Here is a 288,358-nt window from a genome sequence, read left to right on the forward strand (position 1 = left end):
TGTTGGACCCGAAACACCGTTTTATTTGGCGACAAATTCGAAAGAATCTTCGGAAATATTCCCTTGGTTCAAATGCCAACCGATTGGGATAAACAACCTCTCTTCTATTATGAAGCTCATCTCCAAGAATGCCGAACTCCCACCCAGCTAAAAGTACACGAACCACTCTGCATGCAAATATATAGTTAAAAAAGCATCCCCCCTACACACATCATGCAAATTTCAAGACACAAAAACATACAAAGTATAAATAATTACAGTCACATATCCAAAACACAACACCGTGAAATCAGCCACATTCTTAGTCGCACGACACCGGATCAACAGTCCCTTCAACAGTCCAAATCACATCGTTTAGAAATTCAGTCAACAAACGCCAACATGAATTCTTCCACTACACTTTCTGCACCTTTTAGTCATCTAACATCTTTTCAGCACCAATTTATGGTGGCACCATAAATATTAACTTTTGTGGTGAAAACAGTTGTTCTGCATTTCAGAGTGAACCCAAACGTCAGAAAATCGCATATGCCTAGGTTGTTTAACAAGCGTATTAACTTTTCGAGCGAAAGCGAGTGATGTACAATCGAAAACAATCTAATTAAAATTAGCTCCACTATTACATGTAGATCGAACAGCAGCCCGTCGGAGCTCATGTCCAGTTGACCTTTCATTCGACCAATCAAACCCTTACTTCCAAAATCATGCCAGTGATTTGAAAAGAATTTGAAAACATTCGGGATTATGCCGAAGATATACGAAATGATTCGGGTGAATTACGAAGTATGCCGGAAACTAATTTCAATATAACATTTTATATAAAATTCGTTTCAAGACGAAAAAACCCCGTGATGGTATAGCCATAAAAGCTGTTTATACTAGTATACAATCCGGAGTTATTAGTGCACTTTTCACCCTGGGTATTTTTTTTTTCAATGCTGAAATAGACCAACACGTTCGCCTATTACATAAATAGTCTCGACAGATATTTTTTGAATTTGTATGCTCCCGAATAACGCTATAAAGGCGAAGTGTAATTGGTTGATATTTAAATTATATATAGATGAAATGTCACCTGGACATAGGTGTCCACGCAATGCTGTTAGATCTACTGGTAGACCAGAAGAGCTCATTTTAATCAGATTGGATCGAAAACACAAGAGTTGTAATATAAACGGTCTCAGGCGGGAACTCGTTTAGTATTCTCTATATAACCAGCTAGAAAACTTAATACCTTGTTAAACAACCTAGGCATGTCCGATATTTATGTCGAAAAAATCTCCCATCCATAAAAATACAAACTGAGCATGTTAAACGAAAACAATTAGACCAGTACTTACAAACATGGCATGACAACATCGGAGTCTACATCCAAAGGCAAAACATATTTAAGTTTTAAGCAAACTTATTTGTTAAATTACCCTACAAATTGTGGACTATCCTTCTGAAATTCAGAACATGTAATCACTATTTACTCGTAGAAACAGGACGCTGAAATCAAAAACGGTTTATGTATACTGACACATTGTGCGAAGAAAATTATATTGGAGATGAATATCACTACTTATTTAAATGTAATTATTTTATGAAGACGCAAAAGGCTTATAAATCATATTATTATTTGTTAAACTAGCACACTTAAATTCAAAGAATTGTTCAGTTGTAATAGCATAAGCACTCTCCGTAAAATGTCAGTTCAGTAAACCATAAACAGACATCTTCAATATCATTTGATACTGTTAAAAATACTTTTTGATATATTTTATTGTTTTGTCACCATGTGTTCTTATTTTTAAAATGTGTATATATCTATTACGAATTGTTTGTATGTATTCTACGAAGAACTGTTGTCATCTTGTCAAGTGCTGTAAATACCCATTGTATAATAATTCCTCATATGTTGTCCTTTGACGGCCTAAATGAACCGAAATAAAGATTAAAAAAACCAAAAGGTTTCTTACCCCTACCCATCGAGTCGAAACTCGCTATGGGTGGAAGCCGTTACCGGGCTACGAACCCAGTACCTACCAGTCTTATGTTCGATGGCGTAACCACTACACCACCGATGCCGGTAATCTGGTCATCACTTGTAACATACAGACCTCTGTATCACTTTTACAAGTGATACAGACTTCTGTATCACTTGTAACATACAGACCTCTGTATCACTTGTAACATACAGACTTCTGTATCCCTTGGAACATACAGACGTCTGTATCCCTTGGAACATACAGACGTCTGTATCACTTGGAACATACAGACGTCTGTATCCCTTGTATCATACAGACCTCTGTATCACTTTCAAGGGATTTAGAACTATGTCATTTTGGGAGAAAATTTATGATTATGCAGGTTAATCTATTTGCCAGTAATACACCAAAGCGATGAATAATTTAAACGTGTATAACAGACGTTGTAAAATACTTTACGATTAATATTAGTAATCTTCCATTGGCATACGGTAATGCTTCATAAGACTCATTTCCAAAAGACGTTATGATAGAGTCGTTATGGTACTGCATGCAGCCGTGGGTAAATTTCAGTTGTTTTCTCTGCAGAGAACAGTTGGTCTTGTCTATTGATACGCATATAACAACATTCCAAGTTAGGGGCGAAAGTATTTCACTAAAAGTATTTGATCATTCGGTAAGCGGTTCGACGTCCGTCATCTTACATCTCAAACAACACTTGTATGCCTTTCTCAACTTTCTGTTCTTGAGACCATAAATGAAAGAGTTGACAGCCGTGTTACAAACATCCATCAACCATACTATCTCCATTATTAAATGGTTATGTGAATAGTTTGAAAATGTTCCCAAGAAATAGCAGACAATATGCGGCATGTAAAAACACAAGGATATCCCGAACGCCAGGATCATCAGGGTGGACTGCAGCGAGGCTTGCTTCTCCATCTCCGACGTCTGCAGATTTCGATCTCGACATCTGAATTTAATTTCTGTAAACAAAACTCGCAAAAACGCCAACAGACCGAGTATCTGAAATATAACGAGTATAGCTGTAATAATGCTAGTGTATGTCTTTGGAAACAAAAGCGGGGAATAGCATACGACTTCTTCTGGCAATTGATCTATTCCAAAAAACACAGGAAGGCCCAGAACCACAAATGCTGCAGTAATAGAAACATTAAATATCGTATGAGTCGCTGTCGTGGCGTGTGCGTGGTAGTGGTACGGGAACTGAATTGCGTAGAATCGCTCAAGCGACAGAACTGCTTGAAACCCAACGCTGGTTAGCCATACGGTCTGTGTTATGAATAAAACCACTAAGCAAGATGGCCTGACCGTGAAGAGGAATGGCATGTGTGTACGTAACAGATTGATGGTCGTGAACACAGAGGCCACAATGAAGTCGCTAACATCTCCAGTAAACGATCTTCTTTTGCTTTTCTCCAAGGGTTTAGGTACAAATGCTTTGCTTTTACACATTTTGAATCACCATACTCTTTGTCGTGTTTTTGTGAATGACCGAGAGCTTGACTGACTATAGCAGGTCAACATAAATCGTGTGACTTGTTCTCTGAGATCGAATTTAGTTTGTTTTTACCAGATCTTAAAACGTTTAGTGCTGTTCCTCTCCAAGTGCCAAAGTAAGTTGACACAGTATCACAACCAGTAAGGCGGCGGCCAGCCAGTAGGGTTGGTATGATTAATGAGCAGTATTGTGTCCACTGCTGCATCGATAACCAAGACAGCTCGATCTTGCACTGGTGAAACCATTAGAATATTGCAGCATATACTGCCCTGGTGACAGAAATGTCATAGGATGATAAAAATATCATTATCATCTGCAACCACAAGTACGGTTGAAGTGTAATTTGCTGAACAAGACACAAACTCCTGGGTATTACATGCATGTCAGAGATCACGGATGTGCATAGAATAATTTTCAAATTAGGAGCTGTAAGTATTTCACACAAAAACAAACTTAAGTTATTTACGGGGTGAAAGCCTTTTGATCAATCAGTGGTAAGCGGTTGGACGTGCGCCCTTTTAAATCCCAAAAGGCACTTGTATGCCTCTCTGAACTTTCTGTTCTTGAAGCCGTAAATAAAACAGTTCACAGCCGTGTTACAAACATCTAACACTCGTAATACCTCCAGTATTAAAGGGTTATGTGAATAGTTTGATAACGTTCCCAAGAAATAGTAGACAATGTGCGGCATATAAAAACACAAGGATACCCCGTATGCCAGGACCATCAGGGTGGACTGCAACGAGGCTTTGCTTTTCCATCTCCGACGTCTGCAGATTTCGATCTCGACATCTGAATTTAATTTCTGCAAACAAAACTCGCATAAACGCCAAAAGACCGAGCATCTGAAATGTAATGACTATAGCTGCAATAATACCAGCGTATGAACTTGGAAACAAAACTTGGGAGTAGCATACGACTTCTTCTGACCAGTGATCTATTCCAAAAAGCACAGGAAGGCTCAGAACCACAATTACTGCAGCTATAGAAGCACTCCATATCGCATGAATCGCTGTCGTGGCGTGTGCGTGGTAGTAATACGGGAACTGAATTGCGTAGAATCGCTCAAGCGACAGAACTGCTTGAAACACAACGCTGGTTAGCGACACGATCTGTGTTATGAATAAAATCACTAAGCAAGATGGCCTGACCGTGAAGAGGAATGGCATGTGTGTACGTAACAGATTGATGGTCGTGAACAGAGAGGCCACAGTGAAGTCGCTGATCGCTAGAGCTGCGATCATGATGTTACTGGGATACCTCAGATTCTTAAATCGACTGACGGCAGCAACGGTTAGAGCATTTCCTCCGGCAGAGACAAAAATTAGTATGATGGTTAAACTCATCAGCAAGATATTAATCGTCGCAGAATTCTCCTTCGGCGAACTGAATCCAGTGCTATTGGTTGTCATGTCGACTTGTTTTCACGACGTGTCCGTTGATGAATGAAAGGTAACCAAGCAATATTCATTAAAAAGGATAATTGATGGGTGTGGTCAAAACGTTGCTGGGGATACACACACAAACAAAAACAAATTCCTGTTGATATTCTACTTTGTGTTTCATTATTTATATGACATCTGTCAGGCTGATTTTTTTTTAAACTAAAGAAATACTTAATTCATCGAAGAAATATTAAATGGTGAGAAATATGTTTTCATATTAGTAAGACGGTTTCTATTGATAAATAGACAAATATTCTTACATTTAAAAACGGGGGGTGGGGGGGGGGGGTGTAAAAAGCCTGCAAATAAATATAGAAGACAAATATGTATGCCTGAATTAGTGTCGATATTAAAACATAATAATAAAAACAATGACATTTTTGTTATTTAATTCTTTGTTGTTAGTTTTGGTTTGGTTTGGTTTGGTTTGGTTATTATTATTATTATTATTATTATTATTATTATTATTATTGCTTTGGTTTGTTGTTGCTTCTAGTTGGGTTTGGGGGGGGGGTTCTTGTTTTGTGGGGGTGGGGCATGTGTGTTTTCTTGGGGAGGGGTGTGGGATGTTGTTTCTTTTGTTTTTGTGGGGATTTTGTTTGTTGTTTTGGTTAGGGGGATGTTGGTTGGGGGTTTTCTGTGTGATGTTGTTTTAAGAACTATAAATGAAGGTTATACATCTAGATAATACATGAGTGGCCGTTAGATAGCATTTATCTTACGAATTAAAATGTATCTAACAAGCGAAAGCGAGTTTGATACGTTTTTAAATAATGAGTTGTGAGATAAATGATATCTGAGGGACACGAATGTATTATTCTATTTTTACATATCCTCAAACATCGGGTTTTAAACACATTTTAACATCTTTTTCGACTGAAAGTTATTTACAGCCCTGGCGCTTGTAGCTAACTTACGCGTCACAGACAAATGAATGTCAGGTTAACTATACGTCACAGTGTGGACGATTTCGACCGTGCTGTTTTTTCATTGGATGTATGGCATTGATGACCTGATCATCACCTATGAACAGCCAGTCGTATGTCTTGAAATTATTAACATATGTGCATGTGTTAACAAGTATGTGTTATCAAAAATAACGAATGATGTTTTCACCAACGGGTGTGTAAGAACAATGAATAATTACGTATATCATCTCTAAACTTGTAAAAATTTAAACCTATATAATAATATTAAATAAAATTTATAAATTAGCATCCGCCTGCGTAGTTATTAGAATAAAGCAACTTTTAATTTAATTATTTACAATTAGAATAAAGCCAGTTTTAATTTAATTATTTACGAAGGAAAAAAAGGCTTTATATATGAACGCTTTATTGCTGAAATGTAAAACACTATAATATTTTACATGGAAGTGAGCCTGGTAACATACTAGCCTGAGCTAATATATTTACATTTGGTCGATTTTGTAAATCGCTAAATTTTGTTTTTCTACAACGAAACCCTTTTTCTCGAAATTTATTTATATCAATCAACCAGTTCTTTATTGTATGTAAGGCCTTAAGCCGATATATACAAGAACTCATATATTGATATTTTGCGACCAGTTGTTCAAACAACTAGCCAGCTGTTTTGGCCACAACACTAAAGAGAAACATTTATTATTTCATATTACATTTTCAAAATTATCTAAGCTCGTGGTCAGCTTTACCATTCTTTGAACGACTGGCCCCTGGTGCAGGTGACAGTATTTTCAAGTACAGTAGGATATAATTATACATACATGATACATGTCGTCATAAATCAAGTGTCTACCTTAACACATAATGGTAATGCGATCATCTCTTCTGTACACTTTAATGCTTTTACAATATAGATTCCTAAATTTTTCAAAACATTTTCATTCCTTTCATTTATATCACGTGTGATATTATTGGAATTCCAATTCGAACTTCTTCACAGTATAAGAGGAATTACTATTTGTATATCTGAATAAAGAAATTAACAATTTGCTGATGATACAGTTAGACTTTTTTCACTAACTTATAGGCATGCAGGAGATGGCCAAAAAGTGCTTTAAAAATATCCGAAGTGGCTACTATCGTACTACCAGCTAATTTTGGGGTTTTATGAAAGTATCGGTCCTGACTATGTCCTGGGTAAAATTTACCCAGAATACCTGTTGGAACCTATTGTCATCGTGACAAGCGGTCTTACTCTTAAGTGGTTGGAAGATCAACATCATCATTTTTTTCTTTATTTTTTTTTTTTCTTTAAATTTACAATTTTGGTTCATTGTCTTTTTTTATAGATATTTTATTGTCCCTAGCTCATTTTGACGATACCAGGGTTGGGGTGCCCTGATTCATCGCCTCACAGAAGATGAATTAAATTATGCACGTTAAATACTATAAGTACATACACATTGTGGTAGTATACTGATTATAGTAATAGTAATACTTATACAAATAATGTAGATGATGATATATTTAGTATTAATGCATATGTACATGTAGGTAGTAATATTAATAACACATTATAAATGACTAGTTAATAGAAATATATTTAAATAGGCTGGTTGATGTAATGGGGACATAAAATAAATGTATAAGTTTAGAAAGAAGGATTGTTAAAAAGAAAAGCTATAGTAGTAATTATAGTGATAAGTAATGATGTCAAAATTCACGTCAAGCGCTCGCTTGATAATTCTTTCTGTTTTCTTCCATCAAATTACTTTCTTGATTGAAGAGTCGTTTCCATGGTGCCCAGATTGTATTATACTCTTCATATTTACCTAAAACTAGTCTCCTAATCCATGAAACTTTTAAAGTCATCATGAAATTATATATATTTAACATTTGTATTCCACCATCTTTGAATTCTTGAGCTAATAAGTCTCGTTTTATTTTATCGGGTTTATTTATGAAATAATCTATTCAAATTGTCAACTTCTTTTTTGGATGGGTTTGGTAGTGCAGTTAGTAAATATGTAATTTTAGGTATTATTAGTGTTTTTAATACGGTTATTTTTCATAAGACAGTCAACTTCCTTATTAACCATAGTTTTATCAATAATTTAATTTCATTAATTTTTGTGGGGTAATTCGCTTTAACAATTAATTGTAAATTTACTGTAAACGTTATTCTGTTGTATTCCATTCCAATTTCCATCTTGAATGGTGATAAACATCTTTTGAGGGGTTTTTTTACTGCCTATCCAAATAGGTTTTGATTTTGTATAATTTATTTTTAATCCAGATACTGTGGCATAATATTCTAATATTTTTAAAGTATTAAACAGAGATCCAGTAGTTCCATCTAATATAAAAGTTGTATCGTTTGCGTATTGGGATATTAAATATTGTTCACCATCGATTGTTATTCCTTTTATGTTTTTGTTATTTTTTATTAATATAGCTAGAATTTCAGCGCAAATAATAAAAATATAAGGAGAAAGTGGATCGCCTTGTCTACATCCTCTTTCTAATTTAAATGTTTCTGACAGAAAGCCATTTTGAATCACCCTCGACATTGAATTATTATATAGAGTTTTAATCCAGTTTTTAATTGAGGTTTTGAAATTAAAAATATCTAATGATTTTTCAATAAATGCCCATGATACAGAGTCAAAAGCTTTTTCAAAATCTACCAAAAGCAGGAGACCTGGAATATCGTGGTTGTTAATCGAATGTTTTCACCAATATATCTACCTTTAATGAAACCAGTTTGATCGTTACTAATTATTTTATCTAGCACTGTTTTTATTCTATTGGCAACACAGCCTGAAGCTAGTTTATAAGTACAGTTAAGCAATGTTAAAAGCCTCCAATTTTTTAAAAACTGTTTTGGTTTATTTGGTTTGGGAATACAGGTAATGATACCCAGCTTTTGGACTTCAGCCATTTCTTTGACAATATAACTATAATTTATTGATCTAATGATAAAATAATCTAAATCAATCCAAAAGAACTTGAAGAATTCAGCAGTGAATCCATCAGACTCGGGGCGTTTTTTCATTTTTCATATTTTTAAAAAATGATAGCACTTCTGAATATTTTATTTCTCCTTCCAGTGCATTTGCTTCCTCGTCAGTTAGCTTATTATAATTAAGTCCATTTAATTTATCTTTAATCTCGTCACTTACTTCACTAGAGGGCGCAGAGTACAGTTTTTTTTATTAAATGTTTGGGTTTCTAAAAGAATTTGTTTCTGATTTGTTATTTGTTATTTCTTCACCATTTTCTAACTCTAGTCTTGATATTAACTTGCTGTAATAATTTTCGATTCCATATTGCAGAAGTATTTCGTTGGCTTTTCTCCCTCTTCGACCCATTTCGCTTTTGATCTTATATAATGTCCCTTTAATTTGTCTTCTCTTAATTTCTGTAAAATAAATTCTTCTATTATATTTATGTTAGTCATTTCTTCGTTGCATTCTAATATTCTAATTTCGTCACATATCTGTTTTTCTAATTCATTTTGTTTCTTTTTTCTGTAAGCAGAATATGAAATCGCCTCTATTTCCATTAATAAAGTTTCATTAAAAAAAAGTTGGTCATTTATTACGAATTGTATCGCTTCATTGGGTATTGTACTTATACTTTCTCTTAAATAGACAGGAACTGCGTATTGCGTTTTCACATTTTCACTTTTACATATTCTTTATCTCTTAACAATGCGTTGTTAAATTTCCAAGTCCACTTCCTTTTTCAACCTCACTTATTTTCAAGTGGGCAACTACACCAGAATGGTCAGATCGGTAACTATTTTCGATTACAATTTTTTGTACGTATGGTATGAAATTATTTGAAAGTAAAAAGAAGTCTAATCTGGCTTGTTTTGCTGGATATTTCTTCCTCCATATATATCGTTTTAAATTTGGATAAAATTATCTAAACAGATCTTTTAAATCTAACATTTCTGCCGTTTCTATAATTGTATTACGTTAATTAGGATTATTAATATATTTATAGTGTTTGGTATCTAAATTCTGATTCAGTACTAAATTAAAATCGCCACAAATTATATATTTATCAGTTTGGAAATCTTCTAAATTGTTAAAAATATCTTCATAAAATTTAGGATTATCTCTATTTGGTCCGTATACGGTCGTAAAAATAATTCTCTCTCCTTCTATAGTGATATCTATCAGTATGAAGTTGCCCGAATTTTCTTTTTCTTTTTCTATTTTGTGTATTATGTATTCAAAGTTATTATTAAACATAATGGCTACTCCTCTTGCATTTCCAACGTAATAATTAAATACACATTTGTATCCCCATTGTGTTTTTATATATAGTTCTAGTTCTACTTTGAAGTGGGTATTTTGCAGACAATAAATATTATAATTTTTACATTTTAAGTAAACAAGTACGTCTTGACGTTTTCTTAGGATCTCCTAGTCCCTGACAGTTTACCGTCATTATTTTTACACACGGCATCTTAAATGATTACGTTTACTCTTTTATAAGTGGAATTCTCTATATTTCGAATTTGGTTATACTGGATCTGATATGTGGCACCATTCTCTATCCAGTTAATACTACTACTGTATACTAAATTCGAGGATTGGCTATAAAGCTTGACGTGCCTTTGACAAAGATAAATAGGAGTTTGTAAAAAATACGCGAAGAACAGATAGAAGTGGAAAAGAAGTGTTGAATACAAAAAAAAAAGTATTAAACAAATCCACACCCTTGCAAACATCGACATGCGTATTTAAATATAGAGAACACAGCAGTGAATACACACACACTGACAGCTATTGTTAATCAGATGTGCGATGTACAGAAGATATGCACAAAGAGTACTGGTATAAAGGAAACCAGCCTGAGAACCGTTCATAAGTTAGTTATGCACTTTAGATGATCTTAGGGCTAAAATCGTTTCGTAGAATGTGGCCCAGGTGGGATGAGAGGTGTGGGACTGGTGTATTTCAACCAAAAAGGTGAATTTTTGTTTCGTTTGTTTTTCAGTTTGTGCCCTAAAAATAACTGCCACATTTATATTTTCTTTATATTTATATGATTTTCTGGCTTCATTTTAGCATATTTACATTTGTCACATCAGGACTGATCCAGGGCTTGAATTAGACAATACCGGAATCTTCTAAACAAAATTGACAACAAATAGTAAAATATATATATATTTAATTCCTAAAAACAAAATTCATTTTACACACTAAATCAATGAATCACAATTCTACTTTACCAAAAAAGGTGATAAATTTTAATTAAATCGGAGTTTAAAAGTCCGAACAGTTGTTAACTAAACAAAAGTCACATCCGACGTAGATGGCTTCCAAATCTGCCCTGCATCAAAGGTAGGTTCATATCGGCAACAATAACAGGATCTCCCCTGGTTACTTCAGATTCCTACACCATTCAAGTCCTTTGGCATTGCCATGACGCTAGCTAGTTGTTGTAGTTCACATCTCGTGAGGTCGGTCACCTCGAGCCTTCCATATTAATCAAACATAAAACCTAACATAAACATAGCACCTTGTGTCGACGAAAACAAGACCCCTTACATCAACAGTCATAGACCGTTCTCCTAAAGTGCACCTCAAATTGAAATCACATTTCACCAATAACTCTAGTCTCTACAGACTACTCTGCTCGTGCACACACAAACTATTCAATAGGCTCCCCAATGGCTAGCTCTATTGCTACCCCAAAAAATAACCAAAATCTAACGTCATTACAATAATCAAGTGGTACCCAAAACGCGTGACACTAAATCGGTACATTTCCAAACCACCAACTAAACGCTTCTCCAAAACATTCTAATAATTATTCATTTATAATACTTAATATTCTAGCTTACAAAATAAGAGACCAAATATACAGTGTTTGAAAGTAATAATGTACAATATATTCCCAAAGAATATACAACATTATTATTAATAATTACATTCTGGCCATCTTTAAAATATTACAAAATATACAACATGTTGCAGTTCTGACTATATTATATATTTTCAAATGTACTTTAACCAAAATATAATATATTTACAAAACCAGTACTCACCCCAGCTGTCCACACCACGTTCCTATATCTCTGCACTATAAAATGTCAGCATACCATCATGTGTATTGCTTGTAGCTAACTCTGGGTCCAACTGCCAGATTACCAAGAGAATGCTGTTTTTATCAAGTAACAGCACGGACTGCACACATAGTGCGTGTGATGCATGTGTGGATCAACGCAAAACAACCACACAGCATTGGTATTATACTAAGCACAAAATTATCTTCACCACTGTAAGTAAAATATATACACAATATTTCAATAAACATTTTAATAAAATTTGGTTGTGACAACAGTGACATATTTTAATTATTACAAGCAACTGATTCAGTAGCAGACTTTCATTTGGATTACCAAATAAAACAGTACACATGTTTATATTTATTGTTTTACTAGTTTTCGTTTAAAACCACTGTGTAAACGTTTCGCACAGTACACTAGTGTCACGGGGATCCTATAATACCCGTAACTGAATAAAACACGATTATCCAAATATCTCTCCTAACTGTATATCTATTAGATCTCTCTGTATCGGGCAGGCTACTACCCGAGTGGCCTGGCTCTAGGAGTAATCAGAGATAAAATCTGATATAAGTATATATATATGTAGCACGTTTAGTTCACTAGAAAACACAACAAAACACAATACACTTTGGAATCTGTATTAACTCTAACGCTGACAAAGGTACTTGCCGCAGTAGTTAATTAACAACAACAATATAATAACAACCCAGAGCTAATCACTTAATTAGTTAATCACTGTCTAGTTTACACAATATTCTAATCACTTCACCGTGATACAACACACACACGTGTGATAATTGAGAAACGCTGCCAGGGGAACTTAATTAATAAAGGTATTACAACTCTATTCCTAACTGGTTAATTTTTAATTAACCCTTAAAATACTCATTCAGTAACCTTGTAATACAGAATTAATACTGGTACATATCACAATAAAGACAATAATCTACAGTTTACCTAGGTCCTCTAGGATGACTGGCTAAGCTTTATCTTACTAAATACTCGTATAAAAATATTAGAACAGTGAAGCCTACAATTTACTTCGTCAGATTACCGGAGACACTGTCTAAAGAATATTGGTATAATACAGTATTAGAATATTTAAAGTCACATCAAACACATCAAGGTTATACAACAGAGCAGAAATATATAGTTACCAAGTCCGGTCTGAACTAATATAGTTCGTTCAGTTGGACAACGTCCGTTCCCCTGGATACTTCCAATGTTTCTCCCTGATATATCTAAAATCCTAGCTATTTATTATAAAAATCCCAGACTGGTCCGGAGACAGTACGCGGGGCCGAATCTTATGATGTGTATATTTCCACAGCGACCAAGACGGTATATTTTCTTACAAGCCTAGACTGATCGTCGCCAGTTCGCTAGAGATACCATGGTCGCGCGGAGGTATTACGTAACCACTCTCCACATGGCCTCCACACCTGGTCTGGGTGTGTATTAGGAGGCACTAGCCCCCAACACAATGAACATAGCCACAGGCGAAAACATAAGAGCATGTACCGTCACACACACACACCTCAAAAAGGATATTTCCTCTACTCTAGGAATAGGGAAATATACTACATTTAAACAAAACAAGCGTGCGTTAACCGACGCATCCGGGCATTTATAGTAATAAGGTGACTACCAGTAATCACACTGAGTCTCTGAGTCCCTGGTATACAATAAAATATATAAAAACAAAAACAGAAATCAAGAACGTCAACACATTATCACAACGTTCAACTTCGGGACAGGGCATCAGCGATTACATTGGATGTGCCCTTGATATGTTCAATGGTAATTGGGAATTCCTGTAGAAGAAGACTCCATCTCAAAACTCTCTGGTTAGTGGCTTTCATTCTGTGAATGAAAGTAAGCGGATTATGGTCAGTAAAGACAACCACTTGATGCAATGCCGATTTCACGTAGATCTGAAAATGCTTCAGAGCTTGTACCATGGCTAAAGCTTCCTTCTCTATAGTGGAATAGCTCAATGGGTAGGTGTAAACCACTTGCACCGACCAGTGATCTATAACTGGTTCAACAAAGGCCATGGTTTGTGCTATCCTGCCTGTGGGAAGCGCAAATAAAAGATCCCTTGCTGCCTGTCGTAAAAGAGTAGCCTATGTGGCGACAGTGGGTTTCCTCTAAAAAAATCTGTGTGGTCCTTGGCCATATGTCTGACGCCATATAACCGTAAATAAAATGTGTTGAGTGCGTCGTTAAATAAAACATTCCTTTCTTTCCTATAGTGGAATAGTTCACCTGATGTTTGTCAAACTTTTTGGAGAAGAAACTTACAGGATGGTCCAGTCCATTTTCGTCTTCTTGGAACAGCACAGCTCCAGCTCCCACGTCACTGGCATCCACAGCCAGCTTGAAAGGCTTTTGGTAGTCTGGTGCTGCCATCACGGGAGACGAGGAGACCATCTGCTTAAGACGGTTGAATGACTTCTCGCATTCGTCTGACCACTGGAACTTCGATTCCTTCTTTAGTGCCGCACGTTTTACAGGTTTTATCCAATAGGCATGCTGTCGTCTCGGTGTAGCATTGGGTTCCAAGCGCACATCCTGGATTAAGGTATTGGTAACCGTTGGAAAGTCCTGACAAATGGAAACATAGTCTTGTATCAACATAGTCAGCTCTGCTCGCTGGGGGCTGTCAAGGTGCTGTAGATAAGAACTCAAGTTCGCTAGAATCTGGCTGTTGGTTAATTTGATCTCTGCAGTCCTGGCGTCATCACAGGAAATTGAGTGACTCTCAATCTGGACAGGTAACACTGGAACTATCGGCAGTCTGTCAACATAACCTTTTAGCAAATTGATGTGACAATACCTACTTTTCCTATCCCTATCAGGAGTGTTTATCACATACCCTGTCTCATTAACCCGTTTGTGCACAACATAGGGACCGAAATACCTGTTCTGCAATGAACCCCGTTTAATGGGAAGGTACAGCAGCACCTTATCCCCTGGTTTAAATTCCCGACTCCTAGCCTTCCTATCAAACACTGATTTTATTTTGATGCTTCCTAGATAGTTTGGTCGCCTGCCACAACCTATCTCTAACTCTCCCTACATAAATCAGCAGGTTTTCGGCATTATCCTTGTCTAACCAACTATCTTTTACCTCACTATCAGGCACAACCTTCTCCACACTCTTATTCATTAATACTCCCTTGTCCATGTAATAACCTGAAATCTGATCCTCCATCTCACCCTCAGTTAACAATGTAGTGCGAGCTACCAACAAATTTGGGTCAGCCCCCTGCTCTAGGAGTAACTCTTGTCTATTACAAGGTAAGTCCCCTCTATCAAACACAACTGGTTCATTTACCCTCTGCGGGAGGTCAACAGGTTCCACCACATTTAGTTCCTCAGTTGACTTATCTACCATTTTACTGATAACCTCATCCACTCCAATGTCATGGCTCACACACGTATCAGACAAATCACAATTTTCCTCTGGGTCTCGTGCTACCCTTCTGGCCATAGCCCTAGTCATTACACACGCAGAATTTCTAATCTCATCAACCTCACACTCTTCTATTGGTAAAGGGCTGTCTTCAATTAACAATTTGCGGCTGGCAACACTGACTAGTCAAATCGTTACCCAACAAAACTCCTATGTTTTTAAAAGGCAAGTCCTTCACAACACCGATAGTGACTGGTCCCGTCACAAACTTCGAACACAAGAAAACCTTATGTAACCGGACAACCATATTGTCCCCAGTAACTGAGGTTAAGGCCAAACTACGTCCTGTATCTCAATTCTCAATACCAGCTATACAATCTGACGTTATAAGAGACTGGCTACACCCTGTATCTCGATAGATTGATATTGCCTTAGGACTCAACTCTTGTTTTACATCACAAACCATACCAGTGGACACATACGGGTTTATTTTCTCTGTCATGGGACTAACCATTAACTCTCTAGCTAACGGAGCTGACCTCACTAAACCGACCACTTGCGCATTATCGCGTTTCCTTTTAAAACAGTCCCCGACAAGATGGTTATCCTTTTTACAGTAACTGCAATGTGGACTAAAAGTTCGTGCATTGGCTCATAATGCAGGTCTATCCTTACTTTGCCCACCAGGTGCATTCCTTGCCTGACTAGCTGACCAACTAGATGACTCTCCCCGATAGTTACTTTTCCGGTAAAAACCTGGCTGAAATTCTTCTTATCACCCTGTTGTATAGAGCTACCCTGTACTGCCTGAGCTTTGTGTATTAACACGTAATCATCTGCCGCTATGCCTGCCTCCTCTATTTTTTTGATATCACGATCCTCTAAATGAATACGTAAGCTAACTGGTAATCCATTTTTAATGTCCTGTAAGATCAATAATTCCCGTAACTCGGTATATGACCCTACCTGATGAGAAACCACCCATTTATCAAACACCCCTGCTTTGTTAGCCACGAACTCACTATAAGACTGACCCTGTGGTTTTTTCAACTCGCTATACCGTAAACGATAATCCTCAGGTCGTAACTCATAAGCCCTCAACACTGCAGACTTAACTAGGTCGTACTGACTTGCTCGCTCATCACTCAGTGAATTGTAAGCTACGCTAGCCTTCCCCTTAAATTTAGACATGGCTAACAATGTCCACTTAGACTGCGACCAATTTAGCTGCTTAGCGGCCCGTTCAAAAAATTGGAAGAACATATCTACCTCCTGGTCTTCAAATACAGGCACTGAGCTATAAGCCTCCGACATGTTAAACCCATTTCCTGCCTCTCATCTAACTTCTTCAGTATTCAACTTTAACTCATGTTCCACTTTTAATTTTGCTAACTGGAATTCTCTATCCCTATCTCTCTCTTCTCTCTCTCTCTCTCTCTCTCTCTCTCTCTCTCTCTCTCTCTCTCTCTCTCTCTCTCTCTCTCTCTCTCTCTCTTCTCTATCTCTATCTTCTTTTTCTCTACCCCTCTCTTCTCTCTCTCTCTCTCTCTCTCTCTCTCTCTCTCTCTCTCTCTCTCTCTCTCTCTCTCTCTCTCTCTCTCTCTCTCTCTCTCTCTCTCTCTCTATCTAATGCACGTTCTTCTCTTTCGTACTCAAGCTTTTTAAAAGCTAACTGTTGTTCCACACTCCAACTCATTTATCTCTATCACTGGAACAATCTCACTTTCTTCCATAACAGGACTATCACCAAAAACTTCCTGGATAATAATTGTCCTTATATCTCCTAATGTTTTAGCTGATGTTAAATCTATTTCCCGCTCAGTCGCGATTTTAACTAATTCGGCCTTACGCGCCCGCTTTATGTCCACTACACTGAGCGTATCCAGCAAATTCGTATCCATGTTTAGATATGATGCACTTTTTTTTTTCTAGTGAACAACGTTGCTACTTCTAGTGAATTTGTAAAAAAAAATTATAAAGCCCCCCATTTACAAACCATAACTTTTCAAATATGCATGTCCCGTTTCAGATCCGGGACGAGCACCCCAATTTTTATCCTATCACGGGGATCCTATAATACCCGTAACTGAATAAAACACGATTATCCAAATATCTCTCCTAACTGTATATCTATTAGATCTCTCTGTATCGGGCAGGCTACTACCCGAGTGGCCCGGCTCTAGGAGTAATCAGAGATAAGATCTGATATAAGTATATATATATGTAGCACGTTTAGTTCACTAGAAAACACAACAAAACACAATACACTTTGGAATCTGTATTAATTATAACGCTGACAAAGGTACTTGCCGCAGTAGTTAATTAACAACAACAATATAATAACAACCCAGAGCTAATCACTTAATTAGTTAATCACTAGGTGTCTAGTTACACAATATTCTAATCACTTCACCGTGATACAACACACACACGTGTGATAATTGAGAAACGCTGCCAGGGGAACTTAATTAATAAAGGAATTACAACTCTATTCCTAACTGGTTAATTTTTAATTAACCCTTAAATACTCATTTAGTAACCTTGTAATACAGAATTAATACTGGTACATATCACAATAAAGACAATAATCTACAGTTTACCTAGGTCCTCTAGGATAACCGGCTAAGCTTTATCTTACCAAATACTCGTATAAAAATATTAGAACAGTGAAGCCTACAATTTACTTCGTTAGATTACCGGAGACACTGTCTAAAGAATATTGGTATAATACAGTATTAGAATATTTAAAGTCACATCAATCACATCAAGGTTATACAACAGAGCAGAAATATATAGTTACCAAGTCCGGTCTGAACTAATATAGTTCGTTCAGTTGGACAACGTCCGTTCCCCTGGATACTTCCAATGTTTCTCCCTGATATATCTAAAATCCTAGCTATTTATTATAAAAATCCCAGACTGGTCCGGAGACAGTACGCGGGACCGAATCTTATGATGTGTATATTTCCACAGCGACCAAGACGGTATATTTTCTTACAAGCCTAGACTGATCGTCGCCAGTTCGCTAGAGATACCATGGTCGCACGGAGGTATTACGTAACCACTCTCCACATGGCCTCCACATCTGGTCTGGGTGTGTATTAGAAGGCACAGTCGCGCGGAGGTATTATGTAACCAAGCTGCACTAGCCCCCAACACAATGGACATAGCCACAGGCGAAAACATAGGAGCATGTTCCGTCATAACTAGTATAGTGGCATCGAAGAAATAAATGTTCTAATGATTTAGTATCCAAATAGAACGTACACATATTGTCATATGTCATATTGTTATCGGGTCACAGGAAACGTGGTTGTATGATAAGCCAGAATTCACACCTTCCGACACAGACTGAGCAAATTAGGAACAAGTGTGCATCCGACGTCCGAAGACGAACCTTTACAACGGCATTTACATAATCAGTTATCTTAGCACAATGGCAGTACACACACGACCACTTGGCATCCTTGATCTCGTCGCCAGTGCCACATGATTTCCGAGTTACCGACGTCTATTGCTTTTGAAAATAAGCCTTTAGTCATCATTAAAGGATTAACTTCGAACAATCAAAACTTCTATTTGTATGATATTTTGTAAATGCAACTAGGTACCAGTCGTAGATGTTTTTAACCAAGGAATGATTAGATTGATAGTGAATGCCTTGTTTAACATATTTAATAATGTTTTTTAAAACATATTTATATGTATGTGCATTTGTTGTTTTTAATAATAATTGCAATGCATTAATTATTTAAATGTTATTCAGTCTTCAATTACTATTAATAAGTATTTTTTCTTACGTTATTTCGGCAAAGGAGATAACTCATGACAAATTCATTCGCTATAATGGCAATTCCGATATAACGACAAAGGAACCAGGGATGAACGTGGTCGTTGTAACAAGGTCTAATATGTATAGTCAAAACGTCGATTAGCACGTTGACCACATCTTCAAGTAAACTTTAATTTCCTTTAGATCTTATTTACCATATAGGTTGTTTTGAATATTTTTAAAAAGAAAATGTTTGCTTCTGTATTTTATTTCGTAACTATAACTAAAGAGCATGCATCTTATTGTCATAAAGCAAAGGGAATGCTTCTCGTGTGTTGGTGGATATGATACATTTGTTTCATATTAAATGGGAAGGGATGTCAGTAACGGCAGGAGAGCATATAAGTTATCAAGTTTAAATTACTTTAAAACTGGAAGCATATTTTCTGGTGTAAGAATGCTCAGTTTGCATTACTGGGTCCGAATTCACTAAACTCGCAGTGCAATACAAAACTGCATGCAAAGACTTGCCCTGGTGGTTATTTGTCTGATTGAAAATAATATTGTAAACAAATGTTTGTATGCCTATCCATTAAAATAATATTGCAAACAAATGTTTGTATGCCTATCCATTAACATAATATTGTAAACAAATGTTTGTATGCCTATCCATTAACATAATATTGATCAAGACAGCCTTGCATTGTGTGCCAATGGCTACAAAATAAGCTGATCAGTTTTAATGAGTACATCCGCAAAAAAATAGAATATTGACATTCACAGAACACGAAATATGAGACAGAATAACAAAATTTAATTTGACATTTAATACATTAAGAAGTCAATCTATGCATTAATGAATGGTTTGCTGAATTAATTAGAGTGAGTGAGTGAGTGAGTGAGTGAGTGAGTGAGAGGTACTTTTTCGCAACATTATATACACATGTAGTTATTTTGCATGTATAACTTAGCCTAATCTAGTTTTGCCTATAGTCTCGCCTAACCTAATATAATTTAGGCCCACAATGCAATACGATACAGTACAGTACAGTAAAGTACTGCATCTTCAACCAGGGGCGTTCGGTTCCTGGTATGCAGTAATATGATTAGTACCAGTCGATGGAACATCGATGCGCGCAACACTGTATAGCCGTTATTTATATATATATATATATATATATATATATATATATATATATATATATATATACATACATATATATATATATATATAGAGAGAGAGAGAGAGAGAGAGAGAGAGAGAGAGAGAGAGAGAGAGAGAGAGAGAGAGAGAGAGAGAGAGAGAGAGAGAGAGAGAGAGAGAGAGAGAGAGAGAAAGAGAGAGAGAGAGAGAGAGAGAGAGAGAGGGGGGGGGGTAGGATACGAAGATCGATCACACACACACACATACACTAGCTAAAAACGACAAATATTAAACATTAAAAAAGTACATTTACACCACAAAACCTATATCAGTCATTTGCGTCAAAAGGAAACCGATCAATTGGCATGTAACTTGATAATGAATAAAGATGCAATTCATATAAAAACATTAATTTATTAAGTTTTAAACCCATGCCATCTTAAGTAACATTTGTTTTGGGGGGAAAAAATTCAGGGTTAAATTTTTTTTAAATAGGTTAAATCTCCTTTTTTAATATAGGTTTTAAGGTAATTGATAGAACATTCAAGGTAATATGGACGACAAAACTGTAATACATAATCCATATCTCTGTACAATGCAGAGTTGAACTAGGATTTGGCAAAATAGTGGATGATTCCATGGATCTCTATCTAGTGTCTCGTCTACAGGAGGACAGCCACTCCCGAGGAAATCCTTTACTGGATATTTCACCCCTCTTGCATCGCCACAAAGTGTATGTCATTCCTCTTACATCGCCACAAAGTGTATGTCATTCCTCTTACATCGCCACAAAGTGTATGTCATTCCTCTTGCATCGCCACAAAGTGTATGTCATTCCTCTTACATCGCCACAAAGTGTATGTCATTCCTCCTTCATTGCCACAAAGTGTATGTCATTCCTCTTACATCGCCACAAAGTGTATGTCATTCCTCTTGCATCGCCACAAAGTGTATGTCATTCCTCTTGCATCGCCACAAAGAGGATTGCCACTCCCAGACTATTTTTATTAAAGCACGCACAGTTCTACCTTTAGTCTCTTTGTACTGTATTATATTTTACTTCATAGACAATGCAAGTCAAGTTGCATACCTTGGCTGTTCTAGCATTTTGTCTTCACCACTGTATTAAAACTAAGATTTAATCTGTATAATTTAATGGTAATTTGCAAAAAAAAAAAAAAAAAAAAAAAAAAAAAAAAAAAAAAAAAAACACATTTTTATTTATATTGGATTTCTTTTTCAAAAAAACGTTATTTGAGTTGGTATGGGTTTTAAACTTAATAACATGTTTTTATATGAATTTTCACTCTTCATTATGAAGTTGCATGCCAATTTATAAGTTTCCCGTTGAAGCAAACAAACTATATATGGAGAGCACATTGTTATTATTCAGCAAACAACATTCTAGTTTTTATTGTGGCTGTGCAGTTAAATTCCAATTTGATAATTGAAGGGCTAGTTGAATTTGAGAACATGGCAACTGTTGTAAGCCCTTTGTACGACTAAAAGTTGGAAGTGGACTCAAACTTGTGAAAATGTTTTCTCAGAAATAAAGAAACTGATGACATTTAACCTAGTTCTGTGCCATTATGATCCAACATTACCACTGCGACTTGCAACAGATGCATCTCCATATGGACTCGGGGCATCCCTTTCACGTGTACTGAAGGATGGAACAGAAAAGCCAATAGCATTTGCATTTGCGAACATTAAGCAAGGCAAAGCAAAGCAAAAAAGATGTACTCACAAATAGACATAGAAGCATTGCCACTGGTTTGTGGAGTTACGAAATTCTATGTATATCTCTTTGGCAGAAAATTCTCCTTGGTAACAGATCACAAACCACTTATCAGCATCCTAAACCTAGCGAAATTTATGACTGAAGCAAGAATGCAGAGATATGCAGTCTTTTTTATCTGGAATGAACTATGAAATTACAACTATGAAAGTACAAGCGAACACAGGATCATACAAATGCAGACGGACTTTCAAGACTTCTGTTGAAAGCTAAGGAAGTCAATGAGTCAGAAGATGAAGTGGATGTTTTCTACAATACGCAGTTCGAGCCATTAACTGTTACAAGTCAACATGTGAAATGTGAAACCGCTTGTGACTCAGTTTTGTCACTTGTTTAACAGGATTACAACAGGGGGTCTGTACGACACTGAGGACCCTAAACTTTTGTCATACAAATGTCGCAATAATGAACTTCATAGCCATCAAGGATGTGATGTGGGGGAACCGTGTCATAATTCCCTCCAAGTTACAAGACAAAGTTCTCCAAGAACTTCACGAATGGCATTTTGGTGTAATTAGGATGAAAGCTTTGGATCGAAGTTATGTTTAGTGGCCCCAAATGGATGCAGACATTGAGAAACTCTGCAAGTTATGTATTGATTGCAGCAACACACAAAGAGTGCCTAATGCGCCTCCAGTTCACCTATGGGATTGGCCAACAAGTCCTTGGCGACTAATACACATAGACTATGCTGGGCCTTTCCTGCATTTGATGTTTTTGATTGTTGTAGATTCTCACAGCAAATGGCTAGAAATAATTCCCATGAAGAATACCTCTGTATCACATATTTGCACGACTTGGACTACCCGAACAGGTAGTATCTGATAAAAGTGTTCAATTCATCTACAGCGAGTAAAGAGAAACAATGTTAAACATATTACCTCAGCGCCCTACCACCCAAGAACAAATGGACTGGTAGTGTTTCAAGAATGCAATGAAACATGCCAAGAATTATGGTACTGACTTAAACCAAAAGCTGAATACCTTCCTGTTATAATATCGAAATACTCCACATGCCACCACAAGAGAATCACCATCAGTCTTGATGTTTGGAAGAAGACTTGGGACTCACCTGGATTCTTTAAAACAGGACATCAGAAAAACTGTGCAATAGTCTCAAGTCAGATGAAAAGATCGGAGTCATCTGTGCGTGATTTTAAAGTTGGCAAAACTGTTATAGCAACAGCAATAAATGGATTCCAGCTACGATCAGTAGAAAAACTGGTCCAATATCCTATCAAGTTAATGTTGGACATAACATATGGCGATGTCATGCTGACCAAATTCAACCATCATTTCCAGAAAGAAATGGTAACCTAGACCATCAGTTACCTCATATATTGAATAGTGCTCCTGAATGCAGTGGTGATCCAGTTTGTGAAGTTCTTCAACCTATAGCTGCTCAAAACGAGAAGCCCTGTATCCCAGAACCAAATGTTGAGACAGAAACCTCGCAGCAGAATACAGCAAAATGTACATTTAGATATCCCAAAAGGGAGTGAAAGAATCCTACAAGTTAAATTTGTAACTTCCATGTGACAGTACTGTGTTTGGGCACAATAATCCCTGTGCAGTTCATACAAAACCAAGAGGTTCTTGTAATACATATGTTCACATTTATCATTTTGTTTTAATTCATTGACATTTAATTACAGGTGACTAAACATTAAAAACTGAACATTGAACTTTAGAAATCTTAGTGGGTAGGAATGTTATGTATTGACTTTAATAGACCTCTTTCACATTCCCATTGCGCATGTGCGCGAAGAGTAACGTCCCTTGCCGAATTGGACGGTATCGTTGCTATATACAAATTGGGGGCATGATCGACAGTAACTGTTGTCATAAGCGTTGTGAGTAGCTTCGTAGGAGCTGTGAATCTGTAGCGACTAACGTACATATTTCGTATAAGATGGTAAAATGGCTGTGAAAAACGGTCTACTAAAGTTTACATCGGAATGGTTTAAGACCAAAGGTAGTGAAACATTAACTTAGACGAAGTCTCTGGAGCCGCCTGTTAAGGGTTTTTTAACACCGCAAAATTAAAATATTCATACAATAAAATTAATGTGTTTGCTACTTTTAACAATTAGAAAAATAGTTAAATATTCACGCGGATTTCCAGTGATGTTTAATTCTCCACATGTATCAGTATTTAAAATTTAATAAAATATGCCTCCCCTTCCCCCTAAAAAAAACACCTTAACTCACATAGACCTTTAGCACAGCTCTATTTTCCCCTTATCGTTTCGTTAAAAAAAGACAGTCGTACAACTACTAATCAATGCTACATGTCTATCCACAAATTATTTATTTATGTATTTATTTACTCATTTATTTATTTTGTTATGTTATGTTATGTTATGTTATGTTATGTTATGTTATGTTATGTTATGTTATGTTATTTTATTTATACTTAACTCCAAAAGAAACGCGAATACGTAGATTGGAGGTTTTGAGTGCACTCATTGAAATACGTCCCAAAGTTCTTAAAATAATCGTTTCTATGAAAAACTTAAACAATTCGTAAAGATGAGATTTCATGTTATTGACATGTTAAAAATCGAGGTCGCATTGTCATTTGAAATGTCAAGGCCATGGCGCTTCTTCAATGGCGTCACATGCCACTCAAACATGTCCACTAATAGCGGGTGTGTCCGCCATTGCTGGCCATGACCGCCGCACACCTCCTACCCATGGAGAGGAAGAGGTTCCTGATGAAGGCCCTGGGCACGTTGTTGTAGGTGTCCACGACGACCTGGCGGAGCTGCTGCTGTGTCACCACGGGAGCAGGGCGTTGGTTCATCATGCGCTGAACCTCGTCCCACAAGTGCTCGATGGGGTTCAGATCCGGGCTTAAAGCTGGCCAGTCCATTGTGATGATGTTGTGCTGTGCCAGGAATGCCTGGGTGGCCCGTGCCGTGTGTGGCCTGGCGTTGTCGTGCTGGTAAACCATCTGACGGTGACCCGCGAAAAAAGGCACCACCACAGGCGTGAGCACTTCGTCGATGTAGCGCTGTGCTGTGACGCCCCTGCCGCGTCCTCGGCCGTTGTTGTCGAAGATGACAGGTTGTACACGACGTCCCCAGGATATGGCACCCCACAGCATGACGGAAGGCCCTCCCCAACGGTCCCTCTCCATAACACACGCATCTGTGAAGCGCTCACCTCGACGCCTCCACACCCTCATACGACCGTCGGCCCTATCTAAGCAGTAGCGGCTTTCGTCGGAGAAGCCGATGTTCTGCCACTGTCGGTTCCGCCACTGTCGATGCAGAACAGCCCAGTTGTGTCGTGCAAGGCGGTGTCGCTGTGTGAGACGTTGTCCAATGTACGGTCGACGACAGTTCAGATGGATGGCGATCAGACGACGTCGTACCGTGGTGTAGGAAACAGGGCGGTTGTGGGTTCCCACTGTCTGCCGGGCTGTTGTGGTGGCTGGTACGAACCGATCACGCATGTGAGTTCGGACGATGTAACGGTCCTGGCGCTGTGACGTCACTCTGGGACGGCCGCTACGTGGACGGTCGACGACGTTGTTGTTCTGTAGAAATCGGTCTATGAGACGGTAGATTGTCGAGACATGGACACCGAAAGCACGTGCAACCTGCCTGGCATCCATTCCGGCCTCCAAATTCCCCAAAGCTCTATGTCTGGAATCAGCGTTAAGTCGTGGCATCGTTGTATTGCTACTCGTAAAATGAGTTGAACATTGCTGTCTGGCGTTTCTTTTATACCCAGGCCTGGTAGTGTTTCACGTGCAATTCGCATCTTTCATGATCCACCCGTTTTGCATTCCAGATCGATTTTGGTCGTCAATTTCAGCACGTGCGTGACGTCACACTGTACTCGTTTTTTTCATGCGTTATGTGGAATTGGATACGCTGACAAGATGGCTATTGGTCAACTTAATCGATTTGTACATAGTTTATTCAAATGTGGGTTTTTTAATATTTTAAAATTTTCGCGTTTCTTTTGGAGTTAAGTATATTTTTATTTTTATTTTATTTTATTTTATTTTCATTATCATTTATATCAAATACATACAACTTCACTTGAAATAATATCTGATATTTACGAAGTTTTAAAACGTATATTGTGTGTGTGTGTGTGTGTGTGTGTGTGTGTGTGTGTGTGTGTAGCGTTATAACCTTATTTATTATTTTTTTTATTTTTTTTTATTTCTTTCTTTCTTTCATTTATTATTTACTTTTCACTATCACTTATATCAGTCACATACAACTTCATTTGAAATATCTGGTATTTACGAAGGTTAAATTTTTTAAATTATTATTTACATGTATTTATTTATTTATTTATTTATTTATTATTCAATTTATATTCTTTGTTTGATTGTTTCTTTATTTTCACTTCATCATCAGTTATATTAGTCATATACGACAACTTCGTGTGAAATATCTCGTATTTACGAAGTTTTTCATTCACCGTTTTAATTATTTCGGCTTAAATTCAGACTTGGCCTGTTTACTTTTGTTGATTGTCCGTCGTCCGAGGCATGGTTTTGCTTCAAACATTCAAACGAAGTACCTTATGACTGCGCATAATAAACCCTCATGAGTTTATAATAAAGAGACCATCCTGAGTTTGTAGCCATATTATCAAGCTGTCGGCTAGTCTAATCTGTTATAAATAAAACTTACATGTTTCTTAGGTTAAATAATCTTGCTTCGAATGTAAATAGCTGTATATGTAATACAGTTAAATTTCTGACTGTAATACAGTTACATTTCTAATGTTTTATAGTATCATAGCTCAAATTTCATATGTATCATTTAATTTTATTCCAAATACCGAACAAATTGTTTAATAACTTGGTGAAAAGAAATCCCGACAAGAATCCTGAATGTATTTATCTGTATAATGCTTTATAAATATTTAAATCATGTTAAATACAATAAATATTTGCATACATACACGCGCGCATACATTAATATTATTTCAGCCCATATCCGATATTTATTGCGTACGAATCCGAACCGATGGTTTGTCGGGCGTTAACAGCCAAATATTTTTATTTCGTGACAAGCAATAATTCATAAATGTCTCCAATAAATCGTGTTGGATGTCGACAGAATTTTCGGGTTCCCTACTGATAGAATAATTAATCATGGCGATATTCACATTCCTACTGCGTTGCCTCCCACTGTCTATGCCCCCCAAATATTTTTGCGAGATCTCGCGTGAGTTCGCGGTTTGCGTCCTCGAGTTACCCAGCAACTATTTTTTGTGGATATTTTCTTAATTGCAGGGGATGGCCTTCCTTTCACAAACTTTATAGCTTAGTCTACAGTATAAAACAGCGTATAGCTTAGTCTACAGTATAAAACAGTACAATATTGTATTGTATCGGGTCTTTCCTTTTCAAGCAACACTGAATAATACCAGTAGCGTGTGTTCATTAAATTAAAGTTGGCCAAATCACAATAGATTCACAATTCGGATCTAAAGTGTTGTCTACCCAGTATGCAGTTAACTTCAGTTCCATCAAGACTAATTTTAAATCTTAAGTAAAAGAATAAGATGGGGGGTTTATTTATAAGTAGAAAAAAACAACAGATAGTCCAAAAGAAATGTTCAATATAACTTAATTGTCTATTTGATTAGTAGAAAGAAATATCAAAGTTCACAGTTTATTCCAAAGGCAGATTGAGTTTATTGTTCACTGCCATATTATTTTGTGAAAATTGTCCATAGACGTTTTGGGACGTGGGTGTACAGCGAAACAGGAGGTGGTGTGAATCGGTTTCTGCATCATCTGTTCGGACCGGTACTACAGCCGGATGCGGTTTTATAGCAACAAAACTCAGACGTAAATGTTCTCAATTTTGAAGAAAAAGTAAATGCTTAAATAATATATCTCTGCAATGGAATATATTTTAGTGCTAACGAGAACACGTTCTGTTAGCAATCTTCATTTGAAGTTGGGTCATTTAACATGGATTTCAAAGGCAGATGACATCGGTGTTGTGAGACCCTACGTTGACAATTATATCGACATCACTGCTCCGACGACTCCGCTATAAGAAAAACTTATCGTTTGAAGTGGGATTGGACAGATCAAAGAACGGTTTCGTTTTCTCCGACACCTGTCTTTCGAGAATGAACGACTTCGCCCGAATGAGATTGGACGAATTCGCTGAACGCCTCCGGTCCAACGAATACATTCAAGGAAATCACTTGATGATATCCTTGAACAAACACCGTAGGTACAGGGTTCGCAGCTCGGTACCGGCTCCAACCCAGAGAGAGTTTTTAAGGGCTCAATGGGTATGACAACTACACCCTCTTCTCTCTCACTAACCACTACCCCACTGTCCTGGAGGTGTGTGCTCAGGACAGCGTGTTGGAACCTTAATTGGATATAAGCACGAAAATAAGTTGAAATGAAATTAACATCTCCAGTAAACGATCTTCTTTTGCTTTTTTCCAAGGGTTTAGGTACAAATGCTTTGCTCTTACACATTTTGAATCACCATACTCTTTGTCGTGTTTTTGTGAATGACCGAGAGCTTGACTGACTATAGCAGGTCAACATAAATCGTGTGACTTGATCTCTGAGATCGAATTTAGTTTGTTTTTACCAGATCATAAAACGTTTAGTGCTGTTCCTCTACCAGTGCCAAAGTAAGTTGACACAGTATCACAACCAGTAAGGCAGCGGCCAGCCAGTAGGGTTGGTATGATTAATGAGCAGTATTGTGTCTACTGCTGCATCGATAACCAAGACAGCTCGATCTTGCACTGGTGAAACCATTAGAATATTGCAGCATATACTGCCCTGGTGACAGAAATGTCATAGGATGATAAAAATATCATTATCATCTGCAACCACAAGTACGGTTGAAGTGTAATTTGCTGAACAAGACACAAACTCCTGGGTATTACATGCATGTCAGAGATCACGGATGTGCATAGAATAATATTTCAAATTAGGAGCTGTAAGTATTTCACACAAAAACAAACTTAAGTTATTTACGGGGTGAAAGCCTTTTGATCAATCAGTGGTAAGCGGTTGGACGTGCGCCCTTTTAAATCCCAAAAGGCACTTGTATGCCTCTCTGAACTTTCTGTTCTTGAAGCCGTAAATAAAATAGTTCACAGCCGTGTTACAAACATCTAACACTCGTAATACCTCCAGTATTAAAGGGTTATGTGAATAGTTTGATAACGTTCCCAAGAAATAGTAGACAATGTGCGGCATATAAAAACACAAGGATACCCCGTACGCCAGGACCATCAGGGTGGACTGCAACGAGGCTGGCTTCTCCATCTCCGACGTCTGCAGATTTCGATCTCGACATCTGAATTTAATTTCTGCAAACAAAACTCGCAAAAACGCCAACAGACCGAGAATCTGAAATATAATGACTATAGCTGCAATAATTCTAGTGTATGAACTTGGAAACAAAAGTGGGAAGTAGCATACGACTTCTTCTGACCATTGATCTATTCCAGAAAGCACAGGAAGGCTCAGAACCACAATTGCCGCAGCTATAGAAGCACTCCATATCGCATGAATCGCTGTCGTGGCGTGTGCGTGGTAGTGATACGGGAACTGAATTGCGTAGAATCGCTCAAGCGACAGAACTGCTTGAAACACAACGCTGGTTAGCGACACGGTCTGTGTTATGAATAAAACCACTAAGCAAGATGGCCTGACCGTGAAGAGGAATGGCATGTGTGTACGTAACAGATTGATGGTCGTGAACAGAGAGGCCACAAAGAAGTCGCTGATCGCTAGAGCTGCGATCATGATGTTACTGGGATACCTCAGATTCTTAAATCGACTGACGGCAGCAATTGTTAGAGCATTTCCTCCGACAGAGACAAACATTAGTATGATGGTTAAAATCATCAGCAAGATATTAATCGTCGCAGAGTCCTCCTTCGGCGATCGTGCACTGAATCCAGTGCTATTGGTTGTCATGTCAACTTGTTTTCACGACGTGTCCGTTGATAAATGAAAGGTAACCAAGCAATATTCATTAAAAAGGATAATTGATGGGTGTGGTTAAAACGTGACTGGGGATACACACACAAACAAAAATAAATTTCTATTGATATTCTACTGTGTTTCATTATTTATATAACATTTGTCATACTGATTATATTTCAAAAACAGTAAAATAATTTTACATTTATTTTTAAACTACAGAAATAATTACTTCATCGAAGAAATATTAAACGATGAGAGATATGTTTTGCTATTTCGTGTAGTAGAGTTGGGGTATAATCGTGCAAAATGTGATACTAACACGCAACTTGGCATGCAGTTAGGCCATCATGTGTAGAGCAAAACTTGATATAGAACCAACCTGGTGACGTCACAATTCACAATGGCCGCCAATTAACTAACTATTTCTCACTCTGTATCATATTGAAAAGTGTAAGGTATAAAATATTAGATCCGATGACACATTTCAGACAATATTATTACTACTTATGTGTTGCTGATATATATTAATCTTCTCTTTTTTTAATATGAATATGCTGAACAACAAAAGAAACACGTCTAATCACAAAAACCCTATATATAATAGCCCAATGGCTAAAGCCTAAATATCAATGGAATCGTTCACCTTTTAGAAAAGCTTGAAACTTGATACAAATCTTCTATTACTGAGATGTGTCAATTTAGAAACAGATATTAATATCTCCCTCTGTGACCGCCAATTTGAATTTTAAACTGACCGCCACCAGTTACAATTTTTTACTGAAAATCTCCGATTCTAAGGCAGGATTCTAGGATTTTTTGTTGGGGGGGTGCGGGGGGGGGGGGGGGGGGGGGGGGGGGCAACTGAGTAGTTAATAGTCTAAAACTCTTTAAACGGTTAAGAAGAGAATTTTCTTTAAGTTTCTATAATTTCCCACTACCTTGCCCCTCACCCCGCTAACTACGGCCCTGTAAACCTTTTCTCATGTTTTAATGAGCTGCGAATCTACCAGTGCATATAAAATGTAGGTAATATGTTCGCCATATCGGATTTAAAGATGGCCGCCATATGTAAACGTTTTCAATGAAAATTTCGAAACTAAAGCAGATAGGACCGTGGTTCCAAAGCCTCTATACATATTTTAGCAACTATAAAGCTGCTAATGCATGTAATTATTTGTATACATATTTACCAATATAAAATTACAAAAAAAGCACAATTGAAGATGCATCATGTTGAAATTATATTCATCTAAGTCACCTTTTTTAGGTGTTGAAAGTGTGCTTACATGTATATAACAAGATGCCAAAGTATTTCGAATTGAGGCTTACGCATATACTGTAAAACCACGTTTGTTTGTGGTGGTCAAATCCGTGGACTAGCGCAATCAACAAATTTCAGAACACAATGAAAATATAATACACCTATTCATATAATACGAACTTACCTTTTAGATCAATAAAAGTACCCATCTATATGTGTGCGTGCGTGTGTCTGTTTAGGAAAATCATGAAACTTTAAACCAACTAAAATAAAGCATTTCACAGTAGTTTACTAAAAGACCTCATCTGAATCATAAGGCCATGGTAATTGGTAAAAGGGGGAATTTGTTTATCGTGCATATATCTAATTAAGGTTGACACACACCGACCCTGCACATGGCCTCTGGTGTTGTCTGCGACTAAGTTTATTACAAAAGTGTATGTACATGTGATTACGTTGCTGGATCAGTAGGACTACATACTCGAGCTTTTACCATTGGACTCGATAAATCAGTCTATCTCTTACTACTATACTTATTAACACAAAACTATCGGCAAATGTGGCACATGACAAATTGGTAAAAAGAAATGAACTACAAATTTGTTTAAAACAGAAAATCATCGGTTATACATGTAGTCAGTACACAATACTGAAAATAATAATTCATTTTCCTTGTACTCTAGTACTGCACTTGATATTGTTACATTGCTAAGTTGCTGTACTAGTTTGGGAATAATATTTCTGTCAAGTCATTCATTCAGTGAGGCACGTGAGGAACAGACTGACAATATCATCCCCTGCATTAATGAATATGGTTCTTGATCCAAATATTAAACAGTGCCAGGTCTCATGGTAACCCAAGACACACACTTCCATATAATAACACTATATATTATAGCCTTACCATTCCACCAGATACAATATTAAACAGTGCCAGGTCTCATGGTAACCCAAGACACAAACTTCCATATAATAGCGCTGTATATTATGGCCTTACCATTCCACCAGATACAATATTAAACAGTGCCAGGTCTCATGGTAACCCAAGACACAAACTTTCATATAATAACACTGTATATTATGGTCTTACCATTCCACCAGATACAATATTAAACAGTGCCAGGTCTCATGGTAACCCAAGACACAAACTTTCATATAATAACACTGTATATTATGGTCTTACCATTCCACCAGATACAATAAAGCTGGAATTTGTTGATTGTCTTTATACCCATCAGACTATCCATTTTGTATGATCATATTCTATTTTGAGGAGATCATGTTAACTTGCTGAAGAAATAGAATAGATTTGTAACAACACCTCAGCACGAAAATTTGCTAAAGGAGTCAATTAGCGCTTGGAAGCCATGTGAATGGCACTTTCTATGCCCTTACCCCCTCATCACCTGCCTGTTTTCCTTCTATCTCCCTTGCTGCATCCCACAGATGACAAGTCCAAATCTGATGAAGAAACGATTGCGTTAGGGGTGACAATCACATAAAAGCAAGTTGGTCTTCTTCCCCTGACATACACGGACATTTTATTTGCAGAGCCAATACCCAAAGAAATATAATTAGCATTAATGACCGATGGTCCTATGAGACCCCAGACAACCAATCAATAGACTGAACAAGAATACAAATGGCTTAACATGAACATGTTTTGAGGAATAAAAAGTAGATGTTGAAGATATTATTTCCTGGGATGAATACTATGTACATTTTATGAAAAATAATACAGTGGAAATATCCATAATTAATTAGCAAAGAAATATGGCAAATCAAAAGTGATTTCATAGATGGATGTGTGTCATCCATTGCAACTATTAAAGCAAATATTGTTACAAAGAGAACTGTGTAAAGCTTTATTAATGCAGTATACGTTATCAGAACCAATAGAGTTCATAAAATCACAGCTGCTTCGCTTTAAAGTTTGCAGAAGAAAACATGTTACACTCACAATCTCACAATGGAAAAGACATGTTCAAATATTGGTCCACGTTTCTTGACTTAATGATAACTGTACTGACGTTTGTGTGGATTCTGCTGGTATCCAACTTCCACATGTATGAAGAGTCAGTGGAAACATTGGTACTCAGGTTCTTTGAATTAGACCATTCCAGCATTGCTCCTTGTACACATTTGGGACACTTCCAAACGTCCAGATGATCATCCCCAATTTTTTGTCGTGAAAATGATAATGAATCGTATTGCTTTAGGTCGTGGTGTGAAATAGAAGAATACTAAAATAATTGTGATTTCCAGGCACTTTATCGGAATTTTAAGAAAGTGTTTGTTTTAATTAGTTTTATATGATAATTAACACGATGATGGTTATATACAGGGCGTTTGTAAGTAGACTCGTTTCTTTTGTTGTGCAGTATATCCATATTTTGGGGCGAATATGGTGAACATATACATTACTTTCTTTTCATACGCACCATTAGATTTATAGTTCCTTGAAACATGAGTATAGATTTTGGTATGATGGTTTTATGTGCCTTAGAATAAGAGTTTCAATACAAATTAAAGCTAATGGCGGCCATTTTGAAATTCAAAATTGGGACCACCAGGGGAAGGCATTACTTTTTTTATGTCCTAATTTTAAATTGACCCCACAATGATACAGAACATCTGTGCCAAGTTTCATTGTTACTTGGTCCTTGGCCACTGGGCTAATGCAGGATATTTGTGATTAGATGCATTTCTTTTCTTTCTTTTTTTTTCAGTATATTAGTATTTTTCTAAAATAATTATTAATATACAACAGCAACACATAAATAGTAATTATATTGTCTAATATTCTATGACTTGCCCCTTTACATGTGTTACAAACCGAGTAAGAAATAGTTACTTGGCTGCCATTTTGAATTGTGACGTCACCTGTCCAATAGAAGTCACTGCCAGGTTGGTCCTATATCACATTTTACTCTACACATGATGGCCTAACTGCATGCAAAGTGGTATGTTAGTATTACATTTTGTACTTTTTTACTACTGCATGTCACAACTCTACTACATTAACTAGTAAGACGGTTTCCATTGAAGAATAGACAAATATTCTTAAATTCATAATTTATAATTTTATTATTATTATTATTATTATTATTGCTTTGTTATGTTGTTGCTTTTGGTTGGGTTTGAGTTCTTTGTTGTTGTTTTGTTGGGGGTGTGGCATATGTGTTTTCTTGGGGGTGTTGGGGGATGTTGTTTCATTTGGGGGGGGGGGGGTTGGGGGTTTCTTTTTTGTGGGGAGTGTTGTTTGTTTTCTTTAGGTGTGTGGGTTGTTTTTTGCTTTGTTTTGTTTGGGGGGGTTGGGGGGGGGGCATGTTGAATGGGTTTTTCCTGTGTGATTTTGTTTTGAGAACTATAAATGAAGGTTATAAATAGAGAATAATACATGAGTGGCCATTAGATACCATTTATCTTACAACGAGTTAAAATATATCTAACGAGCGAAAGCGAGTTGGATACGCTTTTAAACAACGAGTTGTAAGATAAATGGTATTTGACGGACACAGATGTATTATTCTATTTCTTACATATCCTCAGAAATCGGTGTTTAAGCACATTTTAATATACTTTTCGACTAAAATTTATTTACAGCCCTTGCGCTTGTACGCATCACAGATTGTCGGATTGTCAGGTTAACTATACGTCACAGTGTAATTGATTTCTACAGTGCTGTTGTTGGTTTTTTCATTGGATGTATGGCATTGGTGACCTGGTCATCACATAGGAGCAGCCAGTCGTATGTCTTGAAATTGTTAACAAACGTAGATATGTCAACAAGTGTATGATGTTGTCACCAACGGATGTGTAAGAACAATGAATAATTACGTATATCATTTCTAAACTTACAAATTGTAATTGTAATTACAAATTAGCATCTGTCTGCGTAGCTATTAGAATAAAGCAACTTTTAACAGGGCTTCTAGATTATGGTCGCCCCACTCCCATGGCTAGTGATATTCAATGTTGGGCTAGTAAACAACTACTACTGCCATGTCTGACGGCTATTGAAAAAAAAAGAGTTAAATATTGCAGTTAAGTCTATTTTGTAAATATGAATATCCTGCCCCCACCCAACCCCCAATGTTATTGTTTTTAAGCTCTATCTCCCTCTTTAGGTGACATATTTGATTATTACTATTATTTATAAACTTGTATTAACTTAAAGTAAAGTAGGACTATTGAATTTTTAATTGTGGCTAGTAAAACTATTTTAATCACTGATCCCATCGCAAGTGGATTTTAAAAAAATTCTAGAAGCCCTGCTTTTCATTTAATTATGTACGAAGGAAAAAAGGCTTTATATATGAACGCTTTATTGCTTAAATGTAAAACACTATAATATTTTACATGGAAGTGAGCCTGGTAACATATTAGCCTGCGCTAATACATTTGGTCGATTTTGTAAATGTATTTCTTTATTAAGCATCAGTGCTATTTTTACATAAAACGCTAGATTGTTTTTCTACAACGAAACCTTCTTTCTCAAAATTTATTTATATCAATCAATCAACTCTTTATTGTATTTAAGGCCATAAGCTATATACATGAACTCATATATTGATGTTTACAATATATGACAGCTGTTTTGGCCACAACACTAAACAACACAACATTTATTATTTCATATTACATTTTTAAAATTATCTAAGCTTGTGGTCAGCTTTACCATTCTTTGAACGACTGGCCCCTGGTGCAGGTGACAGTATTTTCAAGTACAGTAGGATATAATTATACATGCATGATTTTACAATATAGATTCCTAAATTTTTCAAAACATTTTAATTCCTTTCATTTATATCACGTGTGATATTATTGGAATTCCAATTCGAACTTCTTCACAGTATAAGAGGAATTACTATTTGTATATTTGAATAAAGAAATTAACAATTTGCTGATGATAAGTTATACTTATGACATTTTTCTCTAACTTAGACTTACAATTCATATCATGAATATAGTTAAATATATAATAAGTTTAAATTAAAATAAAGTGCAAAAAAATGTTTGGACCAGCTTCTTTTGCAAATGTCATGACAGTAATGTGAAAATAGTTAAATCTAAACTTGTGTGAGACAAATATCTCATGTATAACACTGACGTATAACACAAGCATTGAATTATTTTCTTTTTTAAGTTGGCCTAAAATAAAATAAAATAAAGAGTAAAAACGTTCCTTTTGCAAATGCCATGACGGTAACATGCAAAGAGTTAAATCTAAAGTTGTGTGAGACTAATATATCAAGTAACAATTCAACAGACAATTCTAAAATATTCAGGCATTTAATTCTGATTTTACGTTGGCAAAACTTTTAATTGTAAATTGGGGTAATTGCAGATGCATTTAAAAATGTATATTTGTACAATTAAAATTTCTCTTTTATATATTTGTAGAAGATATACGATTTTACGGAACGTTTTAGATAAATAAATAACATTGTTTAATAGAAAAAGATTATATTTGTTATGACTTGCATTGAATGCAATTAGTGTTATTTTTGCTTAATATAATAACTTAGAAATATATTGAAGCTTGCTCATTTATCTGTGTAAAATGGTCTTCATCTTTTGAAGATTTTTTTAAAAACATTTCTCTTTTTAAATATTTCTGTCACCCATTCGTACAAAAGACAGCTTTGATACCATAATATGGTATCAGTTGGGCTTTTAACTCTATGTTATTAACGATACATACTAATTGAAACGGATCTCTTAATTTATTATTCTGTTCTTAATAATATGCATGAATGATTAATTGTCACATTATATTTTAATTTTGACTATCATATTCCATATATGAATACGAGTGTCCAAACGTTCTGAGAAGTTCTGATTCGTTCACTTTGGAGCCATTGGCATCTTAACTATAATAATATCCGATATTTCACAGCGATCAAGACCAATCGTATTCTAATTGGTATGTTGACATATAGATAGATAAATATATACATACATATACATACATACATGTATATGGAGAATAATGGTTAAAAAATAAAACACTCACTTTTTTGCAATGTTCCTTTAATTCGGATATATATCATATAATATCTTACATTTTAAGTGCAATCAAAGTATGTGATATTTTTCAGATCACATACTTTAAGAATTGGATAACTTTGCAAATTAGATGTAAATTAATCGAAGGAAGGAAGGAGAAGGAAATGTTTTATTTAACGATGCACTCAACACATTTTATTTACGGTTATATGGCGTCGGATAAATTAATCGAGGTCACGGCACTAGGTTTATTGACGTTTAAGCAAACGTACTAGGATGACACTCTATAATTGACGTATGCATTCATAGTCATCAAATAAAAACATTTTAATTGTAATTTTACACTGAAAGCGTTATGCACTAGTTTATTTTGATGTAAAGACATCCAAAATGACGTCATTCGAGTTTGTCGTCATTACCATTAAAAAAGACACCGCGCCAGATATTCTTACGTCATTTGAATATCTAGTAATGGCGGACTGGAATTAAAGTTGCGTGTACAGTTTACAAAAACACGTTGTATTAAGCTTGAGATTATATGATAAAGAGATTATTAACCTCGTATGCTTCGGTATCGTCAATATCATATGTTAGGAATAAAAATATGTATTATGCTCGCCATATACAGCTTATTACCAGGGTGTTTTTCGGTATCGTCGATATCATATATTAGGAATAAAAATATATATATACAGTGAAACTCCTGTAACCCGGACACGCATGGGACCAAGTAAAATGTCCGGTTTTCAGGGAATTCCGGTTTACAGAGGGTCCGGTTTTGAAAGGTTTCACTGTGTATATATATATATATATATATATATATATAGAGAGAGAGAGAGAGAGAGAGAGAGAGAGAGAGAGAGAGAGAGAGAGAGAGAGAGAGAGAGATATATATATATATATATATATATATATATATATATATATATATATATATATATATCGCCCGCAACTTGCAGATTTGCCACGGTGCATTCTGTTGAGCTATTTCACTCAAGCATATGGATGGGGCCTACAGGCTACGCGGTCGATCCCTCTTACGTGCTCGAAACAGTGAGCAAACCTGGCATTGGCTAGTATGTATCGATGTATGAATATCTATATATTATATGTATGTCTGGTGTGACCATTACATACATAAATAATATCGCACTAGCGCAGGGAATAATTAAATCCTTTCTGGCCTTATAAATTGTCTCATGCTTTTGCTGGGGCTTGAACCTGTGTCACCGAATCGCCCGCAACTTGCAGACTTGCCACGATACGTTCTGAGCTAGTGAGTCATCCATAGAATGAATGCTCTTTAATTTATCCATATGCATGGGACCTACAAGATATGTAGTATGTATATAGAGAGACAGACAGACAGACAGACAGACAGACATTGCAATTTGCGGGCGAATCGGTGCCACAGGTTCGAGTCCCAGCAACGGCAATGGGACAATTTGTGAGGCCAGAAAGGATTTAATTATCCCCTGCGCCAGTGCGTTAATATCTATGTATGTAATAGTCAACCTCGACATACATACAATATATAGATATTCATACATCAATACATACAGAGAGATAGAGAGATAGAGAGATAGATCTGGGCTTCTGCCACTACTAAGGAAAATGTTGATCAAATACAAGGATGATCGATGAGTCGCCACAAGCCACGTAGCCAATACATAAGTCACGTAGCCAATACATAAGTCACGTAGCCAACACGAGAGTTGAGGATATTGTGACTTTGAACTCATTGGAACATCCACCAGATTTCTACCTCTTCCCAAACTTGAAGAAAGAGCAAACATTATGCGAATGATAATTACAGCATTTCTGCTATGAAGGACTCTTTACACTACAAGGAGGAAGTCTTCATAACCATTGGTATCCAAGCACCCCAGCATCGTTGGCAGTAATGGCTCAAAACCTTTGAGCCACCCATATAAAATTTATCATTCCCATTTCCTATATTTTCTTTATACTCTGTCACACATACACACACACACACACAGAGACACACACAAAGACAGACATACACACAGAGACACATACACAAACATACACACATACACACACAGATACACACAGAGACACGTACACATACACACATACACACACATACATACAAACATACACACACAGACACACACACACACATACACACACAATACACACATACACAAACACACAGACATACACACAGACACATACACAGACATACACATGCACAGACATACACACATACATAAACACACACAGACACGAATACACACACACACAGATACACACACACACACACACATGCACTGACAGACAAACACACACATACACGCATACATACACACACACAGACACACATTTAAATGTAGATATTTTTAGGGAAAAGGATTGATTTACCCTTAAAACTTAGCAGATTGTTTCAAAATGATTGGTTTGAGTGATGTTAAATATATAAAGTAGTCATTTCTTAGTTTTTGCAACCATTATAGAATATTGGTTTCATGCAATGATAAAATATCTCTGTATCAGAAGGGGCGGGACGTAGCCCAGTGGTAAAGCACTCGCTTGATGCGCGGTCGGTTTCGGTGGGCCCATTGGACTATTTCTCGTTCCAGCCAGTTCACCACGACTGGTATATCAACGGCAGTGGTATGTACTATCATGTCTGTGGTATGGTGCATACAAAAGATCCCTTGCTATTAAAAATGTAGCGGGTCTCTAAGACTATATTATGTCATAATTACCAAATGTTTGACATCCAATAGCCGATGCTTAATACGTCAATGTGCTCTAGTGGTGTTGTTAAAGAAAACAAACTTTAAACTATTAAAAAGTGAATGCGAGAATTGAAATGATTGCCATATAGAAAAACTTGTTTTTTTTATCTATAAATTACTCTTTGGGGAAAATATATAGAATGTAAAATATGGCCACGTCTTACTATTGGCGGCCCTTTTCATGGCCATCGTGGATTTAAATGATGATGCAATATCTCAGTTAACAAGATTTTATTATAAATTAATTCCTTTTCCCATAAAATTAATTCAATAACATACAAATCTCTTCCTAGTTAATGTAAAATGTGATAAATTACGATTTCCATGTTCTAGCCAATACCATGTCGGCCATCTTGGATTAAAATTATGTGGTAATGCCTTAATTAGCTGGGAATATTTCATAATGAATTCTTGGTGAACGTTGACAAGGGCATTTCAGTTTGTGTGATTAAACTTAGCTATATAATGACATACAGATTAATACTGAGAAACGTTATTAAATTTTACTAAAATTCAGTTTCTGACCTTAAGCTGCCCTCCAGAAAAGTCCACCATGATGTTTTGAGATCCAGATACATACCCCTATCAAATAAGCATAGTTAAGTTTGGTGCCCTCGGATGGTACCATTTGGTCAAATTTGGGGTCTTGGCTCGTGGACTAATGTAGCAAAATCAGATTTCTGTTTTCATTTAGTACCAAGTACTGCAATCAGCATATTAGTCCGAAGGGACGTATAATGTGTGGTTCCTCTAAAGTATCAAAAGTACCGGTATTGACATAACGTGCCCTGTGCACTATTATTATTCTGCGTTCATTTGGTGCTCGTGGATATCGTGAATTTACAAGTTCCAAACTGTGAACACTTCACGAAGTGGAAAGCGTTCAGGCGATTTATAGACAATCTGCACTGTCACTCCAATCTCACACTCCCCAACTCATAATGGGAACAATGATTAGTGTTTGTTCTGTCATTTGTCCACGAGTTGTGAAGATAGACACAAAATCCTATCTCAGTTCTCAAGTTGTGTTCACGGGTTAGTTCGTCAAACGAATGCGCTTCGCAACTTGTGAAATGGGAAATACTTTACATTACTTCAGCTTATTGTCGTCCTTATATCCAATTTTAGGCTATATCGTGATATATCAACACTAATCATTTATTGCAATTTACTTTCATTCACACGGGATAGAATGACGAACAGTATATAGTGTCACTCACAACATAATTTTCCATATATAACTTTCTTTCTTTCAATGTTATCAAGTGTCTTAAAAGGGTTTTATTTTGGGGAGTATTATATAAAAAAGGGGTTTAGATATTGGGGGGGGGGGGGGAAAATAATTTTAAAATACATTTAAAAACGTTAAACATATAAAGACGGGATAGAATGACGAACAGTATATAGGACGATGACAGTACAACTTTCATATAATTTACGTTCATAAACACGGGATAGAATGACGAACAGTATATAGTGTCATTCACTACATAATTTTCATTCATTCTTTCAATGTTATCAAGTGTTTTAAAAGGGTTTTATTTTGGGGACTATTATATTTTAAAAAGGGGTTTAGACTTTGTGGGGTGGATAATTGAAAAATTCATTAATTTTTTTTAAACATATAAAGACGGGATAGAATGAGGAACAGTATATAGGACCATGACATTACAAATTTCATATAATTAACGTTCATTCACACAGGATAGAATGACGAACAGTATATAGTGTCACTCACAACATAATTTTCCATATATATCTTTCTTTCTTTCAATGTTATCAAGTGTCTTAAAAGGGTTTTATTTTGGGGAGTATTATATAAAAAAAGGGGGTTTAGATATTTTGGGGGGGAAATAATTGAAAAATACATTAAAAGTGTTAAACACATAAAAACGGGATACAATGACGAACAGTATATATAGGACGATGACATTACAATTTTTAAAATAATTTACGTTCATTCACACGGGATAGAATGACGAACAGTATATAATGTAACTTTATAAATAATTTTCCATATATAAAGTTAATTATTTCAATGTTATCAATGTATATCAGGTGTCTTAAAAGGGTTTTAAATGAAAAATACATTAAACATATGTTAAACATATCAACACGGGATAGAATGACGAACAGTATATAGGACGATGACATTACAAATTTTATATAATTTATTTTCATTCACACGGGATAGAACGATGAACAGTATATAGTGTCACTTACTACATAATTTTCAATATATAACGTTAATTCTTTCAATGTTAAGGGGACATTCCCGAGTTTGCTCCATTGTAAGATGTTTCCGACTAATAAAATATTTCTACGATTAAACGTTCATATTAAATATATTTTCTTGTTTAGAATATCAGTGTCTGTATATTCAATGTGTTTTTGGTCGTCTTAATATTTCTAACAAGCCCAAACTGGATTTTATCTTCAAATAATTTCGTACGTACGAAAAAACAATATTTTAGGAAATAAAATAAAATTTAACCTAGTACAAATATTAGAACGACCAGAAACACGTTTAATATACAGCCACTAATATTTTATGCAGAAAAATATATTTGATGTGTAATTACAATCGTTAAAAAGTTTCTGTTAGTCGATAGCATCTTAAAAAGCGCAGCAAACTCAGGAATGTCCCTTTAACGATGTATATAAAGTGTATTAAAAGGAAATACATTAAAAATGTGTTAAACATATAAACACGGGATAGAATGACAAACATTATATACAACGATGATAATAATAATAATAATAGTTTAAAATTGCCGTTCATTAACACAGGATAGAATGACAAACAGTATATAATGTCACTTAATCGGCTACCGTCTACACGTGGAGTGAGAGGAACATCGAAGTTGAAAATCCAAGGGGGTGGGGAATTTCTTCTCTTTTTTTAGTAAAATATGTCAATGATGATTCTGATTTACAACCTTTAACTAAAAATGTGTTTTAATTTTTTTTTTTTTTTTTTTTTTAATAATTGGCAATAAAAGGAAAGGAATTAAACCAGTAAAGGAAAACACATACAGCTGTTGTGAAAACGGATTTAGGTTGTCTCGAAAAATAGTTTGTATGAATTTTTTTTTTTTATATTAATTTGTTTTTATTATATGGGATATAGTTTGTTTTATTTGTATTTAATTTTGGTATGGTAATTTGGTACATATATTTCTTAATTGGTATATAATAATTTACTTATTAACTAAGCTTTGAAAAATTTATTATTATTATATTAAGGATAAATTATTTAAGAGTTTTATATTGAGCAGTCATGAGTAAACTATATTAACTAAAATTACAAAAATACTTTGTCATTTTTTGAAATGGCAAAAAGTACCGTGTATACCTAAATTTATGTCGAGTAGATCACGTTTTTCGTACGTTATTACTTTTTGTATTTTGGTTTCGTTTGTTCGAATTCTGATCGTTGTTTTTTTTTAGGCGTCAAGGTAGAGTGTTCATTTTTCAGTGGATGGATTTTATGTTAAGTGCTGAAATCATCCTAATTCGTTATAATTGTATTTATGTCTTAATTCGTGGTATGTGTAAATAAAAGTTGATGTGTGTTTTCATTTCATGTCTTGCACTATACTAAAGTGAAACTATCACTATTGTAAACAGCTACCTTGAAAGCTATATCATATAATATATATATATATATATATATATATATATATATATATATATATATATATATATATCGATATATATATATATATATCGAATGTGGGGAACTAATTAATGGTCCGTTGCAGAATTAGGTGGCCCGTTACACAGCAAAACAAATATTTATAGAACATTTTTAAACAGAAGAAGACTTCAAATAAATATTTAAATGTTAAAAGAATGAACAGTATATATATTAAAATAAATGTTTAATGATGCAACAGCCTAACAACAAACTGGCCAAACTGGAAAAATTAATGAAGTAATAAACCCATAACATACAAATTCATGAAATATAATTATATATTTTAATTATATTTAAACAATAACAAAATTAAAATTAACACAACAAACGATAAATGAATGCACAACAACAAACACTAATAAAACGAAATATTTTTATTAGGGAAAATACATAAATGAAATTTTTAAAAGGTTCTACTAATCGATAAATTATACACAATACATAATTTAATGGTAACAGTATATAATGTATGAAAACTTACATCATTTCATTATGAAATTATTTTAAGTAATACAAATATTCCCGTATATTTATTTGACGGGACAGAATCACGATATAGGTTCAAGGGCTTCTAATGAACGCAGCCTAATGTACTGACGACTCGAGCATGCATTTATGACGATGCTCCAAACAGGAAGTGGAGGAATTTATGTAACACTAACTAATCAATGGCGGCTTCCTTGAAACATGGCAAAAATATGTTTTTGACGATATTTTAGTTGAAACTCAGGGGACAGTATTCGAAATCTGAGGTAACCGAAAGTCGGTTCAAGTGCTTTTTACCTAGGTAACCAATTGTTCGGTTACGTGAATTATATTTGCGTAACCTGTGGGTTACCTACCGGTCTCGGTGGCGTCGTGGTTAGGCCATCGGTCTACAGGCTGGTAGGTTCTGGGTTCAGATCCCAGTCGAGGCATGGGTTTTTTAATCCAGATATCGACTCCAGACCCTGAGTGAGTGCTCCGCAAGACTCAATGGGTAGGTGTAAACCACTTGCACCGACCAGTGATCCATAACTGGTTCAAAAAAGGCCATGGTTTGTGCTATCCCTGTGGGAAGTGCAAATAAAAGATCCCTTGCGGCTAATCGGAAAGAGTAGCCCATGAAGTGGCGACAATGGATTTCCTCTCAAAATCTGTGTGGTCCTTAACCATATGTCTGATGCCATATAACCTTAAATAAAATGTGTTGAGTGCGTCGTTAAATAAAACATTTCTTTCTTTCTTTCTGTGGGTTACCTGATCGGTTATCTAAAAGTTAGTAGTTACGTTGAAATTATTATTATATTTTAAAGGCACTCTGTCACAGATTTAGTGGGTCCTCTTTATTTCTCTAAATATGTATTATAAATGAAAATTACATTAATATGGAATACCAAAACATTTTAATTGAATCACGATTGAGGGAATCCTATGACAACCAGTGACTGAGTGAGCAGCTTCATTTTTAAAAATGTATGAGGAGTCTAAAACCTGCGACAAAACAGAGTATTGATGAGGCTATATATACAACAGCCATGTAAAGTACCCTTGAATTTTATATACACGACCACCGTGTATAGAGACTTAAATATAATTTTAAAAATATTATTTCTTGACAAAATCAGTCCTTGCCTTTTGAAAATACCAAGGCGAGTGAAAAATCGCACACCTCAAAACACTTAAGCGAGTGAAAAATCACACTCATCAAAATGCTAAGGCAAGTGAAAACCAAGCATTATTAATCTATAAATTAACTGGTACATGTATGTAAATGCAGAGACATATGTTGCAAAAATTAACCAATAAACCAATAATGTTTTCTTTTAATTTTATGTTGTTTGGTTCATTAGTGTAGTCTGACATGGTTTGATGAACGTGCAGCTAAACATATATAGGAATCAACTTGTCTTGAATTTCATTATTATGTAAAACGAACATGATTAGGATAGTTAGGATCGGAAAAATCCACTGGTTCCAAGGAGGTGGTTCATGAACTACGACCCAAGCATCTCGGGTGTGCACTACCGACTCACACTATAAAAAAACATATTTTTTTTAAAAATAACTTGTGAAACGTAGGCCTGCAATTACTTCAATTGATAGTGTTTTTTAATTCAACAATTACGCAGCCAGTCTCCCTCCCTCAACATTTTGTAACACGTCATTTGACCTACCGCTACAAGTTACGAACGGCTCCGACAGGGTTACATCATTGATCTAGAATGGCCCCAATGTTGTTGATAAAAAAATATACAAACTCTGACAAAATCTGTCATTACAAAGGATTTTATTCCAAACGTGGGATGCCATAATAAAGATAATAACAAACCCCATAATTTTAGACACCATCATCAATGCGTAATAAGTTGTCAAGTAGACCAGCGTGTGCATGCAGAATTCCAAGAATAAAAATAATCTGACCCCGATAGCTTTGATTGGTCAATATGCCACAGACTACTGCGCATCTAATCATGTTCCAGTCACTTGGTCTGTGACTTTCTAACTAACGAAACAAAAACTAAATGGTCAGCAATGATCATTGATTACTGTTACTATAGTGTGTACATATATACAGGGATGTCATTAATAGCCGATTTTTCGCCGGCTATCGAATCAATTGTCGCTGGGTATCAAACTTCCAGTAAACAATGCTTGTCGACCTTTTGTTGATTAATGGCCGCCTATAATTTGATTTTTATTTTTAATGACATCACTGATATTCATATATATTTAAATGGTGTTTTATTTGATTTTTTTTTTAAAGATTAAAAAGAAAAATAATAGACGTAAAAAAAATACCTAGGCTTATTCCTACATACCTATTATCATTTCTTTTCCTTCTTTTTATTATTCCGTCTCAATTTTATTTCCTTCTTTTTTTAAAAGAAAGTATAAAATTATATGATTGCCATTTTCGGGACCTCACATAAGCTTTGTAGGCTAACAATTATGAACTAATCGAAACATTTTTACTAACTTCGCTGATTTCCGTAACGAGTTCATTTGTGTAGGCTACAGAAGCAAATTTTTTATTCAGTCCCTTTTCTCTTTTTGTCATAACTATATGAACAGTATAAATAAATGAGTTATCCTTATCAGACGTTGTGATCTATTACCTTACAAAAGTGGAATGTTTTTAATTAATAATAAGAAGTTTTGACCAGACTGGTACGTCTTTGAAGATGTCTATTAAACCTGTGTTTTCCAATTTGTATAGCAAAGGTAAGTACCAGTCATATATTAAAATCTTGCATGCACGCTACCATTCTCATAACTTTTTTTTTCTGGTATTATCAAACGGATCTTTCTATCAGCTACATAAGATAAATAGTTGGAATCAATATACAAAATTACTTTATGTGCGCTGTTTGTTAAGTGTAACGTGCGTTATTTTTCACACTCGCCAGATTGAAATTACGTGCGTTGTGCGAGTGCACCCGCACACCTTAAAAAGCAAGGTCTGCAAAATAACTGCGAATGTATACGCTGAAAGAAAATAATAGTTGGAACATAGACTCCCCTTTTGTGCTTAAAGGAAGGGACAATTAAGTCATTTGGCCTGGTATGCATAGTCAACGATATATAATACACATTATTGCTTAATATCAACAAGTATATTCGTATAGTTAATAAAATGCTTAAATGTGACGGCTATTATATATAACGGGCACAGCCATTTTGTACCATCCCAGTGAATATGCCCTCTGGCAAACTGGTGGTTACGTAATACCTAACGTGTCACATCAGGAATTAGTCTTCAAACTGAAGAAACAAAACATACCTGATTTTTGCGAATGCATCACAATGTTCTGTAACAATAGCCATCCCAGTAAGCCAGCAACAATCATATATTGTTTTTCAATACAAAATAAACCACCATTGTCAAAGTGTTGAAATAACTGTACTATGTTTTCTACATAAATTAATCCACGTACTGAAATAATAATCGGAGTGTTTTCTTGGTTAATTGGTCTTTTCTTTCTATGGCCTGTACCTGTGGTTCCTGATTGGCAGGTGTATATTTAGACGGTCCCCAGACACTGTGTCTAGACACCCTAAAAAGACGTGCCTCTTTTACTAAGATCACAGGGTATTGTGTGGTAACCGCACAGATACCCCTCCAATCGTAATGGGCATTATGACTAATATGAGCCACCTGCTTTATTACTGTAAGTAATTCTGTAAAACCCTTGATTAAGTAGACTTTCCCATCTAAAATCACAAAACTGACCAATTACGTTGTCCCAAAGAAAAGAAAAGTATCACTTGGGTATCGTGAGTGGTCATTTTTGCTCAAACGAACCTATAGGCCTAATAATATGCATTTTTCTTTGGATTTTGTAAAAAAGAAAAATACTATAATTGCATTTCATTCTGTTGATGCAAATTGAAATATATTTAGTTAAATAGTTTATTATACTATCAAGTCATTTATGTTGTTTTACAAGTCAGGTTGATGAAACCGAAGCGCCGTGTCATAAATTAGAGCGTTTGTTTATACTGCATAGAGGAGATGGAAGGATCTGACGTCATTTCGCCCAAGCTATACTACCGGTCGTCACAAAAACAAAACAAAATGGCTGCCCTCAGCAGGAATAATCATGTTTTTTTATTAACTCTAAAATTACGCATTTTTCATTTGTTAAAATGTTGGTGGTCCGGGTATGCATCTTTCCAACACATAAGGCTCTTGTTTGAGCTGGCCCTACCTTTAAGCAAGCGATTATTATTATTATTTATTTTAATTTTAAAAAAATTGGGGGGGGGGGGGGGGGGGGGGTGAGAGGGTTATTTTGTTTTTTAATTTGTTGTTTTTTTTTGGTTTTTTTTTACAAAGCTCCGCACACAGTACCACTGCAGACACATGTGCAGAGATTTTAGCATGGAGGGGAGGGGGGGTTTATACTAAAAGGAGCAAAGTTTACTGTGTTTACTGTGAGGGGTCGAGACATGTTCTCCCGAAAAATGTATCACAAATAAAAAATTGTTCCTGCACCGACCAAAAAAAGTTGTGACACAATCATTTTTGCTTAATACGCAACATAATGTCCTGCATCACTAGAAAATGAAGCCCTGTTTATTTGTTTACTGATAAGTTGATTCCAATGTCATGTCAATAACATTTATCTGCTTGACCTCATTAATGTACATCTAATTTGTAGTTATCAAATTCAAACTGATGTAAAAATATGGCTTGTGCTTCCTCCCATATACATATTATCTGCAGGTATTTAAAATATTATAGAGGTTTCTTAACTATATCGTTACTATACTGATGATGATTGGTCACCACTTCAAGTGTAGTTGTAGACATACTATCAATTTTCTTCCAGCTGTTTACGATTAAAAGGTCTGCTATATGTAATACAGTTCGTGGCTAATATATAATGAAAAAAAAAAAAAACATTTCTGATAATGCCAGCATATTTCAGTCACCAACAGTGATGATCAGCGAAACTAGCAAAACCATTAGAACTGTTGCTGAATCATAGATATTCATTATGCGTATCCATAACAATAATGGCACAATGATGGTGGTTGTTCTGTGCTTGGTTCGAAAACAGGTAACACGTTTCCTTCCGACTGCTTCCAGTTACAAGTCCCCGCTGTTAGTTTGTGTACTGTCTGTAGTTAGTGTGTATTTTCTGTCTCTTTCAGATAATCTCTCAGCAGCTGGTAATTTTATTTATTTGTTTGTATTTATTTATTCTTTAAATTTTTAAATTATATCCAATTAAGGTTCAAGTACGCTGTCCTGTCCACACACCTCGGCTATTGGGCTGTCTGTCCAGGACAGGGAGTTCGTGGTTATAGTGAGAGAAAAAAGGGTGTAGTGGTTGTTAAAAGTCACTCTGGGTGGGAGCCAGTACCGGGCTGCGAACCTATTACCTATCAGCCTTATGTCTGATGGCTTAACCATGACACCACCAAGGTCAGTGCATACTAATCTGTGTCAAGTGCATGTGGAATTTATTCAAGGGTCATAACTCTGTCGAACATGGAGTGTGAACGTGGGAGAATGTTGGGGTCCAGTAGGGGTCATCTATTACTTTAGCGGTTCTCTCAGAATAATTAACCTAGTAATGTCTTTACAAGCTGCTCAAGAGATGTGCATATTTAGCGGTACTCAGAATAATTAACTATTATAATTAATGTTTTTACAAGCTGCTGAAGAGATATGCATATTTAGAAATTCATTTCAAGTTGTTTTAATGTAATTAAAGCTTAACATTCCAGTGGTTTTAAGGTCAGCATATTTGTACTCAATTTGGCCATGATTAATTTTTGCATGTAATATTATGTATATTGGTCATGTTTATCACCTTGACTTTAATGAGTGCCATGCAGCAAATTGCCACAATGACCTACTCATATGCCCCAATGCTCTGAAAATTAAAACAGAATCTCGGCCAAACTGGCTGTGCCTTATTTTAACTGGCCATCATACTAAAAACACTACTCCTCAATGTTGTTGTATTACGGAAACATGAAACCATTCATACTTTATTATCAATGGGTACTTTTGTTATATTAATGATAGTTGATTTATTGCCCTGCTCTAAAAATGTCATCTCCTTTGGTCTAGGCCAAATGGCCTTGCCCTCTGGTTTACCAAATTCATGGCCTGATATACATTTTGCAGGATGTTTGTTTGTATGTAGGATAAACCAATTGAAAAACAATTGCATTTTAATTTTTTCCAAAATCAAATGTATGCAAATGTTCTGACCACTCCTAACAACAGTGTTTTGCCATTGAGGATAGTGTATTTTTGTCTTTCATTAAAGGGACATTCCCCAGTTTGCTGTAATTTTTCAGATGTTATCGACTAACAGAGATGTTTTAACAATTGTAATTACATATCAAATATATTTTTCTGCATATAATATTAGTGGCTGTATATTAAACGTGTTTCTGATTGTTCTAATATTTGTACTATGTTAAATTTCATTTTATTTCTTAAAATATTTTTTTTCGTATATTCGAAATTATTTGAAGACAAAATCCAGTTTGTGCTTCTTACAAATATTAAAATGACCAGAAACACATTGAATATACAGACATTGGAATTCTAAACAAGAAAATATATTTCATATGTAATTTTAATCGTAGAAATATTGTATTAGTCTGAAACATCCTACAATGCAGCAAACTCAGGAATGTCCCTTAAAGATGTGTGTTTTATGGAACCTTGTTATATTTCACAGCTTAGACAGTATTGATCAGCACACCAATGGATCCTGATGTCTTTATTACAAAAGTTGTGAAACCAAAGGTATCAATGGCATAATTAGTGGCTACTAGTCTACCTATATTATGGCACTGTTTTATATCACTGTATATTCACTTAATGTTTTTTTGGGGGATGACAGACTTGACACACACCTTTACTCCCCCTTAAAGACTGCTCATCACAGTCTAAACCCCCTGCACAATTTGCTGCACATTTTATATGACCTACATGTATGTTGCTGACTGTGTTTATAAAGATATGTGGGGGTGGATTAGGATCGGTGTGCCTATTGGGCTATTTCTCATTCCAGCCAATGCTCCACAACTGGTATATCAAAGGCCATAGTATGTGCCATCCTGTTTGTGGGATGGTCCATATAAAAGATCCCTTTCCACTAATGGAAGAAAGTATTGGGTTTCCTCTGAGACTATACATCAGAATTACCAAATGTTTGACATCAAATAACCGATGATTAATAAATCATTGTGCTCTAGTGGTGTTGTTAAACAAAACAAACTTTTAAAGAGATATGTTTGATGGGACGTAGCCTAGTGGTAAATCTCTCATTTGATAAATGGTCAGTCTAAGATCAATCCTCGTCAGTGGGCCCATTGGGCTATTTCTCATTCCAGCCAATGCACAACAACTGGTATATCAAAGACTGGTATGTGCTATCCTGTTTGTGGGATGGTCCATATAAAAGATCCCTTGCTACTAATGGAAAAAAGTATTGGGTTTCCTTTGAGACTATACATCAGAATTACCAAATGTTTGACATCCAATAACCGATGATTAATAAATCATTGTGCTCTAGTGGTGTCGTTAAACAAAATAAACTTTTAAAGAGATATGTTTGATGGGACTTAGCCTAGTGGTAAAACCTTCATTTGATAAATGGTCGATCTAAGATCGATTCCTGTCAGTGGGCCCATTGGGCTATTTCTCATTCCAGCTTGTGCACCACTCCTGGTACATCAAAGGTTATGGTATTGGACCTATTGGCTATCCTGTCTGTGGGATGGTGTATATCAAAGGCTATGGTATTGGACCTATTGGCTATCCTGTCTGTGGGATGGTGTACATCAAAGGTTATGGTATTGGACCTATTGGCTATCCTGTCTGTGGGATGGTGGACATCAAAGGCTATGGTATTGGACCTATTGGCTATCCTGTCTGTGGGATGGTGTGTATCAAAGGCTATGGTATTGGACCTATTGGCTATCCTGTCTGTGGGATGGTGCACATCAAAGGCTATGGTATTGGACCTATTGGCTATCCTGTCTGTGGGATGGTGCACATCAAAGGCTATGGTATTGGACCTATTGGCTATCCTGTCTGTGGGATGGTGCACATCAAAGGCTATGGTATTGGACCTATTGGCTATCCTGTCTGTGGGATGGTGCACATCAAAGGCTATGGTATTGGACCTATTGGCTATTCTGTCTGGGATGGTGCATATCAAAGATGCTCTGCCACTAATGGAAAAATGTAGCAGGTTTCCTCTCTAAGACTATACATCAGAATTACCAAATGTTTGACATCCAATAGCTGATGATTAATAAAGCAATGTGCTCTAGTGGTGTCATTAAACAAAACACACTTTAACTAAGAGATATTAAAAATGGCATAACTTGACAAGGAATAGTTTTATTCATCTAGGACTGGTGCTATTCTTGTTAGATAATGAGATTATTTATTTTCATGTACACTTGTAAATGTACGTCGTTACACGCGTGTCAGATATAAACAGGTGTTTAAGTAATTGTAAATGTGCGTAGTTACATGCGTGTCGGATATAAACAGGTGTTTAAGTAATTGTAAATGTACGTAGTTAGTGCGTGTCAGATATAAACAGGTGTTTAAGTAATTGTAAATGTTTGTAGTTACACACATGTGAGATATAAACAGGTGTTTAAGTAATTGTAAGTGTATGTAGTTACACGCGTGTGAGACATAAACAGGTGTTTAAGTAATTGTAAATGTACGTAGTTACATGCGTGTCAGATATAAACAGGTGTTCAAGTAATTGTAAATGTACGTAGTTACTCGCGTGTCAGATATAAACAGGTGTTTAAGTAATTGTAAATGTACGTAGTTACGTGTGTGTGAAATATAAACAGGTGTTTTAAGTAATTGTAAATCTTTGTAGTTACACGTGTGTGAGACATAAACAGGTGTTTAAGTAATTGTAAATGTACGTAGTTACATGCGTGTCAGATATAAACAGGTGTTTAAGTAATTGTAAATGTATGTAGTTACATGCGTGTGAGACATAAACAGGTTTTGAAACTTCAGCCTATTATGTTTTATTTTTATCTATAAATGATGTAGTTTTGACATCTCAGATTCTCTATCCATTATTCAAAATTATAGAAATACATACAACATTTTTTGAAGCCTAGTATATAATTAAATGTTCATGTAATTACTGATAAATGTATAATTTTACAATCCTTCCTTTCAGAAGTCTATACAGTGGGTTGCATCCTCCTTTGATGACTTTGCAAATGATAGTTTTTCATCCCTTGTGTCTACGCGACAAAAGAGTGCCACACCCTCCACAAGTCATGCAAAGAAACGCCCTCGGGAACAGTCTTCTGTGAAAATCTTTTTCTCACAAGAGCCAGTCCATAGACTAACCACTTGCGTAAAAGGAAAAGACAAAAAACTCAAAGCAATTCTCAATACAGATTTGTGGGCTGAAAAGTTTGATCCAAGAAATAAGGTGTGTGGTTAAGACAGCATTTTTCATAGAGTTGGAAGTATTGTTCAAGATTTACATTAAATAATTAACTTTAGTCCGGCGTAAGTTTTAAAATGTGTGCTCTTGTGGTCATCCTGCCAGTGGTGAGATTAACCATTTGTTAATTTCTTTATATTGTTGATTGTCCATTGATATGGACATTTCTTGGGGCCAGTAGGTGACATGTATTGTTTTAGAAACACTCTTAGAATGCTTGTATTGTAAATAAGCAATTGTTGATTACAAATGCTGTATGCTTCAGCCCCCTGCCGACACAAATTCAAATTAGTTTTAATGTACATGTAGTCTTTTATTTAAATGTTAATCCAATTAACTGTCATTTTCTAATTAGCTTTCTGACTACAAGATTAAATTTTGCCAAAAACCATGTTGAATGGGTACAAATTTATAATTTTACTTCTATATTTTCACATAAACCTTTTTATAAATACATGAAATAATGTTCATATGTGAATTGGGACCATAAGTATTATTTGTGTGTGTTTTTGGAAACAAACTATGATTCATATCCCAGTATTTCAATTATTATTTCTGGTCAATATCTGTACTGTATACTATATTTTCCTGTAGTAGTCAAAACGATAAGCAATACATGTTGTACATTTGAATGTTGTGTCCATATTTTTATTCAGATTTTTGTAAATATTAATATTCATTTATTTTTCAGGCAGAACTTGCTGTACACAAAAAGAAAGTTGAAGAAGTGGAAACATGGCTCCTCCGTAAATGCCAAGATGTTTACAAAGTTAGTTTTTCTGATTTCACGAGCACTGACTAATTGTTTTAGTGACACTGCATTGCTTTTGATATTTGCCTTACAGGACGGTTTTCAACATTAACTTGAAGGTAGTACATATTTTCATTTCATACATTAACTTGATGTGTCAGTCACTTTAGTACATTTCCCCATCATTGTATAGGCTGATCCAAACATCCCATGTACTATTTTCCATTGTTTTCATGGTACCCATTTCTGGTGAGATATATCTTCCTCAATAATACCTGTTGGTTTTCACAGCACAAAATGCTACTAAGTTAAATATCACATTTGTGACTGTTCTTAGCACAGTGATTTAGCTCTTCTCTATGCAGACTGTTGTAAGAACATATATGTGCTCTACTAAATGGATTCTTTTATTGCCCAGTTAGGAGAAAGTTTAAAAACAAATTGTCATCCAGTTTTGTACATTTAACAGATTCTGAATTTGGTCATTTGCTTTGCATCAAAATTCAGATATGCTTAGAAGTTATTCTTTTTACGACCACAATAACTTCAGAATCCAAGAAAGTCCCTTAAAGGAAGCGACAATTAAGGCATTTGGCCTGGTATGCATATTCAACGATATATAACGCACATTATTGCTTAATATCAACAAGTATAATCGTATAGTTAATTAATAAAACTCTTAAATGTGTCGGCTATTATATATAACGGGCGCAGTCATTTTGTACCATCCCAGTGAATACGCCCTCTGGCGAGCTGGTGGTTACGTAATACCTAACATGTCACGTCAGGAATTAGTCTTCGAACTGAAGAAACAAAACATACCTGATTTTTTGCAGATGCATCGCAATGTTCTGTAATAATACCCATCCCAGTAAGCCGGTAACATAATACAGTTATTTCAACACTTTGACAATGGTGGCTTATTTTGTATTGAAAAATAATACATACTTGTTTTGTACATAAATTAACCCACGTACTGAAATAATAATCAGAGTGTGTTCTTGGTTAATTGGTATTTTCTTTTCGTGGCCTGTACCTGTGGTTCCTGATTGGCAGGTGTCTATTTAGACGGTCCCCAGACACTGTGTCTAGACACACTAAAAAGACGTGCCTCTTTTATTAAGATCACAAGGTATTGTCTGTTAGCTGCGCGGACGCCCTCAAATCGTAATGGACATTATCACTTTATTACTGTAAGTAATTCTGTAAAACCTTTGATTAAGTAGACTTTCCCATCTAAAATCACAAAATTGACCAATTACGTAGTCTCAAAAAAAAGAAAATTATCACTTGGGTATCATGAGTGGTCGTTTTTGCTTGAATGTATCCTACCAATAGGTCTAATAATAAGCATTTTTTCTTTGGAAATGTTTTAAAGAGAAAAATACTATAACTCCATTTCATTCTATTGATGCAAATTGAAATATATTTAGTTAAATAGTTTATTATACTATCAAGTCATTTATGTTGTTTTACAAGTCAGGTTGATGAAAGCGAAGCGCCTTGTCGTAAATTAGAGCGTTTGTTTACACTGTGCTTAATAGGGGTTGGACGGAGCTGACGTCACTTCGCCCCAAGCTATACCACCCGACGTCACAAAAACAAAACTAAATGGCTGCCTCCAGTTAGAAGGAATAATTATTGTTTTTTATTAATTCTAAAATTACGCGTTTTTCATTTGTTAAAGTGTCAGTATGTGTTGTTGGTTCAGGTATGCATCTTTCCAACACATAAGGCTCTTGTTTGAGTTTACTCTACCTTTAAAGTGTCAGTATGTGTTGTTGGTTCAGGTATGCATCTTTCCAACACATAAGGCTCTTGTTTGAGTTTACTCTACCTTTAAAGTGTCAGTATGTGTTGTTGGTTCAGGTATGCATCTTTCCAACACGTAAGGCTCTTGTTTGAGTTTACTCTACCTTTAAAGTGTCAGTATGTGTTGTTGGTTCAGGTATGCATCTTTCCAACACGTAAGGCTCTTGTTTGAGTTTACTCTACCTTTAAAGTGTCAGTATGTGTTGTTGGTTCAGGTATGCATCTTTCCAACATGTAAGGCTCTTGTTTGAGTTTACTCTACCTTTAAAGTGTCAGTATGTGTTGTTGGTTCAGGTATGCATCTTTCCAACACATAAGGCTCTTGTTTGAGTTTACTCTACCTTTAAAGTGTCAGTATGTGTTGTTGGTTCAGGTATGCATCTTTCCAACACATAAGGCTCTTGTTTGAGTTTACTCTACCTTTAAAGTGTCAGTATGTGTTGTTGGTTCAGGTATGCATCTTTCCAACACGTAAGGCTCTTGTTTGAGTTTACTCTACCTTTAAAGTGTCAGTATGTGTTGTTGGTTCAGGTATGCATCTTTCCAACACGTAAGGCTCTTGTTTGAGTTTACTCTACCTTTAAAGTGTCAGTATGTGTTGTTGGTTCAGGTATGCATCTTTCCAACATGTAAGGCTCTTGTTTGAGTTTACTCTACCTTTAAAGTGTCAGTATGTGTTGGTGGTTCAGGTATGCATCTTTCCAACACATAAGGCTCTTGTTTGAGTTTACTCTACCTTTAACTATTAGTACAATCATAATTTCTTGAAACTAATTGGCACTAATGCACTTGAGATATGAGTAACATACATGTTTGTTATTCATTATTTATAGTACTACATGTATTTACTTCTGGTCATATGGATTATATAGAGGATAATAAACAAGTTACCAGTTATTATCAAATTTATGTCCCGAGTGAAATAATTTTAACTTGTCACAAGCTTTAGCGAGTGACAAGTGAAAATTATTTCATAACTGGTACCGAGTTTGTTATTCTATTTATTACCTCAGCTATTTGGGGGTTTTAAAAGCCTTTATTTTCGATATAGCCTACATCGGCTACACGTCCACGTATATAGAAACGACGAAAACTACTTTACTGTTCTGGGTATTGGTTTAATTTTGTATTTTATTCACGGTTCACAGCTAATTTTTGAAACTCAAAGTTCTATATATTCTGTAAAAATAAATCTGTAATAAAATGCATTGAACTACTATTTTATTACAAGTTTAAGACCGAAACCAGAAATATGTGAATGGAAACGCTTTAAACTACTTGACGTCATTGTGTGTGCTTTACCAAATTGTGATGATGTCACATTTAGTACCGACAAGGTGATTGGTTTGTTGGCGTAAAATCGTCCAATAGTATTGTACGTTAAACCAATGCATGATAATTTCTCAGTGAGAAATTATGATTTTTATTTTCCCCATTATGAGTGCCTGCAGGAGTAATAAAACACGTTTTGTTTTAACAGCATGAAGCTCCAATCCTTCTCATGACTGGACCAGCTGGGGTCATTCATTATTTCCAATATTGTTTATTTCCAGTCATATGGTTGAGAATGAATTTCTTTTTAACAGCATGAAGCTCCAATTCTTCTCATGACTGGACCAGCTGGGGCTGGGAAGACTGCCACAATCCATGTTTTGGCTAAAGACCTGAAATGTGAAGTTCAAGAATGGACAAATCCAGTTGTGCCATCATCGGATCAGTTCCTCCCAGATGCTTTCAATCCTTATGGTTTGTTCTCGAAGTACCCAGTGCAGCTATAGGCTTCTTTAATAGAGTGGGTGTGGACTATAACATTTATCACAGTCATCAGATTAGTTCCTCCCAGATAGTTTCAGTCCTTTTGGTTTGTTCTTGAAGTACCCAGTGCAGCTATAGGCTTCTTTAATGGGTGGGTGGGCGGTGGCTCTAAAATTAATTACAGATTGCCACAATCGAAATAGATTACTCTGTGACATGCATGTACAAGTTAACCAGAAATAGATTACTCTGTGACATACATGTATAAGTTAACCTGAAATAGATTACTCTGTGACATACATGTACAAGTTAACCAGAAATAGATTACTCTGTGACATACATGTACAAGTTAACCTGAAATAGATTACTCTGTGACATACATGTACAAGTTAACCAGAAATAGATTACTCTGTGACATACATGTACAAGTTAACCTGAAATAGATTACTCTGTGACATACATGTACAAGTTAACCTGAAATAGATTACTCTGTGACATACATGTACAAGTTAACCTGAAATAGATTACTCTGTGACATACATGTTTAAGTTAACCAGAAATAGATTACTCTGTGACATACATGTATAAGTTAACCCAAAATAGATTACTCTGTGACATACACATGTACATGTATTTATATAAGTTAACCTGAAATTGAATTCTTTGTGACACATCAGTTAACTACAAACGCTAAGGCCCTAAATAAGTTTCAGATGAAAAAAAACTTTTAAATTTATTTTAAACATGTTTTGGTTTTTAAGATATGTAAGAATTAGAATACTATATTAGTGTCCTTTAGGTACCATTTATCTTGGTTACAGCTTGTTGTTTAAAAACGTAACCATCTAGCTTTCGCTCATTAGTTTGTAAGATAAATGGTATCTAACCGCCAATAATGTAGTATTCTATATTTATTGTATTCTTTGTGCTCCTACTAATGAGTAAAAAAGTTTTATGCCTATTTTTACAATCATGTAAGTGCTGCAAAGCATCCTAAAAAAAATACTTATGCTGAAGGTTCCAAATTTTATTCAAAATCAAGGCTACCTTATATAAGTTATCACTACATTGCTTTCAGTATGCACACTATACGGAAGATAGGGAAAGTTATATAAGTTATCACTACATTGCTTTCAGTGTGCACACTATACGGAAGATAGGGAAAGTTATATAAGTTATCACGACATTGCTTTCAGTGTGCACACTATACGGAAGATAGGGAAAGTTATATAAGTTATCACTACATTGCTTTCAGTGTGCACACTATACGGAAGATAGGGAAAGTTATATAAGTTATCACTACATTGCTTTCAGTGTGCACACTATACGGAAGATAGGGAAAGTTATATAAGTTATCACGACATCGCTTTCAGTGTGCACACTATACGGAAGATAGGGAAAGTTATATAAGATACCACGACATCGCTTTCAGTGTGCACACTATACGGAAGATAGGGAAAGTTATATAAGTTATCACGACATTGCTTTCAGTGTGCACACTATACGGAAGATAGGGAAAGTTATATAAGTTATCACGACATTGCTTTCAGTGTGCACACTATACGGAAGATAGGGAAAGTTATATAAGTTATCACGACATCGCTTTCAGTGTGCACACTATACGGAAGATAGGGAAAGTTATATAAGATACCACGACATCGCTTTCAGTGTGCACACTATACGGAAGATAGGGAAAGTTATATAAGTTATCAAGTTATCACTACATTGCTTTCAGTATGCACACTATACGGAAGATAGGGAAAGTTATATAAGTTATCACGACATCGCTTTCAGTGTGCACACTATACGGAAGATAGGGAAAGTTATATAAGTTATCACGACATCGCTTTCAGTGTGCACACTATACGGAAGATAGGGAAAGTTATATAAGATACCACGACATCACTTTCAGTGTGCACACTATACGGAAGATAGGGAAAGTTATATAAGTTATCACTACATCGCTTTCAGTGTGCACACTATACGGAAGATAGGGAAAGTTATATAAGTTATCACTACATCGCTTTCAGTGTGCACACTATACGGAAGATAGGGAAAGTTATATAAGATACCACGACATCGCTTTCAGTGTGCACACTATACGGAAGATAGGGAAAGTTATATAAGTTATCACTACATTGCTTTCAGTGTGCACACTATACGGAAGATAGGGAAAGTTATATAAGTTATCACGACATCGCTTTCAGTGTGCACACTATACGGAAGATAGGGAAAGTTATATAAGATACCACGACATCGCTTTCAGTGTGCACACTATACGGAAGATAGGGAAAGTTATATAAGTTATCACGACATTGCTTTCAGTGTGCACACTATACGGAAGATAGGGAAAGTTATATAAGTTATCACGACATTGCTTTCAGTGTGCACACTATACGGAAGATAGGGAAAGTTATATAAGTTATCACGACATCGCTTTCAGTGTGCACACTATACGGAAGATAGGGAAAGTTATATAAGATACCACGACATCGCTTTCAGTGTGCACACTATACGGAAGATAGGGAAAGTTATATAAGTTATCAAGTTATCACTACATTGCTTTCAGTATGCACACTATACGGAAGATAGGGAAAGTTATATAAGTTATCACGACATCGCTTTCAGTGTGCACACTATACGGAAGATAGGGAAAGTTATATAAGTTATCACGACATCGCTTTCAGTGTGCACACTATACGGAAGATAGGGAAAGTTATATAAGATACCACGACATCACTTTCAGTGTGCACACTATACGGAAGATAGGGAAAGTTATATAAGTTATCACTACATCGCTTTCAGTGTGCACACTATACGGAAGATAGGGAAAGTTATATAAGTTATCACTACATCGCTTTCAGTGTGCACACTATACGGAAGATAGGGAAAGTTATATAAGATACCACGACATCGCTTTCAGTGTGCACACTATACGGAAGATAGGGAAAGTTATATAAGTTATCACTACATCGCTTTCAGTGTGCACACTATACGGAAGATAGGGAAAGTTATATAAGTTATCACTACATCGCTTTCAGTGTGCACACTATACGGAAGATAGGGAAAGTTATATAAGTTATCACTACATCGCTTTCAGTGTGCACACTATACGGAAGATAGGGAAAGTTATATAAGTTATCACGACATCGCTTTCAGTGTGCACACTATACGGAAGATAGGGAAAGTTATATAAGTTATCACTACATCGCTTTCAGTGTGCACACTATACGGAAGATAGGGAAAGTTATATAAGATACCACGACATCGCTTTCAGTGTGCACACTATACGGAAGATAGGGAAAGTTATATAAGTTATCACTACATTGCTTTCAGTGTGCACACTATACGGAAGATAGGGAAAGTTATATAAGTTATCACGACATCGCTTTCAGTGTGCACACTATACGGAAGATAGGGAAAGTTATATAAGATACCACGACATCGCTTTCAGTGTGCACACTATACGGAAGATAGGGAAAGTTATATAAGTTATCACGACATTGCTTTCAGTGTGCACACTATACGGAAGATAGGGAAAGTTATATAAGTTATCACGACATTGCTTTCAGTGTGCACACTATACGGAAGATAGGGAAAGTTATATAAGTTATCACGACATCGCTTTCAGTGTGCACACTATACGGAAGATAGGGAAAGTTATATAAGATACCACGACATCGCTTTCAGTGTGCACACTATACGGAAGATAGGGAAAGTTATATAAGTTATCAAGTTATCACTACATTGCTTTCAGTATGCACACTATACGGAAGATAGGGAAAGTTATATAAGTTATCACGACATCGCTTTCAGTGTGCACACTATACGGAAGATAGGGAAAGTTATATAAGTTATCACGACATCGCTTTCAGTGTGCACACTATACGGAAGATAGGGAAAGTTATATAAGATACCACGACATCACTTTCAGTGTGCACACTATACGGAAGATAGGGAAAGTTATATAAGTTATCACTACATCGCTTTCAGTGTGCACACTATACGGAAGATAGGGAAAGTTATATAAGTTATCACTACATCGCTTTCAGTGTGCACACTATACGGAAGATAGGGAAAGTTATATAAGATACCACGACATCGCTTTCAGTGTGCACACTATACGGAAGATAGGGAAAGTTATATAAGTTATCACTACATCGCTTTCAGTGTGCACACTATACGGAAGATAGGGAAAGTTATATAAGTTATCACTACATCGCTTTCAGTGTGCACACTATACGGAAGATAGGGAAAGTTATATAAGTTATCACTACATCGCTTTCAGTGTGCACACTATACAGAAGATAGGGAAAGTTATATAAGTTATCACGACATCGCTTTCAGTGTGCACACTATACGGAAGATAGGGAAAGTTATATAAGTTATTACTACATCGCTTTCAGTATGCACACTATACGGAAGATAGGGAAAGTTATATAAGATACCACGACATCGCTTTCAGTGTGCACACTATACGGAAGATAGGGAAAGTTATATAAGTTATCACTACATCGCTTTCAGTATGCACACTATACGGAAAATAGGGAAAGTTATATAAGTTATCACAACATCGCTTTCAGTATGCACACTATACGGAAGATAGGGAAAGTTATATAAGTTATCACGACATCGCTTTCAGTTTGCACACTATACGGAAGATAGGGAAAGTTATATAAATTATGTCGCTATTTAAGAGTTACCAAACAGTCCTTTTTCCTTTCAGCCAAACAGCAATTTTAATGAAGAATTTTCAGTAAAATTGAACACAATTTTATAAACATTTTCGTTTCTGTCTTTACTTTATTATAAAGTGAACGTTTTAAAGCGTAAAATGAAATGATCTTATTATTGTTCTGTGTTCTGCTTCTTGTAGAGAACTCCCGAGTGGATGTGTGTCGGTACGAGTCACAGTTGACACAATTCAAGAACTTCCTGCTACGAGCTAACAAGTACCACTCTCTCGACATGTTTGGTTCACAGTCGTCCAACAAGAAAATTATTTTTGTTGAGGTGCCAGTATTTCTATATTTATTAATTGTGTAGATTTTAGTAGATTTATACATCTTATAAGGGGTGGGATCTAGCTCAGTCGGTACAGCACTCACCTGAACGGCTTGACTTTAAGGATCAAATCCCTTCAGTGGACGTATTTCCAATCAGTGCTCCATGAATAGTTTATCAAAGGCCATGGTATGTGCTGTCCTGTCTGTGGAACAGTGCAAATAAAAGATCCCTTGCTGCTAATGGAAAAATGTGTGTTTCCTCAGAAGACAATATCTTACAATTACTCTGTTTGACATCCAATAGCGTATAATTTATAAACTTTTATCAAATATCTTTTGATAATAATGTGAAACATACCTACGCACCCGTGCCACATCCCCCCCCCCCCCCCCCCCCAAAAAGAAGGAATTAACAACATTCAACATTTCTCCAGATTGTGAACGTAAAAATAATCTACCTTCATGTTTAAAAAAAAGAAGTTTTTATTTGATTTCTTTTTAGGAGCTGCCAAACCAATGTTTTCGTGATATTGTCGCTTTCCATGATATTCTTAGGTAAGTCTTAAACAGCTGAATAAAATTGACTTGTTCTCTACTCGGTGTGGTTGTCTGTTTCTTCCTATTCACAGAATTAGCTTCCATTAATAAAAGTTGAAGTATCTGTTTGAAATGCATGAAATATGCTGCTGTCATAACATGGGGAAGATTAGTAATAGAATACTCACATGTGGTGCAGTAGGTCACAGATTTATCTCCCTTGGTGAACTCCAGTCTCAAAATTGACATGTAGCAAGAGACTTTGGTGATGTCATGTTTAAGCCATCAGACATAAGGCTGGTGGGTACAGGGTTCACAGCCCTGTACCGGCTCCCACCCAGAGTGAGTTTTAATGACTCGATGGGTAGGTGTAAGACCACTACTCCTTCTTTTTCTCTCGCTAACCACTAACAACTAAATCAATGTCCTGGACAGACAGCCCGGATAGCTGAGGTGTGTGCATAGGACAGCGTGCTTGAACCTTAATTGGATATAAGCACGGAAATAATTTGGAGGAGGAGGCAGTTGCCTCTCAAAATACTCAAGTTTGCTGACAATCAATTTGACAAGTAACGTTTGCTTTCTTATCTTAAAGCGATAGACATGAATAAAATCCTGTCTATGCCTGTGCTTAAAGCATTGTATGGCTGTTTAGATTAAGAAATTAGTGCCAACTATATTGACATTAGGATTGGCAATATTTTTTTTTTTAATAAAAAATAAAATTACTATATTTATATATAAAAAAAAATAGAGCAAAGCGATTTAGATCTGCTTCTCAGTTTGTAGAATTTGCTAATAAAATATTTCTTAAATTAACATCATTTTAATTATTTTCAAAAACATACTCTTGTGTATGTAACAATTGTTTTTTCGTGCTGGTGTGTTGTTAAAAATTGATTCATTCTAAAAATTGGCTGAAGCAGAATTTGTTCCAGTGTGAGCGGAGATTGTTTCTCATTCCATAAAATCAATTTTGAGCTGTGGAACATGTCGGGTTTTTGAAGTGACTACCAGTTCAGTTTCTACCTTTAGGAAGTATCAGGTTTTTGAAGTGACTACCAGTTCATTTTCTACCTGTAGGAAGTATCAGGTTTTTGAAGTGACTACCAGTTCATTTTCTACCTGTAGGAAGTATCAGGTTTTTGAAGTGACTACCAGTTCATTTTCTACCTGTAGGAAGTATCAGGTTTTTGAAGTGACTACCAGTTCAGTTTCTACCTTTAGGAAGCATCAGGTTTTTGAAGTGGCTACCAGTTCAGTTTCTACCTTTAGGAAGCATCAGGTTTTTGAAGTGACTACCAGTTCAGTTTCTACCTTTAGGAAGTAGTGAAGTGACTACCAGTTCAGTTTCTACCTTTAGGAAGTATCGCCACGTGGGTCGCTGTCCTCTGGTCTTCGCACTCAGTGACACGACAAGTGGAGAATCTAATGAGAGGCTTCTCTTTCCTGCCGACATACGTGACGAACTTCAGATTGAAGCCATCAGGTAAGAACTGATTACACCTGTACACACCTTAGTTAATTAGACCAGACCAGACCAGATGATTCGTCATTCAGTTTAACACAGTTTACAGCCTTGTTGATCATCAGTTATTGTGAATTTTCATTTATAAATCTTTGCATAGCTAAAAGTCTGTTTTTCTTGTTATAATTTGAATGATCTAATGTAAAAAAATATATATCTTGTCTTTATTATCCTGGAAAAACATTTCTTAAATAAATATTTTATATTAGATATGAATAGAACACCTTTGGTGGTAAACAATATGTTGAGATCTCCTTTGACATTTATAGAAAATTCTTTGCCCTTTTTATCAGTGGTTTATCAACTCTCAGAAATAAATTTGTGAATTATGTGTAGAGATCCTTGTTTTAATTCACTGTTTAATATTGTTTTTCTTTTTCTTTTCTTTTTTTCCTTGCAGAGTTTTTAGTAGACATTCAATTATTTTCATGTGTGACAATATAGATGTCTTTAATTATTATTGCATTCTTTGTTTGCAGATGATCCATGTATTTTGTTGTATTAATAAATACATACTTCCACCTTTTTCAGTTTTAATCCTGTTGCACCAACCATGATGATTAAAGTATTAACACGAATTGCAAATCTGGCATTAAATCAGGTAACTTAATAAAAAGAAAGAAGAAAATGTTTTATTTAATGACGCACTCAACACATTTTATGTATGGTTATATGGCATCACACATGGTTAAGGACCACATATATATTGAGAGGAAACTCTTTTCAATTAGCAGTAAAAGATCTTTTATATGCACCATCCCACAGACAGGGTAGTACATACCACGGCCTTTGATATACCAGTCATGGTGCACTGGCTGGAACAAGAAATACCCCAATGGGTCCACTGACAGGGATCGATCCCAGAACCACTTTACCACTAGGCTACATCTCCCACTTGTAACTTACTAAAGTTAAGTAAAATGTTAGGAATTAAAGAATACACTAATACAAAACAGTTACATTGTTCTTATGTTATTTTCTGGATAGCTGTAGTCCACTTACATTGCACTAAGTCTGTATCATTCACTAGTTAGTGGTAATTTTATTTTTTCAAAAAAGCTAAAAAGAATTCCTTTGCCAAATAAAAAGTAACAGTGCTATTAGTCTGTGGTCTTGAAAAAATATACAAAATGTTTCTTTTTATTTTGTGATGCAGGGAGCCTCGAATTTTGTCCCTTCAAGCAATGTCCTAGAATCTGTGGCTATGTCCAGTGCTGGGGATGTACGATCGGCTGTTAATGCCTTACAGTTTGCTTGTTGTCAAGGTAAACTCACTGATACTTTTACTTTATATTTATTGTTTATTATTTATGACAAAACCTATTTTTATACAAACAGAAATGAATTCTTTAAAGATTATTTGAACAAGAACAAAAATGTTTTTGTTGGGGTGGTGTTTTAAAAAAACAAACAATTTATGGCAGTTATGCTAAGAGGCTGATGATTTGTATTTTATTAATGATGTAGGTTTCTGTTAAATGCTCCAACAGAGTCAATTTTCTATGTGTCTATTTTCAAAACAGTTTACTTCTTCAGTTTCAGTTCTCAAATACTGGCCCCAAAATCGTCAGTAGGTTGAATTAAATAGCATTGATATAATTGTATGCTTTGCTGATTTAAAGACATGGGTATAAAGAGACTTTCCCGTGAAACATACAGAGGGGAGTGATTAATTGCTGCCATAACTTAGATTATCAAAGATGTTACCATGTTGAGCAATGATATTTAAATCTTTTTATGGTACTTTTTTGTTTGTTTATTCACATGCTAAGAGGAACTTAAGATTACTCTCCTTAACTAGTCTAAGGGACCCCTGCGCGTGCTGTAACCTCACCGTGGTGCAGGGGTGTAACATTCTCTTTGAGAATGGCCAATACAGCACAAATTAAAGTTTAGAATAAAATTCGGTGTTCGTAAAATTCTGTGATATTTGTATTTGTATTTTTGCGCAGTTCTTTACACTGTTTTTGTTTAAACCTTGAATTTTTATATTGATGTTGATCATCACTTTATTTATTTGCATTACCATAGTTTGACACCCAATAGCCGATGTATTTTTCGTGCTGGGGTGTCGTTAAACATTCATTCATTCATTCATTCATTTAGTCTAAGGGAAGTGATGAGGAGTGAGTATGATAGCTCCCCTTAAACAGTGAGGTGTGCCTAAATTGTTGTTTAAGTGTAGACCTCTGTTCAATTGACTGAATCACTCAGTAGCAGTAAATGAATGTGTTAGGTCAGAATCCAGTCAGCTTATAATACATTATCAGGAATCGGCAACAAAACATTTGTGCTGAATGCTTCTTTGGTCTGGTTATTATTGAAAGTTTTGTTAGAGACTTTGTGAACTCCACTTGCAAACAATTACTCACGATCCAAAATAGTCAATAAAATTCTAGGAAATTATTATATTTGATTGCAGAAGTTATATTTCTTAACTTATTATTTTAGATACTTTGGACTTGAAGAAGATATTAAATTCATCCAAAACTAAAACAAAATCATCTGGAAGGAAACTAAAATATCAGACGAGTCTTAACAAAGATACATTGTGTTCTGCGGAATCTGGCATTGGAGCTAGAGACACAACCTGTTTCCTCTTTCACGCCATTGGCAAAATACTACACTGCAAGCGTGAGTACATGTATTTGTCAAGCATACACCAATTTCATAATTGTAAGTTTTTATTAAACATTTCATTGCAAAAAGTACTGATGAAGTCCGGAGATGTTAAGTTTGAGGGGGATGTTACATTCAATTTTTATAACAAGTGTACAGCATGATATTACAGACAGACAGACAGACAGATAGACAGACAGACAAACAATCAAATCATTTATTTACATCTCACCTTGTGTGTAGATTACGGCCAAAGTACAACAGTAAAAATATACAATTATTATGGTATATAAAAGTACTCAAGCCACTCCTTTGAAGTTATGTGAGTCTAAAACTTTAAAAAGAAACTGTCAAAAATATTAAAGCTATTTCTATATTTATAACCAAGTACAATTGTAAAGGAAAGATAGTGGGACATTTTTTTATATTAATTAAGTCTTGTTCAGGACCAGCTCTGTCACTCACCAAATTTGCCAACTTGGTGAAATAATTTCATATAATGATTAATATTTTGTTTAAAAATGATCGTGGGTTTTGTAGTAAAATATAAAAATGAAAGTTTGAAAGATAATGTTGCAGTATTATCTGCTCAGATAGAGCTAGCCCTGGCCTTCCTAACAGAACTGAGTTTGTGTTTCAGGGGAGGATCCAGCCAATGTTCCCAGCCTCCCCCGGTTACCTCCACACCTGTCAGAACATGACCGTGATCCACTGGTCATTGTTCCTGAGGTACGTAGGTAGATATTGGGTCCCATCGTCTTTTTCTTTTCATATACAGCATGCATTATACATACTGAGTCTATGTATAGATTTAGGTATAAATTGGGGGGGATGGGTTAGGGGGGATGGATTGAGCTATTTATGAAGATGATATTTATGTGTGTATTAACTATTTTTCAGGATGTCATTGAGAAATCTCACCTTTCTGGTGATTACTTCACAAGTTTTTTACATCAGAACTACATGGATTTTTTCAACCATCTGTCTGATGTCGTTCGAGCCAGTGAATACATCAGCGATGCAGATTTCTTTACTGCTGAATGGGAAGTACGTAGGTTGTTAACATAATGTTTAGACATCATAAAAGTTATTTAAAATCCAATTTTGCTAAGCACTCTACAAGTTAGGTCTCACTGCACAGTTCACTTCATTCACTTCTAGTAATTGGGGAAGAATTAAAGCAATTTGTATTTTTCGATGGTAAGTTCTCTTGCTGGATTTTGCCCATGTTATTTTGTGCATTGACGTTTTGGGTCATACAGCTGCCATAAATCAATGCATTGTATCTCTTGTGGACCTCGTATTTCAAAACGACATTGTTTTACTGTATCGTGTATAATTATGTTGAAATAAAATACAGTATATCCGTATAGGCGAGAGCTTCTTAAACTAAATACATACCTGTACCTTCTCAGAAGTTCATACAAATTTACTTTCAAATTAATAAAATTAAATTGGAGCCATGTTACAAAGATTGATATATTTCATTAATAATTCACCAAAAGGATGATTCACAATTATGTGTTACTTGTAGATATTTAATAATTTTGTTCTGTTTTGCTAAATGAAAGATATTTGGAGGGGATTCAGCTTAAACTCTTTATGATAATATTACGTCATCTTTGTCATCTTTATTGGTATGTATCTAGGAAATATTGTTTTATAATCTTCTGTTTTTTCTTTCAGTCTCGATCAATAATGCAGAATTACGCAGTGTCGATAGCATCCCGAGGTGTGATTCATTCCAACACTGACTCTGCCAGACACAACTCACAGCGGGTGGGGCCCGGTTGGAAACCGTTACACAAGTCACAGTGGTTTTCTGTACAGAAAAAGGTGAACTTCCTTAAAAATGGAGCATCAGTGTTATTATGTTCTGGACAAGATGATTTTGGGGTTTGGGATGCAACTGATTGAAAAGACAAAGTACACAGTCCGTCGAGGGTGATTGATCCTATGACCCAACGCACCTTGTGTACCGCTGAGAGCTACATCTTTCCCCGTTTTACTTAGTGTCATTGTGGTGCAGAGGTGTGTGTTTTTGGGGGTGGGGTCTGGGGTTATCAAATTTATTTTCTTTTTATCCCCATCCCAACTGGTTTCTCACAACTGGTATATCAAAGATTGTGATATGTGCTGTCCTGTTTGAAAAAGTGCATATGAAATATTCCTTGCTAATGGTAAAATGTAGCGGGTTTCCTCTGAAGAGTTACCAAATGTTTAGCATCTAATAGTCGATGATTATCAATGTTTGTCTAGCGGTGTTGTTAAACATATCAAAAGTCAACTTTTTCTGATATCTTATTTTAGATGGACATGTCATATAGACAATTATAGTCTAAATATTAAGCTTAAACTTTATTTCAAGCTCAAACTCTGCACATCAATAGCTGATGATTAGCGGTGTCGTTAAACAAATCAAACTTCAACTTTTTCTGATATCTTGTTTTCAACGGACACAGCATATAGACAATTATAGTCTAAATATTTAGCTTAAACTTTATTTTAAACTCAAACTCTGCACATCAATAGCTGATGATTTATTAATCAATGTGTTCAGCACTGTCGTTAAACAAATCAAACTTAAATTTTTTTTGATGTCTTGTTTTCGATGGATACAACACTTATAGTCTAAATATTAGGCTTTAACTTTTTTTTAAATCAAACTCTGCATATCATAGGCATAGCTTTTCACTGGTTTTATGTTACTGTACGTAGATAGTAAGTTGAAGTTTAAAACATTATATTGATAGTGTGTGGAATGAAATGTTTTACATGTTCATGATTGTTCTTCATCTTTTTCCCAACAGTCAAGACAGAATGGTCAAACTGCCTGTGAATTATTTAGAGGTAAGATGGTTTTATGTTGCATAGATAGCATATGTAGACTGTCCTTCTCAGACAATCACATAGAGTTAAACGTTTAAGACTACTTGGTATAATGAAATGATGTCACATGAAAACAAGATCATCTTTAGTTTTTTTTAATATTTCTTTTCAACTTAACCTCACCTTTGACCTATTTCACTTTACTCCTTTTACACTGGACTGATCTGGACATCCCTACAGCCGATTGGCTGAAAATCTCCCATTATACCCAGAGCACTCTTTTTCCGGTTATCCAGAAGTTGGAGCCTAGTGGGGATGTGCCTGAACCTATTCCCATTCCAGTTATGTAGTACCTTCTTTCTTCTTTGTCCTTAGCAGTACATATATTATATATATCTAATACAAAACTTAGAGGTATATTTTGAGCTTATTTCCCATGGATTTTACCTTTACACCCATAGGAAGGAAATGTTTTATTTAACAACGCACTCAACACATTTTATTTACGGTTATATGGCATCGGACATATGGTTAAGAACCACATAGATATATAGAGAGAGAGGAAACCCGCTTTCGCCACTTCATGGGCTACTCTTTTCGATTAGCAGCAAGGGATTTTTTATATGCACCATCCCACAGACAGGATAGTACATACCACAGCCTTTGTTACACCAGTCGTGGTGCACTGGCTGGAACGAGAAATAGCCCAATGGGGCCACTGTTGGGGATCGATTCTAAATTGACCACGCATCAAGCGAGCGCTTTACCACTGGGCTACGTCCCACTCCATTACACCCATAGGGTGTAAATCAAACTTGCCTCACCACCATCTGAAAACATTGCAATCTCAACATAACACACACAGTTTGATGGTGGCTACATCCCACTCCATTACACCCATAGAGTGTAAATCAAACTTGCCTCACCACCATCTGAAAACATTGGAATCTCAACCTAACACACACAGTTTGATAGTGGCTACATCCCACTCCATTACACCCATAGGGTGTAAATCAAACTTGCCTCACCACCATCTGAAAACATTTGAATCTCAACATAACACACACAGTTTGATAGTGGCTACATCCCACTCCATTACACCCATAGGGTGTAAATCAAACTTGCGTCACAACCATCTGAAAACATTTGAATCTCAACATAACACACACAGTTTGATAGTGGCTACATCCCACTCCATTACACCCATAGGGTGTAAATCAAACTTGCCTCACCACCATCTGAAAACATTGGAATCTCAACATAACACACACAGTTTGATAGTGGCTACATCCCACTCCATTACACCCATAGGGTGTAAATCAAACTTGCCTCACCACCATCTGAAAACATTGGAATCTCAACATAACACACACAGTTTGATAGTGGCTACATCCCACTCCATTACACCCATAGGGTGTAAATCAAACTTGCCTCACCACCATCTGAAAACATTGGAATCTCAACATAACACACACAGTTTGATAGTGGCTACATCCCACTCCATTATACCCATAGGGTGTAAAGCAAACTTGCCTCACCACCATCTGAAAACATTGGAATCTCAACATAACACACACAGTTTGATAGTGGCTACATCCCACTCCATTACACCCATAGGGTGTAAATCAAACTTGCCTCACCACCATCTGAAAACATTGGAATCTCAACATAACACACACAGTTTGATAGTGGCTACATCCCACTCCATTACACCCATAGGGTGTAAAGCAAACTTGCCTCACCACCATCTGAAAACATTTGAATCTCAACATAACACACACAGTTTGATAGTGGCTACATCCCACTCCATTACACCCATAGGGTGTAAATCAAACTTGCCTCACCACCATCTGAAAACATTGGAATCTCAACATAACACACACAGTTTGATAGTGGCTACATCCCACTCCATTACACCCATAGGGTGTAAATCAAACTTGCCTCACCACCATCTGAAAACATTTGAATCTCAACATAACACACACAGTTTGATAGTGGCTACATCCCACTCCATTACACCCATAGGGTGTAAATCAAACATGCCTCACAACCATCTGAAAACATTTGAATCTCAACATAACACTCACAAAATTTGATGTTCTTGGTAGGATATTTCCCAGGGATGGTCCAACATCTATGCAAGATTTGATGAAAATCCTTGTCAGTTAAACTTGATTAATCGTATCATTTTTATCTACATGATAACTTTTATTGGTTATCAGACCTGTGTGTCATGGGCTAGCTTATTGTAGAGGTTAATTATATTGATATGTGTTTATTATGAGGAGTGTGACATGTTACAGTACACATGTAGGTGAACCTTACTTTATTATACTAGTCCCCTACCAGTCTAACCAGAGAGGACTATAGGTTTCATCTCAATCCTTCTGTCTGTGCATCCATTTTTATGTCCATCCATCTGTCCCACATATAGTTCCAGACATTTTTATGTCCATCCATCTGTCCCACATATAGTTCCAGAAATTTTTATGTCCATCCATCTGTCCCACATATAGTTCCAGACATTTTTATGTCCATCCATCTGTCCCACATATAGTTCCAGAAATTTTTATGTCCATCCATCTGTCCCACATATAGTTCCAGACATTTTTTCTACAATGCCTCAAAATACTGTGTAGCTTTATCAAGTACTGTTACAGATCAAGTTTGACTTTCATACGATTTACCCATTCTACAATGCCTCAATATACTGTGTAAAGCTTTATCATGTACTGTTACAGATCAAGTTTGACTTTCATACGATTTACCCATTCTACAATGCCTCAATATACTGTGTATAGCTTTATCATGTACTGTTACAGATCAAGTTTGACTTTCATACGATTTACCCATTCTACAATGCCTCAATATACTGTGTAAAGCTTTATCATGTACTGTTACAGATCAAGTTTGACTTTCATACGATTTACCCATTCTACAATGCCTCAATATACTGTGTATAGCTTTATCATGTACTGTTACAGATCAAGTTTGACTTTCATACGATTTACCCATTCTACAATGCCTCAATATACTGTGTATAGCTTTATCATGTACTGTTACAGATCAAGTTTGACTTTCATACGATTTACCCATTCTACAATGCCTCAATATACTGTGTAAAGCTTTATCATGTACTGTTACAGATCAAGTTTGACTTTCATACGATTTACCCATTCTACAATGCCTCAATATACTGTGTATAGCTTTATCATGTACTGTTACAGATCAAGTTTGACTTTCATACGATTTACCCATTCTACAATGCCTCAATATACTGTGTATAGCTTTATCATGTACTGTTACAGATCAAGTTTGACTTTCATACGATTTACCCATTCTACAATGCCTCAATATACTGTGTAAAGCTTTATCATGTACTTTTACAGATCATGTTTGACTTTCATGGCGATTTACACATGTTTGACACAGTTTTGTCTCTTGAACTTAGGAGATACAAAACATTGTTGGGTCCGGTAGGGGTCATGCATTGCCTTAACAATTCTTGGGGACAAATCTGTTGATGCTTTATTACAATATTATTTTTCAGGATGCCATTGTGAACCTGAAGTATTGTGGACAGAAATTGTACCCTTCATGAACCTGATTAATATAACACTTCACAGTCCAGGTTAGTCCAAGGGAAATAACCAAAGTTCTAATATTATAGTCACAAGATATGGGGCAGTATCAAATGTTACCCTACTTTTAAAAACAAAATTGCCAAAAAGAATTTAGAAAACCAAAATACCCACCATCCTCAAACATTTTTTTAAATTATTTAAACAAAGTATACATTGGATGGGATTGCAGCAGACGCAGGAGTCATAAAAAAAATAGAATTATCATATGATGCTCTCCCTTCTCGTTTGCTTCAGAAACCGTGTGCTAACTTTGGGTTTTCTTCATGGCCATTGGACTTTAGGCATGGGCAACTGGCTCCCAACTCTGAATATAATATGCACTGATCCCCCTCACAGGTTACAAGGCAAATTAATTTATTATTGGCCCACCCCAGTTGCTACGACATTTTTGGTCTTTTTCCTTTTATTTATTGTTTCATTGTTGTTCTGTTTTGCAGTTTTTTTTAGTGTAATAGCTGTTGGTTGCCAAACTCTATCCATCTTAAGATTTATTGCTGCTATATTTATATTTAATTGTGTTTTCTATTTTGAAAAAAACAAACACTCCAGAAAGCTATTTTAATTTTCATTATTTGAAAAAAAAAAAAATAGCCTTTATTGAAAATAAAATAATATCTAATGTCATCATTTCCAAAACAGTTTTTCTCTGGCTGTATGTTTAACCTTTAACACTGTTCATGTCGTATTAGGGAGGGTGTAAGTTTCATTGTTATCTGGCTTCAGATAACCATGCCACTAACACATAAACTGAGCATTCTGGACGGTGGCCGAGCCCTGGCGTGGCTGAATGACGTCATTTCCATGAGACAAGTGGCGAGATGCCTACAAAAATGAATGAATGAATGAATGTTTAACGACACCCCAGCACGAAAAATACATGGGCTATTCAGTGACAAACTATAGTAAAGTCAAAACATGAAGTGATGTCTACAAAGGAACCTTTCTGTCATTCAATGACCACAAGAGCATTTTGGTACCACTCTGTGGGATCAATCCCATGCTACTAATGGATAAATGTGGCGGGTTTTCTCTCTAAGAATATATGTTCTAGTGGTGGTGTTAGTGTAGTTTTTAAATGTGCTACAAATAATTGTAAATTGTTAAATGTTTAAAAAATATATAACTATTGGATAATCATTCCAAATAATCACAGTCATGTTGTAAACATCTTTAACACCATTTTATGTTAATTGTATTCGTGTGGTTGTCAATTTTTCAGGTCAGATATCTTTTGTGCAAGAAATGGGTAGATTTACGAGACATGGTCAGTCAACAAAGTGAGTGGTATTAGTTAACATCACCTTAGTGTCATCTTAGTAAATTATTATAAACCAACTCATTTTCTCTGGCATTAAAAAGGCTATAATGGGGCGGGACATAGTGAGTGGTATTAGTTAAAATCACCTTAGTGTCATCTTAGTAAATTATTATAAACCAACTCATTTTCTCTGGCATTAAAAAGGCTATAATGGGGCAGGACATAGTGAGTGGTATTAGTTAAAATCACCTTAGTGTCATCTTAGTAAATTATTATAAACCAACTCATTTTCTCTGGCATTAACAAGGCTATACTGGGGCAGGACAAAGTGAGTGGTATTAGTTAAAATTACCTTAGTGTCATCTTAGTAAATTATTATAAACCAACTCATTTTCTCCGGCATTAACAAGGCTATAATGGGGCAGGACATAGTGAGTGGTATTAGTTAAAATCACCTTAGTGTCATCTTAGTAAATTATTATAAACCAACTCATTTTCTCTGGCATTAACAAGGCTATAATGGGGCAGGACATAGTGAGTGGTATTAGTTAAAATCACCTTAGTGTCATCTTTGTAAATTATTATAAACCAACTCATTTTCTCTGGCATTAACAAGGCTATAATGGGGCGGGACATAGTGAGTGGTATTAGTTAACATCACCTTAGTGTCATCTTAGTAAATTATTATAAACCAACTCATTTTCTCTGGCATTAACAAGGCTATAATGAGGCGGGACATAGTGAGTGGTATTAGTTAACATCACCTTAGTGTCATCTTAGTAAATTATTATAAACCAACTCATTTTCTCTGGCATTAACAAGGCTATAATGGGGCAGGACATAGTGAATGGTATTAGTTAACATCACCTTAGTGTCATCTTAGTAAATTATTATAAACCAACTCATTTTCTCTGGCATTAACAAGGCTATAATGGGGCGGGACATAGTGACTGGTATTAGTTAACATCACCTTAGTGTCATCTTAGTAAATTATTATAAACCAACTCATTTTCTCTGGCATTAACAAGGCTATAATGGGGCGGGACATAGTGAATGGTATTAGTTAACATCACCTTAGTGTCATCTTAGTAAATTATTATAAACCAACTCATTTTCTCTGGCATTAACAAGGCTATAATGAGGCGGGACATAGTGAGTGGTATTAGTTAACATCACCTTAGTGCACCAGGACTGGTATATCAAAGGCCGTGGTATGTGCTATCCTGTCTGGGATGGTGAATATAAAATATCCCTTGCTACTAATGGAAAAAATGTAGTGAGTTTCCTTTCTGACTGTGTCAAAATTACCATATGTTTGATATTCAATAGCCGATGATTAATAAATCAATGTGCTCTAGTGGTGTCGTTAACCAAAACAAACTTCTTATAAGGCTATACTTACACAATTTAGGATTTCTTCCCCCCCCCCCCCCCCCCCCATATATATATATATATATATATATAGAGAATAACTAGTTAATGACGTCGGATATCTTTATCCTGAAGTTATTCTCTTTATCCTTTATATTTATGCCTAGTTTGTCACATTTTAACTACGACTGTTTAGTGTCTATCATAGGGTTATTTCAGCACGGTGAGACAGAATGGCCACAGCCTCCATGCAACTCCTTTTTGTATACACTTTATTTTCATGTAGCTTATATCCAATTACGGTTCAACCATGCTGTCCTGGGCATACACTTCAGTTGTTTGTGCAGGACAAAGGGATAGTAGTTAGTGAGAGAAAAGTTTGGGTAGAGGCCTTGCATCTCTCCATTGAGCCATTAAAACTTGTATGGGTCAAGAGCCGGTACCGGAGTGTGAACCAAGTACTTACTGGGCTAAAGGTCAATGGCTTAACCACTGTGCCACCAATACCAGTATACCTCTTACCAAATAGATATTTCATCTGCATTTGCCCACAGACACTGTTGGCCTGTGATATAGCCATTGTAGGTCATTTGATTAGGATTGGCCAGTGCTTTCTTTACTTTATTCACTTTTGTACATCACTGGATTTACATTGTTTAGCTAATATACGTATTGTGTCTACTCTATTTTAGATCAGAAAAGCTTGATGAGAAAGATGTGGTTTCATTGGAGGAGGCAGAAACCTGTAGTGTGCCGCTGACCAATGAAAAGTCATCTGTTTCAAGTACCTCCTACGATGATGACTTCATTACAAACAGTCAAAATGAAATTAAAGTTCAACCAGAGGAAGAAGAAGAAATCATTATTGAAGACTTTGATGACTAAATGTTGACGTGTGTTTAATGTTTTTAGAATCTGCAACAGCAATACTGATGGAATTTATCAGCAACAGTTATTTAACATCGTCTGATTTGTTATTTAACATCATCTTTTAATCTGAGTCATCAACTTCATTGAAGTAGTTAGGTGTTGAAATAAATTAAGATTGTTCATTTAGATTACCAGGAGGTAATGACAGTAAAGTCAAGAACTGTCCTTTGTTCTCAATAACATCTAATTAAATGACAACAAAAACCCATCACATACCATTGACCAGTTGTGTTTTATTCACATATAAGAATTCAATACAAGTAGCAATACAACATGAATTGTGATATGAATGATTAATATAGTACTATGGGACAATATTTCAAAACCTTATGTAAAAGGAACTCAATTCTCATGATTTTTAGCTAGGTAACCAACATGAAGTATATTTGCATAATCTATTCAATTAACTGAAACTGGTGTATAGAAATTGCTTATTTGTTTACAGTACCGACATTTGAACAGAATGACATGTCAGGTGGAATATTTTGTCCTGAACTATAATCTGTTTTAAAGGATTTTAATAGTTAAAATTATGGGAATCGTAAACTTGATAAAATTGTTGTATACCAGGTCTGTTTTTTGTGGTAACCTGTAAATGAGTTACCAGTCATTATACCTGTTTTGATTCCTGATAATGCATATGTAATCTACTGTTTTTATAATGGAGAAACATCGATAGTGATGAGCATTGACCAATTAAACAAGTACAGTGCAGAGTAACTGTTATTTTAGCTCACAGTTCCAGGTACATATCTAATAGTATTTTGAAATTCCTTCCTTAGCCTTCTGTATTACAATACTGCTAGCATAAATTTTTTTAATAATAATTAGTTTTATTTTTTGCAAATTTTTTGCAAATTTACTAAAATATGGATAAAACTATGATGAGAAATATGAATCGAGCAATAGTATGTCCAGATATACACACTTTGGCTGCAGGACTTCTTGTGGACGGAGTGTTCCCCTGATATTGCGGGTCATTTGTTGTTGGTCTGTTGCCCACCGTGTTGGCCAGCTGGATGAGGTTTTGATTGGGATCTCTGAAGTAGATGGATCTGATGGTTCCTGTTGCCCCAGAATTATACACAGGGCCTTGCTCAATGGATATGTTCAAGTTCTGTAAAAGGAAACAAGATATACAAATAGATTTCTGCTATATTTAACCCATTCTTGGCGATCTAGAACAAAGAAAACTATGGGCGACCTAGTAAAAGCAAGTGTTATATTTATAACCTGGATTGTAATTGTGAAATTTGTACAGTAGGATGGATTAATCGTTTGGCTTGGTCCAGCCACTGATGTTATTACCTCATGCATATTCTACATGCCTTCCAGTTACTCTGTGGTCTTTGAACCTATTAATCATGCTATTTCACTATTTCAGGAGTGAGACATGGAATTCCCTTATAATTGACCAATAAAGTGTCATTGGTTTTATTAGCGGATTGGGGGCACAGGGGTCACAGTAGTATTATCTAGAACTGAAAAGTAGGTCGCAGTGAACTAGTATTGGTACACAACACACTGCCATTCAAGTTGTACTTGGTGCAAGGTTTGATAATCCTATATCAAGTAATAAGGAAAATATGACCCAGACAAGTATTTCCTTTAATATTCAGTAATTCATGACAAATAGATCACGGTGACACAACCCACCATCCCAAGTTGTACTTGCAGGCAAGGTTTGATAATCCTATATCAACTGACAAGGAAAGTATGGCCAGACAAGGATTTTCTTATAATCTGCAGTAATCTGAAAAGTAGGTTGCAGTGACCTAGTTATGTTATGGGACATACCGTCATCTCAAGTTATTGCGTGCAAGGTTTGATAATCCTACATGAATTGATACATGCAGATGACGGATGAAAAACGCCAAACCTTAATTATGACCCGTCAAACACTGGTATATATAATATAAGTATATCGATGGGAGTCCAATCTATTACTCCCATTTGCGTGACATCATTTTAGTCTTTCTATTTTTGTGTAAAGAGATGCCGCGAACGTGTGTGTGTAAATATTTAAATATTAACCAATGGATGGTATACAATTTTTCTTTTTATTATTTGGTTTATTTCTAACGATGATCCATCATTTATCATCACACAGTGATCTAATAGTATATCTGAATAGAAATGAGAACTGACCCGAAGAAAGTTGATACAGTCCGCGAGGTTGGTTGTCGTGAGGAGACAAATGTCGGCTGCTCCGACTGTGACGGGTTCTGCGTGAGGCGAGAACTCCCGGCCCAGCTGGTGCACGTTGATTTTCTGTGGACCAAGGAAGATCTCCCAGTTGGTCCGCTACATAAAAAAAAAATCATAGAACACTCTTAAAAGGCCTAACTAGCGGAGGACAGTTGATCTTCTGGGGGCCAAGGAAGATCTCCCAGTTCGTCCGCTACATACAAAACATAGAACACTGTTAAACGGCCTAACTAACGGAGGACAGTTGATCTTCTGGGGCCCAAGGAAGATCTCCCAGTTCGTCTGCTACATACAAAACATAGAACACTCTTAAACGGCCTAACTAGCGGAGGACAGTTGCACTGGCGTAAAAATATCACTACTTTATCTTTTTATGTAGCTGGAGAAGACGTCTCTGATTATTTTTTTGTTTTAATTGCATGTGGTTATTTTAGACTAGGTACATGTTTATTGAATGTCAACAATAGTAGCTATTAGTTTTATGAGCGCCAATAACGTAAAACCAATTTGTACATTTTCGACAGTTCAAAAATTCGCACTGTAGTTTATACTTTGTTAATTCCCTGTCTGTATTAAGAGCATACAAGAAAGATATTGCTGCTGATAGAAATGACCAGCTAATGTTGGATCAGCCAGGAGGGTGCATGGGTCCTATTCCAAACGAATTTTCACCCCGTTTTTTTTTTTTTTTTTTCAGTATATTTCCGGGATAGCATGACTCGAGCCCACTGTAAATAGCCCTTCCCTGCAGAATTTCCTGTACACACGCCTGCTATTCTAAAATAGCTCAGTTCATATCATACAGAAGCTAGAAATTATGATTGACAAAATGTATATTTCAAGTTGTTTCTATATACCCACACGAACGTTAAAGATTTGGTCATAAAAGTTGATGGTTGATGTTTGGTCTGTTGCCGTGATTACAAAATGATCCAGGCGATCTACTTGGATTCCACGACTAACATCAGCATTCTGAATAGAAGAATAGAAAGTAGACGGTAACATAATACAATTACATTACAGATATAACAGTTAAATTCCTCACACAATTAGCGGCTTGTCATTGCCCAATATAACTTATGAGGTGTGGAGGGGTAAAGGGCTGATGGTGAATAACTGGACGTTGATACTGAATATAGTTGGCCAATTGTAGGGGCCGGGGGAGGGGGGTGTCCCCGCCAGTCGATTATGAAAATGTACGAGGGTTTTATATAAAATTTAAATAAAGATTAAAATATGGCTGTAACTCCCACTTGAGATTGTTCTTTTTCCTACAAGCTTGTACTGTTCTGCCAAAAGAACGGAACTTTACTTGCATAAATTACTCTCATAGCTACCATTATGTGCCACCAGAGAACATACATATATATATATATATATATATATATATATATATATATATATATATATATATATATATATATATATAAATAAATCTAACAAATGGTATAATTTTATTTTTTTAAACATACAAATAGATGGGTAATGAAAAGAAAACGATATGTAAACGTTAGGAAAGCAAAAGAACACCAGTCAAGGGAATGGTGGGGCGTTGTTAAGTCGGCTCCCAACTAAGTCTAATCTTTGTAATAATGTTAATAAACCCTTACTCACTTGTTGTTCATTTTCATAATTGGCAACTTCCAAAAGATTTCCATCCGGGTCTCTAAAGTAGATGGACTGCAGTGTACCCAGGGCGCCGGGTCGACCACCACGACCCTGTATGACTGTCACGTTAATGGCCTGTACAGATCAAAGAAACCTCATCATTCATACGGTTATCACATATTAAATACAGTATACTGCATGGGTGGCCGTTAAATACCATTTATCTTAAAACGAGCTGTTTCAAAACCTATATAACGAGCAAAAGCGAGTTGAATACGATTTTAAACAAGTTGTAAGATAAATGGCACTTAATAGACACGAGGGGCGGGACGTAGCCCAGTGGTAAAGCGCTGTCTAATTCACGGTCGGTGTGGAATCGATCCCCGTCAGTGGGCTCATTGGGCTATTTTAGTTCCAGCCAGTGCATCACGACAAAGCCGTGGTATGTTATCCTGCCTGAGGAATGATGCATATAAAAGATCCCTTGCTACTAATGAAAAAATATAGCGGGTTTTCTCTAAAACTATATCTCAGAATTACTATATCTTTGACAACAAAACAAACTTACACGAATGTGGTATTCTACAGGCCCGTAGGAACGATATTTTGAGTTCCCTTGGTTCCTACTTGCTTTTTCTTTGTCTTGCATATCCTCAAAACCCAGGTTTAATAACATTTAAATAATATGTAACGTGTCGGACGCCATATAACTAAATAAAAATGTGTTTAGAGCCTTGTTGGATAAAACATTTCTTTCTTTTTCATGGGAGTCTTATGCTAATTTAAGTTTATCAACTGCCAGCACAAAGTTGTCCAACTTTCTGTTGTCACGACTTTACGACTCTCTAGTTGCTAGTCTGGGCACTCTTACAACTCGATTCTCGTCGTATTAGTTGTAAAATCTGAGCTCACTCGTAAGTCGAGTTGGCCAACTTTCTGATGGCAGTTGCTAGTCTTAGCCTAGCATTAGCGATATTTCCCTCTGCTTCGTGGATTAGTAATATTTACTGTTGGTCCCTGATAGGCAAAGTGTGCTAGAGGTATGCACCTCTCTGCATTTAACCTTTTTTGCTACTATGCAGAAGTAGATTTAATTTAATATGTGAGAGAATTGGGTAGGCCTAATTACTTTTTACATTACCGAAAACTGCTGTAGAGCACTGGACATTTCTTTGCATCCACAGCTTTCTTGTTGCCATCGACGTGACAACAAGCTGAACGTCAGGCTTTAGTAAATTACGGTGTCGGAAGTGTGTTAATTGGTTTGACTGGTGGGGAAACACCTGACATAGTTTCAGTTGTCCTAAACAAAGAGACCTGATATGCGCGATGTTTACCTGCAGGTACTGCGCGGCCGACGTCAAATCGGTTCGGATGACGAGGCACACATCGGCGGAGCCAGGGGTCGGGGAGTTCGCTCGAGGGGTGAAGTCGCTGTTTGTCTGGAACACCTTGACCAGTGCCTGTCCCAGATAGATTTCCACGGGATTACCCTGTAATAGAAAACACGCTAATGAACAGAAATAAGAAAACGCATAAAGAGTAGTAGCGGCACTAGCACAGTGGTAAATCGCGGTTGGTGGGCCCAGTGGGCCATTTCTCGTTCACCACTAGTGCACTACGACTGGTATATCGCAGGCTGTAGTATGTGCTAGATTCCTGCTTGTGAGATGGTGCATATAAAAGATTCATTGCTACTAATGAAAACAAAATGTGGCGAGTTTTCTCTCTACGGCTATATGTTTAAATTGCCAATTGTTTGACATCCAACGGCCGATGATTAATAAATCACTATGCTCTAGTGGTGTTGTTAAACAAAATAAACTAACAGTCAATCCCACAATATTGACATCCAGTCACACATGTTTTAATCGGACTGATATAATATCAAATGTGAAATAAAAATCCAGGTGAATGCAAATGATATACTATACTGGCAATCGGAATTTGCGCCACATTCTTTGTCAAATTAATCAATTGCTAATGTTTATACAAAGTGGCTACAACTTTTAATATTTAATTAATAAACGTTTCTTCAAATTAGCCTCTTTTTAGTAACTTTCAAAGAAATACTCTAGCCTACATATCTAAACATTGGTTACAATAAGAAAAAAACACTCACTGTAGTGGTTTTCTTACCTCCTTAATGCGACTATTAAAAACTTTTGAATAAAATGCTGTTGTCGCAGTCAGGTTATTAACTGCGATAAGGAAATGGTCGATTTGTTGTACTGCGATTCCGTTTCTGTCTATTTGTGCAGATATTCCAGATAACACCTGTATTAAACAAAGAAATAAAAGAACATCCCAACATTTTTATATACATTCTAATGCTACCATTGTGTATACAACGTAGATATAGAATTTGAAAATGTGGTTGCGAAGTATCAAGTGCGCTAACACAGAGATGACCATACTTACAGTTTGGCTAAATACACCAAAAAGGTATAATTATATAGTGGCTGTCGAAAAGAAAAAAGGTATGTGAAAAAAGAATACAGTTTAGTAATTTTGTGAACATATGATTAGTTCATACATTTTGTAATTTAACAAGTTATTTAAAAGGATAAATAATTAAAACATCACCTTTTATATATAATATACAGAGAATAGAACATGAGTAGTTATGATATACCATTTATCTTACAACGATTCGTTTCAAATCGTATCTTGCTAACGAGTGAAGTTTAAGGTAAATTATGTTTGGGTGACGTGGATGTTTTTCTGTTTCATTTGGGGCTGGGTCTTGCTCAGTCGGTAAAGTGTTCGCCTGAGGTGCGTTGGTCATAGGGTCGAACCCCCTCTCTAACTGTTTTCCAAACAGTGCTCCAGGGCTGGTGTATCAAATGCCGCAGTATATGCTATTATGTCCGTGGGAAAGAGCATATTGGATGTATCTGTCCAATGGGAAATGAAGCGGACTTCCTCTAAAATTATATTTCATAATGATCATATATTTGACATTCAATAGCCGTTGATCAAGAAATCAATGTGTTCTAGTGGTGTTATTAAACTTTTTTTTATAAAACTTTTGTTCATTTCTACTTAGAATATATATTACCCTCATTTGTTGTTATTGGTTACCTATTTAAATTTGATTTTCTTTCCTGTTAACAACAATAAAATAGGCGGATGAAAATTTAGTTTACATCTAATTATCGTCTACCTAGTGCAGTTTCTTCAAAATGAGTAAATATTTTATCCATGTACAAAACTAAGACTACACGTGTGTTTACAATATATTTTTATAGGTGAAGTTATTTTAAGGCGTTTGAAAATAATCAAAGACATGCGTGACTGGTATTACGACGATTACAAGCGCTCCGATATACGTGATAGGACTATGATGAAACGAGCTTTCTCTCAAATTCTAAATTACTTCCGTAACTTGCGACAAATAAGTCGCGGAAATTTTCTTTTTAAAAATGTGATAACTGTGTGAGCCATTTGATAAGTTATATCGCTTTAATTTGTTAGCTAAAAAATAATAAAACACTAACCGTCCCTGTCCCAAAATATATTGGTGTGTGTGTTATATGCAACTGCGATCAGAGTCTGATTAACAATAGTTGAAACTAAGTTGTCCATGAGAGTTTTGAGTTTTGTTAAAATATTGTTGTTTATATATTTGTTTTACGTGTGTTTGCAGGGACTTAAGCAGGGGAGGAGGATCTAGGAGGGGGATCTAGACTAGCGAGCGAAGTTTTAGGAGGGTTCGAGTCATGTTCCTCCGGGGGGGGGGGGCTTTGAGCATGGGGCTGTCGACCCTGGATCGCCCTGCACAAGTGCCTGTTGTATGTGTCACTGTGTGTGTGTGTGCGCGCGGGTGTGTTCGCGTGTGTGTGTGTGTGTGTGCGCGCGCGCGCGTGTGTGTTCGTGTGTGCGCGCGTGAGAGACAGAGATACAGACAGACAGACAGACAGACAGAAAGAAAAAAATATTTTATTTAACGACGCATTCAACACATTTTATTTACGGTTATATGGCGTCAGACATAGGTTAAGGACCACGCAGATATTGAGAGAGGACAGGGTAGTACATACCACGGCCTTTGGTATACCAGTCGTGGTGCACTGGAACTAGAATACAGACAGACCGAGATAATGTACATACATCCGAGATGGTGAGGCCAGGGTCACAAATACGTAGAGGTTTTCTATTCACATTGTGTTTGTAATCCATATTTCTTTAGATATTAGCTTGATTTATGTATCATTTGGGTAGGTACTTATAACAGAAATTATATAAACATGCAATAAACAAAAAATACTTTGAGTGCAGTTTACGAGATCTGGAGCCAAATGACTCTTTTTATTATTGTTGACATGAATTTCTTTATGTGAGTTGTATACTGAATCGACATACATATACTATAATATACTAGGGTTGTTATATAAGGGCAGGTTCGACTGTATACATCCTTGTTTTGTTATAAATAATGTCCAGGCTTGAGACGTTTTGACAAAACCAAAAATTCACATTACATAAATTATCAGACATTTAAAAGACAACAGGCCATCTTTTAAACATTTTTTTATTTTTTATTAAAATGCAAATTTACTTTAGCTTTCAGTTGGTCGGCTGGTATTTTTAATATTTTAGTTTATTTTTTTAATATTATATTAAAACGCTTGGGAAGAAAAATAAATAAATCCGTAGTTATTACTAAAAAAAAAAGAAAGAAAGAATGAATAAATAAAAGAAAGAATGAATAAATAAAAGAAAGAAAATAACGATGAAAATAAAAGGAAGTGATAAAATCTGGTTACAGCAAACAATATAGGCATATCTTGATTTTAAAAAGGGTATCTGATTGGGATGGGTTTCCAGTTTCTATTCTGGGATTGCGACTGAATCTGAATGATTTCTCATGATGATTATTTTTGCCATGGCCAGTATAGAACGTTCTTGTTAACTCCAGATAATGAGTATATGATTAGATGATGTGACAGATAAAACTTATAAACTCCACTTACCTGCGATAAACTGAAAAACACGGCAAACAAACGCGAAGCCATGTCGCTCGCCATGTCCGGGTCAGTTGCGACTGACAACTCGCTGGGTTTTGTTCAAGTTATAACCACCGTTGTGTTGGTGTAGCCAGCGGTAGGACCCGGACGCGAATATTTCAAATAGGGAGGTTTCCATTTCAGATTTTCAGTGGATGCTAAGACGCATTTGGATGTGGATGTACCATGAGTGGTTTATCTAAGGGCGTGGGATGTGCTATCCTGCGAATCAGACTAGGCTGCCCCAGCGAATCGGACAGGGCTGCCTCCATGCATTTAAATAATATATAAAGACTTTTCAAACATTATCATCATTATCGTCATTATCATCATAATCATCATTTAGTTTAATTTTGCTTCATTCTTCATAGTCCATGGATACTTATATTCCATTTACAGGATATAAGCGGGAGGACTAACGAGAAATGGACACATGGACCAATTTGCTAGAAGGGCATCCCTATAGTGGACCAAAAAAAAAAGGAAAAAGGGGAGACTTGAATATTTTTAGGGGGACGCATCCCCTCCCCCTCCACTTGGTTTAAGTATTGATAAGAGAATGGAGATGGGAGATAATTGTTTTCTTTTACCAATCATAATCCATCAATTAAGCAAGCAAACAATTGAATTTAAGCAAGCTGTCGATTAATTATACAAATGCATACAATTAATAAAATTAACATGTCAACTTGACAACAAACAATGTTTGTAATGCCCATCCTGGTTTGTCTAGTTTAACTATTAATATTTCCTTGTCTTAAAAAAAAAAAAAAAAAAAAAAAAAATTCCTCCCTCTATAAAACAACAACAACAAACAGACAAAAACAGTTTCCTAATAAGCTATGTCCAGCGGGGGTGGGATGTAGTCCAGTGATAAAGCACTCGCCTGTAGGACAATCGATTGTCGTTGGTGGTCCCATATTGGACTATTTCTTGTTCTAGCCAATGCTCCATATCTGGTATAATAAAGGCCGTGGTATGTACTATCCTATTTGTGAGATGGTGCATATAAAAGATCACTTGATGGTGATCTACCAGACTGTGGTATAGTTGTTAAGCCATCGAATATAAAGCTGGTAGGTACTGTGTTCGCATCCCGGTACCTGCTCCCACCCAGAGGGAGTTTAACGACTCATAATGGCATTGAGTATGTGTATGGCCTCTCCACCAACTTCTCTCTCTCACTAACCCACTGTACTAGATGATATATCTCAGATAGCTGAGTATGTGCCCAGGAAGGCGTGTTTGAATCTAATTGGATATAAGCACGTAAATAACTATAAATGAAATTAATAGCGTGGCGGTAGCAGCTGCGATTTTTTTCTGACATTATTCGTGGTGTATGTCCACAAATATAGATGTGTTGAGTGCATCGTTAAATAAAACATGAACATTTCTTACTTCATTAAATTTCTTCCATATTCAATAGCTGATGATTAATTTATCAATGGGCTTTTGTGGTGTCGGTAAACAAAACAAACTTTTAGCGTTCGTTATTTTCGGTGCTTAACAAATGATGGTTGGAGTTTTAAAACAGACATAAACACAATGGCTGCAGCCTGTTCAGATTTTTATTTGCGGTATTATGTTGGTCACAAAGGCAAATTTGGCCATGAATTTCTTGAATTTGAGTTCAGACCAGACGGTAATTTTAATTATCTTATTCGTATGATCGAATATAATAAATAGATCATTTTGTTTTAGCAGTTCATAGTTATCAAACTAGTATGATAGCATCGACATCATTGAACATGCGACTAAGAACGTTCCTTTTGTTACGCCAATTTAAGATTAAAAGAAAACTAAATGTTTTGGAAAGAATTAAAATACAGCAAATAGTTGCTGCCTCCCTTCCCACGAGCATGTTCAGGAAATTATGAAGGAGAGATCTAGACTGGCAACTGAAGTCTTTTAGGAGAGAGTGGAACTTGAGGAAGGAGAGTGGTCATCCCCCTAAACAACACTCCCCCCTCCCCTTCCGACACACACTTTCATCTATGTCTATTTCAAATATTTGACAGTGTTCGACATACGTTTGAGAAAGTCACTAGCCATCACAAGTGCTTTTACTAGTATTAGTAGTAATACGAGTAATAATTTCCACCAGCCTGGACCAAAATGTGGTTCCCAAAATTTCAATAACCAGGGCTGGGGTCATTTGTGGAAACCCTGTATTTGATTTGATGCCTTTTATAGTGCTTGACATAAGACATAAACAATTGGTCAGGTTACATGTGAGTTATGGGCCATTCCGTGCTATTTGGTCCATGGGTGTGGAAATTTCAAAATGATCTGTTAAACTAAGTTTTTAGTATAGCTTAAAGTTAACACCCTTAAAGGAAACATGTCACGTAAACCATATTTGGCACCAACCATGTACAATTAATTATAAATTGAATCACCTACAAATTTTTTTTATAAAAAATTAATTACTTAAAATATCTCCATAAAAGAACCCCAGATACAAGCTCTTAGCGGAAATTGCCGATCTTTAATGAGCAGGGCAATCACGAGGTCCGTGACGTCAGAGACGCGTCGCTTGATCTGACGCCTTACACTTAAAAGCATTAGTCCGTACCACGCATAAAGAATCTAAGACTTGCACAGCTTACCAAAACAATGAGTGTTCGTTCGCAAAACGTTTTGCCGTATCAATATGAGCTGTTAGTAAATGAAGAAAGACACACATTTACTTACAACAGTGATACTGAAGAAAAAACGGATAGCGAGTCGGAGGGTGGAGAAACTGATGGTGCCAGACCAGACCGGTCGACCAATTTACAGCCCGGAGCCCGAAAGTAACCCGGAGACAAAACCAAAACTCGGATGCTAATGCCGAGGTGTATACTGTTCATATTTAGCATAAAGATACACCTCGATATGATGTATTTAAATATGTAAAAAATATAAATGTAGGACAAACATTTTTGGGTGAGTTTTTTTTAGAAAATATCGCATTTTTTATGTTCGGGCTGTACATAATGAAATCTGTATGCAGTGTAAACAAACGCTCTAATTTACGACAAGGCGCTTCACTTTAATTAACCTGGCTTGTAAAACAACATAAATGACTTGAGAGTATAATCAACTTTTAAACTAAATATATTTCTATTTGCATCAATAGAACGAAATGGGGTTATAGTATTTTTCTCTCATAAAAAAAAGTAGCATATTATTAGGCCTATTGGTTGGGTGCGTTAGAGTAAAAACGACCACTCACGATACCCAAGTGATAATTTTCTTTTCTTTGGTACTACGTAATTGGTCAGTTTTGTAATTTTAGATGGGAAAGTCTACTTAATCAAGGGTTTTACAGCATTATTTACAGTAATGAAGCAGGGCAGCTGATAATGTCCATTAACATTGTACTATAGTCGCGACAGGTTACGCCACAATACCCTGTGATCTTAAAAAAACTGGCACGTATTTTGTACGTATGTCTAGACCGTGGTAATCACTTACCTGGTCGATACCCTGCAATATACACCTGCCAATCAGGAATCACATGTGCAGGCCACGGAAAGAAAGGACCAATTAATTAAAACAACACTCCGATTCTCAAGTCAGCCCGTGGATGAAACATAATAGTTATTTCGACACCGACAGTAGTGGTTTATTTTGTATTGAACTTCGTGTTGCTTTGGGGCTTCGGGCGATGAGGAACGTTTTTGTGACGTATTCCGCCCGAAGATTAAAAACATTATTTAAAATTATTATTGTTTTCTACACGTTTTTTAAAAACATATTTAAATACATCGTACTGAGATGTATCCTCATGCCAAATCCCATGTTTGTATATGCCATATTTAATTACTTATTGACGTTTCCTTCTTCGGACGGTGAATACAGATTTTGTTATGTAGGCCTACAGCCCTAACATGAAAAATCTTTTTTTTTCCAAAAAAATAAATAAATAAAAAATTATACATTTTTGTTTTAACATATATAAATACATCATGCTGAGGTGTATCTTTGTGCCAAATATGTACAATGTACACCTCGGCATTCGCAACCGAGTACTGTATTTGTCTCCGGGTAACGTTCGGGCTCCGGGCTGTAAATAGGCTGACACCAAAGTACTATGCGGTGTTGGTGTCCAATCTTTTCTTTTGCGATAAAATACACGCGTCTTTCTTCGGATACAATCCTTTGGAAAACCATAAAAAGACAATCCTGATCGTTTAAAGTGTTTATTTTTACACCCAAAGGCCGCGCAGTACGGCACTGTTGGACTGAAAAGATCGTAAGCCCCTTACTCCATATATAAACAGTTAACAACAATGGAAGAGTACAGCGGCTCTGACGTCACTTCCCTTTTTTTCCGAACGCTCACGAAGAAATATGCATAAATCGTACTTTGATACTGATTAGCGTAATTTCTTCATTTTAAGTTAACTACACGTATTTTATTGTTATAAAGTTATTTGTATATTATTTTTATATCATTTTTCTTTTAAAATGAGCTATAATATGGTCTCGTGTCATGTTTCCTTTAAGCACATACAAATATACTTTTATTGCCAATTTACTTATGTTTTGTGGGTTTTAATGATGGTTTTATTTGAAAAAAATATTTTTGTAAGCCAGAACATGACATTTGTTTTTTGGTAATATTTCATTACTGTTATGTCAAATTAAAAAATTAGGTATCAGGACATCATATCTAAAATATACTGCATATGAAAATACTACTTTGCCTTTTTTCATATCATAATTAGTATCGGTGTTCTCGCTGGAGGAAAATTAAAGGAGGGCGGCCACGCAGCACCACACCCTTCAAAAAAAAAAAAAAAAAAAGCAAAAACACAACAACAAAATTGGGGGGGGGGGGGGGGGGTGAGAGCTTGGTGGTTGCCATGTTGTTGTGTGTTGATAGACTTTGTGGAAAGACATACTTCTTATTTTGATTACAAAAATTTTATACTAAATACAAGCAGACTCGTCTTTTAATTGAACCGAAGATGTTATCAGTCTGATATTCATTGGCAGTTCCGGTTTTGCTGAACCGATCAAAGTTTTAATATTATTATTTTAATAAAGATTTCAAGAAATCATTTTTTGTTATTCCCACCTTCATCGAATGAATCGATCGCTGTGATAAAATATTGCCAACTGATAAAAAGTAGTTTCGTTTTTACAGTGGCGGTGTATATATTATTTGGCACTCAAGATGAATGATTTTAATGCTAAACACTACCACTTCCGTTGATTTTATAAGCGGTGATATCCCCCAAAATGAAAAGTTTACAATATGTCATAAGAACTGCTGAATAAACAGAATGACAGAAATGACATAAAGTAAAAATCGTCAGTTACAATCAATTATATATATGTAACTGAGGACAAAATATCAGATGACACTTAGTGGAAACAAAAGATAGAGTGACCGTTCTGATCACGTGACAAATTTGGCACCAAATAAGGGTTTTTTCAGTCGGAGCCAGACGTGACATTCAAGATGACAGGTTAAACTGAGTAACGATTAAAACTGTATTAATACTATTATATCTCTCTATGTAGAGAAATTGGCAAAACTGACTAGATAATGCACATGTACCTAAAAGAAATTACTGTTAGTTCCAATATTTTTGCTTTCATCATCAAGAATCGGAAACGGAGAAACTGGACATTCGGGGGAGCATGTTTGAATATTTAACATGGATCTATGTAGATAAAAAAAATACTATTATCAATTAATTCTATGCTCCTATGTTTTGACCAAACAATGAATTATTGATAATCCACCAATTTAAAGAATATTGTATTTGTACCAAAAATTAATGTTCCATTTTGTGAATCCAAACTGGTGTACAAATACAAATAAATATTGTGTCAAAGAATTGTTCAACTACAATGTGCTGCTAAAATCTTAAGTTTATTCCTTGGCAGATACAGGTATCCAAACATGAATTGGAATATATAAACCAACATTTCTCCAGTGAAAGATATAATTAATAAAGATATATGTGGAAGATAAAACTTGGGTTGGAGGAATTCAAATCAATTGTCGTTGAGATTTTTGCTATTGTCATCCATCAACAGTTTATATTAATATTCATTATTGATAGTTTGGCCTATCAGATAATGATGAACAGAAAGAAGAAACTGTCCAAAAACTATAATTTCTGTACTGATTGGTGTTCATATTTTTAATTCCAATTATATCAGATGGGGTGGGGGGGGATGTCCATTATATAAAATAATAATATAGGGCTAAATATATTGAAATTTTAAGAAGAAAAAAATTAGTCTTAATTCTAATAAATTGTTTCGTAGAATTATGACCCCTTTAAATAATAATAACAAACTTGTAGTAATAATTCTGGGTATAAAAAGCTTACTTAATTTAACCAGTACAGGTGTTGAAATACTGCCATTCTGACCGATGTTGTTTTTGCCAGGTAATAGGTCGTTTCGCCCTTGTTACTAGTTCACCCGAGTTGTTTTGAGCAGGGTTGATTTGTGCCTCCGACCGAGTCGTTTCACTCTAATTTTTATTTTATTAATAAAGTACATTTATTCATTGATTTGTCCTATATCCATTGATTTTTACATAATATTATAATTTTGTTTATTTCCAATGTCATTTACTCAAACCATATACACAAAATACGTACAGGCCTTAGATAATATACAAACAATGTATTCACATAAATAATTAATATTTGGTAATGAATAATTAATAAACAGAAGGAAAAAAAATACTTCAAAACTATAATAAATATATTTATTTTGGGGGGCGAAACGACTCAGTACAAATGAGATTTAGGGTGAACCAACCCTGGGTGAACAGGACTAAGGGCGAAACAACGCAATGTTCGAAATTGTTTTAGGGCCAAACGATCCAGATTCTTTTTTGCTGGTCAACATCACCACGAGTTGGGAGATATTCTTGGATGCCGTCCTGTTGGACCAGGAATGGAGTTAGGAGTTATAGATGTATCTAAACACCTGTGTTTATTGTAAATTATTACATACTGGTATCTTTATGTACATGTCTGTTTACAATAATTACTCATGTATACATACTTTAATAAATTTGGATGTCTGATTTCATTATTGCTGTAGATTTTTGCAAATTTACTAATAAATTTTAACTTGTAATTTAAATAACTCAATTATTTTCTTTATTTTTTCAGGAAAATTACGTTATGCAAATAACTCAAACTACAAAAATGACACAATGATCAGAAAAGAGGTTTGTGTTTAATATTTCTGCATTTTTTATGTATGTGTAATGTTGGGAATGTGTTGAAATTTTATCATTGAAGATCAGTTTTTAATTGGTTTGCATCAACCAAGCAACTTTTAGTTATCAATCAGTTTCTGTATTTAGGAACTTGGGAAAGATTATAATTACTAGGAATAATTCAGGGATGTCAGAGCTACGCGGAAATGCTTAAATATGCTTTTCTTTTTCGTCTAAAAAACCCACCCCAAAACATGATGTTCAATACAAGATACATTTGTGTGTTTTCACGGTTTCAAGTTTATGATGTGTGCCTTATATTATAAGTTATAACCAGTTTAAATTTGTTAGCATTGAATCAATTTTTGGCAGTTCCAGGGATTGCAAACAATAATTTTCCTTCAGGCACACTTGAGTGGCCCGTGGCTGCAGTAAGCTTTTTTGTTCCAGCCCCTCTCACATCCCTGGAATATGGACATATTGTCATGTTCACCAGAATTGACTATGGATTTGCATATTGAAAACGTTATTTGTCAATGTCCCAAAATATTTTGAGGATGTGCCCAGGACAGACATGCATATTGGTGAATGTAGGCATACATTGATGAGTAACTGATTGTTTGCCAATTTTAACTTTAACCCCTGTTCAGTATGTTTCTTTACATAAAATAAATGAAAACAAACATAAATGTCAGCTGAAGAAAATAGTTAAGACTCTGTTTAAGTAATGTTTTAATCTAGTAGTGAACTTTATCAAGCATTGTTTTTAAACTCTTCTAGCCATTTGACCAGGTAATCAGCTGAAGATGTACATATTTTAGGTTGCATAGTACCAAAGAAGAGAGTACCGTGTCAAGGTTCGACATGCACCGTCAAATATTTATGGAGTAAAAGCAGCTGTGGGTGTGATTGGTAGTAATATGTGACATTGATTATTTGTGCAAATACTATTATCCATTGACAATAAATAAATACACTTTTATTTGTTATACAGTTGTTATGCAGTATATACCAGAGGTTGAAACTAATGCGTGGTACCCCCAAAAATGGAACTGCAATTTTCAGCAAAAATGACAGTTGCTATTAAAAACATAAATTAAATCTCTTAAATGATACGTGACCCCCCATTTTCTTGCAGCTAGATTAGATGTGAGGTGCCACACTTTCTATTGATGTACTTCCTGGGTGTGTTGAAACGCTCCTTTAGTTCCGTGAACTTTTGAGTTCGGATTACAATTTTATTTATTTTTATGTCAAGAAAGATAAGTCAAGGGAAATCTGTCTCAGCTAGTGCGTGCCATTCCACCTGGATCCAGTGGAGTCTTCTGTTTATGGATACATTGTGCCTGATAATTTGCATATATTGTTAAAATAATAAATACATGAACTGAATTTATATATTTAGTCAATATTTAACTATTGATTCTTTATTTGTGTGTTTTACTTTTAGGCTTTTGTGCACAAGTCAGTTATGGAAGAACTGAAGAGAATAATTGAAGATGCAGAGATTATGCAAGAAGATGATAACTTATGGCCCTCGCCTGACAGAGTTGGCAGACAGGTTTAACTATTTATATGTATTTGTGTATTTTACTTATCCTGACTTCATGCAGTGGTATATCCCCCTAGGGATGTTAGTATGGTCCGAATATCCCGACAGAGAGTCCCCTAGGGATGTTAGTCTGGTCCGAACACCCCGACAGAATCCCCTAGGGATGTCAGTCTGGTCAGAACGTCCTTACAGAGAATCCCCTAGGGGTGTCAGTCTGGTCGGAACGTCCCGACAGAGAATCCCCTAGGGGTGTCAGTCTGGTCGAAACGTCCCGACAGAGAATCCCCTAGGGGTGTCAGTCTGGTCGGAACGTCCCGACAGAGAATCCCCTAGAGATGTCAGTCTGGTCGGAACGTCCCGACAGAGAATCCCCTGGGGATGTCAGTCTGGTCGGAAATCACCGACAGAGAATCCCCTGGGGATGTCAGTCTGGTCGGAACGTCCCGACAGAGAATCCCCTAGGGATGTCAGTCTGGTCAGAACGTCCCGACAGAGAATCCCCTGGGGATGTCAGTCTGGTCGGAACGCACCGACAGAGAATGAGTCCTCCGCTTTCTGTTCAAAGTTTTCTCTACAAATCCAACAGGACAGGATTCTAGGCCGGTATTGTATTTGTTCACCTGTCTGTCCAACATTTTGTATTCCAGACTTTCTCTTTCACAGTGTCTTTAGAATTATAGATCAGGGTTGACTTTTGCGGGGATTGGCCTATTATTTTTACTCAGGAGATATGAAAATTTGCTGTGCCTGGTAGGATAATATGTAATGCTTGTTTTTGCTTTATTTTATTACTTTTTTCTTTTTTTTCCTGTTGAAACTTCTTTCATTGTTTCTCTCAATCATTCTTTATTTTTCAAATGGTAGCAGTGTACCAGTTATTTTCAAAGGGTTTTGTGACCCTAAAATACAAATCAATTAACAAGAAAATTGATCATAGTTTTAAATAATTTGTTTAGCCTAGATGAAATATGTCCTTAAAATCATTGTATAAGATGTTAGAAATCAGAATGTTATGTATTCAAGATTTAGCATTAAATTTGTAAATATTCCTATATACTCTTTCAGGAACTTGAAATTGTGATTGGAGATGAACACATTTCATTCACTACGTCGAAGATAGGATCATTAGTTGATGTAAACCAAAGCAAGTAAGTCTGAAGTTTTATTATTATTATTATTTTTTAAATGATTTTTTTTTTCATTTGCATGAGGTTAGAGTAATATATAGCATCTGGGCCAAGTTGTTCAAAGCATAGTTAACGTAACCCTGGCTTTGTCCAATATTGGCACAGATACAAAATAATTTTAGATTTGATTGTGTATGCAGGGTTGCAGAAATCAAAAATATTTCACTAGGACTCCGGGCCAGAACCAACAAAAATAAACAAGCCCGCCAGTATTTCTACTAGTTTGCCAGCCCATAGACCAAAATAGTATTGTTTAACAATATTATAATATACATTTCAAATGATCAATATGAATTTTACAAAAACATTATTAATAACACTTGGTTGGCCAAGTGATCAATATCACATGGCAAACGAAATAACAAAAAGACACACACACCCGAAACCTTGATTAACAAAACCAGATCACCCATTGGACTAGTAGTTGTATTGTTTAACTCATCTGTCAGAATTTTTACTCGCATTTGGCGAGCAGTGGAATGCTGTCTGCACCTCTGTGTATGGATACAGTTGGCTATTCTAAATCAAGTTTCATCGTTTTCAGTGTTATTTGTACTGATTCAGTCATTGGTTTTGAAAATTTATGTTCAACAAAGTACTTTTCAAGGATACAGGTTACCAATACATGTTTGCCAATATGAACAGGAATTCACATTACTATTTTAATTATTGTTTTTACTGTTTTATTAGAAATTAACTGCAAGGTGAACACTTGTTATATGACTGAACTGCGTTACATGTACTTGATTTAAACGATTCTTTTTTAAATATAAGGTTTATTTTAAAAGATGTTATTATTTACCTGCCGGTACCAACGGAGGGGATGATAGATTTCGTCTTGTCCCACATAGTTTTCTTTTTATTGCCAGATCAAGTTTGACTTTTCATGGGAATTTATTCAAGAGCCATAACTATCAAAAATGGAATTTATCCATGATTGACAGAGTTATGGTCCTTGAACGTGGGAGATTTATTTCGCTCAAAAGGGGACATGTATTGCTTTAGCACTACTGTCAAAATTCTTGTTAATTATGATTGTTACTAATTAGTCAAAGATACTATCACAAAAAAAAGCATATTTTAAAAATGTTTGTTCATTCATTCAATCAATCATTTATTTTGTGCGTGTTTGGATTAAATCTAGTTTTAACTGTTTTTCTTGTTTGTAGAGACCCCGAAGGACTGAGGACGTTCTACTACCTGGTGCAGGATCTCAAATGTCTTGTGTTTTCCCTCATCGGCTTGCACTTCAAGATCAAACCTATTTAAAACAAACATTTGTCACACTGTTTTTATCATGTCTCATAGCTTTTATCATCACATTGGTCATTTGGAAATAAAGACTTTTAAAAAAGGAATCCTTTTTATGGATATTTGAAATGCTTCTATTTGAAATATGTTTCCAAGCAGTTGTGACTGCATATTGTGTTCCATGAAGATTCTCAAAGAATGAAGAAGTTGTGTTGGTACTAGATCAGCAGTGTTTTTGTGATAATGAGTTTATAAATTTAATTTTTTTTTGTCTCACATTTACAATGTAAAAAGGCAAGATACAGGTATTATTTTTATGGTGGTGGTGGTGGTGATGACAGCATCAACTTTGATCTAAATACCAAAAGTGCTTTGGTCAAAGAATTGATCTCTGGCGTTTTATCATGTGCCAACCAGTGCCCTACGACTAGTCTTGTTAAGGGCCATCCTATCTGTGAGAAAGTGCATATTAGTCACATACCGGTCCAACTGGAGGGGACTATGGATTTCATCTCCGTCCCGTCTGTGAGAAAGTGCATATTAGTCACATACCGGTCCAACTGGAGGGGACTATAGGTTTCATCTCCGTCCCGTCTGTGAGAAAGTGCATATTAGTCACATACCGGTCCAACTGGAGGGGACTATAGGTTTCATCTCCGTCCCGTCTGTGAGAAAGTGCATATTAGTCACATAGCGGTCCTACTGGAGGGGACTATAGGTTTCATCTCCGTCCCGTCTGTGAGAAAGTGCATATTAGTCACATACCGGTCCAACTGGAGGGGACTATAGGTTTCATCTCCGTCCCGTCTGTGAGAAAGTGCATATTAGTCACATAGCGGTCCAACTGGAGGGGACTTTAGGTTTCATCTCCGTCCCGTCTGTGAGAAAGTGCATATTAGTCACATAGCGGTCCAACTGGAGGGGACTATAGGTTTCATCTCTGTCCCGTCTGTGAGAAAGTGCATATTAGTCGCATACCGGTCCAACTGGAGGGGACTATAGGTTGTGCATATTAGTCACATAGCGGTCCAACTGGAGGGGACTATAGGTTTCATCTCCGTCCCGTCTGTGAGAAAGTGCATATTAGTCGCATACCGGTCCAACTGGAGGGGACTAGGTTTCATCTCCATCCTGTCTGTTGTCCGTCTGTCCCACATATAGGTTTTTTTTTTAATTTTCAAAATGTCTTGAGGTATTTTGTGTATAGCTTTATCATGTACTGTTACAGATTGACTTTTATTTCAATTTACCCATTTTTGTTAAGAGTTATGGCCCTTGAACTTAGGAAATGAGAAAATTTGTTGGGGCCCATTAGGGGACCTGTACTTAAGCAGTACTCTCAGAATGTTTGTTAAATATCGCTACCAGCTATTTTGGAAAAATAATACAGGTTTGTTGGGGCCCAGTAGGGGACCTGTACTTTAGCAGTACTCTCAGAATGTTTGTTAAATATCGCTACCAGCGATTTTGGAAAAATAATACAGGTTTGCTCAAAGACTATAATTATGTCACAATTATGTGATGTTTGAGATCCAATAGCTGATGTTCAATAAATTAAACACGCTCTAACAGTTTTTTCTTAAGTCATAAGTATGGCAGCTGAAATCACTGCTATCACGCAGAACAAATTACAGTCGAGGACATCAAGTTAATGTCTATATCATACAGATACTTGGTTGAGAAAGAGAGGAAACCTATTTCTGCCACACGAGCGTCTACAAAACCAAAATTAAGGGATTATTTATATGCATTTTCCCAGTCTGGTGTAACAACCGGTAACCAGTCCACTTCATCAGGAGAAGGCGCTGATTAGCTCCCCCCCCCCTCCCCCCACCTCTTACCATGATTTTGGCACTCAAGTTATTAATTCGCCCTTACACCGGTGCTCTACCTTCCACACAACCTTGAATCTGTCCGGGACTCCCTATCACACGTCAGGAAAGTGTTCTACCACTGAGCAACATCCTGCTGAAATTACTAATATAATCCAATATTTTAAGCCGTTAACACTAGTTTTCGAGATGTGCACTTTTTTAAAGACTTTTTTGTTGTTGTTGTTTTGGGTTTTTTCGTTTTTGTTTTTACTTTAAAGCAACACCCCTCAGTTTTCAGCAGTTGCAGCTACATTTCACACTATTTCGTAATTTGTACGTACGACATTATTGGAAGGTAAAATCTGATTTGGGCTAATATTAACATTGCGACGACAACATGTTAAACACATATAGGCCTACTGATAGTGTAAACAGGAAAATATCTTTAATATGTAACGGGGGGTGGGGGGAGGCGTACGTACTTAGTCCAATTTGGACCGATTTTCTACGTTCGAATTGGACATGGAGCTACTATGTTAGCTTAAACCTAAAGTTAAAGCTTGGTGTCCACTAGCGTACATTGATTATTAATCGTCGGATATGGCATATAATTTTGACAAATGATAAATAGTCTAGTTTTCATTAGTAGCAAGGGATCTGTTTTATGCATTATTCCACAGATATACCAGTCGTGGTGCATTGGCTGGAACAAGAAATAGCCTAATAGACCCACCTACATGGATCGATCCTAGACCGATCGCGCATTAGGCGAGCGCTTTACCATTGGGCTATGTCCCGCGCCTGAACTAAAAGAAGAAAGACTATCCATCTAGATAATAATAATAATAAAAAAAAAAAAAAAAAAATAAAACCCACCCCAAATCCCACCTTTAAATTAATATTATACGGGCACTTTATATTACAGAGATTTTATTTTATTTATATTTAAAATATATAAACTGTTAGCGCTTTGCAAGTGCGTCCTTCATAACTGCGGGTACTATATGCACTTGACTAGAGCAGGCGTAATTGTTGAAGTACCCGAGAGGTTATCCGATTTTTTTTTTTTTTTTTTTTTTTTTTAAACTGACAACGTTTGACGAAAATGTCAACAATAAACGTTTCATTGCCGGGTCATCAATTGCCTAGGCACGTTCATCAGTGTGCTGCTATAATAAGAGAGCACTGAATGTTATTCAACGATAAAATCACAAAGCACATGGCTGTTTATTTACATTCTGGACCACGTGGTACAAACGTTGTTGTAGCAACCACAAATGGACGATCGAACTGACAGGTGCGTGCTTGATCACAACTTTCAAAATGGCGGCTGGTGTCACAACGGGAATATGTGATAGACAGTAACAATTAATTTGGGGGTTTACCCCTTCCATGTGACATGAATTTATCAGGTATTACTTTTTCTTTGTTTTCACAATTTTTTTAACAGAATAATTCAAACACTTGTAAGTTGTAGATTTGAAAGTTGCAAACTTTTTGTTCTTAAAGTAGCATTATTGCAGTTAACATACTTTAAATGTCTGTTATATTTTAAAAATATTCTTTGTCTTAATATCCATTGAAATGGCATTCATAAAATAAATATAGTCGTATTTACATGGAATAGATTGCACCTCTGTGTACCTTACACATCACCAATATTGTAGCTTTACATTGTAAATCTCTTTTCAACCATTTTTTTCATTTCACTTAATTATTACAATGTTTTAATTGTTTTGTTAAACTTCTTGAACACATCTTTGATATTTTTCAAAAGTTTTTGTTTCCTGTTAAATGCGAAAAACAGTATATATAAAACATTTTATTTTGGAAAAGTATTTTATGTGGTATATCAATCAGTACAAAAAGTTTGTTTAATTGAGTACTTGAGCAGGTTGATTTATTAATCATCGGCTATTGGGTGTCAGCCATTTGGTAATTCTGACATATACAATACTGATAGTCTTAGAGAGGAACCTGCTACATTTTCCCATTAGTAGCAATGATATTTTATATGAATCATCCCACAGACAGGATAGCACATACCACGATCAGTACAAGACCAAAATGATTGTTCTATATTATTTTCTTGGTATTTTTGTTTTAATTAGGGTCGGCAGGTTAACATTAGAGTCAGTTGGGTAATGGAAACAAACAAGATTTTGTGTTGTTGCTACAAATATTTAAATATAAAAATGTAATAGCCCTTTTTTTTCTTTCTCCATCTTGCTTTTGAAATTATGAATCACAAATGTGTAACAGTTAACTGGTTAATTAGTACAGCTATTAGATGTCAAATGGTCATAGTGACACTTCAGAAAACCTGGGGAGTGATCAGCTCTGATTGATCCATTGATTTTCCCATTCCAACCAGAGCCCCATGACTGATATTTCAAAGGCTGTGTTGTTTGAGAAAATGTAAGATCACCAGTTGCTGTGAATGAAAAAAATTTAGCCAGGAATTTCCTCTGAAGACTGTGTCAGAATTACCAAATGTTTGACATGATCTAATAGCATTTCTCGTTGCAGCCAGTGCACCACGACTGGTATATCAAAGACTCTGGTATGTGCTATCCTGTCTGTGGGAAATTGCATATAAAAGAACCCTTGCAGCATTAGAAAACATGTGGGCTTCCTCTGATGACTACGTGTCAGAATTACCAAAAGTTTGACATCCAATAGCCGATGATTAATTAATCAATGTGCTCTAGTGGTGTTAGGAAACAAAACAAACTTCTTTCTTTGATCCAAAAGCTGATTATTAATGAATAAATGTTAAACAAACTGATTTTGTTCTTAGAAATTTGTTCTCATTGCCTGGGCTACTGGTTAAGAGAAATGACTGTTTTATATATATGTTTTAACATCACATACCATGTCCTTTATACACAGGGTCTTTTGTTGAAAGAGAAAACAATCTTGTGAGTCTACCTTGAACATTGAGCTTATAACCTGGGGGCAGAATGTGGCCCAATCGGTAGAGTGCTCGCCAGAGGTGCTTTGATTGTGGATCCATTCTCTAATTCCTCCCCACCCCCACCCCCCATCCCCCATCCCAACCAATACCTCACAACTGGTATATCAAAGGTTGTGGTATGTGATGTCTTGTCTGTGGGGAAAGTGCATATAAAACATTCCTTACTGTAGCTCAGGTTACCTCGAAGAATTTATGTCAGAATTACCAAATGTTTTGACATCTAATAGCCAATGATTAATAAATCAATGTTCTCCAGTGGTGTCATTAAAGAAAACAAACTTTAATGACTCATGTAAGTGCTCTAGCTCAGGGCCATAGAAACAATATCTGAAGTGGGGGGGAACGAGATGTTCAAATAGTTTTATCTTTATATATGTGGGTGTGTGGGTAATGTTTGGCATGCTTCCATCAGAGAACTGTTTAAGTATGCGTGTCATGGGCACAAACTCTGACTTAGCCAGAGAGTTCTGTTATTTATGTGTATTTTCATCCTCAAGTGGGTTGGGGTGGGGATGGGGGAGGCTATAGCTACTGTTCGAGGTCGTGCTATATAACCTATCTAAACCAGATATGTCTTAAAACTGGACTTTTTACTTGATCCGGTTTAAAAGAGTTTAAAACTTCATAGATTTTAGTTTTAAGATTAAATGGTTATTATCATTTCTTGATTTTTCCTTTCTTTCAGAAACTTTCTAGTGATCCAGTAAGAATGGATATTAGATAGAGAGTGATTGTGACACACAGACTAAAGCCAAACATGGCGTCAGACTTAATGTTGATGGGCTGGAAATGTCATGACTGTAACATGACGTTCAGCAGTCCCACACTGCTGCAGAAACACAAGGGCAAGTTCTGTGTCGGTGCAACGTACGGTTGCCCAGACACGCTATTGCTGAGACGTCTTCGATGCCCAGATGATTTCGAGCCGAGGCCACTATCACCCGAGGTATGCATCTTAAATAACTTGATTCAAAATGTTTTGTTTTTCTCCAAACATAGGCATCAGAAGATTCCAACAGAGGTGTAATATTTCAGCTTTTTGTCTGATTTCAGGTTTGTTTTAATGTAAAATGATTTTCACAAATTAGACAAGATTTCATCAGAAATGCTGAAATATGTATCTTCATTTAACTATAGTGAAGAGTTTTTAGCTTTTAAAAAATCATTTCAACTTTTATTTTCAAATGGGTACATCACATATATCACATAAAATATGGGGATGTGAATTAAGTGTCCTGCATATAATCTCATCAACATCCCCCATAACCCCATCAACATCCCCCCATAAACCCATCAACATCCCCTATAACCCCATCAACATCCCCATTAACCCCATCAACACCCCCATAACCCCATTAACATTCCCTATAACCCCATCAACATCCTCCATAACCCCATCAACATCCCTTATAAGCCCATCAACATCCCCTATAACCCCATCAACATCCCCTATAACCCCATCAACATCCCCCATAACCCCATCAACATCCCCGAAAACATCATCATCATCCCCCATAACCCCATCAACATCCCCTATATCCCCATCAACATCCCCCATAACCCCATCAACATCCCTGAAAACCTCATCAACATCCCACATAACCCCATCAACATCCCTAATAAGTTAATAACCCTATCAACACCCCCAATAAGTTAACCCCATCAACATTCCCAATAAGTTAATAACCCCATCAACACCCCCAATAAGTTAATAACCCCATCAACATCTCCATAATCCCATCAACATCCCCTATAACCCCATCAACATCCCACATAACCCCATCAACATCCCTAATAAGTTAATAACCCCATCAACACCCCCAATAAGTTAACCCCATCAACATTCCCAATAAGTTAATAACCCCATCAACACCCCCAATAAGTTAATAACCCCATCAACATCCCCATAACCCCATCAACATCCCCTATAACCCCATCAACATCCCACATAACCCCATCAACATCCCTAATAAGTTAATAACCCCATCAACACCCCCAATAAGTTAATAACCCCATCAACACTCCCAATAAGTTAATAACCCCATCAACATCCCCAATAAGTTAATAACCCAGTCAATACCCCCAATAAGTTAATAACCCAATCAACACCCCCAATAAGTTAATAACCCCATCAACACCCCAAATAAGTTAATAACCCCATCAACATTCCCAATAAGTTAATAACCCTATCAACACCCCCAATAAGTTAATATCCCCATCTACATCCCCTATAACCCCATCAACATCCCACATAACCCCATCAACATCCCCAATAAGTTAATAACCCCATCAACACCCCCAATAAGTTAATAACCCCATCAACATCCCCAGTAACCCCATCAACATCCCCCATAACCCCATCAACATCCCCTATAACCCCATCAACATCCCTCAGTTCCCACCCTTCCTACTTCCGACACCTATGAAAACTTAACAACGGCACTGATGACAATAATAATAATTGCAATATGAAACACTTTACCGATGGCAATTTTTTGTCTCTGGATAAAAAAATTGCCTTAGAGAGGTTAAAAATTATAGTAAAAAGCTTTCAAAATTGCTATAGGTAGCAGATTTATAATTTCAAGTCGTAGCTGCTGTGTAAAGTTAGGCTATTCTTTAACCACCATTTGTGGTCAGCATTTATTGACTTTTTATATTAAAACACAAGTGAAAATGAGAAAAGAGAAATTATGGACTAAAAGTATAATATTATTGGTTACAAGGGTGTTTTCTGTTGGATAAATAATAATAAATGTTACTAGCCTTACTGTCTTACATGTTCTTGTTGGTCTACGATAGGATATTCCATGTCCAAGGCCTGAAACTGACAGGGAGCAATCTTGAGGCAACTGCCAGTCAAAATGCACAGTATGCTTTCTGATAATCACTTTCATGAGCAGCTTTTCCTTCCATCTTAAAGCATTGTACAATATAAGACCTGAGAATTGAAAGTTTGCGTAAATCAAATATGGCATACGCCAAAAATAATTCAGGTAACCCATTTCATTTTGCATAACCCGTTACAGATATATTGTTGTGTGAACAGTGACAAATGATAATGTAAAATGTTTTTAATGTCTTTATTTTTTTTTTTTTGGCAAGAACAAAAATGCAAAACTAGACTTGTGTGAATGACGTGCAAGCGAAATGATTGTTCACACCTTTTTCAGAGACTTGAATATTCAGATTAAGAAATTAGTGTCACCAACATGTATGTGGGTATTAGGATGACCCGTAGTGAACTAAGTATCCACTCAAGATTGTGAGATGTAGGAATAGAGTCAAAACAAATTTATAATTCACCATACCATTTTTTAAATCCTATTTGTTTCATTTTGTTGTGATAATTTTCCCAGAATTGAATTGTATACTGATGGAAAAAAATAAGAGAACACGTGAGATTTTAGATGAGAGATAATTCACTTCCAGCATAGTAATGTCTGTATAAAATACAGAGATGTAATGTGGGACTGACTGTCAGAACTGTGGGACTGACTGTCTGAACTCGGGGACTGAATGTCAGAACTAAGGGACTGAATGTCAGAACCCGGAGACTGACTGTCAGAACCCGGGGACTGAATGTCAGAACCCGGGGACTGAATGTCAGAACCCGGGGACTGAATGTCAGAACCCGGGGACTGAATGTCAGAACCCGGGGACTGAATGTCAGAACACGGGGACTGACTGTCACGTAACAATGTTGACTTCCTGATACTGTGAATGGGGATTTTGGTTGCACTCAGTTAATATGTGTTTCCTTATTTCTCTCTGTCAGTATATAAATCATATAGCATACTATATAGCTAAATTATTCACCTTTTTGGAGAGAGTGCTTTACATATAACTCTTTAAGACCTTTTAGTGTGTGTCTGAAGGGTATCTGCAATAATATATATATATATTTTTATTTATTTTTATTTATTTTGTATTTTACTGTTCACATTATTATAAAGAAGTACAGTATTATTACCATATTTCCACCTGTTCTTTTCAGCCAATACACTTCATTTGGTCACTGCTTTTAAAACTTTAGTTAGTAGAGCACTTGCCTGAGGTGCTTTGGTCATAGCATCCAACTTTGGTACAATTATAGACCTTGCCATGGACAAACATCGAGGGGAGTAGTTAATTGCTCCCGTAACATTCGCAAGGTTGGCATTATTAAATATCTTAAAATTTAAACTTAAGTTGTAACATCGGCTGAAAGAATACTTTTGGTATATATGTTGAAGTTATGCAGCTTACCGACTTGTAGTAATATGCATGATAACTTAACACTTGTTATCCTCAATAGTAATGTGTGCAGCTAATACCAACAAAACAATCACACAAACGGTTTTCCAAACAGTCTCTAAATTTAGTGTCATGAAATATTAGCGTTATGTATGGCCTCCCTAACATTTCCTGATTTCCAGTAACATACTGAGCATTGATATTTAATCCTTTTGGTGTTGATAGACATTTTTTTAATTCACATGTTAAGGGGAGCTAAAACTTCTGCTTGAACTGTAGTCTAGGGGAGTGATGGGGAGTCAGAGCAGTAGCTCCCCTTAAATGATGAGGTCTGTGGTCCTAATGGGTTCTTTTCCATCCAAATAAGTACCATATAACTGGTATAAAAAAGGATGTGGTATGTGCTGTCATGTGTGGAAAAGTATGTAAAAGATCCCTTACTGTTAATAGAAAACTAGTGCTTTCTCTAAAGTCTGAATTGATTAATTAAGCTGTGTGCTCTAGTGGGGTTGCTAAATAAAACATTTGCTTTATCTTTATATTTAAAACTTATTTCTGACAAGCCTATATATGATAGATACAGGCCATTTATTTTGAACCATTGATACAATAAATAACTTCAATACTTATTGCCCATTACTGTCAACTTTTATATTTACATTTACCTTTCAATTTATTTCACCCTCAGTAAACATGTATTGATCAGTTTCTATCAAAGCCTTCCAATAATATATTAAACGGCACTTCACCCTATGATTGGAGAAGTTGTTGTCAGGCAGTTTGGTATTAAAAGAGTTGAATGGTTTGCCGGTAGCTACCAGTGTTATTAACTACCCTGCCATGAGAATATGCCTGTACATCTTTTATTGACTGGTCATAAAGTTTTGTTTGATATGTTTTCAGACACGGCCATTTTCAAATCTCACTATTGATCGATTCGTGTCTCATATATTAAACTTTGTGGGTGTGGGCTGTTCATTGATTGGTTATCTTGGTGTTATTGATAGATGTGTACTTAACCTTTTTATCAGTAAGTACAACCATGTCAGTTAATTCAACAAATATATTGCTTTTATATTCCCAAAATAAATCTAGACCTACCTGTTTTTTGTGGAGATTTTTTTGTTGAATAGTTTAATAAATATGTAAAATTGAGATTATTTGTAAAGGAACTACCATTGTAACATGTTTACGATTAACAAATTTGTTTTGATGACTAATGTTACATATTAAAGATATTTTTCCTGTTTAGAATATCAGTATCTGTATAAACCAGGTGTTTGTTGTTGTGCTAATGTTTGTAGAAGCCCAAACCAGATTTTACCTTCCAATAATATCATACATACGACAACTTACATAGTACAAACAAACAAAAAATCAACAGTGACTACAACATTCAATATTTGGCTAATCAAATTTTCATTAAATTTGCCACTTTTTAATAAATTTTATGTAAATACTGTACATACATGTATGTGAAAATGGGCTAAAATTAAATTATTTTCAGTGTGGTCCTTGTAAACCTATTGGATATACAGATACTGGTATTCTCAACAAGAAGTGAGCGGGGCGTAGACCAGTGGTAAAGCACTCACTTGATGCGCGGTTGGTGTGGGATCGATCCCAGTTGGGTTATTTCTCATTCCAGCCGGTGCACCACGACTGGTATATCAAAGGTTGTGGTATGTGCTATCCTGTCTATGGGATGGTGCATATAAAAGATCCCTTGCTGCTAATGGAAAAATGTAGCAGGTTTCCTCTCTAAGACTATATGTCAAAATTACCAAATGTTTGATATCCAATAACCATTGATTAATAAATCAATGTGCTCCAGTGGTGTCGTTAAACAAAACAAACCATCTAAACAAGAAAATATATTAATATGTAATTTTAGTTGCCTGCAAATATTTTAGACAAATACTGATTTTTAAAATTCAAATTTTGCAGGAATTTTCAGATGTAACTTTTAAGGAAAAGGTAGGTGAACTATAAAATGTGACTGTATCCATTACTGTCAAACCTTATAGGCAGACTTTCCAATCCATCCTTTTGTCACGTTACCATAATTTTGTTCTCTCTAAAGGTTCAGGTGATATTAATTCATCTTATTAAAATATGCATGTATATAAATATGTAATAAATTAAAAAACTAAAAACATTGTTACATACATGTGGTTTTACTGCAGTGATAACATCATGAAAGTAATAACTGTGTCATATATTTTAAAGATACCGAGTACCAAAAGATATGTGAATCAGCGTTATGGTTAGTTAGTATTTAGAACAAGTTTACTTGATTACAGTTAAATGCTCAGTTCTGTTAAGTAATAGACCATACAGCAACCTGTAATTCTCCTGAATTTCCATATGTGATGACCATTTCTTAATAAAACATCAGTCTAATATTTGCATTTCTTTTGGTGTTCAGTATATTTAGAATTTTGTTTATGTTCTTGTCTACACTAACCTATATGTATAAGTTGTAGAAGCATCTTGAGGGGTAAATTAATTTTTATGTACCCTCTGTGTGTGTTCTTTTGCCCCCGAGCCAAAGACATGTAAAACATACTAGATTATATATATATACTTTTTATTATATAATATATACTAGATATACATTTATTGTATTATATGTTCCCTGCTGTATCGATACAAATGTATACATATACATGAGCTTTATGTTATATATGTTCCCTGCTCTAGATATAAATCTTTATGTTAAATATGTTCCCTGCTCTAGATATAAATCTTTATGTTACATATGTTCCCTGCTCTAGATATAAATCTTTATGTTACATATGTTCCCTGCTCTAGATATAAATCTTTATGTTACATATGTTCCCTGCTCTAGATATAAATCTTTATGTTACATATGTTCCCTGCTCTAGATATAAATCTTTATGTTACATATGTTCCCTGCTCTAGATATAAATCTTTGTTACATATGTTCCCTGCTCTAGATATAAATCTTTATGTTACATATGTTCCCTGCTCTAGATATAAATCTTTCTGTTACATATGTTCCCTGCTCTAGATATAAATCTTTATGTTACATATGTTCCCTGCTCTAGATATAAATCTTTATGTTACATATGTTCCCTGCTCTAGATATAAATCTTTATGTTACATATGTTCCCTTCTCTAGATATAAATCTTTATGTTACATATGTTCCCTGCTCTAGATATAAATCTTTATGTTACATATGTTCCCTGCTCTAGATATAAATCTTTATGTTACATATGTTCCCGGCTCTAGATATAAATCTTTATGTTACATATGTTCCCTGCTCTAGATATAAATCTTTATGTTACATATGTTCCCTGCTCTAGATATAAATCTTTATGTTACATATGTTCCCTGCTCTAGATATAAATTATATATGTCCATCATATTCCCTGCTGTTTAGATACAAATGTATACATACATGTACTATATGTTATATGTTCCCTGCTCTAGATATGTACAGTGAAACTCCTCTAAACCAGACACCCTTGGGGACAAGGAAAAAGTCAGGTTTTAAGAGGTATCCGATTTAGAGAGGTTCCCCTCTGTACAGATATTTAAAAAAGGACCATGAAAATGTCTGGTTTGAGGAGATTCCAGTGTATAGAGGGTCTGGTTTTGAGAGGTTTCACTGTACATACTTTGTATTGTACTGTGTATGTTCTGCATGTTCCCTGCTCTAGCTATACATACTTTGTATTGTACTGTATATGTTATGCATGTTCCCTGCTCTAGCTATACATACTTTGTATTGTACTGTGTATGTTCCGAATGTTCCCTGCTCTAGCTATACATACTTTGTATTGTATTGTATATGTTCCGAATGTTCCCTGTTCTAGCTATACATACTTTGTATTGTACTGTGTATGTTCCGAATGTTCCCTGCTCTAGCAATACATACTTTGTATTGTACTGTATATGTTCCGAATGTTCCCTGCTCTAGCAATACATACTTTGTATTGTACTGTGTATGTTCTGCATGTTCTATAATCTATAGATACAAATGTATACATACATGTACTATATGTAATATGTTCCCTGCTCTAGATATACATGTATTATACCAGTATATGTTCTGCATGTTCTCTGATCTGGGTGTACATACTTTATACATGTATTATACCGGTATATGTTCTGCGTGTTCCCTGATCTAGGTGTATACATACTTTATACATGTATTATACCGGTATATGTTCTGCGTGTTCCCTGATCTAGGTGTACATACTTTATACATGTATTATACCGGTATATGTTCTGCGTGTTCTCTGATCTGGGTGTACATACTTTATACATGTATTATACCGGTATATGTTCTGCGTGTTCTCTGATCTGGGTGTACATACTTTATACATGTATTATACCGGTATATGTTCTGCGTGTTCCCTGATCTGGGTGTACATACTTTATACATGTATTATACCGGTATATGTTCTGCGTGTTCCCTGATCTGGATGTACATACTTTATACATGTATTATACCGGTATATGTTCTGCGTGTTCCCTGATCTGGGTATATGTTCTGCGTGTTCCCTGATCTGGGTATATGTTCTGCGTGTTCCCTGATCTGGGTGTACATACTTTATACATGTATTATACCAGAATATGTTCTGCGTGTTCCCTGATCTGGGTGTACATACTTTATACATGTATTATACCGGTATATGTTCTGCGTGTTCCCTGATCTGGGTGTACATACTTTATACATGTATTATACCAGAATATGTTCTGCGTGTTCCCTGATCTGGGTGTACATACTTTATACATGTATTATACCAGAATATGTTCTGCGTGTTCCCTGATCTGGGTGTACATACTTTATACATGTATTATACCGGTATATGTTCTGCGTGTTCCCTGATCTGGGTGTACATACTTTATACATGTATTATACCAGTATATGTTCTGCGTGTTCTCTGATCTGGGTGTACATACTTTATACATGTATTATACCGGTATATGTTCTGCGTGTTCCCTGATCTGGGTATATGTTCTGCGTGTTCTCTGATCTGGGTGTACATACTTTATACATGTATTATACCGGTATATGTTCTGCGTGTTCTCTGATCTGGGTGTACATACTTTATACATGTATTATACCGGTATATGTTCTGCGTGTTCTCTGATCTGGGTGTACATACTTTATACATGTATTATACCGGTATATGTTCTGCGTGTTCTCTGATCTGGGTCTACATACTTTATACATGTATTATACCGGTATATGTTCTGCGTGTTCTCTGATCTGGGTGTACATACTTTATACATGTATTATACCGGTATATGTTCTGCGTGTTCTCTGATCTGGGTGTACATACTTTATACATGTATTATACCGGTATATGTTCTGCGTGTTCCCTGATCTGGGTGTACATACTTTATACATGTATTATACCAGTATATGTTCTGCATGTTCCTGGTTTTAGGTTATTATAATGGTATACATGGAGAAAATAGTATTATTAACCAATCATACTTTATACATGTATTATACCAGTATATGTTCTGCGTGTTCCCTGATCTGGGTATATGTTCTGCGTGTTCTCTGATCTGGGTGTACATACTTTATACATGTATTATACCGGTATATGTTCTGCGTGTTCCCTGATCTGGGTGTACATACTTTATACATGTATTATACCGGTATATGTTCTGCGTGTTCCCTGATCTGGGTATATGTTCTGCGTGTTCCCTGATCTGGGTATATGTTCTGCGTGTTCCCTGATCTGGGTGTACATACTTTATACATGTATTATACCGGAATATGTTCTGCGTGTTCCCTGATCTGGGTGTACATACTTTATACATGTATTATACCAGAATATGTTCTGCGTGTTCCCTGATCTGGGTGTACATACTTTATACATGTATTATACCAGTATATGTTCTGCGTGTTCCCTGATCTGGGTATATGTTCTGCGTGTTCTCTGATCTGGGTGTACATACTTTATACATGTATTATACCGGTATATGTTCTGCGTGTTCTCTGATCTGGGTCTACATACTTTATACATGTATTATACCGGTATATGTTCTGCGTGTTCTCTGATCTGGGTGTACATACTTTATACATGTATTATACCGGTATATGTTCTGCGTGTTCTCTGATCTGGGTGTACATACTTTATACATGTATTATACCGGTATATGTTCTGCATGTTCCCTGATCTGGGTGTACATACTTTATACATGTATTATACCAGTATATGTTCTGCATGTTCCTGGTTTTAGGTTATTATAATGGTATACATGGAGAAAATAGTATTATTAACCAATCAAGAATAAGCTTACAAATGCATTTATAACAGGGTTGTCAATAAATGCAAATTAGATGGTAAAATATCAAACATTGGGTCAGGAAGCATTTATTCATTTAACTCTATACCTGGCACCAATTAAATTTAAAAATGGTGAAAAATTGTCGGCTGTCACCTATATGTATGAATGACATCCATGTATCAATGTACTTTAAAAATAAATTAAAAGATAAATATTGATAAATCATCTTAGAACATGAATACAATATAATATTATGTATACAATGTATTTATATTATGTTTTTAAAAATATATCTTAATTCATAGAACTTGTATACAGTATAAAAATAAGTAAATATACAGTATACATGTACATGTATGGGGTTTTAAATAATTGTATTTAATGTATCTTATTTGCTTTAACAGCATTTTCTAAAAATCATATTTTAACTTGTTGATTATTATAAAAGTTATTTATATAAATTTAGTGTACTGATATGTTAATACATGTATAACAATATGATATGTGTACTGGGAAAATTGTAACTTTAATTTACTGATATGTTGGACACATTGGGTTTTTTTATCCTGCAACCACTGTTTCTATTGACAGATTATGGTGACTGATTAAAGCAAAGTCATAAGTGAATACTAGCAGATTATCACTTTGACGTCACTCATATGACGTCACATGCATAGCTACATTACAAAATTGCTCATTTGACCTCTAGGTCATAGTACAATGTGGCTGAAATAGCAGAAATAATAGTTTTTCCCCTTAATTTTTATGGTTTGCTGGATAAAGATAATAACTAGTTAAAGACGTTGGATATCTGCTTTATCCTGTTCAGGCCGAATGAGAAATTCCACTCGGCAGAGCCTCGCGTAATTTCCCATTTTTACCTTCACGTGATAAAGACGTCATTAACTAGTTATTCTCTCTATAATGATGGTCAGAAGAACTGTTTCTTGTATGTTTAGTATAGGGAACATGGAACTTGCTTCTAGAAACCTGCTCCTCGTAGCCGGCAAACAGAGCTAAACGCAGGCTCTTAACTTTAAAATATAATTGAATTTGTTGTAGTCAGTAATCACTGTCAATCCTTTTCCTTGTGGGTATTAGGAAACAAAAACATAAAATAATTATTGCACATTAATATCGGTCAGCCAACAAATCTTTAAATTTATTGTTGGATATTTTGGTAATTTGTTCTCTGTATACATACATGTACATATACCGTGTACATTTATTTGTACAATTGCATTCTTCCTTTACTTTTGTCTGCTTTTTAGTGTTGGTGGGGGTTTTGGGTTGTTGTTTTTTTACCTCATCCCGAATATTAATCTCCATCTGACAAATCATTGACTTTCAATAATTAAGTTTTTAGTTGTATTTTGTTGAGGAACAATGTCATTAGGTATACTAGTAATTAATCAATATGGTGACACAATAAAACATATTGTATTTCTTTAATGAACCAAGTTTTATGTGGGTATTTTCCTTCTGGCCTTATTGCCATTTCTTTTCACCAAGCCTGGAACTGGGGAAAGCTAGCTCTTCATCTGTGGACAATGCCTGGTCTGCTTCTGTCGTGGTGAAAGTCATTACCAGCTTCCTTCAGCATTGATTAATGAGGCTTTCATAGAAGGTGTATTTCTTTGAAGTTATATTTCTTACACTTTTATTGAATGTCACAAGATATTTTTCACCCAGTGACAATTTCATTAGTTGTGGAACACCAGAATTAATGTTTTGGTTCTTGTTGACTATGGTCATGAAGATCTTTTTTGTTTTAAGAAAAAACCCTTATTTTTTTTGCCCTGTATATCCCAATCTTCATAAAATAAAATAAACCCTGAAAACCCTGACCTATTCAATTTTACATAGTTGTTTTGTTGTTATTGTTTGTTTGTTTTTTGTTGTTTTTATTTTGTTTTGTGTTTTGTTTGTTTTTCAGTTTTAATAACAGGAGATTAAGTTTGCGGTTTCCGATATACAGTGAAACTCCTCTAAACCAGACACCTTAGGGACCAAGTACAAAAATCCACTTTTCAGAGGGATCCGGTTTAGAGAGGTTCTCTTCTGTATAGATATTTAAAAAGGGGCCTCGAAAAACATCTGATTTTGAGGGAATTCCAGTTTACAGAGGGTCCGGTTTTGAGAGGTTTCACTGTATATGTATATCTGTTTTTAAGATATTTGTATGGATTGAGGAAGCCATTAATATTTTCAATTATAGAACGATATGCGATTGAAAGAATTTAAAAACACGTTTCATGTGGCAAAAATAAAATAACTTCTCACTGGTACCTGTTGTTTAATTTTTGTTCATCATTAACCAGAATTACCATAACAATATAAACAAAGAATTAAGATAACAATTTAATTTTAATATATTTTTTAAAAACTAAAACATTTTGTCATTAGGTTTTTTCTTCTTTTGCATTCAATGGTTGTAAATTGTTAGCTTTTTCTTTTTGCTCTGAAAGCTGACATTCATTCTAGGCCAACAAAACAAATGAACAATATTTTCTTACAATTTATTTACAAGTATGTCTTGTACATGAAAAATAGGCATATAGATCTTATAAGTATATATGTGTGTACGCATTTGTAAACCCATTTCTTTTCCTGGTCTATGGATTTGTAATAAATTTATAATTTTCAATATAATATTTAGTAATGAATTGAGCTGTTAATATCCAACATGTTTTGGAATATGTTTGTCACTGACCCGTTGCTATGTAGCCTGTATGTGTTTTGGGTGTATATTGTTGTGTGTTTATATGTTGTCAAGTCGATTTCAAGCCCCTTTTGAAACCACTTTCATGGCTTTCTGGCACCCCTGTCTGTTCATTGTGAGTTTGTGAATGCGAGAAATCACCGTGTTTGATCACATATGGCTGTTTATTCAACAGTGATAATAATATATTCTTGTGCTGTGTGCTGCAGCTTCAACAGACCTGTTTGAGATGGTAATTTAATTGAAATGTGCCTGCAGAGTACCTGGTAACAAGCCTAAACATAATAGGTGGTCTTATTTCTATTGAACTAGATGTTTTCCGTCTTTTCAATTTCAAAATACTGGTGTCAGTTTTAGATGAATACGGTATACACTGGTATTCAGTCATGCATACGTTCCTGCCTCAATGTGCTGTTTGTACTGTCTTATTCCATAAAAGTTTGGCAATATCTCTTCAAATGCTTTTACCTTTGACCTTGCAAAACATTATACATACCTGCCTGCTTGCCACTGGTATAACCAAGTTTATTCTTGCTTTAGGCATAATTCTGGTTTGATCATATTTGAAAGTATTTCCAGATATACAAGATAAATTGTTTTAAATTACGTGATGAGTTCGCTGGATCATAATTTTATCAAAATGTTATTCCATAATAGATTCAATCAAAATGCTCATTTATGTAAAAATGTCAATGTTCAGATAGTAAAAAATCAACAAGATTATTTGCATCTTGTTGAGTTAAATATTTTGAAAACAAAGTTTAAATTATGAAATAAATTAAAAAGTCTGATTAAAAATTGAAAATGCCTCTTGGGAACAAGGTGAGCGAGTTGCAGGCACTGAAAGATCGCCGGTCTCGCCAGCGACAAATCCGCGACATTGAGGAACGCATGCTGCTGGATAACCTTGACTCGACGGACGCAGTACTAAAGGGATCACACGTAAGACACAAACACGGCATTGTAAAACTCTCCAAACATCCAGATCTTCGCAAACTACAGATTGACGTGAGGATTATTCTTTTTATTCACTTTGTAATATTTTTAATGTATGCTTTATTACGCTTTATATATATATATAATTGTGTTCTTGAGATGTATTTGTGTCATGTTTTTTAAATATATTGTATTAAAAGTTTAAAGTCCTATTACATGAAAGTAGCAGATAGTCATCACTGTTTTTGCAGTCTTTGAAATTTCTGTTAAGAGTTAATCACTTGTTAAGTGTTGTATTTTAGTATGGGCTGGTTTTTCATGTTACATGTACCGGTATGTGTATTAAATGTATTAATTAAAACACATATTGCCTGGTTAGAGCTGTGTTAATAGTTGAACACCACACTGCATGGTATTTTTTATAATAGATTAACATGTAATAATAAAGAGTGTAATATTTGGTTGCATTATTTATGCAATATGTGTCATGTATATATTAGATAATTAGTATCAATATAATACTTTATGGCATATTTATGTGCATTGTTATTTGTATAGTATGATGCTCTTTTTATTTTTAATTACAATAATACTGGTATACTATATAGTTAATTGGGTATGGTGGAAACCTGTTTCTTGCAGTATGAAAGGTTGCGTGAACGAGAAAGACAGATTGAAGCTGGGTATAATCCGTACCCAACAGCCCGATATTCTAGAAACTCTAGCTCTAGCATGAGTATACACCTTCCTGATGAAGTAAGTTCAACATCTCATATATAGCCCACATTTTCAAAGCTACCTTAGAGCTATGACATCGTAAAACCATCGTACGCTATTACATCACTATGGCATGTTCTGTTGTGATGTCCTAGCCTATGGTGGTTTTAGAATTTTGTACTGCTAAGATAGCTTCAAAAATCTCTAGCATGGTTTGTTATCTGTCCTGCATTTAGTTGATGTAAGCACATCTTGATATAACTGGTACGTATCACCCAGGTTTTAATTAAGTTGTCATTTCTAAAGTAATTTTTCAAGCATCATGCATAGATGGTTGAAGATGGACTAACAAAATCCTGAGCAAAATTAATTGAATTAAATGTAGTTATAATTATAGAGGAAAATTGTATATGCCAAGCATATTTTTCCATGGTAAAGTTCACGGTTAACCACATTCATGTTTAAACTGAATGCAGGGCTGATGTTGATGTTCCTGTGTGTTGTTGTCATTGTATGGATAGTTAAGTGATGTTGCATTTTCAAAATAGAAGTCTGTAGCATCAGAGTTCTATGAACAATATTAATATATAACACTCTTTCTAATACACTCATGTACTTAATTATTTCACTCTGCAAAGTCATGTTAAAAAGTATTATCTCTCTCTGCAAAGTCAAACCTTAGTGGTATAGGGGCATGTTAAAAAGTATTATCTCTCTCTCTGCAAAGTCAAACCTTAGTGGTATAGGGGCATGTTAAAAAGTATTATCTCTCTCTGCAAAGTCAAACCTTAGTGGTATAGGGGCATGTTAAAAAGTATTATCTCTTTCTGCAAAGTCAAACCTTAGTGGTATAGGGGCATGTTAAAAAGTATTATCTCTCTCTGCAAAGTCAAACCTTAGTGGTATAGGGGCATGTTAAAAAGTATTATCTCTCTCTCTGCAAAGTCAAACCTTAGTGGTATAGGGGCATGTTAAAAAGTATTATCTCTCTCTGCAAAGTCAAACCTTAGTGGTATAGGGGCATGTTAAAAAGTATTATCTCTCTCTGCAAAGTCAAACCTTAGTGGTGTAGGGGCATGTTAAAAAGTATTATCTCTCTCTGCAAAGTCAAACCTTAGTGGTATAGGGGCATGTTAAAAAGTATTATCTCTCTCTACAAAGTCAAACCTTAGTGGTATAGGGGCATGTTAAAAAGGTTTATCTCTCTCTGCAAAGTCAAACCTTAGTGGTATAGGGGCATGTTAAAAAGTATTATCTCTCTCTGCAAAGTCAAACCTTAGTGGTATAGGGGCATGTTAAAAAGTATTATCTCTCTCTGCAAAGTCAAACCTTAGTGGTATAGGGGCATGTTAAAAAGTATTATCTCTCTCTCTGCAAAGTCAAACCTTAGAGGTATAGGGGCATGTTAAAAAGTATTATCTCTCTCTGCAAAGTCAAACCTTAGTGGTATAGGGGCATGTTAAAAAGTATTATCTCTCTCTCTGCAAAGTCAAACCTTAGTGGTATAGGGGCATGTTAAAAAGTATTATCTCTCTCTACAAAGTCAAACCTTAGTGGTATAGGGGCATGTTAAAAAGTATTATCTCTCTCTGCAAAGTCAGACCTTAGTGGTATAGGGGCATGTTAAAAAGGTTTATCTCTCTCTCTCTCTGCAAAGTCTATTCTTGTTCCAGAAATACATTTAAATCTAATTTGTTTATTTAGAAATGCAATGTCAGTTCAGTTTAAAGTGCATAAGCATATGTTCTTCGTATCAACCCTAATTTTAAAACATTTTGGAAAATACATTAATTATGATGTGGAAAAAATACACTGAGAAAAAAAAGAAGGTCAAATTAAAATGTGTAATCCCAATGCCTACATATAGGTATATTTACTGTGTTAATTTGAATATTTTAATGTGGATTACTTAGCTAAACCTGAATAAGTAATGTTATTGGGAAGCATATATGTCCATCTATCCCTTTGCAGTGTTGTGAACAGATATAATGTGCAGTGTTGTGTTGTGTTGTGTATGCTAGCTTGCGCTTGCTATGTGTAAGTATAAGCATGTTTAAACATGTCATTTGTCCATTTTTTAATCTTATATATGTTTAGATTAATGGAGACAATATTAACTGAAAATGTATTGTAGTATTTTTTGGTGTTTTCAATTATTGTGAAATCACTTTTATTCACGGTGGTCTAATTTTCATGTAATTTGTGAACTAGTGCAGTCAACAACTTTAGTAATAATGAAAATATAATACAAATTATTTACGACTATACCTTTTCGATCCATGGATTTAATTACCAATATGCAACAAAATGTGTTTTTATATCAAAACCACAAACATCTAAGCCCATGAAAATAAAGTTCTGTTCATGATGTCACTTAATTTATAATAATATGTAATAACATTTATGCATGTGCTTTTAATATTTTGTGTTCAATGTCTTGTATGTTGTTGGTTGTGTTGTATTTCTTGTTTTGTTGTGTTTTGTTTTCTGAAATGAGTTTTGTTGTTGTCAGAATGACTTGTTTTCACTGATTGTGATGCAGCTATATTATTTGTAGTGGACAGTGAAACAATGTGCATACTTCATTCTAGTTCATCATTGTGTCCTGTGATGAATATTAACAATGAATTATGGTTGGCTTGAATAGTGTGTTAATATCACTTTCTATTATCTTAATATTTTTAATGCACAATCCTCTTGATATACATTTATTTCACACTGGTAAACAATGTTTTGTAAGTTCAGTTTATTTATTTTTGTTTATTTCTTCTTGTCTATTGTCACATGTTGGTGTTAAATGGTTTTAGTAATATAGAATGCAATTTACATTATAAAACATTGTTTCCAAAATGTTCTCTTTTTTCTTTCTTTTTTCTTTTTGTTGTTATTGCAATTTTCTATTTTATGTCAATTGATTTAAGAGCACTCATCATTTGTTGGTACTTATCACTGATTTTGATTGAATTTTTTTTTTCTGTCTTATTAATTATGACTAATTTTTTGTGTTTTAATTTTTAGCATGACATTCCCAAATATAACCCCAGTGCTGACCCAAAGTTAGCACAGCTGGCCGAGAGTCATGGCCGACAGATGGAGATGCTGCAAGGTCGCAACAGAGACCTTGAAAGACAGAGAGAAGGTCAGTGCATTTCTGTGGTTGTTCAAACCTTTCTATAGAGAGTGGGTTAGAGTGTTTTTACATGCACATTCAGAGCAAGCTGTTGTAGTGCATGCCTGTCATGGGCACATGTGCTGGCCTTGGTGGGCTCCTCTATCCAGGAAAGGAAATGGGTTGGGTTTGGGGTTGGTGGGAGAGGGGACTGCCCACAATGGCAGGTGCAAGAGAGCACCAGCAGCCTGCACAGGGTTGGTGTCAGGCGGGGGGTAGTTTTGTTGGTATGGAATTTGAAAGTCCCATAGGATTAAGCCAAAAAGAAAGGTTGCGCAGTTTCAATGAAGGAATTGGGTGCCTTTTTTAACAGTTTCAATGAAGGAATTTGGGTGCCTTTTTTAACGGTTTCAATGAAGGAATTTGGGTGCCTTTTTTAACAGTTTCAATGAAGGAATTTGGGTGCCTTTTTTAACAGTCTGCCGAAAAATAAAGGGGAGTTACATGTACGTATAATTGTGAACTACAAAGAGCACCCAAGTTATTGGCTTTATATGCTGGAATTCCCTTAAAATCGAGTATTTTTCATCCTCCCATGATGGGGCAGGACGTAGTTCAGTGCTACAATGCTCGCCTGATACGCAACCAATCTAAGATCAATTCCCAGTAGTGGGTCCATTGGGCTGTTTCTCGTTCCAGCCAGTGCTCCACAACTGGTATAACAAAAGCTGTGGTATGTACTATCCTCCCTGTGGGATGGTGCATATAAAAGATCGCTTGCTACTAATAGAAAAGAATAGCCCATGAAGTGGCGACAGCGGGTTTCCTCTCTTAATATCTTTGTGGTACTCAACCATAAGTCTGATGCCATAAATAAAATGTATTGAGTGCGTTGTTAAATAAAACATTTCCTTCCTTCCTTCCTTCCATTTCTCCCATGGTTTACCGATTACTTAATGTTACAGACCTCGCTGTGTACAAACACTGAAGGTGTTATCAATTGCTCATGTAGTTTAAATTACTGGGAGCCAATTAAGATGTTGCCATATTGATACCATATACATTCACATGCTTTGAGGTAAAAATTACTCTCTTTAAATTCATCTCAGGGGAGTGATGCATGGGAATGTGAAATTTATAGCATTTCTTACAAAGCGAGGTTTGGTGTTACCATTCACCCCTACCCCCAAACCAAAACATCAAACCAATACTCTAACCCCAATATACTGGTTAGTAATATTCAATGTGTATTTCACCTGAAAATTGAACAGTAAAGTAACAGAGTATATAACTGTACTTCATTTACATGGACATGCACATGCCCAGTGGCACCTCAGAATTTATTTATTTTTTAAGGCTATTTGTCATTTAACCTATACATGTAATTATAAGTATTGTGAGTGGCCTTTTAATATTAATTTACTAACATTGTGTTTCAGAAATCCGCCGGAGGCTGGAAGAGCTGGGCAAGCGACCGCTGAAGGGTGATGACCAAACGGCCGCGTTGTTGCAGGAACTCCGAGACCAGGAGGCCAGGAACCAAAGACTGCTGGATGAACTCAAGAGACAGCTGATGGCAGCTAAACAACCGATCAACATCATGTTAGTACCTTCTTTTCAAGTATATTAACCAATGAATGCTGTTGTACCATTTTTATAAATTTCAGTGATAATGAGATTCAATTTTTTATCTAAAATATTTATGTTACCACAGTAACAGATAATGGATATTTCCATATTAGCTCATTTGGTAGAGTGCTGGATCAACTTACACTAAGAGTTTGTTGTTCAAACTCGTCAGTGGACTTTGATGTATCTGTAATATCCATGTAGCTGTAGATAACTTTAACAGTGTGTATGAACTTTAATTGGATTAAAGCACAGAAAACAATTTAAACTGAACAAATGAACAGTTTTATATATACATGCAATACACAAGTATCATTTGTTATTGCATTTCTTGTATTTTAGTGAACAAACACAAGAGAAACAAAGCAAGCAGTTTATATATCCTATGGTTTATGGAGGTTCTCTCGTACAGGAAATCAGGTGAGTCCAGATCTTTCTCAGATAATTTCTTGGATGTTCATTAAAGGTGCTGTATCATTATTACATGTCCAATATATATATATATAGATATAGATATTTATCATATAATATCTTACATTTTCAGTGCAATCAAAGTATGTAATATTTTTCAGACCACATACTTTAAGAATTTGATAACTTTGCAAATTAGATGTAAATTAGTCAAGTTCTCAGCACTAGGTTTATTGACATTTAAGCAAACGTACTTGGGTGACACTCCATGACTGACGTATGCATTCATAGTCGTCAAATAAAAACATTTTAATGGTAATTTAACACTAAAAGCTGTCCAGCATTCAGAAAACAAAAAACGTTAGGCATAACTTTATTTTGATGTAAGGACATCCAAAATGACGTCATTCAAGTTTGACGTCATTTCCATTCAAAAATACACCGCGCCACATATTTTTACGTCATTTGAATATCTAGTAATGGCGGACTGGAATTAGTTGCGTGTACAGTTTACAAAAACACGTTGTATTAAGCTTGAGCTTATATGATAAAGAGATTATTACCCTCGTGTATTTCGGTATCGTCAATATCATATATTAGGAAAAAAATAATGTATTATGCTCACTAGAGGCTCGTATAATACAATTTTTATTCCTAATATATGATATTGACGATACCGAAAAACATTCTGGTAATAACCTCTATATATTTACATTTATTTGTAATACATAACTACAAAATAATTAATCTTTTTATAAATAGCTCAGGAATATCGAAACTGTAATGTTCTTGTTCACTGAAACAAGTCAGTAAATAAATTTAGCCGAAAGCTTCTGTTACTCTTCTTTGCAATAGCAGCTTTAACATTTTGCTTCATATTGCTGAAAGGTGTGAAATGGATTGATGTTGAATTGTCAGAGATTCTTCTCAATCAGTAGACCAGCAGTCTGCAATCCATATGAACAAAACAAAAGAAATGTTAAGAGACCACTGGGGTGTATATACAATGAAACCCCTTTAGAGAGATTTTGTTCTGTTCAGTTTTGAGGGAAATCCGGTTTAATTATTAAAACGTGGTAGAATATTTCACTGAAGACTAATACAGTATTACCCAGGTGAAGCCTATAGTTGATTTGCAATTGTTCTTGCTTTTTCTCATGTAGAAATATATAATTAATAGCACATTTATCACAGCATTTCAGTATTTGAGTAAGTAAAACAAAATTAAAATCATATCTGCCACTCAAAGGTAATAACTAGAAAACAATAAGCCTTGAATGGTTACTTGATGAATGTAAGTAAACGCTGATGTTAAAGTGTTTGTGTTGTTTACTGTGCAGTGCAATCCGGATGGCCTACATTCAGAATGGCGGCAATGACCCGGAGGTTCTGTCCCAGCTCGCACAGATGCTGGCCGAGGCACAGGCTCTCGAGAACCAGCTACGCAACCCGCCACCCAGGAAAGTCAAAGGTAAGGAATGTAGGAAATACAACCAGAATGATGGATATAGATGGATAGCCATGGATGGATGGATGGATGGATGGATGGATTAATGGGTTTCAGTGGCTGGGTGGATGGGTGATTGGATGGATGGATATTTGGGTGAATGGATGGATGGATTTGGATGGCTGGGTTTGGGTGCATGGATGGCTGGGTTTGGGTGCATGGATGGTTGGGTTGAGAGGGTGGATGGATGGGTGGTTTGAGAAGGTGGATGGATGGTAGATGAATGGGTGGGTTGATTCGATGTGTGGGTTTAGGTGATGTGTGGGTATTTGGGTTAGTAGGTGGGTGGGTGGGTGATTTAGTAGGGTTTTGCTGAGTGAGTTGGGGGGGAATTGGGTTGGTAGTTTATGGATCAATCAAACTGTTTTATAGTCATTATAATTGTTCTTGTTTTGTAACTAATGAGTTAAAATAAAAAATGTTGTGTAATTTTTTAGAAAAACAAACCGATTTCTCACAAAACATATGGACCCTGGAAATGGAAAACGAGCGCCTGCAACGAGAACTCATGTTTCTACAAGAACAGAATCTGCTAGCGAGGACTCGTCGAAAAGATGAACGGGAAGGTAGGACTGACTTGATGTACCCTAGATATCGGAGCATGTTATTTCCCGTGTATCGGTCTCGCTACACATCCGGTCTAGACTCCAAATACCTGCCTTACGACATTGACATGACGGGCAAGACATTTAGTCACTTTTCCACTCTAAACCGACCACTGTCAGCTCTTGTTCCTGGTGCCTACTCAAATTTGCCGTCTGCCAGACATCACTCTGGGGTGACTCCCTATCTGAAGACTTCTCTGGGCAATTCAGCACTTCTAGCTTCTAGGTATTACCCTACTGTGACTCCTTTCTATTCTTCTGCTATAGGTCAGTCAGACTTTAACTTCAAACCCAACATGTCCTCCACCTCCAGATACAGTCCCATTCCCACATCTTATCGGGGCAGCAAGCCATATCAATCTGACCTTGATAAGGATCTTCTAGCAAATCTACAGCATGATAACCTGACTGCTGTAACAGTAGAAAAACCTCCAACCCAGGATGTTCCACTAACTGGGGTGAGTAAGGGTGAGCCGGTAGAGAGGTTGGATTTAAGTGAGTTTAACACACCAAAGCCTGAACCACCTCCTAAAAGTTTTCCAGTCTTTGACTCTGACAGGTTAGAAAGAGAGCGAAGAGTCAACTTTGTTGATTATGACAGTAAATATGGAGGGTATGAGCCTGAACAAATTTATCGACCAATTCCCACTTTGAAGATTGAGGAAATAGTTGATGAAAAGCAGGGTTCTAAAGGAGACAAGTCTGAGAAATCTCCTCAGAAATCAGAGAAATCTCCTAAAAACTCTCCTGAGAAGCCTGTTGAGGAATCTCCAAAAAAATCTCCACGATTTTCATTTTTCTCTAAAAGTTCTAGCAAGAAAGCTGAAGTACCTAAGACAGAACCAATAAAAAACTCTCCCTCAAATAATAACCCTTTAAAGACATCATCACTTAGTCCAAGTTTTGAGCCCCATGTAGCATCAAGTCCTAAGCCAATACTGAAATCAGGCAAAACTCCCAGTCCAAGTCCTTACCCACCAGGAAACTCTCTCACTCCAGACAGTAGAAAGTCGATGAGGTCAAGTTTGTCTGCCACTCAGCTTCACACCTTAAGACCATCACAGTCAGCTAGCAAACTTAGCCCTGTTGTCGAGGAGATAACTCCCAGAAATGGAGCCACCAGTACTAACAAGTAGGGATTTCACGTCTGCTTTGACTCAATGTCAAGATCAGTTTGTATGTTATTCAGAAAACAAAAAATATTATAAAACACCCATGTTATTCAGAAAAAGCTGTTACAAAGCTTGCTGGTTATCAGAAAGAAAATTGTTATGAAGAACTTCTGTTATTAAAAAAAGCTCTTAGGAAACTCTCGTTGGTGGCAGTTTAATCAGCATAGGTGCCCAAGACCATCTTGACTTTTTCTTTCTGTTGTCTCATTTTAAGACTGGTTTTGACATTACCAATGTTCGACTTTCATATTTGTTCCACTCTTATGTTGGTTGCAGTTTAGCAAAATATATTGACTTGGCAGGTTTATTGGTGAAAAAACCCATTTCAGTTGGTGTTTACTAGATTCTGGGTTGGTTAGTATTTTTAGTGAGTTTAACATTCTGTGAATGTTAGGAAATACTTTTATGATTGTGTAATCAAACACTATATTTTTCCTATTAATTCTTTACTTTACTTGCTATAACGTAACAGTTATTATCAGTGATTGTATATTCATTGTTTTGTGTTGTTATTGTAAAGTACAATAGAAGCTGTCTTTAAAATTAACAGCATTGTAAAATAAATACAGTCAAACATGATTATCTCACTGCTGAGGAGACCAAATCTAACTGCTCAAGATATTGGTGGATTGAGATAAACATGGTCTATTTTTGTGTAACTTTTGCCAGGGGACCATTTCTCTATCTAGAAAGTACTTGGGTTAATGAGATAACAGTGGAAATGACAATGTTTGACTGTACTCTGTTATATAATTGTTACCATTTCAAAAGTCTAATTTGCCAGCACAAAAATTACACCATGTTTTTATTTATTTATTATTATTTCATTTATCCATGAACATCTTTAAAGTGACTATAAGAAATATTTGTGAAGTTGATCTATATAATATTTATTACTGCATGATTTGACCAAAAAAAATTGTGTTTTATGGAAGATGTTTGCAGAACTTAGTTCATTTCATCACCAATCCTTCTCTTTCATTCAGTTCTACTTCTAGCTATAGAATGTTCACAATTTCTTTTTTTAAACTAAAAATGCTGCACTAAACAAAGTACACAATACTGTTACTAATACACTAACCTATAGTCTGTTGGTACACCGAATTATGAACTGTCAAACCTGTGTCAACAAGCCACCCAATGTAGTATTAAAGTTTGTACCAGATTAAATTATTTAAAACAGATAACATCATCTTAAATTGGTGAATTTGTTCAAGATTAAATAATTTGGGAGAATCGTATGGTGGCATGTTAAGACAAGTGGTTGCTTTATAGAGGTGACCATTTGAGCAGGTTTGACAGTACATATGTCTCTCTGTCTACTTTACTTGTATTTTTCAGCAGTTGCTTCATCCAAGTATAAAATTCATTGATAGTGTTCACTTAATCCTTTAGCCAGTGTAAATATCATCAGTCCAACTTAATACATCTTAAATATTTGGTTTATGCATCTATTACATTGTTAGGTTTATTTACCTTTTTAAAGTTAGGAATTTAAAGGTGTTTATTGAAAACAACATGCTATTTCTATTCTAAACTACATTTAGCACTTCAAACACTTGCAAAAATTGTCACTACCCTAAGTTTATTATTATGAATGGAATAGAATATAAAGGTTAGGTAGGAATACATGCAATGATTTGATAAAAAAAATTAAACTTATTATATTTGGGGTTTGAGATAAGGTGTTAATGGTCTTCAGTGTTTATCATGATAAATCTTTTCATTGATATTTTGAAACATCTTCACAGAAAGTGAAATAAATTCATTAGCACATAATGTTCTGTATATCTGGCACATACTAATAAATTTCTCTGTTTTCAAAGAACTCAGCTTCTCACAACATTAAAAATAAAAGCATATTTCTTTACAAATTTAACATTTAATTACTGTATGTGCAAATACAAGTACGAATGTGTGTGTCAAGGTTTCATTTTACTTATTAATCATAGATATCATTCTAACTCATAACCATACATTGTACATATAGTTCTTATTGTTAGGTAAGGATTTTATTCATCAACTATAGCACTTTCATATTATAAAATTAAGCACGTTAGAAAAATTTTGAGCACTTTTTAACAGTTTTTAAATTAAACAAGTAATTTCAGTTTGTGTTATTACTGAAAAACATTTTACTACATGTTTCATTTTATTAATATAAAAATACCAAATTTGCTTCTTTTGATGCTCACATCTGTTAAAAATTATATTTAAAATAAAGATAATAATAGTCATTAGTAACATTTATAGCCTTCTATTAGAAATTCTATGGTGTGCTTTATAATTTAATATTTGATACTTGATTTTTAATGGTTACTGGGATGGGGGGGTAAAGCAAGTTTTAAAAAAACCCATTCCTGAAGATTATGATTGGAATAAAATGGGACTACACAGTTCTTGATGATCTTTCACCAATAGTTTTACTGAAATCAAGTTTATAATCTCAGATCAGTTTTAGATCAATGATTGCCTTTTCAAAATAATTCGATATATGTGATACATGTAACATTGAATCTTAAATCTATTTACAATGTATACATGAGATAGTGAATTTCCAGTAATTATTTTTGAAGGCAGCAGCCTTATAATTAAAAAAAGAGTTAAATATGTTTATAAAAGAATGCAAATTTAAATGAACACAAATGTATCTACATTTAAAAAAATAATAATAATAAGTTGTAAATGTAGTAAAACAAAAAATTCAAGTAGATTGCACAAATTTACATGATTATGTTCTCTAAATAATTTACACCATTATTTTTTTTAAATAATTTACATAATTATGTTCCCTAAATAATTTACATAATTATGTTCCCTAAAAATTTACATAATTATTTTCCCTAAATAATTTACATAATTATGTTCTATTTAAAGTAATAATTTTTATACCACAACATTTACATTAATAATCAATTCGTCAAATATTATTCTTATGAAATTTGCATCAAACATTTTACAAAGACATGGGCAGCTTGGGAGACAAAATTGGTATTGATAGGATATTTTTCTTGAGAACAAAGTGGCTTAGCAAGATGTCTATGTTTTGCAGGTGTTACTAAAAGCACACAGCACATCCATGTGCATAATTACGGTGATCAGACGGCTAGATATGGTGTTTCTTCAACGTGTCGTCTCTGTCAAGATTATTATAGCCATCTCTCTCTTATGTAACCATTATTATAACAGTTACTGAAAATGTTGATCATGCCTTCAATAAGTATGTTAAACAGTCAGCTTTATTACTATGCTAATTCTAGGCATGATGCATAACGATGGTGGACTGAAAACCCCCAACTATGACCAATAATAAAGAAGACAAGTATTTAAAAGAAAAGAATCAACTTTAATAAATAATGTATGTTTATGTTATTAATCTGATGATATATGTATGCATTAATCACATCATTGTATAAAATTAAAAATTCAGTCTATAAAATACTATTAATATATTGCTAATATTACAAAAAGTGTTATCTGAATTAATTACATCTTTCACAGTGTTAATTGGGTCATAGTTGAATTAACTTGAAATAATGGGTTGTTTTTTTTTTTTTAAAAGAACAAACACCAGAAAAACAAAAATGGTATTAACAATAAAATGTTTTTAATAACAACATATTTTGATACTTTATTAAAGTTGAAATAAATGTGTAATTTATGACCTTCAATAACAACAATTATTTGGTTTATATATATATATACCTCAAACAAACTGGCTGTGGAAGCTAAAATACATGTAATATGTTTTTGTGATTTAAATATTATGTTAATTGCAAAACCTGCTTCACAATTCATATCATGATATTCTATGTCTGATTATCACTAAAACCTCTGTAGAAGCTTATAGATTTCACAAATACTTTTTTCCACAGCCTCTTAATAACTTCTAACCATAGAAATTAAAAACTACTCTGCAAAGATCTGTCAGTTAAAAATTATGAAAATATTATTGATTAATATTTTAAAATAATTTAATGTGATAAAAAAAAATCAAGTGTATTTTAAAGTACTGAATATGTCTGTTAATAATGAATTAATAAAATTTAAAGCATATAATGTGCTATGAGCAAACATTACAAACAAGTGTATGTAACCTATTATGTAGTTCAAATTGACTGAAATGATGTGTTATCAGGAGCAGATTTAGGCTATCCTTATTTTTTGGTCAAGTCTTGACATTTGTTTTCAAAATGTTCAAAATCAGAACCTCCAAAAAGATCCATTTTGGAAGCTACGATTATTTGCCTCTGACAAAGCAAATGACCTTTAAACGTTTTTAATACAGCTTTACAGTGTTATATAAAATTGTGACATGATTATGGGTCTCCTACTTTTTAAAAATCCTACATCTGTACCTGGTTAACACTATATATTCATTTCCTTATCTTATTCTTTGACTAAAATGTGTAATTCCACAAATATATTATCAAATTGTTCTGTGGTTTTCATGGTTATTTTCCTATGTAAAATGTGTATTGTTCTCTTACAATGTTTCTTCTCAGTCTAAAAGGAAATTTTTTAAATTTAATATTCTTAAATCTTTAACTTCATATTTAAATATATGATATATAATTATAAAGTAGACAAATTATACATTTAGAAGTACATCCTGGGTAAAAGCAAATGGCTAGACTGGAAATATATGATATTCTAAGATGTTTTTAAAGCAGCAAATAACCTGGATTCGAACAAAACTACAGAAATATATGATATTCTAAGATGTTTTTAAAGAAGCAAATAACCTGGATTCGAACAAAACTACAGAAATATATGATATTCTAAGATGTTTTTAAAGCAGCAAATAACCTGGATTCGAACAAAACTACAGAAATAACAAAAAACATTAAAGGTTAATTGTATGACTGTCAAAATCCCTATTGGACTTTGTTAAAATGTCTTTAGATTTTGTCAAAATATCTCTTGGACTTTGTCTTTGTAGAAACATGTTTCAACTTGTTTATCAGTTTATCATTTAATCTGACTGAACCATTTGTTTTCTAAAATGTATTTGAAAGGAAATAACTATATGATATGACTGAGAAGAAACTATTTCTTTAATTAAACTGAGCACTATTTACAATGCTAAAACTTAGTGCTAAAATTATCTTTGTACATCTTCACATATTTTAAATCCACATTATTGTTTTACTAGTCATATTGTAAAGTGTAGTTATGTGCTATGAAAACATGTTTACTGGTGCAAAGTAATAATTATTCATATTAGTAAATGTAAGAGTCTATAATACATTAATGAATAATACAAATGCATCTATTAAACAAGGTTTGTGTACTGTTAGGAATAATTTCATATTTTAAATGCACTTTTTTATTTGCAGATTTCAATCTTAACAATTATTTATGTATACATGTAGTCTTGTCAAAAACAGTTTTGAAAATTATACTCTTTTTTTAAATTTAATAAGAACGGTTTTGCTTTTAATTTTATTGCATACATGTATTTGCAAATTTATACTGTTCTTACATTTCATTAATTTACAAACAAAGCTGAATACTAGTAGTTAACTATGTTAGCCTGAGGGCATAATATCAACTTAAGTTATTCAAAATGGATGTATTATAGACTCGATAGAAACCAATTTCTGTGATCTTTACAATTGTTAGATGTTTTCTCTTTACGATTACTCTTGTTGGACAGCTAGCACATGTAAATCAATCTGTGTAAACCAAATCTTCATCATTTTTCAATAAATTATTAATTAAAATTAATCTTATTTTGTTTTCTGTTTTAAATGATCAAACATGCTTTGAGTTCTTCAGCTGTACCAAAAGTAATCACAAATAAAGAGAAATTAGTCTGACATGTTTTGAAAAAAAGGAGAATGATTTATTTTATTAGGATTTATTTATTTTGACTCTACGTTTTTGGCAAATTTGTAAATAGTGCTCAGTCTAATTTATTACTAACTGCTTCTAATTCTCTGTGTTGTGATTACTTTGTTACTGTTCAAACATCTTCTGTAACTCAAAGCATTTTCTTCTACAGGTTATAATTGTGCATCGTACATTAAAGTCAGTTTTAAACGATATTTATTCCATCTTTGAAGGTGGAAGGAATGGTTTAAAGCCTATATGCACAGAGGTGGATGCAGGCTTTTTCCAGGAAGTGGGTGAAGTGTTTAACAAAAGCACCTACTGTATTCAAGCAGAGGTGCAACATTTTAGAAAGGAAACCTACAATATTCAGCAGTACATCCCTCACTCCCCCCAAGAGACCAAGTTGATGAGGATTCACATGTCCCCCATTAATCACACATACACAAATTCATTGTATTAATCTGCTACAAACTGGATTTGTGGGAGCACTACAAAATATTAGGGTGTGTGTGCACCCCCAACACCTTAACTAAGGATCTGGCCTGATACATAATATTATTTGCCATGTGCATAGACAAGACATACATGTATGTCATCTGTGAACTTGTGAAATGTACAAATGTAGCTCAGTTGGTCCTATACTGTGCATGTTTCTGTATATATCCAATTATTATGGGTTATGTAGAACGACCACACATAGGCCATGAGCTAAATACATGTAGGGATTCAAAGCAACATTGGTCTCAAATAGTGCCATAATATTCTGGAACAGAAGTTGTTTAATCAGGGTTGTAATATTCAAGGAGTCTGAAGACTTTCAACGTGTTATGGTACACAGTTAGAGGCTATCTGCTGATTAATTAAATGAATGTCTTTAATGTACTTGTACTTGGATGGAATCAGTGGACTTGGCCTTGACAGCTATTGGGTGTATACACACGACAGGTGCCATCACCTTTGTAAACACGTTTTATCCTCAGTATATATAATGGATGTATGTCATCACAACTGTTTAAATGTCCAGTGAGCTGTGTCCTGTGTCTGTTTAGATTTGTTAACCCAGTCATGGCAGTGGCTGTCCCACATATGAAGTAGGAAAGGTGTGTTGTCCTGAGTAATGGCAGTCCTCCTATAGATGGAACATCTCACAGTTGATTGATGGGGGGCTGTCATGACATTATCAAAACATCATATTCACTCTGCTTTGTGCAGAAATATGATTTTGAAAGTGTTTATAGTTTTGTCATTTGCATTTGTTCCTATCGAACGAGAAATCTTTATATCTCCTCTACCACAGACAGGATAGGAAATAAAATATATGATGGCTTTTCATATACCACAACCACTGTGCATGATGTGCAGTTAAATCTGCTATTCATTTTTTTTTTTTTTTTTATAGATTTTTACACGTATTATGGTATGGCATTGTCCATCTTTCCGTCCGTATGTACGTCCATCTGTTAACTTTTTCTTGTCCGGACCATATCTTGCATACAGATGCATACAGGACCATCAAACCTCACACGTAGGAACAACTTGGGATGGTGGTTGATGCAAAACAAACTGTTCATCCATCCCATTGCAAACATTTAACATAATTAGAATTGAATCATACCCGTAACATATTAATTAATATAGATACGGTTTTCCATCAAACTCCTGATGGGCATATCATGTACCTCACCGAGACTCTTAGGTCAGATCAGAGAGTTTAACGTGCACATTCAGAGCAAGCTGTTGTAGTGCACGCCTGTCATGGGCACAGGTGTCAGCCTCAGCTGGTTCCTCCATCCAGGACCCGAGACTCTTGTTCTTCATGTGTTTATATCCAGTTAAAATTCACGCACAATGTCTTGGGTATATACCTTAGTTATCTAGGCAGTCTGTGGTTAGTTGTTAGAGAGAGAGCACTTGGTGTAGTATATCTCCACAATGAGCCATTAAAACGTGCTCTGCATGGGAGCTGGTACAAGGGTGTGAACCTAGTACCTACCAGCCACTAAGACTGGTCCATATTTAGTGTGTGTCTGACTGATAAATAACTGGTTAGCCAGCTAACTCTTGCTACTGGATTACCGAATGTCCAACAGTTAAAAGGATGGGCAATAAAATACTTAGTTAAAAAAGCATACCATGAAAAAGAGACACCAGGAAAGAAAAGGAAAAGACAGACTCCTTGGCACGTAGAATGTTTTATAAATGGACTAGAATCTGAGAGGGATTTACTCCTTGGCATGTAGAATGTGTTATAAATGGACTAGAATCTGAGAGGGATTTACTCATTGGCACGTAGAATGTGTTAAAAATGGACTAGAATCTGAGAGGGATTTACTCCTTGGCACGTAGAATGTGTTATAAATGGACTAGAATCTGAGAGGGATTTGGGTCATTCCACAGAAAAGGTAAAAAATTATGGATGTTTTTGTCTTCATCCATTTATTCAGTAAAAAATGACTTCACTTTTATCTTTTATATGAAAATAAATATTGTGGGTCATGCTTGTCATGCTTTAGCAAGAACATAAACATTTATCATTTCAATAATTATTATTTCACCGAAACTGATAGTAAAAAAAACAAATTTTGTCAAATTTGTCCACTAAGTTACTGTCCCAAAACAGTAAGTCTATACATACAGTCTGTTGTATGAACCAAATAAACAGGTAGTATTATTTTTCATTCAAAACCATTTTATTTTGGATAGTGTCCAGTGTTGAAATCAATTATATAAATGACACAGTTGTTGAAACTATAGAAATTATTTAGGATTTACTTTGTGTCCCCATTTATTATGTCCACCATATTATTATTTTATTTTAGACAAGTAGTCACTGAGAGATACTTATGGAATGTTTTTAAATACTCACCAGATGGCATTGCAATCCCTGTCAGTAATGAGAAGCATGATTTGGATCAGATGTGACACATTTCTAATTTATTTTCAATTTTGGAAGCGCGAGTCAGTCATACCTTTATTATATGTCTGCAAGGTTACCAGTGTAGTAATCCACCAATATACTGAATGAGTTTGATCATTATACCGCAAAGTAGGTAAAGTATACCAAAATCTAAAACAAAAGCCTGAGTGGTAATATGTCAGACAAGCAAGGTCATAGGATGAGACATTTAAGAAAATGTCTACTATGTTACCGTCTGCTAAGTTACCTTCAACAAAGTAACTTAGTAGACCAGTGTTGGTAACCTAGTAGACAAACAGGTAGAAATGCCATCATTACATGGAGTTATTGCTAAAATGTTACTATTAATATGTCTACTACATGTTTATACTGAATAATAGTTTACCTATTTAAAGTGTAGTCCTAGAATATTGGCTTTACTGTAAATGTGTGACACTTTAGTAGCATAGCGGACAACGGAGTAACTTAGTGGCCACACTGTCAGTATATCAGTTACCAGTATAAAACACATCACAGTTGCCATCATGTTGATTTATACTAATAGTTAATGATGGACACATAATTGTTTTCAGTTATTTTAATAAATACAGGTAGATTTTATTTAACTACTACCAGTGTACCAGTTAATTACTATATACTGTTTTTATAACATTTGCAGAGTGCCAGTAAAATTAGGATGAACTTTTTCATGTGGAACTAGGATAGTCAGAAGTCAGAGATGTGTCCCGATATATAAAACATTTTAAGGGTCAGGTGTTATGGTGTGCACTGTATTAATATTTCAATTTTGTGGTAATATCTTGATTAAAATAATGGTTATACATATAGCTGCTGTATGCACTATTGTGTTTATTACTAATGGCATCTTTTCAGTTTGATTTAGTGATATATATCCTAATGAATGTGTTCTCTACCTGGCACATGAAAGTGTCACCGAAGTAAATAATAATAAATAAAAATGTAACAAACAAAAAATACCCCCCCCCCCCCCCACACACACACACACTGAATTCTGACCAGGGAGATGCCAGTTATGTTTGTTTAATAGCTGACCTGTGCAAATGCAAATACATTCTTTCTGCAGAGTTCTTATATTCTAACTTCTGTAGAGTCACGTTAATTATGAAATATTGGCTAACACTGTCTTCTTGTATATATATAATCCCATGGGTACCTGTTGATGTGTACACTCCTTATTCTTGTACCTCAAACTACTACAGATAAAGGATATTCGTGCATCTTTGCATTAAATGTATTTGGCTGTATTTTGTTTTTACGATTCAGTGTTAAACAAGGCATCACAAGGTTGTACAATGAGACAGCTATACTGGTGGAGTGCATTCTGCCTCAACAATAAGGACATTTATGGGTATATTTATGAAAACTGTTTGTCTCCTTCCCAAACCAACTGCTAATGGTAGTTAGCATCAACAAACTGACACACGTTATGAGGCCAGGTCTTATAAATGATATAAGCATGTACACATGCATGCATTTAACATATAACATTTCAAGTGTTGAAAAATAAAAACAGAAATAATATATGATTTTGTCAGCTGAAGTAAATTTTTAAAAAAGATGTGTACTGGCTTGTAGTTCAATTTTGTATTTGTTATATTGATCCATCAGGGTTTCTGCCAGAGGGTAAAACGGGATTTTTGTTTTAATTAACTTTTGACAAAATTAATTATTCTTATCAGTACTGTATGATTGTCTTAACCCTAGCCCAAAACTTAACCCATTTTCTTTCTGGAGGAGGCCCTCATACTGTGGTTGCATTTAATTCCATAGCGCCATACCCATACATTTCTTTCTGGCAGAAACACTGTCCATGGAACATTTTGGTTGATTCCAAGTATTATGATATTCATGCCGAGGTGTCTTTAATCATTCATTTACTCATTTGAATTAAATGTGTAACAGTTAAGATTTTAAATGTTATTTATTGTCAATTCCGATTGAATCATTTACATCTGATGATGACCTCACATAAGTAAAATAATTATTTGTCTGTATTTAGACATATGACCTTGTTACTCATTCGTATTACTGTATCAGCCTGTTCTGATAATTAAATATAGATAATCAGAGTTTTTACTGTAAGTCAGTTAGTTCATTAGATGGTTATTATAAGTAACTTAGTGGAAGTTAAACCTTGTCTACTATGTTACCGCATGTTCACTAGGTTACTTTCATGAACAAATGTATTTTTTAAAATTAAAATGTATGTTGTTAATGGATATTAGCATATATTTACAAGGGCAGTAAAAGGATGTGCTGGTTGATATATAGTAAAATTACTTCTTGCAACATATAGGAAATAGTTTTCAAATTATAAATGATAGTTTGTAAGAAAATATATGTCAAGAGTAAACATTAAGGTGATTGCATAAAATATAACATTATCTTGTAACAAAGTGACGTTAATTCATAGAAATGGACAGCTTGCCTAAATTGTAGTACCATATAAAATGTCCCCTGTGTATGTTTAGTGCAATGTTTGATATTGCTGTTGTCCATAACTTAGTGGACACTATTTCTTATCTGTGACAGTTTTAAAAACACACACATACAAACTGAAATGGCTACTAGCGTGCCAAACCATCATTTCATGTGCAAAAATATATATAGAATACAGTACTGCAAATAAAAAAATAGATTCAAGTTGTTACATTTTTAAGAAAAACAAAATCTGAATTTTCCCCCTTTTCTGTGGAATAACCCATTTACTCCTTGGCATGTAGAATGTATTGTAAATGGACTAGAATCTGAGAGGGATTTACTCTTTGGCACGTAGAATGTATTGTAAATGGACTAGAATCTGAGAGGGATTTACTCTTTGGCACGTAGAATGTATTGTAAATGGACTAGAATCTGAGAGGGATTTACTCTTTGGCACGTAGAATGTTATAAATGGACTAGAATTTGAGACGGATTTACTCCTTGGCATGTAGAATGTGTTATAAATGGACTAGAATCTGAGAGGGATTTACTCCCTGGCACGTAGAATGTTATAAATGGACTAGAATCTGAGAGGGATTTACTCCTTGGCACGTAGAATGTTATAAATGGACTAGAATCTGAGAGGGATTTACTCCTTGGCATGTAGAATGTGTTATAAATGGACTAGAATCTAAGAGGGATTTACTCCTTGGCATGTAGAATGTTATTTAAATGGACTAGAATCTGAGAGGGATTTACTCCTTGGCATGTAGAATGTGTTATAAATGGACTAGAATCTGAGAGGGATTTACTCCCTGGCACGTAGAATGTTATAAATGGACTAGAATCTGAGAGGGATTTACTCCTTGGCACGTAGAATGTTATAAATGGACTAGAATCTGAGAGGGATTTACTCCTTGGCATGTAGAATGTGTTATAAATGGACTAGAATCTAAGAGGGATTTACTCCTTGGCATGTAGAATGTTATTTAAATGGACTAGAATCTGAGAGGGATTTACTCCTTGGCACGTAGAATGTGTTATAAATGGACTAGAATCTGAGAGGAATTTACTCCTTGGCACGTAGAATGTTATAAATGGACTAGAATCTGAGAGGAATTTACTCCTTGGCATGTAGAATGTGTTATAAATGGACTAGAATTTGAGAGGGATTTACTCATTGGCACGTAGAATGTGTTAAAAATGGACTAGAATCTGAGAGGGATTTACTCCTTGGCACGTAGAATGCTATAAATGGACTAGAATCTGAGAGGGATTTACTCCTTGGTACGTAGAATGTGTTATAAATGGACTAGAATCTGAGAGGGATTTACTCCTTGGCATGTAGAATGTGTTATAAATGGACTATAATCTGAGAGGGATTTACTCCTTGGCATGTAGAATGTGTTGTAAATGGACTAGAATCTGAGAGGGATTTACTCCTTGGCACGTAGAATGTGTTATAAATGGACTAGAATCTGAGAGGGATTTACTCCTTGGCACGTAGAATGTTATAAATGGACTAGAATCTGAGAGGGATTTACTCCTTGGCATGTAGAATGTTATTTAAATGGACTAGAATCTGAGAGGGATTTACTTCTTGGCACGTAGAATGTGTTATAAATGGGCTAGAATCTGAGAGGGATTTACTCCTTGGCATGTAGAATGTGTTATAAATAGACTAGAATCTGAGAGGGATTTACTCCTTGGCACGTAGAATGTTATTTAAATGGACTAGAATCTGAGAGGGATTTACTCCTTGGCACGTAGAATGTGTTATAAATGGACTAGAATCTGAGAGGGATTTACTCCCTGGCACGTAGAATGTTATAAATGGACTAGAATCTGAGAGGGATTTACTCCTTGGCACGTAGAATGTTATAAATGGACTAGAATCTGAGAGGGATTTACTCCTTGGCACGTAGAATGTTATAAATGGACTAGAATCTGAGAGGGATTTACTCGTTGGCACGTAGAATGTTATTTAAATGGACTAGAATCTGAGAGGGATTTACTCGTTGGCATGTAGAATGTAATTTAAATGGACTAGAATCTGAGAGGGATTTACTCGTTGGCATGTAGAATGTTATTTAAATGGACTAGAATCTGAGAGGGATTTACTGCTTGGCATGTAGAATGTGCTATAAATGGACTAGAATCTGAGAGGGATTTAATCCTTGGCATGTAGAATGTGTTATAAATGGACTAGAATCTGAGAGGGATTTACTCATTGGCACGTAGAATGTTATAAATGGACTAGAATCTGAGAGGGATTTACTCCTTGGCACGTAGAATGTTATAAATGGACTAGAATCTGAGAGGGATTTACTCCTTGGCACGTAGAATGTTATAAATGGACTAGAATCTGAGAGGGATTTACTCCTTGGCATGTAGAATGTGCTATAAATGGACTAGAATCTGAGAGGGATTTAATCCTTGGCACGTAGAATGTTATAAATGGACTAAAATCTTAGAGGGATTTACTCCTTGGCACATAGAATGTTATAAATGGACTAGAATCTGAGAGGGATTTACTCCTTGGCACGTAGAATGTTATAAATGGACTAGAATCTGAGACAGATTTACTCCTTGGCACGTAGAATGTTATAAATGGACTAGAATCTGAGACGGATTTACTCCTTGGCATGTAGAATGTGTTATAAATGGACTAGAATCTGAGACGGATTTACTCCTTGGCATGTAGAATGTTATAAATGGACTAGAATCTGAGAGGGATTTACTCCTTGGCACGTAGAATGTTATAAATGGACTAGAATCTGAGAGGAATTTACTCCTTGGCAAGTAGAATGTTATAAATGGACTAGAATCTGAAGGATTTACTCTTTGGCACGTAGAATGTTATAAATGGACTAGAATCTGAGAGGGATTTACTTATAGATGAGCTGGAGCGTGAGATCCGCCGTCTGCAGCAGGATCACCAGTGTAGGATGAACAATCTGCAGAAAGAGATCGAACGTATGAGAGGAGAGGCCTACCTCTACCGAATCCGCGACTTCGACCGCGAGCCCGCGCGGATCATCATCCAGCAGGAACACGCGCCTGCGCCTGCGCCTGCACCCGCACCCGCACCTCAGGTACTGGTACAAGCAGCAGCACCACCACCACCACCACCTCCACCACCTCCACCTCCATCTCAACCTCAGGTACAAGTGGTTCCTGTGAGTACGGTATGTCTCAAATTTCTCACGCATCGTTCACTTAGACTAGTCCCACGGTCTAATTAATGGATGTGAGTGCTACAAGAAATTCTTAAATTTAAAGTAAATGATGAATGTAGTTTATAGTTCAAGGAAAAAACAATCAAAATTAGATACTGATTTGGTACTTGTAAAAAACAATATTTGTTTGGGAATTATATATTTAATACTGAGATATAATATTAATTTTAAAAACTAATGCATTCATGAAATAAACATTTACATCTTTTTGTCATTGTTGGAAAAAGATTCATGATAAATGTTTTGGTTTAAATAGCAATTCTTGTAAATTAAAAAAAAAGTGAATTCATAAAAGAATGTTAAATGACTAAGACTGTAATTAATTTATTTATTTTTATGATTGTAAATATTCTTCATTTGAATTAATCACCAAGAATGATATTTATATCAATTATGTCTGGTAAGGTGTGGGAATGTTTGTATTTTCACCAGCTGAAGGCACTTGTAGATTTAGCTAAAGTGAATTGTGCAGTTTATATTTGCTTACAGTAGTTTAAATGGGTAAAACATTATTGCAGAGGTTGATATTTTAACTGTGCTATCTGGTTGGTCAAAGAGATTTGAAACAGTAATTCCTTACTTTCCTAGACTCTGCAAAGTCTGGTGTATTTTTTTGTCCAATGTTGTTTTCATCCCTGCATGGAGTCATGTTTCAATCAAGTCATCATATGATATTAAACTACCTGCTTAGCTACATATTAAGCTATCCAATTTGATTGCACTCACATGCAAGCCTGCACATATACCTTATATATTGTTTAGCCATGTTTGTAATTTTCACTCACAGAGAGTCTTTTAAAAGGTGGGTATTAGCTATTTCTGTTCTTGAAATACTGATATACGTATATACATGTATACATTTGTATGTATGTACATGTATATGTATATATGTATGTACGTATGTGTGGTACCATGCATTGGAAAGAAGATCCTCAGAGTCACTGCTGTTGCACAAGATTATATATGCTGCAAGTTTTACAAAGCATATATTAAAGGCATAGTATCATGGATTACAAGGTTTGCTTTTGGTCTAAATTATATTAATTTGTGGCACTAAATATTATTTTGGTACCATCCAATACATTTTCGTTGATCTATGGCAGAAAAATTGTTACCAATGCCCTGTGCAATTTTTTGTGACTTGAAATGTACACTATGTGTATATTGACACAAAATAACACAAACATTTTCAATGTCTAATGTTAGTGAAAATGAACTGATTTTTTTTTTTTCTTCTCATTTATGGCTATGTTGCTGTAATTCAATTATGCACAATTACGTTTAGCAAATGAAATATGACATTTAGGTAACTGGTTGAATAAAGTACATGTACTTTTAAGGAAAACTTGAATGTCTATATTTATTTTCAGTTAATATTTTGTTGAGTCATTTAGTGTATCAACTGACTGTGCTACTATGCCTTTAATACATAATTGTACGTAATATAATTTAAAATGAATTATTATATATTTTTACTTAAACAAATTGAAGTAATTACTACATTTAATTATTTAAAAAAAAAAAAAAAAAATATTGTTAGCTTGTCATGTTATTAATAGTTATTCTTTATTTTCGTTAGAAAGCTTAAAAATAAAATCTATTACTCTATGAGTATTGTTAGATTTTAAAGCTAAATAAAAGTGCAGATGTGAATATCTTTAAAGTCTTTAAAAGTATGTCTGTCTATAAAAGTTATACAATTATCTTAATGTTATACAATATAAAGTTATGTGCAACTAAATGTTAATGCTTAATCTGAACAGCAATTTTACATTAATTTTTATAATTAAAAAGAACACATTTTTAAAAACAAAATTATTGTTTTTGGTACATATATTTTTGTGATGTTTCAAAAATGCCTTCACATTAATTTCAGAGAGTTGTTCAGGCTGACAACATGCAGCCATATGATCAGTAGTGAGTATAAAGATTTAACGCTTTATTGTCATGTTGTCTGTTTTAACAGAAACATTAAAACTAGGGTTAGGTGGTTATTTAATATATATTAAAGAACAGTCGGTGTAACATTTCATTTTAAATTACTTCTTTCTGTAGTCACTGCTTTCATAACTTAATTTTATTTACTTAATATATATATATATATATATATTTTTTTTTTTATAGTTGTGTGGAGGAAAAAACATTATTTTGCAGGATACTATTTATTTCAATAATATATGTATGTTAATATTAGATTCACATAAAAGCATATAAAAATGAAAATCACAAAAGTATGTAGGTCTATGCACATTCAGTATATGAATGTACTTATTAAAAGTATAAAACTGTCTGCAACAACAAAGTCAAAATGCGTATGTAAAAATATTTGTATTTCCCAATCAAATACAATAGTATGTACATTTTTATGGATTCTGATTTTGGATAAATTTAATAATGACTCATAAAAATCAGAAAATAATACATGTTAAGTATTTTATATACATCTGAAGATAAAAAATTAAAAGAAAAAAATTAACAGTTATCTTCTATGGTTAGGTTGCATTATAAAAACATGAAGACATTGGGTAATCTTTTAAATGTTTACAATATACAAGCACTACTTTATAAATATAATGGCAATTGTAAAAAAAAAAGTAAAACATCTCAGCTTTTTAGTTGACTCTGCCTTTCTTTCTCTATATATGCATAATTTATATACTAGTTTAATTTATATGTTACTAAAGCCTCATGATTTAATTAGAAATCTTACTGTATGTTGTCTTAATGTGTGTGCTTTAGTTTGTTCATCAAAGTGCATATTGTTGTTTAGTCAAACATTTCAAAGCTAATGGTTTGCCAGTTTCTATTTGCCATTCTATTATAATATATATATATATATATATACAGTAAAGTACTTTTAGAATGAACACACTTACAACAAACTACCAGTTAGAACAAACTGATTTTAAAGTCCCGTTTTTTCCCCCCTATATTAATAAATTTTAACTATGTATAGCGAGTTAACTGTTAAAACGAACCACTGTGTTAGTGAAAATAATGAATTTCAGTGTAAATTAGTGTAGACACAGTGAACCGATCATAATTTGTTACCGGTATCTAATTTGTATCTTATCACTCGGTAGTATTAACAGCAATGTGTCCAAAATGACTGCACTGATATTGGTGATAATAAATGAAATATTAAAACAAAACCCCAACTAATTCTTGTGTTTAAATTTGAAAAATCCAAAATGGCCAACTTACTGAATGAAGACTGCTAATTTCTGCAAATGTATATAATGAACTACTGCTATAATGAACCGTTGTGTCTGGTCCCTTGCAGTTCATTATAAGGGTACTTTACTGTACAGTGAAACCCCTCAAAAATCAAATGAAACCCTCTGTAAACTGGAATTCCATCAAAACTGGACCTTTTTTATGGTCCCTTTTTAAATATCAGTACAGAACTAACCTCTCTAAACCAGATGCCCTTTAAAATGGAACTTTTTAGAATTTGTTTTAATTATTATTAAATTTTAAAAAAATAAAAAAATACAATTTTAACATTGAAAATTTGAAAGTCGATCTTCTTTTAGAGTTTTGAAAGGATAAAACTGATAAAGATATATTTTGGAAATTTTGAATTTTTGAATTTTTATTAATTTTTATTAAAATTTAAAATCAAAATTTAACATTGAAAAATTAAAAGTCTTTTTCTTCTGCTAGAGTTTTGATTGGATAGTTCTACAACTTGGTATTATGATTCTATGGGGCAGACTTCACAAACTATTAGAGAGATATTTTAAACATTTTAAATAGAAATTTAACATTGTCTTCGTCTAGAGTTTTGATTGAATAGTTCTGAAACTTAGTATAAGTATTCTCAGGTGCAATTTTCACAAACTAACATAAGTATATTTTTGGAAATTTCGAATTTTATAATTGTTATTAAATTTAAAGAATTTTGAATACAAATTTAATATTGAACATTTAAAAGTCTATCTTGTTTAGAGTTCTGATCGGATGGTACTGCTAGGGCAGTCTTCACAAACTAATAGAGAGATATTTTGGAGATTTTGAATTTGTCAATTTGTATTACCCAGTAAATTAAACATTTTAAATAGAAATTTAATATTGAAAATTTAAAACTCTATCTTCTCCTTGAGTGTTGATTGGATGGTTCTCAAACTTAGTATAAGTATTCTGAGGATCAGTCTTCACAAACTAATAGAGATATATTTTGGAAATTTGGACGTTTTTAATTTTTATTAAATTTAAAAAGTTTAAATAGAAATTTAACATTGACAATTTATCTTCCGCTAGAGTTTTGATCAAATAGTTCTGAAACTTGGTACTATAATTGTCTTGGCCAGTCCTCACAAATTAATAGAGAAATATTTTAGAAATTTAAATATAAATTTAACATTAGGTGGTCTTTACAAATTAATGAATTATCTACTACTGACAAAAGCGGAACTCTTTAAGCTGATAGGCCTCTTGTTTACTTGGTCCCATGGTTGTCCAGTTTAAAGGGTGTCAATATATATATATATATATATATATATATATATATATATATATATATATATATATATATATATATATATATACATGCATACACACATTAAATTATTCAATTTGCCTCATTTTTAAAATAACAAATTTACAAGAATGTTCTGTTATCTCATGGTACACATATCTAGTATCTCATGCCGAATTAAAAAATAACATGAAAATTATAACCAGAATGTTTTTTCTAACATGAAATGGTTATTATTAAGATCACAAGTGACTTTGTAGTTTTTTGGACATCCAACAGAATAAAGAAACCATGTATGGTCGCGATTATTCCAAGACAGTCAAGAATACTTTATTTCTAACATGACACAATTATTACTATGATTGCAAATCACATTGTAGTTTCTTAGACAAACAAGAGAATAAACAAACCATATATGGTCGCGATTATTCCAAGACAGTCAAGAATACTTTATTTCTAACATGACACAATTATTACTATGATTGCAAATCACATTGTAGTTTCTTAGACAAACAAGAGAATAAACAAACCATATATGGTCGCGATTATTCTAAAATGAAATGATTATTATTATGATCGCAAGTCACATTGAACATTCAAAAGAATAAACAAACCATATATGGTCGCGATTAATCCAAGATGGGAATGTTGGCGTTTCTTTATGGAAGTAAACTAGACCTCACACTGCCGGTTTTCAGTCATCGAGTAGAACCAGTCGAGACTGGATTGGACCCAACAGAACCATGGAGTGAACTGCAACCGACACCTAGGCCATACATGCACACATGGGTGTCGACTCAACACCGTAAAGTCACAGAGTTCGAGCCAAACCTCGATCTCACTAAATAAACAGAGTAAGTGTCACAGTGTTTTCCAGGGATTTATCCAGGCGTTCTGTGGGTCTGAACATAGACCCCTTCCCAAAACAAAGTGGCACTGAAACTTCCTCATTTCTATGCCAAAAATTCCATATATTTATATATATATATAATGATGTCTGTTGTAATACATTAATTTAACAGTGGTGTACTGCATTGTACTGAAAACATATCTCAAGTATGATTAACTCGCACTAATGTTCCAAATCCCATCAGACATGAGACACTGGTGAACAATCCTGGATAGATCCCTGTTTTTATTTGTATATACATATGTATGTTGTTACAGTCATAAGTTCAGTAAACCAGCTGGATAATATTTTATATGTGATTCTGTTAAACGAGCCAAAATATTCTGATTTTAATTTTTGCAATGACTGAAAGAAATAATATATTTTTCTATTTAAAATTTAGAGGATGAAAAACAGAAGTATCCATACACTCATTTTGAACAATTTTCATATTTCCGTGAAGATAAAAAGAATAAAAAGAATCAGTTGTTGTTAATCTCTTTCAGGTTAGAAAGGCTTTTTCAAAACTTGAAGTAGTTTGAAGCAAATGTGTTGCTTAACGTATGACAATCAGCATATATGTATTTTTTCTTAATTTAATAAAACAATTGTTTGTGATTGTATTAAAATATGAATTATTAAAACTAGCATCACATAAAGATTTTCATGAAATTTATTTTTTGAAAAGGCCAATTCCACCAAAGAGCATAATTGTAATTTGAAATGCAACAGTATGATCCACCTGCCAAATTGTTTTTAATGTTATATCCTCATAAATGGTTTAGTCTTGAAACCATTAGTATAATTATGATTTTTGTTGTTTTCTAACCCCATTTGAGTTTTGAAATCCATTTTGTATTCCTTTTCTGATGGCATTCTCTCTTTCAACTTCTTCCCACCCACCTCCACATTCCTTATCTCTACATCCATTGTACATGTAGATGATTGTTTCTTGTGGCCATGCATGGTCTTGATGGCATTCTCTCTTTCAACTTCTTCCCACTCACCTCCACATTCCTTATCTCTGTACATCCATGGTACATGTAGGTGATTGTTTCTTGTGGCCATGCATGGTCTTGATGGTTTAATTTGGAAACATGGTTTTCTTGACGGACTTGGTGGCTGTTATTGCAGTACTCATGTTGGGTATATCAGCAGGGTATGCTCACTTTTCACGAACACCTGAAATCATCACTATTTTGACAGTGATTCATGAGTGCATGTCATCACAGCTGTATGTATTCCAATGAGCTCTGTTCTGTGCTAGTTTTGATTAGTAAACTAGTCTGGGAGTGGCAGTCCTCTGTGGCAGTGTGAGAAGGCTGTATTGTCCAGTGAAAGATCTTGAGATTGGCAGTCCTCCAATAGACGAGGCACTAGATAGAGTTTCATAGAATCAACCACTATTGTGCCAATGTCCATTCTACCCTGGTTGATGGTTTATAATGGTCAAGCTAATTAGCCAGTGGTCATAATAATTAACTTCAGATGTCTTGATGAATTTGTCTGATCCTGGATCCATGGTCAGTGATGACTTGTTGATAAAGTAGTTTGTATCAACCAACAGTTTTACATGGAGTTAATAAAATGGTATATTTAATACTATAAACAAATGATGACATACAACATGGTTTATAATAATAATGTACAAATTAAGAACACAGTATATAGCATGTAATAATATTGCAAAATTAAACCAGAAATGTTAATTGAAGTATACATTCTGGGTACAAATGTATTTAAGAAAACTAGACATTTAATGAATATATTTATGAAATAACATTTTATAATGTATTTTACCTAGGGTAGAGCTCAATGATTTGTGAACAGACATATTCAAGCCAGTGAATATTATAAGAACAATAGTTTCATTTGTATGTCACTTTTACAACTCTTAGATTTACCAAACTTATTTTTCATTTAAATTTAGGACATCATTTACGTGGTTATGACAGGTTATTAAAACATGAAATGGGTTACCACCATTTGCTTTTGAATAACTCATAAACGGTTTAGCCTAATGTTCAACTGTCAGAGGCCTGGTATTTGAGAAACATAGTTACTGAATATACCTGTGAAACACATTCTATAACCTACCGTAGTTTACTTCACCTAGTATAGACGGCTTCCACTCTTTCTAGCCCTGCTTTGTAGAGCTGGCATACAGTAGTTCTGTTATCAACAGTTATAATACAGAAATTATCAAACATACTTACTGTGATTTATTACTGAACAACTTATAAAATTATTTATTACATGTATATTAAATAGTGTTATGACATACATAGCTTACTGATATTTTTATGCTTTGTTATTAATAGTCTTTAGTACATGTACTATGTTAATACTGAACCAGTATTCATTCAACAAGTAGTTTTTTAAAATCAAATTTCACATATTTCGATAAAAATATTAGACTTAAGAGTGCAGTAAGCTAAACATTTTAGTATGTGTATTATGCTAGTTATACATATTGTATAATGTATACATGTGTAATAAAACTTACATATTGCATTAATTATATTTCTATTGTGGGGTGTAAATTATCATTTTGAATAAGACTATTTAATTCTCATGATAGACATGTTGATTTGAACCATTTTTGTATAACACTTTTGAGTTAGCTGAATTATATTAACATCCTTTGAAAATGTTACTGGATTATGAAATAGAAAAGTTGTTAAGATTATTTGACTGAATAAACATATTTGGGTTAAATTTAAAGTTATTTGACAGATTTTAAAGTATGACTGCAAAATTAATATACGTGTGTAGTTGTTTTCTGTTTGATTAGTAATAAGCTGGAACAATGTATTGCTGCATAATATATACATTGTATAAGAATAATAAATACATTTTGGTGAAATGCACAAAATACTACTGAGCCATAAATGTTTTGTAATACAAAGCCGAAAATTATTATGGTGTCACTTGTAATAAATGTTGCACCAGTATTATTCCAATTTAAGGATTTTGTTTTAAATTTTACTTACTCAAGTTGTTATAGTAAAGTTGCCTTCATTTTGGATTTTGTTTGACAATACATATTGTTGATTTAGATATAAAAATACAAATTAAGATACCACATTTTCCAGGACAAATTAAATATTTCATACATGTCAGTTTAACAAAAATGAAATCTGTGGAATTTATTACTCATACTTTAGTTGGTGTGAACGTAGATAACAATAGTCATAATTATACACACATGCTATTGATTACCATAATATTAAACCATTATAATTTATATACAAAAGTGATTAATCAAAACATATGTTAACTCTTTTATAATGTTATTCATTCCTAATTTATTGCCTACCTCAAAATTCAACTATTTTTAAATATGTTTTTATCATTGGTAGTCCATTCATTTTTGTACTATGACATTTCACTTTCAGTTTTCACTTTCATGCTCCTGATGGAAGTCGTACTTACCACGGGTATTAAAGAAGTAGTTAATGGCATTGCTTCAACATCGCCATTGGTACTTTACTGGCAATTTAGATAGATTAATTTCTGTGTGCAGCCAGTATTTAATTTTGTCATAATTTCCATTTTGTTAGGCATTGAATTAATACCTATTTAAAATAATAATCATTATTGTTTAGAAAAAATACAAAAAAATAAAACTGCCATAAAATAGCATGATCTAGGCCCATCTGACACATGAAAATTGCAATCATGTTAAACTTAAATTTGTGCTTACATATTCCTTTATTTATAGTTGCAGAAGATGCAAAAGTGTTTTCCTCTGATATTGTTTGATTACAGTCAAGGTATATTAAACTTCTTACATTGCCCAAAACATTTCATTCTGAGTTTGAATTTTATTCTACAAATTTTATCTGGATGAATTATATAATAATCTATTTGAAATTTAAATACAAATGTTGCTTACAAAATAAATAATATATGATATACGAATAAGATATAATAATAATAAATCATTTTTATAAAAGATTTGACAATGAAATCAAAAGGCTAAATTCAATATTGTTTGCTGCATGGTGTTGGTGAATTTAAAACATATTTGATATGATCTATATCTATGGATTTCAAATACTTGTATTTAGACTGTTTTAACTATAAATAAATGCTAACGACAATATACAAATACTTTAATTTTCTTACACAAAAAAATTATATTAACAATAACAGAATGCATGTTGTATCAACTTGTATGTTCTATATTTGACAGTTGTCTAGTTTTTTCAGCCATATTTAATGCTTTATAGATAGTTTATTTTTAATAACAAAACGTTTGATTTTAAAATGGAATACTAGTATGTTTAGTGGTGTAGTGAAGTATTTGATTTTACTCATATTCACCCAGTAATAAGAATAAATACCATTTGAGTTCATGACTTCATTAACATGCTATGAATGTGAAAAAGTATTAATGCAGAAATCATTTCAGTAGTGAACTGCAATAATTAGAATATATCTGGATAATTGGACAATAAAAAGCAGTTCTTATTTTACAAATATGAGAGAGGGACAGAGAGAGAGAGAGAGAGACAGAGACAGAGAGAGAGACAGAGAGAGAGCATACAAATAATTTTAAACAAATGTGTAAATTATGAGACAGATTATAAACTTAAGTTTTAGATAATTATAGTTTTTATTGTCTTTTTGAAAATAAATTTCTCATAGTAGCTGATTTATGTATCTGCATATATATGTAAAATTTAATTGAAGGGCTTTTAGTCAAATATCTTAGTATATAATAATAATAATCAAGTTATTAGCCAGCATTTTAATGAAAATAATTATAGTACCAGTATGTCCAAATTAACACTGTTTAATCCAAAGTTAAAACCAACTACATATACTAACATATATCCTGTTAGTGCTTGTATCATTTTGAAGTAACATTATTATGGTTAATACATGTTGTTTGTCATAATTAACACTATTAGGACACAATTAAAAAGAAAACATATAAGTACTAATATATTTTAGTTGTCTGTACATAAAACTTAACTACATGCTATAAAATGGACTGTTTTAAAACTAAGAATAAAATATATGGATAAATTATATATATGTTACACAGACATGACATACATAAGTTATCTGACATGCTACTTGTAGATCTACATATTGTCTACACTACTGGTACATGCATATATTTACAATTTGTTGTGAAGCCAGATACCAGTATATATACATGTATGTGAGCCATTTATACATTTTGAACTATTTTATTCATTAAAAAAATGTGGATTTATATTTAAAATCTTTATTGTTTCGGGGGTTTAGGACTGATAAATATAACCCAAGAAAAAATTCATATTGTTATTAAATGTGTATAATGGAACAGTATATAAACTGACATTTTTGTTATTCTTACAAATGTCTGTTGATGTTCCTTTCTAACTGTGTATTCCATTGCAAAAAATGTAACTTACAGTTTTTGCCAAAATCAAACTTCAAAGTATGTTCCCTTTTTGCCAGAAGTGTTTATTATATCATATTTTTAAATTTCAGCTCTCATCTGCCCCCTCTTCAACCGCTCAAAGAATACAGCAACATAGATTTACTAACACACCGAGGCCATGATTGGTCTACAATTCTTACCTGAGTGTGTTGTGCATTGGAGTATCAGCTAGTAGCATACAGATATACCAGAGCCCATGCTTATAAACCTTTAGTCTAGACTCAAATCTCAAACAGTCTTGGTGGTAGTGTGGTTAGCCACCAGAGTTAAGGCTGATAGGTACTGGGTTCACGTCCCGGTACTGGTTCTCAACCAGAGTGAGTAAGACCACTACACCAACTTCTTTCTCACTAACCACTAGCACCTAACCAAACAACTAACCACTAACCAACTGTCATGGACAAACAGGCCAGATAATTGAGGTGTGTGCGTGCTTGAAACTAATTAAGTATAAACAAACAAAGTGAAATGATGAATGTCATCACACGCCTGCAAGACATGACCAGAGTCAAGACTAAAAGCTTATAAGCACAGGGTTATGCCTGTGCTTTGCATTATTGTTATTCTAGCTATTATTTATTGAGCTTAGAGCATTATTGCTTTATTATTTGTTTAGATAAATATTTTTTCTCTTTTTTTTTAAAATTAAAAGTAAATGTTATTAAAGGAACATTGTATCAAAAACTAAATTTATATTTTCAGTTCAATGTTGCCCCCACTGCAGCCCATAAGGTCATACACCAACATTGATCCAGGCACATACAGGCGACTTGACTGGCCAACCAATTTACAGGACATGAATTAATTTATGCATATTTTGGAGGTCACATTTGGCATAGGTTCTCATGTCTAAAACATATATCCTTTTTTAAACCTGTAAATTTATTTTTGTTTTGGATTTTTAAAGAAATTTTCTATAATATATAGAAATATACAGAGGTGACCATGCCATTTATGTTTAAAGTTTTGCAATTCATGTTCATTATTTTATTAATATATTGTAAGCTAACAAAAAGAAATGTTTCAGTGTTTACACTGTATGGTTTCATAAATATATCTACAAATTTATACCTTTTCAGTTATCAAATCTAATAACATCTGGCTAATGAACCAGTCATGACTACTCTCTAGTATATAAATTAAAATCACAATAAATAACATAAGTTAAGTATTTTAATATGACATGTTTGCCTAAGTGGCTTTAATGTGTAAGCCAGGCATCAGTGTCTACTGAATGGCATCAGTGTCTACTGAATGGCATCAGTGTCTTCTAAACAACAACAGCAATAGGATTATTAATTTAGTTTAGTTTATTTAAAATAATTGATTTTGAATCCTATATAATTAAGTTTTGTCTATTACAGTACTGTTATCAATGTTTTGTGAACACTTTTGGCCCATTTTTTAGAGCTTATTTACTGAATTAATTTCATCATGAAAATTTATATATCTTAAAATATTTGTTTCTTTCGTTGTTCAATATATATTAGTTATATTTAGAAACACTGAATACTGTTGTTGATAGACAAATTATTTGATATCTGCTATGTTCTTTAGTAAGAAACACTGTTTTACAATGTAGTCTATATGTTGTTATCTTTGATTGATTTTAAGATAAACAATGTATTTTTCATTGTAAATTCTTGATTAAGTTCTTCATTGTGTGCATTTTCTTAAACATTTTCATCAAGTTCAATGTCAAATGAACTATAGCCATGAAATTTGGTTGAAGCTTTAACAAATTAGTTTCTTTTTCAACAAAATAGTACCATTAAAAACATTTTGCAGGCAGGTAGAAGCAAGTAGACATTGGGAGGGGCTGACTGAGATTGAGGATGCAAAGCAAAGTTTCTAGGGGGTCGCTCCTCCATAAAATTTTGTAAACTAAATGTCCTGAAATTCAATTTCCTGCTTTCTGCAAGTAAAATTCATCTCTCTTAATATTTACTACCAATAATATTTTGTTATTCAGAATATTTGGTGGGGCTAGAGACCACCCATCCCACCACTGCCGTGCTTGTTCTGTATGGTTTTTAAATATTTATAAGGAAAATATACAACACCTGATTTTACCTATATTTTACAAATCTTAAACAAATTCCATTTTATTTTAAACATCATTATAATAAGCATTTTCTTCTAAGTATACCTACATGTACATGCATGGGTTGAGAGGGAGAAAATATTCATGCAAGGATGCACTCAGTCCAGGGTTTATAATGTATATATTTTTATGGGCATAAATGTCATTCTGGTTTAAATATATGTTAATCTTGTGTAGTTGTAGTTGTAATAGTGTAATAATATTTAAGTCTACTTATTAATTCATTTGGCATACCTTTGTTGTAGATATTATTATAAATCTGTTTTTAACAGTACCGTAATATTCTAAAATTCACAATATATATATTATTTTACAAGGACAATAAATATATTTAATATTTTAATATAGCTTAAATTTGTGTAGCTATGGAATGTTTTCTAAAATTTGGAATCCTATTGACAGTTTGTAATTTCTGTTAGTCATTGTAGTATGTACAGGGTATGTATAGTTTGCAATAAATTTAACAAAGTTGATTGTACATTACTCTATCTGATATATATTGACATGTTTTAGTTCAATTAATTTTTAGCTAAATATATGTAATTACTATTTCACATTGTGTTTCGCCTTCACATTTCAATAAAGCTTTATAGATTACATATGTGTTGTTTTTTCTTTGTTATTACCTTACCGAGGGTGATCCTTTTGAGATCCCCATTTACCGTACCTCAAATGAATCTATTTATAACTGGATTGAGTCATTTTTAAAATTGACACATACAATACTGCAAAGCAAAAGTACTGTATGAGGGACTGGCAAATCACAGTTCGTAACAAGCAAAACAGCCAACTGGTGTACGCCTATATTAAGGCCTCTTCAAAAATATTTACAATACAAAGTGTTTCAAAGGTCTTCTTTGGGATGTTGTCAAAGTGCTTAAAAACTGGTATTTTATAATTTGGGGACAAAAACTCCAGAGGCTTAAACAAATTTACAAATGAAGCTATTAGGATCTCTCAGAATATAGTTAATTATTCTGCTTTAGGATTTTTTCAGGCCAATAATTGTTTAAAGATTGGCAGATTATGTTTTAGAGATTGGCAAACCATTCATTGCTTTGTAATTATTGAGATTTACAGAATTCAGTCTTGTCAAAAGAAATGATAAACTTGTACTGCAAAATGTTCCTAATGTGTTATACTGACTGTGAAGAAGACAATTCCATCATGATTTCTTGTTGAATGAGACCAGTGCCTGCATGTTTGTGTGTTTGATTGTTTTTATCAGTACGGGATTTGTGATCTTCTACGACTTTGTCCTCAACTTGGATCCGAGAATCACAGCCATTCGTCTCATCGTTGGACTTCACAGCAGCTCGGCGAAGATGGGTGAGCCTACGTATCTGCCAATGGTGTACACAGAGCCGTCCACGCGACAGAATGTCTACCACAGCATCGGCAATGCGGTCATTGGAGCTCGACAGCCAGTGCCAGCGTAACTATAACTTTTAATATTTAATATTAGCACTTTATTATTAAAAGTTTTATAAGCACAGGGCCAGATTATAAAAGTAATTAAGCTGATTTGACTGTAAATTCAGACTATTAAATTGTGTGATGATTTAATGATTAATAACTTCAACAATGGTTTTATTTGTAGTATCACAGTACATACATGTAACTACAGACTTCAGTCAAACTGTGTTATCTCATTGCTGAAAGAACCAAGCCAGCCATCTCATGATATCTCTTCTTCTAGATAAATATATATTTTTGGTTAACATGCTATCAGATAATTTCTTCGCCTCACAATATAATGTTTTTTGTAAGGTAACACAGATCAATATAATAACATTTGACCATATTTGATTTCAAGTGATAATACATATAAATGATCCCTACTAATGGTCGTTAAAAAAACACACATGTAGCAGTTTTCCTTTCTACAGCCCAATCTGGGTTATACTATATGTCAAAATGTTCTATTACCAAATAGCCGATGATTGATAAACCAATGTCCTCTAGTTTTGTTTTTAAATCGTTCTAACCCAGAAACACACATTTTGGGTTTTCTGGTGATTCAAGAAAGTTTGTCTATTTGTTTTTAAACTTCAAGATGTCCCGCACTCCAGCCCAATCTGGGTTGGTTGTGGTGAAGTCAAGATAACGACATTTGTCTGTATTTGTTTTTGGTGAAGTGAAAGTTCTATTTGATCCCACTCCAGATGCCCCTCCAGATGCCCCGCACAGTCCAATCTGGGTATTGTGGTGAAGTCAAGATAACGACATTTGTCTGTATTTGTTTTTAAATGTGAAAGTTCTATTTGATCCCACTCCAGATGCCCCGCACAGCCCAATCTGGGTATTGTGGTGAAGTCAAGATAACGACATTTGTCTGTATTTGTTTCTAAATGTGAAAGTTATATTTGATCCCACTCCAGATGCCCCGCGCAGCCCGATCTGGGTATTGTGGTGGAGCTGCAGGTTCAGGGTGGCCCGGCCTCTGAGCACGACACCCAGCGACTGATCACGCGGGCCTGGACCAAGATCCCACTCTTCGACCAGGGCGACAGGCTCATTGCGGGCAGATACAAGATACCTTTCCGCAATGTGCCCATCAAGCCGTTCATTTCTTTTGCTGAACTCAATACAGTTGCACAGGTAAGATGAGGTTTTAGGTCCAGGTTTTATAGAAATAAATTACTTTAAGAAAAACTCAGATGTGTATTTGGAACAGTTGGTCCAGTAAGATGATCTTTATAACTAGGTATTAGGGAATAAAATTATTTAATTTTGTTGAGTGTAGGAACATTTTATGCTGAATGTTTGTAAATGTTATTTTTGCAACAATTAGAATTTTTACCAAAAAAAATGGTAATACAAATTAAGCTTTTGAGTTTTTATCTTATAGAAATGGGAAAAAACCCCAATATACTGGTACCGATATAGACATCCATATCAAGGGGCAATATTTCAAAATCTTATGCAACCAGAACTCAGTTCACATGAGTTTTACCTAGGTAACCCATCGTTCAGTTACATGAATTATATTTACATTCCAAATAAAGTTCTGATGACCCTGAAGTTGTAACTCTTAATTTTACAATAGAATTGTTCACTAAGTAATCAATTGGCAATACACATGAATTTAAAGTTGGATAACCGACACATGAACTGAACGATGGTTTGCATTAAATAAAATCCAGTACAGACTGTATATGAGTAGAAAGTCCTTTTTCTCTTTCTTTTCAGTATGCTGACAGCGAGCTGTACTACAGGATTGTCCACATGCGAGATGCCCCAGCACAGTCGCAGGCCACCATTGCTGCCACTAACCGAGATCTGTACAACTTGGCGCCACAGGTGTGTACATGTTTCCACCTTACTGTAGTGTGCTAGTGTACCGCATAATATTCATAGAATAATGCTTTTAGGCTAATCACAGAAACAGTAATTAATCTAGATCACTAAATGTTGAAGAGGTTTCACATTATAAGGCTAGCATTATACAGTAACTAATTAGTGACTTCTATGGCTTCCAAATTACTTCTGCTTTTTTCTGATGTATCACTGCGTCCAAATGTATCAATTCTCTAATGATTGAGCTAAAAATTAAACATTAAATGAAGACTTTTTAAATTAAATGTTGTATTATTAACATAAACATAAAATCAGTGATGAAAATCCCATTAAGTTTCTTCATTTTAAATTCTAAAGTCTGTGTACCTTTGTTTAATTCCAGGGAGGAATAGTTCTGCATCAGCACCCTGTATCCCCTGCCCAAATTCCTCCTCCTCCACCACCACCCTCTATCTCACCCCCAGACACCCCAGATTACCCTCCACAGAGAAGGTAGGAACCAAAATTTCTAAAACAATACATTCTCATAGAAAATAGTACTTTAATCATGTGTAAGAAAAGGTCATAATATACTACCTGTATATATAAAATCAAGACAGATATTCAAATATTTTAGTACATGTAACATAAAATGGGTCTCGGTCAATAGTGCTAATGTGGCTTAATGCAGAGTTTTTATGGAACAAAAGAAAACCCAAAAGGATGGCTGCACACAATTAAAATAATACTTTTTTAACAGCTATTATTAATACTTTCTTGTCATCTGTGGTTATGGACACATTTATAACTTAATATCAATATTTACTATTATTTAATGCCATTTAATGACTTGTTTCATAGTCTTAATTTCAAGTTTGTAATATGTTGTTGCTACTTTAGGTTGTTGGCATTTTAAACATGGCTTACGTCTTACACATGATTATAATATTGATCTCATAGTTAGTTTAATAACACAATTACTTCTAGCTTTCAGTTTTATGTAATTATGATTTTAATATTTGTTTTCAGTTAATAACTTTAGTGTTTAGTGAGAAATATAACAAATAATTTTAGAATGAATTAGAAAAATATATTAGACATCTTAGCAGCATCATTCTCTAAGATATCTTATTTCAGAAAATAAATGCTAATGAATAAATATAAACATAAGTTTACTTTTATCAGTATATCTTTTGATGTTTTATTTTATTCCATATACATGAATTTCTACTAGAAGTTTGAACAATACATACCAACCAGTATATCAACACTTGAAACAAATATTTAAAATATTGTTATACACTGATATTTGTATTTGATTTTCTTTTGTTTTTAAGATTATCATCAGAAAACCTATATAATTTCATTAGGTTGTATTTTAATTTTAATTGTCTAATATTCACTGCCCACCTAGTCTAACCATTAGAAAATGTCTTCTTTTCCAGTCTGAACATTTTGAAATAATAATACTAAAGCTTGCAATTTGCTACAAATGTTTTTTTTCTCAGTCAGCACACAGAATCCATTCCTGTGGTATCACATATATGCAAAGAATTGGTCATCAAGATCATTGGAGAAACTGCACATTAGTATTTATAACATTTATCTGTTCAGTTTGGAGATCGAACCCACAAATGTGCTTGCACATTGTCAAGTATTCTTCATGATTTAACAGTGTGTAAATATAGATTCCTGTAATGAAATGATTGATTTCCGAACTTGATCATTTGGACCTCTTTTTCACATACCACTTGCTATAAATGCTTTAAATACATGTTAGCACAATCACAGTTCAAGTATCACTTGCTATAAATGCTTTAAATACATGTTAGCACAATCACAGTTCAAGTATCACTTGCTATAAATGCTTTAAATACACATTAGCTCAACCACAGTTCACAAACCACCTGCCATAAATGCTTTAAATATACATTAGCACAACCACAGTTCACAAACCACCTGCCATAAATGCTTTAAATATACATTAGCACAACTGCAAAGCACATTTGTTCACTCTATATTCACATTAGATATTTTGTTTATGTATCACCTGAAAGCAATGTGTTATAATAAACAAAATGAATCATTATATTTTGGTGCCAAATGTATTTATTAAATGTTTTTTGTTTGCCTGCTGTAATTTTGTAAGAAAGAAAAAATATCCTTTTTCAACTATTTTGTTTGTTTCTTTCTTTATGCATCTGTATACCGATAATTATATATTGTCTTTCATGAATATATCATCATGAAAATGTTTTCAATTGGTTGGAACATTTTAATTATTTACATCTGTAATTGAGCATACATGGTTTATATGGCACAAAAACTGATGACCATTTTTCATCAGATCAGTGCACCAATATAGTTAAATGAAACAATTGTTGTACTATCAATTCTGATTTGATCTTTGCCTCAAAATTGCAATAATAAAACCATCAATGCATCACCATGAATAACTGGAAATCAAAATATCAGATATTTCATAACTTAAAAAAAAGAACGGTGCATGTTTTCTAATTAAGTTTTGAAAACAGCTTCTTTGGCTTGCATATTGAATATGTAGGTAATTTAAACTTAAATACAAATATATTCTTCAATTATTAATAGCCTTTATCATGCAGAAATAAAACTGAGAATTCAATAATTAAGCAACCTATGCCAGATCTACTACAGGTTTGGCCATCCAGCTATTGTTATTAAATTTATGTATAAATAATGTGTCTCATATCTTAAAGTTTATAACAGACTTTTTACCAAACAAATCATTTTGTGCAGAGTAACTTTAATTATACTTTAGTTTTTTAGAATGTTTGACAGTTTTATACACAAACTTTTCTTAAAGATATACCATACTAAAACTGAATTGTGCATCGTGTGTTTTAATTTATATTAACGCTGTGTATCTAATCATTAACAGATGTATTATATGTAAATTTTACAGCAGCCGCCAAGAGATATTGCCTCATATAAGGACATCGAGCCTCTCATTGGAGCCAGCGATGGGGTTCCAAGTTGATCGTGTCAAACATGCCGAGGCTGGGGAGGGGAAAGTTAGACTAACTGCTTATTATAAATCAAATGGGAAGGTGAGAGAAATAATTTGGTTTTTATTGCATCAACAACTTGGATAAAACCTTTATATTTAGTTAACATTTACAAGGTCATTGCTATCATTTTTTAACTTTTAGTTTCTCATTCCATGGACATATATGATTAAAAATAAATTTACACAAATACAGTGTTGTCTTTGCTCAAATATTATATTGTTTTATTACCAGGAGTTTATGTTGTATCTGAAATATTCTACAATTCAGACAGTATTTTGCAAACTAAGTACTGAATCGGATAAAATACATGTGTCATTTTAAACAAATATCTTCTTTTGTTTACACAAGTATTACTCAGTTAACTCCCAACTGACTCTGTCTTGTACAAAATACATGCTTTAATGTGCTGCTTGTTTGTCATTCAGATTTAGTACTATGGTGGATTTAAGTGTTTTCATTATTCTGAATTATTTTGAAATTCTTTTCTTTGGGGTTTTTATATTAGGTTTTTGATTTAAATGTTTTTTGTTGCAGATTGTACAATCATCTACAAGTCCTGTTACTTGTAGCACTACAGCTGTGCGATCTAACTTTAAATATGGCTACCATGTATTTGGGCAGCAAGAGGCAACATTTCAGGATGTCGCATTCCAGGGTGATATGATTCTTATAGTGCGCTTCTACCTCAGAAAGAGGCTTCGGAACCAGATGTCGGACGACCTGTTTCTAGAGCCGACCTCACAAGAAGCCTCTCTCTATGATGAAGAAGCATTGGTAGCCTGGACTGCAATTCCATTAGTTTTAACCAATAAGAAAGGTACGTTTGTACACAAAGCAAACACCTTAAGTAAACTACAAACATAGGTTAATTTGTACACAAAACAAACAACTGTACATAAACTACAAACAAAGGTTAATTTGTACACAAAACAAACAACTGTACATAAACTACAAAGAAAGTTGGGAAATTGAACCAAATCGTAAGTCATTGTTCATAGATTTATTTTATATTATTTTTATATTTTATTAGCAAAATAATGTTTGGAGCAGGAGATACTCTCGATTTACTTGACTTTAGTATACTCAGTATTATATACTTGACTTGGATACACTCAGTGTTATATATTTAACTTGCAGATATCTCTGCGAGAGAACGCCGAGAGTTTGACGTATCTCACATGAGAATAAACTCCGGAACACACTCACTGAAACTGTATGTTCCACCGGTACCTGAGGTGACGCGACTTCCACTCGAAGACTTGTCCATGCGTGACTACAAGCGTTATGGCAAGGGCACCATCAGAATCCACATATTCCACGGAATACCCCGCCCTGGGTCTCTCACACCTAGTGACCTCTCAGATGACCCAGAAGACAACCTACCAGAGGTAAAATAATAACAGAATGATCAGGGGCAGATCCAGGATTTGTCTTGGGGGGTACAACTCAAAAAGGGTACTTTTTAGGTTAATGTCATTATTCTGAAAATTTATTTTAATTACATTATATTCGGAGGTAATTAGGCTATTTGGAGCTCTCTAGAAGGAACAGGTCCAGATTTGTCTTGGGAGGGGTACAACTAAAAGAAGGCACATATTGGGTCACCTTTATGAATAACTTCTGACGTCCAAGCATAGAATATACGTAGTCATTAATTTGACAACCTTTTGAGGATTTTGCCAGTTGAACACAAGACAATAGCTCAGTCAGACATCTGAAACTGATGGATTCACTAGTAGATAGAGTTGACACCATCTATTTTAGCAGTTGACTATTAAGTAAGTACCTGTAGTTGGGAGGGTCTTCCAAACATTTTCAAAACCAGTATTCAACCAGTTCAATGTGTCTGCACTTTATAATTTGTGAAGTAAATAGTACCTGTTCTCTAGCTGACATTTTGTTTTCATATTCAGTTCTCCTGGTTGCCATGTGAACGCCGTGTGCCACTCAAGGAACCATTCCTGGCTGGAGATGGCTTTGATATCTATGTGGATGGATGTCGCTTTCTCCCAGACTCTGTCACATTTTCCAAGGTTAGTCAAACTGTATACACACTTTCTGTCAGTCTTGCTGGAAACACCATCCAGAGGAGTTGCAAATGTGCCTTTTTCATTAATCATAAATCTTATCCACCAGTATAGTGTAATAATTGCAGTCACTGTATGTTTGAAGTATTTCTTATGTTTGATCCTACTATTAAACAACTGTGTTTCTAATAGTTTGTTCTGATAATGATTCATTAGTGCAACCATCTAAATATCCACTGAGTACAGTTTTGTGCAGATGTGGATCTGTCCAATAAGCCATAGAAATGGCAGTCCTCTTACAAAGTAGGAAGGATGTATCAATTGTAAGAGTGGCTGTCCTCTTACAAATAAGGATGTTATTCTTAAGAGTGGCAGTCCTTGTACAGAACAGGAAAGATGTCATTCTTAAGAGTGGCAGTCCTTGTACAGTACAGGAAAGATGACATTCTTAAGAGTGGCAGTCCTTGTACAGAACAGGAAAGATGACATTCTTAAGAGTGGCAGTCCTTGTACAGAACAGGAAAGATGTCATTCTTAAGAGTGGCAGTCCTTGTACAGAACAGGAAAGATGTCATTCTTAAGAGTGGCAGTCCTTGTACAGAACAGGAAAGATGTCATTCTTAAGAGTGGCAGTCCTTGTACAGAACAGGAAAGATGTCATTCTTAAGAGTGGCAGTCCTTGTACAGAACAGGAAAGATGTCATTCTTAAGAGTGGCAGTCCTTGTACAGAACAGGAAAGATGACATTCTTAAGAGTGGCAGTCCTTGTACAGAACAGGAAAGATGTCATTCTTAAGAGTGGCAGTCCTTGTACAGAACAGGAAAGATGTCATTCTTAAGAGTGGCAGTCCTTGTACAGAACAGGAAAGATGTCATTCTTAAGAGTGGCAGTCCTTGTACAGAACAGGAAAGATGTCATTCTTAAGAGTGGCAGTCCTTGTACAGTACAGGAAAGATGTCATTCTTAAGAGTGGCAGTCCTTGTACAGAACAGGAAAGATGTCATTCTTAAGAGTGGCAGTCCTTGTACAGAACAGGAAAGATGTCATTCTTAAGAGTGGCAGTCCTTGTATAGAACAGGAAAGATGTCATTCTTAAGAGTGACATGCTTTACAAAGTAGGAAGGATACTTAACAGTGGCAGCCATCTTACAGAGTAGGAAGAGTGCCATTTTAAGAATGGCAGTCCTCAAAATGCAGGAAGGATGCCGTTTTTACCAATGTCAGACCTCATAGAAAGAAAGGATGTGTCATTCTTAACAGTGGCAGTCCTCAAAGTATGAAGAATAAACCAATCTTAGGAGTGGCAGTCCTCATAAAATGCAGGAAGGATGTCGTTTTCACCAATGTCAGACCTCATTGGGGGGGGGGGGGGGCGTAAGTTTGAAGTGGGCGGAATTTGGAATAAAATTTTTAGTAAAGGTCTAAAAGCCTAAGTCGACAGAGAATAATCTGCCCAATCATGTCCGGACTAAGAAATTGAATCCAAAAATATATTTGACTGCTTGGCCTAAAAGGTTTTAAGGTGATTTGAGCAATTGAACGGGCGCCAAAATGAAGTGCGTTGGACTATTTATAAAAAAAAATAAACATAAGAATTTTGAGCCACAGCCAAAAAATTTAAAGTCCAACTAAGCCCCAAAAAGGAGGTTACCTGTCCTAGGTAAGGTTGGCGTCTACGGGGAGGCGATGATGTATTCCTCGTTGAAGTGAGACACCAACTTCCTGTAGCTGTGGGTCCGCAAGCAGGTCACTAGCTGGAGGTACTAGGCGCCGGCGATGATCTTGATAATCCTGTGGACTGTGTAATTGTCCATCTCCTTGTAGAGGATTCCCTGTCTGTACAGTCCATCCCGGTGACCACTAGGACCTGCCCCACTCCCCGTAGATCCTTCGTGTGAATGGCGATCTGGTTGCCATCTGAGAACGTCTTGAAGTTGACCTCGTCAATCCGGCCTGGCAGTCTGTCGGGATCGGAGACGTCACCCACCAAGTACTTAGAGTACTGGCCCTTGATCTTCCCTGCCGTGAGCTGCCAGTCATCCCTGGCAACTCCAACATCCAAAGTCGCCGTCGCGGAGTCCCTCGTGGGGGGGGGGGGGGGGGTCTCGACGCAGACGAACGATGGGCAGGAACAGTCGATGCTGGCCGCAGTGCAATGGTTGGCTGCTCCACCTGCCGCGTCTGTTCGGGTTGGCTTGATTGGATGGCGAGTCGCCTCCGGTCACTCCATCCAGTTTGGTCGTGGGGGGGGGGGGGGGGGGGACGCAGACAGGACCGCCACAGGCGGTTGAGCCGCCAGCTTTATCCCCACCTGAGCTGCCCCTGGCGCACGCTTCCTCTTCCTCGTTCCTCTCTTTTAAGAGGGCAGACCTCTTACAACAGTAGGAAAGGTCATTCTTAAGAGTGGCAGTCTTCATACAAGTAGAAAGGATGTTATTCTTAAGAGATTCATGGGAGAAGTTATGGTTTTTCAAAATATCCTTTTTACTCTGCCTTGTGCAGCGATATGATTTGGAATGTTATAAATGTTTTGTTATTTACATTATATACTGGATAGAATTATTATTTGTGTTTAGATTGCCGGCCGTATTCTTGACCGGCGTTATGAAGTGTATGGCAAAGACATCTCTACGAGTGTTAAGCTGGAGAGTGACAGTTATAACCCAGTGTATGAACACAAGGAAGAATACCGACTCCAGAACATCCCACCATCAGCTACTCTACTACTCAAAGTAAGTACATCCCACCATCAGCTACTCTGCTACTCAAAGTAAGTACATCTACGAGTGTTAAGCTGGAGAGTGACAGCTATAACCCAGTGTATGAACACAAGGAAGAATACTGACTCCAGAACATCCCACCATCAGCTACTCTACTACTCAGAGTAAGTACATCCCACCATCAGCTACTCTGCTACTCAAAGTAAGTACATCTACGAGTGTTAAGCTGAAGAGTGACAGCTATAACCCAGTGTATGAACACAAGGAAGAATACCGACTCCAGAACATCCCACCATCAGCTACTCTACTACTCAAAGTAAGTACATCCCACCATCAGCTACTCTACTACTCAAAGTAAGTACACCCCACCATCAGCTACACTGCTACTCAAATTAAGTACATCCCACCATCAGCTACTCTACTACTCAAAGTAAGTACACCCAACCATCAGCTACACTACTACTCAAAGTAAGTACACCCAACCATCAGCTACTCAAAGTAAGTACATCCCACCATCAGCTACACTACTACTCAAAGTAAGTACACCTCACCATCAGCTACTCTACTACTCAAAATAAGTACACCCCACCATCAGCTACTCTACTACTCAAAGTAAGTACATCCCACCATCAGCTACTCTGCTACTCAAAGTAAGTACATCTACGAGTGTTAAGCTGGAGAGTGACAGCTATAACCCAGTGTATGAACACAAGGAAGAATACCGACTCCAGAACATCCCACCATCAGCTACACTACTACTCAAAGTAAGTACATCCCACCATTAGCTACTCTACTACTCAAAGTAAGTACACCCCACCACCAGCTACTCTACTACTCAAAGTACACCCCACCATCAGCTACACTACTACTCAAAGTAAGTACACCCCCACCATCAGCTACTCTACTACTCAAAGTAAGTACACCCCCACCATCAGCTACTCTACTACTCAAAGTAAGTACACCCCACCATCAGCTACACCACTACTCAAAGTAAGTACACCCCACCATCAGCTACACCACTACTCAAAGTAAGTACACCCCACCATCAGCTACACCACTACTCAAAGTAAGTACACCCCACCATCAGCTACTCTACTACTCAAAGTAAGTACACCCCACCATCAGCTACACCACTACTCAAAGTAAGTACACCCCACCATCAGCTACACCACTACTCAAAGTAAGTACACCCCACCATCAGCTACACCACTACTCAAAGTAAGTACACCCCACCATCAGCTACACCACTACTCAAAGTAAGTATGCCCCACCATCAGCTACACCACTACTCAAAGTAAGTACATCCCACCAAGTACACCCCACCATCACCTACACTACTACTCAAAGTAAGTACACCCCACCATCAGCTACACCACTACTCAAAGTAAGTATGCCACGTCATCAGCTACACCACTACTCAAAGTAAGTACACCACACCATCAGCTACACTACTACTCAAAGTAAGTACTTCACACCATCAGCTACACTACTACTCAAAGTAAGTACACCCCACCATCAGCTACACTACTCAAAGTTAGTACTTCACACTATCTGCTATACTACTACTCAAAGTAAGTACTTCACACCGTCAGCTACACTACTACTCAAAGTAAGTACTTCACACCATCAGCTAAACTACTACTACTCAAAGTACTTTACACTAATACTCAAAATAAGTACACACATCATCAGTCATGTTACTACTTTTAAAGTACATGTATGTACATTCCACTATTCCTCTATCATCAGCTGGTAAGTACAGGGTTCAAATCCTAACACTGGCTCTGACCCAGAGTACATTTTAATGGCTCACTGGATATGAGGTGTATGCCCATGAAAGTGTGCTTGAACCTTAATTGGGTATAAACACAATAATCAAGTTAAAATGCAATAAATCTGTCATATTTCATTGGTAAAATCTGCATGATGTAATATTTAATATACCGGTAAATGAATTATAAACAGCTATTTTTCCCACAGTTACCTGCACAATGTTATTGTTTTATCAATTTCAGATCTACACAATTGATCGTTTCTATAAGCAGATGACTGTCGTTGGTTATGCAACCATGAACCTCTTCATAGAGGTTGGGACGGAGCGCCAACCAACAATAGACAAACAGGGGATGCAGGTATTTAAGATTTATTCATCATATTTCTATAATAATTTGGCATTGTTCACCAATTCACAGTTTGTGGATGATTTTTTTTTTCATACCCAGATGAATATAATAGAAATAACAGACAATACTTATAATTAAATTTGAATCATAAATAATATAAGACAACTTGCCCATATAAAATGACGTCATCAGATACGACGTTCCCTGACAACATAATTTTTATGTTCATCCAAACATGAACAAACTCCCCTTGCTACACTGGACCAATGAGATGACACTATGTTGTAATGAATGTAACAGAAATGTAATTATTTAATTACATGAAGTCTTATATTACCAGTGAAAACAGCTATTTTTGACAACTGATTCCCAACCAGTGTCCCATGGTCATGGAGTGTGCTGTCCTGTCTGGAATGGTGTATATAAAAGATCCCTTGCTATTAATGAAAAAATGTAGCAGGTTTCCTCTCCAAGACTATATGTAAGAATTAACAAATGTTTGACATCCAATAACCGATGATTAATAAAACGATGTGCTCTAGTGGTGTTGTTAAACATAAACAAACTAACTTTAACTGTCTCGCTTTTCGAATCATGGTTATGGTATGTGCTGTCTGGTCTGTGGGAATAAATATTTAACAGTACCCCAGCACAAAAATATATATCGGCTATTGGATGTCTGTGTGAAAGTAAATATAAAAGATTTGTTGCTGCTATTTGTTAGAATTACCAAATGTTTGACATCCAATAGCCAATTAATAATAAATCAATGTGCTCTAGTGATACTTTAATACACCAGTTATTTCTGTCTTGTATAACAGGTTGCACTGAACACCGGTGCCCATCAGCTGAGGGTTTACAGTCAGGGACCAAACGGCGTCGATCCATTCTCAGAGAACTGTCTCAGAAACGCCAATGTCAGGATTGTTCCGTGTGCCTCAATCTTGGTCCGAATAACAAAAGTTCCAAAAGGACCACACGGAAAGCCACTTGAGGTACGGATATGACTAAATACCAGTCAACTCCACTGTATTGCTTTTCCGATTAAAAATTAAAAAATGTCCCTCCAGCACAAAACACTAATCAGTCCATAATTCATCCTAAGAAATATTATTTAAAAAAGGACATTATTTCAGATACTTACTTTCATAACTAAGCAATGCACAGCTACATGTATTTTATTTTTCTTATAAAAATCTATAAAGTTATATCTCAATATTTCAAATATTAGAAAATATTATATTTACAGACCTAAAAGCAAGCACTGTGAAATCATTTCTTTCTGTGGGTTTAAATTTTAATTACAATACCCCCACATTTTATTGGATACATAAATTCTTAGATTGAAAAGGTCTATCTTAAATCTGTGTTATAGGTATACATGTATCTTATAGTTTTGTTGTGTTCTTAAGTTTCTTGACTACATTAGTTCTTGAAGTACACAATAATTATACCACCACAGTGATATCAGTTATTATTCATTATACAGAAAAGACATTCCTGGGGTGTCTCCTTTAGACAGGTGGTTCTAAAAGGTAGCCTTTATTTATGACAGGGTTCAACAGTACATTAACATTTGAGAAACACATTAAATGTTGTTTCTGTTTTCCTGCCCAGTGAAGGGTCGGGATGTAGTCAGACTCTCACCCGAGGGTTCCTGGCTCACAGGATCCATTGCTCTCTTTGCATATTAACTGTGACCCCAAACCCGAGCAGAGCCTTATGACTGATACATCATCACTGTCCTGTCTGTGGGAAAGTCCATACAAATGATCCTTTGCTGCTGTATGTAGATGTAGCTTATTTGGCAGCAGCAGGTTTCCTTTCTCTTTGTGTGGCTCATTGCCCAGTTTTAAAGCAGCGGTGACTTGCCTAGTGCATAGTTAGTCTAAGAGTGATCCCCATTACTGGGCCCCTTGCATATTTCTTGTTCCAGCCAATGCTCCACAACTGGTGTAACAAAGGTAATGCTTTATACTATCCTGACTGTCGGTTGGTGCATATAAATGATTCCTTACTGCTAATCGAAAAGAGTAACCCACAGCATGGTGGCAACGAGTTTAGTTTCATCTGTGTGGTTCTTAACTATATGTCTGAAACCATATAATGGTTAATGTCATTAAAATGTGTTGAGCGAGTCATTAAATAAAACATGTTGTCAAAGAAATATTCCTTTCTTTACTTTGAACAGTCCAGCAAAGTCCCTCAAGCTGACTGGCTGCGTCTTGGCCTGTGGCACCCGCGGCCCAAATACTCGGATCGGATCTACTACTCCATGAAGTGTTTGCCCATGAAGGGAGAGAGCAAGATGTTCCATGCCATGATGCGGCGACAGCCGATCACCATCCGGGAAACGGTGGCCAAGAACACACAGGCCAAAGACAGCTTCCTGAGGAGTGACAAGAACATAGAGCAGTACATACGGGTGAGGGAGACACATCCAGCAAGACATCTCGTCAGATCATATCTTTATACTACAGACATAGAAATAAGTAGATATCATTGTTCAGGTTATCAGGGGGTAATTACCACAGGTAAAAAAGTCAACAGTGGTTCTTTATTCTCAACTAAGGTCTTTAGTAAAAATTGAAAAGTTATTTCATTGTTTTGTTAATTTATTCATACTAATCACTGTTAGAAAGTAGACTGTGATGGGGTTTGTTTTCAATGGCAGTTATATACAAGTATTTACCAAACGCCATGAACCTTTCTGGGTCTCTTTTATTGAGGATTAATGTGCCACAGTAATCACCTATCTACTAATACACAAACAAACAGGAATATGTTGACATCTGTTGAATTTTGTTCATTTCAGAACCAGCTCACAAAGTCTGTGGATGTGAAACCTTTAGAACAAGACCTCAACTTCATTTGTCAGTACAGTCCAAAACATGGCATCAAGGTACATGATTATAACAACACAAAAAACTTTTAAGTCCATTTTGGTTTTGAGTGATTTATATGTATAGCTTAATTGGTAGAGTGCTCGCCTCATTCTTTGGTCACATGAACTTCTTCAGTGGATCTGTTCTCTGGTATAATTTATGTAAGACTGTGGTATGTGCAGTCCTGTCTGGAAAAGTGCATATAAAAGACCCCTTGCTGCTAATGGAAAAATGTAGAGGGTTTCCTATAAGAAAATATGTCAGAATAAATTAGGGTGCTCTAGAGGTGTCGTTACATAAGACAAATTTAACTTTTATACAATCATTAAAATGTCATACATCATAGATAATACATTTACTGGAAATTAAGAGTTCTTGTGAAAAAAAGAAAATAGATTTTATTGAAGTTAAATTTTGCACAGGATTACCCTTTATCAAAATAAATGTAAGGTAGTCATGATTATAAGTATATGGTCATATTTGTTGAGCATAGACTACCCATGCAGTCATTATCACATAGCACTGTTATTGATGGATTTATTGATTATTATGGACTTTATTAATGATTAATGGCTCACAACTCTTAATTAAAAGTTGTGAGCATTGTGCAGTATTGATGATTCGACTTTCACTCCAAACCATGAAACAGGATGGATCCTATATTTTATTACTACAATAATTACAGTTCATAGGGTTTCTATTACTCAGCACTAAAACCTTCTGATTGACGTTTCAGATAGCTCTGGATAGCGCTGTCAACCTGCCGTGGTCAAACTTCACACATGCTCACATGTGTCTCAACCCTCCGGGAGCCTTCTACTTGGTAAGATGACAACTTCTAAGAGTTTTTCTTTTTAATTTACTGTGCTTTTCAACAAAAGAAATTCAAATATTAATGTAATTTTCTTTAAAATTATTTAGTTTGAATCCCATTAAGTTAAAATTCAGATTTGGAAGAGTATTCAGTTTACTGAAGTTGTTAATTTTTTTGTGATTGTTACATAATTCTGTTCTATACTAATATTAAAAAGTGACAAAACTGTAAAAAAAAAAAAAAAAACCACCACTTGAATGTGGATATAATGGTACTTCATATTTCAACACGTCTTCTTTTTGGAGTATGTTCCAACATTCTGAAAATTGATATGAAATTTAATGTATTGTCCACCCAGTAAAGTCAAAAAGTTGTACTCTTGTTAACTTGTAATTTTCTTAAATAAACTTAGTTAAAGAGTAAGTCAGTTCAAGCAATGACAACACAAGGAATTAAATTCATGGTTGCTTATGGGTCATTGTGGTAAATCTTAGATTATTTGTCTTGTGTTCATTTTTGAGTTTATTGTTCAGAGGGGTAAATTTTAGTGTTACAAAATATTAAGTAACTTACAAGGTCATGAAAAACATTCGGTTATGAGGGAATTCAGGTTTAATGATGGTCTATTTTTAGGGGTTTCATTTTACATTTGAGAGCTCACTGTATAGTAGAATTCAAAAATAGTGAAATACCTGTGCTACTGGCTGTACACAAGTTGTGATTATGTTATTTTTTTCTGTTTTTTTTTACAACTAGTCGTTCTAGACCAATAAAATTGGTTTAATTGTTTGTTAGATTGTGATTATACTAAATTTAATTGTTACAATCAATCTGTCTGGTTCTGTGTTTTTCAGGGTACACCCCATGCAACCTATGACAAGCTGACATTCACCGAGGACTTGGACCTACGCAGTACCAACACCTCACCAGCATGGAGGGATGGATTCAAAGTAAGGGCTGTTACAAAATCAATAACCACTGGTGACTTATTTTCTGTCAAATGTTAGATACCTGTATTTTCAAATTTATATTTCTCTTGTTACGTTAAATATGGATTTTTGTTTTTAAATAAAATATCTACAATAAGCATGAATGACTAATGGGGTTGTTTGGGTGAATTGTCAAAACCTTTTAAAGTTTTCTGCATTGTGGTTAAGCTAATTTTATTTATTAACACATTTGATTTTAATTAATCTAAAATAAGGTATTTGTTAGTGTAGATAAGACTATGCATATAAACTACCATATTTAAATTAAACGTAAGATATCTGTGTTATTAATGTACATCATGCTTTTTGATACATCTAGCATCTGATGAATAGTCCTCTGCATCTAATCTGTTTATAATTAATTCATATGTACATGTATTTGGAGTCAGTTTTGTGTTTCTAATTTCCAATCTTCCAGCATTTTCCCCGAAGATCCTACCACCGGTTCCTGACAGTGATCATTCACATACAGGAAGTGTTTGTGACAGTTTCCCGGGACAATTACAAATACGGTCTGCTTGAACAGGTTCGATATTCTACTTTAAGATCAAATTGTACAGTGTAAAATGGTGTGAGCAGGTCGATTCCTCATATACAGTTATACATCATGAATACCTCTTTAATATAATATAGTAGGGATAGTAAAACAAATAAGGTAACAAATAACTAAGCAACTTTGCTGAGAGAATAGAAAAAAGGAACAAAATGCATAGGATTGGATTATTTGAACAAAAAAAAGAGGATATTTTAAGTACTTTCTGCACATGGTCATACAAGGAAAAGGTTTTATACTTATACTTATAAAATAGTTAACTGGAAGTGGAGAATGTCTGTTCATAAATTCACTGCTAAAAATCAATTCTGACTGGCCAAGTCCAAAAGGATAATTTTATTTTATTTAATTTTCCAGGCGTGGACTGCCGTGCAGCTGTTTAAAGACCACTACGCCTACACAACGACATTCCAGCTGCCACTGTTCTTGGGAGCTCCAACTCCACAAATGCTCAAACAATTGGCCAGAGAGCCAACAAGGGAATGGATGGAGCGCAACATTCGCAGCAATCTTGTCAGTAATACTTTACATACTTTTTAACACATTTAATACTGGTATCAGCACAGTTAGTCAATGAAATTTACAAAAATTCACAGTAATTTTGTGTAAGTAATTTTTAACATAGAATCTTGTATTTCAGACATTACAACATAAATTGAGTACCATTAGTAAATGAATTCATGCAAAGTTATAATTCTAGTAAGTTACATTTCAAGTAATTTGAACTTAAAACATTTGTTTATGTTATTTTGTTTTAAATTTTTAATGGTATAAACACACATTATTATCATCAGTCATTAATTTATGAAAAGCTACCATAACTTTGTTAAGTAATTTTTAAATAGAACCTCGTTTTTCAGGTTTCAAATGTTACAACAGGCATTAATACTGTCGGTCAGTGAATTTATAAACATTTACACCAAGTTTGTTGAAATTAATCAGAGCCTTGTTTTTCAGCTTTCATTTGTTACAGTTAACACATTTACTACAGCATCAGTGCTGTTAATTAATGAATTTATGAAAATTTACAATAGGTTTGTTCAAGTAGCATAGAATCTTATCTTTCAACTGTCAGGTGTTACAACACAACCTAGTAGCATTAGTAAATTAATTCATGAAAAGTTACAATTATAGTAATTTACAGTTAAAGTAAAAACGTTTTTTAACTTTCAAGTGTGTTAACACACATTAGTACAGTCAGTCAATGAATTTATACAGCAATTGTTTTTTCAATTTTAATATAGAACCTTATTTTCAGCTTTCAAGATTTTCATTTTACCCTATATTTCATATTTTATGTTCTTGTCATTTGAAGGTTTATCAATGGCCTTTGTTTTTACTTCCAGCTAAATATTTGGATAATAAACTTCCAAATTAATTACCAATTTTTTGGAAGTCATTGTTGTAGTTTTTGCAATTAAAAAACAGAAAACTGATAATCATGTTAAGGACAAATTTTAACAATTTGAGTACTTAGGAGCCAGGATGTATATTTTCTCTACTTTGTAGTGTTTCAAATGAACATACACTATTTCTCCTAGATTAAACTCATTGAAGGGGGCTCCATCTTTGTACGGATCTGTGATGCCAGACGTGATGATGAGTTGGTCTTAGATGTCCCAAGCAACAAACTGGTAAGTTTACAATAACTAGTGAAACTGTTGACTTGGAAGTAAGAAACAAGTATATATACTACAAGCTAGAAATGTTTGATAATAATTGGTGAAAAAAGCACACCTAAAAAACATGTATTTTCATTAAACATTGCCATTAACATTTAAATGATGCATCATCCAGGCATGCTTTTAAGTTTGTATACAAACTGGAATGTTGTTAGTTTCAGACTGATGGTTTTAAACATTACTGGGTAGTATAATAAAAATTGCATTTGTATAATATATATAAAAGAATAAAATATACTTGTGTCCAATCCTTTTGTTGTTTGTGCAATAAAATTGTTTTTAATCAAAACCTTTATCCAACTTTAAAATGAGTAAAATTCTCAGTGATTCACTTTCACACTGCAGGCTTTGTAATGAATAATGCATTTGCTAATGATTTTGTTTAAGGTTGAAATCGACACGGACTACATCCCCAAGGGTCTGGAGGACCAGTACAAGCGAGAACGGCCCGGCCGACCGATGGCCACACTCGTACCACAGGGCAAGAACCCTGAACAGTTTGTCGACAGTCTGTCCGTCAAGTTTAAAAGTGTAAGTACATGCACTTAACTGTAAAGAAACCTCTTTTACATAACTGGATTTCATGGAAGGCCATTATTTACCATGAAATTCTTTATTTTCATAGGCTTAAATTTGTGATTTTTAAAAAACACATTTTGTTGGGATACTTAAATGCATTAATCATGAATCTAAAAGGTATGATCATAAATGTTTAATATATGTGTATACCTTATATATTATATAATATGTAATATGTATTATATTTTTGTTGTGTTCTTAAATTCTTTGGGTGTACTAGTCCATGAATACATGAAAATGAGACCATCACAAACAAAAGATATTTCACAGTAGTTTGTTTGGGTGGTTTTCATATTTTTTTATTTTTTTTGCATTTTTTTATATATCTTTTTTATTTTGCATGTTGTCAAATAAATTTGCATCATATTTCTGTTGATCAAGTTTCCACCACAAAAACAAAGCTGTGTGTTTCTATTTTTAAGCTTAATTTTGTGTTTATTTTATTGCAGTTGGTTTACAAGCTGTACGAGGAGGGGAACATGAATAATGATTAAACGACAGCGGCTCACGTATCCAGGAAGCCGAGAGAGATCTTTGAAGGAGACAGATCATCAATATCACAGACCAGTGTGTACTGTTACTGAAAATTGATTCTAAGACGGATATTTAGTCTGGAGAGCAAAGTCTCCAGAATAAAATCACATCCTCAGTGTCAGTTTATCTTAAAAAACAACTCAGGAAAATGAAAACATAATGTACTATGTGTCTTACGTGTGTTCCCAAAACAGTGATCCCAGTGTTTTTTATGATTACTAACTAAAGCCATTTTCAGAACCAAAATTTATATTGTTTATGGCTTAGTTTACCAAAAACAATGATTAATTACCATGATGCTATGTTGTTGTTTTCTCAAGGTTACCAAGCCATTTGATGCAATACCTCATACAGTTTCTAAACAGAAATCTGTATCTTGTATGTCTTACGTGCGTTCCCAAAGACAGTGATTCCTTATGCAGTGGTTTCTTGTGTAATTACTGAGCTATTTATTGCAACAACTCATACATTTTCAGGAGAACACAAACATTGTTCCGTGTCGTGTGTGTTCCTCAACAAAATGGATGCCCGACCATTAAACAATGATTAGAGCTATTAGCTCATCTGAAAATATTGCAACTCGTCATTATAAGTTGAGAAATGTTTTATCATAAACTTGTGATGTGGACGGAGAGAGTCTCAGATGTTCAGTGAGTGTGTTCCTCAATTGACTTGTTTGATGACTTGACTGGTACAAGTAATACAACTTGTGTTTAGCAAGTGATACAGTTAAGAGCTACATGAAAACATGGACCTCTGTGCAGGATGTGTTTTGTGTTGAACTCTTCAGTGTTTTCTCGCAGACTGAATAATTTCTAGATGAAAATTACAACTGAACCCAATTCAGGGTTCGTTGGTGAAATGAAATGCTGATACCTCACCCAGTGCTTTAGGGTTTGTCTAGCATGTTGAAATGTGTATAGATGTTCATATGATTGACCTTGTGATAAAGAGCACTTTTAATTAAGGTATATTAATACACTAATGGTATAATAAACCCACATCCAAAAGAATGACGGTGAAATTCTTTGGAATAGACCGAGGAATGTTGCCTTTTATTGTTGCTGTTTATATTTAACAAATTAATTGAATTAAATATAGTCCTTTTCAATGCTACAAGTTTCAGTATTGAATAATAACCAGAAATGTGTGAATATAATGCACATTTCATTATTTATAGCATTAAATGAATATATATGTTTTAATACATAAAATGCCATATTTAACTTGAAGTGCCATATAGTACAGGATTATGTGTGTACAATCTTCCCAAAGTGATATATGCCTTTTGTACAAACAATATCACACTTTTGATGTTTATTAGCTTTCATTCATGTTAGACTTACATTTTATAAAGGTTTTGTATTGAGAATCGTTATTTTTTTAATAAAAATATATATCCAGTAGAGTTTCTTATGAAGAGTGTAAATTCAGTTAATTTATGTAGCATGTTGTACTTGAATTTACATTGTCCATGTGTAATAGTGATTATGAACTTAAATTTAATGTTTTAATAAAATAATGTCTTTGTGAGGAAAACATTTTGAGTGGTTAGTTTCTGGAAAATGTGTTATTCATTTTTGTTCGTTTTTTAATTTAAAAAATGCAGTTATTTTATAAAGTTGTTTAAAGTTCAGTAACTGATAATTCTCTCCTACATTACCTGATAACATTAATATAACTTAACACATTTAGGCAAGTCTTTGTAGTTAAGATTTATTTAAAAAAATACTTTGACCATATTTTGTACTTACAAACTATGAAATTAATGTAAAGTAGTTGATGATAATAGTTATTACTACTCACTGGATAAAGCAGAAGGGGTTTTTACAGACATTTATTCAAATTTATTTATTATTCAGATTTATGTCGACTAATCTGTATACATTTTATTATTTTACAATTTATGACACATTTTATGTTCAGTTACTTGTCTGGTAGTAATAAAAAATATATTAACATTGGTGTTAGTATTTCTATTGTACAAGAAAATTGTTGAATCATAATAATACCATGCAGAAAAGCACTATTACATGAATTAACTCAGGAACATAATGGTTAAGCTGAATTGGCTTCTCGTAGAAAGTAACAAAGCACCAGTAACAATTTTAATAGTTTTAATAGAAACACTACAAAAACAATTGTCCATCACTTGCATATAACAAGTGTGCTAATCTGTAATGCCAAATGGAGTAATCCACAGTAACTCTTAAGTACCCCAGGGCCAAAAAGAGATGTTTGTTGTATTGCTAGTGCAAATCAAACTTTGGAGCAATTACTTCTTATCTACTGACATGTTGTTCATCTCATCACCAAAAAACGATCCACTGACTGCCTGTGTTTGCATCCCATACTTTGGAAGGTACCTCAAGTCCACTAATATGTCTCTGTAGATTTTCAGTGCTAACTAGCTGATGTCTTCTGGTTCTTGAAATTTAAACTTTGGAAGAGTTCCATCAAATCTACTGACAGGTCTGTTCTGGTTATCACCAAGCTGCACACACATAAGTTGAGACTGAACCAATCGCTACTTCTTCAATTGTTTTTATATCAGACTTTCTGCTTTAAACTCTTCTTCATCAGTTGTTTTTACATCAGACTTTCTGCTGCCAATCTCTTCTTTGTCAGTTGTTTTCACATCAGACTTTCTGCTTGATCTTCTTTAATATGGTACTTGATTCCACAGCAGTTTTTCGTTTTCTCTGAAGAAATAATTCAAATGCACAATACAGTTATTATAAAAACCTTTCACACATACAAAAAAGAAGAAGAGAGAGTTGAATATGCTGACAAGTGAATAAGGAATCGGGAATCAGAACAACAAATTTTATGTGGCATTAAGATGTCAGTTTTGTTTTCATCTCCAGTAAGTATTCCCAGGTAAAGTATTATTTTTATTTTCAAAAAACTTTGATGACATGAACTTCACAAATAAAATGGATTAATGGAAATATATTTGAACCTCACAAGCCAAGCAACTAACATGATTATAAAGAGATTTAAAATTCTATCCATACTTGCAGCTGAAATAGTTTAAGTCTGCTTTAGTGGCATAAAATGTAACGGGTAAAATATGAGGTTATGGTACAAACAAAAAATAATTTCCAAATGAATTTCATATATATTTTAAAGTGCACATATGCAAATTTGATTATTTTGAACTACATAGTTTATAATGTTTTGTGCTTGATCGGTATATGGCTTCTGTTTTTCATGTATTTTCTGTATGTTACTTGACAAGGACCAGGCATGTGTACAAGAATTTATGCAGAGGGCTCTGAAATGTGGCAAGCGAAGTTTCTATGGAGTAAGTCATGCTCTTGTGGAAAATATAGTAAAAGACATTTTTCTTGAGCAGGGGGGTTTCGACCCCTGAAACACTACCCTGTACACAGGTCTGAGAAGCCACAATTTAACTTGAAATTTCTATATTTGCTTACATTTGGAGTTGTTGGTGTGGTGGGAGTCCCCACTACGTCTATTGTTTCTGAAAGCTTTCTCTGACCAGTGGGCGTGTCGGGTGTGGTGTTTATCCCAGACTCCGGCGTAGGACTCATTCGAATACTCGTCTCGAGGTTTGGAGTGGTCGGGGTAGATGGAACGGAGGGTTCAAGGTCGAGAGGAATTTTTATGTCTAATGGTGTAGATGGCGTCTCAGGTTCAATCTGAAAACAAAACAAGAAAATAACAACTGATCTCTTTTTTCTTAAGTTAATGGAGTACCTGACTGTTGTGCCTGTTTAATGGATATATCAGTTTCATTCTGACAACAAATTTAAATACATTTATTAATTCAGAAATGATAAACAACTTATGAGTGGCGGTGTGTAGATATTTCAGTGTGTCAGACGAAACAATACTCATCTAAACAAAGAGCTCTACTAAATGTATTATCGCTCCCTGAATATGTAACTAGAGTTACCCACCTTGATTTGACCTCCAGTGTTAATTTGATGTCTCAAAGTCTGCTGTTCATATTCACATGTTGCTGAAGCCAACTTTAGCTCATATAGTAACACAATATCTTGACGCAGTTCGTTAAAGTTCTGAACTATTTCTTCTGTTGGCATGGGATTATATTCTTCAAAAGAAAAAAGGTATCATTTTCTTAAGAATAAGCAGAATTAGGTTCAGTAAAAAGAACATTAAAATCCACAAACATCAATCTACTCAACTAATATAATTGCAATCAAAAGCAAATTCAGAATTTGAATGTACATCTCAAAACCAATCTTTATTCTATCTTAAAAATTAAAAACATTATTAAAATGAAACCACCACCATTCCTACACGCACCTGCATGTATAAATTATGAAATTCTGAATATTAAATTCATGAGTCATTACCAAAACGTCAATTTTTGCTGGAGTGAATTCGAAAGGATAACAAAAATGTATGTTAAACGTTTTTCTTAGACATTTTGTCCATATAAAAATTGTTTACAACAGAAAATAGTTTATTTAACAGTAATTAACTTCAGTATTTTGAATTCGTCATGGACCACATTTATTACATAAAGATTGAGTAAATGGTACCTATTCCGAGTTCCTCCAGCACTTGTTCAATTGCCTTCAATTTCTTTTGTCCCACTGATGCTGGCAGCTTCATCTACAGAAAAATAACAGGATATAATAAGGAAAGTTTTAAAATAATCCAACTGACAATGTATTAATGTGTGTCCAAGTAATTTAAAATAATCCAACTGACAATGTGTGTCCGAGTAATTTAAAATAATCCAACTGACAATGTATTTATGTGTGTCCGAGTAATTTAAAATAATCCAAACTGACAATGTATTAATGTGTGTCAGAGTAATTTAAAATAATCCAACTGACAATGTATTTATGTGTGTCCGAGTAATTTAAAATAATCCAACTGACAATGTATTTATGTGTGTCCGAGTAATTTAAAATAATCCAACTGACAATGTATTAATGTGTGTCCGAGTAATTTAAAATAATCCAACTGACAATGTATTTATGTGTGTCCGAGTAATTTAAAATAATCCAACTGACAATGTATTTATGTGTGTCCGAGTAATTTAAAATAATCCAACTGACAATGTATTTATGTGTGTCCGAGTAATTTAAAATAATCCAACTGACAATGTATTTATGTGTGTCCGAGTAATTTAAAATAATCCAACTGACAATGTATTTATGTGTGTCCGAGTAATTTAAATTAATCCAACTGACAATGTATTAATGTGTGTCCGAGTAATTTAAAATAATCCAACTGACAATGTATTAATGTGTGTCCGAGTAATTTAAAATAATCCAACTGACAATGTATTTATGTGTGTCCGAGTAATTTAAAATAATCCAACTGACAATGTATTTATGTGTGTCCGAGTAATTTAAAATAATCCAACTGACAATGTATTTATGTGTGTCCAAGTAATTTAAATTAATCCAACTGACAATGTATTAATGTGTGTCCAAGTAATTTAAAATAATCCAACTGACAATGTATTTATGTGTGTCCGAGTAATTTAAAATAATCCAACTGACAATGTATTAATGTGTGTCCGAGTAATTTAAATTAATCCAAATGACAATGTATTTATGTGTGTCCGAGTAATTTAAAATAATCCAACTGACAATGTATTTATGTGTGTCCGAGTAATTTAAAATAAGCCAACTGACAATGTATTTATGTGTGTCCGAGTAATTTAAAATAATCTAACTGGCAATGTATTTATGTGTGTCCGAGTAATTTAAAATAATCCAACTGACAATGTATTTATGTGTGTCCGAGTAATTTAAAATAATCTAACTGACAATGTATTTATGTGTGTCCGAGTAATTTAAATTAATACAAGAATGTCACAGAATTAAATATATTGCGAAACCACAGTTTTGGAACAGATATAACATACACCATACATCATTTCTCATTAGATTTGGATGATTCCTAAGATTTACCTTGTGTAACACAAAATCACAAAATTCCACAGATCCCCTGAGGAATATTTTCATTCCTGCATGTTTAATTAATCACGAGTTCGCTTGAACTGATCAGTCAATAATTAAAAGTTCATTAACTTTCGACACATAAAACATTTTTACCTCTTGACCCCAAAAATATCCAAGGTGTTAATATTTAAAGCTATTAAATAATAAATAATATTGAAATAATTATGTTACTGTTACCAATCATATAAAGAACCATGTTATGACCCCATTGTGCAGTGTGGATCACAATGTATTAATTTCCACAAATCATCAAAGGTAATACAATTATCAGTCTCACTGAAAATGAAATGGCTACTATACCCTCTGACTGCGCAGTGTAACACCAGACTGTTTCAAATCTGCAAACTTTATCCCAGCAGCATCAGGTGTAGACGGCTGTAAAAACAAACATCAACAGAATTACAATACATTTAAACAAGAATTCCACAGATTTAGAATATCTCGCCTACCATAAACATTTTGGTATACTGTGATGAACAACCATAAACTATTCTTGACTGATATAGGACTCATAATTTGTGACAAACTGATCTAAACTCAACATTTTAATGCAAACATTGAGGCTGCTGCCATCACTGTCGGCATCATGGAAAAAGTAATACCGATATCTCGCATTTTCACTCCGTAATGGCAAGACTATCAGTTTATATTGTCATTCAGACAAATGAAGTCAAGATTTTATATTTATAAATTCTATAGAAACAAAACAAATAAAATGTTTTCTGTTTAATTTGTTGCAGGGACAGTTATGCCATATTTGTTTCAAAATCAAACACATAATTACTAATTTAAACTAATTAAAATTAATGTCTTTTGGGAAAATAATAATCCAAAATATTGACTCTATGCAAGTGTGATGGATGCATCCAAAGAAATGAATATTAGACCATTTTGACTTGAATAAATGTGACCCGCTCTGTCGAAACCAGGCACTTGGTGATATTTATCAAAAGAGAGTTTTATATATCATTGGAAAGCTTATTGAATAAGCTTTCCAAAACTGGCTATTTAAAGATACTCAAAAGTTGGAATAAGAGCAAATTTAGTTACTACAGTTACTTTTGGACCATTTAGGTTTATTTTGCTTATGCACGAACACAGCACCTGTAATAAATAGCAATTTTCATCAAAAAAAAGATTGTTTACTCAGTCAGGAGATAAAAATCCTGAAATTCACTTTTTGAGTAGTTTGTCGTGATTTTTTTTCCAATCCTGGGTTGGGGTAAGGGCTAAGTGCAACCAGATTACTTCGTCCTTGTTTACCTATTTCTGATGCCTGCTTAATTAAAATGGCTGAGAAAAACACCCCCTTCCCGCTATTTTTTGGTGCGAGGTACACATTATCATAGGGCAGGGAGTGCGCCCCTGCACCCAAGGCCTTGCTAGTGCATGCAGTCCAAAATGCTTAGCCATGCTAGCCCATGGTGGGTATTTTATTACTTTCATTTAATTTTGGCTTTGCCTTTGCCGTGGCTTTATTATTGGCTAGGTTTGTAGTTTATAACCTATGCTCCTTTCATAGTCTCTGACAAGTCAACACATGTGATACAGGCCAATGTCAGTGATTTGTTTACAAACGTTTGTATAGAAAAGCATTCACCCAGCAATACAGAATTAACTTATGTTGGCCATAAAGGTATATAATAAAAAAATGATTGCTTATCAGTGAAGTAATCTTGGATGAGGTCAAGAATTCCTTTAAGCCCAAATAACTGATCAGAATTTAGCATCCATGCTATATGACCACTATCTTTATCTTGCAAAGACATTTCTTGTCTAAATTATAACAATCGTTCAACTAATAGTGTTCAAACATAGCAAAAAATCTTTGTGCGTGAAAAACTACCTGAATGAGTTGTTGTTCATCATAGCGGAAGTGGATGACGCTGCTGCAGTGCGCATGCAGGATGTAATGTGATGTAATATAGACCAATCAGAGACCTCGAAACAGGTCTGGGTAGCAACTAGATCAGATTGTTACATTCCATAAGCTTTAAAAGATCCCTTTGCATTGGCTGCATGTAATTTATTCTGATGTAAAACACTCATTATTAGAAAATATAGATCATGTGGGATCCTGTGGTATGTAGCTTTTACTACTCGCTGTTGAAAAAACCCACAACTAGCATGGAACTTGGACGAGTTTTGTCTAAAACAAAGGATGATTAGCACAATTCTTTTCAGACACCTCATCAAAACATGCATTAAACAACACTTATCTATTGGTTTTATGCCCTAAAATTTTTAGCTGTTAGAAAATTACATTTAGGCATTTAGATAATAAACCAATTTCCGTTGGGATGACCCATTTTTCACTTATTAAGCCATTGCTTGAATGTTAGCTCAGCGACAAGCGCCTGATTTCGACGGCGTTTCAATGGTGTTGTTCAAAAGATAAATCTTGAAACACCGTGTAAAACAAATAGTATCAGTCAGCAGTTCTTACAGTTTGACATGAGGAATTGCTTTTGCTTGTGTGCTGTCAATCACACGCCGATATCACTCATTCATTTTACTAACAATTTCTGTGAATTTGACAATTACTCTCATACATAATTTCTGGACAGCAGTTTACAAACCATAAGCAATTTAACAGACATAAGTGTGGTATTCTTAATATTAATGATCAACATACTCCACTGACTCTGATTTTCAAACCATAAGCACTCAAACAGACATAAGTGTGATATTCTTAATATTAATGATCCACATACTCCGCTGTCTCTGATTTTCAAACCATAAGCACTCAAACAGACATAAGTGTGATATTCTTAATATTAATGATCCACATACTCCGCTGTCTCTGATTTTCAAACCATAAGCATTGAAACAGACGTAAGTGTGATATTCTTAATATTAATGATCCACATACTCCGCTGTCTCTGATTTTCTGCTGTGGTGTGATCCTCTTCTTCATGTTTCTCCTCTCAGCACGCCGGTTGTCGAAGTTGCTGTCGGCGGCAATGATCAGTTTCTGTAGATCCTGCGTCTTCTTCTCTCGCTCTCGTTTACGCAGCTCGATCTTCTTCAACTCCGTTATCAGATTCTCTTCCTCTTCAACCTTGGAAACACACAGGCATAAACATGTTAGAATACCGTATATTGCCGTGTATTAGCCGACTTTTGAAGTCTAGAAATACTTTCCAAAAGAAGAGAGTCGGCTTATACATGGAGGCAACAAATTGGTTCATAAAATTCCGATCGAAAACACTCCCGACCCCGACTTACAAATTTTGATCAGACCCTTAGAGCCTTTCACAGTTTATGTAACAATAATTTGTGCACAATATAAATAATACACCCCGTCATGCAATATTATGTAGTTTTTTGTTCTTGAATGCATTAATAGTTTGATGAATAATAATAAAAATTACTTGTTTTATTGTCATTTCAATGGTATAAACGTGTTCCGCCATCTTTGTTTGACACCTCTGTCTATATCATTTTGTAAGCTCTTATTTGATTGGATTACACAATTTTGTGTAAACAACAGCCATGGACCACAGAATTGTTTCTGTGTGGAGGGGAAAACAGGGATTAAACACGCCTTAATGAGTTTATTATTTGCTGTCCAGTGAATAATTTAATTACTTATGTGCAATGATATGTTGTTACAGCTTGAATTGTTTATTTTCCTGTTATGATTTATTGGTGCTAAATTATTTTTGCACGGCATGGAAGACGTTAGCATTGCGATGACGATTACCGTGTCTGTAATAATTAAAGGGGAAAAAATACAGTGAAAAAGAAAAGCACAAGTCTATTTGTTGACAGTATTATTGAAACCAATACAATATACAACTGGACAAAAGATGACTTCGGCTTATACACGAGGCCGATGATTTTGTACTTGATATTTAGGGTCAAACTAAGAGGTCGGCTTATACAAGGAGTCGGCTAATACACGGCAATATATGGTAAACACAGCAGAATAAACAAGCATTCTCAAGAGTCTGCAGAAGCAATACATGTCCCCTATCAGGCACAACAAATCTCCATATCTCCTATGCTCAAAGGCCATAACTGTGTGACAAATGGATAAATTGACAGTTAAATTTTATATGTAACAGTACAAACTATATAAAAAATTTCAGCTCATTATCTACAGGCACTGCATAAAAAAAAGTCTGGAAAACTAATTTTCATATCTCCTAAGTTCAAGGGCCATAACTCTGTGACAAATGGATAAATTGCCATGAAAGTTAAACTTGCTATGTAACAGAACATTATAGTGTATACACATTTGAGATTGACATGACAAAAGTATTAAACCATCATTACTTGTTCATGAGTTCTGTCAAACAGCTTCATGAGTTGTGACTTTCTTCTCCGCTCATGTTCTGCATCAAACACTCGGATCTTGGGTTCAATCCCCTGTGGTGCTCTTACCTTTTTAATAAATAAAAAGAAAATATGGAAAATATAACCTAGGAATAAACAATCTTTAAAAAACCACAAAAAAACAATGGAGAACACAGTTAGTAATTGCATATTTTCAGTCTGATTAGCTGTGTTAATACAATAAAATCTATACTGAGAGCTCTTATTTATTACATTACTATCTTGTGACATTCAGTTGTTTTGTTTGTGCAATGGTATTAAATCTTTATACATACCATTGTTTGACAGGAATGGAACATATGTTTAACAGCACCTGAAAACATTTTTAAAATGATGGCTGGTTATACCTGGTTATTTTGACATAACATCTAAAGAATGAGAGAAAAAATGTGCTTATTAAACCTCACCTTGGCTAATATATTGCACACGTTATAGTATCTCTCCTTGAGGTCCTCAATGCTTCGGTCTCTGTATTTTTCTTTGTTCCATCGGTCGTGTATTATGATAAAGCGCAGGTCAAATCGTTTACACAGGTCGAACAGATGATCGGTTTCTTGACGGGGCCAGTTATCATCGTGGAGATGTTGCTGGTATTCCAGGTCAGAGTATGTGGGCACGTCAACACTCTAAAATAGTTTTACAACTTTTATACGCTGCTTGTTACACGTATCACTTGTTACAGTATATCATAAAATTATAAAATTATTTAATTAGGAGATAACCACATGGAGTTTTTAGATTTGCGGGTGTTACTGTCTATTTGAAGTAAAAAAATTAAACATTTGTGGGCATCAAATAGACAATAACACCCGCAAATCTAAAAACTCCATATGGTTATGTCCATTGTAAACTGAATTGTTTTTCTACGGAATTAACTGTATATTTGGTATTTCTTGAAAAAAATACCTGGCTACAGTCTAACTGTCGACCCTTGAATCGTCAACTTCGCCTGTTCCAATTGCTAATGATGTCATTTTCTAATGACGTCATTAGCTTTCCGGGTGTTATTGTCTATTTGATCCCGGAAAAAGAATGTAATTAACCAATCACAATAAAGAACACATTCGCAGTCATTTTACAATGTAAGTTAAAAATAAGTGTTCCAGTGGACAGATAAGATTTCTTTTATCACAATTACAATGCTAAAGTAATGATTTAATTGTTCATTCCCGATTACGACATGTTAGTCACAACTCAAATCTTAAAACGTAATTCTAAGAGACTGGACATAAAATATATAAAATTTATTATCATGGATTCATGTCCTAAGTAGACCGAAATAGAATAGTGGATCAACAAGTAATTGGTCAAAACAAATGAAACATAAGCAGTCCTACTTTAGGAGCAAATTATGACACACTATAAAATATTACCCATACTATAGTTGCTAGTATTCTAAGAAAAGCAATAATATATTCTTACGGTATTCTACTGTTTACAGTATAAACAAAACCTGTTCATACCTTATTGAACCGTGCAAATGGGTAGTCTTTACCTTCGTCGGCCACTCTTCGGTAGTGGTAAAAAATTGCGCCATCCTGTTACAATTAAAACAACAACAATGAAAGAGAATTAAAAGATAGAAATATAAAATGCATATTAATAAGTATTACTAAGTATTACTACGGGTATTTACAATCAAATGCAAAATATAAAATATTATAATTTAGTACATAAATACCTTTCAGGGCTAGCTAAGGCCCTCGCCAAATTCACTCATTTGCAAATTTAAAAAATAATTGGTTAATTTAATTTGCCAAAATAATTTCATCATTTTTGTGAGAAAATAAATAGGTTTTTGCCATTTTTTATATTTTATACATAATTTGGCGAAATGTTCTCAGCTAGAGCTAGCCCAGAATTTATAATTAAAATTCTACAACATGTGAACACATCATTTTTCAAAAATAACTGAAATGCAATCTTTAGAATATTAGTGTTCTTTCTTGTACTAACTCAGAAAGAAAACCAAAAGTAACTTGTGTTTAATGCCAATGACTCATAATCACAGCTTGCATCCATTTGTGAGAGAAAACAGCTTGAAAGACATTAGATCTATACAACACCACATTAAAAGAGAGATAACTGCTAGTTCTAAACAATTTCACAGACAAGCTTACCTTTCTTGCTGGATTTGTGAAAGGCATCCATTTCCAAGGCCGCACTCGACTTGAGCCAATTTTTGCTTTCATCTGTTTGTATCCCTGATTTGTGTCTGAGGGAACAATAGGTGGTGCATCTCTGTCAAAATGGAAGTATTTAATATCAATTTACAACTCCCGTAAACTCAGTAATCTATATATCCCAATAAGATCAACACATCTTTAAACAAAATTGTTCCGTCAAAGTACATAAGTATCTTTTTATTTATGATAAATAGAATTGTAAAACAAATATAATATAATAATTAAAAACAAAAAGGTTTAAATTGTGATCTTACTTGCTATCTGTCCAGAGCAATCCCCACAGCTCTCTATGCATACCTTCTGGCCTTTTGAATGTGAGGTCAACCTTCTTTGGCTTTTTCTGAACAAAATTATAATAAATAAAATAATAATATTAGCAGGAAGAAATTAGTCATTCAGTCACTATCCTTCCTTCTCTATCTCTCTCCCCATCTCTCACTCTCCCATTTCTCATAGACACTCATGTAGAAGCATACATGCACACACACCAATGCATATGTGCACATTTAAGAATGTAAAATGTGTTCCACAGGTAGCATGATCCATAAAATGTATGAAAAATATATTTTACATTAAATTCAAATTATTTTCCCTTTGACACTGCAATCTGGATGACTGCCAGTCATTTCACATTTTACTGCTCATATCCAAGACTATAGATTTCAGTTTAAAATAGACTAGTTTAAAAAAAACAAAAAAACACCTGACATATGGTTGATAAAAAGTAAGCTGGGATGATAATGTGTCAAGTTAAAAAAATACTTCTTAGGATCTTTAACATATGTACCTTTTTACCATCATTCAGGATGGATTCTTTGGTGATACCTTCTTTCTCTGTGCCTGTTTCCAACTCCAAAATCTCTCTCACATCAATGCCTGCTGCCATTTTTATTAGATGACAATACCTGAATAAAACAAAAACTTTAAATGGAACACTGAAGGAAGAAGCAAGACAAAGCAGTAACTTTTTAATTACTGGTAAAGGAGAAAAATGTGTTAGTTTTATTTCATTTATATATATTCATTATTATTTCTGAAATTTTTTTATTACTGACATTTAAAAAAACCATCTTTGTAATTAAATAATATTTTTATTTCATTTCCATTACTTAATTAATAAATGTTATTTTATTAGCTTTATTTTATTTTATTAACTTTAATTTATATCATTTTATTATATTAACTTTAATTTATTTTTACTTTTACGTGTATTTTATTTTATTAACTTTAATTCATTTTTAGTTTTATGGTGTTTTTTGTATTTATTATGGAACAAGAAATGACTTCACCGATCCTTTTCCACATACAAGACTGTTCCGTGTTTTATTTCCCTCCAATAAGGGCAGATAACAATAACCGTGCCTTAAAAAAAAAACCCACACAGACCTGTCAACCTCTAGTCAAGAGAAAGCAGGAGGTGTGTGTTAAAAAAACAGGAGATTTTTTATTTAATACATATTTTTAAAAAACCCACTCTTTTATCCAAAAATGTTAAGAACCTGAACAAGAAATATGAACATTAATTAGTACATTTACGGTATTAGTATTACTTACAGGTTACGTTGCATCATCGTTATTTGTGGTTTGTGAAATCTTATAAATTAATATTCAGTTTTTACTATAATGAGGGACAGTGGTGTGGTACTTATTTAAAATAATCATAACAATGCAATAAACATTTTATTTCCAATAATCATAAGTAAAAGCTCATTACTGACATTGTGTGAAATATACCAGAATTATACCCATTTGCGTGAGTAAGTTTATGTCAAACAACATTTTAATAATTGTACAAAAATAATCCCTTGAAGTATACTCTTGTTACCAACATTTTACTGCACAAACATACAAAACTACCTGATAAAAGTATTGTTTATATAGCTAATTGGTCTTTTTGTAGTCTTGCTTTGACGTGATTTGGACATTGTGTCTATTGATGCATGCAGTCGCTGTCAATTCTGGCACTTTCAGCCATAGTTGCATTATGTAATCTAGTGGGAAGATATTATTAGGACTAAATTCGATAGTTTTATACATGGCAACACTGAATGTAAATACACAGCCATGGTAGCTTGCATTTTTTATGCTAAGAAAATAAGGATTTCCCGGAAGAAAAGTTTATCCCGCGGGAGACTTGATCAAATACCGGGAGTCTCCCTCGGAATCCAGGAGGGTTGACAGGTCTGCCCACACAGTCAGACTTTTTTCCTTTAATTCAAAGTGAAGATCGTTTCAAAGGAAGTATTTCTTGGTCTCCATAAGCTCGAAATAGATCACAATACACGATTAGGGTGGGAAAACATGATGCTAGTCGTTATTTTGACCGTAATTCTGTTCCTAGCAAAACGCTCGCTACAGGCGTAATGTGTTTAACCTTGTTTGTGCTTGCACTTGCATTTGAGGTTAATCTTGATGAACTATGTAATAATATATAGCTAATTTGAATGACGTCACTTTGCATCTTCTTACAATAACCATAAACTGGGTACAGTACATGACGTTTTCGTTTTATATATTTAAGAATGCTGAAAACATTCTAAACCAAAATAATGAAATTGCTATTGAAAATGTTTTGTTTGAACATTAATAATGCACCTGAAAAAAATCTTGTGATTAAAAAATTGTACCTATTACGAAATAGGGATTTCAAGTGAAATTACGGTGAGATATGCTATATTTATTGTGTATAATGCCAAAACTGGGGTGCGAAAAGTGACTGTCGTCGACCTTACGTCTTACTCCTTACTGACTTTAGGTTTAATAAAACGTACGGTTCATCAGTTTATATTTTTAAAAAACACAGTTCATTCTAAAGAATTTACCTCTTAAGAACTTATTTTAGAAAAATCAGGTTTAAGTTTGGGCTGATATAACCTATGATTGATTAAATAGAATTCGAGTAACAAAATGGAAATATTTGTTTCTCCAAGGCAGCCATATTTGAAATGTGTTTACAATATTTAAAATGTATCCGAAACGAAATGCTTATTTTGATAATGAAAAATAGAAATAACTTAATTAATCACGTGAAAAAAACATTAAAAATTGCATGCTTATTATATTAATTTAATCACAATGATATACTTGGTTATATATATTTTAATATCTTAATATTCCGATCCACATATCCATATAAAATATAAATTCATTATTTCGTTGATCTAGCTCAGTTATCTCCCTTACAATGAACTTTGATCATACTTTGTTTTTCTTCATCTATATATGCAGAACTGTCAAGCACTAGTAGTTAAAATGAGATGCTTGAAAATAGGGTTAATTAATGCATTGTGTAATACAAGAAAAACAATATTCTGTACATCAGCTTTATGTACAAATCATCATAATGAAAATGGAGCACCTAACAGAAAAAATAATATCCCATTTCCTATTTTGGATTTTAAAGTTGATAAGCATGGTGCAGACTTTATGCAAAATTATGAAGCATCAAAACATAAAGAGAACTTGTATTTGCAAATCTTACAGAAGTCTTTGGCTGGTGGAGGTGAAAAGGCAATCGAGAGACACACCAAAAGAAATAAGAAATTACTTGTACAAGATAGAATAAAACTCTTATTTGATGATTGTACAAAAGACTTTTTTGAAATGTCGCCCATTGCTGGATTGGGAATGGAATATGGTGACATTGCCAGAGCAGGAATTGTTATTGGTCAGTTTACATAGGGCCTATTTCTTTAAATTATCTCTAGTACCCTACTGATCCAACTGGAGAGGACTATAGGTCATCCTTCTGTCTGTCTGTCTTTCCGTCTGTCACACATATAGTTGTTCCGCAATACCTCAAGATATTGATTTGAATTTTTTGTTTTAAGTTTTATTATATACTTTATAGATTAAGTTTGGATTTCATGGCAATATACTAATTTTTTTTGCAGAGTTATGGCCCTTGAACATAGCAGATTTTAGGGCCTGTTAGGGGACATCCATGTATTGCTTTGACACTACTCTCACAATGTTTGTTTCTTTTAACCAGATTTTAGGGCCTGTTAGGTGACATCCATGTATTGCTTTGGTACAACTCTCACAATGTTTGTTTCTTTTAACCTGATTTTAGGGCCTGTTAGGTGACATCCATGTATTGCTTTGACACTACTCTCACAATGTTAGTTTCTTTTAACCTGATTTTAGTTACAGGTACATGTAGTATTCCAATCAAGGGGCGGGGACGTAGCCCAGTGGTAAAGTGCTCCCTTTATGTTGCATCAGTTTGGGATCGATCCCTGTCAGTGGGCCCCTTGAGCTATTTCTTGTTCCATTCAGGGCACCACGACTGGTATAGTGCATATAAAAGATCTATGTCAAAATTACCAAATGTTTGACATCCAATAGTCGATGATTAATAAATCAGTGTGATCTAGTGGTGTCATTACACAAAACAAACATTAACATTATTCCAGTTAAGTCTAGTATTTTAAAAAGCTGTTGTATATACTGTCCTGTCTGACAAACGTAATATAAAAAATCCTTCCCAAGTTGGTAGCATTAAATAAATGTCTGACAACTATTATTACACAGGTCTGGAACGAAAAACAAAATTTTGTTTTATTTAACAACACCACAAAAGCACATTGATTTTTTTTATTATAGGCTATTGGATGTGAAACATTTGGTAATTTTGACATATAATCTTAGAGAGGAAACCTGCTACATTTTTCCATTAGTAGCAAGGGATCTTTAATATGCACCAGCGCATAGGCAGGATAACACATACCATAGCCTTTGATATACCAGTGGTGGTGGACTGGGCCCTCCAAGGAAAACTGATCCTAGACTGACCATGCAACAGACAAATGCTTTACCACTGAGACACGTCCTGCCCCACACAGAGGTTTCACACCTATAGGTAAAAGCCATGGATTAACCAGTGTGCTGGGGTATCATTAAATAAACATTCCTTTTCTTTCAGAATTTTCTTCACATGTGGAAACTTTTTGTACTTTTCTTCAAATCTTAAAGCATTTATACAGTATATATATATATATATATATATATATATATATATTTCTGTAAACATATGGCTTCTCCTATAAGCACCGAATTACATAGTTGAAATTTAATTTTATATTGCAGCAATTGGTAAAATTGTTGGCAGGTACTGTCTTGTAGTAGCCAATGACGCCACTGTAAAGGGAGGTGTCGTATACCCCATTACTCTGAAGAAACAGTTACGAGCTCAGGAAATTGCCGTACAAAACCGTCTGCCTTGTGTTTATTTGGTTGATTCGGGAGGAGCGTTTCTTCCTTTGCAAGTGAGAACGTATGGCAATGTTAATCGTTTGTCTTAGTTAACATGTAAGACAATGTTTTTTTGTTTTAATTTACTTTCAACTGAAGATCTTAAATTCAAATTCATAAATAATGAGAGAGAGAGAGAGAGAGAGAGAGAGAGAGAGAGAGAGAGAGAGAGAGAGAGAGAGAGAGAGAGAGAGAGAGAGAGAGAGAGAGAGAGAGAGAGAGAGACAGAGAGAGAGAGAACGAAGAGAGGAAGAGAGAAAACGAAATGGAGATAGAGAGGGAGGAAAAGAGAGAGGGAGGAAAAGATCAAGGGAGAGAAATGGAGATAACAAGGACAATGGGGGGAGGGGGGCAGAGTGCAAAATATCAAAATGTTAAACTGCTTTCTTCCAGCCACATATTTAGACATGGTGTCTATGTTTTAAAAATAGGTGAATCGGATTTACCTGTGTACATGTTCATTGATGGCTTGTCATATGCAGCTACATATGGCCTGCATTTCAAATCAGAACCTGTTATGTTACATGTATTACCTACTGGCTAGTACATGTATTACCTACTGGCTAGTACATGTATTACCTACTGGCTAGTACATGTATTACCTACTGGCTAGTACATGTATTACCTACTGGCTAGTACATGTATTACCTACTGGCTAGTACATATATTATTACCTACTGGCTAGTACATGTATTACCTACTGGCTAGTACATGTATTACCTACTGGCTAGTACATGTATTACCTACTGGCTAGTACATATATTATTACCTACTGGCTAGTACATGTATTATTACCTACTGGCTAGTACATATATTATTACCTACTGGCTAGTACATGTATTACCTACTGGCTAGTACATGTATTACCTACTGGCTAGTACATGTATTACCTACTGGCTAGTACATGTATTACCTACTGGCTAGTACATGTATTACCTACTGGCTAGTACATGTATTACCTACTGGCTAGTACATATATTATTACCTACTGGCTAGTACATATATTATTACCTACTGGCTAGTACATGTATTACCTACTGGATAGTACATGTATTACCTACTGGCTAGTACATGTATTACCTACTGGCTAGTACATATATTATTACCTACTGGCTAGTACATGTATTACCTACTGGCTAGTACATGTATTACCTACTGGCTAGTATATGTACTTGAAGCTTGTTACATGTATTACCTACTGGCTAGTATATGTATTACCTACTGGCTAGTACATGTATTACCTACTGGCTAGTATATGTATTACCTACTGGCTAGTACATGTATTACCTACTGGCTAGTACATGTATTACCTACTGGCTAGTACATGTATTACCTACTGGCTAGTACATGTATTATTACCTACTGGCTAGTACATGTATTACCTACTGGCTAGTACATATATTATTACCTACTGGCTAGTACATGTACTACCTACTGGCTAGTACATGTATTACCTACTGGCTAGTACATGTATTACCTACTGGCTAGTACATGTATTACCTACTGGCTAGTACATGTATTATTACCTACTGGCTAGTACATGTATTACCTACTGGCTAGTACATATATTATTACCTACTGGCTAGTACATGTACTACCTACTGGCTAGTACATATATTATTACCTACTGGCTAGTACATGTATTACCTACTGGCTAGTACATGTATTACCTACTGGCTAGTACATGTATTACCTACTGGCTAGTACATATATTATTACCTACTGGCTAGTACATGTATTACCTACTGGCTAGTACATGTATTACCTACTGGCTAGTACATGTACTACCTACTGGCTAGTACATATATTATTACCTACTGGCTAGTACATGTATTAATACCTACTGGCTAGTACATATATTATTACCTACTGGCTAGTACATGTATTACCTACTGGCTAGTACATGTATTACCTACTGGCTAGTGCATGTATTACCTACTGGCTAGTGCATGTATTACCTACTGGCTAGTGCATGTATTACCTACTGGCTAGTACATGTATTACCTACTGGCTAGTACATGTATTACCTACTGGCTAGTACATGTATTACCTACTGGCTAGTACATGTATTACCTACTGGCTAGTACATATATTATTACCTACTGGCTAGTACATGTATTACCTACTGGCTAGTACATGTATTACCTACTGGCTAGTATATGTACTTGAAGCTTGTTACATGTATTACCTACTGGCTAGTATATGTATTACCTACTGGCTAGTATATGTATTACCTACTGGCTAGTACCTACTGGCTAGTATATGTATTACCTACTGGCTAGTACATGTATTACCTACTGGCTAGTACATGTATTACCTACTGGCTAGTACATGTATTACCTACTGGCTAGTACATATTATTACCTACTGGCTAGTACATGTATTACCTACTGGCTAGTACATGTATTATACTAGTACATGTATTACCTACTGGCTAGTACATGTATTATTACCTACTGGCTAGTACATGTACTACCTACTGGCAAGTACATATATTATTACCTACTGGCTAGTACATGTACTACCTACTGGCTAGTACATATATTATTACCTACTGGCTAGTACATGTATTACCTACTGGCTAGTACATGTATTACCTACTGGCTAGTACATGCACTACCTACTGGCTAGTACATATATTATTACCTACTGGCTAGTACATGTACTACCTACTGGCTAGTACATGTATTACCTACTGGCTAGTACATGCACTACCTCTTGGCTAGTACATATATTATTACCTACTGGCTAGTACATGTATTATTACCTACTGGCTAGTACATGCACTACCTACTGGCTAGTACATATATTATTACCTACTGGCTAGTACATGTATTATTACCTACTGGCTAGTACATGCACTACCTACTGGCTAGTACATATATTATTACCTACTGGCTAGTACATGTACTACCTACTGGCTAGTACATGTATTACCTACTGGCTAGTACATGCACTACCTCTTGGCTAGTACATATATTATTACCTACTGGCTAGTACATGTATTATTACCTACTGGCTAGTACATATATTATTACCTACTGGCTAGTACATGTATTATTACCTACTGGCTAGTACATGCACTACCTACTGGCTAGTACATATATTATTACCTACTGGCTAGTACATGCACTACCTACTGGCTAGTACATATATTATTACCTACTGGCTAGTACATGCACTACCTACTGGCTAGTACATGTATTATTACCTACTGGCTAGTACATGTATTATTACCTACTGGCTAGTACATGCACTACCTACTGGCTAGTACATGTATTATTACCTACTGGCTAGTACATGCACTACCTACTGGCTAGTACATGCACTACCTACTGGCTAGTACATATATTATTACCTACTGGCTAGTACATGTACTACCTACTGGCTAGTACATGTATTACCTACTGGCTAGTACATGTATTACCTACTGGCTAGTACATGTATTACCTACTGGCTAGTACATGTATTACCTACTGGCTAGTACATGTACTACCTACTGGCTAGTACATATATTATTACCTACTGGCTAGTACATGTACTACCTACTGGCTAGTACATGTATTACCTACTGGCTAGTACATGTACTACCTACTGGCTAGTACATATATTATTACCTACTGGCTAGTACATGTACTACCTACTGGCTAGTACATGTATTACCTACTGGCTAGTACATGTATTACCTACTGGCTAGTACATGTACTACCTACTGGCTAGTACATGTATTACCTACTGGCTAGTACATGTATTACCTACTGGCTAGTACATGTATTACCTACTGGCTAGTACATGTACTACCTACTGGCTAGTACATATATTATTACCTACTGGCTAGTACATGTACTACCTACTGGCTAGTACATGTATTACCTACTGGCTAGTACATGTATTACCTACTGGCTAGTACATGTACTACCTACTGGCTAGTACATGTATTACCTACTGGCTAGTACATGTATTACCTACTGGCTAGTACATGTATTACCTACTGGCTAGTACATGTATTACCTACTGGCTAGTACATGCATTACCTACTGGCTAGTACATGTATTACCTACTGGCTAGTACATGTATTATTACCTACTGGCTAGTACATGTATTACCTACTGGCTAGTACATGTATTACCTACTGGCTAGTACATGTATTATTACCTACTGGCTAGTACATATATTATTACCTACTGGCTAGTACATGTATTACCTACTGGCTAGTACATATATTATTACCTACTGGCTAGTACATGTATTACCTACTGGCTAGTACATGTATTACCTACTGGCTAGTACATGTATTATTACCTACTGGCTAGTACATATATTATTACCTACTGGCTAGTACATGTATTACCTACTGGCTAGTACATGTATTACCTACTGGCTAGTACATGTACTACCTACTGGCTAGTACATGTACTACCTACTGGCTAGTACATGTATTACCTACTGGCTAGTACATGTACTACCTACTGGCTAGTACATGTACTACCTACTGGCTAGTACATGTACTACCTACTGGCTAGTACATGTATTACCTACTGGCTAGTACATGTATTACCTACTGGCTAGTACATGTATTACCTACTGGCTAGTACATGTACTACCTACTGGCTAGTACATGTATTATTACCTACTGGCTAGTACATGTATTACCTACTGGCTAGTATATGTACTTGAAGCTTGTTACATGTATTACCTACTGGCTAGTACATGTATTACCTACTGGCTAGTACATGTATTACCTACTGGCTAGTACATGTATTACCTACTGGCTAGTACATGCACTACCTACTGGCTAGTACATATATTATTACCTACTGGCTAGTACATGTATTACCTACTGGCTAGTACATATATTATTACCTACTGGCTAGTACATGTACTACCTACTGGCTATAGTACATATATTATTGCCTACTGGCTAGTACATGCACTACCTACTGGCTAGTACATATGTTATTACCTACTGGCTAGTACATGCACTACCTACTGGCTAGTACATATATTATTACCTACTGGCTAGTACATGCACTACCTACTGGCTAGTACATATATTATTACCTACTGGCTAGTACATGTACTACCTACTGGCTAGTACATATATTATTACCTACTGGCTAGTACATGTACTACCTACTGGCTAGTACATATATTATTACCTACTGGCTAGTACATGTATTATTACCTACTGGCTAGTACATATATTATTACCTACTGGCTAGTACATGTATTATTACCTACTGGCTAGTACATATATTATTACCTACTGGCTAGTACATGTACTACCTACTGGCTAGTACATATATTATTACCTACTGGCTAGTACATGTATTATTACCTACTGGCTAGTACATATATTATTACCTACTGGCTAGTACATGTATTATTACCTACTGGCTAGTACATGTATTATTACCTTCTGGCTAGTACATGTACTACCTACTGGCTAGTACATATATTATTACCTACTGGCTAGTACATGTACTACCTACTGGCTAGTACATATATTATTACCTACTGGCTAGTACATGTATTATTACCTACTGGCTAGTACATATATTATTACCTACTGGCTAGTACATGTATTACCTACTGGCTAGTACATGTATTACCTACTGGCTAGTACATGTATTACCTACTGGCTAGTACATGTATTACCTACTGGCTAGTACATGTATTACCTACTGGCTAGTACATGTATTACCTACTGGCTAGTACATGTATTACCTACTGGCTAGTACATGTATTACCTACTGGCTAGTATATGTACTTGAAGCTTGTTACATGTATTACCTACTGGCTAGTACATGTATTACCTACTGGCTAGTACATGTACTTGAAGCTTGTTACATGTATTACCTACTGGCTAGTATATGTACTTGAAGCTTGTTACATGTATTTGCTTCTGCGTATTACTATTATTAATTATGATGTTCACTGTGATTCATATTTTGCAGTCTGAGATTTTCAATCCAGGTGGTCAAGCATTCTACAATGAGGCAGTAATGGGAGCTAAACAAATACCTCAGGTTATTTTTCAGTTTTATTTCAATTATTCAGCTTCTAACAGTAACAGAGCATACTGACTGGTTGCCTATCAGTGATATCACACTTTAGGCATCTTGTCAGTTTAATCACCTAAGACTTTCCCATGGGGCATAAGATTGATAACAATGGATCTCTAACTGAACACACCAAGATCTTCCAGGTTATTAAAAGGTTTCCATATTTATCCAGGTAAACCAAAACATACACCTGTTTACGTGAGATACAGAAACTATACATTTAAATGCACAGTGAAAAATGTCTGTGTTTCAATAAAAAAGAACTAGAAAAAAAGGTTTTGTCATTTTGAGGGGAGATGAAGCAGGAACCCAATGTCACCTCCCTTAGATATATATATATATATATATATATATACCCAATGTCACCTCCCTTAGATATATATACCCATATATATATACCCATATATATATATACCCAATGTCACCTCCCTTAGATATATATATATATATATATATATATATATATATATATATATATATGAACCTGGAAGAGAAGGATTAATTATAAGAAAATGTGAATATGCATGTCCAGAAATTAAGGTTTGGAGGTTCATGTCATCTTTTTTGGCTTTTGCATAGGTGCCAACAAGTTTCCCCACATCATAGTTCTCCCTTCTATCATATATTGGCCAGTCATACAATCCTAACAGGATTTATTTGGGTAGGGTTGTTGTTTGGGTACCTCCCTTCACCAATGAAAACACACAAGTTTTCCCCTCCACCTTATATATTGGCCAGTCTTACAATCCTAACAGGACTGACTATGGTGGGTGTTTGTTCAGGTGAGAGTATAAAACCTTCACTATACCAGTGAAGTTGCATACACACATGTTAATATTTAATTTTTAATTATTCACAAAGGTTGCAGTTGTGTGTGGAAGCTGCACTGCTGGCGGTGCCTATGTTCCCACAATGGCTGATGAAACTGTCATTGTACATAAGTCTGGAACGATCTTCCTCGGAGGCCCCCCTCTTGTTCAAGCAGCTACAGGAGAAGTTGTCACAGCAGAGGAGTTGGGTGGAGCAACACTTCACTGTAGGTAAGTTTAAAAAGTTTGTTTTGTTAACGACATCACTAAAGCATAATGATTTATTAATCATTGGCTATTGGAGGTCAAGAATTTGGTTATTTTGACATAGTCTAGGAGAGAAAACCTGCTGATCTTTTATATGCATGTTCCCACAGACAAGGCAGTGCATACCATGGCCTTTGTTATACCACTGGCTAGAACAAGAAATAGTCCAATGGGCCTATCGACAGGAATCGATCCTAGTAACTGTAGATGAGGAATTGACGTAGAATTTGTAAAACACATCATCACTTTTCATGAAGAAATAAAGTCTGCAGTGCGCAGATCCATTGCTGTACTTGCAGGGTTGCATGGGCTTGTATTATGAATAAGAACCCCTTGTAGTTTAAAGGTGTTCTTTTTGTCAAGTTGGGTAAAACTCAAAGGTGCCATAATTATTTCTACTGCCCCACTAATTATTTTGGGCCATTGCTCCTTTTTCCTTGTTAATAAAATATTTACCAGCATTATTACTCTTCTAGACACGTTCACAGTGATGTTGGGAATGTGTCTTGATGATGGGTGTGGGACAAATGTTTCAGCATGTATCATCCTGTCTGTGCCAGACTGTGGGGTGATGTTGGAAATGTGTGTTGATGATGGGTGTGGGACAAATGTTTCAGCATGTATCATCCTGTCTGTGCCAGACTGTGGGGTGACGTTGGAAGTGTGTGTTGATGATGGGCGTGGGACAAATGTTTCAGCATGTATCATCCTGTCTGTGCCAGACTGTGAGGTGATGTTGGAAGTGTGTGTTGATGATGGGCGTGGGACAAATGTTTCAGCATGTATCATCCTGTCTGTGCCAGACTGTGAGGTGATGTTGGGAATGTGTGTTGATGATGGGTGTGGGACAAATGTTTTAGCATGTATCATCCTGTCTGTGCCAGACTGTGAGGTGATGTTCGAAATGTGTGTTGATATGGGTGTGGGACAAATGTTTCAGCATGTATCATCCTGTCTGTGCCAGACTGTGAGGTGATGTTGGGAATGTGTGTTGATGATGGGTGTGGGACAAATGTTTCAGCATGTATCATCGTGTCTGTGCCAGACTGTGGGGTGATGTTGGAAATGTGTGGGGTGATGTTGGAAATGTGTGTTGATGATGGGTGTGGGACAAATGTTTCAGCATGTATCATCCTGTCTGTGCCAGACTGTGGGGTGATGTTGGGAATGTGTGTTGATGATGGGCGTGGGACAAATGTTTCAGCATGTATCATCCTGTCTGTGCCAGACTGTGGGGGTGATGTTGGAAATGTGTGTTGATAATGGGTGTGGGACAAATGTTTCAGCATGTATCATCCTGTCTGTGCCAGACTGTGTGGTGATGTTGGGAATGTGTGTTGATGATGGGTGTGGGACAAATGTTTCAGCATGTATCATCTTGTCTGTGCCAGACTGTGGGGGTTATGTTCAACAAATACTCTTCCAGCATTGCTGATCAGTGGAAAATGGTCAGGTGATCACTGTTGTGACTTGTAGAGTGGTCACTGTTGTGACTGGTACAGTGGTCACTGTTGTGACTGTGGTAGAGTGCTCACTGTTGGGACTGTGGTAGAGTGCTCACTGTTGTGACTGTGGTAGAGTGGTCACTGTTGGGACTGTGGTAGAGTGGTCACTGTTGGGATTGTAGTAGAGTGATCACTGTTGGGACTGTGGTAGAGTGATCACTGTTGGGACTGTGGTGGAGTGATCACTGTTGGGACTGTGGTAGAGTGATCATAATTGACACACGGAGCATACAGCAAATGCTGCATAAAATGCATGTTTTTTTATAATAAAATTATACTTTTTGCTTCTGTCTCATTCTTGACAATATTGCAGATTGTAAATTCCTCATTTTTAAGAATTATAATATAAATCATAAAGTTTATCCTTGTTTGTCGTAAATCTTCCACACTGCTGTTAGAAAGGGAATACCTCCAGTTTAATAATTAATGTAATTTTGAGACTTATTTCTAGAACTGCTCACTTTCTGTCATTTGCTTCCAGCTTAGTACAACCTGAGAAGCAAAGATTTTGCTTCCTACTCCACAAGCCTTGCAGTGAGTTATATGATGAAATGCCTTCTGTGGACCTATTGGTTTTATTTCTTCCCAACCAGTGCCACATGATTGGTTCACCAAAGGCTACTGTATATAAAAGATTCCTTATTGCTTTTTGGTAACCCACCAGGTGAAAGCAGTCTTCAGTTTGTGAGCACCTAGAACATGTGTTGCAGTAACCCACCAGGTGAAAGCAGTCTTCAGTTTGTGAGCACCTAGAACAGGTGTTGCAGTAACCCACCAGGTGAAAGCAGTCTTCAGTTTGTGAGCATCTAGAGCAGGTGCTGCAGTAACCCACCAGGTGAAAGCAGTCTTCAGTTTGTGAGCACCTAGAACAGGTGTTGCAGTATCCCACCAGGTGAAAGCAGTCTTCAGTTTGTGAGCACCTAGAACAGGTGTTGCAGTAACCCACCAGGTGAAAGCAGTCTTCAGTTTGTGAGCACCTAGAGCAGGTGCTGCAGTAACCCACCAGGTGAAAGCAGTCTTCAGTTTGTGAGCACCTAGAACAGGTGTTGCAGTAACCCACCAGGTGAAAGCAGTCTTCAGTTTGTGAGCACCTAGAGCAGGTGCTGCAGTAACCCACCAGGTGAAAGCAGTCTTCAGTTTGTGAGCACCTAGAACAGGTGTTGCAGTAACCCACCAGGTGAAAGCAGTCTTCAGTTTGTGAGCACCTAGAGCAGGTGCTGCAGTAACCCACCAGGTGAAAGCAGTCTTCAGTTTGTGAGCACCTAGAACAGGTGTTGCAGTAACCCACCAGGTGAAAGCAGTCTCCAGTTTGTGAGCATCTAGAGCAGGTGTTGCAGTAACTCACCAGGTGAAAGCAGTCTTCAGTTTGTGAGCACCTAGAACAGGTGTTGCAGTATCCCACCAGGTGAAAGCAGTGTTCAGTTTGTGAGCATCTAGAACAGGTGTTGCAGTAACCCACCAGGTGAAAGCAGTCTTCAGTTTGTGAGCACCTAGAGCAGGTGCTGCAGTAACCCACCAGGTGAAAGCAGTCTTCAGTTTGTGAGCACCTAGAACATGTGTTGCAGTAACCCACCAGGTGAAAGCAGTCTTCAGTTTGTGAGCATCTAGAGCAGGTGCTGCAGTAACCCACCAGGTGAAAGCAGTCTTCAGTTTGTGAGCACCTAGAACAGGTGTTGCAGTAACCCACCAGGTGAAAGCAGTGTTCAGTTTGTGAGCATCTAGAGCAGGTGTTGCAGTAACTCACCAGGTGAAAGCAGTCTTCAGTTTGTGAGCACCTAGAGCAGGTGTTGCAGTAACTCACCAGGTGAAAGCAGTCTTCAGTTTGTGAGCACCTAGAGCAGGTGTTGCAGTAACCCACCAGGTGAAAGCAGTCTTCAGTTTGTGAGCATCTAGAGCAGGTGCTGCAGTAACTCACCAGGTGAAAGCAGTCTTCAGTTTGTGAGCATCTAGAGCAGGTGCTGCAGTAACCCACCAGGTGAAAGCAGTCTTCAGTTTGTGAGCATCTAGAGCAGGTGCTGCAGTAACCCACCAGGTGAAAGCAGTCTTCAGTTTGTGAGCATCTAGAGCAGGTGCTGCAGTAACCATGTGTTAGACTCTATAAAGCTGTGGATTAAAATGTTCTCAGATGTGATATAACATTCAACATTCCTTTCCTGTCCTGGAGTGATGAAAACAAATTATCATGATGAATATTGGTAGTATCGTAGTTATATCGTGGTTTTGGGGTGTTAACTGTATTTAGACAGTGGCATGAGACAAAGTTTTAAACTGTTACGTTAAACCACAGTAAACCTGCACAGCTTTTAGGCCACCACCATCCACTGTAGTTATTTCCCAAACTGGAATCACTGTTAAAGCACATGCAATATTAAAGAAAAAACCACCGTATTGTGGTACAAGATGTTTTTATTGTACATATTTTTTATCAGAGTTAGTGGCTGTACAGACTACTTTGCTGAGACAGAACCGGAAGCTTTTGAGATGGCTCGAGATATAGTGACAAGTTTGAATCTGCCTGCCCCACCACCACCACCCTGCACCCCGGTGGATCCTCTCTATGACCCAGATGAACTGTCAGGACTGGTGCCTGTGCAAAACCAACACCAAATGAATATGCATGAGGTATCCCTTTCATTAAGATTCTAAAACTGCTTACTTTATATTCATACACTAATGAATATGCATGAGGTATTTCTCATAAACATTATGAAATTGGTTATACTATATATGGTTTTTAAAAATTAATGTTAAATATCTGGCATGAGACTCTTTATTTTCTTTACAATTTGTTAATTAATATTGCAATTAAATTGATGTATGTATTCATCTTTCTTGACATTGCATTAAGATAATTATTTTAATCTCTCTTTTATCTTCATAAACAAATATCTGAAGTAATGCATTAATAGTTTTTAAAAAGAAACTATTGTATATACATGTATTATATTTTTAAAGCTGACACAAACCTGTTAGAACCACACAAATGTAGATGATGTTAATGAGATGAATGGTGAAACTGCAGTATTTCCCTTTCAGCATGCGACTACTTGTTATGACCGTGCTCCACGCTGGCTGTCAGTTGAGCTATCTCGGTATCAACCGAGCCCGGGGTACACGGAACCTTTAGTGCCTGCTGGCTAATCATCTCCTATTTGGGGTCATACACTCAGGAGACACACCCATAATCGCACCTGTGAAGTGGGTGAAACTGTGTGTGTGGCCTTACACCTCCACATTGTGCCTAGCAGTGCACTCACTCTGGGTTGGAGCCAGTACTGGAATGAAAAATTCCCTTTAAAAAATATTTTTAGCTTAAAACTCTTACATATAATGTTTTTAAATCTGATGATTAACTTTTCTTGACACGTTTCCTAGGTGATTGCCAGGGTGGTGGATGGCAGCAGATTCCAGGAATTTAAGAAACTCTTTGGACCCACTTTGTTAACGGGATTCGCTTACATCTGTGGGTAAGAACACATAATATATACATGTAGTTGTTTGGGGGTTTTGGGGTTTTTTTTTTTTGGGGGGGGGGTCATTAGTCACATATACTCTGTTTACAATTAACTGCCCCAATCCAGGGAAAAAGGGACAGGTGGTCTACATGACCCATGAATGTTGTGTTAATAGGATTCACTTACATCTGTGGGTAAGAACATATAGGGTCGTATATTTACAAAGCTTGTTTTACGTCTTACACACATATAACTACTTACATTTGCAATGCTTAAACATATATCTACATACATTTGCAATACTTAAACATATATCTACATACATTTGCAATGCTTAAACATATATCTACATACATTTGCAATGCTTAAACATATATCTACATACATTTGCAATGCTTAAACATATATCTACATACATTTGCAATGCTTAAACATATATCTACATACATTTGCAATGCGTATACATATATCTACATACATTTGCAATGCTTAAACATATATCTACATACATTTGCAATGCTTAAACATATATCTACATACATTTGTAATGCTTAAACACTTCCGTTTAAGAAAAATAGGATTCATAAATTCAAGCCATTTATATTGATTTTAATAATTAAATTATGACATATAAGTGAAAAAATACCAATTTATATTTTATTGTTAAAAATGTTCCATCACATTATTTGTTTTATTTCTATTTCTTAACCTGATCTGTTCCTTATGGATGAGTAGATCAGCAGTTTGGCAGGGCTTCTAGACTATGATAGTCCCACTCCTATGGCTAGTGATATTCAATGTTGGGCTTGTAAATAACTACTATTGCCTTACCCAAGGGCTAGTGAAAATATTTTATCAAACGTTGCAGTTAAGTCTATTTTGTAAATGTGAATATCCTGCCCCCCCCCCCCCACCCCCCAATGTTAGTGTTTTTAAACTCCATCTCCCTCTTTAGGTGAGATTTTACTATTTACTATCATTTAGTAAAATTGTATTAACTTAAAGTAAAGTTGGGCTAGTGAATTTTTAATCCTGGCAAGTAAATTTTAAAAATCAAGGATCCCATGGCTAGTGGATTTTATACAAATTCTAAAACCCCGGACTTTAGTTAAGTATTTCTGAAAAGGCGTAAAACATAAAAACGTTTCCTAATTGAATTCTGACCATTATAATGGGTGATTCTTTGATTACTATTTAAACTTTAGTTACTTAAGGTTTCTAAAACTGTGTACGTTGTTCCTAATTGATTGATAGTCAAAGTTTTTTTGTGTGTATACAATGCCATATTTACATTTGGTTACAGTTAGGGTTCTTCAGAATTGATCACATGACCAACTAGGCATAAATAATAATTAAGGTGCCATCCCCCCTCCCCCCCCCCCCCCCCCCACCCCCACCCCATATGTTCAGTTCTGGAATAGCCTTTGGGTTAAAGCTTCAAGTTCATATACAGTGAAACCTCCTCTAGTGGCCACCTTATATTTAGCAGTTGCATGTCTTAATTAAAGGCCAATTTTATGTTGTTCTAGGTATAGTTTGATAATGGTTTAATTGTTGAAAGAAATGTTTCCTCACCTCCATAAAAGCAACAGCTAATTTTCTTTTGTGCTATGGAGTCGTTAAACATTCATTCATTAATTCAATTCAATTCAGTTCAGTTCAATCATTTATTCATTTATTCAAGCAATCATAGCTGTGTCATTCTTGTCTGAATTTGTATTTGTTGCTTACAGACATCTAGTGGGCATTGTAGCTAATCAAGGGGAGCTAACTGAAGTTGCAGCTGTAAAAGGTTGTCACTTTGTTCAGATGTGTGCGGAGCGACACATTCCACTGATATTTCTTCAGAACACAGTTCCAGACATCCAGTCGAAAATCCACGCTCAGAACACAGGTATTGTGATGTGTTATCGTAAATTGCTTCATACAAGTCACATGATTTCTATTTCAGGGTTGAAAATTAGCAGTTGCCTGGTCACCCGTGGCGACCTTTATTGGCTAAGGGCGAGTAAGAATTTTACAAAGATAGTCCATTGGGCGACTATCGATTTTAGTGTCTGGCGAGTATGGTACCAGTTGAAAATGAAAGACACTGAAACTGAATCAGATGTGACAAAACACATGCGTGTCTGTGTTGGCACGAACTATAGATCTATATGTGGATATTGGCTGGGTCTTTCGAAAAATGGCACTCAAATTGTATTGCAGACACTGCATACATTTTTTAAATCTGGAAGTCTTCGGTTTATTGGAATGGACTAAATACGCCATAATTATCTAGTGTAGCTACTAGTTGACAATTGTTATTCAATGTTATTATAAAAAGGAATCATATTTAATTAGCTTACATTATTCTGGAACAAATCAAATTCTATTTTGTAGTTTTAACTCACACTAAAGTGAGCGCATGCGCACACATAAAAATAACAATGACATTTTCCATTACTGCAGGGCTTATTCCCAAGGTTAATTAATTGATTGTCGTTGTCGGTATTGTTTTAAGTTTAAAGCGATTTACATGAAATAAGATCAGATCAGATCTAAAGTCTTGTCACCAAGACTTACATGATGACATAACCGATCAAATATTACTGTAATAAACAATAAGAACGTTTTTATATTTTGTAATATGATAACTAAGTACATCGCATATTTTGGTAAAATATTTTTTTACAGATTTTTTACAGATTTATTCAGAGACAATGCGAGTCGAGCTGCACATCTTGGCTGTTGTGGCATTTTGTCTTCACCCCATATTAAAAACTAGATTTAATCTCAATAATTTGTAAAGAAAATGTTTTTTATATATATATACTGGATTTCTTTTTCAAAACATGTTATTTGAGTTACCGGCGTCATGGTTAGGCCATCGGTCTACAGGTTGGTATGTACTGGGTTCGGATCCCAGTCGAGGCATGGGATTTTTAATCCAGATACTGACTCCAAACCCTGAGTGAGTGCTCCATAAGGCTCAATGGGTAGGTGTAAACTACTTGCACCGACCAGTGATCCATAACTGGTTCAACAAACACCATGGTTTGTGCTATCCTGTCTGTGGGAAGTGCAAATAAAAGATCCCTTGCTGCTAATCGGAAAGAGTAGCCCATGTAGTGGCGACAGTGGGTTTCCTCTCAAAATCTGTTTGGTCCTTAAACCATGTGTCTGACACCATATAACCGTAAATAAAATGTGTTGAGTGCGTCGTTAAATAAAACATTTCTTTCTTTTGTTATTTGAGTTGATATGGATTTAACACTTAAGAACATGTTTTTATATGAACTTTAACTTTATTCATTATGAAATTACATGCCTATTCATCGGTTTCCTTTTGAAGCAAATGGACTATATACAGTGAACACATGGTTATTATTCAACAAAGAATATTGTAATTTTTATTTTGGCTGTGCCATTAAATTTCAATGAGATAATTGGAGGACTAGTTGAATTTGAGAAGGGCCAGTAAGATTTGTCTTCAACTGGCCCTGCTGGCGACCATGGTTTGCATGTTAATTTTCAACCCTGCTATTTGTATGGGAAACACTTTTTTGGTTCCATGCATTGTGATCATCAGAACCCATGGGAAATAGTTTTTCTGTAATCATGGTGATCATCCGTCCCAGGCCCCATTACTGTTCCTGACAGAGCTGGGACCTGTGAGGGATGTACCTAAAACCATAAGGCTAAAGGACAAGTAAACAAAAATCAAGATCAAGAATCATGGTGATGGTGGATTATAATGCATGATAATGGGTAATGGAGTTTTCTGCTGTGATTTTGCTGACATGCTACCAACGTGCTTCCAGAATTTTTTTTCTTTTTTTTTTTCTTTTTTGTGTGTGCAATTTTGCCAATATGCTACCAACACAGTATCGAAAATGAGAGTTTCCATGAAATCCTGTGGCACATGTCTGTCTGAAGCAAGATGGGACACAGGAGCAATCCTTTACATGGAATTATTTCACTATGCATTTATGATCCATTCAGTGCATTTGAAAATGTCCATGCATTTCTCTTATATGGATAGTTTTTAATTGATAATGTTGATTGTTAAGTACAGTGGGCTTTATCTAAATTGAATAAATATTTGATAGACTAAGGACTGGTTTATATAGTTACAAATTTGAAGGCTTTCTCACAACACCCTAATATATTGGCTTTTAGTTGTCAAATGCATTAGTTGTATCACAAATCAGTTTGACTAGAATATTAATCTGCCTTGTCAGATATTAACATTTAACTTGATCTTGATTTAAACATGTAATTTCTTTAACAAAGATTTCTGCAGCTGACTAACCATGTTGTAACTGACATTTACCTGTGACATATAAATCATAATTTTATTGTTGGTTTTAGGCATTTCGCTGAGTCAGCAATTGAAGGCCCAGGCAGCCATGTTGTCCGTTGTGAGTTGTGCTGCGGTGCCTAAGATCACCATCATTGTTGGAAATGGACTTGGATATACTCATTATGTTATGGTATGTGTTTATGAATATTACGCAAAAATCTTTTTGTAAACCGGAAAGTGTTGGGGGTTTTTTGTGGGGTTTTTTTCTCAGAATAGTAGCAGCAGTTCCGTCCGACTGCTTGGTTTATAGGGTCAAAGCTTCCTGGGAATTAGGTTAAAATATTAAAACGTTTTAGTCTGTGATCATTGAATCTTCAGCTGACTTTTTATAATGAAATATTTATTAACTAATATTGTATGGTCTGTTACAAGAATCAAGAAAGTTGGGATGCAATGTTTGTAACATACTGACCTTGGTGATGTAACATTTAGACATGAGATTGTGGCAAAGTAAAAAAAAAAGTCTGGTTTAGATGCAATATACTTTTTGTCAGCACAAACATTTGTAGTAATACCCTTCACCTCACATATTTTATACATTCAACTTTGGCATTTTCTCATTTCAGGGTGGACGAGCTGTGAATCCAAATTTTTTATTCACGTGGCCAAATGCTGTTACTGGTATGATGGAGCCAGAAGCATTGGCAAAGTTGATCACTCAGGTTAGATTCAGCTGAACACCTCTTGTTGGTGCTAGTTTAGACAATACTTAGGTCTTTTTGGGTATGTATCAGATAAGATATTAATTTTGTGGTTTATTGTAAATACAATACTTTATTTATTCCATGTGCAGCATATATCTTCTAACTGACAGATTCAAGTTTACACTTCAAACACTGAACTAGGAATTTAAAAAAAAATCAAAATTTTAGTAGTCCGGTTGGCAGCAGTAGATTTGTTCTCTCATGCATAATAATTACCTAGACTGGAAACTTGAGTGTTTGAACCCTCTCTCCTAATCTCATTTGAACAAAGTCCTAGGCCCTTGAATATAAAACTTTAGAGTCTACACTCAAATCTGTAATGTCCTTGCAATATATAAAATCCACATTAAAATCTCAGACTCTGTTAGCATCTTAGGTCTAGACCATAAACGTTTTGTAATCGTGGGTCCTGTGCTTTTTCATGCAAAAATCAAAAGCGAATTCTTAAATATAACAGACCTGCCAACACAATTTTTTCAAAATAACCCAATCTCATAGAAAATCTGATTAAACATTCAGTAAGGTGATACAAGACACTTAGCTGGTCTGATTATGACTGACAAATAACAGAAGATCATTAAAGACTGTATTGCGTTTATTCATTAATATGGAAGTTGACTGAATAAAACTTGATTTTAATTTCTCCAAGGAAAAACTGGAGTCTACAACTACAGAGGAAGCTGTTGCCCTCCAGACCAAACTGACGGAAAGATACACGTCAGAGATGTCTACCGCATTCACATCGGCCAGAGTCCTAGATGATGGGATAATACTGCCTCAGGACACAAGAAAGGTGAGTTCACTCCTTGCTGGTTTTTGTTTCATGAGAGAGAGAGAGAGAGAGAGAGAGAGAGAGAGAGAGAGGGAGAGAGGGAGGGAGGGAGGGAGGGAGGGGGAGGAAGAGAGACAGGCAAAGACTAAGGTTTCAAGCATGTCTGTCACAGGCCAGGTCTCTGGATAGCCCATTGGTCTGGGACAGAGTTGCACTGGAGCTAAAGCAAATGTAAAACCAGAGCCCATGTTTATATCTGTAATGATGTCACATGCCTGCGATTTGACTGGTGTTTCCATGATATTAAATTCTCAAGAGTTTGAGTGTAGACTTTAAAAGTTTTATAAGCTTGGATCCAGTAGTGTTTTCAGAAGGAATAGCACCTGCAGATGATGTAGTACGATGTGTTTACTGATTCAATAATATAATGAATGCCAACTTTCAGGAAGGGATTTAAAACAAACAAAAAACACTTTGGAATTAATGGTCAGTTAAAAACTGTACATGTCAATGTTCTTTGTTGAAAAGTTCACAATAACATCCGACAAGTGTCATATGTCACAAGTTTTTCCAAATTTATATCTTATAAATTTATATTCCTTTTCATGTGTATATTTGAGCAATAAATTCAATACATTATTATTTAATAAAACCAGACTTTATAACTTTTATGTCTTTCTTTAATTTGACAATTCAGTCTTTTTGGTCTCACCTTTGTGAAGTAAAACAGCCAGATAAAGGTATTGCATTTCTGCTGTGTTTTTGCATTAAAGTTTAAATGTTAAAAGTGTTACGTAAAGATCAATTTATCACAGACTATAAGGTCAGTGAAACTTGGTTTATAGTTGCATCTGTTGATGTTCATCACAGTGCTCAGAAAACGTTTATGATAGGCATTCTTGTTTAATAGATCCAGACTCTTTACATCGTTCTTGATTAGATAACTGAGCATGAGTTTGAAGTCATTGTTTTCAATACATCTGGTATTTTTTGCAGGTTATTGGTCAGTGTCTGATGATTGTCAAAGCTTACCTGCCTCTGGTGCAGACAGACTATTCAGTATTGAGACTGTAAAAAGTTATCTACCTTATTTCCCAGCCCTCACATAACTTGTGGCTAGTGCTCTATGTATTATAGTATGGTAACACAGATGAATAGTTCCACTAGCCCAGACCAAAAATTAACTTGCAGCGACCGAGGACGAGTGGATTTGTCAAACCCCGATTATTATATAGTTAAAACTTAAATCTAGTTTGTAGTATCAGTATACAGTAATGGTTACAAGTGTCACGATGTCTCAGGTTTAAAAATCAGCATCATGTTTTCATCAAGGTCTAGTAAAAACAATGTGATAAGATTATATATAATATCCATACTCTACTTGTCTGAAAGTGACATAGTGCAATTGTTCTCTTGATAATAACTTTTACACAGAGCATATTTCAATTATTTGTATATTTTAAAATTATATCTGTCATATGAGTGAATGTGCGTTGAGCTGCGGTTAGGCACCTCCATACACGTAGTCTGGCCGAGCTTATTGGTCTTCAGCAGTCACCCATATTAGTCCAGCCTCTACCCTTTGACCAATCCAGCTTGGGTGACCCACAGTCATCCATATTAGTCCAGCCTTTACCCTTTGACCAATCCAGCTTGGGTGACCCACAGTGATCCATATTAGTCCAGCCTCTACCCTTTGACCAATCCAGCTTGGGTGACCCACAGTGATCCATATTAGTCCAGCCTTTACCCTTTGACCAATCCAGCTTGGGTGACCCACAGTCACCCATATTAGTCCAGCCTTTACCCTTTGACCAATCCAGCTTGGGTGACCCACAGTCACCCATATTAGTCCAGCCTTTACCCTTTGACCAATCCAGCTTGGGTGACCCACAGTGATCCATATTAGTCCAGCCTTTACCCTTTGACCAATCCAGCTTGGGTGACCCACAGTCACCCATATTAGTCCAGCCTTTACCCTTTGACCAATCCAGCTTGGGTGACCCACAGTGATCCATATTAGTCCAGCCTTTACCCTTTGACCAATCCAGCTTGGGTGACCCACAGTGATCCATATTAGTCCAGCCTTTACCCTTTGACCAATCCAGCTTGGGTGACCCACAGTCACCCATATTAGTCCAGCCTTTACCCTTTGACCAATCCAGCTTGGGTGACCCACAGTGATCCATATTAGTCCAGCCTCTACCCTTTGACCAATCCAGCTTGGGTGACCCACAGTGATCCATATTAGTCCAGCCTCTACCCTTTGACCAATCCAGCTTGGGTGACCCACAGTGATCCATATTAGTCCAGCCTTTACCCTTTGACCAATCCAGCTTGGGTGACCCACAGTGATCCATATTAGTCCAGCCTCTACCCTTTGACCAATCCAGCTTGGGTGACCCACAGTGATCCATATTAGTCCAGCCTTTACCCTTTGACCAATCCAGCTTGGGTGACCCACAGTGATCCATATTAGTCCAGCCTCTACCCTTTGACCAATCCAGCTTGGGTGACCCACAGTCACCCATATTAGTCCAGCCTTTACCCTTTGACCAATCCAGCTTGGGTGACCCACAGTGATCCATATTAGTCCAGCCTTTACCCTTTGACCAATCCAGCTTGGGTGACCCACAGTCACCCATATTAGTCCAGCCTTTACCCTTTGACCAATCCAGCTTGGGTGACCCACAGTGATCCATATTAGTCCAGCCTTTACCCTTTGACCAATCCAGCTTGGGTGACCCACAGTGATCCATATTAGTCCAGCCTTTACCCTTTGACCAATCCAGCTTGGGTGACCCACAGTGATCCATATTAGTCCAGCCTCTACCCTTTGACCAATCCAGCTTGGGTGACCCACAGTGATCCATATTAGTCCAGCCTCTACCCTTTGACCAATCCAACTTGGGTGACCCACAATGATCCATATTAGTCTAAAATATGAATCACTGTGGGTCTAGGGTATGGTAGTGGGTGTAATATCTTATTTATTACACAATCAACATGACAAAGAGAAATTGTTGCAAAGAATAAAAATTATTGTATCCATTCATCCAAAAAAAGAAGGAAAAAAGAATGTCAATTAACAAAGTAAATGTTAAAATCTGATGACAGTTGTGATATTATGAACAGTTCCGTGGCCCTTTTAAACCAGTTTAAGAATTTGCATTATTACATACATGTGAGAGATAACAGAGTTTAATAACAAAATCGTACGTCATATTGTGAGATACCGTTTTCCTTGACAAAGCTGGGATATAAACTCTAACGTGATTGGCCAACAGCACATTACGGGAGAATGGGGTCAATACAATGTGTCGTAAGATTTTGTACATTTCTTACTGAAAGCAGTGCAGTTCAGCCAGAAAGCAGTAAACTGCCCGGCAAACTGGTTTATGCACTTCATGTTAAAAAGAATGACCATTTTGGAACCAGTCAAAATAGCTCGTAAATGTTAATGAAAAACGGCTGGCTGAACTTAGGGCTGATTTTACTCTCAGTAGTACAAATTAGTTTCAAAAGCTTTGTCCAATAAACTATTTGTGAAATCCAAATCTGGGTCATTAACCTCGATTGTGGGCTGGGCCTATGCTGACACTTGAACACCAGCTGCTCTGAATGTTTACATTTGTTACTTTTTGATGAATTCTAAGCAATAATTATAGGTAGGTAATAAATAATTAATACTATTTTTATGAACTTGTACATTAGAAAATGGTATCTAGCTCACTTTCACTCAATAGATACAATTTTTTAATGTACTCATTCATAAAAATGGTATTAAACTGACAGTCATGTAGTATTCTCTATTTATATGTGTGGAAAGGAAGAAACTTTAATTGTAATAGCTAATATGAGTATACAAATGGCAGTTCTTGCACTGATGTCATAACCAATCTGGTATTCCACTCGTTTATTACAATGCTTTGCTTTATGTGTAGAAAAGAAGAAACTTTAATTGTAATAGCTAATATGAGTATACAAATGGCAGTTCTTGCTCTGATGTCATAACCAATCTGGTATTCCACTGGTGTATTACAATGCTTTGCTTTATGTGTAGAAAGGAAGAAACTTTAATTGTAATAGCTAATATGAGTATACAAATGGCAGTTCTAATCTGGTATTCCACTGGTGTATTACAATGCTTTGCTTTATGTGTGGAAAGGAAGAAACTTTAATTGTAATAGCTAATATGAGTATACAAATGGCAGTTCTAATCTGGTATTCCACTGGTGTATTACAATGCTTTGCTTTATGTGTGGAAAGGAAGAAACTTTAATTGTAATAGCTAATATGAGTATACAAATGGCAGTTCTTGCACTGATGTCATAACCAATCTGGTATTCCACTGGTGTATTACAATGCTTTGCTTTATGTGTGGAAAGGAAGAAACTTTAATTGTAATAGCTAATATGAGTATACAAATGGCAGTTCTTGCACTGATGTCATAACCAATCTGGTATTCCACTCGTTTATTACAATGCTTTGCTTTATGTGTAGAAAGGAAGAAACTTTAATTGTAATAGCTAATATGAGTATACAAATGGCAGTTTCTGCACTTATGTCATAACCAATCTCGTATTCCACTGGTGTATTACAATGTTTTGCTGATCTTCTGATTCTTCACTGAAATTAAAATAAAATCATTTATACAGTATCAAAAGGAATCCACGTTTTGGAAAATTGCAGCTATCATTTTGAAGTCTTATATCAACTATCAATTCACAAAATCAGACAAATTACTCAATATTTGTATGTCATGTTGACAAACGTATGAATTCTGTGAAAGGGTGTTACGACAAAACTTAAAATTAAATTAAAATGAAAATCAAATGGATTGCTTACGTGTGGGTATTATTCTCTCTGTTCACTGGAGTACTGACTACTGATGGTCGGTAATGTAGATTCAAACACTGGGTCGGTGCTGGGATGTTTGCCCATGCCATGATGGTGGCCTCCATGGTGGTGGTGGTAGTTTGTAGGGACATCCGTATCGAGGGAGAAGTCGGTGATATCGGAGCCACTGAAGCTACACGTTTGGCCCACTGACTGTATCTGAAACCAGTACTGTAATGTTATTTAAAGTAACAGACCCTAGCTTTTAAACACTACAGCATATTTTTTACTATTGGAGCCATTTTGAGAATTAAAATTAGAAGTTACTTACAGTATATTTTATTGTTTAGATTATCCATTTTCGTACATACAAAGAAATTCTGGTCATCCTGGTTTTTGTAATATCCAAAATACATTTTTTATAATTAAAAAAACGAGCCAACCTTATCAAGACGTGTTACAGGTCTGTAGATTAAACCAACTGAGTGTCCATTTTCACAGGCTAAAACTAGTGTCTGTCCCTTTAAGGTTTGAAAAGCGAGACCGTTAAAGCTTTTTTTAAATTATGTTTAACAACACCACTAGAGCACATTGATTTATTAATCATCGGCTATCAGATGTCAAACATTTGGTAGTTTTGATGTATAATTTTAGAGAGGAAACCTGCTACATTATTTTATTAGTAGAAAGAGGTATTTTATATGCACCATCCCACAGACCGGATAGCACAGGCTGAAATGAGAAATAGCACAATAAGCCCATTGACACGGATTGATTCTAGACCAACTGCACATCAACTGAATATACCACTGGGCTACATTGTCTGACCGATCAATAGAAAATAGGTTCGGGAGAGACGGAGGAAGATAGAGGGGGTGTAGGAAGAGGGGAAAGAGAGATATGGGGAAATGTTTAAGTGAAATACATGTACATGCACAGACACATGCATACACACACACACACATACACATAAACACACACATATACACAGAGTGATTCTCCACACATGAAAGTTAAAGTTTGTTTTGTTTAACGACACCACTAGAGCACACTAATTAATGAGCGGCTACTTGATGTCAAACAAAGGCACAGTCTTCAGATGAGACTGGCTACATTAGCAGCAAGGGATGTTTTGTATCTACTTCTCACACACACACAGCACATACTGTGGGACACTGGCTACTGCAGAAAGGGATGTTTTGTATCTACTTCTCACACACAGACAGCACATACTGTGGGGCACTGGCTACATTAGCAGCAAGGGATGTTTTGTATCTACTTCTCACACACACACAGCACATACTGTGGGGCACTGGCTACATTAACAGAAAGGGATGTTTTGTATCTACTTCTCACACACAGACAGCACATACTGTGGGGCACTGGCTACATTAGCAGAAAGGGATGTTTTGTATCTACTTCTCACACACAGACAGCACATACTGTGGGGCACTGGCTACATTAGCAGCAAGGGATGTTTTGTATCTACTTCTCACACACAGACAGCACATACTGTGGGGCACTGGCTACATTAGCAGCAAGGGATGTTTTGTATCTACTTCTCACACACAGACAGCACATACTGTGGGGCACTGGCTACATTAGTAGCAAGGGATGTTTTGTATCTACTTCTCACACACAGACAGCACATAATGTGGGGCACTGGCTACTTCAGAAGCAAGGGATGTTTTGTATCTACTTCTCACACACAGACAGCACATACTGTGGGGCACTGGCTACATTAGCAGAAAGGGATGTTTTGTATCTACTTCTCACACACAGACAGCACATACTGTGGGGCACTGGCTACATTAGCAGCAAGGGATGTTTTGTATCTACTTCTCACACACAGACAGCACATACTGTGGGGCACTGGCTACATTAGCAGAAAGGGATGTTTTGTATCTACTTCTCACACACAGACAGCACATACTGTGGGGCACTGGCTACATTAGCAGCAAGGGATGTTTTGTATCTACTTCTCACACACAGACAGCACATACTGTGGGGCACTGGCTACATTAGCAGCAAGGGATGTTTTGTATCTACTTCTCACACACAGACAGCACATACTGTGGGGCACTGGCTACATTAGCAGAAAGGGATGTTTTGTATCTACTTCTCACACACAGTATCACTGGCTACTTCAGAAGCAAGGGATGTTTTGTATCTACTTCTCACACACAGACAGCACATACTGTGGGGCACTGGCTACATTAGCAGAAAGGGATGTTTTGTATCTACTTCTCACACACAGACAGCACATAATGTGGGGCACTGGCTACTTCAGAAGCAAGGGATGTTTTGTATCTACTTCTCACACACAGACAGCACATACTGTGGGGCACTGGCTACATTAGCAGAAAGGGATGTTTTGTATCTACTTCTCACACACAGACAGCACATACTGTGGGGCACTGGCTACATTAGCAGCAAGGGATGTTTTGTATCTACTTCTCACACACAGACAGCACATACTGTGGGGCACTGGCTACATTAGCAGAAAGGGATGTTTTGTATCTACTTCTCACACACAGACAGCACATACTGTGGGGCACTGGCTACATTAGCAGAAAGGGATGTTTTATATCTACTTCTCACACACAGACAGCACATACTGTGGGGCACTGGCTACTGCAGCAAGGGATGTTTTGTATCTACTTCTCACACACAGACAGCACATACTGTGGGGCACTGGCTACATTAGCAGAAAGGGATGTTTTGTATCTACTTCTCACACACAGACAGCACATACTGTGGGGCACTGGCTACATTCAGGGGGTGTGTTTTTTATCTACTTCTCACACACAGCAGCAAGGGATGTTTTGTATCTACTTCTCACACACAGACAGCACATACTGTGGGGCACTGGCTACATTAGCAGCAAGGGATGTTTTGTATCTACTTCTCACACACAGACAGCACATAATGTGGGGCACTGGCTACTTCAGAAGCAAGGGATGTTTTGTATCTACTTCTCACACACAGACAGCACATACTGTGGGGCACTGGCTACATTAGCAGAAAGGGATGTTTTGTATCTACTTCTCACACACAGACAGCACATACTGTGGGGCACTGGCTACATTAGCAGCAAGGGATGTTTTGTATCTACTTCTCACACACAGACAGCACATACTGTGGGGCACTGGCTACATTAGCAGAAAGGGATGTTTTGTATCTACTTCTCACACACAGACAGCACATAATGTGGGGCACTGGCTACTTCAGAAGCAAGGGATGTTTTGTATCTACTTCTCACACACAGACAGCACATACTGTGGGGCACTGGCTACATTAGCAGAAAGGGATGTTTTGTATCTACTTCTCACACACAGACAGCACATAATGTGGGGCACTGGCTACTTCAGAAGCAAGGGATGTTTTGTATCTACTTCTCACACACAGACAGCACATACTGTGGGGCACTGGCTACATTAGCAGAAAGGGATGTTTTGTATCTACTTCTCACACACAGACAGCACATACTGTGGGGCACTGGCTACATTACCAGCAAGGGATGTTTTGTATCTACTTCTCACACACAGACAGCACATACTGTGGGGCACTGGCTACATTACCAGCAAGGGATGTTTTGTATCTACTTCTCACACACAGACAGCACATACTGTGGGGCACTGGCTACTTTAGCAGCAAGGAATGTTTTGTATCTACTTCTCACACACAGACAGCACATACTGTGGGGCACTGGCTACATTAGCAGAAAGGGATGTTTTGTATGCACTTCTCACACACAGACAGCACATACTGTGGGGCACTGGCTACATTAGCAGAAAGGGATGTTTTGTATCTACTTCTCACACACAGACAGCACATACTGTGGGGCACTGGCTACTTCAGAAGCAAGGGATGTTTTGTATCTACTTCTCACACACAGACAGCACATACTGTGGGGCACTGGCTACTTCAGAAGCAAGGGATGTTTTTTTATCTACTTCTCACACACAGACAGCACATACTGTGGGGCACTGGCTACTTCAGAAGCAAGGGATGTTTTGTATGCACTTCTCACACACAGCACATATTGTGGGACACTGGCTACTGCAGAAAGGGATGTTTTGTATCTACTTCTCACACACAGACAGCACATACTGTGGGGCACTGGCTACATTAGCAGCAAGGGATGTTTTGTATCTACTTCTCACACACAGACAGCACATACTGTGGGGCACTGGCTACATTAGCAGCAAGGGATGTTTTGTATCTACTTCTCACACACAGACAGCACATACTGTGGGGCACTGGCTACATTAGCAGAAAGGGATGTTTTTTATCTACTTCTCACACACAGACAGCACATACTGTGGGGCACTGGCTACTTCAGAAGCAAGGGATGTTTTGTATCTACTTCTCACACACAGACAGGACATACTGTGGGGCACTGGCTACTTCAGAAGCAAGGGATGTTTTGTATCTACTTCTCACACACAGACAGCACATACTGTGGGGCACTGGCTACTTCAGAAGCAAGGGATGTTTTGTATCTACTTCTCACACACAGACAGGACATACTGTGGGGCACTGGGTGGGACTGTGTGTGTGTGTGTGTGTCTTTGGCTATGTGTGTGTGTGTCTGTGCCTGTGTGTCTGTGTGTGTGTGTCTGTGTGTGTGTGTGTGTCTGTGTGTGTGTGTGTGTGTGTCTGTGTGTGTCTGTGTATGTGAGTGTGTGTGTGTGTGTGTGTGTCTGTGTTTATGTGTGTGGTGTGTTTGTGTCTGTGGGTGTGGGTGTCTGTGTCTGTTGTGTGTGTGTATGTATATGTGTCTTGTGTCTGTCTGTGTGTGTGTGAGTGAGTGTGTTTGTGTGTGTGTGTGTGAGTGTGTTTGTGTGTGTGTTTGTGTGTGTATGTGTTGTCTGTCTCTGAGAGTGAGCGAGTGTCTGTTTGTGTATGTGAGAGAGTGTATGTCTGTGTGTGTGAGAGAGTGTGTGTCTGTGTGTGTCTGTGTGCATGTGTGTGTGTGTGTGGTATTTGTGTCTGTGAGTGAGTTTTTGGTGTGTGTGTGTGTGTGTATTAGTGTATGTATGTGTGTGAGAGAGTGAGTGTGTTTGTGTGTGTGTGTGTCTCTGTGTGTGTTTGTATATATATATATATGTGTGTGTGTGTGTGTGTGTGTGTGTGTGTGTCTGTATGTCTGTATGTCTATCTGTCTGTGTCTCTGTATGTGTATGTGTGTATATATGTGTGTCTGTGTGTGTGCGTGTGCGCGTGTGTGTCTATTTGAGTGTGTGTGTGTGTGTGAGAGAGAAAGAGAGAGTGTGTGTGTGTGAGAGTGTGTGCATGTGTGTGTGGTGTGTGGTGTGTGTGTGTGGCGGGGGGGGGGGGGGGTAATCCAATCAGAAAATGGATACACTAAAGGGATTGAATCCTTTGACCAAACCCATCAGGCGAACGCTCTACCAACTGAGCTAGAACCTGGGCCGCCCCAAAAGTCACTGCATAGTGGATAGACCATATTTTTACTCATGAATACTTGTTGAAGGTACATGTGCATGGTTCTCCTAACATAATGTCAGTACACCTCTGATTCAAACTTGCAGCGTGTTATTGGTTGTCTTAAGTAACCGTTTGGAGCCAAATTCATAAAACATCGTAAAATTACATTCACGACTAGCAGCCGTACGGTAGCCCGAATAGTCTGACGGTAAGAGAGTTTGACGGACAGTTATAACGGTAAAGAGCGCTATTACTGTCCGAATGTCCGTCTAGTTCTCTTACCGTCAGAGTTCTCGATTTACCGTACGTTTAGCCTTCATGTCTTTTTGAACGTGCGTTGCTTGTACTCGTCTCCTTATAAAAGCAAACGTTTTTCTTTTGTATGTTACGATTTAATGCCAAAAAAGCAAGTTGTAGGGTTGTTTTTTTTCAAACGTATTTTATTGGGGGGAGGGGGGGGGAAATTCGATTTGAAAAATATCTTCTTTCAGTTAAATTTGCTACCAATATGTCATTTGTCTACATGCTTCATATATACTGAACAAAAAAAGAAACTTCCGATTTGTACATATAGTATTTGTTGTGTTAAAGAATTCATTGTGTAACGAAATTATATAGGTAGTATTAGCCTTGAGCTGTATTATCAGGATTCATGAATTTTATCGATTATTTTTGCACTGTTAATTGTCCACAACGTGAAATTCAATTTGCACGTGCATGCATGGTTCGACATGTCCCGTGTAGTATTCGGTCAATTTGTTTTACTTGTCTTACTGACATTGTTGTCAAGTGAACGAAAACGCTTAAAAATTTGTAAAAAAAACAACGTTTTTTACATTGTAGCATTTTTAGTATGCCAAGAATACCCAATAATTTACGCGAACGGGCGATTGGCATGCTTGATGCTGGCATGTCGACAAAAGACGTTGCAAGGCATGTTGGGAGTTCTAGTCGAGCGATACGAAATCTTCGCGTAAGATTTCGAACGACAGGAAGCACCAACGACTTGCCACGCCGTGGACGTCCGTGTGTTACAACGCGTGGTCAAGACCGCTATATCATGAACACGCATTTGCGCAATCGATTCCAAACTGCCACTGCTACTGCCGCTAACACACCTGGGCTTCATAATAACCGAATCAGTGGGAAAACTGTTCGTAATCGTCTGCGGGAGAACGGTTCATATGCACGACGTCCTTACGTCGGATGCGTTTTAACGCAACGTCATCGTCTAAATCGTCTTAATTGGGCACGTGTACACACTCGTTGGATACGGCGACGCTGGAATACCGTTCTTTTTTCGGATGAATCCAGATTTTCTTTACAACGTTGTGATGGCAGGGTGCGCGTCTACCGTAGGAAAAATGAACGCTATGCTGTCTGTTGTGTTCTTGAACGAGATCGTTTCGGAGGTGGGGGTTGTGTCATGGTCTGGGCAGCCATTGCCCATTGTCACGGGGATTCTATAATACCCGTAACTGAATAAAACACGATTATCAAAATATCTCTCCTAACTGTATATCTATTAGATCTCTCTGTAACAGGCTGTTAAACCCTAGTATGGCTCGTCTCTAGGTATGATCAGAGATACGATCTTATATAAAGTATATATTAATATAGCACGTTTAGCTCACTAGAAACACAACAAAACACAATACACTTTGGAATCTTATTAATCTACGCTGACAAATGTACAGCCGTAGTAGTTAATTAATAACAGCAATAATAACAACCCAGAACTGATCACTTAATTAGTTAATCTCTAGGTGTCTAGTTACACAATATGCGAATCACTTCACCGTTACACCACACCCACACGTGTGATAATTGAGAAACGCTTCCAGAGAGATGTTAATTAATAAACGAATTACAACACCATTCCTAACTGGTTAATTTTTAGTTAACCCTTACTACTCGTTCAGTAACGTGTGATAATTTAGGAACGCTTCCAGGGGAACTTAATTAATAAAGGAATTACAGCTCTATTCCTAACGGGTTAATTTTTAATTAACCCTAACTACTCATTTAGTAACCTTGTGACACAGAATTAATACTGGTACCTATCACAATAAAGACAATAACCTACAGTTTACCTAGGTCCGCTAGGATGACTGGCTAAGCTTTATATTATATACTCATATAATGTTAGAACAAAAAGTCTACGATTTACTTCGTCAGATGACCGAAGACACTATCTAAAGAATATTGGTATAATACAGTATTAAAATATTTAAAGGTCACATCAATCACATCAAGGTTATACACAGAGCAGAAATAATATATTTACCAGTCCAAACGGACAACGTTCCCCCTGGACGCCTTCCAAATGTTTCTCCTCGATATCTCTAAAACACTAGCTATTTATTATAAATCAGGATTTTGCCTCGGGGTACAAGGCGGTACCTCACGTATCATCTCATATTCCAACTCTACTAGAGTCGGTATATTTCTCTGTCTGATCGTCAGACTTACTGACGCCATCGTCGCCAAATCACGGTCGTCGAAACCGCACTCGCAGAGGTATTACGTAACTACTCGCCACATGGCTTCCACAGCTGGACTAAGTGCATATTGGAATGCCCGATCGCGCGAAGTATTACGTAACAAGTTGCCCACCTGGGCTACGGGCAATGAAACTGCACACGGCCCTCTAACACAATTAAAATCGCCACAGGCGAAACAAATTTAAGAGCATGTACCGTCACACACCCCCACCTCAAAAAGGATATTTCCTCTACTCTAGGAATAGGGAAATATACTACATTAAAACAAAAATGTGCGTTAACCGACGCATACGGACATTTATAACACATGTAATAATAAGGTGACTACCAGTAATCACACTGAGTCTCTGAGTCCCTGGTATACAAATAAAATATATATAAACAAAACAGAAATAAAGAATGTCAACACATTATCATAACGTTCAACTTCGGGACAGGGCATCAGCGATTACATTGGATGTGCCCTTGATATGTCCATTGGTAATTGGGTATTCTTGCAGGATAAGACTCCATCTCAAAACTCTCTGGTTGGAAGCTTTCATTAGGATGATCCAGTCCGTCTTCGTCTTCTTGGAACAGCACAGCTCCAGCACCCACGTCACTGGCACCCACAGCTAGCTTGAACGGCATTCGGTAGTCTGGTGCTGCCATCACGGGAGACGAGTAGCGCCTCTGCTTGAGACGGTTGAATGACTTCTCGCATTCACCTGACCAATGGAACTTCGTTTCCTTCTTTCTCAGCGTCGCACGTTTTCCAGGTTTTCTCCGATAGGCATGCTGTCGACGCGGTGTAGCGTTGGGTTCCAAGCGCACATCTTTGCTTAAGGTGTTGGTAACCGTTGGAAGGTTCTGACAAATGGAAACATTGTCTTGTTTCGACGTAGTCAACTTTGCTCGCTGGGGGTTCAAGTCTGCTAGAATCTGGCCGTTGGCCAACTTGACCTCTGCAGTCTTGACGTCATCACAGGAAATTGAGTGTCTCTCAATTTGGACCGGTCTCTCTGGAACTATCGGCAGTCTGTCAAAATAACCTTTTAGCAAATTGATGTGACAATACCTACTTTTCCTAACCCTATCAGGAGTGTTTATCATATACCCTGTCTCATTAACTCGTTTGAGCACAACATAGGGCCCGAAATACCTGTTCTGCACAGAACCCCGTTTAATGGGAAGGTACAGCAGCACCTTATCCCCTGGTTTAAATTCCCGACTCTTAGCCTTCCTATCAAACACTGATTTTATTTTGCTCTGAGCATGGCTCAGTTGCTTCCTAGCTAGTTCGGTCGCCGGCAACCTCCCATCTCTAACTCTCTTATTTTATTAATACTCCCTTGTCCACAGTTAACAAGGTAGTGCGAGCTGCCAACAAATTTGGATCAGCCCCCTGCTCTAGAATTAACTCTTGTCTATTACAAGGTAAATCCCCTCTATCAAAGACAACTGGTTCAATTCCCCTCTGCGGGAGATCAACAGGTTCCACCACATTTAATTCCTCAGTTGACTTGTCTACAATTTTACTGATAACCTCATCCACTCCAATTTCATGGCTCACACACGTATCAGACAAATCACAAATATCCTCTGCGTCTTGTGCTAACCTACTGGTCATATCCCTAGTCATTACACACGCAGGATATTTAATCTCATCAACCTCACACTCTTTTATGGGTAAAGGGCTGTCTGTCATTAACAATTGGTCACATTGCGGCTGACAACACTGACTAGTCAAATCATTACCCAACAAAACTCCTATGTTTTCAACAGGCAAGTCCTTCACAACACCCATAACGACTGGTCCCGTCACAAACTTCGAACACAAGAAAACCTTATGTAACCGGACAACCATTTTTTCTCCAGTAACCGAGGTTAAAGCCAAACTACGTCCTATGTTTGAATTTTCAATACCAGCTAAACACTTTTGCGTTATCAGACTCTGACTACACCCGGTATCTCTATAGATTGATATAGCCTTTGGACACAACTCTTGTTTCACATCACAAACCATACCAGTGGACACATACGGGTTTACTTTCTCTGCCATGGGACTAACCATTAACTCTCTCGCTAACGGAGCTGACCTCACTAAACCGACCACTTGCGCATTATCGCGTTTCCTTTTAAAACAGTCCCCGATAAGATGGTTATCCTTTTTACAGTAACTGCAATGTGGACGAAAAGTTCGTGCATTGGCTGATAATGCAGGTCTATCCTTACTTTGCCCACCAGGTGCATTCCTTGCCTGACTAGCTGACCAACTAGATGACTCTCCCCGATAGTTACTTTCCCGGGAAAAACCTGGCTGAAATTTCTTCTTATCACCCTGTTGTAAAGAGCTACCCAGTACTGCCTGAGCTTTGTGTATTAACACGTAATCATCTGCCACTATGCCTGCCTCCTCTATCTTTTTGACTTCACGATCCTCTAAGTGAATACGTAAGCTAACTGGTAATCCATTTTTAATGTCCTGTAAGATCAACAACTCCCGTAACTCGGTATATGACTCTACCTGATGAGACACCACCCATTTATCAAACATCCCTGCCTTCTTAGCCACAAACTCACTATAAGACTGACCCTGCGTTTTTCTCAACTCGCTATACCGTAAACGATAATCCTCAGGTCGTAATTCATAAGCCCTCAACACTGCAGCCTTAACTAGGTCGTACTGACTTGCTCGCTCATCACTCATTGAATTATAAGCTATACTAGCCTTCCCCTCAACACGGCTAACAATGTCCACTTAGACTTCGGCCAATTTAGCTGCTTAGCGGCCCGTTCAAAAAGTTGAAAGAATATGTCTACCTCCTGATCGTCAAATACAGGCACTGATCTATAAGCCTCCGACATGTTAAAACCATTTCCTGCCTCACGTCTAACTTCTTCAGTATTCAACTTTAACTCATGTTCCACTTTTAATTTTTCTAACTGGAATTCTCTATCCCTATCTTCTCTCTCTCTCTCTCTCTCTCTCTCTCTCTCTCTCTCTCTCTCTCTCTCTCTCTCTCTCTATCCCTCTCTATCTCTATCCCTCTCTATCTCTATCCCTCTCTATCTCTATCCCTCTCTTCTCTATCCCTCTCTTCTCTCTTCTCTCTCTCTCTCTCTCTCTCTCTCTCTCTCTCTCTCTCTATCTTCTCTATCTCTCTCTCTATCTAATGCACGTTCTTCTCTTTCGTACTCAAGCTTTTTAAAAGCTAATTGTTGTTCCACACTTAACTCATTTATTTCTATCTCTGGAACAATCTCACTGTCTTCCATAACAGGACTATCACCAAAAACTTCCTGGATAATAATTGTCCTTATATCTCCTAAGGTTTTAGCTGATGTTAAATCAATTTCTCGCTCACCCGCGATTTCAACTAACTCGGCCTTACGTGCTCGCTTAATCTCCACTACACTGAGCGTAGGCCTATCCAGCAAATTCTTATCCATGTTTAGATATGACGCACTTATTATCAATTAATTTTCTAGTGAACAACGTGCTACTTCTGGTAAATTTGTAAAAATTAATTTATAAAGCCCCCATTTACAAACAATACTTTTTTAAATATGCATGTCCCGTTTCAGATCCGGGACGAGCGCCCCAATTTTCTACTCCTGTCACGGGGATTCTATAATACCCGTAACTGAATAAAACACGATTATCAAAATATCTCTCCTAACTGTATATCTATTAGATCTCTCTGTAACAGGCTGTTAAACCCTAGTATGGCTCGTCTCTAGGTATGATCAGAGATAAGATCTTATATAAAGTATATATTAATATAGCACGTTTAGCTCACTAGAAACACAACAAAACACAATACACTTTGGAATCTGTATTAATCTACGCTGACAAATGTACAGCCGTAGTAGTTAATTAATAACAGCAATAATAACAACCCAGAACTGATCACTTAATTAGTTAATCTCTAGGTGTCTAGTTACACAATATGCGAATCACTTCACCGTTACACCACACCCACACGTGTGATAATTGAGAAACGCTTCCAGGAGAAGTTAATTAATAAAGGAATTACAACACCATTCCTAACTGGTTAATTTTTAGTTAACCCTTACTACTCGTTCAGTAACGTGTGATAATTTAGGAACGCTTCCAGAGGAACTTAATTAATAAAGGAATTACAGCTCTATTCCTAACGGGTTAATTTTTAATTAACCCTAACTACTCATTCAGTAACCTTGTGACACAGAATTAATACTGGTACCTATCACAATAAAAACAATAACCTACAGTTTACCTAGGTCCGCTAGGATGACTGGCTAAGCTTTATATTACCAAATACTCATATAATGTTAGAACAAAAAGTCTACGATTTACTTCGTCAGATGACCGAAGACACTGTCTAAAGAATATTGGTATAATACAGTATTAAAATATTTAAAGGTCACATCAATCACATCAAGGTTATACACAGAGCAGAAATAATATATTTACCAGTCCAAACGGACAACGTTCCCCCTGGACGCCTTCCAAATGTTTCTCCTCGATATCTCTAAAACACTAGCTATTTATTATAAATCAGGATTTTGCCTCGGGGTACAAGGCGGTACCTCACGTATCATCTCATATTCCAACTCTACTAGAGTCGGTATATTTCTCTCTGATCGTCAGACTTACTGACGCCATCGTCGCCAAATCACGGTCGTCGAAACCGCACTCGCAGAGGTATTACGTAACTACTCGCCACATGGCCTCCACAGCTGGACTAAGTGCATATTGGAATGCCCGATCGCGCGAAGTATTACGTAACAAGTTGCCCACCTGGGCTACGGGCAATGAAACTGCACACGGCCCTCTAACACAATTAAAATCGCCACAGGCGAAACAAATTTAAGAGCATGTACCGTCACACCCATGGTTATCGTTCACCACTAGTCGTCATTAATGGCAATTTAAATGCTCAACGTTACCGCGATGATATTCTCGCTCATCACGCCATTCCTCTGTTCCATAACAACGCCAACATCTCGATTTTTCAGCATGATAATGCCACCTCTCATACAGCTAGAGACACTGTAAATTTTCTTAGGACAAATAACATTGATTTCATTGAGGACTGGCCCGCTAAAAGTCCTGATCTCAACCCCATCGAGCATGTCTGGGATAGTCTGGACAGACGATTGAGGCGTCGTCCCAATCCACCCGCTAACGTCAACGAACTTCGTCAAGCGCTCATTTAGGAATGGAACAATATTCCACAGGTAGAAATAAACACTTTAGTCAATTCTATGCGCCTGCGATGCACTGCAGTGGTCAATTCAAGAGGTGGTCATATTAAGTGGGTGTTTTTCTTTTTAACCCCTACCACACTTGGTCAAAATGTCTCCCAGTTTCTGTTAACCTATGGCCATGATTTTTGCACCAAACGATGCATCATGGAACACTCTTTAAACGCATATATAACAATTATTCCCCCGGTTTGTTTTCAAGCAAAGTTAGCGAAAGTTTCTTATTTTGTTCAGTATATATAATGTGACATTTTTTTTATAAGAAAATATTCAGTAAAATACCCATTGCATTATTTGTGTCGCTCAAATTCAAATTATTTATTCGCTCAGACCATATACATGGTACATGAAGGAAAGAAGGAAGGAAATGTTTTATTTAACGACGCACTCAACACATTTTATTTACGGTTATATGGCGTCAGAAATATGGTTAAGGACCACACAGATATTGAGGGAGGAAACACACTGTCGACACTTCAAGGGCTACTCTTTTCGATTAGCAGCAAGGGATCTTTTATATGCATCATCACGGCCTTTGGTGTACCAATCGTGGTGCACTGGAGCGAGAAATAGCCCAATGGGCCCACCGACAGGGATCGATCCCAAACCGACCGCGCATCAAGCGAGCGCTTTACCATTGGGCTACGTCTCGCCCCTACATGGTACATGAGGTAAAATATAATACAATTATACATTGTGAGCAAGTACCGGCCTCGGTGGCGTCGTGGTTAGGCCATCGGTCAACAGGCTGGTAGGTACTGGGTTCGGATCCCAGTCGAGGCATGGAATTTTTAATCCAGATACCGGCTCCGCAAGGCTCAATGAGTAGGTGTAAACCACTTGCACCGATCAGTGATCCATAACTGGTTCAACAAAGGCCATGGTTTGTGCTATCCTGCCTGTGGGAAGCGCAAATAAAAGATCCCTTTCTGCTAATCGGAAAGAGTAGCCCATGAAGTGGCGACAGCGGGTTTACTCTCAAAATCAGTGTGGTCCTTAACCATATGTCTGACGCCATATAACTGTAAATAAAATGTGTCGAGTGCGTCGTTAAATAAAACATTTCTTTCTTTGTGAGCAAGTAATATCGGGTTAATGTTATGTGTGGCGCTTAAAGGGACAGTCCTCAGTTTACAACCATTATAAAATGTTTCTGACCAATAGAGCCTTTTCGATGACGTAACATACAAATTAAATACATTTTCTTATTTAAAATATCAGTGTCTGTCTTTACAAGGCGTTTGTTGTTGTCCTAATGCTTGTAGTAGCCCAAATAAGATTTTACCTCCCAATAATTTAGTATGTACAAAAAATATATATCACGAATTAAAGTAAAAACTGAGTGCTACAAACATTTGTAAACGACCGCAAATGCATTCGATATATACAGGCACTGGTATTCTAAACAAGAAAATGTATTTAGTATGAAACAGTAGTCGCCAACAAGGCTCTGTTATCGTAAACATCTTGCAATGGCTGCAAACTCAGGACAGTCCCTTTAATCAGACCATTGTCTATTTCACTAATGGAGCGTTTCATGGTGACCTAGATTGTAAGTAGGATCGCGAGAAGTAGGATCGTGAGTTAGGCCACCTGTAGCAAGCCTTGTAATCGTAAAAAGACGAGTTCACTAAACGTACTTGAGTTAGGCCACCTGTAGCAAGCCTTGTAATCGTAAAAAGACGAGTTCACTAAACGTACTTGAGTTAGGCCACCTGTAGCAAGCCTTGTAATCGTAAAAAGACGAGTTCACTAAACGTACTTGAGTTAGGCCACGTGTAGCAAGCCTTGTAATCGAAAAAAGCAGATTTCACTAAACGTACTTGAGTTAGGCAACGTGTAGCAAGCCTTTTAATCGTAAAAAGCCGATTTCACTAAACGTACTTGAGTTAGGCCACGTGTAGCAAGCCTTGTAATCGTAAAAAGCGTCTGTTGTGTCGTCGCCGTACCAACTCGGGCGGGACGTAGCCCAGTGGTACAACGCTCGCTTGATGCGTGGTCGGTGTGGGATTCATCACCCTTGGTGGGCCCATTGGGCTATTTCTCGTTCAGCCAGTGCACCACGACTGGTATATCAAAGGCCGTGGTATGTGCTATCCTGTCTGTGGGATGGTGCATATAAAAGATCCCTGGCTGCTAATCGAAAAGATTAGCCCATGAAGTGGCGACAGTGGGTTTCCTCTCTCAATATCTATGTGGTCTTTAACCATATGTCTGACTCCATATAACCATAAATAAAACGTGTTGACTGCGTCGTCAAATAAAACATTTCTTTGTTTCCGTACCAACTACACTCAAAGTGCCGAACTATCACCATCCGAAACAGTAAGTATGGCTGATAAACCTCGAGTATTGTTTGTTCATAGTTACCTCATCAAGGACAACATCATTATACTTGTCTTTGAAGGTATCCTCCTTTTTTGACCAACCACAAATGAACAGCTGTTGTATAAGAAATATATTATGTTATGTACACAACAAATTTAAATGTAGTTAACATTGATTGACATGTTTGTGTGTGTGTGTGTGTATGTGTGTCCAGGTGTGTTTCGGTGATATTTTTGTTTTGTTTTGTTTTTTCGGAGTGGCATGATTCGACTCTCTCCCCCCCCCCCCCCCCCCCCCCCCCCCCCCTACAAACAACCCCACTCAAACAAATTCGTTCGCCACAATCACCTCGTCTTACACGGGAACACGACTCGAACGTCTAAATTTCGTCTGCCAATCTAACCTCCTCCACTTTGCAATGCATAGTGTCCTGCACCCCCGTTATGTTCAAACACTGACCTCGGTTTCATTCTTCTTGATAAGATAGTTTACAGAACTAATCTTGCAATTTTTTTTTACAGAAATTACTCAAATATTTGTTTTGCTCCGTATCCTTTCTCAATAAAACAAATTTCAAAGTTCAGTGGTAGTTTTGTCGCCCTCTTACATTGAACACCATTTCGATTTTGTTTTGAGTAATCTGTACTTTTAGAGAGTTTCCAGTAAAAATATTACTGCATTAGATAGGTAGTATGTGCCCAGGAGAGCGTGCTTGAACTTTATTTTAATATGTAAGCTCGAACTAAATTATAAATGAATGACTTAATGAATGCATATTTGACAATTTACCACAAATGGGTAATACCCTAATTACCCTTATCATGTCAAATACATGTTCAGGAGGGTGAGCGATGAGCTGTCGCTCGCAAGACTGGTTGTTTTGTTTTGCTCCTAGATGAATGTGATGTGATGTGATAGACGAGATGGTACCAGTCAATATGTTCGCGAGCGCTCAGGCTCCTGAGGTGCAAAAATTATCCTGGAATATAAATTATTTTTTTAATTATTATTATTATTATTATTTATTGTTATTTTATTACTATTATTTGTTGTTGTTTTGTTTCTTTGGTTTGGGAGGGTTGGGGGTTGAGGAGAGCATTCGCTATAATTAAAAATTAAAATATAGTACAGGTATATGGTAGCCTACTTACTCTTTTATATATAGCACATCCTCTTGTGGCAGTATCGGTATCCATCCCCGTGATTAACTCACACCATTATCATTAAAACAAAAACAGCTTTACTACCTCACAAAAATAGAAATTAAAATACTAAAACAATTGTTTAAGCTTCATAAAGTTTAGGTTATGTAATTTACGCAGTTATACAATTAAATGACGTCATATTGGGGCCTCTATCATGAAAGCCTTTTGTACGTTTTATCACTGCATATCCCTTTCCCTAGAAGCCTTCCCTGTGTACATATGCGTGTTTCCATCCTCCATATTAGATATTTAAAAGCTGGAGTGGTGTACATTTTACACAATGAAATTTAAAAGACAAGAATTAACGAAATGGAACTGTTCAACAATTACGTAATGCAGAATTAAAGATTTTACCCAAACCCATACCCCTTGTAAAATATTTTATAACGTCAACACTACCCCCCCCCCCCCCCCCCCCACCCCTTCTAAAATTACGTAACGCTCATCAATAATCATTCTGGACATTGTTTTTTTGTTTTTTTGTCAGTAAATTATCACATACTTATATTCTGGTGTTCATTACACCACTTAACAGATTCGACGTGGGTGTGGACACTCCTAACCTCCTTTGGATTTGTTCCAGTAATGCTTAATTGAAGTATTAACTTTAATACTAAAATGCTGCAACCCACTTGAGAAATAATCCTACCAAATTGTGTTGACACAATACTTTTCCGAAAACATTATGGTAATTTCTGGCTCAATATATTCTATCTGTAATGTACAAGGAATTAAATCATTGCTTTCTTTATCCTTTTCTTTTGAAAATGTCAATAAAATGGTGACTATAAAATCCTATAAAAAGGGATCAATATTCATTAGGCTTTGTGCGTCACAATATTATTGTTCATGTTACGATTATTTCGGTTCAAGAGAAATAATACTTAATGGTTACGCCATAATTAATAATGAAATGCTGATTTTTAATACAATATACAATGAGATGTGTTTAGGATACATCCTTATAATATGTTAGTTGCGGACCCAGTAAATATTTTAGGGAGGGGTCTTGGGGGAAAAGGAAATAAAAATTGGCATTCGTAAATAAAATGTTTTGAATGCGTCGATAAATAAAACATTTCCTTCGTGAAATGAAAAATAAAAGAGTTTTCAAGAATGATACTGATTTATATATATATATATATATATATATATATATATATATATATATATATATATATACTCAGCTGAGAGCCAGACTAATTTACATCTAATTTGCAAAGTTATCAAATTCTTAAAGTATGTGATCTGAAAAATATCACATACTTTGATTGCACTGAAAATGTAAGATATTATATGATATATATATATATATATTAGGCCTATATTAGGGGCCAGGTCCCACCCACTGGATTCGTTCTTGTACATAAAGTAAAAATAGTTTAACCTCATTCCGATTTATGCATTTTATACATTTCATTACACTATCACCCACACACCCACACCCACACACAAACACCCTATTATTCAATATGTCTTATGTTATAGTACTGGTACACTTTAGGCAGCGTATGTACTTTGTCAGCGAACATCCTCTTCTTGGTATGCTTTATATACTCTTCAAAAAAAGTAGGGAAACCTGAAATATTAATGTTAATATCAACTAGTAGACCGAACATACGTTTTAACCACAGACATCCTAGCAAAGAACGTTCAGGTCTGTTTACCAACACAACGAAACACATTCCATAGTTTGCACATGCATCACGCAGTTGCCCCGTACACGTGCGTGGGGTGTCATTCTCGATTTTGACAATTACCAGGAAGGTCGATTCATCACTGTGGAACATTATTTCTGTCAATCCTTTTCATTTTGTTGATCATGCAGTTGTTATTGTTTTGTTTTTAGTCATTTTTATTGTTTGAATTTGCGATGCGCCGTATGCAACGCGATGAGCGTCTACGGGCTACTAGCATGCTGCAAACGGACAGAAGTCAGCGTGAAGTGGCCAACACCTTCAATGTTTCGAAGTCAGTGATTAGCAGACTATGGAAGAGGTACCAACAAACCCAAAATGTTGACGATCGACCCCGTTCAATTCGTCCCAGGGCAACGACAGGAGTACAGGATCGATTCATCCGTAACCAGGCTGTAAGAAATCGAGCTCAAACGGCAAATCAAATTGTTGCAAACCTTCATCAGGCTACTGGTTTCCGAGTTACGGGTCGACGATTAGAAATGGTCTTCGTGCAGCCCATCTTCATGCTTGACGACCCCGGATTGTGCCTACCTTGACAAATCGTCAGATTGCCCACATACGTGAATGGTGTAGGGAGCGTCAGAACTGGGGTATTCGTCGCTGGTCATGTGTCATGTTTTCAGATGAGTCAGGCGTGGTCGGGTCTGGCGACGACGAAATGAACGGCACGCCAACGTCACAATGCGATTTCATGATAGATTTGGCGGTGGATCGGTTATGGTGTGGGGTGGTATCACTATGACTGACAGAACCCACCCCCTCCATATTGTGCAAGGACGGGTCACTGGGCAGTACTACTGGGACAACATACTGACACTCTTTGTCGTCCCGTTTGCCAGGCGTGTGGTTCGACGTTTTGTTTTTCAGGACGACAATGCTCACCTCCAGCAGCACAACATCTATCGAATGCCATGGCCAGCAATGAGCCCAGACCTTTTCCCCAATGAACACGTCTAGGACATGATAGGGAGACGTGTGCGTCAACGTCAAATACCGCCGACCACGTTAGAGAAACTTGGTCAGGCGCTGCAAGAGGAATGGAACAGATTCCCTCAAATGGCCATTGGAAAACTCATACGCAGTATGCCTCGTCGACTGAATGAATGTCTGACACATCGTGGCGGTATCACTCACTACTGATTAAAAAAAAAAAATCAACTTTAAAATTTCACTTCTGACCCCATTCATGCTTCAAGATCTGTGGTGGTCATAAAACCTACTGTAATACTGAACTACCGGTTGTAATGTTTGCCCAATTACTTCACTATTATCATATAACCATTCCCCACAGCTAATATACCTTACAATTTTGGCAATTGTCAATTCTTATTAGAGTTCCCCTACTTTTTTTGAAAAGTATATAATATTGATGAGAAAAAAAACTTCGAGGGAACACCTTGTATGTGAGATCACAATTCATTTACTACTATAGTCCGTCCCATTATCCACACAAATGTTTTTGTAAATAATTTCAGTTTTGTTTGACAAAAAGAAAAGTAAAATTGTTTTGGAAATAACAAAGAAAAACATGTTTTAGTTAACGACGCACTCAACACATTTTATTTACGGTTATATGGCGTCAGACACGTGGTTAAGGACCACACAGATTTTGAGAGGAAACCCGCTGTCGCCACTACATGGGCTACTCTTTCCGATTAGCAGCAAGGGATCTTTTATTTGCGCTTCCCACAGGCAGGATAGCACAAACCATGGCAGTTATGGATCACTGGTCGGTGCAAATGGTTTACACCTACCCATTGAGCCTTGCGAAGCACTCACTCAGGGTTTGGAGTCGGTATCTGGATTAAAAATCCCATGCCTCGACTGGGATCCGAACCCAGTACCTACCAGCCTGTAGACCAATGACCTAACCACGACGCCACCGAGGCCGGTGGAAATAACAAAACAAAACAGAACGAATTTTTGTGTCTAATTTTAAAAACATTCAGGTCAGAAATAACTTGTTGTTAACTCCTTCGGATGAAAAAAAGCGTTCCCTCTGGGGCGGCCTATAGTGATGTTATGTAGGATTCAATATTCGTACTACGGGATTCAGTGGCGTAGGGGGAGGGGGGGGGGGGGGGGAGTGGAGCACGGAATCCGTTTCTTCTTTAATTGTATTAAATTTTATAAAACCATTCATCCATACATAGTGTGGGTCCCTCCCACCTCCAGCTTGGATGATCACATATTATATTGTAAGTGCTTGTAATTAACATCTACGACATTTCAATTTGTTAAAGATCTTGCAATTTTTACACACACACACACGCACACACACACACACACTCACTATCTCTCTCTCTCTCTCTCTCACACACACTATCTCTCTCTCTCTCTCTCTCTCTCACACACACACACACTATCTCTCTCTCTCTCTCTCTCTCACACACACCTTCGAATTCCTAGGAACGAAAAGGTGGTAAGACGTTTAAAAAAGTAAAACTATCTAAATAGGCCTACATATACATTTAGGCGCGTATTGAGAGGTTGGGCTGGGGTGAAAGGAGATTGTCGTCTTGTTCCAAGAGATTGTTCTTTTTAAAATGTAGTTTCCGGTTTTCCATTAAAAAACCCAAACCCAAAACAAAACAACAACATTGCTCACTATGTACAGTTTAGACCCATCCTGCACCATGTCCTGCACACGTGCCTGGCATTCTCTCCGAAAATTACCGGCACGATGGTGAGTGCGTTTAAAAAAAACCAGGGTAATAACAAAAGGTCAAACAAGTTTTTTCAATGATTCTGTTCCTACCAGTCTTAATTAACATGTAAAATAAAAAGAGCAACGAAATGCGTAATGGACACTAGTATTATGCAGTTCTGTAGGTGTGGAAAGGCGACAGCAACAACTGGAGGTAGGGTTTGGGTGGGGTTAAGACAGTTCTATATGCACTTGATTTCCATTTGAGTTAAGCAATGTATTATGTTCAGATTTGGGAACATAGTGCTCCTAACCCCTCCTTCCGCGTTTCACACCTATGAGTTCGCTAAAAATCGGGTTGCATATAACAAATTATTACAGATGAAACAAAAGTAAGCATTCAAGAAAGAATTAATGAAATGTTTTGTAAATAGTTTATTTCAAAACAAGCAATTAATCCCTTAAAAAAAAACAACAACAAGAAGAATGGCTAATTAAACAAGACGTCTTTACAGTTACACAAACCTTAATAAACGGACTCGAATATTACTTTACCCCGACTCGATCTCGAGTACTCGTGGATTCCTTATTCTAAGTGTCAGTTTGGGACAACATACATTCCCAAGTCTTATAGATTGAGATAGTTTTTCTGCTGTAGATTCAAGCTGCATGTTGACGAAACTTAAACTAATTATTAGAGAACACAAAATTCCAAATCCCACAGCTTTGGTATTCTACCTTGGGTTCACCTGATCACTGAGAACGGTGCTAACTTTGAATTGCTATAGTTATTAGAGAAACATGCTTATTGTTAGATCCCATAGTAGGTAATACTATCCAGTCAGATTTTAATACAACTCTGTCTCCTGTTGGAGTGACTTCCTCTTTGCGACAGTGAAGTGTTGCTCAACATGTTAACTGTCTCGACAACCCTCTCGGCAGCTCTAAACTTGTGGTTGTCACAGTTCACAGAGTTGTACCCTGCAGATGTCTGACTCATTGCACTGAAAGCACGAAACTGCGAGAAGTCTGTGGGAACGTAATGCACGTGTGGTCGGTAAGATGAGGAAAGTTGCGGTTGCCACATGTTGAACAAGGTGTGAATGATTTCTTTAGAACTGAGAGGTCTTTTCTTTCGTCTTGTCGACGAAGCAGAACGGGGATCTCTGCTCGTCATGCCGGGGCTGCTTGGTAGAATCGGCGACGTACGACCGGTGTAAACGTCCACATCCCGACTTCTCTCACTTCTGCTTGTGTTTTTCCCAGAATTGCCATTTACGTTGGTATCAATAGGAGGAATCGTAGAAGTCTGCTGACTTCTGTTCGTACGTGAAAGCATGATCAAATTGTTGATCACTATGTGGCACAACTTATTGAAAACGCGATCTGAATAGCACAACTTCCAGGCAACGTTATGATATTTTCTTGTAGAGGTGTTGGGTATATGTCAAAATGTTCCTCAAAGGTCTTATTTCCAACAGTAAAGAGATTGAAATGTTTTTATGCTTTCGCAATCAAGAATATTTCTTCAGCACAATTGCGTGAATATTTTCCTTCAGTTGGGTATATGTTAACAAGTCCTCCAAATATTTCAATTTCAAACAGTCGGGTTTAAGATATTTTTATGTACTTGCGTTTAAGAACACCCCTTAAGCACAACTACCTGCATACAAGAAATGACCTATTACATGTCACTGTATCATTTACCATGTCCTTAGTGTGGTCTGAATAATTCGGACAGGTTTGTGCGACCCCATGCAATGAACAAGTTTACAAAGGTCCAACACAATCCTCTTAATGAGTTCTTAAACGATTACTGGACACTTCAATATTGCGTGGATACACACACGTGACTCTACGTGTCCTCTGTACCAGCGCAGTCCGCGAACCGTTATTTAGACCACTGTTGGTTTATGAAATTATCTTTGAAGTATTTCTTAGCGATGTGTGTATGAGACTGCTGAAAGGTCTTTGAGTATTTATTTCCAATAATCGATCATTAATCCATCATCTACACGAACTGGGGTATTAGCCCGAGACACACGCGGTACTTATTGCAGGGGCAATGATGAAAACCGACTTAGCCAGTGCACATTGATAATGGTACTTGCGTTGCATAACGCTCATATAGCTCGGTAGTCCCATATCAAAATATATAATAGTCTTACCAGCTCACCGGCGATTACTTAGACGCATTTGTTTGAACCTTCGACCTAGGTAATATGTCAGCAAATGGTAAACGTATTTTTCGTCAAAACATCATAATCCATGGCGATTAATTGCGCAACCTCCACTGTAGTGCATTTCTTCCACTTAATCGATACTAATTAATGATGTAAGAAATAAGGCGCAACTTCACGAGCTGTAAATTAATCAGTATCAAACAGTTCGTTAGCAGAGCATTTAACGACAGCCCAGCACAAAAATACATTGGCTATTGGGTGTCGAACTGCTCCGCGGTTGTTTTATGAAAGATCGTGATGTATACTATCCTGAGTCACCTATGTGGAAATGTGTATATTAAAAAACTATCTTAAAGCTAATCTTAAATAACAAGTCTATGTGGCGACAACAGGTTTCCTCTTTCACGCTAACTGATTAACCTTTGTCTAGGTCACGTAGATCATACAACTGTTGCAGTATTGATCACATCAGAGATACAACTGTTTTGTTTTGTTCTTTTATTTCCACCACCAAAATAAAAGAGGGAAAAAAGCATTATTTAAACCACGTAGGCCTGATCCAAGGGTTTGTGAAATGGGAGAAGGGGCGCCGGTCACTGTAAGAAGTGTTTGAACAGTCTTTTATTATTTTAACGTCGTCGAAAATGGGGTGCTCTCCCTGGATCCGCACCTGATAAGGCATATATACTCTTTTTAAAAAACAGGGGAACCTGCAATATTAATGTTAATATCAACTATTAGACCGAACATACGTTTTGACCATAGAAATCCTATTAAAGAACGTTCAGGTCTGTTTATCAACACACTGAAACACATTCCATAGTTTGCACGTGCATCACGCAGTTGCCCCTTACATGTGCGTGGAGTGTCATTCTCGATTTTGACCATTTCCAGGAAGGTCGATTAATCACTGTGGAACAGTATTTCTGTCAATCTTTTTCATTCTGTTGATCATAAAGTTGTTATTGTTTTGTTTTTAGTCATTTTTATTCTAAGAATTTGCGACTTACTGATAAAAAAAAAACCCCGTCAAATTTCACTTTTGACCCCAATCGTCCTTCAAGATGTTTGGTGGTCATAAAACCTACTGTAATACTAACTACCGGTTGTAATGTTTGCCCAATTAATTCACTATGATCATATAACCATTCCCCACAGCTAATATACCTTACAATTAATTCACTATTATCATATAACCATTCCCCACAGCTAATATACCGTACAATTAATTCACTATTATCATATAACCATTCCCCACAGCTAATATACATTACAATTAATTCACTATGATCATATAACCATTCCCCACAGCTAATATACCTTACAATTAATTCACTATTATCATATAACCATTCCCCACAGCTAATATACCGTACAATTTTGGCAATTGTAAATTCTTATTAAGAGTTCCTCTACTTTTTTTGAAGAATATATAATACTAACCATGACGCCTTTCCCATTAAAAAGTGGAAAATGGGGTGCTCTCCCTGGATCCGCACCTGACAAGGCATATATAATACTAACCATGACGCCTTTCCCATAAAAAAAAGTGGAAAGTGTAGTTTGTTGAGGACAGATTTTATTGTTTGAGTCTATCACGTATGTCGATCTAGCCCATCTTGTTTTCTTATTAATGGTTTTGCAACTACTACAGATGTCAATAGAATTTTTTAGACACGTGTCGGTGATTTCTGGTAATAGTATTAAAAAAATAATTATTAATTAAAATAATGATAATAATAATAAAAATTTAAATGATACTAATTAAAAAGTTATGGGAATGACAGTTGACTTTTTTGCCCACCACTCATCAAAACTGCATGGGTATATCGACATTTACCTATGTAACTGAAGACTCTTCGCCACTTTTAACCCAAAACAACAACAATAAACACACACGGCGTGGTCTGAAACGAGTGGGGGTATTACAATGTGTCAAAAGTGTAGGCTGGAGCATAAGTATACAGGGCAGAGGACGGCGGGAGAAGCCACTGCCCACCCCCCCCCCCCCCCCCCCCCCCTCCTCCCCTTTAGTACTGGAGCAAAATCTCGAATTCGGACAAATATACTAACCTGAGACCTTTTTACGATGTATTTCCATTATTCTACCCTCAAAGTTAGTCGTAATCCATGTAAAAATTCGTAGTAATTCGTTTGCAACCCTATATAGCCGTTTGGTAGTTATCCAGATTCAGGCATTTTCGTTCAATTCGGGCAAAAGCCAGCCTGACCCCTAAACAAACGGGAGCCCGTACGTCTATGGGCTGTGGGTTCACCAGACCCCACCCCACGCCCACGACACACTGTAATCGCTGTAGAACATAAATATATCAATTTACAAGTCACTTCCCAAAGCAGTTTGGAAATAAGATACAGAAAGCAATTTAAGAACTATTCAACTTTTCTTTGCATTATTATGTCATCTCTTGTACCATAGGAACTTGTAATCTATCATAGCGCCAAGGTAAACATTGCCCAACCGACTAACCGCGAGTTTTGCTGTTTTACAAATGAATGACCAATGGACCATAGTTGAAATCACTCAGCACTGTACTATCAAACACTTCGAGTCGATGTAATGTTTACTACCCAGCAATGAATGACTTGCAACATGTGGGCACGTGGGGTCTAAAGGTGACGCCACACGATATGATTGTCTCGTACGAGAATAGCTCATTGTGACAAAACAGCATTACGATGTCATCGGTTGCTCATCTTCATAAATCAAGGCTAATATTCGTTCCTCGTATTCAGCCTTGATACATGTCGTCAAGAAATCGTGCCACAAAATGCTTAAATTTCATTGGATGCGACGAGATCCGATTGCAACGAATCGCAACGCTCCTTATAGATTCCCTTGTTATTGTAAACAAAGATGGCAGCGTTAGCGTCCGGCGGTTAATTTTTGATATGGCCTCAGACCACAATTAATTTCGCTATATGTTTCTATATAGCCTTAGTGGCTATAACATTTTTATTAATATCAGCAGGCCCATGTAGTTTTGTATGTACCTTTGCCTGCATGGGGGGGGGGGGGGGGGGGACGACACATATCCTGAAAAGAACAACCCCTGTTGTCTAGCTCTTTCTCCCAGCATATTGGTTTAAACAGACACACCCTTTAAACCAGGCCAGAGTACACCCATTTTACACAAAAATCACTACTTTTGCATGGGCCGGAATTACCACAAACAAGTCTTCAATGTCAGCAAGTTACACATGTTTACAAACTACATGTTATCCCCTGTCACTTCAGTCAAACAGTTGCCACTTCATAGCTGTCTGCCATGAAATAATCACAGTCAAACAGCAGACTACTTGCGCGGTCAAATTTCCGGATTTTGGACAACCAAATGGGAAGATAACTGTAATCTGAGGCCATATTGCTTTCAAGATTGTCACATGTTACCGATGCTGTGATTGGTCAGCGATGTCATCGTTTAAGGGACATAATCGGTGTTACAAATTTTCTTCCAATACAGGGCGCTAGTAGTGGATATCAGTAATCTTGACTACATGTATCAAGGCTGAATACGAGGAACGAATATTAGCCTTGATTTATGAAGATGTCGGTTGCTATGCAATCGACCTTCTCGTAAGAGACAGTGGTATCGTGTTGCGTCGCCATAAACGGACCACCAGGAAACACCGACTGAGCATATAATACAATAAAACACAGCGACTATTGGCAGGATTCAAGCAACTGCAATCATTCATACAGCGTGTGTGGTAGAGGGGCTTGAAACCCATCTCTGCTCCAAGCAAAATTTGTTTTAAACTTGTTTCCAGGGTAGCACGACTCGATCACTCCACTTAAAACTTAGCTCGCTAACATATAGATTCCCCCTCCCTCTTTAAAAAAATTTCCTTCACAGTCGCCCGATTTAAACATGTGAATGTGTCATGATTTATTAATGCCTTGGCTAAAGACGTTTTTTTGTTTTTTTGCTCAGTGTGATGGTGCCTGTTTATGTGTTTTTATCCGCATAATTACTCACCGATGAATGCACAAATCATCAGTTTAAATATTGTGTAGTAATTTTCTTTTTTTCACTGGATATCTACATACTCTTTTTATTTGTATTAATGCAAATTTTAGATGTGCGAAATGTGATCATATTATGGTGTTATTTTGTCTTGCACATCTAACAAAAGTTAGGCCATTATAAATTAAATGCTAGATTTTCATCCAAAACTTTATCAACATAGGGGATGGGGTTAAATATTATTTTTTTATTTTCAGGAATGTGGAAATGCCACACATCACACATTTGGTTTGGGGGGGGGGGGGGGGGGGGGGGTTGGGGGGTTGCCAATAAAAACCAAAACCAAAACAGTGGCAGGCCTTTATCCTTGGGGCAGACAGAGATGAAAATCTTATATTTGTATTTCCACTGAATTTTATTAACATTATTTACCATGTGTTATTCTTTTTGAAACTGTCAATGTTTTAATATGTCTGCAAACACCAAGATAACTTGGTGCCAATGTTATTACACGAATTCTACATGTTCACAATTTTTGTTTATATTCAAAGGCCAATAACTCTTGTCAAATTTTGTTTTTATATGTTAGTCTATAGGTAAAAGAAAATCTCCTCTTCAATATTAATACAGAATTATCTTGCACCATGGACGTGTTTTTGTAATTGTTATGGCTATCACAACCACCACTATCTTCTGTGAAACTTTTCACAACTGTTCATTATGATTTTATTATATGTTACCATTTTATTTTATACTGTATTAATTATATCAATACAGTGTATAAAGTAACAATAATGTCAAGTAGTCGACTTTCAGTCTCTTTCACCAATACCCTGTTACACTGATACAGTCTGTATCAATCGTGTCACTAGAATAAAGCTTCAAGGCACAGGTAATATATATATAAAGAGTAAATGCCAAGACAAGATTTACAATGTCTGTTTATGACACATCAATGCAAGAATTTACAATGTTGGTTTATGATTACTGTTGTTACTCTTATTAAGACTGGAAATACCAATGAGGCATACTTCAACATATATTAGGTTTAATTCAGAAATACTATTTTTAATTAAAACGTAATCATCCATGATTACAGTAATCTATAACAACATCAGTTGAATACCCAGGCATTGTTGTTTGTGAGTACTTGTGCTTAAAGGTAGTTGACTTTACTATTGTGTCATCAGCTATACAAGACAGGAAATTCAATCCATATGTTTAAGTAAAAGATCATTTTAATTTAATAGTTTATTTTCTGCACATAAATCAATATGCAAGCAGCAACTATCGTCTATATTGTATGTTAGTCTTCACTTTCACAAAGTTTTATAAGTACTAATATATTATAAAAAGATATATCAAATTATCACATCCTACAATTTCTGAATACAGAAAAAAAGGAATCTTCAACTTCCAGCACATATGTATATATCAGTGTTGTCGCTGGGTGAAAATTAAAGGAGGGCGGCCGGTCGGCACCACACCCTTCAAAAATAAAAATATAAAAAAAGGGGTGGGGGGGGAGTAGTTTGGTTATCATATTGTTGTGTGTTGGTAGACTTTGACAAAAGACATACTCCTTATTTTGCCTACAAAAAAAGTGCAAAGGGGTTTATAAAAAAAACTCGTCTTTTAATTGAACCGAAGATGATATCGGTTTGACATTCACGGGCAGTTCCGGTTTTGCTGGACCGATCAAAGTTTTATTATTATTATTTTTAATAAAGATTTCAAGATATACCAAAAACAATAAAGATGTTTGTAAAGTGATCTCCTAATGTCAGATACATTTTTGTTATTTCCATCTTCATCGAATGAATCGATCGCTGTGATAAAATATTATCGCCAGCTAGAGTTTCGTTTTTGTAAAGGCGGTGTATATATTATTTGGCACTCAAGATAAATGATTTTAATGATAAACACTACCACTTCCGTTGTTTTTATAAGCGTTCATATCCCCTCAAAATGAAAAGTTTACAATATTTTATAAAGAACTGCTGAATAAACAGAATAACAGAAAGTAAAAATCATCAGTTTCAACCAAGTATATCTGCAACTGAGAACAAAATATCAAATGATAGTTAGTGGAAACAAAAGACAGAATGACCGTTCTGATCACGTGACAAATTTGGCGCCAAATAAGAGTGGTTTTTTCAATCGGAATTTGTCGAATCCGTAAAATATAAAATGTTTTCATTGCTTACGTAAAATATAACTTTTAGTGTGTCTATCAAACATACGAATGGATACAGATATTGGACAAAATAGAGGCTGTTAAAAATACTGTTAAATTACGTTACAGTAACTCGTAAATATTTCGTCAATTGCTTTTTCGTACACAACGCGGCTTGTTTCCTTTGATGTCCAGTGTGCAGACTGATCGTTGTTTTTTGTGTGGAAAAAAGTGCATATGGAAATAGCGGAGATAGGTGCTGGAAAATAAAGGAGGGCGGAGAACGTGAAAGGAGGGCGGCAAAATGGAATAGCAGGACGGGGCGCCCCGCTTAAATGGAGCATCGAGAACACTGATATATAGAAAGAAAACATCTCAGTCCTATGTCTCTTGTGACATAGCTTCAAACTTAGAGGTTAATCTCTCCAGCTTTGACTGCTTCCTTTTCTTCTTAGCTAATTTCTTTTCTTCAAGCTCTTTCTTTTCCATCAGTTCTTTAAACTTTTTGTCTCTGGGGTCAACTTTGTAACCAAAAAATGCCTGTGCTTCCTCCAGTAACTTGGCTTTCTTCGCCTCTCTTTTCTTCTGCTGTTCAACAACTTCCTCTTTTCGGTGATGGTATTCCTCAATCCACTTAGACATTTTTTGCATGTTCTGTTCCACTTTTTCCTCTCTGAAAAAAAAAAAATAACCGTAACATACCAATTAAGTTATATAATACAAACACATGAAATAATTGTGTAAAAGGTACCTAAAACTCTGTGTAAGTAACCAGATACTGTGTAAGTAACCTAAAACTCTGTGTAAGTAACCAGATACTGTGTAAGTAACCTAAAACTCTGTGTAAGTAACCAGATACTGTGTAAGTAACCTAAAACTCTGTGTAAGTAACCAGATACTGTGTAAGTAACCTAAAACTCTGTGTAAGTAACCAGATACTCCAAAGGAATGATACAACATGCACCAAAAGACGTCTTTAAAACTTGGGTAAATCTTGTTCAATATACATACATACATGTATATGTATGTATGTATTATCTGACAAAGCACCTGCACTGGGTACATAGCTCTATATTACCAGTAATTACAGCCCTCTAACTGGTGTCTAACATGTGGGAGACACTTGGTCTAGAGAATGAGAGAACATATCCAGGGTCTTGGTTATCTTTGAAAACAGGATGCCGTTTTAGAAAAATTAGTGGCTACATATATAATATCTACAAAATGCAAAGAGCGTGAAAAGTAGCTGCCACCTACTTTTGTGTTTTCGTGCTCACTGCATTTTGTAGATATGCAATAACAACCATTTCAAATAACCACCTGCCACACACATGTGATAATGATAACACTAATAACATAAATAAATAAACTTACATCATATCATATATCTTACATTTTCAGTGCAATCAAAGTATGATATTTTTCAGATCACATACTTTAAGAATGTTTATAACTTTGCAAATTAGATGTAAATTAGTCGAGGGCACGGCACTAGATTTATTGACATTTAAACAAACGTACTAGTGTGACACTCCATAATAGACGTATGCATTTATAATCATCAAATAAAAACATTTCAATAGCAATTTTACACTGAAAGCTGTCCAGCGTTCAGAACAGAAAACAAAAAACATTATGCACTAGTTTATTTTGATGTAAGGACATCCAAAATGATGTTATTAGAGTTTGACGTCATTTCCATTCAAAAAGACACTGCGCTACATATTCTTACTTCATTTGAATATCTAGCAATGGTGAACTGGAATTAAAGTTGCATATATACATGTACAGTTTACAAAAACATGTATTAAGCTTGAGATTATATGATAAAGAGATTACTACCCTCGTGTGTTTCGGTATCGTCAATATCATATATTAGGAATAAAAATAAATAAATTTTTTATTCCTAATATATGATATCGACGATACCAAAAAACACTCTGGTAACAACCTGTATGTATCATGATATATGTATCATGTATTATAATTATTTATTAGTTAAAGCTCGAAACATGATGGCATCAGTACTGTACTAAAGTTTATTTTGTAATGTCAGTCACTTCCTTTTTCACAATATTAAAAGAGAAGTTGAAAGAACTATCGTTGCCAAGATAATGATCTGTGTTTCTGACTGATAGAAGACAGTTACAGGAATGGCTAGGTAGAGATACTGTACATATATATCGTGTATCATGTCACAATGTGTATTATTTAGGTTTTGATTTTTTTCTTTAAATCGCACTAGAGCACATTGATTTATTAATTATTGGCTATTGGATGTCAAACATTTGGTAATTCTGACTCACAGTCATCAGTTATATGCACTTTCCCACAGACAGGACCAGATGCGGTGCACTGGTTGGAACAAGAGAAAAAACCAATCTGTTGAATGGTTGCACTGAGGACCAGTGAGGTAGTTTGATCCTGCTACACAAGCACCTCAAGCGAGTGCTCAATCGACTAAGCTAAATCCCAATCCTCTTAGCTTTAGAATATATTGAATATATTGGTAATTAGTAAATTACTACAAAGAGCCAGAATATTTAGCATTTTGATTTGACCTACAACATTAACCCAGAATAAATAACTGAGAACGAAGATCCCCACCGTAATCTTTGTTTCTTTTCTTGTTCTAGCCGTTTCTCATGAACTGCTTTCAAGGTCATTTCTAATGTTGGTTCCCACATCTTCTCGTCTTCAATGATTTGTGCGAGTTCTGATTTACTTGGCCACATTATTCGTGGGTCGACATCAGACTGTGAACCGAATTTGGCATACCGTCGTCTCTGGTATCGCAGGCTCTCTTGGTAGCTGTTAATAATCTCCGGCATTTCGTTGTGAATTCGCCTACGAAGATTTCCTTTCAAACCAGACACGTCTCTAACGACACTCAGCTCGTCATTTTCGTCATCCCTGTAAGCAGTTTGTTTTTCAGAGACACTACGTGATGTGCTAAATAACGAAATACACAAAGCATGATACTTATTTGGATATTTGTACATTAAAAATGCATCATAATTACAGTATAAACGCCAACAGCACTTCATATACATGGAGGCTGCCATTTTGTCTCTTCCTTAAGATATTCTCACCACTAGGTTGGAGCATTCTTTATGAAAATTATAGAGAAGTGAATGGTAGTTTTGTTTAACGACACCACTAAAGCTCATTCATAGATTAAGTAACAAGCACTGTCAGGTGTCAATCAGATTGTATTACGTGTCAGACGTGATTATAATATAGATATACTGAAAATATTGTAATAGGACAACACCCCGATGTACATATAATATATATATTATATATATATATGCTACTGGTGTTGGTTATCAGTTTTCATTTAGATCCCTCAGTTGGGTATCTTGTAAAAAGGTTTTTACTACTTCGAATCGAACGTAGAAAATGTGTGGTTCTTAATATTCACTTAATGTGCGCCTTGCACTAGGTCTGTACATACTATAACTAGTACATATCCGTTTAAATGGCACCATGCATTCAGGAAATTGTTCGGGGAGGAGGGGATGTCGAGCAAAGTTTTTAGGTCGGGTAAAATTCCCTATAAAAATACAAAGTCATTTTAAAAAACTTAGATCGGGGGAGGGGGCGTTCGAACACCCACCCCCTTCTCCTTTGCACATGCACCTATGGATTGTTTACGTCACGACGGTAAAACAACAATAACGTGATGGCTCTTATTATATAAAATGTGGTCAGTTGTATTCGTATAGAAGCTTGCAATACTCTGTCATACGCTGCCACTGAGCGTAAACAGTATACCTATACCCTTTCTTCCTTTTAATTTATTTTCAGGGCAGTCTAGTCCCAATTCCCAACACAATTTCCTGCACACGCACCTGTCCAGCCCTTTTCTAGGTACTTCGGTCTTGCCTCCATACATATTTTGCTTCCATTTACACCAAATTATTATGCCACAGGTAGACACATGCACCGTGTACAAACAATATTCACACAACTGTTGACCATTCATTTCAACTTATTTTCGTGTTATGTTTCAAGCACGATGTCCTGGGTACACACCTAAGCTATCTGGGCTGTCTGTCCAGGACAGTGGGCTAGTTGTTAATTGTTAGTGATTAGTGAGAGAGAAGAGGGTATAGTGGTCTTACTCCTACGCCGCATTTAGTCGTTAAAACTCGCTCTGGGTGGAAGCTGATACCGGGCTGCGAACTCTGTACCTACCAGCCTTATGTCCGATGGCTTCACCACGACGCCACCGATGCCGGTACTGTTTATCATCCTGTACATATTTTATATTACTCTCTTAAAGACAATAATGCTTGTGGTATGGACAGCATTACTAATGAAATGCTTAAATAGGCATACTTCTTCCTCTACCCTCCAAACTGTTTAACACACTCTATATGTCGGGCTTACATCCGAAAGATTGGTCCAATGGTTACATCATTCTTATTTCATAAGAAAGACACAAAATCCAATCCAAACAACTATAGATTGAATGGGCGTCTTAGCTGAAACAGGTGGAGATAACTCTATTCCAGATGGCGCGACGATCGACAGGGTCCCAGAAACCTGGTTTGTCTGACTGGCTTCAGGTTATAAGCGACCAATTGAGTGACTTGAAATTACGTATCAGTTTGTTTTAACAGTAAAGTAATATTTTAAATATCAGAATGTGTTTTGTTGCATTTTTCTTAATGTCTATCTAACTGGGAAAAGGACATAAAAAAAAGAGTTGAGTTTTTATGCGGCAAAGTGTACCCATGCACACGTTTTTATACAGTGTCAACACGAACGCATTGCGTATTATACAAAATATATATTTATTACCTTTACTGTTAATGTCTTTTCCACCATATCTAAGTATATAAAATACTAGACCGCCCTGTGTAGGAACGTCCTGTATAGAGCCGTCATCACTATATATATATATATATATATATATATATATATATATATTTTAATACTACACACCTACACGTTATACCATCGAAGTCCCAAACTGCGTTCACCTAACAACAAAAACACGAATACGATATTTACGGAAATATTATTCTACATTTTTCAGCTACGATACGTGAAACAAAATAGATTTTAATCATTTAACGTAAAAAAAATCAACAATTTGGATGTAAAACAAATCCATTCTAGTAAACAAAAGTAAAACACCCTACAGTAAACAGGAAAAAGTGCGACGTTTTTAACTGCGTTCAGGCGCATGCGTTTGCAAAAAGTATCGTAATGCGTATGTGCAGTTCATTATTTTCCATTTTTAAGACAACTACATGAAAAAATATATGTTTCTTAATTATGCACAGTTGCCGAACACTTAATTTATTCAAATTTTTTAAAGGAAAAATTCAATTTGTCAAGCGTTCTGGTTCGGTCCGCGTTTTACCAACACACATCGCTCACACTTGATGTCAATACTGATAGGTATTACGTCCATACCTGCGCATAGTTTGTAAAATATAATTTTTTTAATGAATTGATTCTAAATTAACAAAATTTATATACTCAAAATTATTTACAACTGTTATGAATGGATTATGAATACTATTCACTACAATAGAGGCACAAAAATGTATCATACCTTTTGCAGATCGAATATAATAATTGAAAACAAATTCTAACAACAGGGGTCCTAAAAATCATAAAAATTAAATTCTTTGGCCTTGTTGATCTGGCACGTGTGAGGTCATGTGACACGCATTGAATGTTAAGGAACGTCCTGTACAGAGCCGTCATCACTATATATTTTTTTTTAATACTGGCACACGCACACGTTAAATATATATTCTTTTTTCCCCCGAGTATTATCCAAAATATACATATATTTTCTTTATATACAAAATATATATTTATTCCCTTTACTGTTAATGTGTTTTCCACCATATCTAAGTATATAAAATACTAGACCGCCCTGTGTAGGAACGATACAAAATATATATTTATTCCCTTTACTGTTATGTGTTTTCCACCATATCTAAGTATATAAAATACTAGACCGCCATGTGTAGGAACGTCCTGTACAGAGCCGTCATCACTATATATATTTTTTAATACTATTATCCACAATATACATATATTTTCTTTATTATCAATCACTCCCCCCCCCCCCCCCCCCCCCCCCACACACACCATATATCTCAGTACACGTAAAGACAAACGTCAATTGGTAACGACTGGTAACCGTTACATGCAGCGTATACTATAGACCGTCCTGTGCAGAACCGTGATGTATAGGAACGTCCTGTACAGAGCCGATAAAGTTTTGGCCCCCTTATGATCATGGTATATAACAAAGAATGACAAAGCAATGAAAAAATACAGCTATTGTCCGAGTTTGTTGGACCCTGACGAGTGACGCGCCACCTGTTTTATTATCTCCCCTGTTCTGAGCTAAGACGCCCTATGGCGTGCCTATATCCAATTAAGGTTCAAGCACGTCTCTCCTGGGCACAATATCTGACTTCGCCAGTGACTGGTCCGGGGGGGGGGGGGGGGGGTTCGGTGTAGAGTTGAAAATGGGTAGAATTTTGAAAATAGCAATTAGTAAAAAAAAAGTTACGAGCCAAAAACAAAAAGAAATGACTGCTCGGCCGAATATTTATATAATTTGAACCATTTTAGGACAGTCCAAAAATAAATAAGAGAAAGAAGAGAGGATCGGACTATTTAATAATGTTAAAGAAAGTACTTTCGACATAAAATTTTGAACATAAAGAAAGAAGGAAGGTCTAAAAGTTTAAAGTTCGATTTGCATGTCCACGTGAGTGGCCTCGTTAAGGCCGTTAGGGTGCACAGCTTGTAGGGACGAGATAGGTTACATCCCGTCAAGAAACCCCCTAGATTGACAGTCATTAGACGTTGAAGTTATAGTGCTGTGCTGAAATACAGAGCTTGAGAAGCCGGATCCATCTGGACGAAAGAGAGCATCAGACTAGGGTATAGTCCAGTCGTCATGGATTGGTATAGTAGTTAGGACAGGTCCGACTTCGAACGATACGAGGTTGTATCAATATAAAACAAAGTAAAGTCTAGAAAAGAGTAGAAAGGGCCGACCCCGCTTCCTATTTCTTCTTAGAGTGGGGCAGTCAGTCTTCCAGTGCTGCTAGGACAGGGTCGGACATATTGAGACTAAACGCGAACAACCTTGGCGTTCAACAGAATGGCCGTCATACGAGTCACGGAAAAACATTAAGTGAGCCGGAGAAATGACGTGGAGGCAAGGAATATCGCTAAAAAAAAAGAATCCTACCTGATGGTGCAGGCTGTCGAAACGAGAAGCGTTCCAACGTTCAACCAGTCCCAATGGTCGCATACATCCCAGTAGAAAACTCTATTTCGTTGACAAAAACAAAACAAAATGGAGAATTCCCAAGTCGAGTACACGAAAGCAGTATGCACAAGCGAAACAAACATGTCTTGCTGCGTCGAACTCCAGACTGGGAATGACAATTATAGAGGAATATTGGGGGGGGGGGGGGGGGGGGGGAGGGGAGAGAATCAAGGACAGGCTCTACCAACGTGCAACATATCTCCGCAACATAAAAAATGCAAATTTCCGACAAGTCATAACCACCACCACCCCAACAAAATGTGTACATGAATTCGAACTAAAAATAAGTAGATACAAAAACATTGACCAACACGAAAGGATATGCAAAAGCGGCAACTCTAATGTTGAAGATGAATTACACATTTGACAAAACTCTCAATATACTATATACAAATATACTATATGTACTATACAAAAAATTACACCAACTAAACCCAACATTTACTCAATTAAGAGACCCTGAACAACTATTGTTTTCCATTTCTCTACTCAGTACATATCGCCCCAATCATAGAGCAGGATTGCTACACGATGTTTCAGTTGCTAAATCTCATATCATTGTCACCTGTATAAAATATTGTTACCAGTATATACATTATAATTATGCCAGGAAACTGACAGTAACCATTATTATTTTTTTGCTGTTTGATATAATTGTTCATGTCTGTATGCTTGATATATGAAACTGATTGATTGACATGACAGTTGTTAGTGATTAGAAGTCGGCGTAGTGGCCTTACTGGCCATGAGTGCTGTCACGATACATCGATATCTCACGATACTACTTGTGACAAGATACCTAGCTTTAATTATTGGCGTATCGATTCATATTTTGACCATGTATCGATTCCTTTTCGATTTATCAACATGTACTTATTAACAGTTAAGTCAAATCTGTCGAGAAAAGACAGCGGTTAGAGAACATGTGCCTGCCTATGTCAACGTGTCTATGGTGTGGTCTTACTTTTATGAGGTTTATTTCTGATTTCTAAATCTTTAATTTCACCGAATCTACAACTTCTTGTTTTACGGGAATCAGGTATCGTTATACATATCGTATCGTGTCTGCGTGGGAACCGGTACCGGGATGCGAAACAAATTCCAACCAGCCTTGAGTCCGATGGCTTAACCTCTACAATTTATTGATTTCCACCCAAACCATAAAGTGTATTAAAGGAATAGCCTTGTTTTTAAAAAGAAATCTGCCAGTTTAAATTGAATATACATGTATAGTAATTTGTACACACGTAGCGCACGATTCGTTTGATTTAAAAGTAGTTATCATGGTCATGTGGCCTCAATAACTGAATAAATATCTTGTCTTGTCTTGCTTAACCTCTACACCACCGATGCCGGTGTAATTTTATCATATATTTTTAAAGTTTATTTATTTATTTAGTTAGTTAGTTGGTTACTATAGTAAGTATGGTAGTTATAATGTAGCTAGGTTAGTAGTTATAATGTAGCTAGGCTAGTTGAAGGCATTTTCCTTATATGTTACCAATAAGTAAATACATAAATAAATGGATAAATGAATAAATTGAAATGATTACAAAATAATGATTGCAAGTTCTACACAAAAATACGCACATGCATTTCTTTTTTTAGTCGGCCTTACATATTATGTAATTTACTGATATTGAAAATAATTTTACGCAAGTCAGTGATCTGTCATATATAGTTTTCACTCATATCTGCTCTCTCCCCCTTGCATACAACACATTCGTGACATTGGCTAATTTATAGTTACCTGAGCCAGTGGCGTAGCCAAGGGGGACACGGGGCCACACCCACCCCAATCAAACCTTTTTGTTTCAGGGTCGGATTATGCTTTAGGTATGGGAGATTTCCGAAACAATATGTAAATGTTTATTATTTGAAATTATACATTTTACGTGGACATCAATTTAGAACACCTATTATTAAAAGATATTGTGAGTTTCCCCCACCCCCAATATAAAACCCTGGAACTGACCTCAGCTACAGCTGCCAATGGCGCTTTTAGTTTGACGCAACTCAATAGAGTGATACTACGTTGCTGCTTGTATGTTGGCGTAACATTGTGGAAAAGTTTGTTTTGTAAACCTTGGAGATCCAGATTTTGACAGTTTTGGATCTGGGTTTTTTTTATTTTGTGTTTTGTTTTTATTCATTTCTTTGGTTTATATGTGGTAAGTACAAAACACTTATAACATTATGCTCGTTAAGCTAATTAAAGACATAATTTATGCAGATTTGCTAATCGTATGCCTCTATCCATGTAATGTAGGTTAATGGACGCCTACCCGCCTCGCTGACATGTGAGTTGTGTTGTGAGATCCTCACACTCCTACACGCGCCTCTTTATTTATATTTCACACTTTAACATTTGCATATATCAGTGTCAAACATACTTATACCCTGACAACTGGCTTCGGTAGTTTAGTGGTTAAGGCTCGTAGGCACTGGGTTCACATCCTGGAACCAGCTTCTACCCAGAGTGTGTTTTAAAGGGTATGCGGTCAAAACGGCCCCATGATGAAACGGCGGAAGGACTTTCCTTTGGCACTGTCACTAACCCTAACCCTAACCCTAACTATTAATGATAAGTATTAAAATGTTATAATGTTCTTTATACATGACAGTGTCAAAGGAAAGTCCTACCGAAACGGCTTTGAACATGTAAGTCAAAACGGCCAAAGAAAAAAGTTAAAAGGGCCAAAGAAAAAAGTCAAAACGGCCAAAGAAAAGAGTTAAAAGGGCCAAAGAAAATGGTCAAAACGGCCAAAGAAAAATGTCAAAACGGCCAAAAGAAATGGTCAAAACGGCCAATAGGTACTATCACGTTAAATTAATTCCCATTACCGGGGTAGCTAGTAATCAATATAGCCTATATCACAGGCAGTTCAAAAATATGTATAAAAAGAACCAAAACAACGGAATCACTGGTAACAATTTATTAGCCTACACAACGCAATTTACTATTGTAATTAAGACCACCAATTAACATTTTATTTAACAACACTGATAGACCGACCCGACCGTGCCCCCCGGACGAGTTCCATGTGGCTCTACTCGTCGGGGTGTCATGCGTGCCCGCCCTGTAATTCATTATTTTAATAATTAAATCACAGAAAGGGAGGGGGGGGGGGTAGTGGACCATCTAGGCTTTCCAGGTGAGTGCGTATCGTCTGAACGAGTTCCTAGTGGCGCTGCTCACCTGGGGGCCACAACGGGCCTGTCCCCCAATTTACTAATATAATTAAGACCACCAATTGACCTTGTATTTGAAAAGACCGATAGACCGATCTTTGATACCATCGGCAGGTAACAGCAATTGGCCTTTTAACTTCTACAGTGAGTGTATCGAGTTTGTATAAAATCTGCTTTACAAACATTTCATGATACCATTTGTGTTTTTATTAGGTAATCAGTTAGGTATTCGGAGTGTTTTAAGGCTCGGGCGGTTTTGTTAATTGTCAAATCAACAGGAGTAACTTTTCCTCTGCCCTGGGTAAAAAATAAAATAAAAAAATAGCTGTGAGTTAATCTTGAAAGGGAGCTCTTCCTTAAATATCAATAAAATACTGGTTTAATGCAACCATAGTTTGTAATAAATAGTTTTCATTGTAAATGTATTTGTTAGCTTTCCCTCTCATGTTTGGGCTTTGAGAAAGGGTTGGGGTGGGACGCCCTTTGCTTGGTGCAATCTCTTGTGTAATGGCTTGGGCAATGTGTTTGAAATGGTTATAATAATAACTATTCATGTTTCTCCAAAACTTACCTGTACTTAAATCTACATATTAACACAGATGTACTAGTACACTAACCACATATGTAGATTTTAAACTCTTTGTTTATTCAAACATAAATAAGACGCAGATAATATCTGTGTAGTGAGACCGTACTATAAAAACTGTCTTTGCACAGTTATCTTTCTCGACACTTGTGTAGATGAAATACATTTTTAAAGTATTATATCTAAAGCCGTCTTGACTTTTTTCAAGGGCCGTTTTGACTTTTTTAGGGCCGTTTTGACCAATTATTGTTAAGGCCTTTTAGTACTGGGGCTGTTATGACTACGATCCTTTTAAAGTACAATGCTGTCCGGTGTATTGGCGCACCTAAGCATTCAAGAACCATTTTCTATGTGAACACTGTGAAATACTTAATAAAATGTGTCTCTCACCAATGAAGCCGTGCATAATCTGAAATACACTACAAATTGTTTTATGTCTGTAGTAAATAAACATTTTAAAATGGTGCATAAATATAGGCACCCCCTTGTATTCAAAACGATTTGTATGTCCGGTGATTCGGCGCAGTAGATGTGGATCATTGACCCTGCTATTTATAGACCGCCCATGACCTCACCTTTAGCATATAAATATTACTATGAAAATGAACGATCACACATGACCCATCTCATGATCAGTTTCGGAATTGTTTTCTTGAGTGGCACAGTACTACAGATGCATACACATGTTAAGTGTCATGCATGGCTAAGATGCCTACATGGATTTTATTTTTCTCAAGTAGATTATGCACACCCGTGGATCTTATTTCGCTTTTATTTTTTTATAACAATGTGACAATTGTGAACTGGAATGACTGTCAATTAAGGTGTAAAATTGTCGTTTTGTTTGCATTTGTCTGTGTTTTCCTTTTCAAGTTAAATAAAAATAACCGAACAAAAATAATTACATTTATACTGTTTCCTAAAAATTTTAAAATGCGGGAAAGGTGTTTTCAGACTGGTTTTAACATTCTTAATATCAATAAGGCTGACCTACTTTGTGTTTATATGTACACGAAAACAGGTGAATGATTTATTTTTAAATTATGATATATAATTATTGATAATTCTTTTTTCCCTTTTTTTTTAATTGCACCTGTAACAATAAATATGTTGATACTTTATTAACCATTGAAAAATTTGTTAATTCGTTAAAAACACCGACAACATGACAACTTCTTAAGCATACTTGAGCAAAATACCAAGTGCGCCGAATCACCGGACACGGTTGTAACAGTCAGGTAAAAGCTTTTGGACTGGTGTGCACTTTCAGTGATATTTATAAACAAAGATTTAATTTTTATTAAAAAATTTTTCCCTACTGCTCCCTTTACTTTTACTCCTTTGAATTCCATCTAATTCTTTCCCGATATGGCATCTCCTATCTTTCAACTTCTTTTGCTGTCCACCTCCACATCCCATTCCTTGTCTCTCCAACCGCAACATATGCTTATCTCTTGTGGCTATCCGTGACACTCATCTGTCATTACCCATTAGCTTTTAGGTGTGGACTTCGTCTGATCACTTTAGAGAGTGTTCAGTTATTACTTCTGTGAATCATAGTCACTTAGTACCATAGTCATTTCGTACCATCCATTTCCAATCTGGTTAATATTAGCTCTACTGGTCTACCAGATCTAACAGCATTGTGTGGACTCCCATGTTCAGGTGACATTTCATCTATAAATAACAATTTAAATATCAACCAATTACACTTTGCCTTTTATAGCGTTATTTGGGAGCATACAAATTCTAAAAATATTGGGCATGACAATTTATGCAATAGGCAAATTTTTTACCAGTCTATTTCAGCATTAAAAAAAGGGGAAAAAGTGCAATAATAAACTCTGGATTGTGTACTAAAGTAACGTCGGAAATAGAATAAAAAAGATTTTCGTTGATTATTTCTTACATATTAAACAGACAAGTAAATATTTTGTAAATATTTATTTAATGATAGTCTGCCTAATTTAGCATTTACTTGTGTTGGCTCTCATTGATGTACAAGGTGGTGTTTACTCTTGAAATTAAACGAAAGATGTCTGTAACAGGTGATTTGTTCACTTTATTGGAACAGACTATAACAAATATATTTGGTCAGCATGTGTAAATTTCAATGCTGTTACAATGTGTAAGGAACTGTTTCTGATGACAGTTTACCCCCCCCCCCCCCATCCCTCTCCAAAACAAAATATTTGTAGACATTTATAAGTAACTTTTGATCAAAACGGTCAAGAACCATTCTGAATTTGTGATCTACTATACCGGTATTAAATGTGCTATCTCAAAGTTGCCTAATGATAGCTATTGCAAATTATGTTTTTATTCAATTTTGCTTTTAACATTTAAAGACTACACCTTTAACTATATGCCCATAAATGAATATAGGAAATAATTTTATCTACTAGTAGAAAATACATTTTTATTGGAGAATCTTTATCACAAACAGATGCTCACATATAACTTCTAATATAGCACCTTCAAGTAGTTGCAATATTGTGTAAATTTCTAATGTACTTATATTGAATTTATATTCACTAAATATGATGGTCATAATTAATAATTTATGCAGCTATTCAAAATAATCAGTTAACTTACAGTTTTAAATTAAAAGTTTATTTACAGGTAAATGAAATTGACACGTATCATTAAAATGTGTTATAGTCTGTTCCAATAAAGGTCACAAATCTCCTGTTTACTGACATCTTTATTTCAATTTCAAGAGTAAACACCACCTTGTACATCAATGAGAGCCCAAACAATTAAATACTAAATTAGGTAGAGTATCAGTAAATAGGTATTTACAAAATATTGACTTGTATGTTTAATATGAAAAAAGTAATTGACGAAAATAATTTTTATTCTATTTCCGACAGTACTTTAGTATAAACAGATTTTATGGCTATACCATCACAGTTGGTTTTTTCGTCTTGAAACAAATTTTATATTGAAATTAGTTTCCGGCATATTTTGTAATTCAATCGAATCATTTCGTATACCTCGGCATAATCCCGAATGTTTTCAAATTCTTTTCAAATCCCTGGCATGATTTTTGCAAGTACGATTTTGATTGGTCCGAATGAAAGGTCAACTGGACATGAACTCCAACGAGGTGCTGTTAGATCCACAGGTAATAGTAATTAACCAGTGGAGCTAATTTTAATTAGATTGCATCCATTTCACACCATACTGCCTGGTAATTTTATACCCTAGTCATTTCGTACCCCAGTCATTTTGTACCATTGTGAAAAGCCATTTCGTATCCTGGTCATTCCGTACCCTAGTCATTTCGAACCAGTATATATAGCAAGCGAATAGATTACTTACATATAAATGTATTGGAAAACATATTTACCAAGGGAAGCAGTGTATCTATACTTTAACAAATCATCAATAACCCAATTGACCAAAGTGGGCTTTTTTATATTTACATTTTAATAAGGCGTATCATAAAATATTGTTTGTTTCCGGTTACCCAACCAACCCTAATTTGAACCTGCCGACCATAAAACCTTTTTTGTATATCCAAAAATGTTTTTTTAATATAACAACAATTTCCACGAAAACATTCCAAAACTATCACAAGCACTAATTTGGTGTCATTTAGGGGATAACCCTACTGTGTTTTCCGATTTGTGGACGTATATCGGGGGTTTTACTGTCGCAAATTTAGTTTTATTGGCGACCCGTTAGCCACGAAATGTTTTCTTCTAACAATTGATTGATGGAGTTACTTCCCTTCAAATTGAAGTTCGGTAACTTTCGTGAGATATCGGGCGAAGAGTCGGAAAATTGTTTTCACGAATATATGCGAACTTTTCCGATTTACTCTACATCTAGCGTAGCGAGGTGTTCCAATTAATAATAATAATAATAACTATATTTAATGATTTACTCCAGCGACAAACTGGCCTTGTAGAAATTTAGTGACCTTGTGATAAACTAGGGGAGGGAATGTTTACCGATACTGATGGAGTTTACTGCCAAATCAAATGATTAAATATGTCAGTAAGATCTCGATGCATTTCGTGTTTTTGTGTTTGATGTCCAATAGCCGATGATATTAAAGATAAAAATCAATGTGCTCTAGTGGCGTCGTTAAATAAAACAAACTTTACTTTTCAACATTCGTTTGAGCATCCTGAGCAGTTGTACTACATTTCTATTCATTGGACCAATTGATTGCTTCAAACCAAGTGTGTACTTTAATACTGGATGCATACAGAATAAAACTAACATTGCAAATTATAAAATTGGTAAGTCTACCATTTCTTAGATACACTAGGAAAGATATTTGTCATAACATTTTTTTTTAAATGTTATTGTTGGACAGATAAATATAGAACCCTTCGTTTCAGTTTTCATTAAAAGAAATTGTTATAACTTATTTACTGGTTTCTATCCAATTAAGGTTCAACCAAGTCTATCCTGGACCAGTACAGACGTTAAGTGTTAGTATGAGAGTAAACCTTCTGCCTACTATTAAACAGCAAGGGGTCTTTTGTATGTACTCTCCCACAGATAGGTTAGCACCATGTTGCCCTCAAAATCAAAATGCCTTGCCTTTTATAAATTTATAAGTTGCCCATGTAAAAAGAAGCCTTTAAACACACCTACATGTATGTGGATAGTACTACATATTTCCTTTTTAAAATTAAATTATGAAATAGATATAGAAAATAAAATGGCCATACGGTTTTTGTCCTTTTGAAAATTGTATAATAGGAAAAAAAACCTTATATTTAAAACTGCACATAAAATATGCTCACAAAATGTCACTTTACCATGCCTTACTTCATTTCTAGGGAAAACACTGCGATGAATGGTATTGTTGGTTTGCATAATGCATTTCTATATATGCAGAGGTTATTTTGGATACCGGTAGTCAACACCTTTATTTAATATCCATAAATAAAATTATTTTCCAAAATAAAATGTTTTTCCTACCTACCTACCCTATATTTTTCCAGCATGTAATAGGAAACAAGTTTTTCTTCTTCTTTTTTCGGCCTAATTATCATAATAATAATAAATTAATTTGAACCATTGTGTTATTATTTTTAATCAGTTTCAAGTACAAGGGTACTTGACACAGTGGTACTAGGTGAAATAAAATTGCATACATGTTTTGCCAAGATAAAACTAGTATATTTTTTACAACCAACACACTCATATTTATTACCAATCACAGGACTTGAGCTATTAACTGCTCTATCAAAAGTTGGTGCACCTTGAACTTTGACTCAGCTACCTACAGATCAGGTTTGGTTTTTATGGTGATTCACTGAGAGACATGTATTGTTGTAAATTAGCAGTACTCTGAGAATACGTCTTAAACATAATTATTTGCTGAATACCATCATACTTAAGCATATTTTCTTGCATACAAAAATATGTAGGCATTTTAAGTCACATTTGGACCTACTCTTAGACCTAAAGAAAGTATACTGTTCTGTGTGTGTACATATATTGCTTAAAGCCATGAATCTATGCATACATGTATGCACAAAATTAAGTTTGTTTTGTGTAACGACACCACTAGAGCACATTGATTTAATAATCATTGGCTGTTAAATGTCAAACATTTGGTAATTCTGACAAATTATAGTCTTAGAGGAAACCTGCTGCACCTTTTCATTATGTGTGTGTGGGTAATTTTGGGCATGCTTCTATTAGAGAACTGTTCAAACATGCTTGTCGTGGGCACAACTGCTGACTTCGCCAGAGAGTTCTGTCCATGTCAGGGAGTTTTTTATTGGAATGGAATGATTGTTTAACGTGCACATTCAGAGCAAGCTGTTGTAGCACACGCCTGTCCTGGGCACAGGTGCTGGCCTCGGCTGGCTTCTCAGTCCAAGACAGGAAAGGTGGCGGAAGGTAGGATGGGGTGGCGGAAGGTAGGAGGGGGGACCGCCTGCACTGGCAAAGGGAGCACCAGCAGTCCGACCGTAGCTGGTAACAGGCGGAGGATTTTCCATTAGTAGCAAGGGATCTTTTATATGCACTTGCACACAGACCAATCATGTGGCACTGATTGGAATGGCAAACCCCCAGTCATCGAATGGGTCCATTGAGGGGGTTTGATCCTACAACAGCACCTGAGGCAAGTACTATCCCACCCCTTTCTACATGTCTGTGCCAACTCATTCCATAATATTGTATGTAACGCCAGTCCATGATAATTCTTGTATGAGATATTCTCATTTTTATATATCCAGTTATATCTTTGTGTGGTGTCATAAACATGTACAGCCTAACCTACATTGTTCAGTGTACATGTAGTTACCCACAGTATTACTCATACAGATATACATATTTAATCACTGTTCTATTGTAATGAATAGAAGCCCATGCATTCATAGTTTATATAATGTCTTACTTTACTAATCATTTTGATAGAAGATTGATTGAAATATTGTGTGTCCTCCAGGTGGGTCAATACCTGTGTGTTGTGTTCAGCCACATGTACATTGTAGCCCAACACAGTCGGTGTACTGTATTGATCTGCATCTAGCTGTGGAGACGTTAACACACCTGTGTGGTAAGACAAGTTGCTTGAAGGGTCTACTAGGTAAATACTGGATAGGACCATTTATAATGTATTAGTCTGTCAGCTAGAAGTGCACATAAATAAACTTGGCAGCGTTTGTATATAGCTCATGTGGTAATTGTCTACTGCCACAGACTGGCAAATAAACCGGGTCATTCAAGAACAGTCGGACTAGCACCTTTGGTGTACTCAACCTCTCCACACTATCTTCAGTTATGTAAGTTTAGCTTTTTAATTTAAATTTTATTTGTAATATTTTTTTTTTCATTGAAGATTGATATTCCTGTTGCTAGATATTACCTGTTGCTAGAGGTTTATAACCTAGTGTCGAATGAATTTAAAATATTTATACTGTTATTTACATATGTATCAGTTCGTGTACCTACATGATTTATGCAGTGTGTGGGATGTAGCCCAGTGGTAAAGCGTTCACTTGACGTGCGGTCGGTCTAGGATCGATACCCGTCGGTGAGCCCATTGGACTATTTCTCGCTCCAGCCAGTGCATCACGACTGGTACATCAAAGGCCATGGTATGTGCTATCCTGTCTATGGGATGGTGCATATAAATGATCCCTTGCTGCTAATTGAAAAGAGTAGCCCATGAAGTGGCGACAGCGGGTTTCCTCTTTCAATATCTGTGTGGTCCTTAACCATATGTCCGATGCCATATAACCGTAAATAAAATGTGTTGAGTGTGTTGTTAAAACCGCACACCCTAGTTCCATCCAGCGAAAATAAATTATAATTTGGTTAATCTACAAACCTGTAACACACTTAGATCACGTTTTTATCAAATGGAGTGAAAAAGCAAGTTTTATATCGATAATTACCATGGGAATCCCCATGTCTCAATTGCTTGAAATAATTTTGAAAGTTAGTATTCTGATGTCACCGGTAGATGTCGCTCGAAGCACAACAATGCCTACGTCACGACAAATTTCACAGACTTGGGGGTGCATTCCTTTCACCTCTCCTGGACATGTTCCAATTGTTCTGTCCTGGTTGTATCCTCTCTCCAGATATTGTAAGACTTAGCAAAATTATTGGTTTTAAGGGTTTGTAACGTTTTGTATTGAGACACTTACTTGTCTGAACTTTATTGTTACTGAAAATGTTCACGAACTGTGAAGAAATATCTCACAAATAAACAACAAGCAGACGACAACAAATCGGATGTTGATTGCGCGAACCGTGCACGAGAAAACAAACTGAACCAAAATGATAACGGTCACGTGGTATACCAACGTCTGTGACGTTTACACAGGAAGATTCCCTCTAAAAATAGATTGGACCTCGCTTGCGTAACGTTTTTTTCTCAAGTGTGCGCGGCATTTTAAGAAATACAAAAAATACATTTCGTGGTTTTACAAACATCAGGATTACCAGGATTACCAAAAAGCACTTCAGGTGAATGGAAATGTGTATTCTAAATAATAAAATGTAAGTAAAGTGCAATTTTATTTGTGAAAAAATGGGTTTAATAGCGAAAAACAACGCCGTAATGGTTAACAACTAGCTGTAACTAGGGTGTGTCCTTTAAATAAAAAAAACATTTGATTCATTTTAATTACTGTTCATCTTGCACCAAATATTACAAACTTAAAACTGAGTGACAGTTGAAAATTATGCATGCAGATATTTATTTTGAGTGAGTACTGTTTGCCTTTATTTAAAACATTACAGAGGTGATATCAAAGCTTTACACTGGCAGCTTCCTGACAAAAATATGAAAAATTTGTTTTGAAATATAAAAATTATGTGCCTTGAACTACAAGCCCATAAAAATGTGACCGAATAATTTCATTTACTAGTTGGAAGACACATTTTTAAATTAGCAAATCTGTAGGTTAAGTGCTTATTATCCTTCAACTTTTATTATCATATGTCAGGGTTTTGGTCAGAGGGTACCAAGAGTAAAATTATATACCCGAAAATCTTGGAACTTGATGGATATATTGTTATAATTTTTAGATAGATGATAATAAGAGAATTGCTTTGCTGTTCATAATCTGTCAAATTACATGAAATGCAGTGTCCATTTTGAAGCCTTTTGACACCTATAAGCACCCAGTGAATCATATTACGTACACATACCTTCAAATTATTTCCTGGCATGCTTTGCGCCCACAATTCTCTGAGTTCAGTTGTCTGCTGTTCTAACATTGATGTGACATAAACGTTTTAATTTTACCCGGGATTCTTTGAAAAACCACTGTTTATGTTGTGTGGCAACACATAAATTTCAATATTAGTCTTTGCCATGACCAAAATCAAGGCGAGCAGAAGATCACTCTCCTGAAATGATGCTAGGTGAGCAATCTGGTGAAGTTTTAAATGAAATTCATCAAAATGTTTATTGTAAGGCAATTGATTTGCCACTCTTCTAAAACTGATTAGGTGAGTGTGAAGGGGAGTAGGAGTGACCATTGGCCTTTCATGGTAAAGTCTGCAATATTGATATCACAAATGTATGTAAAAAGAGTAATATACTGCCATCTATTTTGAGAGACCACCTCAGAAACAGATGGCCATCTTGCATGTAAGAGGTCATGCCTATGTTGCTATACTGGTAGTACTAAACCAAATAACTTCCGGCTGGGTCAAAGTTCGAGGTGCACCCAACTTTTGATAGAAAAGTGAACACCACAAGTCCTGTGATTGGTTATAAATGTGAGTGTTGGTTGTAAAAAATAATAGTTTCATCTGGGTAAACAAAATATGTAATTTTATTTCATCTAGTACCAATGTGTCAAGTAGCTTGAAACATGTATGGGGTACCTGTAAAAAAAAGTACTCGAATTTTGTGCGGAACTAGGGTAGTCATAGACGCAACCCGTTATCTCAGAAATGAGCAGCTTGACCCCCAATCTTTTCTGATTCACTTTAAGTGTGAGGGGTGGTAGTATTTATATCCGTGGCGTTTATATCAATTGATATGCTGCAGGTAGGAGTTACTATTGTCGTCTATGGGATTTGATTTGGTAGTATACACCGTACTGTGTGTATAGTTATGGAAAATGGTTTCAGTATGGCATTCTTTGCCAGGACAGGCGAGACTCTTCTCTCCTCCACACTTGCTTGGAAAGGTTTAGGAGAGTATTGGTAACAAATTGATCACCTTACAATACGTTTTTTATGCACTTTAATTTTGATTTGACACCACTTGAGATTGCTCGCCTAGCTTCATTTCAGGAGAGTGATCTGCAGCTCGCCTAGCTTCATTTCAGGAGAGTGATCTGCAGCTCGCCTAGCTTCATTTCAGGAGAGTGATCTGCAGCTCGCCTTGTTATTGCTCACATGTGGCAAAGACTGAGCAGAGTATTTGCTTGTTTCTGACATGTATACTTGTATTATGTAGTGTGTATGTACACACACAAACCCATGGTATTTACAAACTCACTTTTTATTATGAATAGTTATTATACTGAATCACAACAAATGCACTCTTGCCGCTATTGTCAGCATAGAATTAGAAATGAATATTCATAATATTTCACTATACCTTCTGCATGTATATTGAATGCTATGATTTGCTAGGGTTGAGTAAAAATGATATTCTTGATATGGTTGATTGAGCATATTGTGTTATTGGCTTTGGAAGTTGTATTGTGTGCTGTAGTTCCAGACTGGATTCGTACAGTCACCTCGTTTAGCATAGCAATTGCAAACACATACATGTATGGAGCTCATGTCAGTAGTATATTATGTACATGTATATATGTATACGTGCGTGTGTATGTATTGATGTATGAATATCTATATATTGTATGTATGTCGAAGTTGACTGTTATATTTAAATAGATATTAACACACTGGGGATAATTAAATCCTTTCTGGCCTCACAATTTGTCCCATGCCATTGCTGGGACTCGAACCTGTGGCACCGAATCGCCCGCAAATTGCATACTAACCACGATGCACTCTGATATATTGAGGCATTCGTGTGTGTGTGTGTGTGTGTGTGTGTGTGTGTGTGTGTGTGTGTGTATGTAACATGTATGTAATGTACGTATGTCATTGACCTATAAAGTACAGTTAAATCATTGTTTGATATAAAATTTAACTCTGCATGCAAATGATCTCCTAAAGTATTCATTGCTACGGTTGAAACAGTAAGTTAGAAAAGGGTACTGTATTTTTACACCAGCATATATTTTTCTTTTCTTTTATAATTACATTAGATTCATTAATAGTTATTATTATTAATATATGTTATATTTTGAATGTACATATCGTAATATTAATTATATGGCTAAAGTTTGTTTTGTTTAACAACACCACTAGAGCACATTGATTTATTAATCATAGGCTATTGGATGTCAAACCCTCTACATTTGCCATTAGTAGTAAGGGATCTGTTATATGCACCATCCCACAGACAGGATAGCACATGCCATGGCCTTTGATATACCAGTCATAGTGCACTGGCTGGAGTGAGAAATAGATCAATGCATGCATGGGCCACTGATGGGTATTGATCGTAAATGAACTGTGCATCATGCAAGTGCTTTACCACTGGGCTACATCCCACCCCCAATTATATGGATACTTATATTTGTTAATATTTAATATTGATTGTTGATTTTTATATAAACAGAAATTAATTCTTTAAAGTTTTATTTGAATAAAGATGACAAAAACAAATTTTGTTATAGTTCAAATAATCTTTAATGAATTCAGTTTTGTTCGTATAAAAATAAAATTTTTTTTATTTTCTCCAAAGTTCTAATAATGAGTTAGGCAATTATGCCAAAAGGCTGACTATATTTGAAAATATTAGATAGCATTATATATCATGACACAATTTACTGGCATCTTTTGAAAACTGACATTTGTGTACCTGTGGAATCTTTTATGTATTCTTTGCTTTTAAAGCCATTGACCTTTTACAGCACACCCTTTGAAGAAAAATCATTGCTAAATACCAGAGTATGTCTGCAATTTGTCCTGTAAAAATAAATGTGTATGCTGTGAATTACCAGTCTATGTGATTAATATGTCATTGCCCTAAGTTCTGCTTTGACTGTATGATTAGTATGTATTTGCATTCAGTACATTATTAACTTGGAACATGTTTATGTAGGTGGTTTAATAGAGCATACATGTACTATACGTAGGATTGGCAGTTCGGTATCATGGATCTTAACATTCTAACTAGCAAAACTGAGGTTTAAAAGAAATTTAAGCATCTTTTTTTACCTTCAACTTATTTACAGTACATTTGTACTTGCACAGTTAACATATGTCAAAGAGAACGCCAGTGTCATTAGTGTTAGTTTTGTTGGTTAGTATTTGGTATTATATGGCATATATGGAACATCACTGTAGCAGCCAGTCAGATGTGTTTAAATTAACCTCCCACAAACATACCAATAATCTCACTCTTTGTTCTTCATGGGTGTGCAAGAAAGTCCAGTTCTTGGGTGGAATATAATATTACACACTTGTTCACCTAGCCCCTTTTAGTAACAGAATAACAGAATATTTTAACTGTTATATTTTTGTTTCTTGCAGAACATCATATTGAAAGTGCCTTGGATGGGTTGTGAAGATGATGACAGTAAAATTGGATTAAAAAGGTTCAGTTACTGTGAATTCTACTGTTGTATGTGTGCCACACCCATCACTGTTTTCATACTTCAGCTATGATCATAGTACTGGCAACAGTGAAGAAGATTGAGGTGCCACTGGACATGGTAGATGAGGAAACTATGTCCCACTGCCGTTTAACATCTTCTTCTGCAAGATGAAATTTCACTATGTGCATGGATCTGCTGTCACGTTGTCCAGCGATAAACAACATGCCACACGGACGGACACCCACTTCTGTAATGGCATCGTGTTTGGACACCAGCCCATCAGTATCGGTAAGAAATACTGCATAGAGCTTTCCTGCATTATAGCATGGAGTGGTGCTATTCGAATAGGACTGACGACGATCAATCCGGTAACTCTGAACCAGGATGATATTCCCAAGTATGCGTTTCCCGATCTCATGAGAAAGGAAGGCTACTGGGTGAGATCACTCAATGAGAGTCTGGTGTCTCCGGGAGCGAGGCTGACGTTCTACGTGACGTCGGCTGGCCAGCTACAACTGTTTGTGGATGGGGACCACAAGGGGGCGCTGCTCGCCAACCTGCCCACAAACCAGCCGCTGTGGCTAATTCTCGACATCTACGGCAACACAAACGGTGCCAAGTTTGTTAAACCAGGTATTTTATGAGGGTTTTGTTTTTTGTTAGTTTTTGAAGTAATGAAGTTTTACATGCTCCACATCACGTGTATTTATCTGTAGTTTTATACATATACATACAGGGTTCTGCTTGGGAATATTTTAGTTATGGAAATAACAAATATGTTGCTGCACATGAGGCATGGTGCTGCACCATGCTAAAACAAGCTAGAGAAAACACTAGTACGTTTTGTCAAATTTAAGTCCAATATGACCATACGCAAACCACATATCTTGCCCTAGTTTCCATTCCAGTTACCGTTATCGGAAACCAGTCCACACACAGCTGTGTATAGCATTATGTTAAATTAATTTTGATTGGCTGATATCCAGATTACTGGCCAATCGCTTGCTGGAACCTGGCGCTTCATCAGTATTATTTGACATGTGCATCGTCTTTGCAAAGCATGGAGTTCTTAAAGGGACATGTCCTAGTTTTTAAACACTAAGGTATATTTTTGACCATTATAGCCGGGTTTTTTGGGAGTTTTTTTATTGTCCCCAGAAACATAAGCAAGGTCAAGGTTGGGGCCTTGAATCATTGCTATACATAGTATTGTTGTATATACATAAACGATACATAATTAAAGCTATACACTCGTATATAAAGCACTTATTAAACAATATGTGTATACATATGCATGTGCGAGAGAGAGAGACAGAGAGACAGACACGGACGTGTGGAGTAACAGGGATGAAGCCGAAGATAGACGAAAGGGAACACAAACGGCGCGAGCCGTATGCACACATACATAGTATTCAATATTAAGATGAAACAGATAGGCTTAACATGATACTGTAAAACAGGATATTAGCAATGCAAAAGCCTTACATAACTGAAGAGGAAATATTCTGGAGACTAGGAAGAAGAGTACTAGAAATAGAAACAAAGAGTGAGAGAAAAAGAAGAAGAAAAAAATAAGATCAATGCGATCTTAAAAAGAAAAGAAATTAGAAAGTCGAGATACGTTTTCCGAACTGGCGATATTTTGCATAAAAGTATGTTTATTAGCATATTCGTATATTTTGTTATTAATAAGTTTATACATGAATTTATACAATTTGTTTGAGGAACTGCTGCCAAGGTTCCCACTGATCATCAAAGTCTTTATACAGGCAATTTTTATAAAATATATATTTTTCAATCTGTATTTTATCAATAATGAATCTTAGCATTGCGTTTTTATTTTATCTGATCTTTTGTAATTTCGTTCTATATATATAATACTTAATATTAATAATGAACCAATTAATAAAACAATGCTTTTTTGTTATGATACCAAATAAAACCATGTTTTTATCCAACTGAAATTTTTCACCTTTTTTTAATGCCCATTCTTCTACTGCTTTCTATAGGACAGTAACTTTAGAGCACTCATAAAATAAGTGTTCCAGTGTTTCTGGCATAAGATGGCAAAATCGCAAATATTAGAATCAACATATTTTATTTTATTTAGAAATATATTTGTAGCTGTTTTGAATGGTAGAGCATAATACTTTCCCCATACTTGTGAAGTGAAGTCAAACCCCAATACTGAATATCTTTTTTGGGATGTAGGAACTATTGTAGTGCGATTTAATATTGCGTATATTTGCTTATTTAGGTTTGTATCTTTTAAAAATAGTTTTATTTTAAACGGAAGAATTGGGTTGCAAACAGTGTTAAAACTATGGTTGTTTGATTTTCTTGTTTTACAGATATATAATTTAATGGCTCTGATTAAAGAAGCATATTCTAAAAAATTGGATTGTACTTGATAATTTGTTATGAAAGTATTGTAATTCATTAATGTCCCCTTTTCGTCTATTTGATCTTGAATAAATATTATGCTTTTTGCAAATACTTCATATAAAAAAAAGGTTTGCCGTTTTTTTTTTTAATTTTGCTATTGTACCAAATGTTTAGGCTCATTACATCTTCATTATTATCAGGCATTTTTTTCTGTTGAATGGTAAGCCAGCTTTGTAACACATCTTTCCAAAAATTATTTTTAATTGTTGTTATTTTTAGCTGAATATAATTATAGCCGTTTTTGATAACTGAAATCATACATTACTTAGAATTTATAGTTTAGATGATCAATTTCTGTACATTCGAAGTGTTTTTGGTCATCCTGGTGGTTTTAATGTCACAAAATGCATTTCTCATATTTTAAAAAACACGTGTGTCTGAGAAGAAACAGTTATGGAGTCGTGTTTTAGTCCAATTTTAGAGGGTATTTCACCATTTCAAAGTCACAGATTCATGTTTCACTCAATTTTAACTTTATCCAAATGTGTTTCAGGTTTGTAGATTAACTAAACTTAGTGTTAATGTTCATGGGTTGAAACTAGGGTATGGCCCTTTAACAGATGAATTTGAAAATCCATCTGCAAAGTACAAGTCTGCCATGTGACGTTTTTTTTTCAAGTTCCTCATTTATTATGAGCACGGTAATAGAAAAGTTTGTCAAAATAAGACAGTGTGTCAGACATGCAAGTCCGTAATTAATTAAATGGCAACCAGTGGCAGATCCTGAAAATCCATTTAGGGCGGGCTCCACTGACATGAGATGGAATGCCAAGGGAACTTTGGGGGAGATTTGGAATCCTCAAAAAATTCAAATTAATATACAATAAAATGATATGAGATTCACCTCTGGCAACACAACAAATATTTCGTCACACACTACTCGCCATCACCCACCATTGCTCGACTCCCCTGATCCTACGAAACGTAAAACAGACTCAAGTACATCAAATGACCGACAGTTTAATTCAACACACGAACATATTTTTTAAAACAAATAATTCAACACAGCTGTGAACCATTTATGGTTGTTTTCTTTGCAATCGTCAGAAATATTATAAGTCTGAATTTATTTTCATTGTTTGTGATCTATTATTAATACAATAATCATTTTCTAGACCAACAATTCAGCATTTTTTTATTGTAAATTTAATATCGCGATACTTATCGTATCGTGAGGTGAATATCATGATACGTATCTTATCGCAACCCTACTGTATCGTTACACCCCTAGTACATTGTATTGATATATTAGTAATTTTATTATGTACATATGGTGGTAACACAAAATGGGACGGAAAGGAATATGCTCTGATATTTTGTAAGGGACAATTTGGTCTTTGTATTAAACAATGCAGTCTTTGCACTGAAAATGCCACCTGTGCCTCAACCCATACATGTGTACGCCTTTTTATCTCGGAGTACTTTATTACTTCATTTGTCATAAAGATGGAAAGGTTACATGATAAATAATGTTTGTACGTGTACATGTGTGCACTTTGTAGACGATGCACCAAAGGAAATCACAGCTCGTGGTCCCAAGGCGATAGAAGCGTATGAGAAGTCGTGTCAGTCGGGGACACAGTCAGTGTACCGCACTCGGCTCATGCTGGTGGGAAAAGACAGAGTCGGAAAAACAAGCTTGAAGAAGTCACTCACTGGTCAATGGTTGGTATCTTCAACACGAAAATATATCATTTTCAGGAATTCTCTTAAATATTTTAGTTAGTGATATCAAAAACTGTTCCTGTCATTGTTGTTTAATGGAAATCTCACAGTAACCCCCTACTTTACAAGATCCTGAAACGTTTTTCAGGTGTATTTTTGAAAAACAAATTCTCATAGTCATTACATGAGCATGAACACCATACATGTATGTGTATCAAATAAGGTTGAGAATTGTTTTATTCCGCAAATGAGTTCCATGTATTTTGTTTGGCACAATTATCTTTTGCTACTAGAAAAATAACTTTAAAAAATGTACAATTACAAAGAATAGATCTGGGCCCATGCTTATAAAACTTTTAGAGACCAGACTCAATCTCTAATGACGTCACACACATACAATTTGCATGGTGTTGTCATGACATTAGTTTCTCAGACTATTAGAGTGTCGAGTTTAGACTCTAAAAGTTTTATAAGCACCTGGGCCCATATTTTCGAAGCCATCTTAGCCCTACGAAATCGTAAAACCATCGTAGGGTGTGACGTCACTACAGCACACGCCATAGTGACGTCATAGCTTACGATGATTTTACGATTTTGTAGGCTAAGATTGCTTCGAAAATACGGTCCCAGGCCATGTACATTTCTTTTTTAATTGTTCTGTATCTTGAACTTCACTTACTCAGATGTATTAATCTTCTTTTTTCTTTTCTTTTTTCCTATTGTTTTTCAGTCAAATTGCCAGTGATGAGAGAACCGATGGAATTGACCTGTCTGCATCCTGTTCTTATAACCTCAATAACAGGTCATCCTGGAAACTGGCCATCAAGGGATACAGTACAGAGAAAGAAGAAACAGAAGATGACAAAAAGAATTTAGGAATTTTGGGTAAACCATGATTAAGACATTTAATGTATAGTTGTTAATTTTTGGTGTTAATCAGTTAATAACTGATGGTGAATTTTTATGGTTTTTTAATTTTGCTGTAAGTAATGTGAACATGTGTTATTTAGGTAAACAAAAACAGTTGGTCTTGAATTTTTAAAATGTGGATGGGATGTAGAGCTCTCAGTGGTAGAGCACCTGTCTGAGATGCGATGAGTCTTAGGATCAAACTTTCTCAGTGGACTCCACGTTGTTTTGTTATTCCAAGCAGTGACCCATATCTGCTACATGAAAGACCATGACATGTACAGTCCTAATCCTGTCTATGGAGAAAATGCATATGAAAGATCCCTTGCTGCATTCTGGTAAAAGTAGCCTATATGGTGACCTGATATCAAAATAAACACTAAATAGCAGTAGTATAAAACATCTCTTTCCTGTTTATTGTTTAATTTCACTGTTGACTTCACATGAAAATATCATTTTGTGACTTAGTAATGACACGCAAGGATTTTACACCTGAGTACCTTTTCACAGTAACAAATAGTGATGTTATGGAATGACATGTTTATTTTACTCCAGGTGGTTCGGATGGAATTGAAGAAGAATATCATAAAGCCCTTGCAACCAACATTGTTCAGGAACTGTTATTTCAAAAACGACAAGTAGAAAGTGCTACGAAATCTCCCAGTCCTGTAAAGAGCACATCAGCAGCTAGCATTGATGGAAGAAAGTTAAAGGTAATTATTCAAAGTTGATAATAATTTGGTTTGTCGTTTTCTGTTTGGAGTTGCATTTTGAGGAAAAGTAAATCACCTATGAGAGTTCAGTTTAAACTATGCAAAATGTCATTTGCTTCAAATGATTAAAACCTAGATCACATGATGTGACTCAATTGGACGGTCATGTTGCGTCATCAACCATTCACACTATACAATGGCTGTCATCTGCATCTGAACATGTTGGGCCGACTAAAAATCAGTTGAATTGTGTCACATTTTATAGCGTGATCTAGGCTTAAAATAATAAGTTTCTTAATAAAACAACTTAAATAAAAACATTTTTAAAATTTCTTGATAAAATAAGGGATTTAATTTTTCAGGCTCTTTGTGATTATGAATATACAATTAAACATGTTGAAGGGTTGCATCTGTTAACCATGAGCATTCAACTGAGGTCATAGGATCGATTGTTCTTGATGGACAAATGTTTCATGGTCCCAACAGGTGGTATTGTGGTATGTGCTGTCCAGTCTATGGGAAATTGTATGTAAAAGTTGCTTTGCTTTTTGGTAGGAGTATCCCACGTGACAGCAACAGGTTTTTTCTTCTCATTTTCTTGTTCAAGTGTTGAAATAACCGTATGTTAGACATGAGATAACCATAGTTTAAAGATGCCTGTTATTTCTATTATTTACATCCTATTTTGTACAATTCACTTGTATTACACAGCTCAAACTTCAAAATCTGTCACCTACAGCAAGTTTGAAATAATTACTGTTTATTAAAATAACACACAGACCCATTTTTGAAACATTGTTTATCATATAAATATAAGAATTCCCTCATTCGGCTATTGATGATAAAAAAACTGTAAAATAATTTTGAAGGACTGTTTGAAAAAAGCTAAACTAATACATTTAAATAGTGTTTTCATTCTAAAATAAACTTTTTGAGAAGAATTTCTGATATAGAATTCACACAAATGTGGAAAATATATGAAATATTATGAGTTTATAAAAGAAAAATCTGCAATAAATAAATACCTTGAAACTACATTGAGGTATAGTGACTTTTAATTTGCCAGTCGTTCATTGTCCTGAAAAAGCCTTAAACATATTGTCAGACCTCTCCATCTAAGGGGAGCTATCAGTCCTACTCCCATTTACTCCACAGAGACTTAGTTTAAGGAGAGTATTTTTTAACTCTCCTTGACATGAATTTTTATGTGGTCAACGTGGTAATATCTTTGGCTCCCTTTAATCTAAGTTAGGGGAGCAATTAATCACTCCCCTCACATTTGTTTCACAGCAAGTTTTTTTTATAATATACTCTTATTATATTATAGATTCATATTTAGATTTTTTCTATGAATTTATATAAAGAATTGCTTGCTTGCATGTTAATCGTTAGGACCTCAGGATATCCTTTTCCTCTAAGTGCATGGTGTGTCATGGTCTGAATCAATATTTTGTGGATGTATGTGTACATGTAGTTGTAGATCAGATCAAGAGTGAGTTAATGAGTACAAAGATAGTGCAGTAAGCTTTTATGTTGCAGGAGATGCGTATTGATTTTTTTTATCACTGTCATATGCTAGAATATATGTTGTTACTTAATTACATTCACCTCAGCTTCTTGATGTTTGGCATTTGGCTTTGCCATTCAGACCGGCCTCGGTGGCGTCGTGGCAGGCCATCGGTCTACAGGCTGGTAGGTACTGGGTTCGGATCCCAGTCGAGGCATGGGATTTTTAATCCAGATACCGACTCCAAACCCTGAGTGAGTGCTCCGCAAGGCTCAATGGGTAGGTGTAAACCACTTGCACCAACCAGTGATCCATAACTGGTTCAACAAAGGCCATGGTTTGTGCTATCCTGCCTGTGGGAAGCGCAAATAAAAGATCCCTTGCTGCCTGTCGTAAAAAGAGTAGCCTATGTGGCGACAGCGGGTTTCCTCTAAAAACAGTGTCAGAATGACCATATGTTTGACGTCCAATAGCCGGTGATAAGATAAAAAAATCAATGTGCTCTAGCGGCGTCGTTAAATAAAACAAACTTTACTTTACTTTTTGCCATTCAGAAAGCGAGATATAGATTTAACATTTCTCAACAGTGATAACAGCATCAACATTTAAATTTAGGCAAGATATACATGTAGGTTTTTCTGGGGCTTTTTGCATGGAAGATGACATAACTTATTGCATTTGACAGAAAGGTTTTACCTTTTTGCATGGAAGATGACATAACTTATTGCATTTGACAGAAAGGTTTTACTTTTGTGACTGATGGTGGAATCACATTAGCATTTAGACAATAGGATTTAAACCCTGACAATGTTGCAATCGTCTGGGGACAATAAATGTCAAATGAAATAAAAATACTTAAAATATATAACTACTGGATACATAAGCCTTAGGGTTAATATATACTAGTATTTAAAAACTTTTTTTGTTTTAGTTTTGTATTTAGATGAGATATTTATTGTGTATATTTATATACATTTTCGACAAATATGACAGTGTCAAATTTTGCCTTTAGGCAGATAGGTAAGATATAGATTTAGTTTTTTCTTCACAGCTTAGGTATCAAAGTGTTAACCTTTTGCTGTTAGATTGATTTAATTAAATAACCATGAGTCTTACATTGATAATGAAATGTTCAACATTCATGATTATAGCCTCAAGATAAACGAAAGTCATCCATCACTAAGGTGTTGAATCATAATGTTGTTGAGAATGTGACGATCCCTCCCGATTTGATGAGTGACATTCCCATCCGAGTGGTGGAGCTGGTGCAGGAGATGTTGAACAATGCTGGCGGTACGACCAAGTCACACTCGGACGACCAAGAGAACACCAACAGATGTCACAATGCTGGCGGTACGACCAAGTCACACTCGGACGACCAAGAGAACACCAACAGATGTCACAATGTTGTGCTCAATATCTGGGATTTTGCAGGCCAAGCTGTTTATTACACCACTCATCAAGTGAGTATTACACCACTCATCAAGTGAGTATTACACCACTCATTAAGTATTGCACCACTCTTCAACTGAGTATTACACCACTCTTCAACTGAGTATTACACCACTCATTAAGTGAGTATTACATCACTTTTCAAGTTAGTATTACACCACTCATCAAGTGAGTATTTCACCACTCATCAAGTGAGTATTATACTACTCAAGTGAGTATTACACCACTCTTCAAGTATTACACCATTCATTAAGTGAGTATTACACCACTCTTCAAGTTAGTATTACACCACTCGTCAAGTGAGTATTTCACCACTCATCAAGTGAGTATTACACCACTCATCAAGTGAGTATTATACTACTCAAGTGAGTATTACACCACTCATCAAGTGAGTACTACACCACTCATCAAGTGAGTATTATACCACTCATCAAGTGAGCAAACTTATTTCATTAATTATTACTAAATTACAGAGGCATTAAAAGGACACACCCTAGTTACGGCTATTTGTTAACCATTACGGCGTTGTTTTTCGCTATTAAACCCCATTTTTCACAAATAAAATTGCACTTTACTTATATTTTATTGTTTAGAATACACATTTCCATTCATCTGAAGTGCTTTTTGGTAATCCTGATGTTTGTAAAACCACGAAATGCATTTTTTGCATTTTTTCACAAGACGTGCTGTCGAGAAAAAAACGTTAAGCAAGCGAGGTCCAATCTATTTTTAGAGGGAATCTTCCTGTGTAAACGTCACAGATGTTGGTATACCACATGACCGTTATCATTTTGGTTCGGTTTGTTTTCTCGTGCACGGTTCGCGCAATCAACATCCGATTTGTTGTTGTTCATTTGTGAGATTTTTCTTCACAGTTCGTGAACATTTTCAGTAACAATAAAGTTCAGACAAGTAAGTGTGTCAATACAAAATGTTACTAACCCTTAAAACCAATAATTTTGCTAAGTCTTACGATATCTGGAGAGGGGATACAACCAGGACAGAACAGTTGGAACATGTCCAGGAGAGGTGAAAAGAACGCACCCCAAGTCTGTGCGCACTCTGTGAAATTTGTCGTGACGTAGGCATTGTTGTGCTTCGAGTGACATCTACCGGTGACATCAGAATACTAACTTTCAAAATTATTTCAAGCAATTGGGACATGGGGATTCCCAAGGTATTTATCGATATAAAACCTGCTTTTTCACTCCATTTGATAAAAACGTGATCTAAGTGTGTTACAGGTTAGTAGATTAACCGAATTATAATTTATTTTCACTGGATGGAACTAGGGTGTGCGGCTTTAAGTCCCATTTAATTTTCAATTTATACAAATCGTGAAGTGCAGATCATGATATAAGCAATCCTTTGGGAACTAAGTGGATTTTCCCCCCTTTTCAACCAATGCCCAAAGGAATAAATTAATGAATGAATGTTTAATGACACCCCAGCACAAAAAACACATCAGCTATTGGGTGTCGCAAAAGGTAAAGTATGTTAAAGGAAAGCACGCATAAAATATTTCTTCTTGTTGTTTGAAATGAGTAACATGTAACACTTTTCATTCTCACACTAAAACTATTAGTATGTTTTGCAATGGAATGTTAAATACAAGCATCTGTTGTTTTAGAATGTTGTTTTGATTTTGATTAGCAACATTTGCTATCAGTTTGCAAATTTATTAGCAACTAGTATTTAACATTACCGAATTGAGTAGAGATCTCTGAAACTTGCATAGCAAATGGGGACACAGCACTGAACAAAATGTTTGCTGCTAAACTGATATATACATGTACATGGTTGTTGTACCTTCATGTAGGATGTGTTGGTGTGTCTATAAGACACGACCCATCTTTGGCAGCTATACATACACGTAGTAGCAATAGATTAAACTGGGATCGGATTAAGTGTAATTACATCTGTTGTAAAGGTATAATCTTTCACATGGTAGTCCTCTTTAATCTAGGTCTTTTGTGTGTGTGGCTTTTAATCAGTGTTCGCGATCTTACATTTCTAAGACATCATCGTTGGAGATTTTAATATTGAGATATCTATTATACTGTTACACTATTATACTGTTACACTGTTAGATGTCTGATGAAGGCATCATAAAAATAGTTGATATTAAAGGCTAACTTTACAATGGAATGATGAACAATAAGCTGTCCAGTTTAAATTCAGTTTACTGAATGCAATTTTTTCCCAGAAACAAATAAAAAGTGTTATTGTTACTTTTGCTTTCATGTAAGTGCTGCAAAGCTTCTTACAAAATACTTAAACAAAACATTCCAAGGTTTATCCAATAAACAAGGACGCCTTATAAGTGACGTCATTCTACCTGTATGTTTTCAGTGTGTACCATACACTCTAGAGGAAATCACATGAATTACATCACCATTCAAGAGAACATTATATGAATTAAGTCGCTATTGGTCATTTTTAATGCAGGATTTTTAATAATTTATGGAAAATTGAAATAAGCCTTTATTCGAAATGAAAACAAATATATATATGTCTTCTTCTTGTATTTGACTACAACTTGGCAAAATATTGTTTGTCTGGTTTTAACTTTAATTTAGTATGAAGTTAACCTATAAGTTACCTTGAGTAAATAAATTAAAGAAAGAAAGAAAAAAAAGAAAGAAAATAAATTCATTTTATTTTTTTAATTAAACAGCAAAACATACTAACTACCTATTAAATAATTACAAAAGCAATAAATAAGTAAAACAGTCACTATTATTGTTACACAAAAGCAAACAGTAGTATCAGTAACTGACTTACTTTCTCCATGTTCTGTACAGGTAATGAACTCTTTGTTTTCTTCAGGTGTTCCTTACATCAAGAGCTGTATATGTGATTGTCTTCAAACTTAATGATGACCTTACGAAGAATGATGAAGAATGTAAAATACAGGTTAGACTGTCTTCCTTTCAGTTTTGTCTCACCTTTATACGGTGAGGTACGGGTATTGCTTTTCTGATGCTGACCGTGGCAATGATGGTGCCAAGTTTTTAGTTTAGCTCCATTTCTCACAAATTTTAAGATAGAGATAAACAAAACATGGTTTATAGAACATGAAGAAGAAGGAATATTTTATTTAACTACGCTCTCAACACATTTTTATTTTACGGTGATATGACGTCAGACACAGTCAGAGAGAAAGGAAACCCACTGTCATCACTTCATGGTCACCACTTTATATTTGCACATATGGATGTTCATGTTGATTTATTTATTTTTATTATTTATATAACATGCATTGAGGTGAGCATCTATGAATGCAACTATCAGCAACACCAAATAAGCTTATTGTATGCTAGACATTTATTTATGAAAATTCTTGTTTTTTATTTTTAAATTAATGTAAACTACACTATTTAATATAAATGTTATTTAAACCAAATGCATTGTTAAAAAAAATCATTTATTTTTTTCCCATAGACTGATCATGAAGAAGATCTGTCGGTGTTGGAGTACATGGATTTCTGGATGAGATCCATCCACAGCCACGCCGCCGAAAACACCCGCAACAGTGTGGACAATACCAAACTGTCACCGCCCATCTTCATTGTGGGAACCCATCGAAGCAGTCTGCACCCAGATGTCCGCACACAGAATGAGTTGGTTAGTGTTTCTCTGACGAGGGGATAAAATAGATCAACTTTGAGTATTCCCCATCACCACCCTCAAACAAAACAAAATTATAATTTAAGAAAAACAAAATTGAATACTTTTGAAATATATACTAATTTACATTGTTAAGACTCGCAAGAAGTCTAGTAAATCGATTTGAAATTTCCACATTTTGACCACAAAAATGTCTGGGGGAAATATATATTAATTTTATAAATTCCTTAAGAATGGAGTTTTTTTTTTAATGAAATATGTTTACATCAACCAATCAAGAGCCTTCCAACAGTGAAATTTAGTTTTTAATCAAATAACACATACATATTAGTACATAGATTGAAGAATGGAGAAGAAAAAATACTGTAGACTTTAATTTTAAAACCGACGTATGGTAAGAAATAACGATGATCCTGATAACCTGTATTGTTTGATCTATGTTTTCCCAGGTCGAAGCCAAGTTCAGTGAGCTGAGGAAGTTTATTACTGGCAAGCCATATGCTCAGCACATTGTGACACCATTTTTTGCTGTGGAAAATAATTATGAATTGGGAGAAGATCCACAGGTAACCTAATTATTCTATTAATGGCCTTTTCCATGTACATGACTTCTGCTGTTTTGCTGACAGGTTGCTGTCTTGTGATGTCATCTTGATCAGTGCAATTTAGAAAGTTAAGCAGAATCAGGTGTTTGATTGAGATAAATAATGTGAACAAAATGAAAGATCAGTAGACATGAAAAGGTAGAGAAAAGTGTTTGTTAATGATGAAGACGGTTCCTGTTCATGTTCTTTGATATAAAAAAAAAACCTCAAATAACTCCCTGGTTTTTAAGCTGCAGCAAACTTTGCAGGATTTTTTTTTTCCAAGGTCATTTTCAATTCTGGGCATTTCCTTTTTTTGGTGTTGCCTTTACTAAAAAAAGAAGTTTGTTTTGTTTAACGACACCACTAGAGCACATTGATTTATTAATCTTTTATATGCACCATCTCACAAACAGGATAGCACATACCTTTGAGATACCAGTGGTGGTGCATTGGCTGGAACGAGAAATAGCCCAATGGGCCCACTGACAGGGTGCCTTTACAAGTAAATAGGATAGATATAGGTATTACTTTTCCAGTGGTAGTTTCGTATTTAGCTAAACATAAAGTTTTGTGTCTCCATTTCTCAAAAACTATAAGTCCTTGATCAATGAAAATTGCTTCATAAGTGCACCTATGGATGTCCATTTACTTTGAAAACAACAAAAAACAAACATGCACTGAGATAAAACATGTATGGATACAATAGTCAGCAACTTTGAACAAATTTATGGTAAGCGATACATTTAATTCTGTGGAATTAGTTTTATTATATCTTGCCAGTACATATTGCAGTCTTACAGATTTTATGAAAACAGCTTTTCATTTTTTGGATGAAATTTTGTAAAATTGTGATGTACCATATTTTTCGGCATATAAGCCGCTACTTTTTTACTGTGAATTGCAAGGTGCGGTTTATAAAATGGTGCTGTTTATTTATGAATTTTACGGTAACCGCTGTGCATATAAACCAGAACTTTTATTTTGTTCATTCTCATAATAATAATATAGCATACCAAATGACTGGGACTGAAGTATTACATTGGAATGGCTCTTTATTAATAGTCTAGTCAGGCTAGAAACAATACATCGCTTGTGTATTGTTATACTTACAGTTTCAAAAATGGACTCGTCTGCAAACTTTCTTTGTTTGATTTCTATAACATTTATTGTTAGTAGTGCATCAGATGTGTTTGTCAGATGTTCTAAAATGAAGTAACTTTCCTCATATTATACAAAGCAGTGTTGTTATACTTTGTAGCAAACACACTTAACTTGCATGTTCGATACTTCAGATAAGAAGCCAGTGGCAGCCTAAACAATGTCATGTGATACAATTACAATGTCATGGCCATTTATGGCCAATTGCAAAAGCCGGACCTTAACACAGACATCAAAAGTTTCTTGATATCTTTAATGCCACAGTATCTCACCTGTTTGTAATGTTTTTAATTAATATATCAAAATTTAAGTTTAGTACGAAGCTTGCGAATTAAAATCACATAATCGGAGTACCTGAAATGTTTGTATTAAATGTCGACATGTCCAATCTAATTAGTCCGCTAATTTATACAGAGCATAACGTTGTAATGTATTTCATAATATTACATGTAATTATACATATATAATTTTCGGCAAATATATATATATATATATATATATATATTTTAAAGGCCGTCGAAACTGTAAACGATCGATAGGAGTGTGCTTAGTTTCGGTTCACTACCACTCCAGCTTGACCCGACCGTTTGAATATGTAATTTTTGCACACGGCATGCTAGTTAGGTTACAGAGAAACGTGTGTTTTGCAATCGAGTGAGTAGATCAACTAATGCAAGATTATGAAATTAACATTATCAAGTTCGTGTTCATATTTTCGTAACAATAGCGGGGTTTGTCAACGGTGTTTTGTTTACGAAACTTTCCCATTAGGTGAAATGAAACTGAAAGCAACACAATCAACAATTATTTATTATTTGAATTTAAGGGAGAATGGATCTCTTTATTATTATTAAATACAAACAATAATTAACTGTAATTAAGATTGTGGCTTTATTTTAACTGCGGCTTATTTAAAGGTCGGAACTTGGTCTGAAAACAAGGGGTGCGGTTTATACACCAGTGCGTATAATAAGCCAGAAAATACGGTATACAGAAATATTTTCTTTACCGACTAAATTAATGATGTATGTTAGAAACTGTTATTTTAGATTGATCGCCTCAGAGAAGAGATTGAGAAGGTATCTCATGGGGAGCCGTACATGGGGGAGCAGATTCCTATCAAGTGGTTAAAGTTTGAACAAGAGATTGTTCAGTTAGCAGATGAAGGAACAAACTTTGCAACTTATGATCAGGTGATTAAATTACAGCCTGAGATTTGTTTTTACCAAAAATAAGTGAAAAAATACAGCCTGTATACATGACGAATGAATCAGCAAGCATAAAACTATATGCATTCATTGGCAGAAGTATAATAAACTGTCAGTCCATGAGTCAAGAAAAAACTTACCCAACAAAGAGACTTAAGTAATAAAGTTAATGTTAAAATGTGACATCAATAGGCTTGTTAAGTAAGCCGCTAACCAGTAATTTTCATCATCTACCATATTTTAGACACCATATAACAGTTAATTAAATGGTGCTGAGACTCCATTAAATAATTATTCTTTTTCTTTCCTGTAAACTTAAATCCTAGGGAACATGTTTTAATAAAAGATCCTTTTTTAAATAAAGTATTGTACCATTTATCTTGCAGATGTCTGAAATTGCTCACAACCACGACATAATATCCCTAGATGAAGTGCAGACGATGCTGGAGTTCTATCACGCCCTCGGCGTGGTCATTCACTATGGCGCTCTGAGCACCCCCAGCAGTGTCTTACAGGACACGGTGGTCTTAAAACCCCAGTGGCTCATTGACATGTTCAAACGCATCATCACCACAGACGAACCACACGATAAGGTTTGTTGGGCATTTACTTTGTGGTTACAGTGATAACATCCGGGCCCCGTTCCACGAAGCGATTTTAGCCCTATGATAACCTTAAATGAATAGTAACTTAATGCACTTAAGGTGATCTTAGCGCTAAGATTGCTTCGTGGTATGGGGCCCTGAGTTCAAGCCTACCTGAGCAAAATGTTATTTGAGAATATTTGCTCAGCTGTTGGCTCATAGCAATTTCAGTACAAACAATGGGCTAAGTGCTCAACTAGTTTACTTATGACTGTCTCAGTGACTTCATTCTGACACAATTTTCAAGTTTCCATTGGTCAATAGATTAATTCAACTCAGCTGATTGTTCATGTAGCCCACACATGGTGAGATTTTTGCCACAAGTGGCCTAAAAATCTCAAACATGATAGATATTTTTCTCACAACCAGCAAAGCAAAAAATAGCAAAATTGCCCGCACACCAGAGCTGTCAGCTGAGTAAAACATCTCAGGTAACTTTTTGCTTAGCTAATAGCTCTCATGTGTGGTAGACTTTAGGCTGGTAGGTTTTTGATTTGCTTTCCAGAATCAGAGTGAGTTTTAGCAGCAGTGGGGATGTATAAAGCCCCGGACTTGTATCACAATAACCACTAAACAATTCCTTTTTTTAATAGCTTTATTTCTGCATATTTTCTGTGATTATGACTTGAGTTGGCTTAGTTTTATTTGTGTACTTGTTTTCAGTGATGGCTAGAATAAATACTACATTGATTGTTGTTGCTATTTTCTGCCTTGATGTCGTTGTCTCAGTGTAGTGCTATGTTTCAGTGATGGATAGAATAAATACTACATTGATTGTTGTTGCTATTTTCTGCCTTGATGTCGTTGTCTCAGTGTAGTGCTATGTTTCAGTGATGGATAGAATAAATACTACATTGATTGTTGTTGCTATTTTCTGCCTTGATGTCGTTGTCTCAGTGTAGTGCTATGTTTCAGTGATGGATAGAATAAATACTACATTGATTGTTGTTGCTATTTTCTGCCTTGATGTCGTTGTCTCAGTGTAGTGCTATGTTTCAGTGATGGATAGAATAAATACTACATTGATTGTTGTTGCTATTTTCTGCCTTGATGTCGTTGTCTCAGTGTAGTGCTATGTTTCAGTGATGGATAGAATAAATACTACATTGATTGTTGTTGCTATTTTCTGCCTTGATGTCGTTGTCTCAGTGTAGTGCTATGTTTCAGTGATGGATAGAATAAATACTACATTGATTGTTGTTGCTATTTTCTGCCTTGATGTCGTTGTCTCAGTGTAGTGCTATGTTTCAGTGATGGCTAGAATAAATACTACATTGATTGTTGTTGCTATTTTCTGCCTTGATGTCGTTGTCTCAGTGTAGTGCTATGTTTCAGTGATGGATAGAATAAATACTACATTGATTGTTGTTGCTATTTTCTGCCTTGATGTCGTTGTCTCAGTGTAGTGCTATGTTTCAGTGATGGATAGAATAAATACTACATTGATTGTTGTTGCTATTTTCTGCCTTGATGTCGTTGTCTCAGTGTAGTGCTATGTTTCAGTGATGGATAGAATAAATACTACATTGATTGTTGTTGCTATTTTCTGCCTTGATGTCGTTGTCTCAGTGTAGTGCTATGTTTCAGTGATGGATAGAATAAATACTACATTGATTGTTGTTGCTATTTTCTGCCATGCTGACTTGTCGTTGTCTCGGTGTAGTGCTATGTTTCAGTGATGGATAGAATAAATACTACATTGATTGTTGTTGCTATTTTCTGCCTTGATGTCGTTGTCTCAGTGTAGTGCTATGTTTCAGTGATGGCTAGAATAAATACTACATTGATTGTTGTTGCTATTTTCTGCCTTGATGTCGTTGTCTCAGTGTAGTGCTATGTTTCAGTGATGGATAGAATAAATACTACATTGATTGTTGTTGCTATTTTCTGCCATGCTGACTTGTCGTTGCCTCAGTGTAGCTGTGTGTTTCAGTGGAACCTGCTGTCTGACAAGTGGGACGAGCTGCTGGAGACAGGCGTGCTGGAGGAACCACTCATCGACAAACTGTGGGAAGACGCGCTTGGCCAGAAACATCTTCTCCTCAAACTGATGGAGACCTTCGACCTCATATCGGAGAGACTGCCGCCTCAAGGACTGGTACGTAACATAACAACATCTTTAAACTGGGGCTCACTGCCACCGCAAGGACTGGTACATAACATAACAACAACTCTAAACCGGGACTCACTGCCACTGCAAGGACTGGTACATAACATAAGATAACAGCAGCTCTAAACCGGGGCTCACTGCCGCCGCAAGGACTGGTACGTAACATAACAACAGCTCTAAACCAGGGCTCACTGCCACCGCAAGGACTGGTACATAACATAAGATAACAGCAGCTCTAAACCAGGGCTCACTGCCGCCGCAAGGACTGGTACGTAACATAACATAACAGCAGCTCTAAACCGGGACTCACTGCAGCCGCAAGGACTGGTATGTAACATAACAAACACTCTAAACCAGGGCTCACTGCAGCCGAAAGGACTGGTACGTAACATAACATAACAGCAGCTCTAAACCGGGGCTCACTGCCACCGCAAGGACTGGTACATAACATAACATAACAGCAGCTCTAAACCGGGGCTCACTGCAGCCGCAAGGACTGGTACGTAACATAACAAATACTCTAAACCAGGGCTCACTGCCACCGCAAGGACTGGTACATAACATAAGATAACAGCAGCTCTAAACCGGGATTAACTGCCGCTGCAAGGACTGGTACGTAACATAACATAACAGCAGCTCTAAACCGGGGCTCACTGCAGCCGCAAGGACTGGTACGTAACATAACAAACACTCTAAACCAGGGCTCACTGCAGCCGCAAGGACTGGTACGTAACATAACATAACAGCAGCTCTAAACCGGGGCTCACTGCCACCGCAAGGACTGGTACATAACATAACATAACAGCAGCTCTAAACCGGGGCTCACTGCCGCTGCAAGGACTGGTACGTAACATAACATAACAACAACAGCTCTAAACCGGGGCTCACTGCCGCCACAAGGACTGGTACGTAACATAACAAACACTCTAAACCAGGGCTCACTGCAGCCGCAAGGACTGGTACGTAACATAACATAACAAACACTCTAAACCAGTGCTCACTGCAGCCGCAAGGACTGGTACGTAACATAACATAACAAACACTCTAAACCAGGGCTCACTGCTGCCGCAAGGACTGGTACGTAACATAACAAACACTCTAAACCAGGGCTCACTGCAGCCGCAAGGACTGGTACGTAACATAACATAACAAACACTCTAAACCAGGGCTCACTGCCGCCGCAAGGACTGGTACGTAACGTAACAAACACTCTAAACCAGGGCTCACTGCAGCCGCAAGGACTGGTACGTAACATAACATAACAAACACTCTAAACCAGGGCTCACTGCCGCCGCAAGGACTGGTACGTAACATAACAAACACTCTAAACCAGGGCTCACTGCCGCTGCAAGGACTGGTACGTAACATAACATAACAAACACTCTAAACCAGGGCTCACTGCCGCTGCAAGGACTGGTACGTAACATAACAAACACTCTAAACCAGGGCTCACTGCCGCTGCAAGGACTGGTACGTAACATAAGAACAGCTCTAAACCAGGGCTCACTGCCGCCACAAGGACTGGTACAGAACATAACATAACAAACACTCTAAACTGGGGCTCACTGCCGCCGCGAGGACTGGTACGTAACATAACAACAGCTCTAAACCAGGGCTCACTGCCGCCGCAAGGACTGGTACGTAACATAACAAACACTCTTAACCAAGGCTCACTGCCGCCACAAGGACTGGTACGTAACATAACAAACACTCTAAACCGGGGCTCACTGCCGCCGCGAGGACTGGTACGTAACATAACAAACACTCTAAACCAGGGCTTACTGCCGCTGCAAGGACTGGTACGTAACATAAACACTCTAAACCGGGACTCACTGCCGCCGCAAGGACTGGTACGTAACATAACAACAGCTCTAAACCAGGGCTCACTGTCGCCACAAGGACTGGTACGTAACATAACAACAGCTCTAAACCAGGGCTCACTGCCGCCGCAAGGACTGGTACGTAACATAACAACAGCTCTAAACCAGGGCTCATTGCTGCCGCAAGGACTGGTACGTAACATATCAACAGCTCTAAACCAGGGCTCACTGCCGCCGCAAGGACTGGTATGTAACATAACAACAGCTCTTAACCATGGCTCACTGCCGCCGTGAGGACTGGTACATAACATAACAACAGCTCTAAACTGGGGCTCTTTTTACCGGAATTCTTTCAAAACTGGATGCTTTGTTCACAGACCGTTTATAAATATTTTACATCAAGTAACCTCTCTTAAACTGGATTCCCCTTAAAAGTAGACTGTTTGCTTTATCAGTCTGTGTCCGTTTAGAGGGGTTTTACTGTACCATATCTTCACTGTATTGACAAACACATTTAAGTACAGTTAATATTATTTCTTAAAAACTGAAATATTAATTAAAAAAATTACTTTAGCCTCCCAATAACCCTCACCACCATCACCACCACCACCACCACCACCACCCTCACCACTTCCCTCAGCACCACCCTCACTACCGCTCTCACCACCACCCTCACCACTTCCCTCAGCACCACCCTCACTACCGCTCTCACCACCACCCTCACCACTTCCCTCAGCACCACCCTCACTACCGCTCTCACCACCACCCTCACCACTGCCCTCAGCACCACCCTCACTACCGCTCTCACCACCACCCTCACCACTGCCCTCAGCACCACCCTCACCACCGCCCTCACCACCACCAGCACCACCACCAC

The 288,358-nt window shown here is 35.9% G+C and overlaps 10 protein-coding genes and 1 long non-coding RNA gene across 16 annotated transcripts in view; 5 read left to right on the forward strand and 6 right to left on the reverse strand.

Annotated features, from left to right (window-relative positions):
- Positions 1 to 2,639: 2,639 nt before the first annotated feature.
- LOC121374832 (trace amine-associated receptor 4-like) lies at positions 2,640 to 4,904 on the reverse strand. Its single transcript, XM_041501944.1, has 3 exons — positions 4,202 to 4,904; positions 3,329 to 3,501; positions 2,640 to 2,996 (listed from the first exon to the last, which is right to left on the reverse strand). The coding sequence occupies exons 1-3, from the start codon at positions 4,902 to 4,904 to the stop codon at positions 2,640 to 2,642; spliced, it is 1,233 nt and encodes a 410-aa protein (XP_041357878.1).
- Positions 4,905 to 29,098: 24,194 nt separating this feature from the next.
- LOC121374833 (trace amine-associated receptor 2-like) lies at positions 29,099 to 30,031 on the reverse strand. Its single transcript, XM_041501945.1, has one exon. It carries the CDS (start codon positions 30,029 to 30,031, stop codon positions 29,099 to 29,101), a length of 933 nt encoding a protein of 310 aa, XP_041357879.1.
- Positions 30,032 to 44,417: 14,386 nt separating this feature from the next.
- LOC121375101 (cell cycle checkpoint protein RAD17-like) lies at positions 44,418 to 78,488 on the forward strand. 2 transcript variants are annotated; one of them, XM_041502340.1, is made up of 18 exons: positions 44,418 to 44,530; positions 50,969 to 51,036; positions 53,459 to 53,719; positions 54,426 to 54,503; positions 57,884 to 58,043; positions 62,929 to 63,065; positions 63,561 to 63,613; positions 64,959 to 65,084; positions 65,655 to 65,724; positions 66,280 to 66,388; positions 67,575 to 67,757; positions 68,383 to 68,471; positions 68,643 to 68,789; positions 69,429 to 69,578; positions 70,553 to 70,592; positions 74,122 to 74,202; positions 75,435 to 75,492; positions 77,537 to 78,488. In XM_041502340.1, the coding sequence occupies exons 2-18, from the start codon at positions 50,995 to 50,997 to the stop codon at positions 77,727 to 77,729; spliced, it is 1,977 nt and encodes a 658-aa protein (XP_041358274.1). In that variant the 5' UTR covers positions 44,418 to 44,530; positions 50,969 to 50,994; the 3' UTR covers positions 77,730 to 78,488. The 2 variants fall into 2 exon arrangements, with proteins under 2 accessions (XP_041358274.1, XP_041358275.1); XM_041502341.1 differs by having other exon boundaries at positions 44,437 to 44,565.
- On the reverse strand, positions 77,988 to 86,621 carry LOC121375102. Its single transcript, XM_041502342.1, has 7 exons — positions 86,567 to 86,621; positions 83,730 to 83,867; positions 82,928 to 83,083; positions 81,597 to 81,725; positions 80,844 to 80,954; positions 79,923 to 80,078; positions 77,988 to 78,891 (listed from the first exon to the last, which is right to left on the reverse strand). Exons 1-7 carry the CDS (start codon positions 86,618 to 86,620, stop codon positions 78,637 to 78,639), a joined length of 999 nt encoding a protein of 332 aa, XP_041358276.1. The 5' UTR covers position 86,621; the 3' UTR covers positions 77,988 to 78,636.
- A 1,505-nt stretch (positions 86,622 to 88,126) lies between these two features.
- LOC121376458 (protein mago nashi homolog) lies at positions 88,127 to 97,885 on the forward strand. The gene is made up of 5 exons (XM_041504332.1): positions 88,127 to 88,244; positions 93,739 to 93,797; positions 95,239 to 95,349; positions 96,406 to 96,488; positions 97,697 to 97,885. Exons 1-5 carry the CDS (start codon positions 88,148 to 88,150, stop codon positions 97,794 to 97,796), a joined length of 450 nt encoding a protein of 149 aa, XP_041360266.1. The 5' UTR covers positions 88,127 to 88,147; the 3' UTR covers positions 97,797 to 97,885.
- A 2,799-nt stretch (positions 97,886 to 100,684) lies between these two features.
- Positions 100,685 to 176,436, forward strand: LOC121374151. 4 transcript variants are annotated; one of them, XM_041501119.1, is made up of 29 exons: positions 100,685 to 101,004; positions 103,255 to 103,515; positions 120,479 to 120,599; positions 122,009 to 122,171; positions 122,541 to 122,618; positions 123,950 to 124,080; positions 124,554 to 124,682; positions 139,989 to 140,278; positions 142,206 to 142,246; positions 154,471 to 154,677; positions 155,624 to 155,843; positions 156,435 to 156,545; positions 156,925 to 157,034; positions 159,463 to 159,607; positions 160,103 to 160,385; positions 160,706 to 160,956; positions 161,482 to 161,601; positions 164,173 to 164,328; positions 166,332 to 166,448; positions 167,261 to 167,434; positions 168,631 to 168,864; positions 169,255 to 169,341; positions 170,061 to 170,147; positions 170,993 to 171,088; positions 171,546 to 171,653; positions 172,038 to 172,193; positions 173,222 to 173,314; positions 173,750 to 173,893; positions 174,391 to 176,436. In XM_041501119.1, the coding sequence occupies exons 2-29, from the start codon at positions 103,327 to 103,329 to the stop codon at positions 174,433 to 174,435; spliced, it is 4,086 nt and encodes a 1,361-aa protein (XP_041357053.1). In that variant the 5' UTR covers positions 100,685 to 101,004; positions 103,255 to 103,326; the 3' UTR covers positions 174,436 to 176,436. The 4 variants fall into 4 exon arrangements, with proteins under 4 accessions (XP_041357053.1, XP_041357050.1, XP_041357051.1 ...); XM_041501116.1 differs by lacking the exons at positions 100,685 to 101,004; positions 103,255 to 103,515 and adding exons at positions 113,839 to 116,815; positions 117,386 to 117,499; XM_041501117.1 differs by lacking the exons at positions 100,685 to 101,004; positions 103,255 to 103,515 and adding exons at positions 113,839 to 116,815; positions 117,386 to 117,499 and having other exon boundaries at positions 139,989 to 140,269.
- A 139-nt stretch (positions 176,437 to 176,575) lies between these two features.
- On the reverse strand, positions 176,576 to 189,922 carry LOC121374152 (DNA methyltransferase 1-associated protein 1-like). Its single transcript, XM_041501120.1, has 13 exons — positions 189,800 to 189,922; positions 187,765 to 187,882; positions 187,232 to 187,317; positions 186,912 to 187,032; positions 186,255 to 186,329; positions 185,199 to 185,417; positions 184,732 to 184,839; positions 183,323 to 183,511; positions 180,751 to 180,825; positions 179,011 to 179,083; positions 178,402 to 178,556; positions 177,916 to 178,140; positions 176,576 to 177,177 (listed from the first exon to the last, which is right to left on the reverse strand). The coding sequence occupies exons 2-13, from the start codon at positions 187,861 to 187,863 to the stop codon at positions 177,115 to 177,117; spliced, it is 1,488 nt and encodes a 495-aa protein (XP_041357054.1). The 5' UTR covers positions 187,864 to 187,882; positions 189,800 to 189,922; the 3' UTR covers positions 176,576 to 177,114.
- A 250-nt stretch (positions 189,923 to 190,172) lies between these two features.
- On the forward strand, positions 190,173 to 211,283 carry LOC121376401 (biotin-dependent 3-methylcrotonyl-coenzyme A carboxylase beta1 subunit-like). 2 transcript variants are annotated; one of them, XM_041504260.1, is made up of 11 exons: positions 190,173 to 190,644; positions 192,066 to 192,244; positions 198,188 to 198,259; positions 199,157 to 199,335; positions 203,306 to 203,498; positions 204,252 to 204,343; positions 206,065 to 206,225; positions 208,685 to 208,806; positions 209,243 to 209,338; positions 210,030 to 210,173; positions 211,149 to 211,283. In XM_041504260.1, exons 1-11 carry the CDS (start codon positions 190,200 to 190,202, stop codon positions 211,224 to 211,226), a joined length of 1,761 nt encoding a protein of 586 aa, XP_041360194.1. In that variant the 5' UTR covers positions 190,173 to 190,199; the 3' UTR covers positions 211,227 to 211,283. The 2 variants fall into 2 exon arrangements, with proteins under 2 accessions (XP_041360194.1, XP_041360193.1); XM_041504259.1 differs by lacking the exon at positions 211,149 to 211,283 and having other exon boundaries at positions 210,030 to 210,351.
- Positions 211,284 to 214,053: 2,770 nt separating this feature from the next.
- Positions 214,054 to 231,993, reverse strand: LOC121375960. Its single transcript, XR_005958380.1, has 4 exons — positions 231,661 to 231,993; positions 230,552 to 230,623; positions 215,001 to 215,210; positions 214,054 to 214,781 (listed from the first exon to the last, which is right to left on the reverse strand). It is a non-coding gene; the product is annotated as an uncharacterized LOC121375960 (long non-coding RNA).
- A 12,631-nt stretch (positions 231,994 to 244,624) lies between these two features.
- Positions 244,625 to 247,471, reverse strand: LOC121375563 (growth arrest and DNA damage-inducible proteins-interacting protein 1-like). The gene is made up of 2 exons (XM_041503071.1): positions 247,014 to 247,471; positions 244,625 to 245,079 (listed from the first exon to the last, which is right to left on the reverse strand). The coding sequence occupies exons 1-2, from the start codon at positions 247,469 to 247,471 to the stop codon at positions 244,788 to 244,790; spliced, it is 750 nt and encodes a 249-aa protein (XP_041359005.1). The 3' UTR covers positions 244,625 to 244,787.
- A 6,328-nt stretch (positions 247,472 to 253,799) lies between these two features.
- The window catches only part of LOC121376383, a 51,586-nt gene continuing 17,027 nt past the window's right edge, over positions 253,800 to 288,358 (forward strand). The window contains exons 1-12 of the mRNA XM_041504232.1: positions 253,800 to 253,898; positions 267,569 to 268,266; positions 271,581 to 271,743; positions 272,474 to 272,628; positions 273,208 to 273,365; positions 276,024 to 276,335; positions 279,154 to 279,240; positions 279,769 to 279,951; positions 280,404 to 280,520; positions 282,749 to 282,892; positions 283,294 to 283,500; positions 285,485 to 285,649. Of these exons, the coding sequence (XP_041360166.1) occupies positions 267,801 to 268,266; positions 271,581 to 271,743; positions 272,474 to 272,628; positions 273,208 to 273,365; positions 276,024 to 276,335; positions 279,154 to 279,240; positions 279,769 to 279,951; positions 280,404 to 280,520; positions 282,749 to 282,892; positions 283,294 to 283,500; positions 285,485 to 285,649 (2,157 nt within the window). The 5' untranslated portion in view covers positions 253,800 to 253,898; positions 267,569 to 267,800. The remainder of the gene's footprint in view (positions 253,899 to 267,568; positions 268,267 to 271,580; positions 271,744 to 272,473; positions 272,629 to 273,207; positions 273,366 to 276,023; positions 276,336 to 279,153; positions 279,241 to 279,768; positions 279,952 to 280,403; positions 280,521 to 282,748; positions 282,893 to 283,293; positions 283,501 to 285,484; positions 285,650 to 288,358) is intronic.

Source organism: Gigantopelta aegis, chromosome 6 (genome assembly GCF_016097555.1).
Source record: "Gigantopelta aegis isolate Gae_Host chromosome 6, Gae_host_genome, whole genome shotgun sequence".
Lineage (NCBI taxonomy): Eukaryota > Metazoa > Mollusca > Gastropoda > Neomphalida > Peltospiridae > Gigantopelta > Gigantopelta aegis.

Coding starts and splice junctions, on each gene's coding strand:
- LOC121374832 (XM_041501944.1), bottom strand. CDS start 4,904: ATGACAACCAATAGCACTGGATTCAGTTCGCCGAAGGAGAATTCTGCG. Junction 3,502..4,201: donor TGATGGTCCTGGCATACGGG/GTATCCTTGTGT, acceptor GACCTGCTATAG/TCAGTCAAGCTCTCGGTCAT. Junction 2,997..3,328: donor CACGACCATCAATCTGTTAC/GTACACACATGC, acceptor GTTATATTTCAG/ATACTCGGTCTGTTGGCGTT.
- LOC121374833 (XM_041501945.1), bottom strand. CDS start 30,031: ATGACAACCAATAGCACTGGATTCAGTGCACGATCGCCGAAGGAGGAC.
- LOC121375101 (XM_041502340.1), top strand. CDS start 50,995: ATGGATCCTGATGTCTTTATTACAAAAGTTGTGAAACCAAAG. Junction 70,593..74,121: donor TGCCTGTGAATTATTTAGAG/GTAAGATGGTTT, acceptor ATTATTTTTCAG/GATGCCATTGTGAACCTGAA. Junction 75,493..77,536: donor AGACATGGTCAGTCAACAAA/GTGAGTGGTATT, acceptor ACTCTATTTTAG/ATCAGAAAAGCTTGATGAGA.
- LOC121375102 (XM_041502342.1), bottom strand. CDS start 86,620: ATGGCGAGCGACATGGCTTCGCGTTTGTTTGCCGTGTTTTTCAGTTTA. Junction 81,726..82,927: donor CGGCCGCGCAGTACCTGCAG/GTAAACATCGCG, acceptor TGATCTGTACAG/GCCATTAACGTGACAGTCAT. Junction 78,892..79,922: donor ACTGTATCAACTTTCTTCGG/GTCAGTTCTCAT, acceptor TTCCTTTTACAG/AACTTGAACATATCCATTGA.
- LOC121376458 (XM_041504332.1), top strand. CDS start 88,148: ATGGCTGCAGCCTGTTCAGATTTTTATTTGCGGTATTATGTTGGTCAC. Junction 93,798..95,238: donor ACACAATGATCAGAAAAGAG/GTTTGTGTTTAA, acceptor TTTTACTTTTAG/GCTTTTGTGCACAAGTCAGT. Junction 96,489..97,696: donor GTTGATGTAAACCAAAGCAA/GTAAGTCTGAAG, acceptor TCTTGTTTGTAG/AGACCCCGAAGGACTGAGGA.
- LOC121374151 (XM_041501116.1), top strand. CDS start 116,612: ATGCCTCTTGGGAACAAGGTGAGCGAGTTGCAGGCACTGAAAGATCGC. Junction 140,279..142,205: donor AAGTGGTTCCTGTGAGTACG/GTATGTCTCAAA, acceptor CATTAATTTCAG/AGAGTTGTTCAGGCTGACAA. Junction 172,194..173,221: donor GCAACATTCGCAGCAATCTT/GTCAGTAATACT, acceptor TATTTCTCCTAG/ATTAAACTCATTGAAGGGGG.
- LOC121374152 (XM_041501120.1), bottom strand. CDS start 187,863: ATGGCAGCAGGCATTGATGTGAGAGAGATTTTGGAGTTGGAAACAGGC. Junction 185,418..186,254: donor CATTTGCACGGTTCAATAAG/GTATGAACAGGT, acceptor AAACTATTTTAG/AGTGTTGACGTGCCCACATA. Junction 179,084..180,750: donor TTACACTGCGCAGTCAGAGG/GTATAGTAGCCA, acceptor ATTTTTCTGTAG/ATGAAGCTGCCAGCATCAGT.
- LOC121376401 (XM_041504259.1), top strand. CDS start 190,200: ATGCAGAACTGTCAAGCACTAGTAGTTAAAATGAGATGCTTGAAAATA. Junction 190,645..192,065: donor CAGAGCAGGAATTGTTATTG/GTCAGTTTACAT, acceptor TTTATATTGCAG/CAATTGGTAAAATTGTTGGC. Junction 199,336..203,305: donor GGAGCAACACTTCACTGTAG/GTAAGTTTAAAA, acceptor ATTTTTTATCAG/AGTTAGTGGCTGTACAGACT.
- LOC121375563 (XM_041503071.1), bottom strand. CDS start 247,471: ATGGCAGCCTCCATGTATATGAAGTGCTGTTGGCGTTTATACTGTAAT. Junction 245,080..247,013: donor GAAAAGAAACAAAGATTACG/GTGGGGATCTTC, acceptor TTTTTTTTTCAG/AGAGGAAAAAGTGGAACAGA.